This window comes from Eptesicus fuscus, chromosome 7 (assembly GCF_027574615.1).
Source record: "Eptesicus fuscus isolate TK198812 chromosome 7, DD_ASM_mEF_20220401, whole genome shotgun sequence".
NCBI classification, from domain to species: Eukaryota; Metazoa; Chordata; class Mammalia; order Chiroptera; family Vespertilionidae; genus Eptesicus; species Eptesicus fuscus.
This window is the reverse complement of record NC_072479.1, coordinates 8,613,001-8,901,358: the sequence shown is the minus strand read 5'-3', so window position 1 is coordinate 8,901,358 and position 288,358 is coordinate 8,613,001. Positions and strand designations below refer to the sequence as shown.

Sequence of the window (288,358 nt, the reverse complement as noted above, 5' to 3'; positions counted from 1 at the left end):
ATGCAATTGGCCTTTCATTCTTACTCATTTTAATTTTGAAACAAGTATGCAGATATATGCTAATAGTATAGCTAAACAAATTATTCATTGCATTTGAAGAAGCACTCCAGCAAATTTTACAATGGGATCATAATTCTGACAAAACGTTCCAGAAACATATTGAGAAACAATGAACAGAGTCCCCTGAATGCATAGTCAGCATGGGCCTCGTGACACGGCTCTTAGAGAACTTTCATGAACATGTATTGCGGGCTTCAGAAAGAAATGAATGTTCCCCCTCAGTTCCTTCTGAGCCTTCTGGATTCAGATCAGAGCCTGATCCCTGGAGCTGCCCAGGATCCAAGAGGGGCTCTCCAGAAAGACAAGGAAAGTTATGGCTCCTTTCCATGTTAATTATCATGTGCTTCCTTACACTGCTATTTCCATGACCCTAATGAAGCCAGGAGCCAAGTGGTGTGGTCACAGACCAGTGTTGGAGTAAAAAAATTCCATCCAACAACCCGAGTAACTTCAAAATAATTGAGGTTCTTTGTATATATGTCTTAAACACAGTAATAGAGACACTTGGCCCACAGCAATATTCTTAAAATTTTCCTTTGCTTTCCCATCTAGTTTCTTTAATCTCCAGCATCTTTCTCCTCAAATGCACCTGAAGGATTCCTCCCCAGCCATAGGCTGAGCAATCAGAGCCGCACTCTGACAATGATGAGTCCTTCCAGGTGACCAGGCAGGCGAGGCACCTGTGGTGAAGAGCCCTCTGTGATGGGCAGGGGCGGGGAAGACTGGGCACTTGTGCCTAAATAATTCCCATCCCATCTACACTGTTACCTTTCATGAATGTGTGCAGCGGGGGAACATTGGTCTGCAGAGGGAACTCCAGCCTTAGACTGACAGGTTGCTTAGGCCCATGTTGGTTGGAATGTAACAAGTTAGACAGCAGTGGGCTCTCCATGCTCCCCACGATGAAATCTTCCAGTCTCCAGAGGTGTAAAGAATCATCAGATCTAAGTGAATGTCAAGGGCATCAATAAAAGCATCATAGCCAACTTTCCTTTAGCCAGTGGTACTTCCATCAGCCACCCTCACTGCTGCCATCTCCCACCTTGTGCCCCTCCTTTCCCATCATGCCCTATGAAAACAATTTCCTATTGAGCCACCACAGGAGGGCTCAGAATAAACCCTTGAATTGATTTTTTAATGCATGGGCTGGCCTTAAATGCAGACCTCGAGTCCTGTTGTTACTCTACTCACCTGTACAGCTCATATCCTCTGCCAGGGTTTCCTAGGTCCATTTTGAGAGGTGAATGCATAGAAGGAAAGCTTCATGGAGATAAGGGAGGTGTGAGGGCCTGTGAAGAGAGACTCCCTCCTTCACACCATAGGATCTGATCTTACCCGGATTGTTTTCTCCTCAAAGACAACTGCTCGGGCCCAGCTTCCCATATTGGCATTCAATAAGGACAAAGAGAGTGAGCTTGCATACTGAGCTAATCAAGAGTCCAAACACAATATTGGGACTGTCACAACAAGACCCACAGCTTTGACACAGACAATTAACCTAAGTCAAGGCAACCCACCCACCCATCCCATCTCTCTCTCTCTCTCTCTCTCTCTCTGGATATCTCATCAAGGCTCTAACAGAAGCTGTGTGCCCTGCTCCCAGCTGTGCTATCGCCTTGAGCAGGTTGTTGTGCTGGGGACTCCTAACATTAGGCTGGAAGCTATAATTACTCAGTGTGTAATTTGGTTGCTAAATGGATTATTTACAAAGGTGTGCATGATGAAATCATAGGCAGAGCAGGAATACTGTCAAAGCCAGTTGGGAGGAGGCAGGCCATCATTAATCGCCACACCTCCCTCCCAGGTCCCACCTGCCAATTGTGGCTGCTGCCACTGCTGCAGACTCTGACCTCGCTCAGTCACCTGGGCCTCACTCTCCCATGATGTTTGGAAATATCTGGCCTTCCTCCCTTAGGTGTCATTAGATAATAAACCCCAGCGGAAGCAGACTCCCCTTGGCACAGGTCATGAGATGGCACTCTATTGAGCCAGGCCCCAGGATTAGCCTGGAAAGGAAATTAGTCAGCAGGAACCCAGTGATCCCATAGACCAGGAGAGGTTAGCGTCACAGGGCTCAGTCCAGGCAGGTGATCTGGGGAGTCCTTACAATGGGATCAGATCTGGAGCAAAAGCTATTTCACATTTGTACCCACAATTGAAGTAAGGGACTTGGGGACTGCCCCATTGCAGGGAACCTAAGGAGAAGAGGTGAAATAGGCATTAACCTCTCTGCACAGTGGCTGAAATGTCAAAGACTTTCTGACATCAGAGGAATGACTTGTCAAAAACAAGATGGCATTCAATAAGGACAAGGAGAGCGAACTTGCAGAATGCTGGAGACACAAATTATCAGTAACGGTCACATAAAAAAGGCAGCCAGATCTGATCTTAGGTCAAACACACTTTGGTAATGAAATACTATTTTAAAGCAAAACAAAAACAAATTCCAACATAATCAATGTGTGTTTATGTCAAAAGAATTTACCAAGAAATAATCTTTCTAGTGTTAAGAATTTAAATTTTGGAACAGCATGGGAAAATTAAAGAGGACCTGTGAAGAGGGAACCAATGACTATGGGGATGGAGAATTAGGCTAATGAAGACGGGGTGACAAATTCAGAAGTGTCTACACAAAAGTAGGTGAGAGGGTCTACACAAAAGTAGGTGAGAGGGTTCTTTTCCCAGCCTTACAAAGGGTTCAGCATTCCAGAGAAAGGTGCTACGTGTAGATGATTAAAGAGTCCAGAGACAAAAGATAATTTTGAAAGGCATTAGGGGTCAGAGGATCTTCAGCTGAAGGAGCTAAAGACTTCTTTCCTTGTCTCAGGACCCTGCTTTTATTAAACACAATTTTTCCCAAGGCAAGGTGGAGATATACACTTCAAAGGGTAAGGTATCAAAGGGTAGAATACAGAAGCATTATCAGTTTGGGGAATAGCCTACAGCTGTTCAGGTGTTTGGCCAACAGGAGGCAATAAAATGCCCTGAGCTGTCTGGCAGCTAACAATCCTATTCAGGTTTGGGCGAAGTGCCCTTTAGCCATTTCCAACAGGTAAACTACATTTGTGTGGCTCACCCTTGTTGAACCCACCCAAGTCCCATCAACCTTTTGATGGAACTCTTGTAATTATTGCATGCTGGAATTGGTTCCCAGCAGGTCTGGTCCTCACAGCACTCTGGTGCTCTCCGGGGCTAGGCACAGCGGTGCTGAATTCCATCCCCCACGGGGGCTTCTGGACCTTATCCCAGGAGACGGAGTTAGTAAAGCATTGAGATAATACATTAACACAAGTTTCATCTGCAGAGCAGTCCCACTCCCCTGTCACAAACCCACAAAATGATTATTATCTCAGTAGCATCTCCACACTGCAAATAGGACTGACAGCCATCTCATCCTGCCGTTCCATCTGGCCTGTGTGCTGGCTCTGAGCTTCAGTTCCAGACCCTCCAGCTTTCTTTCTGATGAGGTGGACTGTTTCAGTATAGTCTAGTCTAGCTCCTAATAGGAGCTGGGGTCCCCGAGGAACCCTCCAACCCACACATAGACACACACACACACACATACACACACACACACACACACACACACACACACACACACACACACACACTACCAGCAGGAATGGAGCAGAGGAACAGACACTGTGACTCTTCTCTCCTCCAGCCTGGGCAGCCAAGCCCAGCTGGAAGCAATTGGGCAGGAGAGCTGGGCCGGGGGCTGGACATTGTCCCTGGAGAAAAGCCTCTGGGGCACCAAGTAGGGTGGACAGGGGCCAAGAATAAGTTGAGGTTTGGGGGACCACTGAAGGCCATCCAACACAGAGAGTAAAAAGTGGAGCCAGGATTGGAAGTGAGTGTAACACCCTGCATTTCCCAGTGAACGTAAGGACACGAGCACTTGATGGGCAAAAGTGAGCCTCACAGGACTTCAGACCCTGCAATTGGGGGCCAGCTAAGGGACATTTTCAACTAATGCATAAGCCACCTATTGTCCTTCCTCACCATCCTCCACAACCCAGGGAGGTGTGGCTGTCATCGAGGGTCCCCCATCCATCCACCCACCCTCAATAGCCTAGGACCGTGGTCGGCAAACTGCGGCTCGCGAGCCACAGGCGGCTCTTTGGCCCCTTTAGTGTGGCTCTTCCACAAAATACCACAGCCTGGGCGAGTCTATTTTGAAGAAGTGGCGCTAGAAGAAGTTTAAGTTTAAAAAATTTGGCTCTCAAAAGAAATTTCAATCGTTTTATTGTTGATATTTGGCTCTGTTGACTAATGAGTTTGCAGACCACTGGCCTAGAAGAACAAACTAATGTGAGTCTGGGGGAATTGCACTTACAGCTTGGCAGTAGGTGGCCTGGAGAATCTGACTTCATAAGCATCCATTTCACATCCATTCCATCTGCTTGTCTATGGATGCACCTCTGTTTCTGTTATCTTACCTTATAATAGACAAATATGCAAATTGACCGCACCTTCGCTACGCCCAAGCCACGCCCATCAACCACGCCCACCAGGAAACCGTTGCAGGGAAGCTGGGGTGCGGTGGAGCCCAAGGCCCGGAAAGCCGCCCGGGGCTTTCCCGGCCTTGGGCGCCAGCGGGGTGCCTGCTCCGATCGCAGGAGCGAGCCGACCTGGGGGGTCGGCTTGCTCCTGAGATCGGGTAGCAGGGACGCTGGGTGCAGCCGAGCCCAAGGCCACCGCCCAGGGCCAAGCCGGGACCCTGAAAGAAGGTAGAAGGCGGTGGCCACAGCCAAGGCCTGGGTCCCCGGTGCCGGCAGAAAACTGGTGCAGGCAGCCAGGTGAATGAAGGTCTATTGCACTAATCTTCGTGCAAACGGGCTACTAGTTTTGCTATAAAACTCAGTGGGTTCGGTCCTTTGCATACAGAAAAGCCACTATTTTCAGCAGAGACAGGGAGGAAGAGGCTGCACCTGGAAGAAATTGCTTCCAGGCTGCACCTGGGCAGGGGAGAAAAGGGATTTGGAGGCACAGGCCATGCCAAAGAGAACAGCCACAGAATGCCTCACATTTCTGATGGAGCAAAAAATGCTAACAATAATCACCATTTCACTGTACTCAATTAGGAGTCCTAGGTTATAGATGGATCATGATCATCAAAAAACAAACACACACACACACACACCTGATTTTCCCATTAAGGTCATAGCAGTTGGTTTCATTTTTTGATTGAAGGAAGCCAAAGTCAAACATGATGGAATGCGTCATCTAGTGGCCGCCAGCTGGTACTACGCTTTCATTCTTAGTCCTTTCCTTGCAGAGCTGGTTTCATAGAAAAACATGAGATTTGGTAGAAAAAAAATGGCCTCTATGATAGACATTTTTCAAAAGCGGTTGAGCAATAAAGACTTCAGATTTATTGGATTTCACACATGATTTTGCTTGGGCCAAACCAAAAGCTCATGACTCTTAAAAACAATGAATAAGCCGAGGACAAAGTGTTTGGGCAAATTCCTCATGGCAGTCTGTTTTTAGGAAAGAAGTCTATGTGCACACATAAAAAGCTGCCTTATTTGCATGTGGCAGAGCAGTGCATATATTTCTGGTTGGGGCCTCATATTTGAGCCCTTGTTATGGGCCGAATTGTGCCCCCCCAAAATCCTATATAATAAAAGGTCAGGACCATAAGCGTAACAGCTGGAATGACCACTTGACCAGTCACTATGAGGTGCATTGACCACCTCTGGGTCCCTCCCCCCATCCTGCAGGCTCTGATCGCAGCATGGTGAACGGGGAACCACGGGGAACAAGGGGTGGCAGCGGGGAGGGACTGGGGACTGTTGAGCGGCAGCAGGTGGTAGGCAGCAAGCAGTGGTGAGCATCCAGCGGCGGAGCTGCAGTGAGCATCATGGGGTGGCAACGAGCATCGCAGGGCGGGGAACATCGCAGAGCATGGGGGGGGGGGGCGGCAGAGGTGAGCATCGTGGGGTGCATTGGACATGGTCCTGATCGCAGGCTAGGCCTAGGGACCCTATTCGCACATGATTTCATGCGCTGGGCCTCTAGTATTAAAATAAAATTAGAATATGTCCTAACACCCAGTACCTCAAAATGTAACAGAATTTGGAGATGAAATAATTAAATTAAAATGATGTCTTTAAAGTGGGCCCTAGTCCATTCTGACTGGTGACCTTATAAGAAAAGGAAATTTAGACACAGACTGCATGGGCTCAGAGGGAGACCACGTGAGGACACAGAGAGAAGGTGGCCATCTGCAAACCAGGGGCAGAGGCCTCAGCAGAAACCAGCCCTTGATCTTGGACTCCCAGCCTTCAGAACTACAAGACAATCAATTTCTTTTGGGTAACAACTCAGTGTATGTATGATATTCTGCTACAGTGGCCCTAACAAACTAATACAGCACCTGAACTTGCTTTTCCCCAGAATCTGGGCAAATGCTAGGACACTGGAGAAACATTGGTCACACTGATGGTGATGATGCAAGGGCTGCACCCTTTCATTTAATAGACAGCGAATCCTGACCCTGGGAGTATTGGGCAACAGCTTGGGAACCCACTATGCCCACTTCTCACTCCTTTCAGTGAGGGAGCTATTAGGAGTTAAACCTACCCTGAAATTGGGTTCATGGGTGGAGGATTAGAGAACCAACACCCTCCCCTCTGTGGGGGGAGTGGGTGACAGATCTGCCTCTGACAACTGGCTGTGAACGTTTCGGCAAGTTACTGGGCCTCTCTGAGCCCTGATGTTGTCCTGTGTACAGGGAGGGCGATGGGGTTGCCAGGAAAATTAAACGTGCTCTTTTGGCATGAGACTTAGCACAGCCGCTGGAACAGAACTGCTCAGCGCTCCACCAGCCACTCCAGATGGGGGCGTGAACCTGAGAATCCCCACACAGAGGGGAGAGAGCTAGTTACCTACCCAGTGGACATTCAATACTTTTGTTCCCCCTGGGCTGCAGTCCCCAGTGCACGTCCCAGGAAAAATGGCCAGGTTTAGGAAATTGCTTCCAATGATTTTTTATTTCAAGAGCCCCAATGAAAGGTAGGTTCCCCTATTGAGGATAGGGGCCTTTGGCTAGGCATTTAGAAATATGACTTTTTTTTTTTTTTAACCCATAGAAGCACAGGGCTGCAGCTGGTGGAAATGCTAAGGGCATCTGGGAGAAGGACCCGGCTCCTGGGACAGCAGCACCAAGTCAGCCACTTCCAAGGAAGATCAATACGTGAGCCAGGCCATTTCCTCTGCTCTGCACTGGCCATTGTGGACTCTGCCAGGCAGTGCAGGCCACGGAGCCCAAGCTGTCGCCTGTCACCCGGCTCTGCAGCAGGCCCAGGGCCTCTGACTGCAACCCCCAGCTTGAGCTGCAGAGCCGGACCGGAGACAGCCCACTCTGTCTTTGCCAGCCTCAGTCTTCTGGTGAGGAGTTCAATGCTCCCAACCTCCACTCTTCCCCCTGGCGGGCAGCAACAGCTCCCTAACACAGCCCAGCCATTTCATGATAGTAATCTTCATCGGTGGTGGTGGGGGAGGCTTATGAGGTAGGGGATTTCCCTTTAGGAGTCTTAGAAGAATCGGTGGCAAGATCCATGCCGGCTAACGTGTAAAAGAACAAAAATGCAATAAAAATGATAAACAGGTAAGGCCAGATAAGTACAGAGAATTCAGTGCAGCTGAATATGCTCTGAATCAGCGGTTGCCAACATTTCGGACCTCAGGATGACCAGTGTTCGGCGGACCACCTGTTGGTGACCGCTGCGTAGCAACAGAACACTGCTACCCATCTGCACCTACTAATACCTATTCCCGCAAACAGAGGCGGTGGCTTCCTCTCCCAAAATCCTGACAACTTTGCAAGAAACGAATGTGTTCCAGATGCACAGGTTTACTTAAATATATTGAATACATCCCACTGAATTTCACAAAGGCTTTTGTCTGGGAAAAAAAAAAAAAAAGAAATGTATAATGTAAGGTCAATGAACAAGAGAGCTAAATTAAAGCACCATAAACTTTAGAAGCTTTTTATTTATTTGGTGTGATGGAAACAAAACTGGTTAAGTAAAACGTCTTCATACAAACATCTAAAAAAGCTTATAACTCCAAATGGCGACCCTAACCCAGCCTAAACACAAAGGACAAATGTGGAAGACGGCCAGGGCTTTCACCGGAGCGGGACAGCTCCCCTGCGCTGCGGCCCCGCTCCTTGGTTCGCTGTCCCTTGTGCCGGGTGGGGGGGGCACATTAGCTGAAGCAGCAGTGGGACACAGGTGGTTCTGAGCAGAACGGCTGGCACCAGAAGGAGAAAAAGAATAAGGAGGAGGTAAGTGGGGAGAAATACATACAACTGTTTACTTTGCAAACTAAATGGACAGACATATCTCTTTGGAACCAAATCAACAAGGTTAGGATATGTCCCTGAAGCCTCAGGAAACCAGAGGGCGGAGCCCAGAGGGATGAGGATCTCCTGGGAGGCCCACGCTGAGCCGGCCTCAAGGAAGTCTCTCCATGGACACTTGCTGGGGACGTGAGTCCATCGTCTGCCATTCCTGAGACCCACCCGCGTGGAGAGGCCAGGCTTTCTTTCTGTCACTCCCCAGCAGAGCAAGGGCTACACCTCCTGCCTGGAGGCAGCCGGCCCACTCAGCCTGCCATTATGACAGGGAGGGGGTCAGGAGTCAGTTAGAGAAACAGAAGTGCCTGGGGCACTGGAATGGATCTGGGGAAGACAGACTCAGAAGTGGGTGAGGGGAGTGATCATAAATCTACATAATTCGGATGAAAAATGATACGCATTATGCTTTAGCCTTTGTGGTAAGTATTTAATTCAAGTTGTGGTGTGTTTGCAAATGCTTTTTAATTCGAACGGACATGGAATAACTGGAAGACAAAGAAGTGAGGAAGACAGCTAGCATCTCTCCCTCATTATGTAGCAAATACTAAGCACTTGTTGCCAAACATTCTTCGAGGAAGCAGTGGAAATCCTGATATCTTTGTCTTTGTGAAGGTGTGATGGAATTATACTGTGCATCACCTGTTCAGATGTTACAGAACTTACATCGGTGCTTCTCAAAGTGTCGTTCCCAGGCCAACAACATCAGCATCACCTGGGAACTTATTAGAAATGCAGATTCTCGCGTCTCTCCCTAGACCTACAGATGCTCTGAGCCTGGGGCCCAGCACTCTCAAGTTTGAAAACCTCTGCTCTACGTCATCTCTCCCTTGTCGGATCAAGTGTGTAACTTTGGTTTGAAAGTGAGAGTATATACAAAAAGTCATGGAGTTAAAACTGAGTTTAGAATATGGTAAATAAAGCCTGGAAAATGTGGAGTCATCACTCCCAATGCAAGACATCCTGCACAAAGCGGCAGAGGCCTGTGGGAAGAAGCACCCAGGACGGAACAGGAGGATACAGTGGAGCCTGGACAGAGTTTCCTGAGGACGTGCCACGGACTCCGCTTTCAGCCAGGCCCACTGAGCCTCGCTGATAAAACTAAACACATGCTTACCGGATTTTAAATGTACAGATTTAGTTAAATTGGAAGAAATCGAAATGTTTCATTGATAGATCTATTCCAACAGAATTGGAATAGTGGTTTAAGCTAATAGTGGGTCACTTATTTGGGATACTGTGTTGTAGTTGGAACCAAGGAGGCAACAGAACCAGTGCCAATTGATTAGGCTCTGTAATGACATTAGATTCAGTGTAACAGTCAGTAGTATGATGTGACCGTCAGAAAACCTAATGAGATGCTAGGCCCTCTTAAAGCAAGTGTTATCTTTTAAGAGGGAGTGTGATAGACTAAAAAATGTTCCCCCTCTCTCAAAAAAAAGATATCCACATTTTTATCCCTGGAACCTGAGAATGTTACCTTATTGGAGGCTGGGCAGAGAAGGGGGGAATCTTCTCAGGTGTGAATAAATTGAGGATCTTGAAATGAGGAGGTCATCCTCAATTATCCAGGGGGCCCTAAGTGGGAGGCAAAGGGATATTTGACTCCATACAAAAGAGAAGGTGATGTGAAGATTGAACAGAGAGGTCTGAAGACATAGGCTTAAAGATTGGAGGGATGCAGCCAGTAGCCAAGGAATGCCAGCAGCCACCAGGAGCTGGAAGAGGCAAGGAACAGAATTCTGCTGTAAAGTCTCTGGAGGGAGTACAGCCCTGCCCATGCCTTGATTTTGGCCCAGTAATACTGATTTTTTAATTCTGGCCTCCAGAACTGTGAGAGGATACATTTCTGTTGTTTTAAGTCACCATGTTTGTGGTAATTTGTTATAGCAACCACAGTGAATAGATACAGAGAGAGAAAATAGTTCTATTCACTAGGCACCACACTTTTGGGGGACATATTTACCAAAAGAGGCACAAGAGTTATTCTGAATGGTCCCAAAAGGAAAAGTTACAACCAGTAGTTGTAAGCTATTAAGTAACAAGTTTGGGCTTAACTTGCAATCAAGACCAAGCAACCAGTAGCACCAATGCAAATTAATTAGGGTCTGCAGTTAATTAAAGGGGTACTTTCGCCCTGGCCAGTTTGGCTCAGTAGTTAGAGTATCAGCCCTCAGCCTGAAGAGTTGCTGGTTTGATTCCTGGTCAAGGACACCTACCTTGGTTGCAGGTTCCTTAACCCCAGTAGGGGTGTGTGCAGGAGGCAATTAATCAATGTGTGTGAGTGTGTGTGTGTGTGTGTGTGTGTGTGTGTGTGAGTGTGTCCCTCTTTCCTCCCTTCCACTCTCTCTGGAAATCAATGGAAAAAATATCCTCTGGTAAGGATTAAAAAAATAAACAAATAAAGGCATACTTTCTGGGAAAAAGGGAATGAACAACCTTATGAGATACATAATGACCCCACAGTGGCTGCAGGTATTCTAGCAGAGACTGAGCAGCCATTTGTTAGGAATCTGGACAATGTAAAGGGAGTTCATGCCCAGAGGCACAGTGGATTAGATGCTGGGCCTGGTCCCTTTAAACCCAGAGACTCTGAGCCTGTGTGATTTTACAGCAGCTCTCTGCTCTCACTGGGGTTCAAGCTGCCAGGAAGAAAGAAGGTACAAAAACGTTGTAAAAGTCTGAGCGTGTAATGATTAAACCCAGGCACGGATGTGGCTTGGAAAACGGAGAGGAAGGAATGCATTTTTTAAAAGCTTTTGGAGGCTTAAGCAATCAGTCTTTGGCAGCAGCTTGAATTTGGAGAGTATTTATTAGGTGCCTACTGAGACCATTGACCCAGGAGCCAAGGGCCAAATAAATGTAAGATGGACACCTGTCCCCAGGGCAAGAGCAGCACCCACATGATGAAGTACCTTCAGTACAGTGTAGATGGGAAGGGGTCAGAGAAGGCCTGATGCATCCAAGTTTTTTGTTTGGTTTTTGCGGACGTGGGCTTGAAAGGATGGTCAGATCTAGTGAAGAGAAGAGGAAAGGGCATTGTGGAAAGAGGAGACAGTGTGACACCTGAGCGGGTGGGCCAGGTGAGGAAGCATTCTATGTTGAAACAATACAGCAAACACTGGTCAGGTTTGTGTGGGAAATGATAGAAAACGGTCTGGATCCTGTTGCGTGGCCCAGACGCCAAGGCCAGGCTTGCAGCAAAGGTTGCAAAGGAGCAAACTACCAACGCTTCATTGCTGTCGTGTTCAATTTGGATGTTGTTGCGAAGTCTCTAGAGAGGATATTGGTAGCCCAGAAGTGGGAAAGCACTTTTTAAACAAAACCTCAAAAGTGAGAGGCAAAAGGCCAAAGCTTGTGGATTGAAATACATCAAAATTGAAGGGTTCTATTCGGAGAAGGACAAGGTTCTCGGACAGATGGCAGGCTGGGAGAAGATGCTTGTACTGTCAGCACTGACTAGGGACCAGCATCCAGAATATGCAAGAACCCTACAAACCAACCGAAAGGTTTGAGTTACCTCTCCTCCGTGAACAAAGGATCAGAAGAGGCAAATCACAGAAGGGCAGACCCTTCTGGAGAGCAAGCATGTGAAGAGATGTTCAAACTCACCAGGAACTAGTGAAACACAAATTAAAATAACAATGAGATGTCATTTACACCTATCAGATTGGCAAAAATTAGGAAGCTGGATAATGCCAAGTGGTGGCCACAATTTGGAGAAATTGGAATTCCAGGGCCCTCCTTGCTGGAGGTTTGTAGAGTGGGCAGCCATTCTGAAGAGCAGGACTTTGTCAAATTCAATATTCGGATACTCTGTGACCCAGCAACGCCACTGCAGGTGTGCGCCCCAGAGAGATCTGCCTACGTGTCCTCAGGGCCCGGCATGAAGATGCTGGCTGCCGTTCTGTTTGTGGCAGTCGGTGTCCATCTCTGTGGGTGGACGGGCACAAGTGGAGGAAGCACTCTCTGCAATACTCTGTCCGAGTCAGAAGGGATGGAGTCAGTGTACACGGGGCAACTGGAACACAGCTTTTAAACACAATGTGCATCAAGAAAGCAGGACACAGGGAGCGCTATGGGACCTTGTGTGCACTTAACTACGTGCCTGCCTATGAAACATACGTTAGTAGGGCACGTGCTAGTAACAACACACATCATCACATTAGAATGGGTGCATGTGAGGGGAAGGAGAAAGTAGAGAATGGAAGCCAAAAAAACAGTGCATGCATGAATAAATGAATGAATGAGTGAGTGAGATGGGGCTCTGTAGAAACCAATGATGAAGTGTATGAGGAGTGTGATTAACCCAAACCTCTGCTTCTGAGAGCAAAATAAAAAGAATTCTTAAACATTGTATCAATTACTAACGTCATCCCAGACCTGAATATTGAACAGATGATTTATGAGCATTAATAAAGAAAGTGGTACCACCAGGAGCCTATTATGGACTATAAAGTCGAAGTCATGACACCAAAAAAATACTTTAAATGTATAGAGCTACCAAACTAGTAGATCAAGGGATGTCATTAAGCATAGCATTGCATTTTTCAGCGTAGTATTGGCATGGTCTCTGTGGGAAGAGCAAAGAAATGCAGACAGTATAGGAAGTATTGGATATGTTATTTGAGCTAGTTAAGCAACTCAATCCAGTCAAGCTAGATTAATCCATTTAATTCTGTTTAGAGCTGTGATTCTTAAGAATTTTTAAGCTAGTACTCTGAGAATCTTATGAAAGCATTGACCCCTCTTCCCAGAAAAATATATATATGGGCATCTACAAAATTACATGTTCAGTGTTGCGGGTAGGGCAGTGGTGAGCCCTTGGAGCTAGGGAATCTCAGGCTGAGAACCAAGTTCAAAGACCTTGTCTGCAGCCAGAGATAGCCACCTTAGAGACTTGAATAAGAATCTCTAGGGCTGACATTTGTGTCTTGATATGTATTTGTAGCTAAAGTGATAGATCAAAGCTTGCTGATCATCACAATCTCCTGAGGACCTTTTGCAAAAAGACAGATTTCCAGGCCTCGTCACCAAGGGGTTCTGCTATGGTAAGGCCTAGGAATCTCTGTATTTCTACTTTTCCCCAGGGGCAGGACCTGAGCTGGGCCAACTATAGCCCTTCCTTGGGATGTTGCTAACTCTAGCTATCGTGGGAGGTGCAATCCTTATCTGTAATCACCCCCATTGTGCCCTGCTCGAATCCTTTACCAGCAGATGTACCCATCCCCCTAGTTTTGTAAGAGCTGCTCCCAAGGGCTTATACCCATGACCTCAGGAGACTTGCCTGGGCTGGTGGCAGCCAATGTACCAGAGACTCTGGGGGGGCCATGCCCCACCCCTTGGAGAGTGATGACTTGAAAACAGACAATCTGAGTTTACATCCTGGATCCATCCCTTACTAGCTCTGTGACCTTGGGCAGGCTACTTAACTTCTCCGTGCTTGGGCGTCCTTCGTTATGAATTTGAGATAAGAGCAATTAACTCAGAGGGCAGAATTCAACAAACTGTTTGTTACAGAGCCCAGCACAGAGGAGAACCTCAACGACTGGTCTTTCAGCTCAAGGGTTTATGAAATCTAAATGAAATATCCTTACACTTTGGATAAGAGTCATGAATTGTAAGTGCAGTATTACATTATTTTTGTCATTACAAAATTTTATAGAGTGATATAAGGAAGTAGAACTAGCCCTTGATGTCTCCTCTAGTTTAAACGAGTTAACCAGCTTTAGAATCCTAGCTTGCTTAGCATTAACATGAAAAAAGCACCTACATTGCCTTTGTGTTAAGTGTTGACTCAAAAGATATTCTTAAAGAAAACTCAGTAATTGGATGAACATGCAAAGATAGGTATACAAATGCATAAGAATACCTCAGTGTCATTCATGCTAGATAATAAAGAATAATCTAAAAATCTGTCAATAGGGAATCATTAAATAAATTATGGTGCATTCATATAATTTATGAATAGCCATTAAACATGACATTGGTGAACATTAAAAATGATCATGTAGCCCCATCCACATGGTGTGGTCTAAAATGTTTAATGACTGGGAAGGCAGATGCGCTGACCAAGTAGAATCAACCCAGCCACAGCCAGAGCCTCCACCAGATGTGCAGCAGAGCATCAGTCTCATGTAAGGTCTGTGTCACTGACTTGCAGAACGGTGACATTTATGTAAAATCATGTGGAGAATGTATATGCCTAAAGAGGTATCTACAAAGACATGAGCCCTAAACCAACAATGGTCATTCTCCATGGGTATGAGACTTGGGGTGATTTTTTTAAACTTCCTTTTTTACATTTTCTGTATTGCTTGAATTTCTAAATGAGTGTACTTTGTTTTGATTTTTTAACTAAATGTTAATTTATAGAATGAAGGTAAAATCAGTTAGCAGACCTTCATGAAAGGGCTCTTGGGCTTCTGTGTCAACTTGAAGGACCCTCTTCAGGAGCCTTGTCAGGATCCCTGCTCTTTTTCCTGCAGCTGCTCCCAGTACCCTGCTGTCCTGACTCCTCTTCTCTTGAGTATCCCAGAATCAGAGCCACAGGACACAGATCTGGCTCCACCACTAAGTAGCCACAGAATCTGGAGAGGGCACTCCATTCTCTGAGCCTGAGGTTCCTCTTCTATGGAATTTGGGGGATTTAGACTGAATGGTCTTTCAGCTCAAGGATTTATGAAATCTAAATGAAATATCCTTATACTTTGGATAAGAGTCATGAACTGTAAGTGCAGTTCAAAGAACATTTTTTGCTTCTGAAACACTTGAGAATAAGTAATCACAGTTGATCTGATACACAGCCCACTGACTATTTGCATGTGTATTTCCTATGAACATTTGCCTATACAACCAAAACACAACACCAAAATCAGGAAATCAACGTGGATGCATCCTAAGACCTCGTTCACGTGTCGCCAATTGACCCTTTCTATAAAAAGGATTCATTTCTGAATCTTGAGTTGTATTTAGCTGTCCTGCCTCCTGAGTCTCCTGCAGTTTTCCCTGACTTTCAGGACCTAAACGCTTTTGAAGAAGACAAGGCAGTTATTTTGTAGAATGTCACATGGGTGGGTTTGTCTGATGTCTCCTCATGATCACATGCAGGTTACACACATCTTCAGGAGTGTCACAAATGTGACACTGTGTTTTTCTTATTGTAACCTATCGGGTAACACAAAATTTAGAATTGTCCCATTATTGATGATGTTCACTTTGATCACCTGATTAATGACAGTGAATCTTCTCCTTCATAATATCATCCATTTCCCCTTTGTCATTAATAATTATTTCATAGGGAGCTATTTTTAAACTACATAAATATCATGTTCCCCACCAATGTATTCTTTCATTTATTTACCTGTATTCTTTCATATATAGTCTTCCCATTGAGATATATATATATATTTGTGGTTTCCTATTTATTGAACAGGTCATCTGTTATGATCATTTTATATGTTGATGTGCATGTTGTACCTGATTGGCCACTGGGAGCCCCTTCAAGCTGTCTTCCCAGATTTAGCAACCAAGATCTGGGTGCTAAATGAGCTCACAGCTATTTGGCTGTTACTGCTCTCAGACCTCCCAGTGAACAGAGCTGGGGAAGATGTGCAGAGATAGAGACAGAGATGGAGGCAGAATCAGAGATGCATATAGAGATATAGATGTAAATATATATGATGTAGATTTAGATAGATGCATGCACACAATACAGCTATATTTATTTCTAGCTATTGAAACTGACTTCAGACAAATACCTCCAACTCCAGTTCAACTAGAAATTCTAGCTGTCTCCTTTTCCATATTTATACTTTCTTTCCTTGATTGACCCACTGGATTCCCACTACCCTTAATATATCACTTATCTGACCAGCCTCCCTGTAAGAGGTCCTTCCCTTGTCCCCACCCCCACCCCCACTCGTACTCTTCCGATCCCTCCACCTTGAGGCTTACCTAATATATTTGTTTGCTCCTAAGCCTACCAAGAGACCTTTAAACTGTAAATAACTCAAAAACTTTCAATATATTTTTCATTTACCTCCTAATTTTCCTATTTTAAAAGCATAGTTTCTCCCATCTCTGTGGCATAAGATATTGACAAATTACCCACCTCTACCTGCACACATCAGGGTTGACACCAAACCTGCACAACAGGTACATTCTTAATTATCAACCCTGATCCTCCTTGGAACCCCAGCTTCCTGATCCAGCTGCCTCCTGATGTTCCTATTTGCACGCTTCATCAGCACCCTAACTGGACACGGCCGAACAACCCCTAGTTCCCACAACTTGATTTTTCACAGTTGTCCTCCCATCAGTGCATGGATCCACTCAGTTCTGCAAGCCCAGAATTATTCCTTTAAAAAAAAACATATATGTTTTTATTGATGCCAGAGAGAGGAAGGGAGAGGGAGAGATAGAAACATGGACGAGAGAGAAACATCCATCAGCTGCCTCCTCCACGCCCCCTACTGGGGATTGAGTCCACAACCTGGGCATGTGCCCTGACTGGATTCCAAGGGGTGACCTGGTGTGTGGGTCAACGCTCAACCAACTGAGCCACACCAGACAGGGCCAGAATTATTCTTGATGCCTCTCTTTCCCCAACGCCTCTTTACACACCCAACATATTGACTCTCCCACCCAAACATCTTCCAAATTCATCTTTTTTTTTGTTCATATGTGGACTCATCACCCTAGCCTAGGTCACCATTATCCATCCTTGAGCCACCACAGTCACCTCCTTACTGGTCTCCAGTGCGGCCTCTCTCCCTGAGTGGGTCAGATGGTTGCACAATTACCACAGCTCCCATCAAGGTGAGTCGGTGTGTGTGACTCGCTGTAGCCTGTGGATGTGAGCAGAAGCTCCAGTGTGAGTGCAGGGCGAGTGTGGCCTTGCTGCTGGTCTCTGGGAGGGCACTTCATCCCTGTGTCTCATCAGAGCCGCCTCCTTCCGCTTAGACCAGAGTGGGAAGGAGCTGGAGCAGAGCATTTATCTGGGCCCTGATTTTCTTCTCCTGGAAATGTAGGGATTCCTTTGAAATGATCTCTAAAGCCTTCTCTGCGATGCTGAATGCACTTCACACCCAGGACAGTCAGGTCAGGGTTCGGGGAGAAGGGGCTGGAGGCCATTAGGTGCTGGGTTCACCCTCCCCTAAGAAACAGAGCAACTACAAGCCCTGAAGAGAAGTGAAAAAGACAGAGGCGCCCCATCCATCTGTTAATACTGAGTCATTCCGGGTGGTCAGGACCTTCCAGGTGCTGCAGGCAGAGAAGCTGCTCTGAAATGAGAAGATCTGAGTCTGGGCTCCACTAGATACCTTAGCACATTCTCCTGATCTTCAATTTTATTTGTAAAATGGGTCTAATATTGCCTATTTCACTGGGATTTTGTGAAGACTAACAAAAATAATGCCTAACATTTACTGAATGCCCAGCATGGGCCAGACACTGTGCTGAATTACTTACATATATGATCTTATTTAATTCTTACAATACTCATATAAAGTTGGAATTGCTGTATCATTACCTCTAAGTGGTAGATGAGGAAACTGAGGCAGCTTGCCCAGGGCCCCACATCAAGGGCTCCACAATCTGCATGACCCCTGTCACTGTCTTCCTAAGCAGGAAACCCGCCTACTTCTCCATCCACTTCTGTGCTGGGACCAGCAGTGCCTGGCATGGAGCACACCTTCCTCATATTCATTTCTTACATCCTGTCTGCTTCTCAGCAGTGTATACACTCGGGCCTTTAGAGAAAGGCTTGTCTGCATTCCATAAATTAAGGCTGGCAGGAACTGCTTGGTGAGCTATTTTTCCCTAAGCTCCAGGTTGGGGTGTGTTCATGTGTGTTGAACTTTTAAGAGTTCTCTGTTGCCGGTTGCTTCTCTGACCCCAGGTCTTACATACGAAGCATGTAAGTGTTCCCTGTGAAAACCCATCTTGGGAAAGGCCTGTGGGATGGACAGATAAAAGGGGCTGGCTGGATGTGAGTCATTCTGATAGGTTTGGCAAGTACAAGTCAGAGCAAAGTGAGGCCATGGCAGAACGATGAAAACAACTTTTGAAAGCACGCAGACGTGCAGCCTGCAAGCAAGTCTGTGGGCTGCGTCGTACACCATGTTCCTAGGGCTCAGGGACTGGAAGGATCTGATACACAAAAAAATTCTAATTGGATGCTTTAAAAAGTAATTTGGCAGAATCAAGACTAGAAATAAACATAAATAACTTTGCTGAAATATTTTATTGATTATTCTAAAAGTTATTTATCCAAACTGTTGCATCTTTTTATTTAAAAATCTCTTAGGAAAAGATAAGATTCTTTGATTCTTCCCACCATCCCCCCCAGACTCTTGCACATAATCATGAGGTCTGTGAGCTGGAAGGGACGGTGTAAGTCATCCAATCCAGTCCCTTCCTATTCTAATGAGAACACAAAGGCCCAGAGTTGTGAAGACTCAGCCAAAGGCACACGAGTTAAACGAACCCAATCTCTACACATCTCTAAGCATTGCCTCTCAGGTCAGAAAATCTTTAAACATCGAATTAATCCTACACCCTCCTCCCCCAAATTCACAGCTCTTTTATTATACAAGCTTGTTACCTCTGTGCTTGAATCTGTGCAGTCTGGAAGCTAACTAGCACTCAGAAGGCCTGTCCTCTGATTGTTAAAGTCTTTTTATTGATCAGAATTTGATCGTGATTGGCTCCCACTTATATCACTGTTTCTTATTTGCCTGCTGCTGGAACCCGGCAAATTCAGAGTCTGGTGTTTCTGTGAGTTTGATCTTGCTTTGGACTAAATACAAAGCCTAGAGGAGGCGATGAAAAACACACCAATTTAACTCTAAGGCCTGCAGGTGCTGGTACATGTCCCTGCTGAGAATGACCTCCAAAAACAGCATCACCCACTGAGCTCACCCCAGTGTCTACCATGGATGACATTTTCCTAAACCTGGGCAGAGGGTACAATGCAAGCAGAGAATTGTCTCTGCCCTCCCCACCTGCTGCCTTTACAGGTTCACAGCTCCTAACCGGGCCCCCAAGAGCGCGCCCTTCCTGCATGGCCACAGCTCAGAATGTCACAGCCAGCAGGAGGCTGAACACACTCCTCAGAGCGTCGGTGCCACACTCAAGCTCAAGAACCGCTTGTCACAGTTCATGACAGTTCAGGCTTCCAAACCTGATCAGAACCCTGTGAGATGCTGAAGCTGTGCTCTTCTTCTCCAGGCAGCAACACTGAGCAGCCAGAACTTACACAAGGGCCATAGCCAGCTGCCAGGCACATTGAGAAGCAAAGCCAGATGGGAGGGCATAGAATTGTGGGAAGAAGAAAGGTCATCATTAAGTAGAACATACCTTAAAGAAGTTAGCAATCGGTACCAATTTTTGACTCATGGGTACTAGTCTCTATGCTAAGCATCTTATGTATGCTTCTCATTAAGTTGCAATTAATCTTCACTAGAACCTAATAAGGAAGCTATCCTATCTAATAAAAGAGTAATATGCAAATTGACCATCACTCCAAGACACAAGATGGCCGCCCCCATGTGGTCAAAGATGGCTGCCCCCATGTGGACACAAGATGGCTGCCACAAGATGGCTGGCAGGGGAGGGCAGTTGTGGGCAGTTGGGGGTGACCAGGCCAGCAAGGAAGGGCAGTTGGGGGGAACCCAGGCCTGCAAGGGAGCACTTTGGAGGGGGGAGATCAGGCCTACAGTGGAGGACAGTTGTGGGGGACCCAGGCCTGCAGGGGAGGACAGTTGGGGGGGGACCCAGGCCAGCAGAGGAGGGCAGTTAGGGGTGACCGGCCTGGCAGAGGAGGGAAGTTGGGGGCAATCGGGCCAGCCGGGGAGCAATTAGGCGTCGATCAGGCTGGCAGTGGAGTGGTTAGGGGGTGATCAGGCTGGCAGGCAGAAGCGGTTACAGGCAATCAGGCAGAGGCAGGCAAGTGATTGGGAGCCAGCAGTCCTGGATTGTGAGAGGGATGTCCAACCGCCCGTTTAGGCCCGATCCTGGTGGGATCGGGCTGCCCATTTAGGGGTCCCAGATTGGAGAGGGTGCAGGCTGGGCTGAGGGACACACCCCCTGCAGGGGAGGGCAGTTGGGGGGGAACAGGCCTGCAGGGGAGGGCAGTTGGGGGGGACCAGGCCAGCAGGGGAGGGCAGTTGGGGCTCTAGTTTGTTATATGACTTTACTGAGAGGAAACTGAGGCATGGGGAAGTGGAATCATGAGTAAAGGTCATATCATTGGTAAACGGTTCAAATAGAATTCAAACCTAGATTCTCAAAATTAAGTCTGTGAACCACCTCTGCCTCCTCCCACCCCCTGGGAACACTGTAGCCTGGAAACTCCCAGGTCTTTAGCATCTGGCCACCTGGCCTTCCCAGCCTGAGTGTCAGCTTTGCAGGCTAAACTCAATTATAGAGCAGAATGCCAAGTCAGCTGGCAGGCAGACTGACCTCATTCCCTCTCTCTGCATGCCCCAGAGACCAAGTGGCCAGTCATTGGTCAGAAGGAACAAGAGATCTGATTGAGGATTCAAGTCATGTCTGCAACCTCTAGGCATTTTAAGGGCCTCCCAGACAAATGTTTCTGGAGGCCTCCTCAGCCAATCACTGAAGCGCTAGGAACTCTGGTGGGCTACCTCCAGCCAAAATCCCACTGCATGTGTAAGCTACTTCCTGAACTTGGGTGACGGGAGGCTGGTACCCAAAAGTGATGCCAGCCCATCCAGGGCAGCAGCAGTAGCCCCACTTGCCTGGGGCAAAACTGGATTTGGAAGTTAGCCAGTGCTCATGACACTTCCTTATTGCCCTGCTGTAAACCTTCAGCATTATTCTTTATTGCCAACGAATTGGAGTCTGAACGCCTTAGCACAGCACACATGGCCTTTTTACAACCTACTTTACTAGCCTTGTTTTTTATCTGACTCACACACTCTCCCTTCTCTCTTTTAACACTACACCCTTCACTCTCCAGGACCTGCTACGTTCTCCCATGATCTGAGCCTCAGCACTGCTCCCTCTACACAGAATACAACTCTCCCTTCTGTGCCTTGTGGACTCGTACTTATTCTTCAAAACGCAAATGTTCCCTCTTCTCCAGAACCTTCCCTGGTCCCCAAGTGATATTTCCTCTTATGCATCACATAGACAGGTACTCAAGCATCCTATATAATAAAAGGCTAATATGCAAATCGACCAAACAGTGGAACGACTGGTCGCTATGATGTTCACTGACCACCAGGGGGCAGATGCTCAACTCAGGAGCTGCCCCCTGGTGGTCAGTGCGCTCCCACACTGGCAGCACCCCTCAACCAGAAGCCCAGCCAGAAGCTGGACTCACAGCTGGCGAGCGCTATGGCAGTGGCGGGAGCCTCTCCCACTTCCACGGCAGTGCTAAGGATGTCCGACTGCCAGCTTAGGGGAGTGGGCCTAAGCTGTCAGTTAGACATCCCCCAAGGGCTCCCAGACTGCAGAAGGCACAAGCCAGGCTGAGGGGCCCTCCCCTCCCCCGAGTGCACAAATTTCTTGCACCAGGCCTCTAGTCTATTATATTAATGGATGTACAGGGCTTTTATTTCGCATGCATGTATATTTTCCTTATTAGACCCTAACTCCTCAAGGAGGCAGTTATTATAGTAATGACAATAATGACACTAACTAGCTGTACCTGGGGTGGCATATGGCTTGGTAGAACAGCCTCATGGTTATTAGTAAAGCAGCACTGTATCTACTCATCAGGTGTCAGGTTCTCCCCAATATCTCACCTTACTTAGGCTGGTGTCCTTATTTCCTATATTAGAGCCTCTAAGTCCATACTTAGATAATCCCCATCTGTTTCTGAGGTTTGATTAACCCTGCAGTTGTCACTTTTTTTTTTTTTGCTAATCATTCTCCTTTTTCTCCATGCTGTTGATGAAGTTGTCATTTGCTCTCATGGCCAATTTGATCTCTCATGCAATGTTCGATTGCCATTTCTACATCTCTTAGACTTCCAACACACATTCTGCCATTTTAATTGCTTACAACTTTTAAACATTTGATTAAATAAAATCTAGAAATGCATACAATTCTTTAAGAATTACTACTAGTTATGATATACTGATATCAAAATTTTAATCATTTCCAATGTGATCATTGATTCTTGAATGTTATTGGCTAGTGTGGTCACACTCAGCTAGTCCTTAGGGAGACAACTTAAATGTCATGGGAGCAGGTAGGTATTGTAATCAGTAACAGATCTCATAGAGATATAGATATGGCCTGCAAGTGTCATGTTGACGCAGAGTCCTCACAATGGGTGAACCTCCACCTGAGCTCTATATGCACAATAGCAGCTGAACCTCAAGATCAGTTCTGAGGAAGCCATCAGACCACTAAGTCAGAGAGGCTGTCTGAATACTCTGTCCCCTCCCTTTACCCCAGAGCTCAACATGGTGTTTCTTTAATAGGTCATTCCCAAAAATGTTTGGAGAATTAATGACTGAGTAGATAAACAGATAGCAGTCCCATCAGGGTCATCAAGACATGCCCACCCCAGAACTGAGGGAGATAGAGCTTCCCGAGGATGTAGGATGGTCGTGATGGTGATGATGGTAGGTTGATAGGATCATGGTGTAAGAGTTTCTGGATAACCCAACCCTTCCCAGACCCTGAAGATATGTGGTTTTAAAGCAGGTGTTCAAGCACATCTACTGAGATGTGGGGAGGTGAAACTTGAAATTCTATTTATAATTTTTAAGAATAAGAACTTGATCTGAGTTCTGAAAATGGACATGAAGAACAAGTCAAGGTTCTCCAAGTGCTCAAAGCTCTGGGGCTGCCAACCACGTGGACCCAAACTGGGAGAGCAGACTTATCAAAAGACTCAAATTTAACCCAACAAACCCACACACGGGAATGCACATGCCACCCTGTCAAATATCTATTAATAAACATATTCACTTGTGTGAGAGAAGAAATATGCCCCCTCAAGGGATAACTATTTCTCTGTTACATAGAAATAAATGATCAGCTCTAAAAATTCATCACCCTGGTGGTGAGTTTGAGTTTTGAGAGTTTAATGGTTATTTTATATTTCCTATCACTATTAACTTTTTTCTTATGAGATGGAATTATATCCAATACACATTGTTAGCTTTCAGCTGGCATCTACAGCGTCAACAGTTGGAATTGGCAGGAGTCGGGGAGGCCTGGTACAAGAAAAAAAAATGAACAAAAGAGAAAGGGGGGAATAATGTCACAGCCTTTGTTTGTTTGTTTGTCTTTCAATTATAATTTACTTTCAATATTATTTTGTATTAGTTTCAGGTATATAGCATAGTGGTTAGACAATCATTTACTTTACAAAGTGATTGCCCAATATTTCCTGTACCCACCTGGCACCAAACATAGTTATTGCAATATTATTGATTATATTCCCTATCACAATAGTTATGGGGATGGAAAGTTGCAGCCTTTAAAACCAAAAGAATTGTACATTATCCTCCTGGTAAGCTTTATCTTTGGGAAGCCTGGCTGGCAGGGCTGGCAGGGCCTATTACTGAGTGTGACCAGCAGAGGGCGGCTTCTTCTTGATTAAGGTGGAAAGTCCAGCACCAGGAATGGCTTTTCCCAGAAAACGCAGGTTTAAAGGAAGCTTGCCTGAGCAGAGACCTTCCCACCAACAACTGCAAATAAATCTCCTCTTAGCCTTTGCCTCTGTTGACCCTTATACGTGTATGATTCAGCTCCTGCTGGAGCTCACTGAGGTTTGCATGTGGGACCGGGTATGAGGACAGCAAAATGAATGGGCCCAGCTGTGCTCTGAGGGAGCTGCCCATGGACAGGGCAAGGGGAGCCCAGGGGCCGTCAGACAGCCGGGGAGTGGAGGCAGGGTGGGGAACGGGGGGAGCATCGTGATAGCATGGCACCCATCCCCTCCATGGGTGAGCCATGCTTAGGGCAAGACCCCAGGGCTCCACTCCTCCTACACCCCCAAGGCACCCCTCTACCCACCCTTTCCCCCAGATGCCTGACAGCAGAAGTCCTCAATGTCCTCACTGCCACCAGCATTTGGGTAAACAGAGAGAGCAATTGGGGTCTTGGTTACCCTTTCTTCTTCCCTCCTCCTATCCTATAGCTCTCTTCTTCCCTGGGAGGGTGTTCGCCATGATTCTACTTCCCTTCCTGGGTTACCTGAAGCAGGTTGGCGTGCCACACATGGCTGCCACCCATCCAGACCACAGCCTGGTGCAGGCAGTTTGGCCATTAGACTTACGTGTGAGTCCACAGGTTCCCTGCCTCCCGTGTCCTTAGCACCCCTGAGGCCCTGCCTCTGCTGGCTGCCTGAGCCGAAGGTCTCCCCTCTTTCATGTTATCACTCTTTGAACAGGTCCCAGAGCAAGCACACAGCCTGGTGGTTCCAGGCCGGCATTAATATCCTGGGGAGTAACTGGCCCTCATCTTCCCTCTGAGCAGAACATCAGAACTCGCAGGCCGTTTAATTGGGACCATCTGCCCTGCGTGCCTGTGAGGCCCCAGCTGCTTTCTCTCCTTGGAGAGCCTGTCCCTGCGTGGCTGCCTTGCTCCTTCAGCCTGGTGAGGTAGCACAGGGCCAGTAAGCACAGGCCGGACACAAGCAACCCCTGCCCACTTGGAGGGCCAGCCCTACTCTGTCCTGAAGGTGTCACTGGACAACTGAGACTATTGCCACCAAAGAGGTTAACTAACCTCCTTGGATCACCCTGTTACAAGTGGTGTGATTGGACCGAGGCCTTTCTTGGCTTCAGATCCTGAGTTTGCTTCTCCATACTTACTGTTCTATCTCTGCTGGGTTGTTCAATATTTTAAGTTGGCTTATCCTCTTTATTTAAAAGGAAAAAAAAAAAAGGAAGAGTGGGAGAAAATAGGAAATACCAAGGTTGTTATGAAGCCAGAAATCTAAAAATAGCTTCCATAAAGAGCAACAAACTCGATTGTGGTTTCTCTTTATCTTGAAAAGGCAGCAACTAATGACCAAAACAGATGTGCTTTATTCAGGCCAGTAACAAGCCACCAGGCAGGCTGGCAGCGCGGTGGCACACAGGCACACAGCCTCCTGAGGAACAGTGCTCCTGTCTCCTGCCGGCCAGGGAGGCTTGTTCCGGCGCCACTTGCAGTTACAAGGAAGAAGGGGCGGGGTCCCTGCAGCATCCTGGGCTCCCCTGGGGGCCCAGCTTCCCCAGTGTCAGCAGAGAGGGACACCAGTGAGGTTATTATAAAGTACTGATCACAGATACTCCAGCTAATCCCCCAGGAAGCCAGTCATTGTGAATATCCCCCCTTAAGGTCTTAAAACAATAGGAAAAAATGTCATGACATTTCTAGGTGCATTTACTGTGCTAAGTGCTTTACCAGCATCACTTTGTTGAATCGTCACAACTCTGTAAGAGTCCTCATTTTACAGCACGGAAACAGAGGCTCTAAGAAGTTAAGAAACTTCCCAATATTTTCAAGGCTGAAGCTGAATTTAAACCCAGATACAACTGTCTTTCAAGTCTCTGTGCCCAGCTGTTTTAGCTGGAAAATGATGCTGCAGTCAAAATGAACGTGAACTTGGCCAAGCAGAAAGAATTTCCTAATCGGGAGGGTAATCAAGCCTCAAAACTGCTCCTAAAGGAAGACTCAAAACCACCTGCAGAGACATGGTTTAATCCCCTGGAAGAAGAAAGACCTTGGATGGCGTGTGCCCTTAAGCTGTGCACCTGTCCTCCCGACAAAGGTTTGAGTACCTGCTACATGCCAGGAACAGCCGTGAACAACATCAGGCCCCGACTCTGATGAATTTGTGCTCTAAGAAGAGAGGAGCAGATAATAAGTTATTGAATAAATGAGCAAGATAAGCCGGTAAGGGAGAGACACTGAAAACAAGGTGACGTGATGGAGGACACCAGGGCCCGCCTTCCATTGGGTGATGCAGCACAGCCTTTGGGGGAAGTAACTGGAGCCTAATCTGAATTTATTGTTCACACTATCACTTAGGAAAACGTCTACCATCTGGGGCAGGTCCTTCCCAGCCAAAGGACCAGCAAGGACCCCAGGTGGGAGTGACACTAGGGAGCAAAGTGATCATGTCATGTTTTTAGGAGGCCATTCTGATTGCTGTCTGGAGAGAGGCTGAGACATGGGTCTGGGTAAGTGATAACTTGGGAGGGAAGCTGGGCTGAGCCCTCTCTCCAGCCCAGGCTCTGGGCACCGCTGACAGTCTGGCCCCCCTGCCTGCCTCTTGCACCAGGAGGGAAAGCCAGCCACACCTAAGCATTCACAGGAATCGGCACATTCGGGAGAGACATTGGAGAGAGCCAGCCAGGACATGCTGACTTGATTTTGGTTTGGAGGCATAAGGGATGAGGGGGTTAAGGGTGCCTATGAGGTTTTGGCCTAAACAGGTGGGTGACTAGATGACCTTTTGCTGAGACAAGGAAGACTGAGGGAAGGGAAGCACCCATTTGGAGGAAGATGAAGAGTTATTTTTATTTAAGTTTGCCAGGCCTGTCGACCCCAAGTGGAGACGTCAAGTAGGCAGCTGAAGAAACTACTCAAGCAGAGATGGACAGGGACTACAGGCTGTCCCCTGCAGTGACCTGGCGGCTCAGAAGGGACCCTCTCCTCTTTATTCCCTTCTCCCCACTCACCCTACTGCCCTTCACCTTCAGCCCACTCCCTCTCTCTTCTCAGTCCTCTCTCCCTGTGACAGCAACCAGTTATACTAGGGCACCAGGCAACTCCAAACTGCTTTCTCCCTTGAAGCTTTATTAAAAAGTAATTAATTTTTTAAAAAGCCATTGGCTCAGTTATCAGAAAACCGACCTAATTAGGGAGATGTTAGCCAGCAAAAATGGCTATGTTGTAACAGGTATTCTCCCCATTGCTCCTGCCTAGGGCCCCTCCCTTAATGAAGTAGTAATAAGCCCGATGTCATTAATGTGAGCATTTACAATGAATCAGGCCTGTGCTGAGAACTTCATATGTTTTCTCTCATCTTATCTTCCCAATGAGGTTGGTAAATACTATTGTCCCCATTTTTCAGATGAGATCGCCAAGGCTTGGAGGTTTTTAGTGAAAAACTAACCCAGCATCTCACAGATAATAAGGGAGAAAGATAGGATTCAAACCCAAGTCTGCAACCCACAGCATGAGGGTCTTCCCACTTAGATCTGAGCACCCCAGAGCCTCTGGAGAGGCCCAGAGAGATGAGCATGGCCTGGAAAGAAGGAAGCCTTTACCTCAACTTCTACTCCCAACCTGTTCTTCCCAGCTGTGGCCACCAGCACACAGAAATCTATTTTCCCATGTGCAAATTTCTGATCCAAACAAGACAAGGTGGCCACCCTGGCTAGGAACTCCAGGACCAGGCGCTCCTCACTCTACATCTCAGCCCTGCCCATGGTCCAGGAGGTGGGAGAGGGTGGGAAGGCAGAAGTGGAAGCCCAGCAGGGTGAGAGCAGAGCCATGGACACTGCCCTTGGCCCCCTCCCCACATTCCTCCCGAGTAGGAGACAACAGGAAGACTGAGTAGGTAGCAGACACAGAGGCTCTGACCGAAGGCCATAATCTTCTCTGTCTCATACTATCTGATGGCCCAAGTCAGATCTCATACCTGCTCTGAGCCTCAAATGTCCCAACTGTATAATGACAACACCTGTCTTTGTAGTATTATTGTGAGTTCAGTAATAATGAATGTTAAGATACTACCAGACAAATCTCAGGCCCTCAAAAAATGGGTCGTAATTAAGTGTGAACTCTGGAGCCAGGCACTTAGGTTCTGATTTCAGTAAGTTACTCCATACACTTACACTTGGTTTACTAAATGTGCACTCACTAAGTATAGAATGACAATAACAAGAGTACCTACCACAGGGTTGCTATAGGATTACATAGTGATACAAATAGTTTAGCATAAAGCCTGGCAATCAGCTTTGGCTATTATCACCTTAATAATTTTTTTAAGTTACTGAAAGACCTGAAAACAATCACACCTCAGTAGCAATAAATACACTAGCACCTGCATTTTGTTTCCTAAATATCATTCCCTACTAGAAGTTTCTTAAAGAAATAGCCCATTCCAGGTTAAGGACAAGGAGAGCACCAGGTGAGCCTAGAATGTTTTTCAGTTCTAGAAAGCAAAGAAGTGCTCAACCCATAGGGTTATGTCAAAAGTACCCAGGAGCCAGTTTGAAGGAGCTCCTACTGACCAAGTTTAGCACATGAGGCCATCAAAAACAAAAATGATAGTAATGGATTGAAACGTACTGAATAAAAACTCCATAAATCCTTGGTAATACCCAAAACGAAATGAAGGAATTGAATTTTTCTCACCAGTGTAATAATTGACTCAGGAAAGGATCATCAATGGATGTTAAGGCCAATTGCTGAAGGATGGGGAATAAAATATTCACATCATCTTAGGTCACATGCCCCAAGTTTCTTATGAACTTCAAAATGTAAAAGATGCCCTTTCCAGGAAAAGATTTGGCTGCCACTACTTACCAAAGTTAGCACGGCTAATAAATGTGTTAGATTCTTCCTGGGGGGTTTCTCTGAGGAGGGAGGGAGGGAGAGAGAGAGAGAGAGAGAGAGAGAGAGAGAGAGAGAGAGAGAGAGAATGTGGCAAAATGTGAATTGATGAATCCAGTGAACAATATATTTACTATACTATTCTAAAAACTTTTCTATAGGTTTACCATTTTTCAAAATAAATGTGTGTGAGATATGGAAGTGAGGGGGTGGGGGGTAATGGGGAGGAGTGAGATTTGAGGCTGTGTTGGCCTTAACTCTCCCGGGCAGAAGTCAATTGGACAAGAATTTCCAGACAGGAGAGGTCAAGCCTCACTTCTCTGTTCTTAGGAGGGAGCTTTCCATAGTTCTCTCGAGTGTAGTTTCTACAGGGTAGAAGCAGGAGAGTCCTCAGAGCTGGAGGGCAAGGGCTAGGTGAATGGATGGGCATGAGGCTGGCAGCAGAGCGCAGGCAGTGTAGGCAGGGCTGCTGCAGAACACCTAGCATGTGTTCAGCCTTCTAATTTGACGGCACTCGAGCTGTAGACTTCACATTCAGAGAGGATCAGCACCCTCCCTTCTCTTTCCTCTGCCAGAGCTCCTCTTCCACCCATTGCAGTCTTGAATGGTCTCTGCCCATCACGCAAATCAACTACTTCTGCCGAATCCTTTTTCTCCTGAAACTGGCTCTTAAGCTTCATGTCACTCTTTTTTTCCTTCTTCTTCTAGGCTGCACTTTCTTGGTCTCCTTTGCCCACTGCTCTTATCCAAACTACTCCTCAAGTTTTAACATTTCCCAAGGATCAGACCTGGGGGTGCCCTCACCTCACTCTACACAGTCTCCCTGGCCAATTTCATCTCTACACAGACCCCTATGTGCTGTTGACTCCCAAATCTGTGTCTTTTGTCCCAATCGGTGTTCCAATATCCAGGCATGGGTTCTCAGATCTCTGATGGACACCTCCATCTGCATGCCCGCTAGTCCCCTTAAACCCAGCAAACCCCAAAACAATGAGGCATGTTGCCCATCCCATACCCTGAACCTGCTCTTCTCTTCTATGCCTTTTCCAGCTGGTCTTCTGAAACCTAGACATCACCCTGACTCCTCCACCTCACCATTTCCTAAGTCCCACCAGCCACTCAAATCTTGGGGATTCTACCTCCTAAGTACCTGTCACATCTGTCCCTCCTTGCTTTGCACACTGCTTAGGGCAGCGTCTTATGAGTTTCCACATGGATTACTGAAACAATTTGCCTCGGGGTCTCCACACTTTCACTCTTGCATAATCCAAAATGGCTCCCATGCTGCCCACGCAATGATCTTAGAATACAAACCTGACCTTTCACTTTGCTGTGGAGCCCAAGATCCCTTTATACTTAGCCTCAGGTTCCGATATTTCCCTCATTCTGATCATAATTGACTTTTCTCAGAAGTGTAATTTGACAGTGTAATTTACTATATATATATATATATATATATATATATATATATATATATATATATATTTGGTCTTCATCCAGTTCCTGGCAGAGTTCTTAAATCCTCTGAGTTTCCTAAGTGATGAGAGAAGAGTTATAAAGTGTCTTTTGTTATGCTAATGGGGTGACTTTTGGAAAGCCCCTAAGGCTGAGGGCTGGTCAGCAGAGGAACCAACCATATGATTAGACTGTTGGAACTTTGAGTCCCACGCCCTGGTTTCCAGGGAAGGATGATGGGGCCAGAGGTCAAATCAATGCCCAATGGCTGATGGTTTCATGGATCATGCCTATGCACTGATGAAGCTTGGAGAGCTCCATAAAATCCCAAAAGGATGAAGTTGGAGAGCTCCTGTATTGGGAAACCAGAACATGCACGTGCTCTCATGTTGGGCCCCAAACTCCACGGGGACTGAGCTCCATCGTTATCTTCATTGTATCTCTTCTTCTGGCTGTTAATTCCAATCCTTTAGTCTATAATGATAAAAGCAAATTTGCTAATTAGACCAGACAGCAGAACGATCTTCCGGGAAACTTTCTAGACAAAGCCAGGGCTGCCAGGGCCGAGGCAGCAGCTACGGCTGAGAGGGCTGAACCCCTTGCACGAATTTTGTGCATCAGGCCTCTAGTATCTTTTATAATAAACCAGTAATCTAGTCAGTAAGCATTTTCCTGAGTTCTGAGAGCTGCTCTAGCAAATTAACAAAACTTAAGGAGGGGTTTGTCGGAACCTCTGATTCACAACCAGTTGGTCAGAAGCTCAGGTAACAGTGGACTTGCGATTGATGTAGGAAGCAGAGGGTGGTCTGTGGGACCTCGGCCTATCTGATGCTGTCTCTGGGTAGACAGTGACAGAATTGAGTTGGATTGTAGGACACCCAGCTGGTATTGGTGTCCCAAATGCTCCCTGCCCTTTCTCCCCTCCTGGCTCTACCTGTTTCCCTCTGGCCATAGGGCTCATGACCTCAAGGATGCCTGGCCATCCTCCCAGACGCAGCACACACTCCTGACCTCATCAAAACCAGTGGGCCACTCTGCTCAGTGCTCCCACAGTGCCTTGGGTGTTATCCTAGTGTATTCTATACTACACTGTACTCAAAGAATTGACTTCTATGTCTGTTTCCCTGCCGGGCTCACCAGAAGCAGCATCAGTATTTGACTCTTTGTTTCTCCCCAGTGCTTATCATTGTGCTTGACTTTGTAAATATGTGGTTGTTTCAAGAAATCAATCTTAATAAATGTTGGAGTTATAAAACATTTAGAACTGAAAGGGAACCCACAGAATGCCCACTCAAACACCCTCATTTTCATCCGAAGAAACTGAGAACCTGAGAGGTAGGTGGCTAGCCCCAAGTGAAAGCTTATTGGTACTAGAACTGAGATCAACTTTCCCTTTAGTCTATGTAAAATCAGGTGTGTAGATAAATAACAAAATGTGTGTGTGTGTGTGTGTGTGTGTGTGTGTGTGTGGAGGTGAGGGGAACCACACATGTAGGCTTCTCCTACTTTGGAGAGACTTGGCATTGTGCAGGTGGCACCTCACATTTCCCGTTTATTAAGAGTCCTGATTGGCACTCAGCCTGACTTCCGGCCTGGCCCGATCTCCTTCACACCTTTGCTTGTGGCATGTGGCAGGCTAGCATGTGTGATGGCACATGAAGTCCTCTGCCAGGCTCAGAAGGCATCTCGAGGACAAATGTTCCTTCTGATCACCATTTTATACCCTCTCGGCCTCATCAGGGTTATGAAGTCATCTGGTATCCCAGGAAACCTGAAAGAAGCTCCCTGGAAGTTTTAACCCTCAAAAAAGACAGTTCCGAGGAAAGGAAAGAGCAATCCTCACCAGATGGTACTGTCACACGCTCAGAAAGCCAGTGAGTGGCTTTTCAGGGGACAGGGTGACCTCTGTGTATGACCCAGACTTTCTGGGGTGGACAGGAAGAACTAAGGAGGAGATGGCTAGCTATGTAGAATAGATTTTGTTCCAGCTATGAAAATAGATTCCTGTGGTCTGAGTGTTTGCAGGGGAATCCATCAGCCCAAATGCAAGTTCATCTTGAAATAGCTCAGCTAAAGAGCCATGAGGTACAGTCAGTAGTTTCCTGAAGTGTTCAGAGAACCCCAAACCCCTTTTCCAGAAGGCAACATCCAGCCCCAGCCCCACTGCCCTTGGCACAGAGCCACAAAAGTGCTCCAAGCCAGCCTGCTTGGCAGGAGGGAACAGAGCTGGTGTTCATGGTAGCTCCCAGATATGGTGCTGTGAATCCCCTGCAGAGGTCCCTGAACACTCTCTCAGAGCTCACATGCCCCAGACCACGTCCCTGGGGCCCTCATCTCCCTTCGCTGTGACCTCTTTCTGCAGCTCCGGGTGAAACCTTGCCCTTGAATCCAGCTGTACCATTCCTGAAAGTCCCACACAGAGAACAGCAGAAGTTATGATTTTATAGGGCCTCCATTCATAAAGCATGGGGCCTTTTCCATGTGCGTGTCTTTTCACGTGCAAAGGAACAAAGGAAGCTGCCAGGCACGCATCTCCATGAGTCCTTAAACCCTTCTCCCCGGAGCAGTGGGGCTCTGCTGCCACCAAGTATGGGCACAGGCAGAGGGGACAGGAAAAACAGGCCCGAGCCCCCAGGAAGCAAAGCCCTTGATAAACAGTCACATTCTCACACCAGAGAGTGGCCTGGTTTTTAATGTGCCATCGGCTCTGGGTGCACAGCTGTCTGCACAGTGTGGAGGGAACAGAGCTGGTGTCCATGGCAGCTCCCAGATATGGTGCTGTGAATCCCCTGCAGAGGTCCCTGCACACTCTCTCAGAGCTCACATGCCCCAGGCCATGTCCCTGGGGCCCTCAGTGTCTCCCTTGCTCTCATTCCCCGATATTCTGCAGGACCTGGAACCACTGCACTCCGTGGCTCCTGGGGTCTTCAAGGCAGGGTGATGTGTGTTCACCATGAGTCCTCTTGGTGCGTGGAGTCCACCCTCCTCTTCTCTGAGCAGTCAGCTCCTGTGGTTTCTGATGCAGCTGCTGCTGTCCTGTGACTACCACTCAGGCCAAGGGCATTGGCTCTTGTTAGATCTGTGGAGGACACTGACCCCCACTAACACAGGAAGCTGAGACCCTGCTGATGAATCAAACCTTCACCACCAGCCTGAGCCAGTGGCCTTCAGGGGTCTCTGGCTTGTTTTCTTCTTTAGTGACCACCAACCCACCCCACCCCCAAGTTCTGACTTGTCCTAAGGTGTGGAAGGGTCGGGCAGAGTAGGCGTGTGGCCAGCACCACTGTTCCTCCCTGGGATGCCAGCAGGAGTCCGCGACCCTCCCACAAGACCATTCTTCCCATAGGCAAGATCCCATAATGAATGCTGTTTAATCCTCAATTAAATCCCATAACAGTGGCTTATACCAGACAGTTGTTTTCATCTCTCTTACATCCACAGAGGCAGAAGTGGCAAGTTGCATGCAGTTAATAGAGACCATGAGGGATCCAGACTACTTCCGTCTTACAGCTCATCCCTGTGTGATCAGTCCCCAAGCCCTCCTTGGTGTCTCTATCCCCATGCCAGCTAGCAGGAAAGAGAAAGAGCAGAAAGGGGATAGCCCTCTTATCAAGGGCCCTTCCTGAAAGTTGTAGTTACCACTTATGCTTACATTCCATTGGCCAAAATTTGGTCACATGGTCATACCTGGCTAAAAGAAATCCTGGGAAATATAGTCTTCATTCCATGTGGACTGTGCCCAGCAAAAAATTGGGATAAGTTCTAACAAGAGAACAGAAAGGATAGGAGTCTCTGCCACAGACCTCCCCTCCTTATATTGTGTATCGATGCCCCAGAGAAGGTATAAGATCCTAGTGGATACCCATTTTTGTAATCCTTAGTGATCACAGTGGTTCCTTTATAGACCTATTTTGATAAAAACATTTGCCACTTCCACCTCCTGCCCCAACCAAGCAGTGTTTCTCCAAGTGCAGTCTGCATCCACCTGCCATAGACCCCGTTGAGCTGCTTATTTAAAATGCAGGTTTCTGAACCTAACACCAGCTCATTGGATTTGAATATCTGGGGGTGAGTCCTAGGGAACTTCAATTTGTACACTTTCTAGGTCATCCTTATGCACACTAAAATTTCATGTATACTATTTAGTCCATCTCAAAGAAACTCGAAGAAGAAAACTTCTGAGACTGCCAAACATAAAGCTATCAGAACTAACACGAATTAGTGAGTTAGGAGGAGAAGGCATTTGGGAGATTACTGATGGTGACATCCAGAAGTGCCTTTCACAAAACATCTAACCTCGCCTTTAGGAAATGCTCCACAATCTTTGGGGCAGGCTACCATTTTCTGGCCACCAAATGGAAATCAGTAGTCATTGGAGGGACTATTGCTATTGCCTTCTCCTCTGCAGTGAAGGCAGGAGCAGCCTCATGGTGAGGCCAAGGAAGAGAAGGGCAGGAATCAACAGCAGGGAAGTGCTATCCAGCTCCCATGGAGCCAGAGAGCTGCTGGAGCCTCCTAAAATGAAGAAGAGGAAGAATAAAAGAAGGAAAATGCAAATCCAAGTCCTGGGACCTTCACAGGGCTGAAGTTTAGGAAGCAAGACTTGATATCCACGTGAGTGGATTCCCAATGGGGACAGCGTTATCATTCATTGGGGGAGGAGCTTTTTTAATGGTCACAATGATGTGGCGGGGGTTGGGGGGATAGGGAGTGGGGAGAATACTGGCATTCAGAGACCAATGATTCTAGACATCCTGATCCTAAAATGTGAGGAAAGTCCCACACAGTGAAGAGTTTTCTGTTAGGACATTGATGTTTATAATTTTCTAAGTCTAAAAAAGAATTTCATTTTACATAATTTACCAAAACACAATGTAGTATTTTTTTTGGGGGGGGGGGGGGGATCTGCTTAAATATATACTGAAATTTTCAGGAATACAACTGTCAAGTTTTTTCAGAATTCTTCTGGATTGGTCACAATTTCAGAGACACATGTTAACCATGCCAATTCTATTCACAGCATATGACTTGCCATTGGGAAAGTTTGATCTGAATTTGTTGTCATGTGCATAATGATTTTATGTGCATGTGCAAGCCTCTGAGCCCCTTGTTAGGTCTTCTAGGGCAGACATTTCTGAGCCTTTATATATTTTAAATGTGATATGTTATTATAAGTCACTTGCCCTTTAGTTTTTCTTTACTTATACATGTATGAATTTTTTTTTTTTAAATTCTGAGTTTAACTTCAGGAGAATAAAGGAAAGCTACAAAATATTTGTCATACAAGGGGCTGCTGGGTGTGGCGGAGACCTGTGCCAGAGGCTGGCATGGCCTTCCTTGGTACAGATAAAGGCTGACCTTGGTCTTCGTGTACTTCTTGAGCAGCCTTGTCTCATTGCGTTTACAAAGACTCATGCCAACCAGCTGGCTGCTTTCAGTTGACTCTGCAGGTCCCTGGCATAGACCCAGCTGTTGAAACAGTTCCCCATCAGCAGAGACTGTGTGGTTTTCCTTGTTGGAGGCACAGATTCTCAGGAGGGTTCTTGACTATTCAAGACAGTCATCTTGCTACCAGGGACTTTCCCACACACTGGCTTTCCGCTTGACCCAAGGACGTTTTGAGGTGGACAGAAACCATCCAGCTTGTGACTACTTTTATGACCAAGTAACAACTGAAGCAGACCTTCTGCAACCTGCTGAGACCTCATGAATGTCTCACGTCATGCACATTGCCCCACCCTCTGCACTCGGGATGCTTAAGGCTCAGCAAGGGGCTGAAGGTCAGGAAGGTCTGCTGTGCTGATTTCTTGGTAATAAAAATCTGTTTTACATTTTTGTTATAGGTCTCTCTGTGTAGAATAGCCATTCAAAATGAACTCATCAAAATGACTTTCTCAGAATCCTCTTTTTCACCCCAACACCAGAGGAAATAGAGCTAAGAAACGGAGCAGGCAATGAATACCATCTTGGCTAATCCCAGATGAGCAAAAAGTGCTAGAACCTCAGGAGAGGTGAAGTGGCCGCTAAGTCTGCCCTGCTGTCTCTGACTCCTCCTGCCTTTAGACAACTGCAAAGGCCAAACATGTTGGATGAGACTCTGCAGCTCAGCAGTTCAGCCCAGGTGGCCCAGTGGAATCGTTCTCATCTCACTGGCCTGGGATTTTTTAAACCTCCCCCCCATCCCCACACCAGATGATTCCAATGTGCAGCTCAGCCAGGAGCCTCTGCCGTGGCTGTTCTCGGCACTCTCTCCAACGAGCGTCTTTACTTTGGCATTTCCCATTTCTTCTAGCTCCAGGGAGAAGGCTCGGGTGATTAAATGCCAAGCAAAACTGTTCATTACTTAACAAGATAAACTGATGTCACCAACTATAAGTCGCCCTTTCTCTGCCCTCTTCTGCTCCTGACAAAGCTCCACGTGTCATCCCTTTCTTCCCTTCAAAGAGATATTCTGATAAGTCCCCATTATTCTGAAAGCACCCTGGCCCTCATAAGGGTTTTTTTTTGTTTGTTTGTTTGTTTGAAGGGGGAGCTATTGGAGAGAGAGCTCATGGCCAACACATCAAATTCAACCTGAGGAGATTTTGCCGAACTGGGAAGTCTACTGAGCCTCTGTAGGTCCCTGGTACAGGTCCTGGCTCTGAGCAGGATGGCCCGAGGGCTGCAGACAGAGGACTGGTGTTGTACAGTCCAGGGAAGGGACTGCACAGCTCTGTTAAGAAATTGCTATTTGTGGTTGGGTTGCTTGCATGCCTTTCTTTAGGGTCATGTACCTCCATCCAGCTATAAATGCAAGTTATCTCTACCTTGTTCTGTTTTTGATGTAGATTAAAGAGAATTATAACACCTGTTACGGAGTGCATATGTCCCCTCAAATTGGATGTATTCAAGTCCTAAACCCCAGTGCTTCTGAATGTGACCTGATTTGGAAATGAGATCCTTATAAGTATAATTGGTTGAATGAAGATATGGTCATAGGAGTAAGTGGATATGACTTGGTCCTTAAAGAAGATAACCTTGTGAAGACAGACACACTCAGGGGAATGTCATGTGAAGGGGGAGGGTTGGACTTATGCTTCTACAAGCCGAGGAAACCAGATTGCTGGCAACACACAAAGCTACGAGAGCACAGGACAGATCCTCCCCTAGAGTTTCTTTGAGGGAGCACAGCCTGGTGACACCTGCACTTTGGTCCTCTGGCCTCTAGAACTGAGAGAGAAAACATTTCTGTTGTTTTAAACAACGAGTTTGTGGTCCTTTGTTACAGCAGCCCTGGAAAATGAATATAAACCAAGACATAATGTCCACTTTCATCTGTAAAAGAGGCAATGATTATGATTGTTGAGAGTGTGGGCTTAGGTGTCAAGCAGACCACTCCGTCTTGTGACTGACTGTGTGACAGCTCTAAGACTCAATTTGTTCATCTGTGAAATGGGGATACTAATATCCAGCTTCATAGAGCTGCTATGAGGTTTGAAACAGATCATACTTGAGGAGCACTTCCCCAGGGCCCGGCTCCGTGAGCCCTTCCTGAACACAGGGGCAAGCCATGGACAAGGCCTTGACCAGAAAGCACGGGTGTCTCTGCTCACTTGTGCAGACGTTCTCTGGCTGAGGCCCAGGTTCTGTGAGGCAGGCTGTCTGTCTGGATAACGGGAGGCAGAGGCCAGGCCAAGTCCCTGCCTTCCTGGGGTATTGTCGGGGAAAGAGATGATGTGTGGAAGCCCTTTGAGTGAGCTGCCACGTTAGCATCAAATAACCATTATTTTCCCATTGATTTGTCACTATTTCAACAAGCTGGATTTCAGCATGAGGCTGGTCGCTGTGTGCTGGGCCTCCGTTCCCACCCCAGGCATCTGGCTGTCAGGCAGAGACTGCAAACCCATTCACTTGGGTCTTACCGCTTAATTGCTGCAAATTGGCATGGCTTCAGGCACCTTGAGAGCCCTTGGACACGCACCATACGTTCTGGGCAGGAAGGCCCTCCTGGCTTGGGAGGCTGCCTGTCACTCCTGCAGTTCTGCTCTGCTAAGTGGTGGATCCACTCCAAATACTGGCATCAAATGCACAGGAAGCAAATACCTGGCACCCAGAGGTGTCGGTGGCACACTCACAGGGGCCCAGCCTGTCAGCCATGCCATCCAATGGCAATTTCCAGCCTGACAGTGGGAAGAGGCAAGGGGATGAGGAGCCAGCAGCCAGTCTCAGGTTTCATGTTTAAGCATGACTTATAGAAAATACATAGAACCCAACAATTCTTAAGCCCCAGGCCCAAGTGAAGGACTATGTCCTTGCCCATCTTGGTTGGCCCTTGACTATGGCTACAAAGCAAAGGAAAGCTTGACCAGAGCCCACATCACTCATTTACTCTTTCCTTCAATCAGTATTTACTGAGCAACTACTCTGTGCCAGGGCTGTGCTCAGGCCCAGTGACAGAAATAATCAAGAATGGAGGAGGCCTCTAGAAACTCAGTAACCAGGCAGTCCTGGATCCAGAAGAAGAGTCAGCCACCAAGGTCAAGCCAGGGGCCAGCTTCCCTCAGCCTCTCTGTGTGCAAGGAGTCTTCACTGGAGCATCCTCGGGAGGACTGTGAGGGAGCTGGTCCAGTCACAGAGCCTGTTAATGACATTCATTTCAACAAGAGTTTATCAAACCTCTGTGATGAGCAGGCATTTTCTTGGAGCTTGAGTTTCTTTGATGAATTTAGAAAGAGCTCAGCCCTCATGGATCTTATATTAAAACCCCAGGAAAATGAAATCTACAACCTGAATACTTTTAAATCCTTCTGGACCCGAGAATATTCCAGTGAAATTAGGGCTCTATGAAACCCAGCTTCTGCCTCACAAACTGGCTATGAGGCAAACCACTCAGTCTGTACCATCCCTAAGGATGTTGAAAACTGCTGCTCCCCTATTTGCCAGCAGCATGGCTTTGGTCAGAGGTGGAAAGAATGTGTCTCCAAAGCTGTAGTTAAACCATGAATGTGCTAGTGAGGCGCTGGGGGAGGGCTATGTTCAAATGCCTGGTGCCAGGAAGCCTTGGCCCCAATCATGTTCTAGAAAGAGATCTTGACTTCTTAAATGCCCAATGCAGCAAAAGTGGCAGCACAACCTACTCTCTTCATAGAGCCCGGTCACTTCCAGAGCCCATCTCAGAACTCGGCTGAAGAGCTACCATCCATTGCAGGAGAGGTGGGCCTATAGCAAGGGAGAATCCAGTTCACGTCTATGGCAGTGGCAAAGCCACCGCCCCCCACCCCCACCCCTCCTGCAAAGACTGGAGGGACTCTGATGGCCTGACACTGAGGTGATCTACAAGATCCTCTTTAGGAAGATGACCAGGCAATGGCCAGGCAAAGGGACAGAAAGATGGGGACAGCACCCAGTCAAGGAGGCCCTGTTGGCTGGTCTGGTTTGGCATTTCCCATCCTTGTGCTGAGGTGATGACAGTGGAGGCACTCTGGAGGAAGAGGAGACAAGGCCTTTATCTTTATGTGTGGTCAGAGGACTATTCCTTCCCCAGGACTAGAAAGGGAAGCAGAAGGCAAATGAAATTTCAGCAGTGAATCCAGAACTAAAGACCAAGAGTCTAACTCAAGTGTCTCAGCTATGGCACACTGGCCATCAGGGCCAGGTCGTTAACCCTTTGTAATGGAACTGTCCTGTGTGGTTCTAACCCTTTGTTGCGGGGAGGGGCGTACTGTGCATTGGGGAATGTTTAGCAGTATCCCTGGCTTCTGCCTGTAGGTGACAGTAGCATGGCCAACCCTGGCTTTGGTAACCAAAACCAGCTCCAGATTTTGTCAAATGTCCCCGGTGGGCCACATCAGACCTCACTGCGAACCGCAGGTGGGTGTTTCCTGGAGTATCTTCCCCCATATCTGCTGGGCCAGCTCCTAGGATGGCCACCTCATCCCAGTTTGCCCAGAACTTTTGGGTTTTGGCACTGAAACTCTCCCATCCCCTCAGTCCCAGGCAAACTGGGCAGTTGGTCACCCTGCCAACTCCTTCCCCTTCTTCCGCATGAGGACCACCCAGATCAATCCATGAAGATTCAGCCTGCACCACCGTCCCCCAGCATTCCCAGACCCTTTGTTCTGCTCTTAGTTTTCTTGGTTCCACAGCAGTTATCACCTCCTAATACTATTCCATTTTGTATATTGTTTGTCGTCAATCTACTGCAGGGCCAAACCTTTGCTTTTTTCACTGCTGTGTCCCAAGTGCCCCTACCAGCACCTGGCACATGGTAGATCCTTAACAAATACTGTCACATGAGGGATCAGGACTTTAAAATCATGAGCATCTGTGATCTCTGTAACTTCTCACTATTAGTTATTTTCATTTTCCCCATGTGTTGCCGGTGAAGCTGAACAGAAAAGCCCTTGCATTTTTTCAAACAGCAAGACTGCCTCTCTGCTACCCGTGGGGGAAATGCTGAAGGGAAAGGCAGCAGCAGGTGAGTTCCTCGGCCTGCAGTGAGGAAGAGGTGTGGCTTGTGCAGAGGCCTGGCACCTGCACTGGAAAGGCAGAGGGCCACACTAATGCCGCCAGAGCCACCTCCTGACATCATGGGGCGGGATGCGTCCTCCAAGGCCCTACAGGGTGCTTGGTCTTATCTGAAGGCCTCCCTGGGACAGGAGGCTCCTCTTCCAAGGCAGCTCACTTACATGGCTGGCAGGGTGGTGCTGGCTGTTAATGAGAGGCCAAAGTTCTCCTCAACATGGGCCTCTCTTGGGGCTATCTGAGTGTCCACAAGATATGTTAGTGGCTTTCTCTGGAGTGAGAGATCCAAGAGATGGTGCTGTAGAAACCACATACCATCCACTTTACTGAGCCCTGTTGGTCTCACAGGCCAGCCCTGACTCGGTGTGGGCAGAGACTATATAAGGTGTAGACACCAGGTGGTGAGGACCATTGGGGGCCATCTGGGAGGATGAGTCCCACAAATATCACATGATATTTGATCTTGAAGTTGGGAGTTGCTCCATCCAGATTTTTACATCCATGTTGCATCTCTACCTCTGTCTGCTCATCTATGAAAACAAAGAACATTGCTGAGCTCCGTCTAACTAGTGGATGTAAGCATCTGAACTCTGGATTGTGAATTCCTTAAGAATAGAGACCTTAGCTTCTTTGTATCTCTCTCCTCATAATGCCTCAACATCCATTAGAGGAGTGGGTTGACAGGTTGGATTGTTGTCTGGCAAGGAAAGTACAGTCCCCACTTTATCCAGCGTTCTAACAAGCCAAATCCATGCACTCAGCCCGAGTCTGGGTGAGGCTTCAGCTGGGTGAGTGTGGGTACAACCCTGCAGGGACCTGCAGAAACCAGACGGGACACAGCTGTGCCCAGGCTGGCCCTCAGCTTCCTCTGGACGCACTCTGTCCTGATAACACCCATTGCCAAGCATGAGTGGACAAGGAGGATGCAATTATAAATCAAACCCTTCCTTCCTCCATAGCAGGATAAACCAGGTATTAGGATTGTGAATGATTTTGACTTTGGGGGCTTTGAAGTATTTTTTAGATTTATCACAATGAACATGTATTTGTTTAGAAAAGAGAAATTGTCACCATGGCTGGTCCAAACAGGGCCTAGGTCCTGCTCTTCTGTGGGACATGCTGAGGTTCCTCAAGGGTCACTTCCCCGAGTTCCCTCACAGCTGTAGAGGGACTAAATGAATAGTCTGTGAGAAGGGGGTTAAGGGGGTAACTTTTCCTTCTCATCTCTCACAGAGTTGTTTTCAAGGATTAGTGAGACATTCTGGACAGATGGCTGAGATCTGGGAAGGGGAGAAAGACACTGTAAGGCCAATTGGCCGTTGACAAAGTCACAGACTGACCATTCCCCAAAATTGAGCTGTTGCCTGTATTGCCTGAATAAATGCACCTTTCTTTCCAATGGATTGTGCCAGAGGGGACCCTGGCTTTGAGACTCACATTTAATTATTGTTATCATTATTACTGTAATTAGCAATAGATTCTGGATTCATGCTTTGTTGCTATGTACCAGCAGAGTTCCAGCACCTAGCTGGAAGACAGAAATTCCCATTTTTCATGAGAGATCATTATAAAATGCATTAATACCATTGAAATCCTGAGATTCACTAGGCCCGGCTTTAATAAGCACGTTCCCCTGTTTCTTTTCCCACTCCTTCTCCAGAAACAGCCTCTCAGTGAATATTGTCATGACAAGCTGGAGAGAGGACACACGGGCCAAGCTGAGCATGGGGACAGAGGGGCCACATGTGAGATGAGAGAGCCATGATGAAGGACACTGGCCCGGCCCTCTTCACTTCACAGAGAGCTCAGGAAGACAAAATCCCAGTGGACTTGGAAGGTTGCGCTATTTTACAAATGGAAAACTGCGGTGGGGCTTCGCCAGGCAGACAGTTCTTACCCCCCACCCCACCCCGAGGTCTGGAAGATGAACAGGCTGTGCCCCCTCCCCCCGCCCAGCTACCAGGGGCTGTCCTACCCTGCCAGCTCCCACCGCCCTCCCAGTCAGCTAATGGTTGGACTGTGCTTGGCCCCCGAGGTAACCTTTGTGCCAAGAGGTAGGGGAGCCTTGAGGAGTCAGGTTGCTTGTCACAAAAGAGCTGGGAAGGGCTTTTCAGAAAGCCTCGTGGCTATTTTGGGTAACGGTTTCTGCGTGGCATGGAACAGAGAGTGCTGGCCCCAAGCAGGGAGGTGTCACTGTCACTGTTCTGTGGAAGACAGATGGCTCATCAGGCTCTCTCCCCAAGGTCCCTCTGACCAGCAGATCTGTGAGCCCAAGAAACTGGCTTGTGCCCCTGTTGCCAGGACAACCTGGATCTGCAATCCCAGCTTCACCACCTACCCCATGTGACCTGGACAAGTTACTGAAACTTCTCCAAAGCACAATCTCCTCACACTTCCAGGTTCCAAGGCCACAAACCTGAGGGTCAGATCCCCTGACTGCACCCCACCCCACACCAAATCCATCAGCAAGTTCCCTTAGTTCTTCTCCCCAGACATCTCTCCAGTCTGCCCTTCCCTGCATCCCACCCCACACCCTGGGCCAGTCACCATCGCCTACAGCTGGAGTCTATACCAGCTGCCAACTGGTCTCCTGGCTTCATTTCCCTGCATTCTCCACGTGACAACCGAATGAGCTTTGAAAGTAGAAAGCAGGCCGCACATGTTGTTTTTCTGCTTTAAATCCTTCAGTTCTCAGGATTGGCTTAGCCATGAGCTGGCACCGTTCCAAGTGCTTCACATACATTAACTCCTATAACCCTCAAAGCACTCTTCAAGGTGAGATCCTATTATCATAGCATTTCCATTTTATAGATGAAGAAACAGAGGTCACCAGAAGCTAAGGTTCTTGCCCCAAATCACAGAGAAGTGAGGGTCAAACCCCAGATTTGGATGTGGGTAGTCTGACCGAGTCCCTATGCTCAGCCCCACACTGGATGGTCCCAGATCCTGCACCAACTCCTGTGAAATCCTCACCAACCTCAGCTCTCACCATGCTCCTCCCGGTTTATAAGTCCACATGCTCCACTCATCCAGGCCTTCCTAAAGTAGGCTGAGCATGTACTTCCCTCTGCCCAGGTTTTCTACCCACCACCTGGCTGAATCCCTGCCTTCGCCACTCTCTGTCCAGACATCACCCCCTCATAGAGGACACCTGACCACCTAGTCTAGAGGACAGCACAGTGGTAAGAAGACAGGGATTTATCTATTTCCTGGTTATCACCGGTCTCCCTGGCAAGTCTATGAGATCCTGAGGACATGTCCAAGTCTGTTTCCTTTACCACATTGATGCTGGCACAGTAAATGCCACATGGGGCTGTTCATATCCATGAGATGGACAAGAGATGGATGAGCATCGATGCAGTTAGCAGGAGTTCAGTATTTGGTCCAGACAACAGCGTGGTGACCTATGTCCACCCTAGGGGTGGGTCTCCTGTCATTTGTCCAGTGTGCTGGCAGAGATGATGGCCATCTGAAACTGTGGTGGTGGGGATGGATACACTCAAGCAACACTGTTGAGGTGGTGATTGGTTGCAAGTGGGAAGTGAGCAAGACTGGAGTGTCCGAGGTGATGCCCAGGTTTCAGGCTGGTGCCCTCAGATGCAAATGAAAAGACATAGTCCTGCTCTAGAGTGGCAACATCTGGTAAAGGAAAAACAGTCAAACCTGAATATCTAAAGTACCAGGCAATTTATAGTAAATGTCATTAAAGGAAAAAAAATGGGTAGAAGAGGGTAAATGGGGAATAAATGGTGATGGAAGGAGACTTGACTTGGGGTGGTGAACACAATACAATATACAGATGGTGTATTATAGAATTGTACACCTGGAACTTATATAACTTTATTAACCAATGTCACCCCCAATAAATTCATTTTTTAAAAGGGGGAATAAAGGGGAGAACAACAATACTGTTGAAATTCATAAGAAGCTGAAATTATTTCTCCTTAATGTGACCACAGCGTTGTCACCCATGAACTGTCATCCATCATGTGAGCAGGTAGCAAAACCCAGTGAAAGGGGAGCAAATTGTAATTCTATCTCTTCTCCCTAAAATAGATTTTTTTAACCCAAATTGACTTAATTAATCCTAAAGTTAAAGTCATGATATTTTGCTGAGGGTCTCCAGTGAGTTCAGGGGAGGGCTCTCAAGGATGAAGGGAGAACTTGAAGAGGCTGTAATGGTGGCCACCTGCCCAGTGGGGAGGGGCTCAGGTATCAGAAGAGCAGATATGAAGGCTGAGACTAATGCAGGCCACCCTGCCTGTAGTCATAGTGGCTTGCCTTGGACCTCACTACCTCCTCCCCACAAAAGGCAGGAGGCATTCTGGACCAGAGCTTGTAGTCTTGCTATGTGGCCAACTAGTTCTGAGGAAGGGAACTTCCTAGACTTTCATCCTGACCCACTGTTCAAATGGAGTTGTAACTAGCCAGTCCATAACTACCAAGGGGGCCTTATTATCATTCTTTTCTGCCTAGTATAAAGGACAATCCATTCAGTCCTCTGGGTCAGTGTCAATACACACTGCCCAGTTTATTATAATGCTACCCTTATGAATGAGACCTGCAGGGGAGACATACCAGCCTTGCCATTGGGGAAACCAGGTTTGTGGCTCTGCCATTATCTTTGCTGTGACCTTGACATATCAGTTGCCCTCTATGGACATGAGACTTTCAAGTAGGAAGGTATTAAAAAGCAGTCTTTCAACATAATTTTTAAACAGTGGGAACCTTTTTTAAAATTAAAAAAAAAAAAGACCTCCCTCCAACAGCTCTCTTGGGCTCCAAGTTCCTGCCCGGACTCCCTGGAGGGATGAAAAGTGGACATAGCAAGAGGCCAGAGATAGGGCAGGACTCCATGGGCTCTCGGGAGACATCCAGGTCCCTAAGTGCATGGTGTCATCACCTTCACTTTCCACAAAGTCTTCCCAGAAGGGCACAGAATTCATTCCGTGTTCGGGCAGCTGTCACCAAGCACTAACAGCTGTTTAAGAGTTGATACTACACTCCTAACCAAAGGCTTCAGTATAGGAGATGTCAGCCTACATATGGGCCTAAACATGAGTGATTGTGTTGGCAAGTCTTAAGCACATCACACTACAAGCATTCCTGAACACAAACACGTCAGGGGAAGCAGGGCCACTTTGTGGTTCAGAGCCCAGGCGATGTAGTCAGACAGACTCAGTCAAACCTCCCATCCCATTTTCTCATCTGTACAATGGGAAAAATAATATCAATACCCTAGGGTCGTTGTTTAGAGTAAATTGGAGCATGAGCTCACACTGAGCTCAGCTACTATTATTCTTAGTAGCACTTGGATCTGCATCCAAGAGCTGCCCCCCTGAGGGACTCACAAAGAGCACACACAGCTACAGAAACACTGGGACAGCATTCTGGCCACATCCCAGATTTACCCATCTATTTTGAATTCTAGATATTCTGAATATAAGATTATAAACATAATCTGAGGTTCTAGGTGACATGAATTCCAAGTAGCTTTTGCTTTTGGTAGGCACCTGGGACAGGGGCAGACTACCTTAATCCAGCATGGACCAGCTGATTCAAAGCTGGTTTCAGTCTTGGTGAAGGCTGGTCCATTTTCAATTCACTCTTACACCTGGGAGTAACCCCTCAGTTTACCGAGCCCCCTCCTCCTTGGAAGCCCCTGAACTGAAATGTTTGTTTCCTGCCTGTGGGACTGTTCAAAGTTCTACTCAATTTCTCAGCCGCTCAACCGGCACTTAGATATTGGCAAATGCTCCAAAGTGGGGAGAGGAACTGAAGGCTCTCCTCTCTACCCTTTCTCTCTTTCATTTAGGCTCCTCAAGTCCTGGCTGTCTTGGTAACTCTCTGATATCTTCAACAAAGTTTCTAAAAATATTTCACCCATTTTTTCTCATTCTCAAGGTGGGGGTTGACCTGATACTAGCTAGTCCATCATATTAGATGCAAAAGTTTCTATTGGATTTTAATACTTAGATATTAATTGTTCTGTTTTCTTATGCCTCATTAAGGTAAAGAAGGCCTCACTGGGATGATTGGGGAGGTGGAATCCATAGTTTCCATTTCAGTCTAGAATCAAATTCCTCAGGAGGCAGAAAGGTGGAGGGTGAGGAGGGGCCTGGTCAGGTGGCGTGCTGTCACAGCCAAAGGGCGAGGCCACAAAAGGCACACACGCTGCCTGGACATTTTCTCTGCAGATGGCCTGGGAAGGGGTTCTCTCAGCCAGGCCACAAACTAGTTTAATTAACGATCACTTTTCCTCCAAATAATACAGTTCAGAAACGAGGTTAGGGAGCCATCTCCTGGTGAGCAGTCTAGAGCTTCTCAGACTGTGGAATACTGTAGGTCCCCAGAAAGCTGGGGTTTGGGAAGGCATTCAGAGTGAGTGGATTCCTGTTCCTGTCTCCACCTCACCTTCAGCAAATGGAGCTCGCATTTTATCAATGTTATACGCTGGGTTTCTGAGAAAGGTTTCCACCCTGTGGAATCTGAGAAGTGCCCCACCATCAAGTGAGTTTGAAAGCCATTCATTAATTTCAATGGTTTCATTTTATAACCCAAATCCCGATAGACAAGGTGACTTCCTAGAGCCATACAGATGATTCCTGTAGAGCCAGGACAACACTCAGCTGTCCTGATTCCACTTACCACCGTCCCACACTCTGCCACTCTGAGATCCAGTTTCCCAAAAGTCCTTTGCTTTAGAAAAAAAAAAAGTTTTTTTTAAAGAGCGCTGCTCTGTGCTTTTCTTCTAGAACTTTATGGGCTTTCCTCCCAACTCCCCCCAGAGGACGTGAAGTGAACACAGAGGTTTTCATTACTGCTGGGAAGCCAAGGGCAGCAAAGGTCACTGGAGGCACATGGTGCTCTGCCTCTGAGGATCTGGGAGACCCTGATTGTCCTAGCTCTCTTCACTCTGTGTGACATGGACAAGTCATGCCACCTCACTGGTCCCAGTTTTCTCCATGAAATGAAAAAAAAACACATGATGACTCTTCCCTCTCCTGGGAAGGCAACAACATCCACAAACCCAGAGAATCTGTCCTTTCCAACAGAGGACTTACATCTCTGCATCAGAGAAGGTGGATGTACAACATCAGTGTGATGGGCTGGATTGTGCACCCATAATTCATATATTGAAGCCCTAACTCCAAGTACCTCATAATGTGACTATATTTGGAGATCGGGCCTTAAGAAAGGTGATTAAGATCATGAGATCACTAGGATGGGTGCTAATCCAATACAATTGGTGCCCTTACAAAAAAAAAAAAAAAAGGCAGCCATCAACAAGCCAAGGAGAGAGGCCTTAAGAGAAACCAAACCTAGATCACGGACTTCCAGCCTCCAGAACTGTGAGACAATAAATGTCTGCAGTTAAGGGCTTCAGTCCATGGTACTTGGTTATGCAGCCCAAGCCGACTAATATAGTTGGCAAATTCCCTGCTCAATTACCCCTACCCCCTCTTTTAGAAATTATCCATGTTTGCTCTTTTGAGAATGTTTTTGTCAATGAATTGGAGAGAAACTCATCAAGGATTAAGATAATAAAGTTATGATGAGATATTACTAGGGTCCTCTAATTTCTGCCCTGCGACTCCCACACATCCTTTTCCTGGAAGAAGCACCAGTGGTCTTGCAATAACTGGGCTGAGATGTGCTAGCAAATCCTGTGTCTGCTCTCATCACTAAGGGATCCATGCCAGCTCTGGGGTCCAAACTGCTTAGAGCATTGAAGAATCCCACCTTGGGAGAAGGCTGGAGCCACACAGGTATGACCTGGGTAGTACTTGGCATTAATTCAGTAGGGAAAAAATGGGACGTGAAACACGTAGTTAGTCTCTGTTCATAGTTAGTCTCTGCAATTTCCCTCTCATTAGAACAATATAAGCCCAAGTACCATGTGGTACAGGAAGGTGAAGTTGTTCGTGTCTGTCAGACCCTAAAAACTGACTGGGTTTACTGACTCAGGACTGGATTGATGGGGGCATCATTAACAGAGCAAAGAACAGAACGATGGTTCCCAATACAGAAATATGTGTGCAAACTACACATAAAGTCCTCTGCTTGGCCAAGAAATTGTTGGCCAATCTAGGATTCATGAGCAATGGCCATGCAGCAGCTAGCGTGACTGGCCCTCTGCTCTGTGGCTAGCACACCAAGGTCACACATCCTCCTGAGTTCAAGGCTGGGATCCAGGCCTGGGTTAAGAGCCTGGCTTCTTCACCAACAACTGTAACTCAGTCTCTCTGACCCTCATCTTCCTGACCTGCAAAACAAGGATAGTAAGCCTTTCTTATGGATGTGAAGAGAAAAGGAAACAGTGCTCAGAGTATGGGCATCTGCTTCTTTTCAGTGTTAAGCTCAGTGCCCTCCACTGGTCCTCCTGAACCCACAATGGGATGAGCTCACACAAAAGCACTCACCTGGCACTGTTCATTAGTTAAAATTTTTGTCAGGTTTGTTATGGGGCTTGAAAGAGTGGAGAGACTAGTTTTCTTTGCCTTAGAAGGACCAGAGGGCAGGCTTCATACAAAGTGTCAAAATGCCTAAGGCCCCTTCAGTGACTGAAGTGTGCAATTTGGATGAGGTGTATGAGAGCCTCTTAACACACCAAAGCCCCATTGGTGACTATGCCCTAGAAGCTGAAGTCTGTTGTCAGGGAGCAAAGTTCACTGAGGTCATTGCAAGTGCACCATCAGCCCCAAATCCTTAATTACATAGGAAGGGGAGACCAGCACAGGAGAGATGCTCTTAAAATAGAACACACTCCTCCTGCATTCTAATTAAGCAACAAAGAGAGTCTGTTCTTTCGCCTGTTGGTGGTCTTACATCATAGCCTCAGGTAAGGGCTGCTGAGAGTCTAATATCCCATAATTGGTCTCCCACTGTTGTCAGGACTAAAACCAGGCAACATGCCTACATATGAGACACAAGACCTTGCATGACTTGACCTGAGAAAGCCATAAGCTGGCCTGCCCTCAAATATTGATTCCACATCTGTGTTGGACAGAGTCCCCAAGAGAGGATGCCAGAGCTCACCTAGATCGCCAGAAAGGGATGTGGCCCATGTTCACTAATTACCACCTTCGTACTGCCAGCCCATCTAATTAGAAGAGAGCTCTACTGGGGAATAGGACAAAGATACCGTTTAATCAAAATAGGAGAGTCAAGAAAAGATGCCAGAACAGGGGCCACTGCTAGACGATCTCTAGACTCCCCCAGTCAGACAGCCGTGGGGTCAAATCCAGATCCGCCCTGCACCTATAAGCTCTGTGATATTGAACAATTACTCGGCTTCTCTAAGTAACAATGTATGTGAAACACAGGTATTTTCTACTTGGTGGTGTTGTGAGGATTAAAGAAGCTCGTGGTGGGCAGCACTAGAACAGTGCCCAGCACGTGATAGCGGCTCAGACTTTCCTTTCTTCTATGGGCAGCACTACCACGGCGTCCCCCTTCTCATAGTCTTATGACCTCTTCAACACGGTCACTTCTCCCAGAGCTCCCAATCTTGCCTTTGCTCTCCTGTCAATGACAGTGCAGGCAACACCTAAGGGTCAGTTCACCTGAAGCAACTCTGAGCCGAAGTTGAGGTTGGGTGCCACCTTTCCAGTAGCCCTGTGCCATGCACTGAGGGTGCTAACAAAGGCACGTATGATGACCTTTTACCCCCCCCCCCAGGACTATCTCGAAGGGCAACCCGGAAGGCTACTACTTTTTTAATTGTTGGAATCACATCTACCTTTATGCTTAACTGCAAGACCTGTACAGACAGAGCGAGCTGTCAGTTTTCTCCTTTACCAGCTGAAGATGTGGAAAGTTATATCAACAATCTGTGATGCCCCTGCGGTCCCCAAGCACCAGGGTGTTTACAACCTGGGTGAGGCGACAGAAATTATGTATAAGAAGAATGAAAAGTTTATCAAAGAGAAAATTGTTAGGTGGCAAATGGAAAGTGCAGTGGTGAGCCTGACAGGAGACTGACTTGCCCCCACAGACTTAGAACTGAAGGATATCCTATTACTAAGGTAAACTGTAAAGTGACAAAGTCTCCTTAAACAGAGAATGGCTCCAAGCAAAGAGTTGACTGTAATCTGATAGAAGGTATTCATATCTAAGGAATGAATGTGTCAATCAGGAGTGCAGGTGGGTTCCCACAGGAAGCCTTGAAAAAAATAAGAATCAGAGAGACAGACACAGTAACTGCAAAGTCAGTAGTCCCCCAAAGCAGGTGCCTACATCCCAGGAGGTGCCAAGATGATCCATTGAGTAATGCAATAAAAACCAGAACGTCCACCTGGTTCTTGTTCATCCTTTAAAATTTCTATATATGAGTGTGCTTTATATTGTGCAAAATATATTATTAGTTCAGTAGAATATTATTTATAAATAATGAAATTGATTTATTTGGATGTTCATGCTAAAGTTTTTTCCTTTGTGATCACATGATAAAATTAATCTAGAGATCACTAAAAAAATCATTGTTAGGGGCTGAAAATGATGCCCCCCAAAATTCATATGTTGAAGTCCTAACCTTCAGAACCTCAGAATGTGACTGTATTTCTGTGACAGGATTCTTAAAGTGGTGATTAAGGTAAAATGAGATCATTAGAGTGGGCCCTAATTCAATATGACCAGTGTCCCTATAAGAAGAGGAAAGTTAGACACAAACAGACAAAGGGAAGACAATGTGAAGACAGGGAGAAGGCAGCCATCTGCAAGTGAAGGAGAGAGGCCTCAGAGGAAACCAACCCTGCTGACACCTTGATCTTGGACTTGTAGCCTCCAGATCTGTGAGGAAATAGAGTTATGTTGTTTAAGTCCCCAGTTCATGGAATTTTGTTATGGTAGCCCGAGCTGACTAATACAGCAGTCCTAATACTGAGCCCTGCTGGAATGAGGATGGAAATCTCTCATTTCTGAATCACTTCCTCCCCTCCATATATAGTCCATGGAATCTTCAACTCCTGGCTTCATTATTCCCAGTCTACCTCATGGTGGAGTCCTCTGTAAGCAGCAGAGACTATATCAGGAACTGCCTCTCCTGCCTGGTCCCAGCTACTCCTGCCCAGCCACCTGTCTGCCCCCTCCTTTCATACACCTGACTGGAGACCTTGTCCCAGCCCTTACCAGGACTGAGGCCACCACTGGGTTAGTGACTTGTCCCATTTCACTAAGCAAGTAGGTCGTACAGTCAAGAACAGTGTCAAAATCCATCCCTAATTATTCCATAGATAACTTTAGCAAGCAGGTGTCCTCTGCATCTGCCCAATGACTTTAAGACATTTTTTACCAACTTCCTCTGTCCTAGAATTATCTATGAGAAGCCTGGAAAAAAAAACAAACAAGATTTAATTGAAATTGTTAGTTGCCAGTGTGAATGTCTTTCTTTCACCTGAGCCCCCTTAGCTGGGGTTAACTTGTCACGCTATTGCAGCCCAAATTTATAATTAGTTGGTTGTTGCACAATAAAACACTTACAAGTTGTATAACATGCCTACTCTAAATCTGGGTAACAGTTTTGAAAAATAAATAATTTAAAAGAAGTCCTAGGTTCAGCCGCCCCGCATAACCTGTTTCTCTTCATGTAATTGGCCACATGCGTGTGTACAGTATTTCTTTAGTGGTTGACACACCCTGTATCAAAATATTTGGCAAAAAAAGAAGCATGAGATACTTTGATTCAAATTGTTTTTCTGGTACAAAATGCACAAACTTAACAATTCCTCCTGGGAGGTGATATTGCTCACACGAAGGGCAGCAGGCTGTGTGAAGAATGAGCATGGGCTGGGTTGTGTTGGGCTTTAAGCAAAATATTTAAATTGTTTGGCCTTAGCTGCCTCATCAATAAAGTGGGTGGTGTAAGCATTGTCTTTGGTCTGTAGTTAAAGCTCGTGAACAGTAAAAAGACAACTTTTGAAAGAAATGTAAAGTTTCATGAGACATAGGCGTGAACATAGCATCTATTTCACTGATATCCCTTGACAAAGTGAGGTGCAGAGTATAATGAAAAGATACAATAGCAGCTGATATTTCATGGAGATGGGAAAAGTGGTTTGTTTTTTCCATCACAGAACTATGGGTTGGTTAGAAAAAAAGAAAGAATGGGGACGATTTCAGCAAATAGAAATCCAAATGTCTGAATAAAATTTGCAAAAACAATTGATTTTTCTTCCCGAGGACTGGAAGTGGTGTGGCAGTTGGGCATGAAGGAGCAGCCGTGATTTTCTGCTCCATTACCACCACAGCAAACAAAAACATGGTGGAAAGCAGTGCCAAGCGACAATCTTCATTTCCTTCCTCGGGGATACAAAAACACATCCATTTATTAAGTCTTTAAAAACTGTAACCGCAGATTGCAGCAATAAGACGCTACAGAGAAAGATTTGTTGGGTTGAGCCAACCGTATGTGGCAACCCAATGAAAGATGGTTCCCGTGTGCAGCAACGGTGGGCCCGGCCCTGGGAGGAGTGGAGTGAGCAAAGAGTGCTCATTTAACTCAGAAATGCTGACATGAATGAGTTCTCCTCAGCCGAATGGCAAGTGCCCAGGAAGGGAAGATTAATCCAAGTGGGGACTATGAACCCTCTCTTGCAAACTATGTCCATGTCATGCCTGGGGAGAGCTCTGAGTAATGGCTGGCCATTGACCTTGGACGGGGAGGACTGGAAGGCGTTCTGCCCCACTTCCTTCCCTACTTCCCAATTCTTTCCATTTTGAATTAAAGTGAAGTCTCTTGTGCAACATCCCTGGGCAAGAGCTAGTCTACCTGAATCCATTTTACCCAAAACTGAGGGTTGCCCATTTAAATTTCAAGCATTTACTAGTATTGATGTCAAGTTTAACTTTTCTTTTGGTAAAAATCTTTTCAAAATGAATGTCTGACCTCCCTGCCTTCTCAACGTGCACTGAACTCACTAGATGGCACGGAGGCGCGTATGGAGCTCAGAACTGGCACACCCTGGGCACCTGCAGCTTCCCATGCTTATTGCTTTACTCACTTATTTCTGTTTACTAATATAGTTCAATGATGTGCATATTACCGATGAAGGGATGATTCTGTAGAGTCAGACAAGGTGGAAGGTAAAGGTGGGGAGACACAAAGGGCCATGCTTTTTGAGTATCTGAGGCTGTTATTTCTGTCCCCTTCTTCATTTCACCATTGGGCAATTGATGGTCATTTCTTGGCCCTGTTCTCTAGACTATGCTCACCCAGGTTCCACGTGCTCCCCAGTGCCAGACTTGTTCATGCAACTGCCTACTCGAGAGCTGCACAAGGATGCTGAATCGGTAACTCAACTCAACACTTCCAGACACAGCACTTGCTCTGAAACTCCGCCCTCCAGTTGCTGAAGCCTCAAGCCTTGGAGTCATCCTTGAGGACATTCTTTCCTCACTCCCCACCTCCAGGCCATCAGCTGTCCTGTAAGCTCTGCCTTCAAATTTACATAGCATCTGGCCACGACTCACCTCCCTTGCTAACACTTTGGTCCAAGCCACACTGCTCTCCTAGATGACAGGAAAGCTTCCTCCTGGGCTGCCCATTTCTGTCCTTGTCTTCCTGTTCTCAACACATAAGCCAGAGTAAGGCTTTTCATCATGTCACTCTTTACAGTCCAACTCCCCTCAGTGGCCTGTAAGGCCCATGGAATCTGGATCCCCATGACCTCTCTGACCTTGTCTCCTTATATTCTTCTTCCTTGTTCATTCAGGTTCACCCACTGCCCTAGGCCCCTTGCTGTTCCTCACACCAACCTGACACATTCCTGCCTTGGGACCTTTGCACTTGCTACTTCTTCTGTCCAGAATGCTATTTGCCTAGATATGCACAGAACCTCACTCAGATCCTCAGCTTCAGATTCTTACTCAGATACTTCTTTCTAGCAAGGTCCTCTCTCTTCCTCTCCTTAAATGGCTTTATTTTACATTAATTACTAATTAACATAAGATACATTTTGCTTCCATATTTTGTTTAGCCAACTAGAATGTTAGCTCTATGAGAACAGGAAACTTTTTCTGTCTTGTTCACTGCTATATTCCAAGCCCCACCAAAAGTACCTGGCACATAGTTAATCATCAATAGGTATTTCTTACATAAAGATTTATTTTTTACTATAGTCATTGAGCCTGCTTCTAGACATATAGTGTAGTGATTATGAGCATAGATTTTAAAGTCAAACTAATAAAGATTCAAAACCCTGCACTAACCCAATGTTAGCTCTGTGACCATGGGCAAGGTATTAAGTGCGGTGCAGATAAAAACTGTTCTAAATGCAGTTTTATCATCTGTAAGATAGGTATTTACAAAAGGGGGTGTGGCAGAAATCAGCAAACTGCAATCACTCAGTACACACGAACTGTGAGAGTTATTCCCACTGCCACCGCCTCCATGAAGGCCTCTGTCCTGTCACCTGTTCATGCTCCCCGTCCTCTCTCTGACTCGAGTCTTCCCCTAACCCCAGTGTCTTCTTCACACTAGGGCCAGCGTGGTCTTCAAAACATAAATCTGCCCTGACTGGTCTTCCTTAGTGGTTAGAGCGTTGGCCTGTGGACAGAAGGGTCATGGGTTCAATTCCTAGTCAAGGGCACATTCCTCAGTTGCAGGTTCAATCCCTGGCCCCCAGTGCGCGAGTGGGAGGCAACCAATTGGTGTGTCTCTCATGTTGATGTTTCTCTCCCCATCCCCCTTCTTCCTCCCTTCAATCTCTCTCTTCTTCCTCCCTTCCACTCCCTCTAGAAATCAATGGAAAAAATATCCTTGGGTGAGGATTAAATAAAAACACATAAACTTTATAAGAACTTTCAAAAATTCTCTCCTGCAAAAATGTTAGAAGAAAACTGGCAATCGATGGTCAAAATCAGCTTTGCCAGAACTCTGGTAATTCACCAGAGGCTTGCAGCAGTGGGGACGTTTGCATTTACTGTGAATGGCTAACTCAGTAGAACAGTGAGCTCTATGATGCTCTAACTCACTCTCTCCCATCTCCACACCTCCAGTCCCAGGGTTGCTCTTTGCAGAATGCTCTAGTTGTACCAACTCATGTAACCCTCACCCCCACTAAGGTACAAATATTATTTTACAGATTTTTTAAAATGAGTCTCAGTGAAGTTAAGTAACTTGCTTTCGTCACTCAGCCTGGAAGTGGCAGGGAAGGCAGGACCTGGCCCCAGGCAGTCTGATTCCCATACCTCCACTCTTCCCCATTAGGCACATCTGCACAGGGACCACCGAGTATACCTTTAAAACATTTGTGAACTGTTTGAAGTGTTCATTAGCTACATAAACACCTTTTCAGCAAGAGATTAGAATTATATTAATTACAATAATAATAGGGTCATCATGTATTATGTGCCACATCTCTGGTTTTCACACGTACAGTTGTACAGGGGTGGGTTTACCGTTGTGAATACTCAAACGAGTTTATTCTTGTATTGTTTATTAATTATTGTATTATTTATTTGCATTACAACTATAAACCTACTTTTGCCAATCCCTGTATAACATAGTCTTTCAGCCGCAGTGGGTAACTCGTTAAAGCTTATTCAGTCCCGTGGCCCCTTAAAACATCACTAGAGAGAAGTTATCAGAGCCCATGAGCTGTCACACATCTTTCCATAGTTTTCCACTTGGAGGCGGCATAACTTGCGTCACCCTCTATCCTCGGTCACCAACTGGCCACAGGTGGCTTTTAAGGGACCTGTTTAATGCCACACCGGTAGATGGCGCCCAAGTAGCCATTTAAAAGATGGATTAACTGTGAGTTGGTAAATTTGTCTTGTGTTCAATAACCTTTAAAGACCCAAATATGTTGTATAAACACATCCCTGTAACTGTACTAAGAAGCAGAGTCCGTTGTGTTTCCCAACCTTGGGGTGGCATTCTGACCTCACTTTGGAACAGACTTAAAACAATATTTCACAAGAAGAAACAATTCCATTATATCCTAAATTTTAAGAGCTTTTAACTTTGCCTTTTTTCTCCTCTTGTAACAAATAGTGTCGTTTGCGCATGGAAATTAACTGTGGGGAAGAACAGTGTCCTTTGTTTGCTAATGTTTTTTCCTTTTACTCATTGTTGTGAAATATAATTCTTTAATAGATAATGTTTAATGTTCTATGTTAACCTCTCTTAAGGCTCTGCTGAGCATGACAAATGTGTGGATTAGGACTTTTCAGTTTTCATTGAAAAGATAAAACATTCATATATTAAATTTGTATTTTAATCAAGTTTTTCCACATGAGGCCTTTAATCTTTTAGTGCTGTCATTGACAAACATGAGTCCCCCATTTTCCAGCGGGGCTGCTGGTCCCCTAAGGCCCTGTGCCTCCGAGCTGGTGTGCGGGGTCCCAGCAGTGCCCACTCTAACTCAGCGTCCTGCCAGGCCAGGAAAGCAGGCGCAGGTGCTGCCACTGAGTCAGACTGCTCTCCAGAAAGGACCGACTGGACCGGACCATCGAGGATTGCAAATTCACTTCCTGTCTCAGGAACATGTCATGGAAAGTTCTGAGCTGTGAAACAGCCCGTTCTTTTATCTTCAAAGCTTGAGAGCTCTTGGATCTAAGAAGGAAATAGCTTATTTGGGTTGAAAAAGACAATTTGATTTTTAGGATGGTTAAATGAGGGGTTACCAAAAATTAAAACCAAACAACTTTTAGCCTAATAAGAAACCCACGATTATAAATCTGTTGGTAACTCATTGATGTCACCTAAAAACCAGGCATCCTATTGTTGGAAATTGCAATGCTGAGGTTATTAATTAATCTGTAAGGACTGATAAAACAGGTTGGGGAAACATATTTTGGAATCAGACTATGAACCATGAGATAATAACAACATGATCCAAAGTCATCTTACATGCACATACAGCCCACCAACCCCCAGTGTCTTTCAAAGTTACTGCCTACAAAGCCGACAAGCATTTCACTAGTCACCACAGTCTGACAGGACTCTGACAGTTAGGTTTTAACCATAGTGATTTAAAATATTATTATCATTTGGTTATTAAGTGACTAATTGTGTGACCTTAGGCAAGATGCCCAACCTTTCTGAGCCTCAGTTTCTTAATATGGAAAATAGGTTAAATAATTAGTTTTATGCAGGGTTGTTGACAGGGATTAGCAATAACACAGGTGAAGCCCCTAGCACAGTACCTGGTACACAGCGAGCACCCAACACACAGTACTAACTTCTATGACTTTTTCTTATTTGTAATTAGGGTGTGAGGATAAGGAATTTGAGGAAAACGAATGCCAATGCAAATGAAGGCCCCAGGACTAAGGTAATTTTTCTTTAAAATCTTGCCCACAGTATCCTATTTTTTTAGATTTCTGAGACTATACAAGAGTATGCCTATGTGTGCTACTTCAATATCTTTTCAAATGTGTTGATATCCCATGTTAAAAGGAAAGGATAGCACTGCTGGTTTCCAGTTCCGAATGTAGGTAGCTTAGAAGTCGCTACTCCATCCTAACAACAAGTCAAAAGCTGAACAGACTGAAAATCAACAACTCTTCTTGGATCCATAAGAGAGGCAGGGACACAGGGTACACTGCCACCCCAAGGCTGGGGAGACAGATGGGCAGGTACTAGGAAGTCGTGGGGGACCAGAGCAGAGACTTGAGAGAGAAACATCCGCAGGGATCTGACGTGTGCTTGATGAATTGCTGGTGGCTCAGTGCAGACAAGCCTGAGAGTTAAATATCCAAGGGGACCTAGTTGTGGGGTCTCCACAATATTGTGAGATTTACCTCTAGGAACTTGACCAGGTTCTACAATAAATATTGGAGAAAAATTCCCATGGGCTTCCATCAGGGGAGGGAAAAGGGGGCCATTTTGGAATGCTCCACAGCACTCTGTTCTTCTTAACAAGACTGCCCTCGGGAAGACTTCTTACCAGAACCTAACTTGCTAGGGTTTATCAGCACCTACCTGGCCTGCGGGAGGAAAATACCCAACTCCAGCACACTCCTGCCATCCTCTCCCACCTAAAGGAAGAGAAAAAAACTGAGAAGCACTTGTGAAGCTCACAGTCCAGAGGTACAAGCTCACTAAAGCCGGACACCTGGTCACAGGACGATGGAAGCTTCCACTCCCCCTCACCTCACAGCCACATCACTGAAGGCCTAATTTACATCAGTTCCTCTTACCTGGTACATCATGTTTGGCTATCAAGAAAAAAATTGAAGGCATACTGAAAGGCCAAAAACACAATTTGAAGAGACAGAGTAAGCATCAGACCAGATATGGCAAGGATATTGTAATTATCAGAACAGGAATTTAAAACAACTATGATTAATATGCTAAGGGCTCTAATAGTTAAAGTAGACAGCATGCAAGAACAGGTGGGCAATGTCAGCAAAGAGAAAGAAATACCGAGAAAGAACCAAAAAGGAAAGCTAGGGATCAAAAACACTGCAACGGAATAAAGAGTGCCTTTGATAGGCTTATTAGTAGACTGGACATGATTGAGGACATATCAATAAAAGCCCCTAAAACTGAAAAGCAAAGAGAACAAAGGTTGAAAATAGAACAGACTACCCAAGGACTGTGGGACAATTTTAAAAGGTGGAACATACATGTAATAGGAATACCAGAAGGAGAAAAAGAAAGAAAGAAACAGAATATTTGAAACAATGACTTATAATTTCCCCCAAAACAATGTCGAACACCAAATCACAGATCCAGGAAGCTCAGAGAACACCAAGCAGGATAAATGCCCAAAAAACTACACCTCAGTATATCATTTTCAAATTACAGAAAATCAAAGATAAAGACAAAAATCCTGAAAGAAGCCAGAGGAAAAAACACCATACCCATAGAGAAACAAAGAATTACATTAAGCTTCTCAGACCTAAGAAAAGAGTGGAGTGAAATATTTAAAGTGTCAAGAGAAAAACTCACCCAAATTAAAACCCACCCAGCCACCTAGGAAAAAGTTTGGTGATTTCTTACAAAACTAAACATACTGTTACCATACGATCCAGCAATCATGCTCCCTGGTATTTATCCAAATGAGTTGAAAACTTATGTCCACACAAAAACCTGCACATAGATATTTATGAAGCTTTATTTATAATTGCCAAAACTTGGGAGCAACCAGAAGTCCTTCAGGAGGTAAATGGACAAATAAACTGTGGTGCACCCGACAATGGAATATTATTCAGTGCTAAAAAGAAATGAGCTATCAAGTTATGAATAAACTAGAGGCCCAATGCACAAAATTCATGCAAGGGCCTCAGCCCTCACAGCCCTGGCTTTGTCTGGAAGGTCGTTTAGCTGTCTGGTCTAATTAGCATATTATGCTTTTATTATTATAGATAAGGAGGAAACTAAAATGCATATTATTAAGTGAAAGAAGCCTATCTGAAAAGGCTAGATACTATACTGATTCCAAGTATATGACATTCTGGAAAAGGCAAAACTATGGAGAAGTAAAAAGATCAGTGGTTACCAGGGGTTGGTAAGGAAGGGATAAACATGCAAAGCACAGAGGATATTTAGGGCAGTGAAAAAGCTCTGTATGACACTATAATGATAGAAACATGTCATTCTACATTTGTCTATACCGCAGAATGTACCCTAAGGTAAACTATGGATTTGGGGTGATAACAATGTGCCAATGTTGGTGCATTTTTGGTAAAAATAAAAATAATAATAATAATAATAATAATAAATTTACTCCTCTGTTGAGTGATGTTGATAATGGGGGAGGCTGTGCATGTGTGGGAGCAGGGAGTATATAGGAAATCTCTGTATCTCCTTCTCAATTTTATTGTAAAACTAAAACTGCTCTCATTTAAAAAATAAATAAAAAAAATAAAATTTATAAAAGGAAAGAATACCTTTAGCTAAGACAGTTTATAATAGAATCTGCTTTGTGAAATTATTTCTAGAGAACTGTTAATATGATATATCACCAATTTCTAAAAATAAAAGACATAGGCAGTGAAAGTGAATAGTCAAAATATATATAAGAACCCATTTTAAAAGTTTTTTAAAAAATCACCAACTACAAAGCAATGAAGACAGGGAGAGAGCTTGATCCAAAGCTCTAGACCAAGACATGCTTTTATGGCTGCACACAACACTTAGTTAAGAACTAAGGCAAAACGAGAAACACTATAAGCTGCACAGTTTTCATTGTTAAGTAAAAGGACCCCCATCAACATATGAGAACTGAACTTTGAACAGAACCAATCATATACAGGTCTTTATAGCATAGTGATTTGATAAAATTGTTTCTTGCATAGACCACCCTATTTTAAAATATATTTTTCCTTTTAATTAAATTTACTAGAGGCCCGGTGTATGAAATTCACACACGGGGATAGGGGAGGGTCCCTCAGCCCGGCCTGCACCCTCTCCAATCTGGGGCCCCTCAGGGGATGTCCGACTGCCGGTTTAGGCCCTGTGGGATCAGGCCTAAACCGGCAGTCAGACATCCCTCTTGCAATCCGGGACTGATGGCTCCTAACTGCTTACCTGCCTGCCTGCCCAATCGCCCCTAACCACTCTGCCTGATAGCCTGCTCACTCCCAACTGCCCCCCCACCAGCCTTCTCACCCCCAACTGCCCTCCCTGCTGGCCTGCTTGCCCCCAACTGCCCCCCTGCTGGCCTCATGGCCCCCAACTGCCCTCCTCTGCTGGCCTGATGGTCCCCAACTGCCATCCCTGGCCGGTCTCCCAGAAGGTCTCCCGGTCTAATTAGCATATTACCCTTTTATTGGTATAAATTGGGGTGACACTGGTTAGCAAAATATAGAGGCTTTGTTATAGGGGAGAAGGCCTCATCTCCCCCAGTTGCTCGTGGAGTGGGGTACTGCTGGAATATGCATTTACAGAGGCCCCCACGGGGAGATGAGATATAGTAGGTATGTTATTTCCATGGAATTATGTCATGGTTTTCCAAAGTCCCCCTTCTCTTTGTCCAGTCCTGGAAGAAGTGTAGATGGATTTTCAATAGAGCTAAAATCAGAGCCAGTGTCCAGAGTTTCCTTTCTATGTTGGAACCAGGTCCAGTTCAGCACCAGCCCATGGCATGTGGGGTCCTCATGTCTGTGGGCTATATAGGTGAATACAAGAGAACCAAGAGAGTGTGCCCTGAGCAACAAGAGTCCTAAGAGTCCTGAGAGCACAAGAGAGTGAGTTCCTTTGTTCAGGGGATTAAGTACTTAAAATCTTCTTGTGCTTGCAATGGCAGGCCCATTCTGGCCAATTTTCTCTGTGCCCACATGTGATTGACAAACAAGTATCTTCCCTTTGTTGGATCTCTCTCTTAGTGTTTTGCAGGGAACATGCCTGTAATGTCTGCTGTCTCTTCGCTCCTTTCCTGTTATTAAAAAATAATTAATTATGATGATATCCGTTTCAGGTGCACAATTCCACAGCCCATTATCTGTGCACTGTGCTGTGTGTTCACCACCCCAAGTCGAGTCTCCTTCCATCACCATTTATTTCCCCTTTACTCTTCTCTACCTCCTGCCAAGCTCCCTGGCCCCTGTCAATCACATACTGTTGTCCACGGCATGGGCCATCTTTAAAAGTCAAGAATACAATGGATTTGTAGTTCTTTGAAGAGGTTTCTGGGGGTAACTAATGCCTGGATACATTGCCTCTCTGGTGATCAAGTTGACCTGGTATGTGAGATGTCTATAAAAAAGGCTGATCAAATGAGAAGTGAAGTTCTTGATTGGCTTGTCTGCCCTAGGCACAAGAAGTGGGGAATGGCTTCACATGCTGTGAATTATGAGTCTCTACTAGACATGCCCCAATCATACCATGGTTTTCATAAACTTACTAGAGGCCCGGTGCACAAAATTCGTGCACGGAGGGGGGTTGTCCCTCAGCCCAGCCTGTACCCTATCCAATCTGGGACCCCTGGAGGGATGTCCGACTGTCCGTTTAGGCCCACAGGCAGTCGGACATCCCTCTCACAATCCAGGACTGCTGGCTTCCAACTGCTTGCCTGCCTGCCTTCCTGATTGCCCCTAACCGCTTCTGCCTGCCAGCCTGATCACCCCCTAACCACTCCACTGCCAGCCTGTTTGCCCCCAACTTTCCTCCTCTGCCGGCCTGGTCACCCCTAACTGCCCTCTCCTGCAGGGTTGATCACCTCCAACTGCCCTCCCTTGCAGGCCTGGTCCCTCTCAACTGCCCTCCCTTGCAGGCCGGGTGCCTCCCAACTGCCCTGTCCTGCTGGCCATCTTGTGGTGGCCATCTTGTGTCCACACGGGGGCAGGATCTTTGACCACACGGGGGCAGCTGTATTGTGTGTTGCAGTGATGATCAATCTGCATATTACTCTTTTATTAGATAGGATAGAGGCCTGGTACGGGGGTGGGGGCCAGCTGGTTTTCCCTGAAGGGTGTCCCTGATCAGGGTGGGGTTCCCTTGGGGTGTGGGGTGGCCTGAGCGAGGGGCCTGTGGTGGTTTGCAGGCCAGCCATGCCCCCTGGCAACCCAAGCGGAGGCCCTGGTATCTGGAATTTATTTTCCTTCTACAATTGAAACTTTGTAGCCTGGAGCGGAGCCAAGCCTGGGGCTCCCTCCGAGGCTGGCAGCCATTTCTGTTGGAGTTATAATTGAAACTTTGTAGCCTTAAGCGGAGGCCTGGGCCTGGCCAGGGTGTGCGGAAAGCTTTGCTTCCCCTGTGGCCAGGGGCAACCCTGGCCTGCTCTCTCAAGCTCCATTCTGCCGCCATTTCTGTTCGAATTTGTTTACCTTCTATACTTGAAACTTTGTAGCTTGAGTGGAGGCTTAGGCCTGGCAAGGGCAGGCGGAAAGCTTGGCTTCCTCTGTTACCTAGGAAACCTTGCTCTCTGTGGCTGTAGCCATCTTGGTTGGGTTAATTTGCATACTCACTCTGATTGGATGGTGGGTGTGGCTTGTGGGCGTGGCTTTTGGGTGTGTCGGAGGTATGGTCAATTTGCATATTTGTCTATTATTAGGTAGGATGCCTTTGAAAATGCTGTTGCAACTACCTAGAAGGTTCTTTCCAACTCTGTCCACCAATTAAAATCCCACTCATCTTAAGACTCCAGCACCTTGCTAATTAAGTTAGTGTCTTCCTCTCTGTGGCTGTAGTTGTGATTATACAGGATTATATCACAGGATGTTGAGGGTATGTATTTATGAATCCGTCTCTCTACCATGAGCTCCTGGAGCGCAGGGACCATGTTTCACTCTTCTTTGCATCCCCCAGGGGATGTGCAGTGCTTGTCATATAGATACCATTTAATAAATGCTTGATTAATTAATTAAGTGAATGTCTAGCTAATTAATCATAATGGAAAATTGTTCATTACTACAGGATCTGTCCAGCATGGTTCTTTGGAATTCCTGCCTCAAGGGAGAATGAAATTAGTTTAGTCTGGCTTATCCTAGAGGCCGGTCAGCATGATTTAATTATAGACCCTTGTATGCCTCCTTCCAACACCTGTCTCTAGACTGAAGTTTCCCCCTGAGGGTCCTCCAGATTCCTTCTGGGTACAGAGGCCACCAGCCTAGCAATGCTGGCCAGTGTCAGGCAGCAAATGTGTCAGAGATTAGAGGTTTGGTTTTCAAATCTCCTAGACCTAAAGGAGGGAGACTTTGGGTCTAGGAGATTTTTATAGGCAAAACAGGCAAAACCCTTGGGCTGTTTGATAAGCCAGCACAAATGATTTTTAGTATAAAGCTAAGCAGGCTTCTGGGTTGGGGCTTCATGGCCCTTTAATATAGTTCCTCATGTTGTGGTGATCCCCAATCATAAAATTATTTTCTTTGCTACTTCATAACAGCGGCTCACAGGTTGAGAACTGCTAGCAGGGTTGCCTAAGACCATCGGAAAACACAGATATTTACATTACAATTCATTAACAGTTGCAAAATTACAGTTATGAAGTAGCAACTAAAATAATTTTACGGTTGGGGGTCACCACAACATGAGGAACTGTATTAAAGGGTCGCGGCATTAGGAAGGTTGAGAACCACTGATCTAGAGTGAGCTCAGGAGTCCTGGGTGCACTTCACCAACCCACTTCTCCCTGCACCCTTGCCCTGCACAGAGCCGCCCTGCCTCCTCACCTGTGCTCAGGGGTTTTCTCTCCCTGAAATTCTCCCTCCCATTCCCACGGACCCACAATCTATCAGTGAACACCTACTTATCTTTTAAAAGGGAGGTGAGGCGTCACCTTCCTGAGGAAGCCTCTTCTGACCCCCACCCCCACCACTTACAGGCCTCAGGAGGCAATGACTCTTCCACACCTGCCTCTCACAGCACCTAGCACTCCATGGAGGCATTTGTAGGATGAGTCTGCAGAGATCCCTGCTGTGAGGCCAGGATAAGTAGGGACAAAGAGCCAGGTCCTCCCATCATCACAGAGAATAGTCTCAGGCCAGCCCAGAGACATGAGCCCCAGATGCAGCACAGATGGGTGGCCTGCACACAGCAAACAGGGTTCTGAAGGTGGGTTGTGTGGTCCTGCTGAGTGCGGACCCTCAAAGGCCGCTGTGCAAGACAGTGTGGCTAGTAGCCAGGGAGGCAGGGCTCTCTGGGGGGCGATGCAGCCACTGGCTGTGGTTTTCTGGCCTTGCTCAGGAATTTGTCTGCTTTCAATGGAGATATGCAATTTTGAAGCACTTCTTTCTTCCCTCTCCTGCTAGAGAAAGGAAACTAACTTGGAGCATGAGAACCTGCAAACTAAATTATCTTCCTTGCAAAGAATGCAAACATCCTTGGTGGGGTGTAGAGGCCACCTGTGGTTAAGAAGGAGCGGTGAACCCTGAGCAATCGGATCCCAGCCACAAGGAGACCGCCTGCAGCACAGGAACACGCTTCAGACCCTGAGTCAGTTGACAAAGGAGATTAAGGATTAGAGAAAGTGGTACCACTGTTTCTTGCATTTCTTCTATTAAACCTTGTTCTTCAAGAGTCAGCCATCTGCTTCAGGGTTGATATTAAGTTCCACATTTTTAGGGAAGAGAACGCTTTTCAAAAATTAGTCAGAAAAGCCTCTGGAATTCCCTCCCCCTCCCTGAAACCTGGTTTTGATTTAAGCTTTCCTGCTCAGGCTGGGTGGCCAGGCACGCTAAGCACAACACAACAGCACACTTCTAAAATTACAAAACCCAGTTTTTAAAAGCTGGCTTAGTTTTTAAAGATTAACTTAGCAAAATAAAAATACATAGCACTTACTAAGGGTCAGGCCCTGTTCTAAATGTTTTATATGAATTAATTCATTTAATTTTCCCAACAATGCTGTAAGAACTCTTATGATGTCTGTTTTCTAGATAAGGACCTGAGGCTAAGAAGGGTCACCACTTGCCCTAGTCCTATAGCTAGAGAGACCGAATGCTGGGGTTTCTAGCCAGGCAGCACTGGGCTCCAGAATGTACACTTTTAACTCCCAGGCTGTCCCACCCTCATCCTAAAGTCCACACAGTGAGGTGTGCATGACAAAGGATGCTCACCAATCACTGTGGGCTTATAGAAAGGCTAAATTGGATTTTGGGATGGACTATTCATGGGCACAGATGAATGAGGGCAAAGAATAAGGAGCTGGAGCACCCAGTGGGGACTCAAAGAGGCTACTGTCTGGATGGGCAATGACTGAGAGCAGCCAGGGGCCAGTATGGACAGGTCCCAGGGAATGTCAAGGGTCAAAACTAAAGAAGGCCTTAAGGCAAGCAAGAACCTAGATGTGTGGTAGGCAGTTAAACAGACCTGAGGAAAGCAAGGACAATAAGCCAGGTGCAGAAGGTCACCAGGGCAGAAAGCCCTGGGTGCTAGCAAAGGACAATTATAGGGTGGGACTTCATCCCCAGGATGACCTTTCCTCCCCTTGCGTAGGGCTGGTCATGTGGTATGGGCGCCCTGACCTTTCCTCCCTAGAGATGACATCTAGGCTTCATTTGTATTTCAGCTCCAGGCACCAAAAGCAGCAAAGCCAGACAGGTGACACCAAGGCTGACCTCAGGACCAGCAGCATTGATTAATGACCCCCTGACCTAGGTGCTGACCAATCAATCAATCAATGGAGACCTAGACCCTGAAGGACACAACTGGACATTTGCTGATATTCTATTGAGATCTTCCCCTGAAACATCCCCTAAAATTCCCACCTAAAACCCTTAGGATGAGGTTGAGGACCCAGAGCACCTTCCTCCAACTCACCCCCATACCCGCCAAGGCGTGTCACCTTGACCCTCCTCACTTCTAAGCTCTAAGGCTCTTCCTTTGCCTCTATAATTTGTTTTCTAAGCCCATTTCTGATACAAATTACTTCTACCTCTGTAATTTTCTAAATAAACTAGAGCCAGTGCACAAAATTCGTGCATGGGGGAGGGGTGTCCCTCGGCCCAGCCTGCACCCTCTCCAATCTGGGACCCCTTGGGGGATGTCCAACTGCCGGTTTAGTTGGACATCCCTCTCACAATCCAGGACTGCTGGCTCCTAAATGCTCACCTGCTTGCCTGCATGATCGCCCCTTAACTGCTCCCCTGCCAGCCCAATTGCCCCCAACTGCCCTGCCCTGCAGGCCTGGTCACCCCCAACTGCCCTCCCCTGCTGGCCATCTTGTGGTGACCATTTTGTTACAACGTGGGGGCAGCCATCTTGTGGTGGCCAGCTTCTGATGACATGGGGGTGGCCATCTTGTGATGACATGGGGGTGGCCATCTTGTGGTGGCCATTTTGTGATGATGTGGGGTATGCCATCTTGTGACAGCCATCTTGTGATGATGTGGGGGCAGCCATCTGTGGTGGCCATCTTGTGGTGGCCATCTTGTGACAACGTGGGAGCAGCCATCGTGTGGTGGTCATCTTGTGACCACATGGGGTGGCCATCTTGTGGTGGCCATCTTGTGATGACATGGGGGAGGCCATATTGTGACAGCCATCTTGTGATGACGTGGGGCATCAGCCATCTTGTGACGACATCACAGCGGCCATCTTGTGACAACGTTGTGCGATGCCACCTAGGCTTTTATTATATAGGATGCTCTCTTATGGTTTGAGTCTTGGGTCTGAATTCTTTCCTAGGCAGGACTCAATTACCAAGGTTGCTGAACACAGATCTGGTCTGACCTCACCTGTCTAATACCCGGTGCCATTCCCACCAGGATGGACTCATCAGAAAACGTTTGGGCTGGACCTCAGAGCTCCCTTGGGTGGGAGGCCACGATTCCAAGTTTCTCCTTAAAAGGCACCAGGAGGATGTCTCCCTTCAGCAGTCACAGCCTCACTTGCTCAGAGACCTTCCTGGCTGAGGCTGCTGATGGCTTAGAACAAGCCTGCCACCATGTCACACCTTATAAATTTTGGACACTAAGTAAAAACTATAGAACAAAAGAGCACAGAGGCCATTAGCGAAGTACCAGTGATCTTGTCATGTCACTGTGATTTCCCAAGTAAATAATTTCCTTTCCAGCCACCAAGTAGCATAATAGTACAACCAAGAAAGGTTTCGATTTCTTCCTGACCAGTCTCTCAGATTTATGTTCAATCATGCAACGGGCCCTCTCATTGCTTTTCTGTGCATTACTTAATCAAATGGCATGCAGATTGACCTCAGCATGTCTTAAAGTTGGGGTTATTTATGGCTATGGTTGCTTGTGAAGGGTCACTGAGGGGCCTAATCTGCATATGTCCCACAGGAGAGCTGAGAAGTGATTTGCACAAGAACTCCCAGGTTTCTTGGTAGAGGCTAAGGAGGACCATGGAGCAGCTGAAGGGCAGATTCCCCACATTTAGGGCCCAGCTACCCAAGGAGGGACTCTAGTCAACTCCAAAAGAGGGTATTTTGGGAAAGCGAGTCCACACACCCCCTCAAGTCAGGAGTGAGCCAGTCAACAAGTGCTCTGCTTCAGAGTCCATCCTGGTTGGTATAGTCTATCCTGATGCAGTGAGTCACCACAGTCCCCCCATTCTTCTGAGGTCCTTCCTAGAGAGGAGATGTACTTGTGAGCCAGACTGCAACTCCAATAGATTTTCACAATACTTCTTAAGCCCCTTTTGGGGTCACCACTTGCCCTGAATCTCATAGCTATAGTGACAGAAAGCTGAGGTATGCAGCCAAAAAGCAGATGGGCTCCAGAATGCACACTTTTAGATTTTTAAAATATAATTTTCTTAAGTATTTCTTCCTTATATATTGTACACTATATAACTTTTGCTTCAACCATCAAAAATGTTTTTAAGAAACTCATGAGAAGTAGGATATCTATTTGCCCTTATTTTACCCATTCCAAAGTTCTTTTTTTCTGTTTGAAAATTCCAAGCCTTCTTGTATTATTTCCTTTACGTACAGAGAACTTTTTTTAGTCATGCCAAAAGGATAGGTTTATTAGCATCAAAATCACTTAGTTTTGCTTTGTCTGAGAATGTCTTTATTTCCCCCTTTATTCTTGAAAGATATTTTTGCTGGATATAAATTTGGTAGTTGATAGTTCTGTTCTTTCAAATCTTGAAAAATATTATGCCATGCCCCTCTGGCCTCCATGGTTTCAGATAAGGAATCTACTGTTATTTAAATTGGTGTTTTCCTATAAACAATGTGTTATTTCCCTCTGGCTGCTTTCAAGATTTCTTTCTTTTTTGGGGGGGTGGGGGGAGGGTGTCTTTTTAGCTTTTACATGTTTAATTATATGTCTTGGCATGGATTTCACACCCTTTGGGTTTATCCAAGTTGGGTTTCACTCAGCTTCTTGAGTCTATATAAATAAACTAGAGGCCCTGTGCACGTATTCGTGCACTGGTGGGGTCCCTCAGCCTGGCCTGTGCCCTCTTGCAATCTGGGACCCCTCAGGGGATGTCAGAGGCCTGGTGCATGGATTTGGCCCGATCCCTGCATGCCAGGCCAAGGGACCCCACCGATCTGTGCATCGGACCTCTAATCTATATATATAAAAGCCTAAGTGACTGTTGCAACCAAAACAACCGAACGAATGACCGAACAGGCTGTGTGGGGCAACCAGGCTGGCAGGGGGGTTAGTGAGGATGACCAAACAACTGAACAAGCAGGCTGCATTGGGTGACCAGGCCAGCAGGGGCGTTAGTGAGGGATGACCAAACGACTGAGCACAGGGCTGCGTGAGGTGACCAGGCCAGCAGGGGTGTTAGTTAGGGATGACCAAATGACTGAACAGAGGGCTGCATGCGGCGACCAGGTTGGCAGCGGGGGCAGTGAGGGGCGACCAAATGACTGAACAGCAGGCTGTGTGGGGCAACCAGGCCAGCAGGGGGGCAGTTGGAGGCAACCAGACTGGTGGGGGGAGGCAGTTGGGGGTGACTAGGATGACAGGGGGAGGCAGTAAGGGGAAACCCGGCTGCCAGGGAGGCAGTTGGGGGTGACCAGGCCAGCATGGAGGGGGCAGTTAAGGGTGATCAGGCAGACAAGCAGGTGAGCAGTTAGGAGCCAGTGATCCCAGATTGTGAGAGGGATGTCCGACTACCGGTTTAGGCCCGATCAATCGGGCCTAAACCGGCAGTCGGACATCCCTCAAGGAGTCCCGGATTGGAGAGGTTGCCGGCTGAAATGAGGGGACCCCATCCCCATGTGCACAAATTTTGTGCACCGGGCTGCTAGTCCTAATATATAAAAACCCAGGGTCCATAACATCCAAAATGACCAAAGGCTTGACCTACCAGAAGTCAGTGCTGGGTTGCCATGGCAACCCAGCACTGACTACCCGCCGCTGTGGGTGCCATGACCCAGCACTGACTGCTGAGGGGACTATGGATCAGGTCTAAAGAGAGGCCTGCAGAGAGAAGCAGGGTCTGATCTGTAGCCTTCATGGCAGCTGTTGATCAGCCGTTGCCTCTTTCTTTCTCTCAGGGCCTGGCCAGCAGCCGCACCTCTCTTTCTCTTGGGCCTCTGCTGGGGCTGCTGATCATCCCCACCTCTCTGATCAGGCCCGTTGATAGGCCCAGAGATTCTGATTGGCATAGAAACTGACCAATCAGAACCAAATCTGGGTGAACTGCAAGGAGCCAATGGCTGCCTAGGAGGCGGAGCTTTTGATGCTGACTGGAATAGAAACCAACCAGTCAGAACATAATCTGGGTGAATTGCAAAGGCAGAACCTAAGGTGGAGGCTGAGGAGGGGTTTTAAGGGAAACAGCTGTTTGGTGTAAGGTGTAAGAAAGCAGTTCAATTTTTTAATGACTAGTTTGGCAGTATAGTGCATATGGCTGGCTATCAGTCCAGATATAGGGATTATGTCTTTTTGTCTGCCAAGAGCATCTCCTCCTGATGAAAAAGGCTCCTCTCCCCCCCTGCCATTTAAGCAATCCTATCCTATATAATCTATCTATACTACTAAAAGGGTAATATGCTAATTAGACCGGGTCAACCAGCCATCTTCTGGATGTCTGACTTCCTTCTGGACAAAACCATGGTGGTGGGAGTGAGGCAGAGGCTGTTAGGGGTGATCAGGCCAGCAGTGGAGGGCAGTTAGGGGCAAGATCAGGCCACCAGGGGAGGGCAGTTGGGGGCGAGATCTGACTGGCAGGAGAGGGCAGTTGGGGTGAGATTAGTTGGGGGTGCAATCAGGCTGGCAGGGGAGGGCAGTTAGGGACAATCAGGCATGCAGAGGCAGTTAGGGGTGATCAGGCTGGCAGAGGAGAGCAGTTGGGGCGAGATCAGGCGGGCAAGGGAGGGCAGTTGGGGGTGATCAGGCAGGCAGAGGCAGTTGGGGGTGAGATCAGGCCAGCAGGGGAAAGCAGTTGGGGGTGAGATCAGGCCTGAAGAGGAAGGCAGTTGGGGACACAATCAGGCTGGCAGGGGAGGGTAGTTAGGGACGATCAATCAGGCAGTTAGGGGCGATCAGGTTGGCAGGGGAGGGCAGTTAGAGGTGATCAGGCAGGCAGAGGCAGTTAGGGGTGATCAGGCAGGCAGGCAGGCAGAGAGATTAGGAGTGATCAGGCAGGCAGAGGGGTTAGGGGCAATAAGGCAGGCAGAGGCAGTTAGATGCGATCAGGCAGGCAGGCAGGTGAGCAGTTAGGAGCCAGCAGTCCCAGATTGTGAGAGGGATGTCTGATTGGAGAGAGTGCAGGCTGGGCTGAGGGAACCCCCCTCATGCATGAATTTCATGCACCAGGCCACTAGTATGCATATAAGATCTTTGGTTAATCTCTTCCTGCCCTCCCTCCCCATCCCTCTGAGATTGATGAGTCTGTTCCCTGTTTCCATGTCTGTTCATTGAGCATCTGCACCCTGGTGGTCAATGCACATTGTAGCTACCAGTCAAATGGTCGAACGGTTGACAGGTCACTTAGGCTTTTATATATATATATATACTTACACTAGAGGCCCGGTGCACGAAATTCGTGCATGGGTAGGGTCCCTAGGCCTGGCTGGCGATCAGGGCCAATCAGGTTCCCCGCCTCCCCGTCTCCTCCTTCCCTTGCTCCCTCAGTCACTGCTGATCACCTGCGATGTTCTGCGCCGCCTCCTGGTGGTCAGTGCATGTCATAGTGAGCAATCAAACTCCCAAAGGGACACTTTGCATATTAGCCTTTCATATATAGAGATAGATATGTGTGGTTCAACCCCACTGATACCTTCCCAGCAAAAGTAGGAAACACCTCCCACTCCCTCATTGCCTCCACAGGTGAATGTGAGCTCACTGTTCTCTGTAGGGAAGTGGAGGGCTGACTCACACTGCTTTATTGCTGCAGGATCAGCCCCTTTCTGGGCCCTGTTGGCACCAGGGAAAGGGAGGAGTGGAAGCAGCATGCTAGATAGCCCTGCCTCCCACTCCATTCTACTGTTTTGATCCCAGTTAAGTGTGTGGCTCAACTAGCTACTGGACTCCACTGACACTACCCACAGGAAAATTGAAGCACTGCCTGCTTCCACTGCACAGAGGATGGGAGATCGACTACCTACTCGGCCCACAGACAGCACCCAGTGGGGGAATTAGAAAACCACCTGCCTCTATCAAGTTGGTGAGGGAAGATTAGGCTGAGCTCTACTGAGCAGGGGAATTGGAGTGCTCCCTCTGGCTGCTACAGAGCAGAGGGTTGTGGAATGGGATCAGTTCCAGGGATGGAGGTGTGGTTTTTCTACTGGTGTTCCACTGGAGTTGGGTGAGTATTGCCAAAAATATTTCTGTTGTTAGATCACCCCTTTCTCAGTCTTTTTGGCTGTAGAGAGCAGGCTTTTGTTGAAGTTTTTTGGGTTCTGTGCCTGCTGGCAATTCCAGGTTGGACATGCATGTAGAGCCCTGTCTGGAATATATTGAGGCAATAATGAAACCCTGGGGACCTGCCACTGTGTTGTTCCTCCAGCTGAGGGCCCTGGGAGTCTGCCTTCCTCTTTCCGCCTTTTAGAATCTCTTCAGGGTGTTTGTTGTGTTACATCCACGGTCTTTTCATTTTTAAGAGGGAAGAGCTTGGAGGAATGGGGCTACCTCATCTGGGCTGGAACTGGAAGTCTGACTACACCTGGCATGTTTAAGAGAAGTCAAGAAAGTTCCAAAAGACCTATGGTTCCTTTTGGGGTAGCAGGCAATCTCAAAGTTCCTTCATGATCAACTGGGTGAAGAAGCTGCTGAGAGACAGAGCAGGGAGTTTGCCAAAAGGTTGTAGTGACATGGAAGAGAACATTTTTATTGCTTTAAACATAATACCTTTCCCATAGATTAAAGCCCTGCACAATGAGCCAGTTTTACAGCATAAACTACAACTTTACAGGGCATAGCTCTCTTCCCATGTTGGACAGATACATTTGCTCATTATTATTTATTGCTCAGTGGGCTATGCAACCAAGATACTTAAGAAAACACACACCATGAGCACCATACGTAAGCCAACATTTCTGGAACCTAAATTTTAACATTTCTTAACTGTGATTTTTTTAAGACATTGTCTTCAAAGGCCCTTTATGAAGCCTAGCATGCACAAGGCATGCTGGCAGCATGCAGGCAGGCGGGAGCAGCAGCTGGTGAATTTAAATGGGCTTTCCAGAGAATGCGGTGTGAAGAGACCAAATCAATAAGATGCCCATTGAAAGGAAGACTTTGATATGCTGCAAAGAGCAGTGATTTTATCCCCAATTTCTGACATCTCTTTTGACATGAAGTTTTTAAACATCTGTTTCTGAAGCAGAACAGGAAATCGCTAAGCAGCCATAATTCTTCGGTTGTGTCACATGGCAACTACAGGCTGTCTGCACTTTTTTTAATCCTACCAGGAAATCTTTCTTTCTTCCTTTTAAACTAGTTCAAAGCAGAGCATTTAATGGGCATTTCTATGTAGGGAAAGTTGGAGAGGCCACTCTTACAAACGGTGTCATGAGATGAGTCATGGTCAAGGATGTGATTCTGCTCTGGGCAGGGTTATGAATGGGGCTGCTTTATTAGCAAGCCTGGGATGGGGGTGGGGAACCACCTGGTTCTGCATCAGTCTCATAGAAAAAGCAAATGTATTTGTCAGGTACCTCCCTCTGGGCACCTCTTAGAAGCAAGAATAACTGTTCTGGCCCTTTGTTTGATTGAATGGCTTTTGAAACTGTTTCCAATGGCATTTACAGGACTTGTGTGCTTCAGTGGCCATGGATTAGACAGAGAGGGTATGTGTGTGTTGTGGGGGAGGGGTGCCTGTGCAGTAGAGGGAGGTCAAGGTAGGCTTTTTTTTCTTGATGAAATATATGAGGTGCCATATGGTGGAGCAACCTGAGAATACCAGGTGTGCCCACATCAGAATCTAATGTGCTGTTACCATGGAGACCAGAGCTCCCTCAGCAATGCAGGGCCTCTATTTCCCTTTCTGAAGAGCTTACATCTCTAACAGGAGCAAGTGCTTTGACATACCAAAGAAGCAAGTTTTGAAGACAAGACTTTAGCAATTTCTAATTTCTTTTGCCTTGATTTTTCCTGGAGCATTTTCTCCCTCTCTACTCATGGCACTTATTTGAGCTAAAGCCTTGGTGAACTAACAATAATAATTCAGCATTTATTCAGATGGTACTTTGTGTTATACATACTGCATCCACCCTTTGGAGTGTTTTATCTATATTTTACAAATGAGAAAAACAAGGCTTCAGATAATAGGATATTTTCCCAAAGTAGTGAATCTCATGAATATCTGCCACAGTCTAACCTGAACCCAGACCCACCTGAGTTCAACCCAAGCATTTAACTTCCCACCAAAGGGTGATGAACTCATTGCATCTGGAGTACATCTTTTCAAAGGATCATCGAAGTGTTTTGTCCTATCTGGGTTTTTGTGAATACGCCCCAAATGTCATCAGAGATGGGAATGGAATGAACTGAGAAGCAAAAGGAAAAGAATGTGAAGTTCCTGCTTTAAAATAGCCAAGTAGTGACTTACAGAGAGGATGTGCCACAGCCACATAGAGAACAAATGGGTATGGTTTACTGAGCATCTATGTGTGTCATTTATTCTTTCATTAAATGTGTATTGAGACCTACCATATGCCAAGCACTGTTTTAAGTCCCATCGATGAATAAAACAAAACAAGCAGACAAAAGTCCCTGCCTGTGGGGACTCCCCAGTTTGTGTCTGTCAGGCACTTGGCCCTATGAACTCAGAAAGGAGTAAAACATGGTCCTTACTCTGGAGTTTACAATAAAGGCACCAAGACAGATGCATAACCTAACTGTAATGCAGTACTAAGTCCTCAACTCCGGAGAGGCCCCTAGTGCTGTGGATGGGAGATTACTGGGTGAGCACAATGGTTCCAAGGTTTTTCTCACCAGTTTTCAATAACTATAACCCCCTCAAGACATCCCAGGTCCACTGACCTGCCTGGAGGTCCTCTGGGAACCGCATGAAACTCCTGAGAAACTGAACCATTCAGGCAGCACAAATTAGCACATGCCTATGTCATGCAGTGACTATTACATCAGGACTCCCAAACCTGTGCACAAGGCACTGGTCTTATGTGCAGGACTTCACATCTGTTCTGACCTCAGTTCACTTCTTTACATTTCATTTTGCTCATTCTATCCACCTACTGAGCTCTTTTTTTAATTATTGTTTAAAGTATTACATATGTCTCCTTTTCCCCCCATCAACCCGTCCCGACCACTCTACCCCCTCCCCCCCCCCACTACTGAGCTCTTTTGAATGTTGTTTCAATAAGCTTAAATATAACTTGTCCTCCTTGGCTTTGAGTCATCTAGAAATATGTTTTCTTTATCTTCACCTTCTATTAAAACCCTTGGAGAACAGAGTCAAGTACAAGGCCCGATAGTATGGTATTAAAGCCTTCTTTCCAGTCCAGCATAGGTTCGCTAATACCCTCTCCTGTGGTCACTTGACAAGCCAAGGACCCACATGACAACTAACCAAGTTACATTTCTCTACTTTGTCCATCAAGGCATCATGGCAGATGCTGCCAAATGTCTTGGCAAAGATCCTTCTTTCATCCCCAAGACAGACAGATAGACGCCTATGCATTCCCATGCAACACACACACACACACACACACACACACACACACACCCCTCTATGTTGGTAGAAGGTTGGAGTGATTGCAATTGCTTTGAAATTCAACATGTAAGATGAGAATATTGAGCTGTCTGTCTGTAGCCATGCCAGTAAGCTCAAGCCTGCTGTTTACACCTGGATCTTGTTGCAATGGTATCAAACTGTCAGTCAAACACAAATGAAATATTACAAATGTCCCACTCTGCTTTATTAATATTTTAGTAGATGTGCATGGTATCATAGCAACACACAGAGATCAGTTTTAGCATTAAATAATTCTAGTTATAACAAAGTAAATCTAGTACATTTGAATAAAATGCACGGCCATGATTGTGCTATCTGGTCATTAAATAGGAATAATAAGACATTCAAAACAATTAAAAACTACAGGACATTGAAAAAAGAGGTAGAGGAAAACATAAACAAATGGAAGAATATACCATGTTCATGGATTGGTAGAATCAACATCACTAAAATGTCCATACTACCCAAAGCAATCTACAGATTTAATGCAATCGCCATCAAAATACCAATGGCATATTTCTCAGACCTAGAACAAACTCTCCAAAAAATTCATATGGATAAAAAAAAAGACCCCAAATAGCCACAGCAATCTTGAGAAAGAAGAACGAAGTTGGAGGGATTGCAATACCAGATATCAAGCTATATTACAAAGCCACTATCCTCAAAACTGCCTGGTACTGGCACAAGAACAGACATATAGATCAATGGAATAGAACAAAGAACCAAGAAATTGACCCAAGCCATCATGCTCAATTAATATTTGACAAAGGAGGCAAGAGCTTACAATGGAATCAAGACAGTCTCTTCAATAAATGGTGTTGGGGAAATTGGACAGATACATGCAAAAAAAAAAAAAATGAAACTAGACCACCAACTTATACCATACACAAAAATAAACTCAAAATTGATAAAGGCTTAAACGTAAGACAGGAAACCATAAAAATCTTAGAAGAAGCCATGGGCAGCAAAATATCAGACATATATTGTAGCAATATATTTACCAATACAGCTTCTAGGGCAATGGAAACTAAGGAGAAAATAAACAAATGGGACTACATCAAAATAAAAAGCTTCTGCACAGCAAAAGAAACCATCAACAGAACAACAAGAAAGGCCACTGCATGGGAGAACATATTTGGCAATGTTAAATCTAATAAAAGCCTAATCTCCAAAATTTATAGGAAACACATACATCTTAATGAAAGGAAGATAAACAATCCAATCAAAAACTGGGCAAAGGATTTAAATACACACTTTTCGAAAGTGGACATACAGAAGGCCATGAGACATATGAAAACATGCTCAAAGTCACTAATCATCCAGAGAGATACAAATCAAAATGACAATGAGGTACCATCTCACACCTGTCAGAATGGCTATCATCAACAAATTGACAAACAACATCCTGCTGGTGAGGATGTGGAGAAAAACGACCCTCGTGCACTGCTGGTGGGAATGCAGACTGGTGCAGCTACTTTGGAAAACAGTATGGAGTTTCCTAAAAAGTTGAAAATGGAACTACCATTTGACCCAGTAATTTCACTTCTAGGAATATATCTCAAGAAATCAGAAAGGTTATACGCACCCCTATGTTCATAGCAGCACAATTTATAGTAGCTAAGACTTGGAAACAGCCTAAGTGCCCATCAGCAGATGAGTGGCTTAAAAAACCTGTGGTACATCTACACAATGGAATACTATGCTGATATAAAAAAGAAAGGGCTCTTACCATTTGCAACTGCATGGATGGAACTGGAGAGCATTATGCTAAGCGAAATAAGCCAGTTGGAGAAAGATAAATATCACATGATTTCACTTATTTGTGAAATTTGATGAACAACATAAACTGATGAACAAAAATAGAGCCAGAGACATAGAAGCATGGAACAGACCATCACATTTCTGAGGGAAGGCAAGGAAGCGTGGGGGAAGTGGTAAGAGATCATCCAAATGACTTATATGCATGCATATAAGCATAACCAATGGACACAGACACTAGGGGTGTGAGGGCAAGTGCTGGGGGATGGGGGTGCCTGGGGGGAGATCAATGAGGGAAAAAAGGAGATATATGTAATACTACATGTAATACTTTAAACAATAAAAAAAGCTGTGGGACATTTGTACTATGGAATACTATGCAGCTGTAAAAAAGAGGGATCTCTATCCCTTTGGGACAGCATTGATGAACCTGGAAAATATGCTACATGAAATATGCCAAACTGAGAAGGACAAATATCACATGATCTCACTTATTTGTGAAATCTAATGAACAAAATGAATTGACCAACAAAATAAGACCCGAAGCAGGGTGGCGTGGAACAGACTGATATACCTCAGTGTGAGGTTGGGGGGGAAGACAAGCGATAAACAAAAGAACTTATGTATTTACTGGTGCAGGATCAGGGCAGGGAGGGATGGCAGGAGGGCTCCAGGGCATGTCGGTCCATATCACCCAGTCCTGATTGGCCGGACCCCAGGAGCAAGCTAACCTACCGGTTGGAGCATCTGCCCCCTGGTGCTCAGTGCGCATCATAGCGACTGGTCAAACGGTTGAAAGGTTGGAGGGACACTTAGCATATTAGGCTTTTATATAGAGAGACTAGAGGCCCGGTGCATGAAATTCGTGCACCGGGGGTGTGTGTGTCTCTCAGCCCAGCCTGCACCCTCTCCAATCTGGGACCCCTCAGGGGACGTCCAACTGCCCATTTAGGCCTGATCCCACTGGGACTGCTGGCTCCCAACCGCTCGGCCTGCCTGCCTGCCTGATTACCCCTAACTGCTTCTGCCTGCCAGCCTGATCTATGCCTAACTGCTCCCCTGCCAGCCCAATTGCCCCTAACTGCCCTCCCCTGCAGGCCTGATCACCCCCAACTGCCCTCCCCTGCTGGCCCAGTCCCCCTACAACTGCCCTCCCCTGCTGGCCCGATCACCCCTAACTGCCCTCCCTTGCCAGCCTGGTCGTCCCCAACTGCCCTCCCGTGCAGGCCTGGTCGCCCCTAACTGCCCTCCCTTGCAGGTCTGGTCCCCCCCCGCAACTGTCCTCCCTTGCAGGCCTGATCACCCACAATTGCCCTCCCCTGCCAGCCATCTTGTGGTGGCCATCTTGTGTCCACATGGGGGTGGCCATCTTTGACCACATGGGGGCGGCCATCTTGTGTGTTGGAGTGATGGTCAATTTGCATATTACCTCTTTATTATATAGGATATGCATAATCCATAGACACAGGAAATAGGGTAGTGAAGACCTGGCAGGAGGGAGGGGGGTTGTAAGGGCTGGGAGGAGGTGGGGAAAGGGAGAGAAATGGAAGACATCTGTAATACTATCAACAATAAAAATATATTTAAAAAATAAAACATAGAAGTATAAAAAAGAATATTTGTTCAGTTCTTCTAAGAGAATAGATACTTAAAATTTCTAAAAATAAAAAATCAACTCCATCTGTTTGTAGGGAGCATCACTAAGTTAAAACGGCACATGATAGGAGGAAAGCAGGCTTTCCTACACCTATGTTATTTACCAGGAGGCAAAGAACTAGATGGCTGAATTCTAATGATCTAGGAAGCTTATTGAATCTTCAGACATCTTGATCACTCCAAAACCTACCAAAATAATGGCTCTCAAGGGAGGGGTTTAGGCATGTGTATTATTAAAAGCTCCCTATGTGTTCTGCTAACCACCCTAGTTGATCATCTAGAACTTTATGTATATAAATCTTGTATCTTAGGTTAATAAGAAATTGCGGCCAAAGAGAGAGGAAAGATTGGGGAAAACAAGCTGAAGAAGTGGGATCCTCAAAGTGCCCCAGTGTCTGCATGTAAGATAAAGTTTAATCAGATTGCTTCCCTAACCCTATCACTCAGGGAACCGTCACTCCGAGCTGGTGGATGCAATATGGAGCAGGCTTAGTGGGATATTAAAACATAACATTTTAGAAAACCTCAGGGAACTGGGCACTTGATGTGCAGGAAGATGTTTTAGGAGGTGAGAGGAAGTGGAAGAAAAAAGCAAACCACAGAAAGAGGCCTGTTCAAAATTTAGTCAGAATGATCTTGCCTCATCTCCAGATGCAAAACAGTTTTCTTTTCTTTTTTTAAATATATTTTATTAATTTTTTACAGATAGGAAGGGAGAGGGATAGAGAGTTAGAAACATCAATGAGAGAGAGTCATCCTACCGAGGTCCTTTTAAATCTTATTTGTGAGCCTCTAGCTAACCATCTTCACCCTAAAGTAGTGGCAGCTCCCATTATGCCTCTTCCTGTTGTCTCCCAAGCATAGTCCCTCACATGGAGCTCTCCCAATAACTTCCATCTATTTTATCACTGACCTCGGAATTTGAAATCTCTGAAAAGCAGAAATGAGGTGCCGGTAGTCAGCGGCTGAATAGAGATTGTCCACATTTCCCACAGAAGTGCTGTGTGTGTTGTTTTGTTTTTTTTGTTTTATTTTGTTTTGTTTTGTTATTTTACCAGTTGAGCATCGTGAGGATGTCAGAAGCCCATGGAATGCCCACTGAATAGCTCACACCCAGTTTAATGTCTCCAGTATTAATTGTCCACCTACTGTCCCCACACAAAGGTTGAAAGAAAACATGCCACATACTACATACAGGTGTTTTTAAGTTAAGTCAACACAAGGTGCAAACTGTTTATAAAATAGAGATGCGGTCTGCCTTGGCAGGAACTGTGACTCACTCTAGTACTAATCAGCTCCTGGTGCTCTACTGATAGTGCATGATTAACTTAAATCTAATACAAATTAGACTGACATGATTAACTTGTCTCTAATGCAAATGTGGCTGGAAATAAACTGATGGAAAACTGAGCTAGTTTTACTTCAAAGACTGACTACTCCGATTCTGCTTTATTCCTGTCTCCTAGAAGGCATATAACTTCGCTAACGAGAAAAATTTTCTTTTACGATGAGCAAAGCAGCAATTCTGCTCTAACAATTTTACATGTGGATGTTGTAGAGTTCCATCCTGCGATATTGGGCAAATCATCTCGCTATGTCTGTTCCTCTACTAGAAAAGTAAGACCCCTAAAAGTCCACCCAGCCCTAAAGTTTTCCAGCCTTCCAATTCTAAAACTTCTAAGTAAGAAAAAAAAATTAAAAACAGAAAGCCAAACCCAACAGTCCAGTCATCCAGAGTGATGAGTGCCTGTGAGATACACCGTTGCATGGATGGAGGCCACCGTGGTAGAGTGTGTTACTGTTCCTAATTATTTAACCCGCCCTGGGACAGGATTCTACATCTCTAACCACCACCATGTGACATCTTCCAGAGAGAAGAATATTATTGCCCAGTTCCACTGACAATGGGCTTGGCCATATGACTTCTTTTGGCCAATGGAACAACAAAAAATGGTATGTGCAACCTGTGAAGGGGAGTGTTAAGGACCTTTTAATGCTCCTGACCCCTCCTGCTCTTGTTCTTAAGCCATGAGAACAGGGGCTACTGAAGTTATCAGGAATCTCAAAATGAGACAGTGCAGGGAGCAGAATCACAGTTAAAGGAGACCTATGCATGACGTGTGCATAACAAATATACCTTTTCTATTCCAATGAACTGAGATGTTGGGGTTATTTCATTATCCAGTCTTACCTAGAGAAAGCTGACCAATCCACCACTCTCCATATATGGTAAATACTCAGAGAATGACAGGATGACTTGGCTAAGGTGTGCTCTTAGAGTGAAAGCCCCCGGGACAGCAGCCTTGTAGTTCAGGTAGTACCAAGAATACCAGAAATATACAACTATTCAAATACGTGGCACCAGCTGCCTCCCAGGGGAATCTGGAGCTGACATAACACTGCCAGTATGGTCATGCCCTCAATACACCATATATCTCATTGGAGTTCAAGGTGGTGAAGAGGGATCCTGTACTTGTCATCTAGAGGCCCCAGGCTGCACCCTGACCACAGGAAATGTTGATCCTATGCCTGGAGCCAAGTCACATGACCTTTGAAACCTCATAGTTCTCCATTCACAGAAATCATCCCACCTGTGTGTGTGCACGCGCGCGCACACACACACACACACACACACACACACACACACAGTTGTTTGTCTAAATGAAAACACAGCATTTAAACATTCCTTATGGAACACATGTTCAAGATGAGAAATACTAGATTATGTGATCTGTAAGGTCCTTTTCAGCTCTGAAATAGATCTGTCTTAAAGCATTACCTAATCTGAACACAATTTCCCTCACCATTAGGTGCCGCATATCAACTTGGTGCAGCAAATTAGGACAGAAAAACAGGTGAATTTTCCAAGGGAACTGACAAGATAAGTTAGGTAGTATGAACATGGTTATCAGGCAAACCTGTCCCTACTTATCAGTCTTTGTTCAGACTGATGTATGTGTATGCTACTTTAAGAGAAAAAAAAATCAGAAATTAGATTTACATTCTGTGAACATAGTCAAAATAAAGAGCTCAGATCTATTTTTTCATTTTTCTATAGCCTGATGGTAACAGCTAAAGGAAATTACTATTAAGTGTAATTCAAAATAGGTGGTACAAGTTTCAATCTGAAATGCGTAAACTTAATATTCAACTGCAAACGGAGAGGCGCCTTTGATCTATGAAGTAGGCTTGCTCATACGTGGGAAATGCGATCCTGTAGACCATGCAGGAGGGCTAACAGACCGCAGCTGGGCCTGGAAGACAGAGGGGTTTCTTACACTGCAGAGACCCTGCGATGGCAGAGCTGTGCCTCCAGCCCGTGTGAAAATGACACCATGAGTCCCAGCAGCCACATCCCGCCCGAGAAATCAGGCAACGCACTTTATCGACTGCGCCATAACCAGCCATCACAATGAGGTAGCTTTAAGGTTAAAAAAAAAAAGGGAAAGGAAGTGAGGTTTTGCGTTTATTCAGACCAAGCATGTTAAACTCAAAGGCTAACACGGGCCAAATAAACAAGGTTTAAGTTTATGTGGGCCGCAAAAACAAAAGCTTCAATTTTCATAGAAACATAGGTTTATTTTGATAGAGACATGCTGAATACAAAGGGCTGAAATAAATGAGTAATCATTAACATAAAATAATAGAACATTTTAATAAAAATTAATATTTTTTCTTCAACATTAACTTACCAGACACTGAATAACTGCACAATTTAATAAGCGTAACGCAAATGAACCTATTTTCCTTGTTCTCCAAAAGCTAAATACCTCCTGTTGTGCACACCAAACAAGTCAGTCCAAGACTAATGACGTGGCAGTCAGCTGCTAAAATATTCCCTGCTGGTATTAGTGGAGAGAAATGGTGTGCCTGCACATAAGGCGTGTAAGGGAAATGAATGCAACACAATTATAGTCATCAGTCATTAGCGAATGTTGTAGTTCGTTATTAATAATTATGTATAACAGGATATTGTAAAAATTAAGTTACAAAATTTTTATTAAAATGTTTCTCACATACCGTTATATTGGCTGGGCCACAAAAATATCCATTGTGGGCGAGCCAGGAGTTTGACATGCTTTAGACCATGGCCACAGACCAGACATCTAAATTTGCTCCGGGCCTTCTGCTTCAGAGCTGATTTCAGACACAAGCTTGACCATCATCCAGCATCACATCTGTGTTCTCACGTTAGTGTTCTTCAGAACAGCTTTGCTTACAGGGTCACAAAGAAGAAAGGAGACTTTGTGTGATTCAGTCTCACTGCCCACTGGGCTGTGAGCACCTACAGGATGCAAAGCCCTGTGGAGGAGGCAAGGAAGAGTGCTCTCTGCCCTCACAGGGCTCCCAGCTGGGGAAGAAACAGCTGTAAAAGAACTCGCTCCAAGAAAAGGCAACCACAACTCTAACACAAGTCACCAGAACAGCGGTGACTGCTACCTCTACCTGAACTAGTTTCCCTCTTTGCCACCTGGTAAGCGCCTCCTCAAGCCTCAGAATATGGCTGACATCACCTCCCCTGTGAAGTCCTCTTTGTCCTTTCCTCCTCTTCTCAGCCACATATTCACTGCTACCCACGCATATACAGGCTGGGGCAAAAGTGGGTTTACAGTTGTCCGTATGGGAAATAATAACATAAGAATAAACTCTGTGTTTCACGTACTCACCACTGTAAATCTATGGTGGCTTGTTTCAGGGCTCTCTCTACCAGGACGAGGTCCTCAAGGCAGGGGCTAGGCCTGGAACCAGCTGAGCGGTCAATAACTTAAACTGGCTTTATAAAGGTCTAAGTGACAGACCCACATAAATGAACATTTGTCTAAGATTAAAATTAGAACAGATGGAAAAAAGCCCTAGCCAGTGCTCCCAGAGCCCCTTCCTGCACAACCCTCCGAGGGTTACACAGAAGACTTCCTTACCCAGAAAACCTGGGAGCCCCTCCTTTATGGAACTGGAGACCCTGGTATCATGCACTGCTTTCTCTTCCTTGTGGAAAGCAAGTGGGACTATAAATAACCCTGGTCTGCGCTTCCTTAGGCAGGTACACAAAGCTGTGTGACCCTCTCTAGATGTGCACATTTCTGTAGTAAGAAAAGACAGTGTGCCGTTTGTAAATCCCCTCTTTAAAGAGCTTTGCTTTTTTGTTTCTATTGTAAATAGGGAGACATTTGATCCTTAGTGTGCTAAATGGCGCAAGAGCAAGAGAATTCCAACTGGGTGCTGCCACCAAGCTCCATTTTTTTTGGTTCAGGAAGGTACTAAAAAAAGTGAGAACAGAATCCCCTCCTGCTCTTGCCTCTCCTACCTCTGCCGGGACAACGGCCGCACAGCTCTTGCAGCACTTGGTACACTTTTGTGGGCACATGTCTCCATGACTGCCAGGAAAGCCATGCCAGTTGTGAGGTTCAGAACCTTCTGGATGATTGAAGAGCTTCCCCTTTGGCAAAAGGCTGAAAGCTGTGGGTACTGCCTAGATACAGCTCAGATTGTATTTGCCATGGACTAAAGTGTACAGACATTTTAATCTATTCCCAGGGTCCGAAGATTTGTCACATTGCAATGCAATAAAAGAGAAGATTGTCCCTGATTTTGGCAGATCCAAAATCCCTGGAGTCAAAAACGGCTCACTGCAAATCAACCTGCCCTGTTCACAGTGCTGGCAGGGGTTAGGGATATTACCCATCACTGCATCTACTAATTCCAGAGGGACATCCAAAGCTGCCTTTTTTGTGTGTGGCAGAAATAAAGAGAAAACCCCACACAAGATTAAAATAGCTCACCTGTGATGAGTTGATAAACGGGCTCTCAAGGGGGCTATGTGTAGGAGGAAGCTTGACGTGTAGTGTGTGCTGATTCCAGGTGTACATACTCTCACCATGGCCAATTTTAAGCTATCCGCAGTTCAAAGACTGGCAACACCCCTGAGTGTTCGAGACCCAGCTGCGGGAAAGCCCACTGGAGCCCGCTCTAGCACCCACTGCAGCTACCGTTTACTGAGCGTTATTGTGGAGCCAGGAAGGGATGAGCACTTTCAACTCAGTGTCTCATTTCACCTTCCCAACAGTTCTATAAAGAAGGCACTATTATTAGCCCGTCCTTTTTAAGATGAGATAATAGAGGTATAGAGAGGATAAGTGAGTTGCCCAAAGTCTCTCAGCTTGGAAGTGGTAGAGCTGGAAATAGAATCCATGTTTTTGACTTCGGGACAAAAGTTCTCACAAAACCCTAACACCTCTTATGACCCAACAAACAGACCCCTTGTTTAAATAACTAACAGATCTCGAGCCAAAGAGCAGGAACTATGCTTTGATCAGAGTACACACAGTCCAACTAAGACCAAACACTGTGGTTCATGACCATCCTTCCCAGTCAGTCACACAATATCCCCTTCCAGGTGGACTCTCACACCTGTTAATAGCTGAGGGTCTCTGTTTCACTCCTGCTCTTCCCTTAACGGTTCCACTCATCTAAGCGAAGGACTCTAGTCCTGCTCCATGAACAACGAGATGCCCGCAGCAGCAGTACCACCTTCAGTGGCTGATGCTGTCTGGACGTCCCACCCAATGCCAGAACTACACAACCCAGTACCTCCCGGGGAGACGTTCGGAACATAAGCTGGAGAGTGTGTTGTGGACACTGGCACAGGAATCACTGAACACTGAAGAGGAAGAAACAGACAGTGACATACTCCTATCATATCTAGAAGCCAGGATCTTAAGACTGAGGAGAAATGAAAACTCACAAGAGGATTCAACTAGTTCTACATCATTCAAGACTAGCACCTCCAGCTGAAACCGGTTTGGCTCAGTGGATAGAGCAGACTGAAAGGTCCCAGGTTCGATTCCCAAGGGCATGTACATTGGTTGCGGGCACAGTAGGGGGTGTGCAGGAGGCAGCTGGTCGATGTCTCTCTCTCATCGATGTTTTAGCTCTCTATCCCTCTCCCTTCCTCTCTGCAAAAAATCAATAAAATATATTTTTTTTAAAAAAGACTAGCACCTCCAGACTCAGCAGAACCAGGGACCAATCAGGGGCAGATTAAGAATTGGAGCGCAGGCACATGAAGTTCAGGGAGGTAGGTGGAGGGCAGGCTCTCAGTCCCTGGGCTGAGGCGTCATTTCCATTGTTTCCTCATTTTGTTGCCAAGAATGAGTCTCTTACTAAAAACTCTAATATGTGCAACTTAAACTTGAAACCATTTTCCAATGTGTTTAAAATCTTCCAAATGAAGAGGTTCAGTGAATTTTAAAACTATTCATATAAAATGCACCTTCCAATTAATCTGTAAGGACTGACTGGCATCAGGGAAGATGCAAATTTAACGAAGTTGAATAAAACCTTCTGTAGAATTAGTGGGAATGGTTAAAAATGAATTATAATTGCACCAATGATTTCTTTCTTCCACTTGGATCTACATACCTTTATGAAGTAACTTTTTCACCCACAATAGTCATTACAACTAAGCACTGAAATAAACTAAATCACAATACCTAGTTAGCCCAAGGTTTAAAGGCATAGTTAATCTCAATACAAATAGTATTCATAATTTTCTAGGGCATTTTACACCAATTAAATTTTTCAGTGTTTTCAAATTGCTAGTCTTCAAATTTTCTAATTTTGTGAATATTTTTTATAGATTATATACAAATAGTTCTATAAATTATTAATATTCTGTAAATTATCAATATGGTAACAGTGTAAAATTCACAAACATACTATTGATGGAAAGGCATCATTACAGACATTTGTGGAGCACTGTCCCAGGTTGCACACAACGACCAGCACAGTCCCACCCCATGAGTGAAGAGACATGAGGTCGAGAGCCATGATAGACTTTTAGACCAAGGGCTTTTGGGAGACAGACATTAAGAGCAGGCATTGACTTGATTTCTACAAATACTACTTTTTAAAAATTACCTTAATAATTTTGTGAGCATAATTTCTTTATAAAATAACTAGAAGCCCGGTGCACGAAATTTGTGCATGGTGGTGTGTGTGTGTGTGTGTGTGTGTGCTTGCGTGTGTGTGTGTGTGTGTGTGTGTGTCCCTCAGCCCAGCTTGCACCCTCTCCAACTCTCCAATCTGGGATATCCCTCTCACAATCCAGGACTGCTTGCTCCCCTGCCTCTGCCTGATTGCCCCTAACCGCTTCTGCCTGCCAGCCTGATCACCCCCTAACCATTCCCCAGCCAGCCTGATTGACACCTAACTGCTCCCCAGCCAGCCCAATTGCCCCTAACTGCCCTCCCCTGTCAGCCTGGTCACCCCTAACTGCCCTCCCCTGCCAGTCTGATCACCCTTAACTGTCCTCCCCTGCAGGCCTGGTCCTCCCCCAATTGCCCTCCCCTGCAGGCCTGGTCCCCACACAACTGCCCTCCCCTGCTGGCCTGGTCTCCCCCAACAGCCCTCCCCTGCAGGCCTGGTCTCTCCCAACTGCCCTAACCTGCTGGCCTGATCGCCCACAACTGCCCTTCCCTGCAGGCCTGGTCCACCCCAACTACCCTCCCCTGCAGGCCTGATTCCCCCCCAACTGTCCTCCCCTGAAGACCTGGTCCCCCCCAACTGCCCTAACCTATAGGCCTGGTCCCCCCAATTGTCCTCCCGTGCAGGTCTGGTCCTCCCCAACTGCCCTCCCCTGCAGGCCTGGTCTCCCCCAACTGCCCTAACCTGCAGGCCTGGTCCCCCCCCCAACTGCACTCCCCTGCAGGCCTGGTGTCCCCCAATTGTCCTCACCTGCAGGCCTGGCCCCCCCTAACTGCTCTCCCCTGCAGGCCTGCCCCCCCAACTGCTCTCCCCTGCAGGCCTGCCCCCCCAACTGTCCTCCCCTGCAGACCTGGTCTCCCCAAACTGCCCTCCTCTGCCAGCCTGGTCACCCCTAACTGCCCTCCCTGCTTGCCTGATCGCCCCCAACTGCCCTCCCCTTGGCCTGGTCCCCCCGCAACTGCCCTCCCCTGCTGATCTGGTCTCCCCCAACTGCCCTCCCTGCAGGCCTGGTCCCCCCAACTACCCTCCTCTGAAGGCCTGGTCTCCCCCAACTGCCCTCCCCTTCAGGCCTGGTCCCCCCCAACTGCCCTCCCCTGCTGGCCTGGTCTCCCCCAACTGCCTACAACTGCCCTCCCATGCAAACCATCTTGTGGCAGCCATCTTGTGTCCACATGGGGCATCCATCTTTGACCACATGGGAGCGGCCATCTTGTGCCTTGGAGTGATGGTCAATTTGCATGTTACTCTTTTATTAGATAGGAATCAGAACTAGATTAGCTTTTGAAATATGGGCTCTGCATTGTAAACTGAACTAAAACATTTCATCCACATTTATCTTTGGGGAAAAAAGTTCTGATTGGGAAAAAGGCTTTTAAAGGCTGGCAAAATTCATGAGAAGGGCTCCTAGGGCTTCTTGGAAACCGAATTGTTCTTAAAAAATAACTTGGACAAGTTAAGTGCAAATTAACCAGAAACATATTAAATTTTCCTTAAAATACACAAGGGTTGCCCTAGCCAGTTTGGCTCAGTAGATAGAGCATTGGTCTGCGGACTGAAGGGTCCCGGGTTCAATTCCAGTCAAGGGCACATGCCCGGGTTGCAGGCTCGATCCTGTGTGGAATATGCAGGAGGAGGCAGCTGATCAATGATTCTCTCTCATCACTGATGTTTCTATCTCTCTCTCCTGCTCTCTTCTTCTCTGAAATCAATAAAAAATATATATTTTAAAAAATACACAAGGGTTTAAAAATTAGGGAAAATATGCTTGATAAAATATGTTTGAAAAATGTTACTAAATATATTTCAAGATGTTTGAAAAATTGCTTAAGTTATTTTGCAAATCCCAAATGAAGCTTGATTCACCCATGTCTAATTTCATAATAATCACTTATACTATAGTTTAGGATTTATGTTATGGAATATAGGAGTCATCCCATGATTAGTTATTTGTTTAAAGAAGGTATTTAAAGATGTGCTAATTGAAGGCATTTTGACATTGTAAACTATACTCAGCTCAGGGGTAGTGCATCAAATACAGACATCGAACCGAGAGCCAAGAATAATACTGGGGCTGCTCTCCTAGTAATTGACGGTGACAATACACACAGCTCTGGACCTGTCACCAGTGCACAGAGACTGTAAGGAATCTTACTAATAAAAATAACTTAGAGCTTTATGTCACTTAAGTTGGTGGTGGAAACTCTCAGAATGATTGGCTTATTTCATAAAGCCTGCCATGGAATTAAGTAGGTGTGTATTTATACTCAAACACAGCAAATGGCAACAATATTCCCAACTTCATTTTAATCTCACAACACAAGAAACACTTTTCCCCTCTATCATTATAAGCATAAATACTGTAACCGGATATATCACAGTCATCTGCTAAAAGATTGCTCTGTGGGTGTGTTTTTTTAAAGCATTTCAGGAAAGGGAAGCTAAGGAGTGATTAATAACCTCCAAAAAATGAGTGACTGTAACATAATCATTTCAAAAATCGAGTACTTTTGCACTTAACATTATTGAAAGTAATGTTAGAATACAAAGGAATGGGCTCTGGAATGAAACTGACCTAGGTTCCATTCCTTCCACTTCTTAAGAATCAAATTACAAGAGTAAGTCACTCCATAAGTCTTAGTTTCCTCCTCTGCAAAAAGCAAACAATAATAAATACATCTTAGAGCTAACATATGGATTTAATAAAAGTCTCTAGCCCAAAGCAAACATTATAAATGTTAGTTCCAATCCTATTATGTCAATTTATTTATTTTTAATATTTATTTTTATTGATTTCAGAGAGGAATGGAGAGGGAGAGAGAGAGAGAAACATCAATGATGAGAGAGAATCATTGATTGGCTACCTCCTGCATGCAACCCTACTGGGGATGGAGCCCGCAACCCGGGCATGTGCTCTTAACTGGAATCGAACCTGGGACCCTTCAGTCCACAGGCCAATGCTCTATCCACTGAGCCAAACCAACTAGGGCCTATGATGTCAATTTATCTTATATTTCTTATTCTTAACTATCATCAACTTAGGTAAATAATCTGTTATCATGTTTCAGAGGCTTAAAGCTCCTTAACAAGCATTTTGCTGCCTGGCTCGCTTTCCTTACACCTTATCTGCAGCATTCTTCAAGATCAGAAATAGATGTAAGTCCTGTAGAATTTTTCTGTAAATCTAAAACTGCAGGGTTTCAATAAAAATCAATTAAAAATAGGTAAGCATATGAAAAGATGCTCAACATCAGATCATTAGAGAAGAGGAAATTAAAATGGCAATGAGATGCCACTGCACATCTAGCAGAATGGAAAGTCAGAACACCAATTCCCAGTTCAGAATGTGACCTTGAACATATGCCTTAAAATCTTCCTGGGTCCAATCCCTTCACCTATGAGATGAGGGGACTGAACCAAGTTATTTGTTCCCAATGTCAGGTCTCAATGTGCTGAATCTCTCAAAACCTACACGGAAGGTCCTGAGATGATCTTAGAAAGTTAAAATTAGGGAAGAGTTGACCATCACCCTTTTCTGATCATAAAGAGACCAGGAAGCAGGTACTGAACATGTGTGCTCCTTGATCCCCTTTCTCACCTGTCCTGGTACTGTGGGCATGATGGCTGTGAACAAGAGGCTACGAGATCCCAGGTGAATCCCCCAAGTCTGTCTGGGCCAGGTGCAGCTGATGCTGGCCAGGCAAAGCTCTTATTTCACAGTTTCCAAGTAAATACCTGGATTCTCTGGGCAAATACTCAACACTCAAGTATGCTCTGCCACAGGAGCCAGTGACCATGTCACAGTACTAGGAAGCACTGGCCATATGCTCTGGAGAAAGGAGAAAGGGCTAAAGGAAGAGTGGGAAGGCTCCAGCCACAAAAGTTTTCTTTTTTTTTTTTTTTTTGTCCCTAATTAATTTTGTTCCTAATTCTTTTCCTTTATACCTTTAAGAAATCAAGTCTTCATTAATGGTCAGGGCAAGAAAAAAAAAGGGGGGGTAGGACCATGAAATTGCTGCTAGGTCCCTTCCAGCAATAAATATTATACAACTACATGACAACATGTTTATGCATAAATCTCTACTTCATAGTTGGTCGACCTGGAACACTTCTGGAAACTAAAAATAAAGCTAACAAGGCCACAGACAGCCTAGAGAAATGATACAAAGCACTAATGCTCAAACAATAAACCACCCTACCACTTTTCATCCCCAAACTGTTGTACTCCTAATTCACCCGTAATTCTAACAACTATTTTCACAAAGTTCTCTGAAGACTGGGGGTAGGAAATGGGAAGAGAAATAAAGGTCAACAGCCTAGAAACAGAAGAGTAAAAATACTACAGAAGCGAACACCAAAACTCAGACCCTTCAGTGACAGACAGAAAAGCCCGCTGCCCTCCACTGGCTGCTGAGGGTGGCACATCATGGGGGTTACTCTGAATCAGAAAGAAATGGTTAAGTTCAAACTGTCTATTTTACAAAGTCAGGGGGAAAGTGTGCTACATTTTAGCAGGGTTTCAATAAAAATCAATTAAAAATAGGTAAGCATATGAAAAGATGCTCAACATCAGATCATTAGAGAACTGGAAATTAAAATGGCAATGAGATGCCACTGCACATCTAGCAGAATGGAAAGTCAGAACACCAATAGCACCAAATGCTGGGGAGGATGTGGAGCAACAGGAACTCTCACTCATTGCTGCTGCGAATGGAAATGGTGCAGCCTCTGGAAGACAGTGTGGCATTTTCTTACAGAATTTTACATACTCTAACCATACATCCAGCAACTGCACTCCTGGGTGTTTACTGAAATGAACAGGTCCACACAAAAACCTGCACATGAATGTAGCAGTTTTATTCCTGGTTGCTAAAAACTGAAGGCAACCAAGATAGCCTTCGGTAGGTGAACAAATAAACCAACTGGCACTCCCTTGTGATGGAATATTTTCCATGGTAAAAAAAGAAATGGACTATCAAGTTGCACAAAGTTGTGAAAGAACCTAAAATGCATATTGCTAAGTGAAAGAAGGCAACCTATAGAGGCAGTAAGTAAAGATCAGTGGTTGTCAGAGGTTAGGGGGAGGGAGGAAACGAACAGGGGAGCACAGAGGATTTTAGGGCAGTGAAACTGTCCTGTGCAATACTATAATGGTGGACACACAGCACTGTGCTTTGGTCAAAGCCCACTAAACTGTACAACTCAGAGTGAACCTTAATGTAAACTACAGAACTTTAGTAATAATCAGGTATCAATATCGATTCAACATGTGGTTCAAACGTACCACACCAAAGCAAGGTATTAGTAAAACGGGAAACTGGAGGGGTGGAGGGAGAAAATATTTGAGGACTCTACTCACTGTTGAATTTTTCTGTAAATCTAAAACTGCTAAAAAAAAAAAAAAATTCTGTGAATTTAAAAAAACAATTTGGGGGATTCACAAAATCAGACAGAGTCGTCCGGAAAATTCACCATATGGACATCCATTTTGCAATGGTTTTACACAAATAATACAAGTGTATTTATTAAATCAGAATAGTTGAAAAGGCACTCATCTTGCCTGCATTGACCTTAAAATTATTGGTATAATCTATGGCAAACACAAAATGTCAGATTTATAATATGTGATTTTATAAGAATTAAAATGTGGGGGAAGTCATTGCTTACTAGAGAGGGATTTATTACTCCCACCGGTGATAGTTAAGTGGGCCATTTGATTGTACATCAAATATGAACCACAAAGAAAACAACAACAAGCAACACTCCAAATATTTATTAACAAATTACAACCTGTGAACAAACACAACTAAGCTCACAAAACTAGCAAAGTAGCAGCACAACATGTAAGGAAAATCACATATAATAAATACAATTTAGTAACATCTTTTTCTTTAAATTAAGTTCAAAATACTGAGAGACAAACACTGAAACAAAAACCTCAGAAAAACAATTACAAATCATCATAACACGTAGTGAAGTGATCTCGCTGGACACTATCCATACCATGAACACTGAAGGCAACTCTGTTGCTGAATATGTGTGTCCATCCCCATGTGTGTTCATGAGGTACTTAGGTTCTTAGTATCAATATGAGTGAGGTTAGGTTCCCAGACTTTTAATGTTGCACGTTAGCTTGTACTTATGAAGTTATGAGAAACTAGGAGGATGTGTGATGAAGCTGGCCATAACAATAATTCAGACATTTCACAGAAGCTTATTTTGGAATATGTGGCTTTGCCAAAGAAAGAAAGACAAATATTTTAAATAAAGGTTTCAGGGTAAAAAAAAAAAAAAAAAAAGTTAATGGGAGAGGGCAAGAGGGATGAACTGAATTTAAATAATTTCGCTTCCTTCCCACCTAAAACCAAGTAAGCCTGTTTAAATGAGGTAAACTCTGGAAATAACATGTGCAAAGACTCAAGTTTTCCAAACGGTAATATTTAGTCATTTCAGACGTAAAACAAAAGTGCATTTTATGGTTTTGAACATAAAATCAAATGAGAACTCTTTTATTGGAGGAAAACTTCTATTAATTTCCTATATGTTGTGCCAAATTTCCAAATGAACAAAAACCTACACACTGCTGGTGACAAAACAGTATCCAAGTTATTTATATACATATGTAAAATAAGGTAAATCAATGAGAAAGGTAAAATAAAAATAATAAATTTTATGACATTACCTTAATATGTTTTGTTTTATTAGTGAGTCACCTGGAAATTTAGAAATGTTTACAGAATTGTCCAAAACCTAAAAACCTAATAAAAATTCAAAGAATTATTGTTAATTTGTGAATGTTTAAAAACATATCTGTTATATTAGGAATTTTATTTTTAAATATTTGTACAGTTTCCACTATTAAGAAATAATATTAAAAGCAAATGTCCCAACAATTAAATAAATATGAAAAACCTAATTAAAAGTATAAATAAGTAAATATAGTCATTATAACAGAGTTTTTAGCTTTTTCTGAAAAAATAATTAGTGGAGATGAGAATAAAACATTTGGAGTTGACTTTTATCTCCTAACACTCCCTCCAACTGTAATTCCTACTTCTTTTCTATTGTGACAGATTCTGAGATTTACATAAATATTATGTACATCACAAATTAAGTGGTATGCAAAAAATATTATACAATCAAAAAGTTAAGGAACAAAAGATACAAAAATATTAAAATAATTACTACTGTCTCCTCATACAAGTTAATGTAGCCATTTCTTGGAAAAGGCCAGCAAATATCCTTAATGCTTTATGCCTATCATAAGAGATATATCCTAAGGTGTTTATCATCAATAAGATCAAAGGGAGAGTGGAAATCTATTACACAAAAAAGACTTAATAATCAAGACAATACTGAAGGAGCCAGTGCCCGCACAGCAAGAAATACCGGCCTAAGTCCTTTACTGCCTCTCAAGTTAGGGTTGAGGGGAAATGAAACATAACCATGTCAACTGGTTCCTGTTTTATGACTCACTATGAATTCAACAGTGTACACAGAAACTTCCTAGGAAGAAATTCAAACAAGCTCAAGCTGCTCCAAACTTAAAGACTATCAATAATTTCATATTCAACAGTCAGGCTATATAAAGCAAAGTGGAAGAGTGACAATTACATTGTACATTTGGGCTGTATACACACATTTTTCCTGAGGTAATCTGTATGTTTGTTCATAGTAGATTCACCAGACACTTGCCTGCTCATTTTTTGAGTAATTAGTGATTTTAGCCTACTCTTCTTTTTTTTAATCCTCACCCAAAAATATGGTATTTTTTAAAAATTGATTTTAGAGATAGAGGAAGTGGGAAAGAGAGAGGGAGAAGGAAATAGAGAAAACATCAATGTGAGAAAGAAAAATCAATTGGTTGTCCCCCAAATGAGCCTTGACCAGGGATCGAACCCACAGCCTAGATATGTGCCTTGACCAGGAATCCAATCTGCAACATTTTTGGTGTACAGAACAAGGCTCCCACCAACTGAGCCACCCGGCCAGGCCCAGCCTATTTTTTTTACAGTCAAATATTGCAGCATAAAACTGCAATCTCAGGAGCTCAGAAAAAGCCCTTAATTATGCAGCTAGACCACACGTGTGTCCTCTACCAAGCTGTCCTGGTATTTCTAGAGATGGAGTCCACGCTCAGGTGGGTCTGGTTACTCTGCAATACCTATGATGCTACTGACCAGAAGATGAAGTCTGTGATGTCATTATCTATTATTTACTTGCATTACTAGAAGGTTTCAGTCTACATTAAAGAGCTACTTGCTTGGTGTATTTCATCAATATTAATTTCTTCAAAAAATGAAAAAAATATGACAGCAAATGTTTACATACAACACATAACATGTTTACATGTCTACCAGAGTTACATGTGTGCATGTTTACAATAAATATGTAGCTTAGGAAATGACAAAAATGATTAATAAATATAGCCAGGTCTATAAATTGTATTGTTCTAATAAATGGATATCAGTTCTAAGTTTAAAACAGATTTAAAGAGAGAAAAAAAGAAAATCTTTTACTTGTTATCTTTCCAAAGCACATCCAGACAACTGTACCTCTCCATTTATGATGTCAATTAGATTCATTAGTTGGAGCCAAAAACTACACTGTGTAGTTATGGGAAGTGCCCAATCCAATCTATGCTGCCTGGTCCAACAATGTAAGCACAGAGCCCCTAAGCAGGTTCTTGTACACAGTAAGCACCCAAAGCAAGTCTACTGAACACAACTACTATTTGATCAGTTGTCTGCAAGACAGAACTGCACAACTGAGTCCTAACAAGATTGTGTTGCAAAACCCAAAATACTTATGCTTTCAGATGAATTAGAGGAACCAAACCTTTCTAATTTGGTAACACAGCAAAACACAACAATGCTCTAATTCTGAGTAAGGCAACACTCTGTCTGGCAATAAAGATGGTGTACACACAATGTACTGCCAAGGCCAGATAGAACACCTGCAGGGTCTCATCAGGGTGGTTCAAGAGGTTGAAAATATACAGAGTATTCACCACGCACTGATGGAGCAAAATGAGAAACAAAGGAAATAATAGAGCACACCTGATTCACTTAACTTGGAAAAGGTAAGTTTCCAGGAAGTTTGAGTTTACAAACATTGCTTAACTAATAATTTTTTTTAATTACAATCACCATATCATTATCCATGAAGAATTTTAAAAAAAAATGAAATGCATGCCAAGACAAGTAACACAAAACCTAGAAAATGCTGCAACTAATCAACTAACGTATACAAACAAGTTCTAGCAATCAAAACACTAATGCTTTAATGATTGCCCGTAGGACATCAGGAAAAAAATGTTACTGGATGGCAATAGTTCGCAAGATTATATTAGTGGGATTATTTCTTTAATTAAAAACAAAAGAAACGTGTTAAATAACAGAACAAACTCCAGAAAAAGAACTAAACAAAATGGAGACTAGCAATCTACTCGATGCAGAGTTCAAAACACTGGTTCTAAGGATGCTCAATGAACTTAGGGGAAAAGTAGATAGATAAACTTAGTGAGAAATTCAATAGCATATAAAAGGACATAGAAACCACAATAAAGAACCAGTCAGAAATCAAGGATACACTAACTAAAATAAAGAATAATTTATAGGGATTCAACAGTAGAGTAGAGGATTCTGAGAATAAAATAAATAATTTGGAATATAAGGAAGCAAAAGAAAACATCCAATCAGAATAACAAAAAGAAAAAAGATTCCAAAAATATGTGGATAGTGTAAAGAGCCTTTAGGACAACTTCAAGCATACCAACATTCACATCATGGAGGTGCTAGAAGGAGAAGAGAGAAAGAAAGATTGAAAACCTATTAATGACAGAAAACTTTTCTAACCTGGTGAAGGAAATAGACTTATAAGTCCAGGAAGCACAGAGAGTTCCAAACAAGATGAATCCAAAGAGACCCACACCAAGACAACATCATAATTAAAATGTCAAAGTATAAAGACAAAGAGAGAAACTTAAAAGCAGCAAGAGAAAAACAGTTAGTTACCTACAAGGGAGCTCCCATAAGACTTTAAACTGATTTATCAACAGAAACATTTCAAGCCAAAAGGGAGTGGTAAGAAATATTCAAAGTGATAAAAAGCAAGGACCTACAACCAAGAACACTCTACCCAGCAAAGCTGTCAATTAGAATTGAAGGACATATAAAGAGCTTCCCTAGAAAAAGCTAAAGAAGTTCACCACCACCAAACCAGTATTACATGAAATTTTAAAGGGTTGGAAGGAGAAGGAGAAAGAGAAAAAGACCAGAAATTTGAACAATAAAATGGCAAGAAATACTTATCTTCAACAACCAAATCTAAAAAACAAAATAAACAAACAAGCAGAACAGAAACAGACTCATAGACACAGAAAATAAACTGATGGTCACCAAATGGGAAGGGGGTTAAGGGATAGGTGAAAAAGATGAAGGGATTAAGAAATACAGATTGGTAATTACAGAATAGTTATGTACAACATAGGGAATACAGTCAATAATATTCTAATTACTATGTATGGTGTCAGATGGGTACAAGATTTATCAGGATGATCACTTAGTAAGTCATATAATGTCTAATCACTGGGGTGTAGACATGAAACTAATATAATATTGCATGTCAACTATAATTGAAAAATAAGAATGGTTTAAAAATAAAAAATGGGCAGAAAAAATGAATAAAAGGAAACTTCCCTCATCTCAATTTTTAAGATGAATGAATTCAATTAAAATAAAATCATGATTTTAAAATCTTAGAACCTTAATAAATTTATTATTTTAACTCCTATAATCTATGCCTCAGAGGAAAGGGGGGTAACTTACAGCATTATATGAATACTGGAGTTCAGTGTCAGACTTATCTGAAAATTAAATAGTTCTTAGTAGGGAAAAAAATTCAAGATACTAAGGTTTTTTTTAAGTGTCAAATGAGTTATATTATTTTTAATTTTAAACCAGTAGGTGCTCTCCAAAATTGAGAATTCACGATATTAACAAATACAAATTTTAAAAGCTTGATCATCAAAGCATAGATTGCCCAATCAAAACAGGATAAATGCAATTTTAAACAATTGTAATTTTAATTTTTAACACCAGGAAACTCACTCTACTGGTGATTAGATATATGTCATCTACTTTTTCTGGCCTCCTGTCTAATTCCTGCTAAGCTGAATGAGCATGACAGGTTTCCATCTTAATCTTCTTACCATGTGTACAAGTTCTTAACCTTGACAAAGAATAATTTCAAAATTTTCAAATGAACATCATTATGTATGAAGTTATTTTATTAAGCTGCCTGGAAAACTATAGATTTTGTTTTGTTTGTTATGCATTAGCTCAAGATAGTGGTCTTGTTCAGAATACAAAAGTCAAATTCAACAAAAATCAAACAGTGTTGGAGCTGAAAAAAATAATGGGGTTACTTGTTTGACCGCATTGAAAGAAAGGTGAAAACTGTAAGGTCTAGAATGAATAAGTACATCGTATCATAATATTCTCCCCATCCTTTCAATATGAAATATGAGAAGTACCAGCAAAAAATACTAAAGACCAGAGAAACAACCTGGTAAAATGGCTCAAAAACCACAAAGCAGTAGGATATTCTTGCCCAGAGCTCAACAAATGACTCAATAGCTAATAGAAAAAAATGGTGGGGGCAGGAAGGATAAAAGTTCAAACCATATGATAGACTCCAACAGAAGTACCTGAATTCTAGAGGTTTAACTAGCAAATTCATTATTTAATCCAAAACTATCATTCTTAACAACAAATAATGAATCTGATACAAACTCAGTTTTAATGTTAAAAGTCAACATATGTAGGTCCTTCATGTTTAAAGAAAAGAATAGAAAAACACACACAAAAAAACAAAAGACAACTGCCCAGCTAGTGTGGCTCAATGGTTGAGTATCGACCCACAAACCAATAGGTCACAGTTCTATTCCCGGTCAGGGCACATGCCCAGGTTGTGGGCTTGATCCCCAGTAGGGGGTGTGCAGGTGGCAGCCAATCAATAATGTTTTTCTCTCATCAATGTTTGTGTCTCTCTATCCCTCTCCCTTTCTCTCTAAAAATTGATAAAAACGTATTTTTTTAAAAAGACAACAAATTCAAGTGAGAAATAGAGGTCCTTCTAAATCTTTTGTAAACAAGTTTCCACAATAGCACACTGATTCCTTTCCTCTGCCACCCTGACACCCTGTTTTACGGGTGCAATATTAATGCATCAGGCTCTTTATATAAGCTTTTCTCATTTTTCAACTACATTTATACTCTGTGGTTTTAGGTTATTTGCCTTTAAGGGAAAATCTCTCCAATGAAAAATTCCAAACCTATTCTTTTTAAATGAAGAAATTTCTTCACATTTTATAAACAAAAAATACCAGAAATGGAAGAGCCGACAGGAATTCAAGCAGATCCAAATTCAACCATCCATTTTTCATACTTCTCCAAGTCTGCAGCAGAGACAGACTTGGCAATTTTTTTAAGAGCCAACTCAAAGTCTCCTTTGGTAACAGGCATCTGAAGCTCCTCCTTAGAAAGTGCACGGATCTCTTCTGGACTTAAGCCATTGATGCGCCGTCTCATTGCCATTAAGGATGCATCCCTAAAAATGTATCAAAGTCAGTGAATATTTATTGTTGCAAATGCTACAAACAATTTCAGTTGTAACAAAGTTAAGGGAAAACATTCAAAAGATCATGTCATATGATTTTATGATGCTGTGTAGAATTTTCTACCTCAGAGACATCCTGAGAGTTCAGGAAAGGTTAAAACAGAATGGAAACGACTTAAACATAAAATATATTGTTAATGAACCCTGAAAGTCCATACTGGACTCAGATAATCTATACTAATAAAAGGGTAATATGCAAATTGGTCAGAATGCCCTCACAGTAACAACCAAACAGCAGGCTGTGTGGGGCAACAAAGCCGGCAGGGGGGTTAGTGAGGGACGACCAAATGACAGAACAGCAGGCTGCATGGGGCTATGAGGCCGGCAGGGGAGTTAGTGAGGGATGACCAAACGACCAAACAGCAGGCTGCATGGGTGACCAGGCTGGTAGGAGGGGCAGTGAGGGGCGACCAGGCTGGCAGAGGGGGGCAGTGATGGAAAAGCAGGCTGGCAGGGGGGAAGTTGGCAGCAACCAGGCCAGCAGGGTGGGACAGTGAGGGGTGATCAGGCCAGTAGGGGGGGCAGTTGCAGGCAACCAGGCAGGTGGGGGGGCATGAGGGGCAACCAGGCCAGTGTGGGGGGGGGCAGTTGGGGGCAACCAGGCTGGCAGGGGGTCAGTTGGGGGCAAGCAGGCCAACAGTGGGGGCAGTGAGGGGTGACCAGGCTGGCAGGAAGGGGAAGTTAGGGGTGACCAAGCTGGCAGGGGGCCTCAGTTAGGGGTGACCAGGCTGGCAGGGGGGGCAGTAAGGGGCTACCAGGCTGGGGGGGCAGTTAGGGGCAACCAGGCTGGTAGGGGTGGGGATGTTGGGGGCAACCAGGCTGGCAAGGGGGGCAGTTGGGGGCAACCAAGCCAGCAGGGGGGGAAGTTAGGGGTGATCAGGCCAGCAGGCAGAGGTGGTTTAGGGGTGAGCAGGCTGGCAGGGGGGCAGTAAGGGGCAATCAGGCAGGCAGGCAGGTAAGCAGTTAGGAGCCAGTGGTCCCAGATTGTGAGAGGGATGTCCAACTGCTGGTTTAGGCCTGATCCCTGGGATCAAGCCTAAACCGGCAGTCAGACATCTCCTGAGGGGTCCCGGATTGGAGAGGGTGCAGGCTGGGCTGAGGGGACCCCCCCCCCCCCGCCACCCCATGCACGAATTTCGTGTACCAGGCCTCTAGTGTTAGTATAATTCAAATCTATACCAGTTTGTTTACAATCTAATTAAAGGAGGTAAAGCCAGGATCCTCTCTCTAGAACATGAATTTTTTTGCATATAGTGGATGTGGAATTCCCTACACGGAGAATTTGTAGGCAACTAAAAGAATAACAAATCTAACTTCTCCAGATCCTATTTTCAGTTCCACTCTGAAGACTTGTAAATCACTATGAAGGTTTAGAAAAAATGGACAATTAGTGCTCATGAGAAAGCTATTAGGATGCCAAGCCAACCAAACTTCAGATTCTTATATACTTTACTACAGTGATAATAGAAACTATTGTGAATTCACTATGTGCCACTAAACTTAGATGCACACAGGAAAAATACTGGTAGAAAAAGTCAGAAACATAGATGTTGTGGTTTTAAAGAAAGGCCACTGAAGTCAAATTAAGTACCATTAGGAAAATAAGAAAAGAACAAAAATCCTCTTCATTGAGTGAGGTAGATTACCTAAAAATTATAATATCACTAAATTGATAGGAAAATTTTAATACATATGTATCTTTCACAGCTTAAACTGGTCAACTTTATTCCTCTGCACATGTTAAAAGAATGCCAACCAAAACTAAGGGTGGTGATTTTACACGTTAATGCAATTAGGCTCCCATTTAGGGCTAAATGAACCTTAGGTTGTGGAAGTCATAATTAGGTCATCAAAGTCATTATAAAGTTAGACACAACAATTTCTTAAAAATCACAGGATAGAAAAGATGACCATATTGTTATGTAATTATTCATCTAACAATGAACAATGAAATTATGTAGAGAAAAAAAAAAACAAGAAAAATTGGGAGATCATTTCAAGGAAATGGGTGGCTGCTTTCATGTCAAGGACTAATAACTACACTATTTTGAGACCAGTCCTCCTGCCAAATATATAACTTATTTCTAAGGTCACCGATCATTTAAAAAATACCTGCAAACATTAGTTATATCAGCACCAGAATAGCCCTCTATCTTCTCTGCTATATCTTCCAGTTGAATATCAGGATCCAATTCAACCTCACGAAGATTGATCTTTAGAAGCTCGGTTCTTCCTTTTGCTGTTAGAAGATTTTTTGTTATTGTTAGATGTTTTTCTATGTCGTTTTAATGAGAAATCACATATTAATGTTCAGGAGAAGAAACAGAGTCAGTAACTGTGAGTCTACTAGTATTATCAATTCATTGCATGACTCCTGGAATTTAACTTCCTATGTGCTTGGTTAAAATAACTAAAATTTGAAAAAAATGACACCTGCTATGAGAACAATGGGTCTGATATCCTTTTATGTAAAATAAAAACATTAGTATTCAAGCACCAGAAATGCTTTCAGTAAAAAACAAAAAACAAAACATTTGGCCTAAGTTTTATGAAACTAGACTGCATGGAGTATAACTTCTATAAATTACTTCGCTCACCTCTTTAGTATGATATAGGAAAAGAGTTCTGCAACTCTAGTCAATAGTTTTGTAAAAATCCAATTTTATTTTTCTGGAACGCAACAATTAGCACAAAATTATTATTAATGTATGTTTCACTTGGAGAGCCAACCCACAGACATTTACTATGCCAGTATGATTAAAATGTCTAAACTCAAACAAATCAATTTAAACAATATTTTAAAAATCAATCATGCTTACGGTTTTATCATCTGTTTTAGTAGCAACTCTGCTTAATACAGCACAGTAGGATAATGCATAAATAGTTGGATCTAACTCTTTATTATTTCCTGACATATAAAAATGAAATTTAATTTTCCCCAACTTCTATTTTGAAAAATTTTAAATCTACAAGTAAAATACTCAATGAACACCTACTTACCTTTCATCTAGATTCACCAATTGTCAACACACTGCCATTATCATTCCCTTCTCTTCTCCTCCCCACCCATTTTAGAATTGAGAGCTAGCTGTAGGCATCACAACACTTCATCTTAAATTCTTCACTACTTATCTCCTAAGAACAGAGTTATCTCTGCAATTATCACACTTACCAGGAAATTTTTTTTAACCCTCACCCAAGAATATGTTTAGAAAGAAGAACGAGAAAGGGAGGGAGAAACGAAAGGAGAAAAAGATATAAACATCAATTAATTGCCTCCTGTACATGCCCCAACCAGGGATGGAACCCACAACCTAAGTAAAAGCCCTGACCAGGAATAAAACCTGCCACCTTTTGGTGTACATGATGACACTCCAACCAAATGAGCCACCTGGCCAGGATAACTGAGTATTTTAATCTATGTTTCTGTTATCTGTGTAATAGTTTACACACACACACACACACACACATACACACACATACACACACACACACACACACACACACGTGCACACACAGAGCAAAGCAAAGCAAAGAGCCACTACAGTGGAAAAAGAAGCAAACAGATATTATCTGGGATAGCCAAAAAAAAAAAGGATGTGACTAGAAAACCTTTATTTCTAGAATTCCTTAACCTTGGGAGCTCCCAATCCTTGGCCAACCCTAGCCAGTAAGCCCACCTTGCAGTTCACCAGGGTACACTGCAAGTGGTGTAGGGCCAAAGAACTCCTCCACTCAGGTGGTCAGCAGGGGTGTGGGAAGAAAGAGGGAAGGCGAGGAAGCTCCTGGGTCCCCTACTTCAGAATATGGCTGTGCTCCTGATGGCCCCATAAGGAACTCTGAATTTAACAGAGAAACTCATTTCACAGTGCCCCACACGGAGCAGATGAGTGTTAGGGAACAAATATCGCTTTGCTCCTTTAGTCCCAGTAGCAGACCACCACTGTATTTCTAAAGCAAATGTCTTACTGTGACTGCCCTAAGAACTTAAACACCAAATTGAATGAAATGTATTCTCCCCCAGAAAGGAAGTTCTACACAGTCAACTTAAATGAACCTGTTCATAAGTGAGAGCCTGGTGGTCTGAAGCTTAGTTGGAAGTGTCCTCCTTTTCCCTGATAACTATGATTTAGGGAATATTAACTTTTAATACTGGTTGTATCAGTGATTTGTTAGAAGGTTCTAAGTGGGATTTATCAGCTCCATAAAACTGAATCAATGACCTTTTAAAAGGATTTAACAAGGGGTTAATGTGTTAATAATAGTATAAAGACCTGCCACGGCTACACAGCCAGTTAACACATATTCTAAATATAAATAAACTAGAGGCCCGATGCACAAAATTTGTGCACGGAGGGGGTTTGTCCCTCAGCCCAGCCTGTACCCTCTCCTGGGCAGTCGGACATCCCTCTTACAATCCAGGACTGCTGGCTCCCAACTGCTTGCCTGCCTGCCTTCCTGATTGCCCCTAACTGCTTCTGCCTGCCAGCCTGATCACCCCCTAACCACTCTGCTGCCAGCCTGTTTGCCCCCAACTTTCCTCCTCTGCCAGCCTGGTCACCTCTAACTGCCCTCTCCTGCAGGGTTGATCACCTCCAACTGCCCTCCCTTGCAGGCCTGGTCCTTCTCAACTGTCCTCCCTTGCAGGCTGGGTGCCTCCCAACTTCCCTCTCCTGCTGGCCATCTTGTGGTGGCCATCTTGTGTCCACATGGGGACAGGATCTTAGACCACATGGGGGCAGCTATACTGTGTGTTGCAGTGATGATCAATCTGCATATTACTCTTTTATTAGATAGGATAGAGGCCTGGTACGGGGGTGGGGGCCAGCTGGTTTGCCCTGAAGGGTGTCCCGGATCAGGGTGGGGTTCCCTTGGGGTGTGGGGTGGCCTGAGCGAGGGGCCTGTGGTGGTTTGCAGGCCAGCCACGCCCCCTGGCAACCCAAGAGGAGGCCCTGGTATCTGGAATTTATTTTCCTTCTACAATTGAAACTTTGTAGCCTGGAACAGAGCCAAGCCTGCTGCTCCCTCCGGGGCGGCAGCCATTTCTGTGGCAGTTAATTCACCTTCTACAATTGAAACTTTGCAGCTTTAAGCGGGTGAGCCCGGCCAGGGTGGGCGGAAAGCTTTGCTTCCCCTGTTGCCGGCGGCAACCCTGGCCTGCTCTCTCAAGCTCCATTCTGCTGCCATTTGTTTGAATTTGTTTACCTTCTATAATTGAAACTTTGTAGCTTGAGTGGAGGCTTAGGCCTGGCAAGGGCAGGCAGAAAGCTTGGCTTCCTCTGTTACCTAAGAAACCTTGCTCTCTGTGGCTGTAGCCATCTTGGTTTGGGTTAATTTGCATGCTCGCTCTGATTGGATGATGGGCGTGGCTTGTGGGTGTGGCTTGTGGGTGTGTCGGAGGTATGGTCAATTTGCATATTTGTCTATTATTAGGTAGGATATGTGATAACAATTCTCTTTAAGCACACTAGGCAGTTCAGTGAAGTGGGTAACTAGTGTGTGTGCTGGGGCTACACTGTGCTCATATCCCTGCTCTGCTGCCCTGAGCAAGATATTTAACCTCTCAGTGACTCAGCTTCCTCATCCTCTCTAATAAAATGGTAATATGCAAATTTACCATCACTCCGCTACATAAGCCACGCCCACCAGCCAATCAGGGAGAGTATGCAAATTAACCCCATCCAAGATGGCTACAGCCACAGAGAGCAAGGTTTCCCAGGTAACAGAGCAAGCCAAGCTTTCCGATAGCCTTTGCAGGCCTAAGCCTCCACTCAAGCTACGAAGTTTCAATTATAGAAGGTAAACAAATTCAAACAAATGGCGGCAGAATGGAGCTTGAGAGAGCAAGCCAGGGTTGCCGGCGGCAACAGTGGAAGCAAAGCTTTCCGCACACCCTGGCCGGGCTCACCCGCTTAAGGATACAAAGTTTCAATTATAGAAGGTGAATTAACTGCCACAGAAATGGCTGCCACCCCGGAGGGAGCCCCAGGCTTGGCTCTGCTCCAGGCTACAAAGTTTCAATTGTAGAAGGAAAATAAATTCCAGATACCAGGGCCTCCACTTGGGTTGCCAGGGAGCGTGGCCGGCCTGCAAACCACCACAGGCCCCTTGCTCAGGCCACCCCACACCCCAAGGGAACCCCACCCTGATCCGGGACACCCTTCAGGGCAAACCAGCTGGCCCCCACCCCCGTACCAGGCCTCTATCCTATCTAATAAAAGAGTAATATGCAGATTGACCATCACTCCAACACACAATATAGCTGCCCCCATGTGGTCAAAGATCCTGTCCCCATGTGGACACAAGATGGCCACCACAAGATGGCCAGCAGGAGAGGGCAGTTGGGAGGCACCCAGCCTGCAAGGGAAGGCAGTTGAGAGGGACCAGGCTTGCAAGGGAGGGCAGTTGGAGGTGATCAACCCTGCAGGAGAGGGCAGTTAGGGGTGACCAGGCTGGCAGAGGAGGGAAGTTGGAGGCAAACAGGCTGGCAGGGGAGCAGTTAAGCATCAACCAGGCTGGCAGCGGAGTGGTTAGGGGGTGATCAGTCTGGCAGGCAGAAGCGGTTAGGGGCAATCAGGAAGGCAGGCAGGCAAGCAGTTGGGAGCCAGCAGTCCTGGATTGTGAGAGGGATGTCCAACTGATCCCTGGTGGGATCGGGCCTAAACGGGCAGTCGGACATCCCTCCAGGAGTCCCAGATTGGAGAGGGTACAGGCTGGGCTGAGGGACAACCCCCTGCCATGCACGAATTTCGTGCACCGGGCTTCTAGTCCTATCTAATAAAGAGGAAATATGCAAATTGACTGTCACACCATAACAAAATGGCTGCACCCACAGCTGAAGCAGAGATTCTGTAACACAAGATGGCTGCACCCACAGCAGAGGCCAAGTTCCTATAAAAAGCCTTAAGAAGCAATCAGCAGGACCTGAGGCTGTGCCCCCCCCCACCCCCACCACCCAGTGGGGCTTGACAGGGGACCTCAGGCCACTCTCCCCACCCCAGCGCCAGGCTGGGTGACCTCAGGCCCCGTCCTGCCCTGGCACTGGGCCAGGAGACCTGAGGCCGCACCCCCTGCCCAGGGGAGCTTGACAGGGGACCTCAGGCCACGCCACCCACACCAGTGCCAGACCAGGGACCTGAGGCTGCACCCACGCCCCGGCGTGGGCCGGGGGACCTGATGCCATGCACCCCACCTGGCAGGGCTTGACAGGGGACCACAGGCCGCATCCCTGGCCTGGCAGGGCTTGACATGGGACCTCAAGGTGCACCCCCCACCCTGGTGCCAGGCAGGGGGACCTCAGGCCATGTCCCCTGCACCGGTGCTGGGCCGGGGGACCTGAGGGTGCGCTGGGGGACCTGAGGCTGCGCCCCCCCCACCCGGCATGTGCCAAGGGACCTGAGGCTGCTCCCCCCCCGCCTGGCAGGGCTTGACAGGGGACCTGAGGCTACGACCCCCACCCTGTGGGGCTTGATGGGGGCCCTGAGGCTGCTCCCCACACCCGGTGGAGATTGAAAAGTGTGGGGCTGGCTGGGTCTGGATCTCACCCAGTGGGGATGGGGCAGGCTGGGGCTAGGTCTTGAGCAATTTTGAGGCACTGCAAGTGGGTGGGGAATTGACTCTGGGTCCCACAGCGAGCCCCAGACTCTGACAGGAGGAAGATTTTCATATACATTTTACTAATTTTCTTTCATCTCTGACACTTCTATTATAGAGAAAGGGCAACTAGCAATATTAAAATATTTCCTCTAATTAATCACCTTTTAATGTGCACAAATTTCGTGCACCAGGCCACTAGTAAGTAAAATAAAGAAGAACAAAATCTACCTCATAAGATTGTTGTGAGAGTTAAATAAGCTAATACAGCCCCTCCCGGAGCTGCGGGCTCACCGGGCGCCTCGCCATCTTGCAAGGAAAGGAGGATTTTATTGGAAACCTGACTTTCTGCGACAACTGCAAACACTGAACTGCTGCGAGCACCAGACCACCGGTCCCCTATCAGCGCAAACATTCGGATTCAAAGAAACTCTTCACTGCACCAGGGAAAGGTCAGATTTCGCCTGAAATAAGGTGCGGTTTCTAATCCCCGTGGTGGGTGAGGGAAGCGCTGGGTGAGGGAAGCGCGGCAGCTGCAGGACCGGCAGGAGCCGGGAGGTCTGTGCCTAGAAAAATCAGCGGCAGTTGGAACTGCCGTGATCCGTGAATGAGGAGGGGGGTCTTCTGAGCTGCTAACAGAAGTGACCTCTTGAAAGCAACTCATTTTAATCTGACGAGGAGGGTCAGACTAAGAATTTTCAAAGGAGTGCAGTATCCTCAGTCTGGCGCACAGACCCACGGTCCGCACACTTGGGCTCTTTCCGACTCTGATTGCTAAGCCCAATACATAGAAAAACCCAGGTGGAGGGGCCCTGAAAGACTGCAGGGGGAAAGTGTTTTTTCGGAACCTGGGGACCAGAGCTGTGTGTGACCATCAGAGAGGCAGCTCTGAGGCGCACACCTCCACAAGCTCTGAGGTACACACCTCCACAAACCAGTAGTGAGTGCCATAGAGGGGAAAAAAAAAAAAAAAGAGCTAGAGAGGCCCGGAAGTCAATTCAGAAACACTGCCACCCAGGGGCTGAAACGCTAATTGTCTCTGGTGTAATCAAAAATAAATACGAGAAATTAAGACACGGCTGGCTTAAAAAACAGGACTGGCTTCCAACACTGAGGAGCCCTGGAATGAAGCTGAACTGAAATACCGCCCAGACTGGGAAAAAGGCGTACCAAACAGAATAATAGAGGAAGTGAATGACAGCCGCTACTGCACATTTTAGTCTTCCTATTTTTTAATTTTAATTTTCAATTTTTTAAATTTTTTATTCTCATATTTTTTATTTTCATTTTTTGCATCTTTTACTTAAGAAACTAATTTTTTTTTCTTTTTCCTCACTCGATTTTCACCTTTTTAATTATTACATTTTTATTTTCAATCAGCACTATTATTACTATTATTTTACTTTTTTTTTTTTTAATGTCATTTGATTTTCTCTTTCTTTTATTTTTGGATTAGTGTCCTACATTCGATTTGCATCTTTCCCTTACAATCGTTTTACCCTATCTCAAAGCTAACATTATGCCATCACTCTCCTCCTAACCTTTCCCCTTTTTGTCCCCAGTTTATCTTAACCCTTTCTGGCTTTAGATTTTCCCTACTTTTTCAGTTTACTCTCTGCTAAAACTTCACCCTACTTATATATCTAATTCCCAACCCCCTGCTCCAAATCCATACAAACCTCTCTCTACACTACCTTAAAAAAATTATTTTTCTCTCTGGCCTTTTGTTGTTGTTTGCTTGAATGTTGATTAGATTAAATTTTTATGCTTTTTTATGAGATTGTTTTGATTATTCTTTTTGTTGGTTTGGTTGGTTCTTTTGTTTGCTTTGTTTTTGTTTGTTTTTTACTTTTGTTTTCCCTTGCCTCACTTGATATTAGCTGGTGTTGCAGTTTGTATTAATCTCCAGGCTCGTGTTGCTGGAATTTGCTGGGAATAGTGGTTGTTCTAGTGGAGTTTACTCCCCATATATATAGTTTGTTCCCCTTTTCTCTCTTAGTATCGTTCTTGTCTCTCTTACTTTTTTTTTCTTTTCTTTTTTTTTTCTTTTTCTTTTCTTTCTTTCTGTTCTTTTCCCAAGTTCAGATTCACACTCTTTGTGTGTTTTTTTTGTTGTTGTTCTTTCTTTTTACTCTCCTTCTTCCACTCCTATTCCCTAATTTGTCTTTCTCTGGTGGTTACCTTTATTGGAGATTATTAATATCGTGAATACAATTCTGTTCAGTGCCTTGTCTGTTGTGCCTGGTTGTGTTGTATTTTATACCTTTAAATCAACGCCAGAGAGAGAAATCTATATAACCAGACATCCGGAGAAGAGAGACCATGAGGAGACAAAGAAATAGCCCCCGGAAAGAGAAGCAGGCAAGACCAGAAAAGGAAGTAAAAGATTTAGAGGCAAACAACCTATCAGAGAAAGAATTCAGAGAAATGGTCATAAAGTGGCTGAAAGGGATGGAAGACAAATTCAACAATATGAGTAAGAACCAAGAGGAAATGAAAAAGAACCAAGAAGAAATGAAAAATGACATCGCTGCAATAAAGAACTCAATAGAAAGCATCAAGAGTAGACTAGAAGAAGCAGAGGACCACATCAGTCAGCTAGAAGACAAGGTAGGAAAAAATACCCACGTTGAGCAGCATCTAGGAAAAAAAAAACTTAAAAAATAGGAGGAGAGCCTAAGGGAACTTCGGAACAACACAAAACAAAACAACATCCACATACTAGGGGTGCCAAAAGGAGAGGAAACTGAGCAAGGAATAGAAAACCTGTTTAAAGAAATAATAACAGAAAACTTCCCTGATATAGGGAAGAAAAAACCCACACAAATCCAAGAAGCTCACAGAGTTCCAAACAAAATGAACCCCAAAAGACCGACGCCAAGGCACATTATAATTAAATTGGCAAACACCAACGACAAAGTAAGAATCTTAAAAGCAGCCAGAGAGAGACAGACAGTTACCTACAAAGGATCCCCCATCAGACTAGCAACTGATTTCTCAACAGAAACACATCAGGCCATAAGGGAATGGAATGAAATATACAAAGTCATGCAAAGGAATGGTCTGAATCCAAGAATACTGTACACAGCAAGGTTATCAATCAAAATTGAGGGTGAAATCAGGAGGTTCACAGACAAAAAAGGACTAAGGGAGTTTATTACCACCAAACCAGCAATGAAAGAAATGCTAAAGGGTCTGCTGTAAAAAAAAAAAAAAAAAAAAAAGAGAGATAGAAATAGGAAGCAAAGAAGGAACACAGGGGTATAGAATAAAAATGGCATCAAATAAGTACCTATCAATAATAACTTTAAATGTAAATGGATTGAATGCCCCAATCAAAAGACACAGGGTAACAGACTGGATAAGAAAACAAAACCCAGATATCTGCTGTCTACAGGAAACCCACCTCAGAACAAAGGACTCACACAGACTGATGGTGAAGGGATGAAAAAAGGTTTTCCAGGCGAATGGAAATGAAAAAAAAGCTGGGGTAGCAATACTTATATCTGACAAATTAGATCTCAAAGTGAAGGACATAACAAGAGATAAGGAAGGCCACTTCATAATACTAAAGGGAGCAATTCAACAAGAAGAAATAACTCTGGTAAACATACTGTATATGCACCCAATACAGGAGCACCAAATACATTAAAAAAACTTCTGGAGGATATCAAGGGAGAGATATACAGCAATACAGTCATAGTAGGAGACTTTAATACCCCACTAACACCAATGGACAAATCCTCTAAACAAAAAATCAGCAAAGAAACATCAATCCTAAATGACTCACTAGATCAGATGGAATTCATCAACATCTTCAGAACATTTCACCTCAAAGCCACAGAATATACATTCTTCTCAAGTGCATATGGGTCATTTTCAAAGACCACATATTGGGGCATAGGCAAACTCTCCCCAAATTCAAGAAGACAGAAATTATATCAAGCATCTCCTCAGATCACAATGGCATAAAACTAGAAATCAACTATAATAAAAACAATCCAAAAAAAAACATCAAACACCTGGAGGCTAAATAGCATGCTATTGAACAATGACTGGGTTACCAAAGAGATCAAAGAAGAACTAAAAAACATCATGGCAACAAACGACAATGAAAACACAACAATCCAAAATCTATGGGACACAGTGAAAACAGTCTTGAGAGGGAAGTTCATAGCTCTAGAGGCCTACTTCAAAAAACAAGAAACAATGATAATAAATTATCTAACCCTACAACTCAAAGAGTTAGAAAGAGAGCAACAAGAAAAGCCCAGTGTAAGCCAAAGGAAGGAAATAATAAAGATCAGAGCGGGGATAAATGACATAGAGACCAAAAAAACAATACAAAATATCAACAAAACCAAGAGCTGGTTCTATGAAAGGATAAACAAGATTGATGAACCTCTAGCCAGGCTCACCAAGAAACAAAGAGAGAGGATCCAAATAAGCAAAATCAGAAATGAAAGAGGTGAAGTAACAACCGATCCCACAGAAATACAAACAATTATGAAAATATACTATGAACAACTCTATTTCAACAAAATAGACAACCTAGATGAAATATTCTTAGAAAAATACAAGCTCCCAAAAACCAACCAAGAAGAATAAAAAAACTGAATAGGCCTATAACTACCAAATAAATTGAAACAGTGATCAAAAATCTTCCAGCAAACAAAAGCCCTGGTCCGGAAGGCTTTACAGGGGAGTTCTACCAAGCATTCAAAGAAGAACTAAAATCTATCCTCCTCAGACTATTCCAAAAAATTCAAGAGGAAGGCACACTTCCAACCTCTTTCTATGAAGTCAATATTACCCTAATCCAAGGACCAGATAAAGACACCACAAAACAGAGAACTACAAGCCAATATCCTTGATGAACATAGATGCTAAAATCCTCAAAAAAATTCTAGCAAAACGGATTCAGCAATACATTAGAAAGATCATACACCATGACCAAGTGGGATTTATTCTGGGGTTGCAAGGATGGTACAATATCCGCAAATCAATAAATGTGATACATCACATAAACAAACTGAGAGACAAAAATCACATAATCATATCAATTGATGCAGAAAATGCATTAGAGAAAATCCAACACTCTTTCTTGATAAAAACTCTCAGCAAAGTGGGAACAGAGGGATAATAACTCAACATAATAAAAGCCCTATATGACAAACCTACAGCCAACATCATACTCAATGGGAAAAAACTAAACTCATTTTCCCTAAGAACAGGAACAAGTCAGGGATGCCCACTCTCACCACTCCTGTTCAACATAGTACTGGAAGTATTAGCCATTGCAATTAGACAAGAAGAAGAAATCAAAGGCATACAAATTGGAAAAGAAGAAGTAAAGCTGTCCTTATTTGCAGATGACATGATACTGTACATAGAAAACCCTAAAGACTACATCAAAAAATTATTAGACTTAATAAATGAATTCAGCAGAGTAGCAGGATACAAAATTAATGCCAAGAAATCTATGGCTTTTCTATACACCAATAATGACCTTACAGAAAGAGAGACTATAAAAGCAATCCCATTTACAATCACACCAAAAAAATTAAGATACCTAGGAATAAACTTAACTAAGGAGGTAAAGGACCTATACATGGAAAACTACACAACACTGAAAAAAGAGATAGAGGAAGACATAAACAGATGGAAGAAAATACCATGTTCATGGATTGGTAGAATCAACATCATCAAAATGTCCATACTACCCAAAGCAATCTATAAATTCAATGCACTTCCAATTTAAATACCAATGGCATATTTCACAGACATAGAACAAACTTTCCAAAAATTCATCTGGAATAAAAAAAGACCCCGAATAGCTGCAGCAATCCTGAGAAAGAAGAACAAAGTAGGAGGGAATCTCAATACCAGATATCAAGCTATATTACCAAGCCATAGTTCTCAAAACTGCCTGGTACTGGCACAAGAACAAAATATAGACCAATGGAAGAGAATAGAGAACCCAGAAACTGACCCAAGCCATTATACTCAATTAATATTTGGCAAAGGAGGCAAGAGCATACAATGGAGTCAAAACAGTCTCTTCAATAAATGGTGCTGGGAAATTTGGTCAGATACATGCAAAAAAAATGAAACTAGATCACCAACTTACACCATACACAAAAACAAACTCAAAATTACTAAAGGACTTGAATGTAAGATGGGAAACCATAAAAATCCTACAAGACTCCATAGGCAGCAAAATTGCAGACATATGTCGTAGCAATATCTTTACAGAAACAGATCCTAGGGCAAGAGAGACTAAGGTGAAAATAAACAAATGGGACTACATCAAAATAAAAAGCTTCTGCACAGCAAAAGAAACCATCAACAAAACAACAAGAAAGCCCACTGCATGGAAGAACATATTTGCCAATATTATCTCCAATAAGGGTTTACTCTCCAACATTTACAGGGAACTCATACAACTTAACAAAGGGAAGATAAACAATCCAATCAAAAAATGGGCAAAGCACCTAAAGACATTTTCGAAGGAGGACATTCAGAAAGCCAAGAGACATATGAAAACATGCTCAAAGTCACTAATCATCCGAGAGATGCAAATCAAAACAACAATGCGGTACCATCTCACACCTGTCAGAATGGCTATCATCAACAAATCAACAAACGACAAGTGCTGGAGAGGATGCGGAGAAAAAGGAACCCTCCTGCACTGCTGGTGGGAATGCAGACTGGTGCAGCGACTGTGGAGAACAGTATGGAGTTTCCTTAAAAAACTGAAAATGGAACTCCCATTTGACCCAGTGATCCCACTTCTAGGGAATATATCCCAAGAAAACAGAAACACCAATCAGAAAGGATATATGCACCCCTATATTCATAGTAGCACAATTTACAATAGCTAATATTTGGCAACAGCCTAAATGCCCATCAGCAGATGAGAGGATTAAAAAACTGTGGAACATCTACACAATGGAATACTACACTGCTATAAAAAGAGAAGAAATTCTTACCATTTGCATCAGCATGGATGCAACTGGAGAGCATTATGCTAAGTGAAATAAGCCAGTCAGTGAAAGAAAAATACCACATGACCTCACACATTTATGGATAAAAAAGAACATTATAACCTGATGAACAAAAAGATAGATACAGAGGCAGAGAAGCATCAAACAGAGTGTCAAATTACAGCGGGAAGGCTGGGGATGGTTAGAGGGGCCAGAGGTAAGAAATCAACCAAAGGACTTGTATGCATATATATAAGCATAACCAATGAACGAAAGACACTACGGGGGTGGGGTGAGGGCATGTGTCAGGGGTAAAGGAGGCCGGGGGAAGATCAATTTGTGGGAAAAAAGGAGACATATGTACTACTATTTGTAATACTTTAAATAATGAAATAAAATTAAATGTATGGCACAAAAACAAAACATATAATAGTGCCTAGTACATGGTAAGTACTCAAAAAAAAAAAAAGAAAGAAAGAAACTTGCAGTAAAAATAATCAAACACACATACACATACACACACACAGCACACACACAGTGAAACAAAACCAAAACCTAAAAAAAAAAAGAAAAAAAAAGAAAAGGAGATGAGAGTCCAGGAGACAATGATGCCTTGATGGTTAAGGAGGTTAGTCTGAAGAAAATAGAATTAGAGGGGGCTGGAGAAAGGAGTCCATTAGGCTGACCAGGTGGACACTGCCATTTTTAGATGCAAGAACTAAGAGATTTATTACAAGGCCAAACTCCATCTGTCCTGTTACTTCACTTCTTGCCTTTCGCTGATCATGGAAGACTGAATTTAACAAGATGAGTGCAGAGTTTCTTTCATCTCACACATGCTCCTTTAATGGGGCCTTGCCTCTCTCTCACCCAAAGGCAGTCTAATTCCCTTCCTCCAGAAAATGGCTGGGCTTGTAAATACTTTCACCCAGAGTAAGGCAGAAGTAGGAATCATGACCTCAAGTCTAGGTCCTAATAATGCCCCTTGAAACTTTTCCAGTGTAATAATCACACCTGGAGCCCTGAGCTACCATGTATGAAATCTGACTGTCCACAGGTAACATGGAGGTACTCCAGCTGAGGCCCTAGGCCTCAACCACCAGGCATGTGGGTAACAGCATTCCAGATGATCCCAGGCTCCAGATGTGGGGTCACCCTCAGCCACTAAACCTTCCCATTCCTGGCCCTAGACATCATGAAGAAGAAAACCTTTGACCCTTGGGTAAGCAAAGACTCTTAAGACACAAAAAGCACTATCCAAAAAGAAAAACTTGACAAGAAGACTTAATAAAAATTAAAGTTTCTGCTTATCAAAGACACCATAAGGAAAATTGAAAGGGAAACCACAAAGTGGAAGAAAATATTAACTATGCATGTGTATGATTAGAACTACACTGCATTAATAAGACAACAAATAAACCAATTAAAAACTGCACAAAATACTTGAAAAGACACTATACAAAATATATACCAATGACTGACAGGAATATAGAAAGGTGCTCTACATCATTAGTCACCAGAGAAATGCAAATTAAAACCATACTAAAATGACATTTCACACTTAACTAAAATGACTAAAATTAAAATACCAACAGTACTAAATGTTGACAAGGATGTGGAAGTATTGGAATCTCATTTATTGATGATGAAAGTATAAAATGGTACAACCACTGAGGAAAACAGTCTGGGTGTTACAAAATCAAGCATATACCTACACTATGATCCACCTATTCCATTCTTATCTATATTACCCAAAGGAAATAAAAACATTCATACATAAAAATATTTGTTTGAGAATATTTATAGCTTCATTCATAATAGTCAAAATAACTCAAATGTCCATCAAAAAGAGAATAAACAAATTGCAGTATAATAATATCACAGATAAACTATTGATACATGTAACCACATGGATAAATCTCAAAAACATTATGTTGAGTAGTAACCACATACGCAAGTACATATGTCATGATTCCATTTACACTGAGTGGCCAGATTATTATGATCTCTGAATGCATAATTATCTGGCCACTCAGTGTGTGTGTGTGTGTGTGTGTGTGTGTGTGTGTGTGTGTGTGTGTTTACATATATATATTAGAGGCCCAGTGCATTAGTTCGTACATGGATGGGGTCCGGCCAGCCTGGCCAGGGGGAGGGGACATGGGTGGTTGGCCAGCCTGCCTGCTGGTCGAACTCCTGGTCGAGGGGTAATTTGCATATTAGCTTTTTATTATATAGGATATAAACTGAGTGGCCAGATTATTATGCATTTAGAGATCATAATAATCTGGCCACTCAGTGTATATGGAGATTAATAATAGGTAAAACTAATCTGTGGTGATAAAAATCAGGAAAGTAAAAGGGTTTTGAATTAATTGGTAGGAGGCACAAAGAAACTTTCTGGGATAAAAGAAATGTCCGACATCTTGAGTAGTATAATAATTAAACAGGGATATTCACTTGGCAAAATTCATCAAATTTACACTAAAGATTTATACAGTTCACTGAATATATAAATCTAAGAAGAAAAAAATCACTTAAGAAAATTTCAATATTCATCAATAGGATAAAATGGTATTTTTCTAAAGCAGAATATCTTTTTAAACCTTTTTTTAAATATATTTTATTGATTTTTTACAGAGAGGAAGGGAGAGGGATAGAGAGTTAGAAACATTGATGCAAGAGAAACATCGATCAGCTGCCTCCTGCACACCTTCTATTGGGGATGTGCCTGCAACCAAGGTACATGCCCTTGACCGGAATTGAACCTGGGACCTTTCAGTCTGCAGGCCGACGCTCTATCCACTGAGCCAAACCGGCTAAGGCTAAAGCAGAATATTTTTAAAACTATCTCAAGGAAACTTTATTTTTAAACGCTTAAAGTTTAATGAAGACTCTTAAAGTTTAAAAGTAAAAACTAAGATGTCCTACCCAATTTATTAAGATGAATACTGCTCTAAGTATAAGAGCTGCTCTGAAATGTACTACAAATAGGTTTTGTAATGCTATAAACTTCTTTTAGCAAAATGTCAATGGAATAAAGACAAGAGGAAAAAAAGATAACAGGAAGCAAAACAAAAAAATGAAACATTGTAAAGGAAGTACATTGTACCTGTTGGGAGAGGTATATAAATCCTCTTCTCTAATCTTCTTCGCAAAGCTTCATCAATATCCCATGGGAAATTAGTAGCAGCCAATACCATAACCATTTTGGAAGGATCATCATTCTCTAAAGCTCCTCCAACACCTACAGACAGTAAGAGGAAAAAGTTCATTATTTCTTCACTCAACTAACACTCTATGCATCAGTCCCAGGCTGGTGATAGGCTCAATGATAAAAATAACACAGTCCTGACTTCTGGATGGTGGCAGGCTACGCACTTCAACAGATAACTATAAAAAAGGAAACTGAAGAGTTCACATAATCTATTATAGGATTCTAATCCAATAAGAAAAACCTTTTTTTCCTGTAAGAAAATAAATGCATATTCCTCTGAAAAGGCATGAAAGATTCTGCTGTTTTATCCCTCTCTGATTTTTTTAATCATGAAGTTTCTCAAAAATTCTTATTTACTTAAATGTTATTTTTCAATTACAGTTTACATTCAATATAATTTTATATTAGCTTAAAGTGTACAGCATAGTGGTTAGGCAATCATTTACTTTACAAAGTGATTCCCCCTGATATTTCAAGTACCTACCTGGCACTGTATATAGTTATTACAATACTAGAGGCCTGGTGCACAGATTCGTGCACCGGTGGGGTCCCTCAGTCTGGCCTGTGGGGATTGGGCTAGAACCAGCTTTCCAACATCCCTTGAGGGGTTCCGGATTGTGAGAAGGCGCTTCTCGGGTGACGCACCCCGGAATAGGGCTCCCTCCTCTCTGGTTCCAGGTGCGTCACCTGAGAATCACAACTGCCAAGTCTGCCCCCTGGTGGTCAGTGTGCATCATAGCTACCGGTCGGAGCATCTGCCCCCTAGTGGTCATTGTGCGTCATAGCTACTGGTCGGACGGTCCCTTAGTTTTATATATATATAGATAGATTATTGACTATATTCCCTATGCTGTATTTCACATACCCTGGACTATTTTGTGAATACCAATTTGCACAGCTTTCACCCAGCACCCCCAACCTCCCAATACTCTGGCAACCATCAGGCTGATCTCTGTATCTATGAGGCTGTTTCTACTTTTGTTCATTTAGTTTGCTCTTTAATTTCCACATATAAGTAAAATAATCTGATATTTGTCTTGCTCTGTCTGACTTATTTCATTTAGCATAATACCCTCTGGGTCCATCCATATTGTTGCAAACAGTAAAATTTCATTCTTTTTATGACCAAGTAATATGTCATTGTACATGTGTATATGTATATGTGTGTATACACATTCTATATAATAAAAGGCTAATATGCAAATCAACCGAATGGCAGAACAACCGGTTGCTATGATGTGCACTGACCACCAGGGGGCAGACACTCAATGCAGGAGCTGCCACCTGGTGGTTAAGTGCATGATTTCATGCAATGAGCCTCTAGTATATACATATTTATACCACCACTTTGTATATAATCATCTGTTGATGGACACTTGCGTTGCTTCCATATCTCTGCTATTATAAATAATGCTGCAATGAATATAGTGTTTAATATAACTTTTCAAATTACTGTCTGGGATTTCTATAAATATATACCTAGAATGGAATTGCTGAGTCATAGGCAGTTGCTTTTTTAATTTTTGGAAGAGCCTCCATACTGTTTTCCATAGTGGCTGCACCAATCTGCATTCCCACCAACAGTGCACTAGGATTCCCTTTTCTCCACATCCTTGCCAGCATTTGTGGTTTGTTGATATATTAATGACTAGAGGCCCAGTGCACGAGATTCATGCCCCAGGGGGTTGGGGGGGAGGTTCCTCAGCCCGGCCTGTGCCCTCTCACAGGCTGGGACCCCTTGGGGATCGGGCCTAAGCCGGCAGGCAGACATCCCTCTCACAGACCGGGGCTCTCACAAGTCCAGGATCCCTAGCTCCTTACCACCCACCTACAGTGGAGGTGGGAGAGGCTCCTGCCACCGCTGCTGCACTCGCCAGCTGTAAGCCCGGCTTCTGGCTGAGCACACTCCCCCTGTGGGAGCACACTGACCACCAGGGGGCAGCTCAATGCAGGAGCTTCCCCGTGGTGGTCAGTGTGCATCATAGCGACCGGTCCTTCTGCTGTTCAGTCAATTTGCATATTAGGCTTTTATTATATAGGATAGCCATTCTGATAGATGTGGTAGGTCTGAGGTGGTATCTCTCTGTGGTTTTAACTTGCAGTTCTCTGATGATTAATTATGTTGAGCATCTTTTCATATGTCTGTTGGCCATCTCTCTGTCCTCTTTGTAAAAGTGTCTATTCAGGTCTTCTGCCCATTTTTTAATTTGATTGTTTGGGCTTTTTTTGTGTTGAGTTGTATGAGTTCCTTATAAATTTTGGATACTTAACCCCTTATCAGATGTATCACTGGCGTATATCTTCTCCCATTCAGTAGGTTGTATTTTCATTTTGATGATGGTTTCTTTTGCTGTGCAAAACTTTTTATTTTGATGAACTCATAACTTTATTTTTTTCTTTTGTTTCCCTTGGCCAAAAAGATATATCAGAAAAAACATTGTTAAGAGAAATATCAGAGAATGTACTGCCTATGTTTTCTTCTAGGAATTTTGTAAGTTTGCATCTCACATTTAAGTCTTTAATCCATTTTGAGTTTTTCCTCATATATGGTGTAAGAAGGTGGTCTAGTTTCTTTTTTTTTTTTTTTTGAATGTATCTGTCCAGTTTTCCCAACACCATTTATTGAATAGACTTTTCTTATCTCACTGTATTTTCTTGCCTGTTTATCATATACTAGAGGCCCAGTGCACGAATCTGTGCACAGGTGGGGTCCCTCAGCCTGGCCAGAGATCGGGGCTGATTGGGGCCAGCCGGCCCGGGGTGGGGAGGTACTGTGGAAGGTTGGCTGGCCATGGGAGGTTGGCTGTGGGCGCACACTGACCACCAGGGGGCAGCTCCTGAATTGAGTGTCTGCCCCCTGGTGATCAGTGTGCATCATAGCTACTGGCCAGTCGTCTGGTCGTAATGGTCACTTAGGCTTTTATATATATAGATTAATTGACCATCTAGGTGTGGGTTTATTTCTAGACTCTCTATTCTGTACCATTTATGTGTCTGTTTTTATGCCAGTATCATGCTGTTTTGATTACCATAGACTTGTAGTATAGTTTGGTATCCAGTAGTGTGATACCTCCAATTTTGTTCTGTTTTCTCAACATTGCTATGCCTATTGAAAATCTTTCATGGTTCCATATAAATTTTTGGATTATTTGTTCTAGTTCTGTGAAAAACTCCATTGGTATTTTGATAGGAATTGCATTCAATCTATAGATTGCTTTGGTGATGTTAATTCTTCCAATTCATGAACACAGAATATGCTTCCACTTACTTATATCTTCTTTAATTTCTTTCTTCAGTGTCTTACAATTTTCCGAGTACAGGTCTTTTATGTCCTTGATTAAATTTATTTCTAGACATTATTTTTTTAAATGTAATTGCAAATGGGATTATTTTTTTAGTTCCTTTTTTGATATTTCATTATTTGTGTATAAAAATGCAACCAATTTCTGAATATTTATTTTGTATCCTGCTACTTCATTGAATTCAGTTATCATTTCTAGTAGTTCTTTGGTAGAATATTTAGGGTTCTCTGTATGCAATATGATGCCATCTGCAAATGACAGTTTTACTTCTTTCTAGCCAATTTGGATTTCTTTTATTTCTTCTTATCCTATTGCTGTAGCTAGGACTTACAGAACTATCCTATATAATAAAGAGGTAATATGCAAACTGACCCTCACACCCTCACATCACAAGATGGCCACCCCCACATTGTCACAAGATAGCCGGCAGGGGAGGGCAGTTGAGGGCGACCAGGCCTGCAGGAGAGGGCAGTTGGGGGGGACCAGGCCTGCAGGGGAAGGCAGTTGGGGGTGACCATGTCTGCAGGGGAGGGCAGCTGGGGGCAATCGGGCCAGCAGGAAAGTAGTTAGGTGTCAATCAGGCCGGCAGGGAAGCGGTTAGGGGGCGATCAGGCTGCCAGGCAGAAGCCATTGGGGCAATCAGGCAGGCAGGCAGGTGAGTGGTTAGGAGCCAGCAGTCCTGGATTGTGAGAGGGATGTCTGATTTCCTGTTTAGGCCCGATCCCACAGGGGTCCCAGATTGGAGAGGGTGCAAGCTGGGCTGAGGGACAACCCTCCAGTGCACGAATTTCATGCACTGGGCCTCTAGTGTTGAATAAGAATGGTAACAGTGAACATCTCTGTCTTGTTCCTGATCTTAAGGGAAACACTTTCAGTTTCCTCTATTGAGTATGTTAGCTGTCAGTTTGTCATATATGTTCTTTAGCATGTTGAAGTATGCTCCCTTTGATCCCTCATAAGTTCCCTCTATTTGCTGAAAGTTTTTATCAAAAATGATGCTGGGTTTTGTCAAATGCTTTTTAGCATCTAATGATATGATCATATTATTTTATCCTTTATTTTATGTATATCACATTGATTTGCAAATACTTTACCAACCTTGAATCCCAGGAATAAATCCCACTTGATCATGGTGTATAATCTTTTTAATGCAGTGCTGAATTTAATTTGCTAATATTTTACTGAGAATTTTTGCATCTATTATCAGGGATATTAGCCTATAATTTCCTTTCTTCCTAGTATCTTTATCTGATTTTGGAATTAGTATCTTTATCTGGCCTTATGAGCTTGGAAGTCTTTTTTCCTCTTGAAATTTATGGAATAGTTTGAGGATAGGTGTTACTTCTTCTTTGAATGTTAGATAAAATTTGCCTATGAAGCCATCCAGTCCAGGGCTTTTATTTATTACTAGAGGCCCGGTGCACGAAATTCGTGCACGGAGGGGGTTGTCCCTCAGCCCAGTCTGTACCCTCTCCAATCTGGGACCCCTCAAGGGATGTCCGACTGCCCGTTTAGGCCCGATCCCTGGACTGCTGGCTCCCAACTGCTTGCCTGCCTGCCTTCCTGATTGCCCCTAACCGCTTCTGCCTGCCAGCCTGATCACCCCCTAACCACTCTGCTGCCAGCCTGTTTGCCCCCAACTTCCCTCCTCTGCCGGCCTGGTTACCCCTAACTGCCCTCTCCTGCAGAGTTGATCACCTCCAACTGCCCTCCCTTGCAGGCCGGGTGCCTCCCAACTGTCCTCCCCTGCTGGCCATCTTGTGGTGGCCATCTTGTGTCTACATGAGGGCAGGATCTTTGACCACATGGGGGCAGCTATATTGTGTGTTGCAGTGATGGTCAATCTGCATATTACTCTTTTATTAGATAGGATAGAGGCCTGGTACAGGGGTGGGGGCCAGCTGGTTTGCCCTGAAGGGTGTCCCTGATCAGGGTGGGGTTCCCTTGGGGCATGGGGCAGCCTGAGTGAGGGGCCTGTGGTGGTTTGCAGGCGGGCCACGCCCCCTGGCAACGCAAGCGGAGGCCCTGGTATTTGGAATTTATTTTCCTTCTACAATTGAAACTTTGTAGCCTGGAGCGGAGCCAAGCCTAGGGCTCCCTCCGAGGCTGGCAGCCATTTGTGTTGGGGTTATAATTGAAACTTTGTTGCCTTAAGCGGGTGGGCCCGGCCAGGGTGTGTGGAAAGCTTTGCTTTCCCTGTTGCTGGCGGCAACCCTGGCCTGCTCTCTCAAGCTCCATTCTGCCGCCATTTGTTTGAATTTGTTTACCTTCTATAATTGAAACTTTGTAGCTTGAGTGGAGGCTTAGGCCTGCAATGGCTGGCAGAAAGCTTGGCTTCCTCTGTTACCTAGGAAACCTTGCTCTCTGTGGGTGTAGCCATCTTGGTTTGGGTTAATTTGCATACTCGCTCTGATTGGATGGTGGGCGTGGCTTGTGTTTGTGTCTGAGGTATGGTCAATTTGCATATTTGTCTATTATTAGATAGGATGAGTTTTATTTATTTATTTATTACTGCTTTGATTTTGTTGGTCTGTTCAAATTTTCTATTTCTTCTTGATTCAGTGTTCGAGGATTTTATATTAATAGGAATTTATTCATTTCTTCCAGATTGTCCAATTAGTTAGCATGTAGATGTTTATAATATTTTCTTATAACCCTTTGTACTTCTGATACTAGTTTTTACTTTTCATATTTCATTTATAATTTTATTTTTGGGGTCCTTTGTCTTTTTTTTTCCTTAATGAATCTGCTTAAAGGTTTATCGATCTTGTTTATCTTTTCAAACAAGATGCTGTTGCTTCTTGTTCTTTTTCTAGTTCCCCTAAATGTAAGATTAGATTGTTTATTTGATATTTTTCTTGTTTCTTGAGATAGGTCTGGAATGCTGTGAATTTCCCTCTTAGGACTGCTTTTCATTGTGGATTTGGGGTTGTTGAATTCTCATTTTCATTGGTCTCAAGGTATCTTTTGATTTCCTCCTTGATCTCACTGTTTAGCCATTCATTATTTAAGAAGATGTTATTTAGTCTCCATGTGTTTGAATACTTTTCAGTTATTTTCTTATAAATGATTTCTAGTTTCATACCATTGTGGTCAAAGAAGATCTTGATATAATTTCAATCTTAACTTTATTGAGACTTGTTTTCTGTCCTAATGTGGTTTATCCTAACAACGATACATGTTAAGAATGTATATTCTGCTACTTTGGGGTTAAATGCTCTTGAAAACATCAATTAAATCAATCTGGTTAGTGTGTCATTTAACCCTTTGCACTTGCTTGCTTTTTTCTCGATTCCTTTATTCTAATGCTAACCGTGTCGAATCACACTCGACATCCGAGTGCAAAAGGTTAAGGCTACTATTTCCTTATTGATTTTCTGTCTAGAAGATCTATCCATTGACGTCAAAATCCCCTACAATGACTGCATTACCAATGACTTCTCCATTTATGTCCATCAAGATTTCCTTTATATATTCAGGTATTCCTATATGGATTCATAAATGTTTACAAGAGGTATATCTTCTTGTTGCATAGATCCCTTTATAATGTCCTGCTTTGTATCGTATTATAGCCTTTGTTTTAAAGTCTATTTTGTCTGCTATAAGAATTGATACCCTAGCTTTTTTTCCCCATGTGCATGAAATATCTTTTTCCATACTTTTATTTTCAGTCTACATGTCTTTCAATCTGAGGTGAGTCTCTAGTAGACAGTATATACATGAATTTTGTTTCCTTACCCATTCAGCTATTCTGTGTCTTTTGATTGGAGCACTTAATCCATTTATACTTAAAGTGATTACTGATAGGCACATATTTATTGTCATTTTATTATACACAAGAGCTCCGGTGCACAAAATTCATACACAGGGGGTGTCCCTCAGCCCGGCCTGCACCCTCTCTAATTTGGGACATCCCTCTCACAATCCAGGACTGCTGGCTCCTAACCATTCGCCTGCCTGCCTGCCTGATTGCCCCTAACCACTTCTGCCTGCCAGCTTGATTGTCCCCTAAGTGCCCCCTGCTGGCCTGATTGATGCCTAACTGCTCCCCTGCCAGCCCGATTACCCCCAACTGCCCTCCCTAGCCAGCCTGGTCGCCCCTCACTGTCCTCCCTGCAGGCCTGGTCCCCCACAACTGCCCTCCCCTGCTGGCCTGGTTGCCCCCAACGGCCCTCCCCTGCTGGCCTGTTCGCCCCCAACTGCCCTCCCCTGCTGGCCTGATCTTCCACAAGTGCCCTCCCCTGCTGACCATCTTGTGGTGGCCATCTTGTGGCGGCCATCTTGTGATGATGTTATGCGGGGGCATGACACCACCTAGGCTTTTATTATATAGGATTCTTATGTTCCTCTTTTTTTCTTCCTTTTCTTCTTCTTAAAGAAGTCCCTTTAATATTCCTTTGTAATACTTGTTTGGTGGTAATAAATGCCTTCAGCTTTTTCTTGTCTAGAAGCTCATTGTTTCTCCTTCAATATTAAATGACTAGTAGGTCACTGCCGCCCTCCTGTAGCTCCCCGTCCCCCACCTCATAGCTTGCTGCCCTGCCCCCTCCTGTAGCTCTCCGCCTTCCACTTGCTTGCTATCCTGCCCCGTCCTGTAGCTCTCTGCCATCCATTTGTACTTCGCTGCCCCACCCTCCTGCAGATCCGTGATCCGGTCATTATGCAGTTGGTTGTTACACCTCAGGGCATAATGGATAATTAGCATATTCCTCTCTTATTATATAGGATAGCTTTGCTGGGTAGAGTTGTCTTGCTTGTAGGTCCTTGCCTTTCATTACTTCCTGACAGTCTTATGGGAGCTCCCTTGCAGGTAACTGTCTTTCTCTTGTTGCTTTAAGATTTTTTGTCTTGAAAAGCAACCAAGCCTGTTGCTTGGTTTAAATGAAAGAAAAAAGTTATAAAAGAAAGTCTCTAGGGGAGGAGGAAAGATGGCGGAGTGGACGGACACGTCCTGAGACTTGTCCGGGAGCGAGTGGAGGGAGCAGCTGAAACGAGTGGAATTCAGCCCGAATTTGGCAAGGAGACGCAGCTGGTGAGATAGTTTGCACCCAGGAAGGGCAGAAGTCCCTGAAAAAGGTAAAACAAGGATCTGGGCTGGAGAATCTGCCAAGCCTCTGTGGCAGGAGGTGCAGGGGGAATCTACAGGGTGCTGCGCTGCGTCTCTGAGGACAGGAAAAGCATCAGTCTGTAAAAAAAAGAAAAAAAGGAAGGAAAGAGTGGGGGGGAAAGGGGACCACGGGACTGGGGGAGGTAGGGGATTTTGGACCTTGGAGTCTAGATTTTGGATCTGAGCTGAGGCAGCTCTGAAGGGCTAGCCGGACCTAGAGGGGAGCTCGCGGGGAAGTGGTCCCTCCTCACGCTGGGGCCTGTGCGTTCTCCCACTGAACCTGGTTCGTGGGACCTTTCGGATACAGACACTTACCTGTGGCTGAGGTGCAGGGGAAGGTGTGGGCTTGTGGAGTCTGGGGAGAGTAGGCTGGCGGTCCAGGGGAGGTGGTGGCAGATCTAGTGCTGAGTCATCTAAACCCCGGTCGCCATTTTCTCTTGAGAGACAGCCCCTCCCTCCAGTCTCCAGGCAACCAATATAGCCACACCCAGATCCACCTTGAGTAATACAAGGAATCTGAATACCCCCTGAGGACATAGGACAGGCCTAAAGAGTTATCTTTAGCCCCAGCAACCGGAAACTGACAAACAGAACAGTACAGAGAAATGCAATCATAAGCCAGCCAAAGGAAAACACCCCACTTTTTTTTCACTTTTACTTTTATTATCCCTTTTTTCTTTCTTTTTTTCTTTCTTTTTTTCTTTCTTTCTTCTTTCTCTTTCTTTCTTTCCTTTCTTTCTTTCTTTCTTTTTTCTTTCTTTCTTTCTTTTTCTTTTTCTTTCCTTCTTTCTCTTCTTTCTTCCTTCCTTCCTTCTTTCTTTCTTATTTCACTTAACATAATGTTCTCCAATTCCATCAGGTTGCTGCAAATGATGAGAATTCCTTCTTTTTTATGGCAGCATAGTATTTCATCTCACACCTGTCAGAATGGCTCATCAACAAATCAACAAACGACAAGTGTTGGCGAGGATGCGGAGAAAAAGGAACCCTCGTGCACTGCTGGTGGGAATGCAGACTGTGTGGAGAACAGTATGAGTTTCCTCAAAAAACTGAAAATGAACTCCCATTTGACCCAGTAATCCCACTCCTGGGAATATATCCGAAGAAACTAGAAACACCAATCAGAAAGGATTATGCACCCCTATGTTCATAGCAGCACAATTCACATAGCTAAGATTTGGAAACATTTCATCACTATTTTTTATTTGTGATTTTTAATTTTTATACAATTTTTGAAATCATTTTTTTTGCAAATTTATTATTTTTTTCTTCTCATTCGCTTTCGTCTCATCCACTTATTCCCTTTCTACTTCCTCAATACTAAATTGAGGTCCTCCCCATATTCATCCAATTCTTAAGCTTATTTTCACTATACAAGCTCAGCCTCTACAGACTGTGCCCCAAATCCTCTTATTCCTTTGTCTTTTATCCCATATCTTTTTCACTCTCCTCCATAGCATTTGTGCTCTTTTCTCTGCCCTATCTCTTTTCTCAGATGGTCACTTATATTGGAGTTATTGGTGTCGTGAGTATGTTTGTGCTTAGTTCCCTTGGTGTTGTGTCTTGTTGAGGTGAATTTTATCCGGTCAGGCCAAGGGGCTTGAGAGCAAGCCACAAAACCAGACACCTGGAGAGGAAACTCCATCCACGAAAGGGTCAACAACACCCCAGACCTAACTACAGAGGCAGGAAGAATCTGGCAGTGAGGGAAAGAGCATGAATAAGTGAGGGAGTATAAGAGGAGCGTGTGGTCAGGTGGGGTATCTGTGTGTAAGTGAGTGAGTGAGGCACAGTTAGATCCCACAGGACCTTCAGGGGCAGGCTAATCAGGCTCGCCTAACTAGGCAGCTTCTGCTACCATTGCAAACAGTACCGGAAGGCCAGCTTGTCCTAAGGGGCCTAGCCTTTTTGAAGGGGAGAGCTGCTGTAATCGGGTTCCCAACCTTAAATCCAACCAGAGTGCCCTCAGATACCACCTGGGATTCTACAGCCACCCCTGCCAGAGACACGCTATCTAGGCTGTGATCCCACAGTCAATGAGGCTCCAGATGCCCAGGATGCAGGCTCCTGTGAGTTTGGAAGCAGGTTCCCCTCTGACCTGCCCAACGCTTTAGCTCAGGTCACCGCAACCACATGAACAGCAGACACTCGAGCAGCCTGCTCCTGTCCAAGGAGCAGCAGACCCGCGAACAACCCACCATAGGCCCAAGAGCAGCAGCTTCACGTGGCCTGCCCCTGTCCAAGGAGCAGCAGCTGTGGGAGCAGCCAGTTCCGCAGCAACCTCATAATCAGCCCACCACTGTCCAAGGAACATCAGCTATATGAGAAGCCTTCCCCACCAGCCAGAGGACGCACCACTGCAGCAAACAGCACCCATCAGAGGAACCGCTGCCAACTGAGAAGTAGCTGCTACCATAACCGCCCAAGGAGCAACTGCAGCCAGAGAAGCTACTGCCACCCAAGTAGTAGCCCCTGCAAAGCTCGACATCTGGATCAGTGGGAGAAACCAAAAATGGGTAAACAAAGATACCCCCAAAGGAAAGAAAAGGAGGAAACGCCAGAAAAGCAGCTAAGTGAAACAGAGGCATGTAATATGTCAGAAAAAGAATTCAGAATAAGGGTCATAGAGTTCATAAATCGGATGGAAGAAAAAAATTAACACCTTATGCAAGAGTCAAGAAGAAATGGATGAAAAAATCAACAACTTATGAAAGATTCAAAAAGAAATGAAGAGTGATATAACTGCAATAAAAACACCATGGAAAGTTTCAACAGTAGACTAGGAGAAGCGGAGGACCGAATTAGTGAACTAGAAGACAGGGAAGCAAAACACAGCCAAACTGAATTGCAATTGGAGAAAAAAATTAAAAGACAGGAGGAGAGCCTAAGGGAGCTATGGGACAACATGAAACGAAGCAACATACGAATAATAGGGGTGCCAGAACAACAGGAAGAAGAACAAGGGTTAGAAGAACAATTTGAAGAAATCATGTCAGAAAACTTCCCTGATGTGGCAAAGAAAAAAGTCACACAAGCTCAGAGAGTCCCAATCAGGATGAACCTGAAAACACCCACACCAAGACACATCATAATTACAATGGCAAATACTCAGGACAAAGAGAGAATCTTAAAGGCTGCAAGAGACAGAAAGTTACATACAAGGGAACTCCCATTAAATTATCAAATGATTTCTCAACAGAAACACATCAGGCCAGACAAGAATGGAAGGAAATCTACAAAGTGATGCAAACCAAGGGACTGAATCCAACAATACTCTATCCAGCAAGGTTATCATTCAAAATTGAAGAGAAAATAAGGAGCTTCACAGACAAAAAATGCTAAGGGAGTTTATCACTATCAAGCCAGCAATGCAAGAAATGCTAAAGGGACTGGTGTAAAAAGAAGAGAGAAAAAGGTAAGAAGGAACACAGGCACAAAAAAATAAAAATGGCTACAAACAAGTACCTTTCAATAATAACTTTAAACATAAATGGACTAAATGCTCCAATCAAAAGACATCGAGTGGCTGATTGGATAAAAAAACACGACACATATATTTGCTGTCTACAAGAGACCCACCTCAGAAAAAAAGGACTCATACAGATTGAAAGTGAAGGGATGGGAAAACATCTTTCAGGCAAATGGAAATGAAAAAAAAGCTAGGGTAGCAGTACTTATTTTTGACAAAATAGACCTCAAAGTAAAGGCCATAACAAAAGATGAGGAAGGCCACTTCATAATAACAAAGGGATCGATACAACAAGAGGATATAACCCTAATAAACATATATGCACCCAATGCAGGAGCACCCAAATACATTAAAAAAAAAAACTCCTGGAAGATATCAAGGGAGAGATCGACAACAATACAATCATAGTAGGGGACCTTAATACACCACTGACATCACTGGATAAGTCATCTAGACAAAAAATCAGGAAAGAAACAGCAATTCTAAATGACTCACTAGATCAGCTGGACCTAATTGACATCTTCAGAGCATTTCACCCCAAAGCCAAGGAATATACATTCTTCTCAAGTGCACATGGGACATTTTCAAAAATAGACCACATTATTGGGTCACAAACAAAGTCTCCCCAAATTCAAAAAGACTGAAATCATATCAAGCATTTTCTCAGACCACAATGACATAATATTAGAAATAAACTACAATAAAAACATTCCAAAAAATTCAAACACTTGGAAACTGAATAGCATGCTATTAAACAATGACTGGGTTAACAATGAGATCAAAGAAGAAATTAAAAACATCCTGGAGACTAATGACAATAAAAACACAACAATGCAAATACTATGGGACACAATGAAAGCAGTCCTGAGAGGAAAATTTATAGCTCTACAGGCCTACCTCAAAAAACAAGAAAAAATGGTAATAAATCATCTAACTCAACAACTCAAAGAATTAGAAAGAGAGCAACAATAAAAGCCCACAGTGAGCAGAAGAAAGGAAATAATAAAGATCAGAGCAGAAATGAATGACATAGAGACAAAAAAAAAAATACAAAAGATCAATAAAACCAAGAGCTGGTTCTTTAAAAGGATAAACAATATTGATGAACCTCTAGCCAGGCTCACCAAAAAGCAAACAGAGAGGACCCAAATAAACAAAATCAGAAATGAAAGAGGAGAAATAACAACAGACCCCATGGAAATACAAAGGATTATTAAAAAATACTATGAACAACTCTATTCTAACAAACTAGACAACCTGGAGGAAATGGACACATTCCTAGAAAAATACAACCTTCCAAAACTTACTCAGGAAGATACTAAAAATCTCAATAGGCTGATAACTATGAAAGAAATTGAAGCAGTCATCAAAAAGCTGCCAGCAAACAAAAGCCCGGTGCAAGAAGGCTTCACAGGGGAGTTTTACCAAACATTCAAGGAAGAACTAAAACCTATCCTCCTCAGACTATTCCAAAAAATTCAAGAGAAAGGAACACTTCCAAGCTCCTTCTATGAAGCCAGCATCACCCTAATACCAAAACCAGATAAAGATAACACAATGAAGGAGAATTACAGGCCAATATCCCTCATGAACACAAATGCCAAAATCCTCAACAAAATTCTAGCAAATCGAATCCAGCAGTACATCAGAAAGATCATACACATTGACCAAGTAGGATTTATCCCAGAGATGCAAGGATGGTACAATATTCGCAAATCAATAAACGTGATACATCACATAAACAAATTGAGAGATAAAAATCACATAGTCATATCAATTGATGGAGAAAAAGCATTTGACAAAATCCAACACACTTTCTTGATAAAAACTCTCAGCAAGGTGGGAATAGAAGGATCATACCCCAACATAATAAAAGCCATATATGACAAACCTACAGCCAACATCATACTCAATGGGAAAAAACTAAACTCATTTCCCCTAAGAACAGGAACAAGTCAGGGATGCCCACTCTCACCACTCCTGTTTGACATAGTACTGGAAGTATTAGCCACTGCAATTAGACAAGAAGAAGAAATCAAAGGCATACAAATTGGAAAAGAAGAAGTAAAGCTGTCCTTATTTGAAGATGACATGATACTGTACATAGAAAACCCTAAAGACTCCATCAAAAAATTATTAGACTTAATAAGTTAATTTGGCAGAGTAGCAGGATACAAACTTAATGCCAAGAAATCTATGGCTTTTCTATACACCAATAATGACCTTACAGAAAGAGAGACTATAAAAGCAATCTCATTTACCATCACACAAAAAAAAATTAAGATACCTAGGAATAAACTCAACTAAGGAGGTAAAGGACCTATACGCGGAAAACTACACAACACTGTAAAAAGAGATAGAGGAAGACATAAACAGATGGAAGAACATACCATGTTCATGGATTGGTAGAATCAACATCATCAAAATGTCCATACTACCCAAAGCAATCTATAAATTCAATGCACTTCCAATTAAAATACCAACGGCATATTTCACAGACATAGAACGAACTTTCCAAAAATTCATCTGGAATAAAAAAAGACCCCAAATAGCTAGAGCAATCCTGAGAAAGAAGAACAAAGTGGGAGGGATCTCAATACCAGATTTCAAGCTATATTACAAAGCCACTGTTCTCAAAACTGCCTGGTATTGGCACAAGAACAGACATATCGATCAATGGAATAGAATAGAGAACCCAGAAATCGATCCAAATCACTATGCTCAATTAATATTTGACAAAGGAGGCATGAACATACAATGGAGTCAAGACAGTCTCTTCAATAAATGGTGTTGGGAAAATTGGACAGATACATGCAAAAAAAATTAAACTAGACCATCAACTTACACCATACACAAAAATAAACTCAAAATGGATACAGGACTTAAACATAAGATGGGAAACCATAAAAATACTAGAGGAATCTATAGGCAGAAAAATCTCTGACATATGCCAAAAGAACTTCTTCACTGATACTGCTCCTAGGGCAATGGAAGCTAAAGAGGAAATAAACAAATGGGACTACATCAAAATAAAATGCTTTTGCTCAGCAAAGGAAACCATCAATAAAACAACAAGAAAGCCCACTGCATGGGAGAACATATTTGCCAATGATAGCAACGATAAGGGTTTAATCTCCAACATTTACAGGGAACTCATGCAGCTTAACAAAAAGAAGATAAACAGCCCAATCAAAAAATGGGCAACTGATCTAAATAGACACTTATCGAAAGAAGACAGAAGGAAGGCCAATAGACATATGAAAACATGCTCAAAGTCTCTAATCATCAGAGAGATGCAAATCAAAACAACAATGCGGTACCATCTCACACCTGTCAGGATGGCTATTATCAACAAGTCAACAAATGACAAGTGCTGGCGAGGATTCGGAGAAAAAGGAACCCTCGTGCACTGCTGGTGGGAATGCAGACTGGTGCAGCCACTGTGGAGAACAGTATGGAGTTTCCTTAAAAAACTGAAAATGGAACTCCCATTTGACCCAGTGATCTCACTTCTAGGAATATATCCCAAGAAACTAGAAACATCAATCAGAAAGGATATATGCACTCCTATGTTCATAGCAGCACAATTTACCATAGCTAAGATTTGGAAACAGCCTAAGTGCCCATCAGCAGATGAGTGGATTAAAAAACTGTGGTACATCTACACAATGGAATACTATGCTGCGGTAAAAAAGAAGGAGCTCATACCATTTGCAACAACATGGATGGAGATGGAGAACATTATGCTTAGTGAAATAAGCCAGGCAGAGAAAGATAAATATCACATGATCTCACTCATTTGTGGAATATAGTGAACAACATAAACTGATAGAAAAAAAATAGATCCAGAGACAGAGAAACATCAATCAGAACATCAAACCTCAGGGAAGAAATTGTGAGGTAACCAGAAACCCAAGAATGCCTGAGAACTCCTTTCTAGCCATGGTAGCAATCATCAGATGTACGGTAATATTACCTGGCAAAAATGGGGAAGTATTTTGGACTTATGCTCCTGACCCTTCATGGGTAAGACCCCTTACGTGGGCTGATCCCCTGACTAATGTAGTCACCAATAATGCCAAATACCTTGGTCATCCAGGAGGACCATGGGTGGGGCAAGAAAGTATAATTACACAGGGGTCTCCACCCAGCTTCCCTTTTGTATGACACAAAATCAAAACATCGCCGCTTTGTGTGTAAAATTAAAGAGAGTTTACTGGCTTGTGTGGACACCAAAGAAAGGGTGTCACTACTATTACTACTTTCCCCTGGGAGAAGTGCAGAAAATGTACCTAAGACCTTGTCTATACAAAAAGGAATGGACAGCCAGTTTGAAAGGGAATTGCCATGGCCTAGAGCAAAGAATATCCTTACATGATATTATTCTACAATGTCATTAAAATTTTTCCCAGATTTGGATTATCCCCATTACTTATAATAGTACCTCCCACCCTTGGGGATCAATAAAAAAAAATCATCTTTTTGGTGCTTGGAGACAAAGGTAACACATCTCTTGATATTTTAGAATTACAACAGCATAATATACAATTATCCCAAGCAAACTTACAAACTAATTCTTTTTTTAAAATATATTTTATTGATTTTTTACAGAGAGGAAGGGAGAGGGATATAGAGTCAGAAACATCGATGAGAGAGGAACATCGATCAGCTGCCTCCTGCACACCTCCTACTGGGGATGTGCCCACAACCAAGGCACATGCCCTTGACCAGAATCAAACCTGGGACCCTTGAGTCCGCAGGCCAACGCTCTATCCACTGAGCCAAACTGGGTAGGGCCAAACTAATTCTTTGAATGTCTGGCAGCAATTTAACCTTTTGCACTCGGATGTCGAGTGTGACTCGACACAGTTAGCATTAGAATAAAGGAATCGAGAAAAAAGCAAGCAAGTGCAAAGGGTTAAAAAGGACATGTAAGGATTTAATCCCTACCATTGTGTAGAGGGCCTCCTGGGAAGGCACCTGAGCATTCTATACTGGTCCCTCTTGACCTCTGGGCCAAGAGGAACCCTCTTCTCACAATCCAATTGCCCACAGCTGTTGCCTGAGCTTTCTGTTCATGTCGAGGTTGAAGCCTCATGATGACTGGTACCATGGATCTATCTCTTGCTCAGTGGGGCGATATTGACCCTCCCTGGAGAAGAAACCCGGATTCCCCAAGATATGTGATCAGTGCTGGGGCCCCACCAGCAGGCGAGGGGATCCCAAGGCAGGTGCTGGGCGTGGAGGCCACGGGGCATAGGCTACCAAGGAGACAGAACTGAACCTCACATCACCCTGCTTGGCCCCGGAGGATGGCTGGTTAGCCAGAGACGGGTAAGATTCCTCAGGGAAGGAACAACCTAAGACAGGCACAGTTGCAGAGGGGCCATCAGGAGAGAACTTGGGGGTCAACAGAGGTGGGGCACAGAACCTCACCCCCCCCCCAACTTTGCAGGGGCCTGAACACTCACCCCTTCTGAAGGAAGTCTCCTGCCCTGCCCCATGGCTGCTTAACTTCCCATGCCCAGCTCAAATCGGGACCCAGGTAACAGACAGAGACTTGGCCGACAGCAGCTGCCCTCTCACTCCAACAAGAATTGTTTAAGTTGTCTTGTACCCATGGTGTGAGGAAGTGGGTTTTTGACATCTAAATCCAGCCTACCACCAGGAATGCTCAGGGCCTACTCAAGAAGGCAAATAATCCTTTCCACTAATATTTACAGGGTGAAATAAGATTGTTGTTAGAGTAATAAATTTGACAGTAAAATAGTAGTCAAGTTTTCAGGCTAATTTAAATTGGCTAATTGAAACAAGCAAATATTCTAGAAAAATTAATTGTACTGGACAAAAAGCAGTTCCTAAAATGTTAACTAAATTTTTATTGGTAGTTCATCTCATGATAAAATTGCATAACTTGTAATGAACCTAAAGCAGTAATATTATAGTGCAAAAAATTAAAATTTAAAAGCTATCAAGACTACATTATAAAATTTTCAAAAGCCTCCTAATATTTAAATCAAGAAAGGGGGGGATAGTAGAAGAATATCATTTAAGGAAAAATATCCTGTAAGTAAATTACATCTAGAAAATTTGTACTTTAGAAAATTAATTGTAAGGCTAAAAACAAGACACCCATGAAAAACACACATGGTGTCAAAACAAGCCAGAGGAAAATCATTTGGGCAAAAAATGAAAAAGGTTCCCAAATCAATTTTATAGAAAATATTCCTTTATTAACTTTTGGTCAAGAATATGTTTGTATATTTTCAGAAAACAACTCCGAGACCATGTGGATTCCAGCAACAGAGAGGAATCATCAGGACTACTCCAGCCATGAAGACAGAAGAGAAGCAGTCCAGAGATGGAAGACGCTGATGTCGCCTTGCCATAATAGCAGTTAGCAGCTGTGCGTCACTGCAGGTTGCCCAGGACCAAAACAGAGAGGGTTGGACCTGCATTACCACCATTTGTCCACCATCCAGAACTGAAATATCATTGCTGACATGTACACATAAGGAACTGTTTGACATTGAAATTGGGTCTCAAAAGAACTGTTGGCCCAGAAAGAAACTCACTACAGACTGATTCATTTGCCTTTCAGCATAACCATTATTACTTGTCTCATTTATAAGTATATTTCTAGTAGCACATGATCTCACTCATCTAGGGGAACTGATAAACAACATAGACTGATGAACAAGAAGAGACCCAGAAACAAGGAGGCATGGATCAGACTGTCGGGCCTCAGAGGGAGGGTAGGGGAGGGTGGGGATAAAGGGAAGAGATCAACCAAAGGACTTGTGTGCATGCATATGAGCCTAACCAGTGGTTAAGGACAACAGGGGGGTGGGGACATGCGTGGGGAGGGATGTGGGATGGGAATGGGGGGATGAGGACAAATATGTGATACCTTAATCAATAAAGAAATTTAAACAAAAAAAAAGAAAAGAAAAAAAAAGATTTTTTGTCTTTAACATTTGCCATTTTAATTATGATGTGCCTTGGTGTGGGTCTCTTTGGGTTCATCTTGTCTTCCAAATTGCTGATTTTATTTATTATTATTTTTTTTAAATATATTTTATTGATTTTTTACAGAGAGGAAGAGAGAGGGATAGAGAGCTAGAAACATCAATGAGAGAGAAACATCGATCAGCTGCCTCCTGCACAACCCCCACTGGGGATGTGCCTGCAACCAAGGTACATGTCCTTGACCAGAATCGAACCTGGGACCCTTGAGTCCGCAGGCCGACGCTCTACCCACTGAACCAAACTGGTTTCGGCCCAAATTGCTGATTTGATACTCTGATTCATCTAGTCTGCTGTTGATTCCTTCTTGTGTATTCTTCACTTTTGACTGCTTATTTTTTATGGTTTCCGTGTCATTTTTCATATTTGCTATCTCTTTGTTGAAGAGCATCCTTATAACCATAATTTTGAACTTTATATCCGGTACATTGCCTGCCTCCATTTAATTTAGTTCTTTTTCTGCGGATTTCTATTGTTCTTTCATTTGTCTCCCCATTTTAAATGACTCTTTGTATTTGTTTCTGGGTATTAGGTAGATTGCTCTTTCTCAGTCTTGTTAAGATGGCCTTATGTAGTAGATGCCCAGTGGTACAATCTCCCCAATCAACTGAGCTAGGTGCTCCAGGAATGTCCCTTGTGTGGGATATGTAAGCTCATCTGATGTAGTTTAGTTGTGATTGCTGTTGGTTATCCACTGGCCCAGAGGCTCACTGACTGTGAGGACTGCCCCAACCATAGTGTATAAGCTGCTGTGTAGAGGCTGACTCACAAAGAGGAATTGTCTCAGCATGTCTCGTGCCTGCCAAGATCTCCCTTTGGGTGTGCCACTTATGGAACTAATCAGGTCATGCTCTGGTTTGGTCTAAAGTCAGCCACCATGTGTGTTGGTTCTGGGACCTCTTGAGATGGGCTCTGGTGCAGGTCAATGTGAGACACTGTGACCAGGCTGGGCTACCTCCTTGATAACCTTCCAAAAAAAGAGTACAATGCAGGTGCAAGCTAGTCATAGTCAACAGAATTCCCCTGCTTGGTGCAAGCTTGGCAGGGTGTGGCCAAACTGACTTGGGAGAATGGGGCTAGTGCTTCTACTCAGGCTGATGCCAGTGGGGGAGCGGGGGGAGAGAAGGGAGGGAATGATGGGTGTTGCCAGCCAAACACATGGAAAAATTGGCCCTTGCTCTAAAGCCACTACACTCAAGACTCTCCCTGTGCAAAATGTCTCTGACACCCCAAGTCTACCTAAACCTCCCCAAGAGCCTTCCAAGAAAGTCTGCAACTCAAGCCCAGGCTGGGCGCAGCTAGCTGATTCCTCCACAGAGTGGGAGCTTGGCAGGGTGAGACAACAGGAAGTCAGGAGTATGTAGCTAGTGCATTCACCCAGGCTGAGGCATTATGGAGGGAAGTACTCAAATGAGGTGTTATGAAGGGAAGTACTCAGGAATGATGACATCTGAGAGCAGCATGGGAGAGGGATTCAACACAGGAATGCTGGCAGCTGAAACTCCAGCCTTCTCCCCAAAACCACAGAACCCAATCTCTCCCTGTGTGACTTCAGTCTACTCTGAGCTGCCATTCCTCTGCTGGAGCCCAGGGTAAGTGCCTGAGGATGAGGGCACCTGGGTTTCTAGCAGCCTACCACCTCACTCTGCTGGACAGAATCCCCATTAATTTTCACAGCCAGATGTTATGTAGGCTCTTCTTCCCGGCACTTGTGCTCTAGGCTGGGAAGCCAGGCATAGGGTTGAGAGCTCTCACTCCTCAGGGGGAACTTATGCAGCTGAGATAGCCCTCCATATTCTCACCTGCACATTGGTTCAGGGTCAGCCCATTTTGAGTCTCTACCTTTCCTAAAAGTCTCAGTATGCTTTCTTATATAGATCTGTAGTTATAAGACTTCTGTTCAGCTAGACTTCAGTTGGTTATTCAGGTTTATTGTTCTATAATTTAGTTATAATTTTGATTTGGTCCTGGGAGAAGGTGAGTGTAACTTCTATCTACTTTGCTGCCATCTTGGATCTCTCACTTCAAATATTTTATTTTAGTTGTTAATCTAATTTATTTAATATTTTTTAAGAAAGGAGAACAGAATGGGATTCATATTTACTTAATATACTTGCATGCAATAATAATCTTGAAAGGCAGTTTATATTGGAATAGTTTTGTCCTTAAACTTCTAAGTAACTCAGAAAAAAATAAACAAGAAATTTAAGAATAAACCTAATAATCAGTCACTACTGAAAATACTGTTTCTTTTTATAGCAAACAACATATGAGAGAGAGTCTACTTTTTCTAGAATTAAAATTTTAGAACAAAAAACTTCAGGTTATACAATGAAAACACTGGAAAATATGCAGTGAAAAAATAAATATATCAACAACTCACAAACTTTATCAGAGTTTCTAACCTAGTATAACAAAGTAGTGGATTTAAAGGAACCCCGATGAATATGACTAAACTACTATTTGAATCATTATCACAAAGATTCAGGCTGTCCAAGTAATAATCAGAAAGAGTTACAAATACCCCTAAATGAAATTCAGATGACTAAATCCTTATTCAGTGATATTTTTAAAACATATAATGTTTTCCTATATATACATTCCCCCAAAATATAACACATTCACTTCTTTCTCTTACACCTCAGCAGAAGTTAAAATGGCAAAATCTTTGAGAGAAGGGACTTGTAGTACATTTATTTTATTTATCTTACAGTGACTGGCACTGTATACAATACTCATTATAACCGTTCAATAAATGTCAACTCCCACAACCACATCAAAATTACAACTAAAATACAGAATAACCATCATTCAGAACCATCTGAAAGCTGGCTGAATGGAAGTCCTACAACTAGAGAAGTAAAGAAGAAAGCACATTGAGACTGATAAGAGAGGTGGAAGGGCACAACGAGCTGGTCTGACACCCACATGTGCTGGTTTTTTTTTAATCAGGAGGGTTATCACCTCTGTGGAGGCTTTCCATGTGGAACAAGGGGTCCCAGCCCCACACCAGACTGCCAGCCCATTGTCCCGGAGCTGAGAAGAGAAGTTCCAGCAACTATGGCTGTAAAAACCAGCAGGGATTGTGGCTGAGAGGCACGGAGGCTGATGGAGACCCAGGTGTTCCATTTAAGGGCTGGCACACAAACTTACTCAGACTCCCAGCACTAGGCAGCTTTTGGGGGACCCAGGGACATGCAGAGAGGAACTAGACTGTCTAGCATCAGCACAGGAACTTGGGGGTGACTTACTCCCAGACGGGGATGCTCACAAAGTCATTGTTCCTGAGCTGGGACCTCTACTGGCAGTCATATCTGAGTCTCCATCAGCCTGGAGCAACACTTTTCTCCTTCCTGGGGATTTCCTGAGACCCTGTCCCATCCAATTTTCAGCCCCACCAAAGCTGTTTGCAACAATTTTTCCATATGAATCGCCTATCCTGGCTCAGGCTTCAGACTTTGTTAAAATCTCTCAAACAAGCTGCAGCTAGTGACAGTGTGCCCCAAACCTGTCAATAAAAGGCCCAAGACCAGGCACTAGCATCAGCCTGCCTTGCTCCACAGATGGGCCTCACATGAGCAATTCCAAGCCCAATGCAAAGAACAAATAGCAGCTATCTATAGATCTCTCTGAAGCTCCTGGCAGGTAGCCCCAGGTAGTGGCTGATTTTGCACCTCCCTGGAGGCCCTAGAGCCAGTGCACCCAGTGGAAAGCTTCAGACCACGGCAGGTTACAACTCTACACATCCACAAGCAATACATTCAACAGACACACTAGTGGGCACCAAAGCCCCACTGAAGCAAGTCCTGCTCCATAGGGTGTTCCCTTCACAGTAGCTCTCCAACTGTAGTCACAGCTGGTCCTCACAGCCAATTGGCTTGGAGGTCAACTCCTCCCAGTGATGCCAAAAGCAATCAAGGCTCAACTACAAGATTGTGCACACAGCCCACATAGGGGCATACCTAGAATGCCCAGCTTGGGTGACTGGGGAGGCTGAGCCACTGGGCCCTACAGGACTGCTACACAAGGCTACTCTACCAATTCTAGGAGACACAGCAGCTCTACCTAATACACTGAAAGAAAAACAGGAAAGCAGCCAAAATCTGGAGTCAAAGAAACATGTCACAGATGAAAGAAATGGAAGCAAGCAAACTACTTGATACAGAGTTCAAAACCATGGTTATAAGGTTATTCAAGGATCTTCATGAAAATTTCAAGTATCTTAGTGAAAATGTCAAAGACATGAAAAAGGACCAGTCAAAAATTAAGCATACACTAACTGAAATAAAAAATAATTTACAGGGATTCAACAGCAAAGTAGAGGATTTTAAGAATCAAATCAACAATTTGGAATATGAGGAATCAAAACACACCCAATCAGAAGAGCAAAAAGAAAAAATATTAAATATGAAGACAGTGTAAGGAGCCTCTGGGATAACTTCAAGTGTACCAACATTCACATTACAGGGGTGCCAGAAGGAGAAGAGAGAGAGCAAAATATTGAAAACCTATTTGAAGAAATAATGACAGAAAACTTCCCCTACCTGATGAAAGAAATAGACTTACAAGTACAGGAAGCACAGAGAGTCCCAAACAAGAGGAACCCAAAGAGACCCCTACCAACACACATCATAATTAAAATGCCAAGGGTTAAAGACAAAGAGAGAATTTTAAAAGCAGCAAGAAAAAAGCAGTTAAGTTACCTACAAGGGAGCGCCCACACGACTGTCAGCTGATTTCTCAACAGAAACTTTCCAGGCCAGAAGGGAGTGGTGGGAATTATTCAAAGTGATGAATAGTAAGGACCTACATCCAAGATTATTCTACCCAGCAAAGCTCTTATTTAGCATTTAGGGTCAGAAAAAGAGCTTCATAAACAAAGCAAAAAAGCTAAAGGAGTTCAAAACCACCAAACCAGTATTACATGAAATGTTTGTGGACAAAAAAGGGGCCACATGGTAACCTGACAAGCTCAGGGAAGGCCTGCAGGGTGGTCTTGCAAACTCAAAGACTTAAAGTAACCACAAAGGTTGGTCTGAAATTAAAACTTTAACTAAAAGCAGTTATGGTAGGTAGTCACGTCCTAGGCCAGTATCTTCCCTGACAAAGGTCAATCTTTGCCTTAACTGAGCCTACTGTCTTTTTGCATCCACAATAACATATCATTGTAACGTCAAAGTAACTTTCCTTTATCCAGACACTGTCAAAGCACAGGCACTGCTCTTCAGAGACCACAAATCCCCTCATTGTTATTAATTGCTGACTGTTAATTATCCTATATCTGCCTAAGTAAAAGAAGTATGTGTCTATAATTTTACTTTTTATCCAATCCCAGAGGTTTCCCCACTTTGCTTTTTCCTGCCTCCCTAATCTATCACCAGTGGAGTTCATGTAATCCACTTACATCTCCTTTTTTGATTGTAATGTATAAAACAAGGTAAAAACAAAACAAAACACCATTCTCCAGAGCATTACCCCAATACATTGAGATTCTGCTTCCCAGCAATTGTCGACAGTGTGGCTCAAATAAACTCACAAAAATTTTTTACAGGTTTGAATGTATATTTATGTTAATACTAGTGGCCCGGTGCATGAAATTCGTGCACAGGGTGGGGGTCCCTCAGCCTTCAGCCTGGCCTGCACCCTCTCACAATCCGGGACCGCTGGCTCCTAACTGCTCACTTGTCTGCCTGCCTGATCACCCCAACCACTCTGCCTGCCAGCCTAATCACCCCCTACAGCCCCCCTCGCTGGCCTGCTTGCCCCCAACTGGCCCCCCTGATGGCCTGCTCACCCCCAACTGCCCCCTGATGGCCTTCTTGCCCCCAACTGCCCCCCTTGCCAGCCTGATCACCCTCAACTGGCCCCCTGCCAGCCTGCTCACCCCCAACTGCACCCCCCTGCCAGTATGATCGCCCGCAACTGCCCCCCCACTGGCCTAATTGCCCCCAATTGCCCCCCCTGCTGGCCTGCTCACCCCCAACTGCCACCCACTGCCAGCATGATCGCCCCCAACTGCCCCCCCCCCCGCTGGCCTGCTCACCCCCAACTTCCCCCCCTGACAGCCTACTTACCCCCAACTTTCCCTCCTGCCAACCTGATCACCCCCAATGGCCCTCACCTGCTGGCCTGATCACCCTTAACCACCTCTGCCTCAGCCCTGCCACCATGGCTTTGTCTGGAAGGATATGGGGAAGGTCTCCCAGTCTAATTAGAATGTTACCCTTTTATTAGTATAGATGTTGAAGGATATTGTCCAAGAAGAGAAAGAAGAGGACGAAGAGGAAGAGGAGGAAGTGGGGGGAAAAGGAAGAGGAGGAGGAGGAAGAGGACAATGGGAATGGGGAGAAAGGGAGGAGGGGGAGGGTCAAGCAGGAGGAGGAGGAGGAGGAGGGGGGGGAGGAGGAGAAGGAGGAGAAGGGAAAGAAGAGATAAAAAATATGAACAATAACCAATGGATAGAGACACTAGGGGGGTGAGAGCATGTGCCAGGGGGTGGGGGTGGCCAGGGAGAGGTCAATAGAGGAAAAAGGAGACATATGTAATACTACATATAATATTTTAAACAATAAAATAAAACTTAAAAAATATGAACAATAAAATGGCAAAAAATACATATATATCTAAAAATCAAAATAAACTAACAAATCTAATGAATAAAATAAACTGATGAATAAAATAGAATCAGAGACATGGAAGCATGGAACAGACTAATGAATATCAGAGGGAAGGGGGTAGGGGGGATGGGAAGAGATTAACCAAAGATCTTATATACATACTAGAGGCCCAGTGCACAAATTTGTGCAAAGGTGGGGTCCCTCTAGGTGGCCTGCAGGGATCGGGCTGCAACCCGCAGTCCAACACCGCCTGCAGCTCCTACCTGCTGCTCCCGCTCATCCCGACCCCACTGTCCATACTGTGGGCTCATGCCCAATCAGTTCTGGTCAGGAGAGGCTCACTCTGCCACAGCAGCACTCACCAGCCATGAGCCCTGCATCTGGTGCCTCCCAAAGAGTGTGGTCTACAGGATTGGGCTGAAACCAGCTCTCCAACATCCCCCGAGTGGTCCTGGATTGCAAGAGGGCACAGACCAGGCTGAGGGACCCCACCAGTGCACAATCGGGTCGGGGAAGGACCGCAGGAGGGTTCCAGGGCATGTCTGGCCCATCTCACTCAGTCCCAATCAGCCGGACCCTGGCAGCAAGCTAACCTACCAGACAGAGCATCGGCCTCCTGGTGGTCAGTGCACATCATAGTGACTGGTTGACCAATCGACTGTCTGCCCCCCGGTGGTCAGTGCATGTCATAGTGACTGGTTGACCACTTGTCTTCTTCCTGGTGGTCAGTGCACATCATAGCGAGTGGTTGAACAGCCTTAGCATATCATTAGCATATTATGCTTTGATTGGTTGTTCAGTTGTTCTGCCGTTCGGTCTATTTGCATATTACCCTTTTATTATATAGGATTATTATATAGGACTAGAGGCCCAGTGCATGAAATTCGTGCACTGAGGGGGTGTCCCTCAGCCCAGCCTGCACCCTCTCCAATCTGGGACCCCTTGGGGGATGTCTGACTGCTGGTTTAGCCCCAATCCCTGCCTAAACCAGCAGTCAGACACCCCTCTCACAATCCAGAACTGCTGGCTCCTAACCATTCACCTGCCTGCCTGCCTGATTGCCCCTAACCACTTCTGCCTGCCAGCCTGATAGCCCCCTAACTGCTCCCCTGCTGGCCTGAGTGACGCCTAACTGCTCCCCTGCCAGCATGATTGACACCTAACTGCTCCCCTGCCTGCCCAATCACCCCCAACTGCCCTCCCCTGCCAGCCATCTTGTGACAATGTGGAGGTGGCCATCTTGTGGCGGCCATCTTGTGACAATGTGGGGGCGGACATGTTGTGGTGGCCATCTTGTGATGACGTGGTTTGACCATCTTGTGATGACGTTGGGCAGCCATCTTGTGACGATATGGGGGCACCCATCTTGTGACGACGTGGGGGTGGCCATCTTGTGATGCAATGGGGCTGGCCATCTTGTGACATGAGGGCATGAGGGTCCATTTGCATATTACCTCTTTATTATATAGGGCTAGAGGCCTGCACCCTCTCGCAATACGGAACCACTGGCTCCTAACCGCTCACCTGCCTGCCTGCCTGATCACCCTAACTGCTCTCCCCTGTCAGCCTGATCGCCCTAACTGCTCTCCCCTGCCAGCCTGATCCCCATAACTGCCTAACTGCTCTCCCCTGCTAGCCTGATCCCCCCTAACTGCCTAACTGCTCTCCCCTGCTGGCCTGATCCCCCTAACTGCTATCCCTTATCAGCCTGATCCCCCTAACTGCTATCCCCTGTCAGCCTGATCCCCCTAACTGCCTAACTGCCACCTTCTCCCTTCTTCCTTCTCACGCAGCGCCGCCCTTCTCTCTTCTCCCTTCTCCCACAGCGCCAGCCTTCTCCCTTCTCCATTCTCTCGTAGCACCGCCTTTTCCCTTCTGCCTTCTCCCTTCTGCCTTCTCCTACAGTGCCTTCTCCTGCAGCCTCTGCAAAAGGGACCATGGAGCTGGACCGTCCCTCACAGCCGTAGCTGCCAGCCCTCGGCCATTGCAGCTGCTGTGGCTTTTTCTGGAAGGATGTCTGGAAGATGTCTACCCTAATTAGCATATTACCCTTTTATTAGTATAGACTAGAGGCCCAGTGCACGAAATTCGTGCACGGAGGGGGGCTGTCCCTCAGCCCAGCCTGTACCCTCTCCAATCTGGGACCCCTCGAGGGATGTCCGACTGCCCTTTTAGGCCCGATCCCTGGGATCGGGCCTAAAAGGGCAGTCGGACATCCCTCTCACAATCCAGGACTGCTGGCTCCCAACTGCTTGCCTGCCTGCCTTCCTGATTGCCCCTAACCGCTTCTGCATGCCAGCCTGATCACCCCCTAACCACTCTGCTGCCAGCCTGTTTGCCCCCAACTTCCCTCCTCTGCCGGCCTGGTCACCCCTAACTGCCCTCTCCTGCAGGGTTGATCACCTCCAACTGCCCTCCCTTGAAGGCCTGGTCCTTCTCAACTGCCCTCCCTTGCAGGCCGGGTGCCTCCCAACTGCCCTCTCCTGCTGGCCATCTTGTGGTGGCCATCTTGTGTCCACATGGGGGCAGGATCTTTGACCACATGGGGGCAGCTATATTGTATGTTGCAGTGATGATCAATCTGCACAGTACTCTTTTATTAGATAGGATAGAGGCCTGGTACAGGGGTGGGGGCCAGCTGGTTTGCCCTGAAGGGCGTCCCAGATCAGATGGGGTTTCCCTTGAGGTGTGGGGCAGCCTGAGCGAGGGGCCTGTGGTGGTTTGCAGGCGGGCCACGCCCCCTGGCAACCCAAGCGGAGGCCCTGGTATCTGGAATTTATTTTCCTTCTACAATTGAAACTTTGTAGCCTGGAGCAGAGCCAAGCCTGGGGCTCCCTCCGAGGGCCCACAGCCATTTGTGTTGGGGTTATAATTGAAACTTTGTTGCCTTAAGCGGGTAGGCCCGGCCAGGGTGTGTGGAAAGCTTTGCTTCCCCTGTTGCCGGCAGCAACCCTGGCCTGCTCTCTCAAGCTCCATTCTGCCGCCATTTTGTTTGAATTTGTTTACCTTCTATAATTGAAACTTTGTAGCTTGAGTGGAGGCTTAGGCCTGCAACGGCTGGCAGAAAGCTTGGCTTCCTCTGTTACCTAGGAAACCTTGTTCTCTGTGGCTGTAGCCATCTTGGTTTGGGTTAATTTACATACTCGCTCTGATTGGATGGTGGGCATGGCTTTGTGGGCGTGGCTTGTGGGTGTGTCGGAGGTATGGTCAATTTGCATATTTCTCTATTATTAGATAGGATATGCATTACCTATGGACACAGACAGCAGGGTTTGGTGAAGGCCTGGGGCAAGGCAGGAACCAGGTGGAGGAGGGCAATGGGGGGGTGGGGAAGTGGGACATCTGTGATACCCTCATCAATAAAGGTTTAAAAATAATAATAATAAAAGCAGCTCAGGGCTTGTCACTCACTTCCTTCAATGCTCCACAATGCCTTTTCTTCTTTGTCTGAATTATTTAAACTAATGCTTCAAAGCCCAACTTGGCTATTCCCTTCCATGACACCCTTAGTCTTGGTGGCACTTCTCCTACTATGTTTTCATTATACCCAGAGTTTATTTACCACAGAAATTATAATGTATTGAAATTGTCTGTTAAGTTGCCTGCTTCCCATCTAGATCAGTGGTTCTCAAACTTTTTGGTCTCAGGATCTTTATATAACCTTAAAAATTATTTAACTTCAAAGATCTCGTGTGTGTGTGTGTGTGTGTGTGTGTGTGTGTGTGTGTAGTACAGCTATCAATATTTATCATCAGAAATTAAAACTGAGAATATTTAAAAATATTAATCGACTTTAAAGTGACAATGAATCCATTATTTGTTAATGTAAATAACATATTATGAAAATAACAATGATTTTCCTAATAAAAAATATTAGTAAGAAGAATACATTTCTTTTTACATTTTTGCAAATCTCTTTCATGTGTGACTCCATAGAGAATAGCTAAATTCTCATATCTGCTTCTGCTTTCCATCTATTTATTGTATCTTACATGTCTTGTAGCCTCTGAAAAACTCTACTGTACACTTGTAAGAGAATGAAAGTGAAAAAGGTAAATAATGTCTTAATATTGTTATAAAAATAGTTTAGTCCTTGCAGTCCTTTTTAAAAAGGATCTGAAAGAGCCCTGGGACCCCAGAGCACTTCTCTAGAACCTTTGCTCTAAGTAATAAATTATTTAAAGGCGATGGCATTCCTTTTCTTTTTACCCTCACAACCTAAAATGGTGCACGTTTCATAACAAGTATACAGTAAGTGCTTTTTGAATGCATGAACAAATGAATAAATAAGTGGATGAACAGATGATTATAAATAAATGCAGGCTGACTTTGAGTCCATTCACTGAGAATTTCCAAAGTATTAATCTACACAAAGCTCAAAAAGAAAATATAACAGTTTTGAGACAGTAATTAAACATCAATTACCATCCATCTGAATGAGTAGCTCAGACTTGACTCTGCGACTTGCTTCGTGCTCATCAGAGGTCCCTCTTCGACTGCAGATAGAATCTATCTCATCAATGAAGATCGTAGTGGGGGCGTAAAATCTAGCCTTTGTGAAAATATTTTAAAGGAATCATTTGATTATCTCATAAAACAATCTGAATTTTTTTTAAATGCCATTTCCTCCTAAAATCCTGGTTAAAAAAGAGAAGTTTCTCACTGCTTTAATGCCACCATTTCGTTATTGACAGGTTTAAATCAATCATTCATATAAGAAAAAGTAAATTTCTAAAAATAAAGGTAAGTTATATGATGGGTGAAGTTCGGTGACAAATATTTGGAGATTTATAGTACTATTTTTTCTACTATTCTGTTTGAAACTTTCCATAATACAAAACATTTTTAAAAGACAAATCATCAATCTCTTTCCTCAAATATGCATTCTTAAGTAACTATTGCAAACCCCTTATGAAAAGAAACCAACTTTAATGATAGATCAATATCTAACTCATTTTTAAAATATATATTAAAATACACTTCTGCTCAACCAGCTCATTAGAGATCCAGAAATGTCAGTCACACCACACACATTTCCAAAGTCTCTTCTACTCTCACTGGACAGAATGCCAAAGCGCCTTCTTTTATCTTAGGGAGGAAGATACATCAAAGACACATTGACAATTCCAGAAACCCCACCACACCATATCTTATTAGTCTGCCAAGAACTATTTATTAAACTACAACGACACCTGCCCTAGATGAGTGGATCTAGATTTACAGGGATACCATTGCTTATACCAGAAGTACTTTGAAATCCAAATACATCATCACTCACCATTTCAAACAACAGACGGACTAATTTCTCAGATTCACCTCTATATTTGGATGTCAGTGTAGAGGAGGAAACATTGAAGAATGTTGTGCCACATTCAGTGGCAACAGCTTTAGCTAGCATGGTCTTACCAGTCCCTGGGGGTCCAACCATCAGCACACCCTGAAATTTCAAAAGATGTAAATGATTTATCAGATTAAAAAACTTTCTTATAAAATATCAGCTATTAAGTACAAGGAAATTTTCCCAAATCATTTTATAGATAGAAAAATGAAGAGGATTTCACAAAATGTCTCAAATCAGAGATACTCAGAGATGGGTTAACAAAGGGCCTAGACAACAAGGAATCTTCTTATACATTCAGAAGGAACCTCCCAATTTTCCTAAGCCTGGCAGAAGAGAAATATGCATAGTCTTAAATACCACTCAAGAGTAACTGCTCTGTGTAAGCAAAATAAAAATAAGACAAGAAGCCTATCTTCCACAGCACATTATAATATACAGCTTTTAATCAAAAAGAAAATCCATTCTCCATTAATACAGTAACTAAAATCTAGTAGTGATTCAAACATAATCAAATTAGCTAACATTTTATCAGTTTAATGTGCTAGATAATAGTTTACAAATACTGTTACTAATAAAAAGAGCTACTAAATATGGACCAAAAGCGAAATTGTAGTTATTCCTCACTTTGGAAAATAAATAAGCAGAAAGGAATTCTATAAAAATAAATCAATTAGGAGTAAAGATTATTTGAGAGCACTATTCTTGAAGACTAATAGATTCTTAACACTTACTTCACTATCCACTTCTAATGGAAACTCAGATCATAGTTAACACCACGTTTCTTTTGCATAATAGTTCGTGATCTCAAAAGGAATTCTGATCCATTTGGTAATTTAGTTTAATAAGCTAGGAATTTCAACTTTGAAAGCTATATGTAAAGTTTCATAACTACATTCAGAAACCAGCTGTAGAATCTTTTTTTAAAAATATATTTTATTGATTTTTTACAGAGAGGAAGGGAGAGAGATAGAGAGTCAGAAACATCAATAGGAGAGAAACATCCATGAGCTGCCTCCTGCACGCCCCCCACTGGGGATGTGCCCGCAACCAAGGTACATGCCCTTGACTGGAATCGAACCTGGGACCCTTCAGTCCGCAGGTCAACGCTCTATCCACTGAGCCAAACCGGTTAGGGCACCAGCTGTAGAATCTTGATACCCAGAACAACCAGGGATCACCAGGATTTAAAACACTAGTTTTATTAAAAACTTTGTGCTTTGCAAGGAGCCTTTAACTGTGCATGAGATTGCTATTTTGAAAACTACCAAAACAACTAAAGGTATAGGAACAGCTATAGACAAGTTCATACTTCTCTTTCTAATGGCCCCTCCCTTTTCTAACATTAGATGTGGTACAATATTTATATTTCTGAACTCATCATGACATTACTCTTTTGATTACCTCATCTACTTCCTGTATTCCCTTCTCTATTGGCTCTTTCCCCTTAATATATAAACATATTTAAATCTGTCCCATTTTTAAATAATCCTTTGCTTAACTATTCAAATTTCCAACATCAGTTCATTGTACCCTATATAATAAATAATTTAACTGGCCTTTTACCCCAGTTCCTGGGAGGAAGACTCTAAATCCTTAGAATTTCCCAACTGACAGGAGTGTCTTTATTGTCCATATTGAGCCCTGAAATTTTATGCTAATGAGGTGGCTCATGGTGGGCCCCTATATAGTTTATGCTAATGAGATGACTCAGGATGAGGGCTGGGCTTGCTAAAAAAACCAACCATGTGATTAGAGGGTTGGGGCACTGGAGAGAGGAAGGTGGGCCTGGAGATTGAGACATATGGACAATGATTCAATCTATCATGACCATGTAATGAAACCCCAATAAAAACTGGACACTGAATCCTGGGTGAGCTTCCCTGTTGGAAACACTCTATACATTGTCACACATCCACATGCTATGAGGGTAAAGCATCCTAATTCCACAGGGAGAGAACACAGAAGCTTTACTTTCAGCAGAGTCCCAAATCTTGCCCTATGTATTTCTTCCCTTGGCTAACTCTGAATAACTTCCTTTTGCTATAATAAAGCTGTAATCTTAAGTATAATGCTTTCCTAAGTTCTGTGAGTCTTTCTAGAGAACTACTGAACCTGAAGGGGTAGTGAGAAGCCCCAAATTTATAGCCAGCTGGTCAGAAGTGAGGGTGACCTGAGGACCCCCAAGTTTGCAGCAGCATCTTAAGTAGGGCAGTCTTGTGGAAAACTGCCCTTAACTTGTAAAGTTGGGACCAATTTGGGTAGTGGGTGTCAGAAGTAACTGCATAGTCCTTCAATTCAAGCCTGGAATTGGCAAGTCATAAAACATGTCCCTCTCCCTTGTTCCTATAAACTATCAGCCATAATGTTATCACATACCTCTTAAACATCTCGCATAAACCCACCCATTTGTTCACTAGCCAAATAACAGATGCCTTAATGCAAGTCCTCATCATTTGGCTAGACTACTGCAATAGCCTCCTGATCAGACTCCTCATCTATATGCAATCTATGCCATCTACAATCTACAATCTATCTCCCATACTGCTGCCACGGTGATCTTTCACATTTGCAAATCGCCCTTCTGCTGAAAACTTACAGGTCTCCTCATGAAGAGGTTGTACAACTAACCTACTTTAAAACTCCTTTAAATACCTGTTTTAAGACCTTATTCTCTCTTTTAAATATTGTTTTAGAAGTTATAATAAAGGGGAAATGTATGGTAATATGTTCCCCAAATTAGGTAAATCTGTAACAGTCTATAGAAGTATTTAAGTTGTGAGAAGCAATCGAAATGTCATGGTGCCCCAGCTACTTGTGTAAACAAACAGGAGCAAGGATTGAGAAAAGAAACAGACCTTCTCAGCTAATTCAGGAGGGCAAAGAAGGACCATTCTTTTACTGCACTCTACCAGTAAGAATAAAGAAAGGCTCTGCCTATGTTAAGACCTATGTTTCAGACAGCAGCTAATGGAAGGGTTTTTCAATATGTTAACAGGAAAACACTAGACTTAGGAGGAACTAGTTCTAGGCAGGCTTTAAATCCTAAAGCAGAGGGCAAACTGAAAGGAAACACACAACCCTGGCTGGTTTGGCTCAGTGGTTAGAGGGTTGGCCTGTGGACCAAAGGGTCACGGGTTTGATCCTGGGTCAAGAGCACATACATCGGTTGCAGGATCAATCCCTGGCCCTGGTTGGGGCACATCTGGGAGGCAACCAATCAATGTATCTCTCTCACATCGATGTTTCTCTCTCCCCACCCCCTTCCTCCCCTCCCCTCTCTCTAAAAAGTCAATGGGGAAAAAATCCCTGTGTGAGGATTAAAAATAATAATAATAAAAAAAGAAACACACATTTTGATTATATCTGAGATGAAGTAATCAAAATAATTAGTGAGAAATATGCCAACCTTTAGAAAGGTATTTATATGATCAAACTGTTATTATAAAAGACTACTAGTATGTATGAGTACTGTTTACTTTGCTTGTTAACTTCTTATTTACATCTAGAAAATTCTTAAAACTAATCTCTAGCTGAGCAACCCTGAGTAAAGTGACATAACTAAAGACTATAGTTTCCACACTCTAAGCCCCTCTCCTGTCATGCAGAGGTTGTACAACTGAACTACAAATTCAAATCCAGGAATTTGGGGAAAAATACAAACTTCTCCCAACCTTTACAAACTGAGTTAATAAACACTAGAAACTACAATGCTGTCTTTAATTATCATGCAAGCAGCATTTTCATACCTATGTCATTTTAATAAATTCTCACCTTCCAGGGCCTTCTAATCCCTTTGAAGAAGTCAGGCATCCACATGGGAAGAACAACAGCTTCCCTTAGCAACTTCTTAGCTTCTTCCAGATCTGCTATGTCATCCCTTTGTAGGAACAGCAAAGTTTCATGTTTATTCAAAGATGGTTTTGATTGATGATCAATACTAATTCTTTTTTTTTTTTTTACTTATGAAATTACTAGAGGCCAGGTGCATGAATTTGTGCAAAGGTGGGGTCCCTCAGCCTGGTCAGCAATCAGGGCCGATAGGGGCTGTGGGAGGTTGGCTGGGGGGAGGGGCCACGGGAGGTTGGCCAGCCAGCCGGGGTAAGGAGCTGTGGGAGTTTGGCTGGCAGGCTCGATGGGGGCCATCGGGGCCGGCCAGCTGGGGGGAGGGACCACGGGAGATTGGCCGGCCATGGGAGGTTGGCTGTGGGAGCTCACTGACCACCAGGGGGCAGCTCCTGCATTAAGCATCTGCCCCTGGTGGTCAGTGGGCGTCATAGTGACCAGTCGACTGGCCGTACAGTCGTTTGGTCACTTAGTCTTTTTTATATATAGATTCTTATATTAAGAACATTATTCTAATTCTTACTGCATAAAATCTGATCAGTGATCAGATAACATTCCAGTTATTAATTAGAACATGTTATTCAATTAACAATCCCTGTCAGTTATGTCATCAAATTAACATTTAAAGTGTCTTGGTTATATTCTGAAAGAAGGATTGTCCTGTCAATTCTATATCATCATATTATGGATGAAGTCATAAACAGACGATTAAAAGTTTAAAGAGAAGATTCACAACAAACCAACCCTATAACTTGTCTTTTCCACTACTTTAATTCAAGAACTGAAGACACTAACCAATGAATGCTAAGATTTCTGGACACAATATCTCTCTCAAGGGCTTCTACCAGATCCTTATCATATCCAGCAGCATCAAATTTTGGAATTTCACCATCACTCACACCATCTTGCATATTTTTTCTTCCCTGAAGACAGATATAAAAAAAGTACTGGTCAATAACAACATAATTTTAACTGGCATCATTAAGCTATAAAAAGTGTAACAATCATTTCAAAATAATTTTTGGTTATTTTTAGTGTTTTCTTATTACCCATATGCCATCCTCTCCTTTTTAATTAATCAGAAACAGATGAACTGGCCTGCTTTACTATACATTTCTTCAAATTTACATTCTTGGGGGGAGAGCTACAGGTAAGACTAAAATGATCCTTTCAAAATACCCCTGAATTAGTGGCTGCAGGGGATTTCCACCAGAAAATATTGAGAATGCTAATACAGAGGAAGAAAGAAAATTCATTTACTGAAAACCTACTATATGGCAAGTAATCTCATATATATTACCTCATTTAATACAACTATAAGGTAGGTATTACTATCCTTATTTTTACAGATGATCTAGGACTCAAAAAGATTAAGTAACTTAATCAGGTTCACAATTATTAAATGTCAGAGTAGAGATTTTAGCTCAGGTCTTTCTGACTCCTCAAACACATGCCTTTTCCATAGCATCAGACCACTTCATGCCTGGCTGAGCCAGCTTAAAGCTTAAGAGAGGGTTGTGTATGGCCAAAAGAACTGGGTCTGAATTTCATCTCACAAAGCCTTTATTCCCTGATGCTGTAAGTACTCCCTCAGGATTCAGTTTCTTCCTATCAAAGTCCTTGGGCCACATCATAAAGTCACTGTAATGACAATGGTAAAAGAACCTTTTATAAATAGTATTATTAAGACCACTAAAGCAATATACCTACCCAAATGTTTTATCTAATAATATGGTGGCTTTTAAAAAGTATTATATGCTATAGTTTCTATGGGGTTCTGCCAAGATTGACTGAACTGTGAAGAACTTCAAGTGAAACATGCTCAGCCCTGGCTAGTGTGTTTCCATTGATTGGGCATCATCCTTTGCACCAAAAGGTTGCCAGTTCAATTCCTGGCCAGGGCACATGCCAGGGTTGTGGGCTTGATCCCCATGTAAGGGTATGCAGGAGGCTCTCACATTGATGTCTCGTCTCTCCTCTCCTCTCCTCCCCTCCCCTCCCCCCCCTCCCCTCCCCTCCCCTCCTCTCCCCTCCACTCCCCTCTCCTCTCCTCTCCTCTCACATTGATGTCCCTCTCCTCTCCTCTCCTCCCCTCCCCTCCCTTCCCCTCCCCCTCCCCTCCCCTCCCTCTTTCTCTCTCTCTCTCTTTCTCCATTCCTCTCTCTCTAAAAAGCAATGAAAATATTTTTTAAAGAAACTTTGCCAGAAACAGTTCAGCCACTGGAACTGCTTCAGTATACAGAGCCAAGTACCTCCATAGAGCTTCGGCCTCACTGTTACTGTCTGATACAAAAATAAAAGGGGAAATGGTAAAACAAAAATGAGTCAATTTTATAAACTTAATCTGAAGAGAGAGAATAGGATGAACCTCTTCTACCACATATACTTCATCAGAGATAAATCATAGTTGAGGGGACTAAATGGCTCCTTTTGGCAAATGCTCTAATTCTTTGTGCAATCTGGTAAATCACCAAACAGTACTATAGTGACTTGACCAAAAAAATGAATAATTTACTGTTTCTGGGTAGAATCATGGCTACAGTATTAAGCCAAATTTTCAGAAAGATTCTTCTATTTCAGTTGACAGACACCAATATTGATATCATTTAAAGGAATAACTTTCTGGCATTCCTATACAACAAATAAAACAACAATTTCAAAAAAATCTCAGCCTAGTATCATATTTTATAATACACATAGGCCAAGGCTATAAGGTCATATTCAAACTAATCAGTGGGAACACTCTGTAATCACTTTAAAGCTTTCTGGAAATAAATAAAGAATGCAACAGAAACTAATATACCTGGGACTTAACCAGCCTTCATATGGCACTATAATTTGAGACTAACCAAAAGCAAGTATTTAAAAAATGTTAGCACACAGCCATTTTGATATAAATATTCACGTGGTAAGGAGGACTTATAAACACTGCCACGGGAAGGAACGGCTGGACACTTACCTGAAAGTAGGAGGAATCATTGGATTTTAAGAACAACAAATACATGAGCATCTATCCCCAGCATATTTTATTGATCATTAAGTTTTAAATCAGTGAATGAAAACACCTTATCTGCTTTCATCAAGCATCTATCTAATGGGAGAAACAAGTAATAAGTAAACAAAAGCAAATCACATAGGATTATAAGCTGAAGTGCTATTAAACGCTGAGTGATCAGTGTGGCTAAAAGGAATAGGTTGGAAAGACAGGCAGAGGCAGCTCACCTGGCCCCCATAGGCCACGGGAAGGGGTGTGGATTTACTCTGAGTGCATGGGGAAATTTTTGAAACATGATGAGCAGGGAAATGACAGAATCTGCTTTACATTTTTACATGACCCTCTGGCAGCTATGTAGAAAGATGGGTGGGCGGAAAAGTAGAAGTGAATAAATAAAAGCCTGTTGCTGTACTCAAGGCCGGCCACTCCATCCACAGAAGAGGAAATGAAGGAATAAGCCAGTCCACAGACTGGCCCTAGAATCCAAAGTTCCTCAGAGGTAGAGATGAGACATGAATACAAATTAAGTCCAAAGAAGATTCAAAGGACTTTTTCAAATCAAAATGGTGAGGTTATTTAAATAAACGAATTCAGGAAAACTGAAAATAAATAATTAATTTGCTTACATTGGGAAATCAACAAAATGGGTAATAGTTATCCATCCTAACAAATGGATAAACTGGAACAGGGATTTCAAATATAAGGAACCAAGGTTGCAGTTACCCAGCTAGAGTAACCACAATACCTAAAAGAAACATTTTTCAGGCAATAAAGCTAACCTCACTCAAGATATTACCTGTACAGTTTATACTAACAATACTAATTGCAATGTCACTGAAATGATCTTAGAATTATTTGTTTAGGCTTTCACATTAATTGAAAATAAAGTCAACATTGGCAAGAATTTGATATTTAGTATGAAGACTAGTGTACTTTTGTTCTCATTAAAGCAAAATATTTTATTTATTTTATTTACTTATTTTTATTGGTTTCAAAGAGGAAGAAAGAGAAACATCAATGATGAGAGAGAATCACTGATTGGCTGCCTCCTGCACTCCCCAGATTGGGGATCTAGCTCGCAACCCAGGCATGTGCCCTGACCAGGAATTGAACCATGACACAACCACTAAGCAAAATAATTTAGATTCTTTTTAGTAATTTTATCTAAATTACTTGTGTCAAGAAAGATTTGTTAACGATCATCCATTAGTATTTTAATCAATCCATTTGAGAAAAATGACACTAAAGTTAATGAGAAACACAATATATTATAGAGTCAATGATACAACTGGCCTAAAATGCAAGTAGTTTTTGCATTTTATTGTGTGCCTTTTATTGTGTGTTTTCGTGGGCAGATGAAGTGCAATGTGGTCAGTTACTAGCTCAAATCTTGCACTTTAAGAGAAGTACTGACAAGCAAATTATACCCAGAGAAGGATGAAGAATGATAAAAGGTTCAAAGCCATGTCATATGCAGAAGGACCAAAGATACCAGAAACATTTAAGCTGAAGAAAATGCTGATGAAGCAAAACAACCAACTAATCTATTTTCCTCTATTTATTCTATACTAGAGGCCTGGTGCATGAATTCTTGCACGGGTGAGGTCCGGCTGGCCCTGCCCCTGATAGGGGTCGGGGGGCTAATCAGGACCAGGCTGGCCAAGGGAGAGGGGCCGTGGGAGGTTGGCTAGCCAGCCCTGCCCCAATTAGAGGGCAAGAGGGGGGCAGGGGCCAATTGGGGCTGCAGTGCCCGTCAAAGCAGCCAGTCACTCCAGTCGTTCCAGTGTTCTGGTTGCTTGGCTTTTATATATATAGATTCCTCCAAAGGAAAGAACCAGGCCAATATAAAGCAACAGATGAAGTAAATTTCAGATCAGCAGAAGAAAGAATTTTCTAACAATGAGTTCTGTCCAACAAAGTCATCTCTTTTGTTGCATGGTGAGCTACCCAACATCAGAATTTCAGGCTAGTAATAAAAACTATGTCCCACAGTGGTTTTTATCACTAATTAGAGGCCTGGTGCACGAAATTCGTGCACGAGGGCGGGGTTGTGTCCCTCAGGCAAGCCTGCACCCTCTCCAATCTGAAACCCCTCGAGGGATGTCCGACTGCCTAAACATCCCTCTCACAATCCAGGACTGCTGGCTCCCAACCGCTTGCCTGCCTGCCTGCCTGCCTGCATGACTGCCCCTAACTGCTTCTGCCTGCCAGCCTGATCACCCCCTAATAACTCCCCTGCCAGCCTGATCGATGCCTAACTGCTCCCCTGCCAGCCCAATTGCCCTTAACTGCCCTCCCCTGATGACTTGGTCACCCCTAACTGCCCTCCCCTGCTGGCCTGGTTGCCCCCAACTTCCCTCCCCTGCAGGCCTGGTTCCCCCCAACTGCCCTCCCCTGCAGTCCTGTTCCCCCTCAACTGCCCTCCCCTGGTGGCCTGATCGCCAACAACTGCCCTCCCCTGAAGGCCTGGTCACCCCTAACTGCCCTCCCCTGCTGGCCTGGTCGCCCCCAACTGCCCTCCCCTGTAGGCCTGGTTGCCCCCAACTTCCCTCCTCTGCCAGCCTGGTCACCCCTAACTGCCCTCCCCTGCAGTCCTGATCGCCCCCAACTGCTCTCCCTTGCAGGCCTGGTCCCTCCCAACTGCCCTCCCCTGCTGGCCTGATCACCCACAACTTCCCTCCCCTGCTGGCCATCTTGTCATGGCCATCTTGTGTCCACATGGGGGCAGCCATCTTGTGTGTTGGGGTGATGGTCAATTTGCATATTGCTCTTTTATTAATAGGACTAACAATGTATAGCTGTAATTATAGTTGACCTTTAGTTCTTTCCATAAATCCACTGCCTTCACTTGCCCACTTATTCATCTGTCTTTTTAATTCAATAGCCCAAAGCACACACAAAATTTTTTGAAAATCTCATTTATCTTTTTTAAAAAGTGATGTGTATTCGTATCATGTCTGAGTTAGTTCCCCACATAGCTAATAGTTGTACACTGCCTACTCTGTGCCAGGCATTATTCTCAACACCTCACATAACCATCCTAAAGGCAGTTACTTTATGAGGCAGGTATTCTTATTATTTCCATCTCATAGCTGAAAAAACTAAGGTACAGAGAGGATAAGTAAATTGCTCCAGGACACACAGCTAGATCCTAGGCAGTCTGTCTCCAGAATCAGTGCTTTTAACCACCTGGTACACAATGATATTCTGCTGCACACTGTGAGCTACCCTAGCGTGAGAAGCACACACAGGAAAAGTCAGGCAAGATCTCTAAACTGCAACCCACTCTAATACTTCATTATTTTACAAAAAACAAAAAAACACAATAGGTTGATAAATGCAGAATGGTGCTTCTTAATTTCAGTGTTGTGCCCTGCACTGAAGTGTTAATACAAAATACATTTATGCTGAAATAATTAATTCATAGTATTTTGCATACTTATCGATATATGTGGTCTTTCAGCAATATTTACAAATGCTTTCTATGTGCCAGGCACTATTCTAAGTACTGGGGAAGAACTATGACCCAGACAGACAAAACCCCTGCCCTCATAAGGCACACATCCATGTTAGGGAACACAATACATAAATAAGTAAAATAATTAGGGACAAAACAGCAAGTAACTACTACTATAATCTAATACAATAAGGTAAAAAAACAAGTAAAGCAAAAACCAACACTATAAATTAGCTATCATCAGAGAAAGAATTTTGTGGAGTGATTTAATATCCAAAGGACAGAACAAAGTATTTCTTAAAAACGAGTCACTGAAAATACAAATGGCCAATCCTATATAATAAAAACCTAATATGCAAATCAACCAAACAACAGAACAACTGCTGGAATGACCCGTCACTATGACGTGCACTGATCATGAGGGGCAGACGCTCAATGCAGGAGCTGCCCCCAGCCCGCAGGCTTCAGGCCCCACAAGGTGGGTGCCGGCAGGGGCCCCCCAATAGCTCCCACCAGTTGCCCCACAGATGGAGGCGACCAGCAGCAGCAGCGGGGGCGGGGCCAACCAGTGGGTGGCGCCAGGCCGGCCAAGGCGAGTGCCAGCAGGGGCCTGCCCAATCACCCCGCCAGTAACCCCACAGATCAGCCCTGATCGCCAGCCAGGCCTAGGGACCCTACCCGTGCATGAATTTCATGCACTGGGCCTCTAGTAATCATATAAAAGAACTTTCAACTCATAAATTATCAGTTAATATGCTGGTAAAATCACAATGAGATATGATTACACTCACAAGAGACTGACATTATCAAGTGTTGGTGAGGATGTAGAGCAACTAGAAATTTCATATTCTGCAAATAGGAGTATAAATTTTTTAAGGACGTTTTGGAAAACTATCTGGTATTATCTACCAAGGTTTAACATATACATATCCTATGAGCCATCTATTGCACTTGTACATATATGCTCACTAGAAATGCTCACACATATATACCAAAGGAGAAGTATAAAACTACCCAAAGCAACATCGCTAATAATAGTTCTAAACTAAAAGCAATCCAAATATCTACTAACAGTGAAACAAATTTAACTGTGGCATCATACTGTATATTAATGAAAATAAACAAATTTCAGATACATGCAACAACATGGAACAATCTCATCAATATATGTTGAACAAAAAGCCAAAAAGTAATACTTAACTGAACTGTATACCAAGTTTCAAAATAGACACAACTAACTTATGGTATCAGAAATCAGAATAGTGGTTACCTTTGGAAAGAAGTGGCAGAATAGTGGTTTCTTTGGAGAGAAAAGTGGCAGGGATCCAAAAGGATCATGAATATGGTTTCTGAGGAGCTAAGTGCTCTGTTCTTGATCTCTGAGAAACAGTTACATAGATTACACAATAGTTACAGGTGGTTACATGCACTGCTGTGCTCAAGCTGATTCTTACTGGTTTGTAAGAACTATTATTAAATTTTCAGGAATTTTGTGAGCCAGCTGTAAATTTAATAAAAATTAAATTACACCAACTTGGAATAAATTATATTAAAAACAAAGGTAATAGCCCTAGCCAGTTTGGCTCAGTGGATAGAGCATAGGCCTATGGACTGAGGGTCCTAGGTTCGATTCTGGTCAAGGGCACATGCCCGGGTTGCAGGTTCGATCCCCAGTAGGGGACGTGCAGGAGGCAGCCGATCAATGATTCTCTCTCATCATTGATGTTTCTCTCTCTCTCTCCCTCCCTCTTCCTTCCTCTCTGAAATCAATCAATTAAATAAATAAATAAAATAAAATAAAAATAAAGGTAATAAATAGTCAAAACTCTTCACTTATTATTTAACTATTACCTATGTATGCGAGGTTACTTTGGTCTATTGCATCATTATGGTGGAAACACTACAGAATGGTAGGCTTCTGCCTATCTCATCTCTATCAAGTTCAGTGACATCATGTGGGTAACCTGAAATGAGTCATAGTGGAAGTATTTATACCGTAGAAAACAGAAAACACTACAAATCAGGGTTTGATTTCTTATTAACTGACTAGTCTCGAGAAAGCAATTGAGGAAAATGTTAACACAGATGAACTTAAGTGTCTCATTTCTATAGTTGTTACACTATAAATATCACACAAAAATAAGGAATTATTTTTCCAGTATTTCAAAATTATCTGATTCATCAAAATTGTTAAAGTGATGGATGTATGAGTGAAGTTCCAAAATGTTTCTGTTGTTTTACCTTCATCTTACTCATTAACAAAAACCAATTACCAACCAACATTCATGTCAAACTACATTCCTATTCATCTTTCCATTGCAGCCACAAGCTGGCTATAGATACAACAGTTGAGCAAAGGCACTCTCTGAGAGTCCACTGACTCTATAGCACTTATAATAAAGAATATTCTACATTTTATTATTTGTAAATTACATGCTGCACATCCTTGGTATCAGTCAAATTTATAATACACTTGTGTGTGAATATGTATTTGTGTGTGTGTACACATACACACTTTATTATTTTTTTTGAAAAGCTATTAATAAACACTAGAGACCCAGTACATGAATTCGTGCATGGGTGGGGTCCAGCCAACCAGGCCCCAATCAGGGCTGATCAGGGCTGGGCCTGTCAGGAGGAGGAGACCGCAGGAGGTTGGCTGGCCGGCCTTCCCTGATTGGGGCCTGATCAGAGCTGAGCCAGCTGGGGGAGGGACCGCGGGCAATTGGCCAGTGGGCCCTGCCACAAATTAGGGGGAGCCAATTGGGGGTGGGGCCAGCTGTGAGGAGAGGCTATGGGTGGTGGGCCGGCCAACCCCACCCCCAAGTGGGGTAGGGGAGGCCAATCAGGGGCCAGCAGCTGGGGAGAGGGGCCATGGGTGTTGGCTAATGGCCATGCCCCTGATTGGAGTGGGGGGGCTGATTGAGGGCGGAGCTGACTGGGGAAAGGCCGTGGGCCAATTGGAGTGGTGAGGGCCAGCAGGGGGTAGGGGCTGCAGGGGTTGGCCCACCAGCCCCACCCTCTATTGGGATGGGGGGGCGAAAAGGGGTGGGGCCGGCCAAGAGGAGGGGCTGCAGGAGGTTGGCTGGCCAGCCCCATACCCTATTGGGGTTGGGGGGCAATCAGGGGTGAGGCTGGCCAGGGGGAGGAACTGTGAGCCAATCGGGGTGGGGCGGGCCGATCAGGGGTGGGACTGGCTGGGGTAAGGGCCGTGAGGGAGTTGGCTGGCTGCCCCGCCCTCAATCAGGGTGGGAGAGGCCGATCAGGGGTGGGGCCAGCTTGAGGGAGGGGCCGAGGGAGGTTGGCCGGCTGGCCCCACCCTCTGATTGGCCGGTTCACTGGCCGCAGTGGGCGTCATAGCGACCAGTCGTTCTGGTCCCGGTCACTGGATTTTTATATATATAGATTTCCCAGCATACTGATGGTTGGATGATCATTCATCAAATAGTACCCTTATCATTTATGCACTTTGCTTTAATAATAATAAAAGGTTTTAAAGTCACTATGTGTATAATCACCAAACAACAACTCTTAAAGAATACTCCAATCGAGTCTACAACACCCCTCCATTTCACACCTCCTGGCAGAAACAACTGACTCACCCTGTTAGAAAATCTCTGCCCCCACACAATCAGACTGCAGTCAGAGGATGATCTCTGGAGGCTTAGAGTCTTTGCATAATCTAATTAGTCAGAAACAGCATTTGACACTGTCTTGCACTAGAGATTGGGAGGAGTAGCAGATCTACCTAATACATAGTCACAAACTCAAACAGGAAGCCAAAATGGGGAGACATAAAAACCAACCTCCAAATGAAAGAACAAGAGAATTCTTCAGAAGAGATAAATAAAATGGAGATAAGAAATTTATCAGACATAAAGTTCAGAATAATGATGGTAAAGATGCTCAAAAGCATGAAAAAAAGATATAGTAACTATGAAAAATGACAGAGCCCTAATAAAGAACACAATGGAAGGAATACACAAAAGATTAGGAAAAGTTGAGGATCAGATAAGTGAATTAGAAAACAGGGGGGGGAAAATCACTTAATCAGAGAACCAAAAAGAAAAAAAAAAACAATTAAAAAACAGGAAGACAGCTTAAAGGAGTTGTGGGACAACATGAAATGTAACAATCCTATATAATAAAAACCCAGCGACCGAATGGCAGAATGACCAATCGACCAGTCACTATGATGCACACTGACCACTAGGGGGCAGACGCTCAACGCAGGAGCTGCCCCCTGGTGGTCAGTGCCCTACCACAGTGGGAGTGCTGCTTGGCTGACCAGGATGAGTGGCTGCTCCTGCTGCGAACCCCAGGCTGATGAGCAGGAACCCGGGCTGCGATCCTTGCCTCCTTATCCCGGGCGCCTCCTCCTCACTCCCTGCCACCTCCTCCGGACCTTGCAATGCCACCGCTGGGCTCACAGAGCTGACCCTGGAGGCTGGGAGGTGGTTCGTGGCCGCCGCCCGCGGGACTGAGGCCTACTCTGCCGCCTCTCAGTGCTATTGTCCCTGGGCCCACCACGACCAGGTCCCCTGGAGAGGTGAGTGCTCCGGCTCCACAGAAGATGCTGGGCCAGGGAGCAGTCACTCAGAGGGCAGGTCCACAGCTGCTCGGCAGAGCAGGATGAGTGGTGCTCCCACAGCTGGCTGATCCCTGCAGGCTACACCCCCCACCAGTGCATTAATCCTGTGCACGAGGCCTCTAGTATTCACAAAATAAGTGTGCCTGAAGGAGAAGAAAGTGAGCAAGGGATAGAGAATGTGTTTAAAGAAATAATGGCAGAAAACTTCCCTAACCAGGTGAAGGAAAAAGTCACACAAGTATAGGAGGCAAGGAGAGTCCCAAGCAAAAAGAAGGAAAACAGGTTTACCCATGCCAAGACACCTCATAATTAAAATGCCAAAAATTAAAGACAAAGAGAGATTCTTAAAGGCAGCAAAAAAAAAAAAAAAAAAAGCAATTTATTACCTTCAAAGGAGCTCCCATAAGGCTGTCAGCTGATTTCTCATTAGAAAATCTACAAGCCAGAATGGAATGGCATGAAGTATTCAAAGTAATGAGAAGCAAGGATCTGGAACCAAGATTACTATATCCAGCAAGGCAATCATTGAAAATAGATGGTGAAATAAAGAGCTTCCCAGATAAAAAAGGCTAAAGGAGTTTATAACCACGTAACCAACACTGCAAGAAAAGCTAAAGGGATTGCTATCATGAGAAGAAGAGAGAGAGAGACAACAAGAGAGAGAAACATAGGTAAACAGAATTAAAATGGCAATAAATAAGTACTTACTCATAATAACCACAAATGTAAAATGGAGGATTTAAAATGGATTAAATGCTCCAGTCAAAAGACATAGTGTAGCTGAATGGATACAAAAACATGACCAAATTATTTGCTACTTACAAGAGACCCACCTCAGAACAAAAGACACACACAGGATGAGAGTGAAGGGATAGAAAAAAATTTTTCTATGCAAATGGAAAAGAAATAAAAGCTGGGGTAGCAATACTCATATCCAACAAAATAGACTTCAAAATGAAGGCCATCACAGGAGACAACAAAGGTCATTCATAATACTAAAGGGATCAACCCAACAAGAGGATATAACCCTGGTAAGCATATATGCACCCAATAGGAACACTTAAATATATATTTTTTAAAAACTTCTAGAGGGCTTTAAGGGAGGGATCAACAACAACACAGTCATAGGGGATTTTAACACCCCACTGACTTCACTGGATAGTTCTTCCAGACAAAAAATTGACAAGAAAATAGTGACTTTAAAGGATACCCTAGATCAGATGGATTTAACTGACATTTATAAAACATATCATTCCAAAGCTGCAGAATATACATTCTTCTCAAGTACACATGGGTCATTCACAAAGAGAGACCACATGTTAGGACACAAAAAAAGTCTCTACAAGTTCAAGAAGATTGAAATAATATCAAGCATCTTCTCAGATCCTAATGGCATGAAATTAGAAATCAATTACATTAAAACACTCAAAAACATTCAAACACATGGAGGCTAAATAGCATGTCATTAAACAATGAATGGGTTACCAAGAGATCAAGAAATAAATAAAAAAACTTCCTGGAAACAAATGAAAATGAACACACAACAACCCAAAATCTCTGGGAAACAGCAAAGGCAGTCCTGAGAAGGAAGTTCATAACACTACAGGCATACCTCAAAAAATAAGAAAAGTTAATAATAAACTACTTACTCTACAACTTAAAGAATTCGAAAGAGAACAACAAGAAAATCCAAGAGTGAGTAGAAGGAAGGAAATAATAAAGATTAGAGAAGAAGTAAATAACAGAGACTAAAAAAATTAATAATAATACAAAAAATCAGTGAAACCAAGAGCTGATTCTTTGAAAAGATAAGATTGATGAATCATTAGCCAGACTCATCAAGAAACAAAGAGAGATGACCCAAATATATAAAATAAAAAATGAAAGCAGAGAAGTAACAACTGACACCACAGAAATACAAAGGATTGTAATAAAATACTATGAATGAACAACTATATGCCAACAAGTTGGACAATGTGGATAAAATGGACAAATTCCTACAAAAATACAATCTCCCAAAACTCAATCAGGAAGAATCAGAAAACCTGAATAGACCAACAACAACTGAGTATATACCAGTAGTAATAAAAAAAAAAAAAAAACTCCCAGAAAACAAAAGCCCAGGTCCAGACAGCTTCACAGAGGAGTTTTACCAAACATTCAAAGAAGAGCTAACACATATCCTCCTCAAACGATTCCAAATTATTCAAAGACGAAGGAACACTTCCAACTTCTTTTTAAGAGGTCAGCATTATCCTAATTCCAAAACCAGATAAAGACACTACAAAGAAAGAGAATTACAGGCCAATATCCCTGATAAACATAGATGCTAAAGTCCTCAACCAAATATTAACAAATCGGATCCAGCAATATATTAAAAATATTATACACCATGATCAAATGAGATTTATTCCAGGGATACAAGGCTGATATAATATTTGCAAATCAATAAATATGACACTTTCACATAAACAAATTGAAAGACAAAAATCACATGATCCTATCAATAGACAGAAAAAGCATTCAACAAAATCCAACACCTAGTTTTTATAAAAACCCTCAGCAAACTGGGAATAGAGGAATCATATCCCAACATGATAAAGGCCATATATGACAAACCTACAGTGAACATCATATTCAATGGGCAAAAACTAAAACCATTTCCCCTAGCTGACCAGCATAGCTTAATGGTTAAGCATAAACCTCGAACCAGGAGGTCACAGTTTGATTCCTGATTGGGGCACATGCCTGGGTTGTAGGCTCAATCCCCAGTGAGGGGCAGGAAGAAGGCAGCTGATCAATGATTCTCTCTTATCATTGACTAGCGGCCCAGTGCATGAAAATTCATGCACTAGAAGGGGTATCCCTCAGCCTGGTCTGCCCCCTCTCACAGTCTGGGAGCCCTCAGGGCGGGAGGCGACCCAGCGATCAGGGGAAGGCGACGCCCCATCACACCTCTGCTGCTGCCACTGGCGGCAGCGCAAGCCTCGGCCAGCCCTGGTTACCTGACCCTTGGGCGGCCCTGGGCGGCTGGGCAGCCGCCATCTGAGGCTTGCCTACGCCTTGGGCCGGTCCTGGGCGGATGGAGGGCTGAGGGGACTGGGGGACTATGGAGGCAGGAGCGCGGAGTGGCTGGGCCCGCCTTGGGGTGGGCTCGGCCTTGCCACATGCCTGCTGCCCGGGCGGGGCTAAGGGGTCTGGGCACTGCCATCTTGTGGCTGTGGGCGCCTCCATCTTTGAGTGTGTGGCAGTCAATTAGCATAGTTCCTCCTTATTGGCTGTGGGTGCCACCATCTTTGAGGGTGGGACAGTCAATTAGCATATTCCCTCCTTATTGGATGTGGGTGCTGCCATCTTTGAGGGTGGGACAGTCAATTAGCATATTCACTCCTTATTGGCTGTGGGTGCCGCCAACTTTGCGATGGTGTGAGAGTCAATTAGCATATTCCCTCTTTATTAGATAGGATGTTTCTCTCTCTCTCTCTTCCTCCCTCCCTCTCACTTCCTCTCTGAAATCCATTAAAATATTTTAAAAAATAAAATAAAACTATTTCTCCTAAGAACAGGAACAAGGCAGGGATGTCTGCTTTAACCATTCTTATTCAACATGTACTGGAAGTCCTAGCCACAGCGATCAGACAAGAAGAAGAAATAAGAGGCATACAAATTGGAAAGGAAGAAGTAAAACTCTCATTATTCACTGATGACATGATATTGTACATAGAAAATCCTAAAGACTCCAGCAAAAATACTACTATATTTAATAAAGGAATTTGGAATATAGCAGGATACATAAAATTAACACCCAAAAACCTATGGCTTTTTTATACACCAATAATGAATCCTTAAAAGGAGAAACTAAACAATCCCATATACAATTGCAACAAAAAAATTAAGATACCTAGGAATAAACTTAACCAAGGAGGTAAAAGACCTGTACTCAGAAAACTACAGGATGTTGAAAAAATAGAGGAAGATATAAACAAGTGGAAGAATATACCATGTTCATGGATTAGTAGAATCAACATCATTAAAGTGTTCATACTACACAAAGCAATCTACAGATTCAATACAATCCCTATTAAAATACCAACAGCATATTTCACATATCTAGAACAATTACTCCAAAACTGTATATGGAACCAAAAAAGACCCTGAATAGCCACAGCAATCTTAAAAAAGAAAAACAAAGTTGATGGAATCACAATAACAGATATCGAGTTATACTACAAAGCCACCATAATCAAAACAGCCTAGTATTGGCACAAGAACAGACATATAGATCAATGGAACAGAATAGAGACCCCTGAAATTGACCCAAGCCATTATGCTCAATTAATATTTGACAAAGAAGGCAAGAACTTACAATGCTGTCAAGACAGTCTCTTCAACAAATGGTGTTGGGAAAACTAGACAGATACATGCAAAAAAAAAATGAAACTAGCCCTAACCGGTTTGGCTCATGGATAGAGAGTTGGCCTGCGGACTCAAGGGTCCCAGGTTCGATTCTGGTCAAGGGCATGTACCTTGGTTGTGGGCACATCCCCAGTAGGGGGTGTGCAGGAGGCAGCTAATTGATGTTTCTCTCTCGATGATGTTTCTAACTCTCTCTCTCTCTCTCTCTCTCTCTCTCTCTCTCTCTCTCTCTCTCTCCCTTCCTGTCTGTAAAAAATCAAAATATATTTTTTTTAAAAAATGAAACTAGACCTCCAACTTATACCATACAAAAGAATAAACTCAAAATGGATAAAAGACTTAAATGTCAGATGTAAAACCATAAAAATCCTAGAAGAAAGCATAGGTAGTAAAATCTCAGACATCTCTTACAGCAATATGCTTACATATACATCTCCTAGTGCAAAGGAAAATAAAGAGAAAATAAACAAATGGGACTACATCAAAATAAAAAGCTTCTGCACAGCAAAAGAAACCATCAACAAAACAAAAGGGAATCCACTACATGAGAGAACATATTTGATATATCTTATGAAGGGTTAATATCCAAAATATATAAGGAACATCTTATGAAGGGTTAATATGATACATCTTATGAAGGGTTAATATCCAAAATATATAAGGAACTCATACGACTTCACAATCGGAAGACAAACAATCCAATTTAAAATTGGGCAAATGGCCTAAATAGACAATTCTCCAAAGTGGACATATAAATAGCCAAGAGATATATGAAAAAGTGCTCAAACTCAGTGATCATCAGAGAGATGCAAATTAAAATAACAATAAGGAATCACCTCACACCTGTCAGAATAGCTACCATCAACAAATCAACAAATGACAAGAGCTGGCAAGGATGGGGAGAAAAGGGAACCTTAATACACTGCTGGTGGGAATGCAGACTGGTGCAGCCATTATGGAAAACAATATGGAATTTCCTAAAAAAATTAAAAATGGAACTGCCATTTAACCCAGTGATCCCACTTCTAGGAATATATCCCAAGAAACCTGAAACACCAATCAGAAAGAATGTATGCACCCCTATATTTATAGCAGCACAACTTACAACAGCTAAGATCTGGAAACAGCCCAATAGATGAGTGGATAAAAAAGCTGTGGTACATTTATACCCTGGAATACTATGCAGCAATAAAAAAGAAGGATCTCGTATCCTTTGCGGCAGCATGGAGGGACCTGGGGAGTATTATGCTAAGTGAAATAAGCCAGTCAGAGAAAAACAAGTATCATATTATCTCACTCATATGTGAAATCTAATTAACAAAATAAAGTGATGAACAAAATAGATTCAAGGATATAGAAGCATAGAATAGACTGCAGAATCTTAGAGGGAAGGTGGGGAAGGGTGGGTGGGTGGGAAGAGATCAACCAATGAACTAATATGTATAGATGCATAACCCATGGACACAGACAACAGGGTGGTGAAAACCTGGGGTGGGGGTAGGGGTAAGCTAGAAGGGGTCAATGGAGAAAATTGGGGACATATATAATACTTTCAACAACAAAGATTTCTTTTTTGATTTTTAAAGTGCTGGCAGAGGTCATTGTTCCTCTGCAGAGACCTCCCTCCCTCCTCCCCCCACATAGAACAGGCATATAGATCAATGGGAGGAATTATTGATCTATATAACTGTCAGGTGCCATATCTGAGTTTCCATCAACCTGGCCCACACTGTTCACCCCTCCCTGGTGATTACATGAGATCCTGCTCCATCCAATTTGCACTTCCACCCATGCTCTTTGCGGTGGTTTTTCCATATGAATGGCCTGTCCTGGCTCAGGCTTCAGACTTTCCTAAAATCTCTCAAACAATAGTAAGTAGACTTAGCATGTCCCATACCTCTCTATAAGTGACCCATGCCCATCACTAGCAGCAGTTTGCCAAGTTTCACAGGTTGGCCTGTCCTTGGCACCCCCAAGCCCAACAGAAGTAGCAGCCACCTGCAGATCACTCTGTAGTTCCTGCGGAGTGGCCCCAAGCAGGGTATAGGCAGTGGCTGACTTTGCACCTCCCAGGAGGCCCCAGAGCCAGGGCACCTAGTAGATAGCTTCAGACCACACCAGATTACAATTCTACACATCCACAAGCTACACATTCAAGGGTGGATTTGGTGAGCACCAAAGCCCCACTGATGTCTCTTGCACGGCATCTCTTCCACGGTAGTTGCAGCTGGTCTTTCCATCCAATTGCATGGGGGTCAATTCCTCCCAGTGATGCCAAAAGCAATCAAGGCTCAACTACAACAGGACAGTGCACACAGTCCACACATGGGTGCACCTAGAGGGCCCAGTTCAGGTGACTGGGGTGGCTGATCCACTTGGCCCTACAGGACACCTGATACACAAGGCTACTCTACCAATTCCAGGAGACATAGCAGTTCTACCTAATACACACAAAGAAATACAGGAAAGTAGACAAAATTCAGAGACAAAGAAATACGTCACAAATGAAGGAACAGAAGAAATCTCCAGAAAAATAACTAAATGAAATGGAAGCAAGCAAACTACTACATATAGAGTTCAAAACTATGGTTATAAGGATGTTCAAGGAAGTTACTGAGAGCTTCAAGAATATTAGTGAGAATTTCAAGGAACTTAGTGAGAACATCAAAGACATGAATAAAGACCAGTCAGAAATTAAGGATACAATAACTGAAATGAAGAATAATTTACAGGGAATCAACAGTAGAGTAGGGGACACCAAAAATCAATTCAGCCATTTGGAATATGAGGAGGCAAAACAAACAAACAATACACACACACACACACACACACACACACACACACACACAATCAAAACAGCAAAAAGAAAAAAGAACCCCAAAATATGAAGATACTGTAAGCAGTCTCTGGGACAACTTCAATAGTTCCATCATTCACATCATGGGGGTGCCGGAAGGATGAGAGAGGGAGCAAGAAATTGAAAACCTATTTGAAGAAATAATGATAGAAAACTTCCCATACCTGATGAAAGATATAGACTTACAAGTCCAGAAAGCACAGAGAGTTCCAAACAAGAGGAACCCAAAGAGGCCCACCAAGACAACATCATAATTAAAATGCCAAAGGTTAAAGACAAAGAGAATCTTAAAAGCAGCAAGAGAAAAGCAGTTAGTAACCTATAAGGGAGCACCCATAGGACTGTCAGCTGATTTCTCAACAGAAACTTTGCAGGCCAGAAGGGAGTGACAAGAACTGTTCAGTGATGAAAAGCAAGGACCTACAACCAAGATTACGCTACCCAGCAAAGTAATCTTTTATAATTGAATGTCAAATAAAGAGCTTCCCAGATAAGAAAAAGCTAAAGGAGTTCATCACCACCAAATCAATATTACAAGAAATGTTGAAGGGTCTTTTTTAAGAAGAAGAGGCCTAGCTGGTTTTGCTTAGTGGTTAGAGCACCAGCCCACAGACTGAAGGGTCACAGATTCAATTCTGGTCCAGGGCACGAACCTTGTTTGCAGGCTAGATTCCCGGCCCTGTTGGGGCACTTGCAGGCAGCAATCAGTCTCTTTCACATTGATGTTTCTTTCTCTATCTCTCCCCCTCCCTTCCACTCTCTCTAAATAAATCAATGGTGAGGATTAACAAAAAAAAAAATATTTTAAAGAAGAAAAAATTATACTATGGACCAAAAGTCATGGGCTTCAAGTGAATGAGTTCCAAAGAGATAGCCTTGCCTTGTCATCTCTCCCTCTTGCTCTACAATCCTTGTCCCTACTTGTAGAGGGCTTCTCACTCTTCGATATAGGATGTGCTCGACCTACAGGTCCCCGGGCTCCTGCTCCTGGCATTTCTTTCCTCAGAGGTTTTACTTCTCGATTGGGACGCCTTATCTGAGGTGGAGCTCTGACAAAAAATAAATAAAATAAAAATTAGTCAAAGGCAAAAGTATTTCAGTACTACCTTAGTCAATAAAACTATTAAATCAAGAAGGCCAAAATCTCAAATTTTCTCCTGTTTGTCAAGTAGGTCATTTTCTAAAAGTGCTTTTCTTTAAAATACACTGGTTGATACAATTATTAAATACATATAAATAAAATATATAGCAGCAATTATTTTGTCAAAAATAACTATCAATCACCAACAGATGGCAATACAGACTAATCCCATCTAATAATCTTAATAATGTAATGGAAAATCCATTACTTTATTCATTACTGTCCTAAACCAAGAATAAGTAACTTTAAAAAAAAAAACAGAATAAAAGCTGAAAGGACAAGAATTCAAAATGCGCCTATTTGCAGTTTACTAATTTATTTATTTATTTTTTAAAAATATACTTTTATTGATTTCAGAGAGAAAGGGAGACCGTGAGACAGAAACATCAATAATGTGAGAGAATCACTGATTGGCTGCCACCTGCATGACCCCCATATCGAGCCCACAACCTGGGCATGTGCCCAGACTGGGAATCAAACCATGACCTCCTGGTTCATAAGTCAATGCTAAACCACTGAGATACGCTGGCTGGGCTACTAATTTATTTTTTACAACAAAATGATTTTCTCTGATTCTGTATTGGAAAATCCAACATTTCTTTCATAAATTATGAATGGCAGGACTCAAAAATCAAATCTCATAAAGTAATTTATATTTTTAAATATTATTCACACTTTTGGAGAGTCAAAAGTCACAGGATCCTTCAGATTATACAGGTCCCCAAATATGAATCAAGAATTTTGATAACTATGAATGTGATGGATGTTAATGAAACTTACTGTGATCATTTTGCAATATAAATACTGAATCATTATGTTGGACACCTGAAGCCAATATAAGTTAATGTCAATTATACTTCATTTTTTAAGAAAAGAATTTTGATAGCTATATAAATGTAACAATGCACACAAAGTGGCATATTTTGTTTCATGTAATATGAAACAAATTATGTGAAACATGTCTTCTTCAAATAGCAAAATGTTGACATTACTCAGTACAGTATTTACTGCTCTCTCTGGGTGTTGCGGAGACTCTATCATTATGTGTGTAATCTCTTACTTCTTCTTTGTATTGTCTCTGCCTCTGTTTCCCTACCTTTTCTATCTACACTTCTGCCTGTACTGGTGTAACCCTTCAGATTCCATATGTGTATTCCTTTTTCACCAATATACTATATCTATTATTATTCCCTTTCCAGCTTCATGCTTTTAATTCATCTAACTCATTGTGGAGCATCTCTTCCTGGATTCAGAAAAAGTGGCACATGTATGTGTATATAACTCAATGAACCCAGCAAAACAGGAAATTGGATGAAAAGCCAGGTAGGTGGCAAACTTCAAGAAAAAAAAAAGGTAAAAGAAATGACAACATCTTGCAGATCTAACTAACAGAGTATCTTCACCTTGTTGGAATTAGATGACTACATGAACCTGCTAAGGATAGAGAGGCTGGTGGAAACTGTCTGTCTATGAGGTTCCTACACAATGACAGCTGAAGCCCTAGAGTTCAGTCAAGTGATTGTGTATTGAACAACCATGAGGAGGCAATTGGCCTCTGCTGTGCTAGACCCTTGGCAGAGACAAAGATGAATATACAATCGTGAGAAAGAAATCCATAGAGAAGAAAACTGGAAAATGGTATACAGTTAACTAGTTATAATACATTTTCAAATTTAAGGTATTCTATATTATTTGTTCTAGTACATTATTAGTATTGTAAGCATTCTGCCAATAAAAGAAAAATGTGATGAGACTGGTAAAGAATAGAAAACTAAAAATGTTACATTGCTCTATTTTTCACTTATTTCTTTACTTAAACCCTCACCCAGGAATATATTTATTGCTTTTAGTGAGAGAAGGGGACAGGGAGAGAAGGGGGAGATAGAGATAGAGATAGAGATAGAGATAGAGAGAGAGAGAGAGAGAGAGAGAGAGAGAGAGAAAGAGAGAGGTGAGAAACATTGATTGGTTGCCTCCCAAATGTCCCCCAACTGGAGCTCAAACCTGCAACCTAGATATATGCTTTGACCAGGAATCGAACCCACAACCTTTTTGGTGTATGGGAAAATGCTCTAACCAACTAAATCAACAGGCTGGGACCATTGTTCTATTCTTAGTATTTCATTGTGACCACTGTTTCCTAACTGAAGTTTGTTTTCATGAGGGGCAGGTTATCCTATATAATAAAAGGCTAATATGCAAATTGTCTCCTTGGGAGTTCGACCAACTGGGAGTTTGACCACTGGCTAGGATGTGCGCTGACCACCAGGGGGCGGTGCATAACGAAGGAAGGCCCTGGCCGGCAGCTGGCAGCCAGGGGAAGGAAGGCCCCAATCGGCCCTGATCGCCGGCCAGGCTTAGGGACCCTACCCATGCACAAATTTCGTGCAGTGGGCTTCTAGTCTAACCTAATAATAGACAAACATGCAAATTGACTGCACCTTCGCTACGCCCACAGCCAATCAGAGCAAACAAGATGGCGGTTAATTTGCATATGTGGGTGCTGAGCAGCCTGGGTCCCGTAAACATCCTCCGGACCCAGGCCGCTCAGAGCCTGTAGGCCCGCGCTTAGGTCCTGAGCAGCAGGGGCCCAGAACACCCCCTGGCCACTGGGAGCCTTGATGGGCGGGAACATTCCCGCCCCCCAAACACTTGCAGCAGTCTGGGGTCTGGGAAACATCCTTCAGACCCAAGCCTCTCAGATCCTGTAGGCCTGCGCTTAGGTCCTGAGCAGCCTGGGTCCCATAAACATCCTCCGGACCCAGGCCGATCAGAGCCTGTAGGCCCGCGCTTAGGTCCTGAGCGGCAGGGTCCCAGAATGCCCCCTGGCCACTTGGAGCCTAAGGGTGCAGGCGCCAAGGGGCTGGGTCCCGCAAACATCCTCAGGACCCAGGCCAGTCCGAGCCTGTAGGCCCCTTGCTTAGGTCCTGAGTGGCAGGGTTCCCAGAACGCCCCCTGGCCACTTTGAGCCTATAGGTGCAGGAGCCAAGGGGCTGGGGGCGGGGCGGGGTGGAAACATCCCATGTCACCATAGTGCCCCCAGCCGCTTGGGAATGCTCCAGCACCAAGAGGTGGTTTGGGTCCACGCCCCCAGCCTGGCGCACATGAAGGGGGGCTGGCTGCTGGCCTCTGGGGTGTGTGGAGACCCTGGCGGCCACTGCTGCGTGCGGCCCAGGGGTCCCTGCATGCCCCCCAGCCTGGCGCCCATGGTCAGGGCTCATACAGGAGGCAACCAATCAAAGTGTCCCTCTCACATTGATGTTTCTCTCTGTCTCTCCCTCTCTCTTCCACACTCTAAAAATCAATGGGAACATACCCTCAGGTGAGGATTTAAAAAAAAATGCATATCCTATGAAAGACACATCTTGAAAATGCCTAAAGAAAGTTGTCATTTTTTCTTGGTGAAGGGACTGGAGTCCGTGTTGATGAAAACACCTTGGTGGCTGTGGTGACTGGTAGTGGCTGCAGCAGCGGGGTGATGGGGCTGGTGCCTTCCCCTGATCAGCCCGGTTGCCTCCCACAAAGGAGCGTGGGGAGCGGGCCTAAGCCATCAGTAGGACATCCCCTGAGGGCACCCAGTATGTGAGAGGGGGCAGGTTGGGCTGAGGGACCCCCAACCCCAGTGCACGAATTTCATGCACCGGGCCCCTAGTCTATATTATAAAAACCCAGTGGCCCTAAAGCCATAACGACCAAAGACCGGTCACCAGGAGGCTGTACATGCAGCGAGGCATGCGCGGGTGGGTGGGGCTGCATGCGCAGTGAGGCGCGTGCGGGTGGGCGGGGACTTGACTCTGGGTCCTGTGATACAGCGGGACTCGGGGGAGTCCCGCGGTGCGGTGGGGTCTGGGGTCCCGGGTCTCGCACAATTTCCCGCGGGTCTGGGTCTCACGCAATTTCACGCACTGGTCACTAGTTTATATATATTTGCAAATGTATAAATACCTTTCCAGAACCCAATTCATGGGTCTGGCCAAGGACAATGAGGAAACCATCTCCTCCACACAGAACACATGGCAAATTTGCTCTGTCAGCAACCAGACCTCTGTTAAACAGTCTCATTGTTTAGGGTTCTGCTCTTCAGACACACAGCCAGCCTGAAGCCCAGCCACATGGCTGCATCCTCCCTCAGGGGTGATGGTAGTGGATCCTGAAGCATGGCCACCCCCTCTCCAGACCATGTTCCCCCTTGGCGTGCTCTATTAGGGTACACCCACTACAGGCTCAGGGAGGCTGTGTTGTCAAAGTTTTGTGCACAGGCTGCATGACCAGGGTTTGCAGCTGCTGACCTGCCCTGCCATTCAATACTCTCCTGGGCTCATACACAGTCTGAGTGAAACTGCTCAAGAAGCCACATGTACCATGTGTGGCCAGTCCCCTGTCTCATAGCAAGTGGACCTGTGTCCGGTGAGTCTTCAGTTCCATCTCACTGCAGCTGGATGTTACATTTGTAACAGATCTTGATTCTGTTTTGTACTTCCCCTCCAGGAACACACTACTGCACAATGTCGTGCTTCAAATTGAGGACTCAGTGACAGCTTCCAGGTTGTGTAACTCATAAGTCTCAAGGCCTCTTTCACTGGTTTCTTTTTAAAGAGACTTTAGTATGGTTACAGAACATCATCTTTGCCTGAATGGTCAAACAAAGACTGACACTGTACCAGCTTACACTATTTCAATATAGAGAATAACTCCTACTAGTAAATCTGCAGAAAAAAGACTAGATTGTTTACACTGTGCTTAGTTCTCCTATTTGAGGACATTTCCTTGTAGGAATAGGAAGAAATATGCCCTAACCTATCATAAGCGTGATTTCCTCCAAAATCCAATACTTACTCTTTTTAAGCTGTACAATTAAATGTCAATATTATAGGTAAATGTTCTTATCAGCATTGTTTGTAATAACAAGCACCTGGAAACAACCCAAATGTCCAGTATCAGAACAGATACGTAAATTACTGCATATTCACATAATGGGATCCTATGTTCACACAAACATGGATCACAGCTACACACAAGAACAAAGCATGGATCTCAGGACCATCACACTGAGTGAAAACGTAGGTTCAAAGAACACGCAGTGTAATTCCAAGTAAAACAGGATGCTGTTTGGGGATACAAACGTACATATTAAAGTATAAAGCAAGGCAAGGGAATGATAAACCCCAAATTCACGGAAGTGTCCAACTGTGAAAAGGGAGGGAAGAAACAGGATGCAGAGGAGCCATAGGGGGGCTTCAAAGGTATATCAGCAAAGTCCTTTACCTTAAACGCCGTGGTGAGTGTATAGATGCTACTGTATTGTGATTCCTTATACCTTACATATATTTTAATTGTTCGTATTATCTATTGAGGAGTTAACAAAAATAAAGTATTATTATGCTACAGCACGAATTAAGACATCGGAGCACCTAAAAATGAAACTATAGGATTGCTACAAAGCTTCAGGCATGTTGAAGTGATGTGGGCTCAGAGGACCCAGCCTCAGTTGAACCTATTGTACCACCATCTGGCAAATCTCCAGAAATAGAGCTGTCTCATAGCACCACCCCACCACAATTCCTGAAGTCAAAGCTAAATGGACCTTTGTGAAGATGTCTTCATTCTACGCCATGTTAATAAATAGATCCTTGCCTGGCCAGTTTAACTCAGTGGTTAGAGCATTGGCCTCGGATCAAAGGCTTGAGGTTTTGATTCCTAGTCAAGGGCACATACCTTAGTTGCAGGTTCAATCCCAGGCCCCTGGTGAGCAAGTGGGAGGCAACCAATCGATGTTTTTTTCTTTCTCTTTCTCTCACTCTTCCTCTCTTCTCTCTCTCTTTCTCCCCCTCCCCTTCCTTCCACTCTCTCTAAAAATCTATGGGGAAAATATATTCACTTCTCCTTCCCTCCCTCTCCCTTTCTCTCTAAAAAAATCAATTTTTTAATAATGTTGTAAACACTATTCCTACTTTCACAGAGAAAGAGCATGGAGACCTGGAGTCAGCATTAGATTTAGAACCCTTAGACCTGGGTGACTTTTTACTCTCATGGCACCAATTACCTATTATACAAGCATATTATGTATCATCTACAATTTACGAGGCTCAGATCCATAAGAAGAGTCACTATCAATGCCAGCTATAGCCTTACAAAATGCTTCCTCTGTAAATGGAGATATTTCATAATATTAAAAACATTGTTTTCTTACATCATCTGCATATTGTATTGTGTGTTCACCACCCTAAGTCAAGTCTCCTTTCATCACCATTTATTCCCCCTTTACCCTCCTCTACCTTCCTCCACCCTCCTTTCCCTCTTGTAATCACTATACTGTTGCCTGTGTCTATGAGTTGTTGTGTTGTGTGTGTTTTTTGCTCAATCCCTTCACCTTTTTCACTCAGCCCCCAACCTCCTTTTCTATTTTTCATTGAAATATAACATATATACAATAAAATGCACATATATTAAGCATACAACTTAATAAAAGTACATACCACATAACCACAAGTAGATCAAGATGGGACAGTTCCCAATATTCCACAAGGCTTTTCATGGCCCCTCTTAGTCAATTATCACCCCTAAGATAATCACTACATTGGCCTTGTTATCACAGATTAGGTTTTCCTGTTCTAGTTTCATGTAAGTGTAATTCTATAGTACATACTCTATGTTTGGTTTCTTTCTTTCAACATTACCTGTGAAATTCATCCATGTGCCTGCAGATAGTATTAGATGATCTTTCTCCATTGCTGCGTATTATTCTATTGAATAAATAGTATACTACAACTTATCTAGTCTACCATTAAAAGACACTTTAACTGTTTTCTGTTTGAGGTTATTATTAAAGCTTCTATGAATTTTGGTAAACACAAACATTCATTTGCGGGGGAGAGGGGGTATGTACTCAGGACTGGAATTGCTGAATCATAGGATATATGGAAGATTAGATTTCATATATACAGCCAGTTTTCCTAAGTGGTGATGCCAGTTTACACTTCCATCAACAATGTCTGAGTGCCACCTGTTCCATCTTAGCCATTTTGTAGGGAGGGTAATGGTATTTCATTGTGGTGTTACTTTGCCTTTTCAGAATAACTATGGATGTTGAGCACTTTTCCAACAATATGCTTATTGGCCATGTGCATGTCTTCTTTTGTAGAGGACCTATCCTAGTCTTTAGTCCATTCTTTTTTAATCAGGTTGTCTGATTTTTTTCTTATTAATTTATTGATTATCATTCCTTTAAGGCATATCTCAGAGATATTGCAGGTTTGATTCCAGACCACCGCAATAAAGTGAATACCACAATAAAGCAAGTCACATGAATTTTTTGGTTTTCCAGTGCATATAAAAGTTATGTTTAGACTTATCATAGTCTATTAAGTATACATTATGTCTAAAAAACTATGTACATAACACATCTTACTTAAGAAATACTTTATTACTAAAACATGCCAACCATCATCTGAGTCTTCAGTGAGTCATAATCTTTTTGCTGGTGGAAGCTCTTCCCTTGATACTGATGGCTGCTGACGGATCAAGGTGGTAGTTGCTGAAGGTTGCAGTGGGAGTGAAGATATCTTAAAATAAGACAATAAAGTGTACCACTTTGACTGACTCTTCCTTTCATGAACAATTTCCCTGTAGCATACAATGCTGTTTGATGGCGTTTTACCCACAGGCAATCCATTCAGGCTCTGCTGCTGTTTCATCAACTAAATTTGTGTAATATTCCAAATCCTTTGTTATAATGTCCACAATCCTCACAGCATCTTCACCAGTAGTTTCCATCTCAAGAAACCACTCTCTTTGCTCATCCTTAAGAAGCAACTCCCCATCCATTAAAGTTTTAGCATGAAATTGCAGCAATTTAGTCACACTTCTAATTCTAGTTCGCTTGCTATTTCCACATCTGCAGTCACTTCCTCCACTGAAGTCTGGAACCCCTTGAAGTCATCCATGATGGTTGGAAACAAGTTTGTCCAAACTCCTGCTAATGTTGTTATCTTGGCCTGTTCTCATGAATCACAAATATTCTTAGTGGCATCAGCCCCATTCAGCTAAAATGGTGAATCCTTTCCACAAGGTTTTCAATTTACGAGGCTCAGATCCATAAGAAGAGTCATTATCAATGCCAGCTATAGCCTTACAAAATGTATTTTTTTAAGTAATAAGACTTTAAAGTCGAAACTACTCCTTGATCATGGACAGAATGAATTCTGTGTTGGCAGGCTTTAAAACTACATTACTCCCATGTACATCTCTATCAGAGCTCTAGAATGACCAGGTACATTGTCAATGAGCAGTAATGTTTTAAAAGAATTTTTTTTTCTGAGCAGTAGGTCTCAATAGTGGGCTTAAAATATTCAGTAAACCATATTACAAACAGCTGTGCTATCACCACCCATGCTCTGCTGTTCCATTTATAGAGCACAGGCAGAATAAATTTAGCATAATTCTTAAGGACCCCAGGATTGTCAGGATGGGAAATGAGCATTGGCTTCAACTTAAAGTCACCAGATGCATTAGCTCCTAACTGAAGAGTCCGCCTGGCCTTTGAAGCTTTGAAACCAGACACTGACTTCTCCTCTCTAGCTATGGAAGTGTTATATGACATTTCTTCCAATGAGGCTGTTACATCCACATTGAAAATCTGTGTTGGGAATTCCAGTCAAGATAGCAATGTAGGTAAACACAGTACTCACCTCCTCCCACGGTACTCACCTCCTCCCACAAAATTACAACAAAACTGCCCGGCTGGAGTGGGTCAGTGGTTGAATGTCAACCCTTGAACCAGGAGATTCCTGGTCAGGGCACATGCCCAGAGTTGTGGGCTCGATCCCCAGTAAGGGGGCATGTGCTGGAGGCAGCCAATCAATGATTCTCTCTCATCATTGATGTTCCTCTCTCTCTCTCTCTCTCTCTCTCTCTCTCTCTCTCTCTCTCTCTCTCTCTCTCTCTCTCTCTCTCCCTTCCTTTCTGAAATCAATAAAAAAAAAATTTTAATTACAATTAAACTACAGAACAACCATCATTCAGAACCCCCTGAAATCGAGCTGAATGGAAGTGCTACAACTAAGGAATTAAAGAAGCCACATTCAGACAGTAGGAGGGACAGAGATACAGAAAGGGCTGGCCCCACACCCACATGTGGTGAATAAAAATCAGGAAGGATATCTCAGCTGTGGAAGTCCCCCCTGAGGAACAAAAGGGTCCCAGGCCCACAGCTCAGGATTCCAGTGCCAGAAAGAGAAGTCCCCATAACTTCTGGCTATAAAAACCAGCAGAGATTGAGGGAGATGGAGGGCTGCTAGAGTCCCAGGCAGCTCCTCTTAAAGGGCCCACATATGGACTCTTTCAGATTCACTCCCTCTGAGTTCCAATCCAGGCAAGAGCAGCAAAGGAGATGAATTGTTTGGCATCAGGAAGAGAATTGGAGGGGCAGCTTCCTCCTAGACAGAAGTGTTGGCAAGGGCCATTGTTCCTTTGATGAGATGTTCCCCCACAGAGCCAGCACGAAGGCACAACATCTGAGGCTTCATCAACCTGACTCACACTGTTTGCCCCACCCTGGTGATTCCCTAATGCCCCACCCAACTCCCCAAATTTCCAGGCCCACCCAAACTGTTTCCAGTGGCTTTTACATAAAAATGACCCAAATTGCTTATGCTCAGATTTTTTTTTTAATATGTATCTTTTTATTGTTGACAGTATTACATGCTTCAGATTTTCCCAAAATCTCTCACACAAGCAGCATCTGGTCTTAGTGAGCCCCATACGTCTCTCTAAGTGGCACCAGGCCTGGCACTAGCAGCAACCAGCCTTGGTTCATAGCTAGGTACCTCCAAGCCCCACACAAGAGGCAGCCATCTGCAGATTGCTTTGTAGCTTAGGCCAGGTGGTCCTGGGGCAGAACACAGGTGGTGGCTGACCTTGGCTTGCATCTCCCTGGAAGCTCCAAAGCCAGTGCACCCAATAGACAGCTTCAGATAATGTCGAAGTACCACTACCCAACCACCTCCAAAAGCTACACACTCAAGGGGTGGACTCAGCAGGCACCAGAGCCCTGTTAATATAAGACATGCTCTGGGTGGTGAGCCTCTGCACAGGTGATCCTCCATGGTGGTCAGAGATCAGTGGTCAGAGATCACAGCCAGTCCTTGCTGCTGATAGGCCTAGGTAAAACCCTCCCATGATGTACCAACAGCTCAACTACAAGAAAAGTGTACATAGCCCACACATGGAAGAGGCAGCACGCCTTGAGTACCCAGCTTGGATGATAGAGGAGGCTATGCCACTAGACCCTATAGGACTCCTACTATATTAGGCTACTCTACCAAGCCTGGGAGATGTACCAGCTATACTTAATACAGAGAAACAAATACAGGGAGGCTGCCAAAATGAGGAGACAAAGAAACATATCCCAAATGAAAGAATAGAAAAAAAACTCCAGAAAAAAACTAAGCAAAATGGAGACAAGCAATCTATTAGATGCAGAATTCATAACACTGGTTATTAGGATGCTCAATGAACTTAGTGAGAACCTCAACAGCATAAAAAAGGACTAGTCAGTAATAAAGGATACACTAATTGAAATGCAGGATAATTTACAGGGAATCAATATAGGGTAGATGAAGCTGAGAATCAAGTCAGCAATTTGGAATATAAGAAAGCAAAAAATACCTAATCAGAACAGAAAAAGAAAAATAAATTTTAAAAAATGTGGATAGTGTAAGAAGACTCTAGGACAACTTCAAGCATACCATTATTCACATCATGGGGTGCCAGAAGGAGATGAGAAAGAACAAAAAATTGAAAACCTATTTGAAAAAATAATGACAGAAAACTCCCCTAACCTGGTGAAGGAAATAGACATACAAGGTGAGGAAGTACAGAAAGTCCCAAACAAGATGAACCCAAAGAGGCCCACAGCAAGACACATCATAATTAAAATGCAAAAGGTTAAAGACAGTCCTGGCCAGTTTTCTCAATGGTTAGAGCATTGGCTCCCAGACCAAAGGGTTGCTTTCGGGTTCGATTCCTGGTTAAGGGCACATACCTTGGTTGCAGGTTCAACCCCTGGCCCCAGTTGGGGTATGAGCAGGAGGCAACCAATTGATGTGTCTCTTTTACATCAATGTTTCTCTCTCTTTCTCTCCCCATTCCTCCTCCCATCCACTCTCTAAAAATCAATGGAAAAAATATCCTCAATCCTCGGGTGAAGGTTATAAAAAAAAAAAATGACAAAGAGAGAATCTTAAAAGCAGTAAGAGAAAAACAGTTACCTACAAGGGAGCTCCATAAGACTATCAAGAGATATCTCAATAGAAACTTTTCAGGCCAGAAGGGATTGGCAAGAAATATTCAAAGTAATGAAAAGCAAGGACCTATAACCATTATTACTCTACCCAGCAAAGCCATCATTTAGAATTGAAAGACAAATAAAGAGCTTCCCAGTCAAGAAAAAGCTAAAGGAGTTCATCATCACCAAATCAGTATTACATGAAAAGATAAAGGGTCTTCTTTCAGAAGAATAAAATAAAAAATATGAATAATAAAATGGTAATAAATACATATCTATTAACAATTGAATCTAAAGAAACAAAATAAACAAGCAGCACAGAAACAGAATCATAGATACAGAGAACGTTTTTACGGTTGCCAAATGGGAAAGGGGTGGGATAGGTGAAAGTGAAGGGATTAAAAAGTACAAATTGGTTGTTACAGAACAGTCATGGGGATGTAAAGTATATAGCATAGGAAATGTAGTCAATAATAGTCTAATAACTATGTATGGTGTCAGATGGGTACAAGATTTATCGAGACGATCACTTATTAAATTATATAATGTCTATTCACCAGGTTGTACACCGGAAACTAATATAATAATGTATGTCAACTGTAATTGAAAATAAAAAATGATTTTAAAAAAAGAAAGATGTTGTTGATGTAGCTACCTTCATTAATTATCTCAGCTAGATCTTCTGGACATTTGCTGATGCTTCTACATCAACACTTGCTGCTTCACCTTGCACTATTATGTTATGGAGACAGCTTCTTTCCTTACACCTCATGACACTTCTGTAGCTTCCTCTGCAGCTTCATTTTTCTTTTTTTTTTAATTTCTTTATTGATTAAGGTGTTATATATGTGTCCTTATTCCCCCATCCCCCCCACTCATGCCCTCACCCCCCTGTTGTCTGTGTCTATTGGTTAAGCTTATATGCATGCATACAAGTCCTTTGGTTGATCTCTCCTCCTTATCCCCCACCCTCCTCTACCTTCTCTCTGAGGTTTGACAGTCTAATCGATGTTTCTCTGTCTCTGGATCTGTTTTTGGTCATCAGTTTATGTTGTTCATTATATTCCATAAATGAGTGAGATCATGTGATATTTATCTTTCTCTGACTGGCTTATTTCACTTAGCATAATGCTCTCCAGTTCATTCCATGCTGTTGCAAATGGTAAGAACTCCTTTTTTACCCCAGCATAGTATTCCATTGTGTAGATAAACAACCCAATCAAAAAATGGGCAACAGACCTAAATAGATACTTTTTGAAAGAAGACAGAAGGAAGGCCAAGAGGCATATGAAAACATGCTTAAAGTCACTAATCATCCGAGAGATGCAAATCAAAACAACAATGCGGTACCATCTCACACCTGTCAGAATGGCTATCATCAACAAATCAACAAATGACAAGTGCTGGCGAGGATGCGGAGAAAAAGGAACCCTCGTGCACTGCTGGTGGGAATGCAGTCACTGTGGAGAATAGTATGGAATTTCCTCAAAAAACTAAAAATGGAACTCCCATTTGACCCAGTGATCCCGCTTCTAGGAATATATCCCAAGAAACTAGAAACACCAATTAGAAAGGATATATGCACCCCTATGTTCATAGCAGCACAATTCACCATAGCTAAGATTTGGAAACAGCCTAAGTGTCCATCAGCGGATGAGTGGATTAAAAAACTGTGGTACATCTACACAATGGAATACTATGAAGCTTCCTTTTTCTGCAGTTTCCTCACCTTTCTCAGACTTAACAGAATTGAAGAGAGTTAGGGCCTTGCTCTGGGTTAGACTTTGGCTTAAATAAATGTTGTGGTTGGTTTGATCTTCTATCCAGACTCCAAAAACAGTCTCCACATCAGCAATAAGGCCATTTCACTTGCTTATCACTCATGTGTTCACTGGAGTAGCATTTTTACTTTCCTTCAAGAACTTTTCCTTTACATTCACAACTTGGCTGTTTGGCACAAAAGGACTAGCTTTCAGCTTATCTCAGCTTTCAACATGCCTTCCTCACTGAGCTTAATCATGTCTAGCTTTTGGTTTAAAGTGAGAGATGTGTGACCTTTCTTTTCACTAAATACTTACCAGCCATTGCAGGGTTATTAATTGGCCTAATTTCAATATTGTTGTGTCTCAAGGAATAGAAAGGCCCAAGAGGGATACAAGGATGGGGGGATTGGTGGAGCAGTCAGAACACATACATTTATCGATTAAATTCACTGTACATATATGCACAGTTCATAGAGCCCCAAAACAATTACAATAGTAGCATCAAAGATCACTGATCACAGATCACAACAAATATAGTAATAAAAAAGGTTGAAATATTATGGAAGTATCAAAATGTGACACAGAGACCCAAAGTGAGCAAATGTTGTTGGAAAAAGTGGTGCCAATACATTTGCTCAACATAGAGTTGCCATAAACCTTAAATTTATTAAAAATGTAATATCTGCTAAGCACAATAAAGTGAAGCACAATAAGAGATGTGCCCATATATATTCTGGACACAAGTCCTTTGTCAAATATATGCAAGTATTCTCTCCCAGTAGAGAGAATGGCTTGCCTTTTTATTCTTATGGTATGTCTCTCTTTTTTTATTAATAATATATTTTTTATTGATTTTTTACTGAGAGGAAGGGAGAGGGATAGAGAATTAGAAACATCGATGAGAGAGAAACATCGATCAGCTGCCTCTTGCACACCCCCTACTGGGGATGTACCCACAACCAAGGTTCATGCCCTTGACCGGAATTGAACCTGGGACCCTTCAGTCCACAGGTCGATGCTCTATCCACTAAGCCAAACCGGTTAGGGCTTATGGTATGTCTCTTGATGAAAAAAAAAGTTCATAATTTTAGAATTCTGACTCACCAATCTTTTATCTTTTATGCTTTAGTATCCAGTTTTTAATAAATCTTTGCTACCCCAAGATCATGATGACATTCTTTTATGTTAACTTCTGGAAAATTTATTTTGTTACTTTTAACATTTTAGGTAGTGATCTATTTCAAATTAATTTTTCTATATAGTGTGATGTAGGGGTTGAAGATTACACACACACACACACACACACACACACACACATGCACACACACACACAGATATTCAACTAACCTAGAAGCTTTTGTTGATAAGACCCACCTTTCCCACTAAACTACAGTGGTACCTTCTTCATAAATCACATGACTTAACAGAATTTATTCTTTAATAATAATTTCCAGTTCTAAAAATAACTGTAGAAGAGGGATTAAAAATGATGGCAGAGTTAGTGGAATCTCACAGACATGCTCCCATGCTTCTCAAGTGCACATAGAACATTCTCAAAGATAGAGCCATGTTAGGGCATGAAACAAATTTATACAAATTCAAGAAAATTGATATAATACCAGACATCTTCTTGGATCACAATGGCATGAAATCAGAAATCAGCCACAATTAAAAAACTCGAAAACACTCAAATACATGGAGGCTAAATAGCATGTTTGAATGGGTTACCAATGAGATCAAGCAAGAAATTAAAAACTTCCTGTAAACAAATGAAAAGGAACACACAACCACCCAAAACATATGGGACACAGCGAAAGCAGTCTTAGAGGGAAATTCATAGCACTACAGGCCTACCTCAAGAAACAAGAAAAAGGATTAATAAACTAACCTAAAACTAAATGAATTAGAAAGAGAACAGCAAGAAAAGCACAGAAGTAGAAGGAAGGAAATAATAAAGATTATAGTGTAAATAAATGACTTAGAAACTTAAAAAAAAAGTACAAAAGATCACTAAATCCAAGAGCTGGTTCTTTGAAAAGATAAACTAGATTGATGAACCCCTAGCCAGACTAACCAAGAAACAAAAAGAGAGGACCCAAATAAATAAAATCAGAGATGAAAGAGGTGATATAACAGAAATACAAAGGATTATAAGCAAATATTATGAAAACCTATATGCCAACAACCTGGACAATCTGGGTAAAATGGACAAATTCCTAGAAACATACAATCTTCCAAAACTCAATCAGGAAGAATCAGAAAACCTGAGTAGCCAATAACAACTGATGAAATTAAATCAGGAATTAAAAAACTTCCAGCTAACAAAAGTCCTGGACCGGTTGAATTTACATGTGAATTCTACCAGGCATTCAAAGAAGAACTAACACCTATCCTCCTCAAATCATTCAAAAAAATTTAAGAGCAAGGAACACTTCCAACCTCTTTTTATGAAGCCAACATTATTATCCTAATTCCAAAACCAGCTAAAGACACTACAAAGAAAGAAAATTACAGGCCAGCATCCCTGATGAACACAGATGCTAAAATCCTCAACAAAATATTAACAAATAGTATCCAGCAATACATTGAAAAGATCATACACCATGATCAAGTGGAATTTGTTCCAGGGATGCAAGGCTGATACAATATTCGCAAATCAATAAATGTGACACATCACATAAACAAATTGAAAAACAAAAACCACTTGATCATATCAATAGATGCAGAAAAAGCATTTGACAAAATACAGCACCCTTTTTTGATAAAAACTCGCAGTAATCTGGGAATAGAGGGATCATACCTCAACATAATAAAGGCCATATATAACAAACCTACAGCAACATTAATACTCAATAGGCAAAAAGTAAAAGCATTTCCCTTAAGAAGAGGAACAAGACAAGGATGTCTGTTCTTATCACTCTTATTCAACATAGTACTGGAGGCTTTTGAATAATATTTGGTCCAATTTGCAAACCTAATTAATTAAATGGCACCAAAAAATTTTACCTACATTTATAAATTTAATACATTTTACTTCCTTCTTAGCTCTTCAATTGTCTTACTTAATGAAGAATAATAAATTACATAAAAATACATTTATAAACCTAGTAAATTAAACTTATAAATAAGGTATGTGTATATCTCTCCAAAATGTTCCCCAAAAGTACTTAACATAATATTTTTGTAAAAAAAAAATCACAGATTTAAATTATTCCATAATACATTTTAAATTGCAATTGAATGGTTTATTGGCTAATAGACCATATTCTTAAATTACAAGTACAAATAAAAATAAGTCAATATATACTAATGCATATATTCCTTAACAGAAAAAATATTATTATTATAGTTTTAATTCTCTTAGACATTTTTATTTTTTAATTCTAAACCTTCCTGGAGTTGAAGGGTGTTTACCAATTATCATCCAAAGTTAACCAAAGTAACAGTTAACTAGCAATTTCATCTGGTATAAAACCTGAAGCTGCTGACATACTTTTCACACTAAATGTTACACAATTTCTTTTAACGTCATGGAGGTTGCCTTCTAGCATTTTTATGTTACCCACAACCAGATTTCAGCTAGATAGTTACTGGATTCTTGTCAGTGATTCTGATGGGACATATTAAGCAAGAGTTGCAGAGCTAGTCATTCTGTCACTTCAAAGGTGAGGGAAAGAAGATAGTAACATTACTAATTCTCTAGTCTAGTGGTAGAATTCCACCACTCCCAGGCAAGTTAATTACTTGACTGTACCTTGCTCTTCTTTGGCATCCTACCTAATAATAGACAAATATGCAAATTGACCATACCTCTGACACACCCACAAGCCACGCCCACCATCCAATCAGAGAAAGTATGCAAATTAACCCAACCAAGATGGCTACAGCCACAGAGAGCAAGGTTTCCTAGGTAACAGAGGAAGCCAAGCTTTCCGCCAGCCCTTGCCAGGCCTAAGCCTCCACTCAAGCTACAAAGTTTCAATTATAGAAGGTAAACAAATTCAAACAGAAATGGCAGCAGAATGGAGCTTGAGAGAGCAGGCCAGGGTTGCCCCCGGTAACAGGGGAAGCAAAGCTTTCCGCACACCCTGGCCAGGCCCAGGCCTCCGATTAAGGCTACAAAGTTTCAATTATAACCCCAACAGAAATGGCTGCCGGCTGAGCAGGGAGCCCCAGGCTTGGCTCTGCTCCAGGCTACAAAGTTTCAATGGTAGAAGGAAAATAAATTCCAAATACCAGGGCCTCCTCTTGGGTTGCCAGGGGGTGTGGCTGGCCTGCAAACCGCCACAGGCCCCTCGCTCAGGCCGGCCCACGCCCCAAGGGAACCCCACCCTATCAGGGACACCCTTCAGGGCAAACCAGCTGCCCCCCACCCATGCACCAGGCCTCTATCCTATCTAATAAGAGAGTAATATGCAGATTGATCATCACTGCAACACACAATATAGCTGCCCCCATGTGGTCAAAGATCCTGCCCCCATGTGGACACAAGATGGCCACCACAAGATGGCCAGCAGGAGATGGCAGTTGGGAGGCACCCTGACTGCAAGGGAGGGCAGTTGAGAGGGACCAGGCCTGCAAGGGAGGGCAGTTGGAGATGATCAACCCTGCAGGAGAGGGCAGTTAGGGGTTACCAGGCCGGCAGAGGAGGAAAGTTGGGGGCAAACAGGCTGGCAGCAGAGTGGTTAGGGGGTGATCAGGCTGGCAGGCAGAAGCGGTTAGGGGCAATCAGGAAGGCAGGCAGGCAAGCAGTTGGGGGCCAGCAGTCCTGGATTGTGAGAGGGATCCCAGATTGGAGAGGGTACAGGCTGGGCTGAGGGACAACCCCCCCTCCGTTCACGAATTTCGTGCACTGGGCCTCTAGTCTACACTAATAAAAGAGAAAGATGCAAATTGACCATCACTTTGCGATGCCCACCAGCCAATCAGGAGTATGCAAATTAACCCAACAAAGATGAAGGGTTAATTTGCATACGCAGGTGCCGAACGGCCGGGGGTGAAGCAGCCACTTGCACGCGTGCTGGCACCAAGTGGCCTGGGTCCCGGGGAAGGGCGTCCTTGGCACCCAGGCCGCTCTGAGCCTGTAGGCCCACACATAGGCCCAGAGCGGCTGGGGGTCGTTTGGCACCAAGCAGCCGGGGGGCGGGGCGGCTGTGCACCGGTGCCAAGTGGCCTGCATCCCAGGGACAGGCATCCTCAGGAGCCAGGCTGCTCTGAGCCTGTAGGCCCGCGTGTAGGCCCGGAGGAGCCAGGGTCCCGGAACGCCCCCGGCCACTCCGGGCCTACACACGCAGGCACCGAGCAGACTGGGGGGTTGAGGAGGGGTGGGAACATCCACAGGACCCAGGCGCTCCAAGCCGGCACACATGCAAGCAGCCAGGGGTGGCGGGAACGTCCCCTGCAGCAAGCGAGCAGACAACAGGGCTGTTTGCCCCTGGCCGTGGCAGCAAGGGGCAAGCAGTCCCACACAGGGCCCCCACAGAGAGCAGACACCAGGGCCCTGCTTGTCCCTGGCCCCGACGGCGAAGGGCAAGCAGGCCTCCACAGAGAGCAGACACCAGGGCCCTGCTTGTTCCTGGCCCTGACGATGAAGGGCAAGCAGGCCCCCATAGAGAGCAGACACCAGGGCCCTGCTTGTCCCTGGCCCCGACGGCGAAGGGCAAGCAGGCCTCCACAGAGAGCAGACACCAGGGCCTGTGGTGGCATCAAGCAGGCAGGTCCGCAGAGAGCAGAGAACCACGGGGAGCAGGACTAAGCCATCAGCAGGACATCCCCTGAGGGCTCCCAGATTGGAGAGGGTGCAGGTCGGGCTAAGGGACCCACCGGGCCCCTAGTTAAATATATTTGCCAAATATCAAGAAGATTTGACTTTGGGTGGTGGGCACACAATGCATTATGTATCATAGAAGTGAATGTATACTTGAAACTGATATAATCTTATGAACCAATGCCATCCCAATAAATTTAATTTAAAAAAATAAATCTTAAAAATATTTTTAAAAGGTAGGCTCTTATCTTTTCCATTTAACTCTAAAGACCTTTGAACCTGAAAATATTAAAATATTTCACATATTTTCTGCCTAACTCTGAAGACCTTAAAACTAGATGGACAATGGAATTTCTTTTTTTTTTTTTAAGGTATTACAAAGAATAGTACATACAATGGCATTTCTTTAGATTATAAGGACTACAAAACTTTCACTGATATTAAAAGTTGAACTTTTATCTTACAGTTCTTTGTTTAACTTATAATCAAATTCTGAGCTTATTTTACTAATTTTCAAAAAATTCAATAAGCTTATATTTTAGCCAAAAAGATATTCATTCATATATTTTAAAAATTTGGCCCTGGCCAGGTAGCTCAGTTCATTAGAGCTTCATCCTGATATGCCAAGGTTGTGGGTTCAATCCCCAGTCAGGGCACATACAAGAAGCAACCAATGAATGCATAAATGGGTAAGATAATAAACTGATGTTTCTCTCTTCATCCTTCCCTCCCTCCTTCCCTTTCTTTTTCTCTCTCTTAAATAAATAAATAAGAAAAAAATTAAAATAATTATACTGAACATCCCTTTCTGTCCACACATAAATCCTATAACTAAAGCCTTGCTGAAGCAGATTTCCCAACTAACCCATAAATGAGAGTCCTCAAAAACAACAAACTGTAGAATAAGACCCGCAAGAACTTGTAACAGAAATACAAAAATAATAAATATATGGTTACAACAAAAATAAGCTGAAAACCTTCCCCCTATAAAACATATAGAAATTCTAGAAAAAATGTAATAAATATCCTTTTACATACAGGGGTGATCTTACCAGAGGGCCACATGATGATGGCCAATAAATGCATAAAAGAAAGGAACTGGCAGTCTTTGGGGTTCCCGATTCTCGGACACCTAAGGGCTTGAGATGTAATGACCGCACAGTAAAACCTGAGAAAGGCCTTTGTTCCTCCTAAGTCAAAGAAGGTGAATTGAGACTACCACATAAAGCCAGGATTCTCAAATGGCTATAACCTCAGTGAAAGGGTAGAATTTAACACACACACACACACACACACACACACACACACACACACACATAAACACACAAACAGAAACAAGAAAGTCTATCTGTTCTATATTTGTGGAATGAGCAAAAGTCTTCCCTAGAAATAATAACCAAGGGCCTGCTCTCATGTGATTTGGGACTCAGTTTTATACTACCTTAAGCAAAGAAATTTACCTAAAAGTGGTCCTACACAGGTAACATCCCTAAGGAACCTGGATAAAACAAAACAGGAGTACCATCCTTCTAAAGAAGGCACACATTAGAATAACTAAAACCTTGAGGAGACATTATCAACCTTACCACAAACAAGAGCCATCAGAAATAAAAAAGGTAAGACTTACAATAACTTCTGATAATAGAGTTATCAGTTACAGATAATAAAATGAATATTTAAAATAGTTAAAAGCCTAAAAAAGAATTTAAAGCAAAAAAAACCTAAGTCTTAAGTACTATAAATAAAAATAAAACTACACTTAGGTAATTCATAGGAAACTATTTAATACCAAAGACAAAAAATCCTATATAATAATCCTATATAATAAAAGGTTAATATGCAAATTGTACCCTCAACTGGGAGTTCGACCAGAGTTCGGCCAGGGGGTGGGGCTGGCGCACCAACCACCCAGGGCCCCGCCCCATGGCCAGCCCTGCCCCTGATAGACCCCTTCCACCCCAACTGGGGGGCGGGGCCAGCCAGCCAACCTCCCACTTCCCCTCTCGCTGGCTGGCCTGATCCACCCCAATCAGGATGGGCCAGCTGGACCCCACCCATGCACAAACTCGTGCACCGGGCCTCTAGTAAAACTATAAAAATAATGAGAGAGATTAAAGAAGTTATCTATAAACAAACAACTATTAGACTAATAATGTAAGCCAGAGGCAAAATAATACTATTACTAATATCGTCAAAGCACAGTGAATAAATAACTCCCAATCTAGTATTCTATATTCTAAACTATCATTTAAAAATGACAGGAAAATAAAGATATTTTGAGAACAAAACTGGGGTTCTACCACTAATAGAGACCTTTGTAAGAACTATTAAAGAATATGTCTTAGCAAAGAAGAAACTGAATCTAGAAAAAGTGAAATGCAAGGAATGGTGAACAAAACAACTGGTAAACACACAGATAAATCTAAATAAGCATTTTATTTATTCATTCACTCAAAAAACATTTATTGAGTGCCCCACTGTGTTAGGCACTATTCTTGGTGCTGAAGAGACAGCAGTGAAAAATTCAAAGGCTCTGACCTTACAGAGCTTACAGTATAGTGGGGGCAATAAACAATAAATGCAATATAATATAAGGTAGCAATAAGTACCATAAAGAAAAATAAAGCAGAGTAAAGGGATAGAATGATGATAAATGAGGGAGGAAATATTTTAAATAAGGTAGTCAGGGTAAAACTCTCCAGGTGACATGTGAACAAAGACCTAAATGTGGTGAGGGCATTAGCCATCTGAATATTGATTGGAGTGGGGGTGAGGGGGCAGGGGAGTGGATAATAAAAACTACAAGTATTTCTTGAGCACTTCTTATGTGCCAGACTGTTCTTTACACTTTACTTGGTGTATTCAATCATTTACTTCTCAAAATAACCCCATGAGGTAACTGTAGTACTGCTCCCTAATTTATAGGAGAGGAAAAGAGGGAAAGGTTGAATGGGTGGTTCACAGACACTAAAGGGCAGAGTTAGGATGAGATCCTCAAAGCCTGTTTATTATCCCAGCTCTGGGCAAAGGAAACAGCCTTCCTAGAACCTGAGCTCCTACAGGGCAGGAACCAGCTTCCTGTTCTTTGCATCCATGGGGTCTAGTACATAGCAGATGCTGAATATGTTGAGCTGAACTGAATACAGGAAGAGCAGTAGGATGAGGACTAGGGAACAAGAGGAGGAGGTAAGACAGAAGAGGCCACAGTCAGAAAAAGAAAAACAGGAGAAAAACAAAATAGTGTAATATCACAGAAGCCATAAGAGCAGCATTCCAAAGAAGAAAGATGGTAAAATTATCAAGTGATACAAAAGTTAAACACATGTCCTGAGAAGAGGCATTCCACTATTAAACTAGGACGTTATCCTCAAGAATTCAGCCCCAAAACTGCAATGAATGGAGATGCAGGATTTCTGTTGTTAAGGGCAAAGGGGCAGTGAAAGGCAATAGATGTACAGTGTACATTTTAGCAGACACCAAAGGAACAAAGAAAAACTGACAGTGGATAACATGCAGCAAGGCAAAGGTTTTTTTCAATAAATATTTTTAAGTGATTTGTTATGATTTCATTCTGACTTACCACTATCTTGTTCCCATTTCTTAGTTCACCTCTAATGAATTAAAATGTCTACCTTTCAGTTGTGTTTTCTGTAACATAAAAAAAAAAAATGACAGAAATACCAAGTACTTAGGCACTTATTGTAATAAATACTTAGAATTCCCAAAATGAAGATTTCATATGAGTACTGAATCCTATAAAATAAGGATTTCCCTAGAGAAAACATAAAAGAAATAAAACAGCCAAATGGAATGACCTCACACTCTTGGCCAGGCGTCCTCAAACTACGGCCCGCAGGCCACATGCGGGTGTTTTTGCCGTTTTGTTTTTTTACTTCAAAGTAAGATATGTGCAGTGTACAGAGGAATTTGTTCATAGTTTTTTTTTTAAACTATAGTCGGGCCCTCCAACGGTCTGAGGGACAATGAACTGGCCCCCTGTTTAAAAAGTTTGAGGACCCCTGCCTTGGCATACTTCAGATCAGAATCTAGACCAGAGGTCCTCAAACTTTTTAAACAGGGGGCCAGTTCACTGTCCCTCAGACCGTTGGAGGGCCGGACTATAGTTTAAAAAAACTATGAACAAATTCCTATGCACACTGCTAAGTCGGCTGCTAAGCAGGACAGGCAGCGGCGGCAAAAACACCCGGCGGGCCCGATAAATGTCTTCGGCAGGCCGCATGTGGCCCGCGGGCCGTAGTTTGAGGACCCCTGATCTAGACCATAAGAAACATCTATCTCCTGTCCTCACTCTCAGACAATCTTGCTTGCTTTAACTCCCTCACTGAAGTAATCAGAAGACACCTTCCACAAGTGCTCATCTGCATATTTACCTACTTCTCTGCATCCACACTCATATAACTAACCGTCTTCCCTCCCGTTACTCTGAGTCAGCTGTCCATGCCCCCCTCCACTGGACCACTAGGTTCCATCTCCTCTCATCTATTCAAGGACATTGCTCCATAGTTGTCCATTTTCTCCCACACATTTTCAATGTTCTCCATCCTTCTGCAGCATTCTCATCAGCTTACAAACATCCTTTCCCTCCAAAACAACAAATCTGGACTCGTGTCTTCCCCAACTACCACTTAATTTCTCTGCTCCCCTTTTCAGCAAGACTAATTGAGGAATTGCATATATTCATTGTTTTCAATCCCTCTGGTTCCACTCTCTGAACCCACTCTGTTATTCTCCACCATTCCATCCAAAATACTCATCAAGGTCACCAATAAGCTCCATATTGCTAAATCCATTTCCATTATCAATCCTACCTTATTTGACCTACACACAGAATTTGATAAAGTTGCTTAGAATCTTTAAACCTCAATGTCTTCTAAAAAATAGGGATAAAAAAAATAGTTCTTATTTTAGAGGGTGGTTGTGACAATTAAGAAATAAACCATGTAAAGAGCTTATTAGTACAGCACCTGGTTCACAGTCAAGAATGCAATAAATGTCAGTTATTGCAGTTCATCAGCACTGCTACCTACATGCTACCGAGAGTCTAAAAATATAGTCCATTCCTTTCTCCGCAAACAGGATTTTGGAAGGAAATATGACTCCAGAATGTTAAGAAAATGAGTTTTATCTCGACCTGTGAATCATATTAAGCAAATAACGTATTCCATCATACAAAGAATGACCTTAAATATTTTCTTCCTTAAAATTCCTTCCCTTGCTGGTGATTTCTAAATAACCACCACTAATCTCAATCTCTCTTAAACTCTGGTTCTCATTTCCAATTCTTATTCAACAGTTTGATCTGGAAATTTCATTATCTGTTTCAATTTTTCTCTCATTCTCTATATCTCATTAATCACTAAATCCAGTCCATTCTATCTCAGTACTGGCTCTCACACCTATTTTACTCTAAGACTGTATGCTTAAGAGGGCAGGGACAGAGTGTTTCTGCATCCCAGCATAGTACTAGCACAATACTTGACATACTATAGGTGCCAGCATCCCACTCAAATTTCCCAGGATGTCTGGATTATTTTCTCTTACTGGTTTCTTAAGGCCAAGGGGTGTGTGTGTGTGTGTGTGTGTGTGTGTGTGTGTGTGTGTTGGGGATGGTCATGGGGGGCGGGGGTTAGGGAGAGGATTATTACCTTCATACTTTACACAGGGCCAGAGATAATGTCTAGCATATGATGAATGTTCGTAAAATATATGTTGAATAGATCAATAATATAGTGTTTTTCTTCTAAGACTTCAAAATAATTTTACAAAACAATTTCATCACAACATACATTTTACAGAGGAGAAAAATGAGATGCAGAAAAGTAAACTTAATTTGGAGGACCACTCAATTAGTGGTGGAACTGATAGAAAAATTTGCTCTCTTACCTCCTAATACCAGGAAAATAACTGAGCCAGAGTTTAGGTGAAATACGTATAAGGGTGAGATGATAGTTTACTGTCTACTGGTACTTGACCTTGGTCTTAACTGATCTTTTTGCACCACGAATTGGAATTTTAAATGCTAGCAGCTACTTAACCTATTTGGATACCCTAAGAACATAAAGCAATAGCTTTAATACTAAGTCAGTAAGAATTTCCCCTTGGCTGAAATTCTACAGAATAACACAAATTTGATACAAATCATTCTTCCTATCTATATGTGCACAGAAACACATTATGTTATTTCCCCTGATTCCAGATGAAATAACATTAGAAGGCATATCAGAGTTCCAGTTTACCTACAGAGAATAAGCCAAAGATTAACTTCAGCCTTGTATATCCTATTCTTACTGCCATCTCTCTGAAAATATGCAAGTTTAAAAGACTTATTTATTTTTTAAGTTAAGTAAAGAATAGTTTATTGAATATATACTATGTCAAATACTGCTCCAATACAGAAAATCCTAGTTTTGTGGCTTCAGGTTTCAATGGGAGACACCATTTAAAAATGTTCTCGTTCTCCTCTGGCAGGTCTGCTCACTAGTTGGAGCATCAACCCTACACTGAAGGGTCTTGGGTTCGATTCTAAGTCAAGGGCACGTACCTGGGTTGCAGGTTCAATCCCCCGCCACGGTCAGGGTGTGTGCGGGAGGCAACCAATTGATGTGTCTCATTCATATCAATGGTTCTCTCTCCCTCTCTCCTTCCCTCCTTTCCACTCTCTCTAAAAATCAAAGGAAAAAATACCCTCAGGATATTCGGAAGATTAATGAAAAAATAAAATAAAATGGTCTCATCTGGGCTGGGTAGCTCAGTTGCTTAGGGCATTCTCCCAATAAACCAAGGTTGCAGGTTCAATCCTCAGTCAGGGCAGATACAAGAACCCACCAATGAATGCATTAATAAGTGGAACAACAAATCGATGCCTCTCTCCCCCTCCTCTCTTTCTCTAAAAACAATTTTTTTAATAAAAAAATAAATGGTATCATTAAAGAGAATAAACTTATTATAACATAAAATATAACATAATTTAATAATACAAGATAGCTTTTAACTTAGGACACTAAGAATGACCTGGAGACTTCCTCTCTTAGGCGTTTAATGCTAATATTGCCACTACCTCCATCATAATCCTACTTTTGTAGTTCAATTTCCTCAGGTTTAACCCTTTGCACTTGCTTGCTTTTTTCTCAATTCCTTTATTCTACTCGGGATTTAATTTTTTAAATACCCCAGATTTTACAAAGCACGGCAGTAGAATAAAAAACTGGAGTTTCTTTTCACACAAACTTATTTATTTGGATTTTCTTATATTTCAAATTATTGATACATTCAAAGAGTATAAAAAGAGCTGCTACCGATGCAAACTGTGTCGAGTCACACTCGACATCCGAGTGCAAAAGGTTAAGACAATGAATCTAACTCATTTTAAAAAATTGTTTTGCTTTATCCAAGCAGCTGCTGGTGATTGAAAACAGGATCATGACTGAGCTCAGCAGAAGCATGACACGTAAGATATAACTTCGAACACCACTGCTGGAACCCACAGTATACACAGTACCTTAGTGTCCAGCAACAGGGATAAGGGAGAAGTTTTGAGTTAAAAGTCTATGAAGCGAAAAGGACAGAGGCATGAACCAGGCTACCAAATTCATGCCTAATGCCAAACACATCAGATGCATCCCAGAAACATTTTGTGCAAAATAAGGTCAATTCTATTTTCCTGTGGACTTCCACTGTAATTTCTTAAATTATATTTAAAATATCAAAATTTATTAAATTTAGCATTTTCAGCATCTTTATTTTCCTATCACCTCTAATAAGAATTTAATCAAGTGGATGTATCAGAATATAGAGATGATATAAAAACACTAGTAGCCCATCGCGCGATATCGCGCGCAGTAGGCCACCCGGCGTTTCCGCGGGAGCCACCGGGAACCACAGCACTGCTTCTGTGGGAGGCGGGAGGGACCCACGCTGCTCCTGCCGGAGGCGGGCCCACTGTCTCTTCTCTGGGCCTGAGCTCAGCCACGGAGGCTGCGGGCCGGCCCCCGTCCCTGTCCATGTCCGCTCTGAAGCAAGCATTCCGCCAGGCCGCTCACGCTGCCCGCTCTCAGCGGCCACCACCCTTCCCCCCGTTCCCCACCCTGGGACTGGGTGACTCTGGCGGGGCTGAGAGGACTGGGCGCTTACCTCTTGTGGATATAGGTGCCGCCATCTTTGTGATGGAGTGATGGTTAATTTGCATATTACCCTTTCATTAGATAGGATACCAACAGACATCACTGATGTGTATAGGAAAGTATCACAACAGAGTGGATATAAATAAGACTCCTGAACTTGAGGTGATCTGGGTTCAAATCCTGACTGTCCCACTTCCTTGTTCAGATAACTTTGGGAAAACTACAAACCCTATAAGCTTCAATTTCCTCAGCTATAACTGGGGTTCATAATAATAAATTAGCAATAGTAATATTTGTACACAATAACACTAGCTACTTCATGGGATCATTGGAGTTTTAAATAAGATAATAGTTGTAAAACATTCAGTAAATGACCGATAATTAGTTATCATTCTTTCCCTGAAAATTATCACCAACTTCATGAGACTTGGATATTTAAAAAACCATATCCTCTCTGCCAAAGTTATTCAAAATGTTTCAGAGAACTAAAGATTTATGTAAATTGTTCAGGAGGGAAAATAATTTCCTTGAGGAATTTTGTGAATGATGCTATCATTTTTTAATTGTTAGTTGCTTATTTATCTGAAAGAACATTGTGGTATTTTGTTTCAAAACTGGCCATTTTAATTACTTATTACTTGACAGTTACTGTCTTAGATAGTAAATTCTCTTAATTAATCCATGAGGTAGAGATCCCAGTTTTACAGATAGGGAAGCTATAGACTAATATCCCTAATGAGCACAGAGGCAAAAACTCTCAACAAAATATTAGCAAGCCAAATTCAACAACGTGCTAAAAATTACCAAGTGAGATTTATCCCTGGCATGCCAGGGTGGTTCAACATATGCAAATCAATAAGTGCATCCAATCATAGTAATAGGATGAAAGATAACAAATTATATGATCATCCCACTAGATGCAGGGAAAGCAGTTGACAAAATACAACATTCTTTCATGATTAAAAACCCTCAACAAATTGGATACAGAAAGAACAAACCTCAACATAATAAAGACCATGTATAACAAGCCCACAGCTAACATATTCAACAGTGAAAAACTAAAAGCTTCTCTCCTCTAATATCAGGAACAGCACAAAGGTGCTCTCTCTCACCACTTTTATTCAACACTAGAGGCCAGTGCACAAAATTCGTGCACTCAGCGGGGGGTCCCTCGGCCCCACCTGTGCCCTCTCACAGTCTGGGAGCCTTCTGGGGATGTCCAACTGATGGCTTAGTCAGTCCTAAGCCGGCACCTGTGAGCCCAGCTTCTGGCTGAGCTGCACTCCCCCTGTGGGAGCACAGTGACCACCAGAGGGCAGCTCCAGTGGTTAAGCATCTGCCCCCTGGTGTTCAGTGCACATCATAGTGACCAATTGTTCTGCCATTCAGTCTATTTGCATATTAGCCTTTTATTATATAGGATTGTACTGGAAGTCCTAGCTGGAGCAATTAAGCAAAACAAAGAACTAAAAGGCATCCAAATCAAAAAGGAAAAACAAAAATTGGTATTATATGCTGGTGATATGATTTTTTTAAATATATTTTTACTAGAGGCCTGGTGCACGAAATTCGTGCATGGAGGGGGGTTGTCCCTCAGCCCAGCCTGTACCCTCTCCAATCGGGCCTAAACGGGCAGTCGGACATCCCTTTCACAATCCAGGACTGCTGGCTCCCAACTGCTTGAGCAGTCGGACATCCCTTTCACAATCCAGGACTGCTGGCTCCCAACTTCTTGCCTGCCTGCCTTCCTGATTGCCCCTAACCGCTTCTGCCTGCCTCTCACAATCCAGGACTGCTGGCTCCAAACTGCTTGCCTGCCTGCCTTCCTGATTGCCCCTAACCGCTTCTGCCTGCCAGCCTGATCACCCCCTAACCACTCTGCTGCCAGCCTGTTTGCCCCCAACTTCCCTCCTCTGCTGGCCTGGTCACCCCTAACTGCCCTCTCCTGCAGGGTTGATCATCTCCAACTGCCCTCCCTTGCAGGCCTGGTCCCTCTCAACTGCCCTCCCTTGCAGTCAGGGTGCCTCCCAACTGCCATCTCCTGCTGGCCATCTTGTGGTGGCGATCCTGTGTCCACATGGGGGCAGGATCTTTGACCACATGGGGGCAGCTATATTGTGTGTTGCAGTGATGATCAATCTGCATAGTACTCTTTTATTAGATAGGATAGAGGCCTGGTACAGGGGTGGGGGCCAGCTGGTTTGCCCTGAAGGGTGTCCCTGATCAGGGTGGGGTTCCCTTGGGGCGTGGGGCGGCCTGAGCGAGGGGCCTGTGGTGGTTTGCAGGCCGGCCATGCCCCCTGGCAACGAAAGCGGAGGCCCTGGTATCTGGAATTTATTTTCCTTCTACAATTGAAACTTTGTAGCCTGGAGCAGAGCTAAGCCTGGGGCTCCCTCCGAGGCCCGAAGCCATTTCTGTTGGGGTTATAATTGAAACTTTGTTGCCTTAAGTGGGTGGGCCCGGCCAGGGTGTGTAGAAAGCTTTGCTTCCCCTGTTGCTGGCGGCAACCCTGGCCTGCTCTCTCAAGCTCCATTCTGCTGCCATTTGTTTGAATTTGTTTACCTTCTATAATTGAAACTTTGTAGCTTGAGTGGAGGCTTAGGCCTGCAACGGCTGGCAGAAAGCTTGGCTTCCTCTGTTACCTAGGAAAACGTGCTCTCTGTGGCTGTAGCCATCTTGGTTTGGGTTAATTTGCATGCTCGCTCTGATTGGATGGTGGGTGAGGCTTGTGGGCGTGGCTTGTGGGTGTGTCAGAGGTATGGTCAATTTGCATATTTGTCTATTATTATATAGGCTGATTTCAGAGAGGAAGGGAGAGGGAAAGAGAGATAGAAACATCAATGATGAGAGAGAATCATTGATCGGCTGCCTCATGCACACCCCTCCCTAGGTACTGAACCCGCAACCTGGGCATGTGCCCTTGACTGGAATCAAACCCGGGACCCTTTAGTCCACAGGCCAATGCTCTATCCACTGAGCCAAACCAGCTAGGGCTGATCTTAAAAACAGAAAAGACTAAACCAAAAAATTGTTGGAACTAATCAATGAATTCAGTAAAGTTGTAGGATATAAAATCAACAAACAAAAATCAATGTGTTTCCATACACTAACAATGACACAACTGAAAAAGAAATAAAGAAAACTTCTCATTCACAATAGTAACAAAACAATAAAACAGGAAGTAAATGATATGTACAATGAAAACTACAAAACTTTTATGAAAGGAACTAAAGAAAACACATATAGAAATATATCCTGTGTTCCTGGATCAAAGATTAATTTGTTAAAATGTCCATTCTACCCAAAGCCATCTACAGAATCAATACAATCCCTATCAACTTCCAATGGCTTTTTTCACAGAAATAGAAAAAAAATCCTAAAATTTGTATGATACCACGAAAGACCCTAAATAACCAAAGCAATCATGAGAAAAAAGAACAATGCCAGAGGTCTCACATCATATTTCTGATCTCAAACTATGCTACAAAGCTATAGTAATTAAAACAGTATAGTACTGACACAAAAGTAAACACACAGACCACTGGAACAAAATAGAGAGCCGGGAAATAAACTTCTGTGGTTGTAGTTAATTAATTGACAAGTGAGCCAAAAACACTCAATGGGGAAAGAACAGTCTCTTCAACAAATGATGCTGAGAAAACTGAGTAACTACCAGCAGAAAAATAAAACTGGACCCCTTAACCACTCACAAAAATAAACTTGAAATGGATTTAAAAGATGTATACATAGACCTGATACTTTAAAACTCCTAGAAGAAAACATATTAAAGACGTTCCTTGATAATTAGTCTAGGCCTGTGGTCGGCAAACTGCAGCTCGTGAGCCACATGCAGCTCTTTGGCCCCTTGAATATGGCTCTTCCACAAAATACCACGGCCTGGGCGAGTCTATTTTGAAGAAGTGGCATTAGAAGAAGTTTAAGTTTTAAAAATTTGGCTCTCAAAAGAAATTTCAATCATTGTACTGTTGATGTTTGGCTCTGTTGACTAATGAGTTTGCCGACCACTGGTCTAGGCAATGAGTTTTTGTTTATGACACCAAAAGCAAAAGCAACAAAAGTGCAAATCCACAAATGGGACTACATCAAACTAAAAAAAGCTTCATCCCAGCAAAAGAATCCAAAGAAATGAAAAGACAACCTACCAAATGGGAGAAAATATTTGCAAACCATATATCAGATAAGAGGTTGATGTCCAAAATACATAAAAAAATTCATACAGCCCTGGCCAGAGTAGCTAAGCGTTTAGAGTGTTGACCCTTGCACACAAGGCTCATGAGATCAATTCCCTTCAAGGGCACGTACTAGAGGTGCAGGTTCAATTCCCACCCCAGTCAGGGAGTGCGCGGGAGGCAACCAATCTGTGTCTCTCTCATATAGGTGTTTCTTTCTCTCTCTTTCTCTCTCTCCCCTCCTCTCTCTCCCTCTCTCCCACCCTCCCTTTCACTCTCTCCAAAAATCAATGGAAAATATATTCTTGGGTGAGTATTAACAAAACTAAAATAAATAAAAATTCATACAACTCATTTTTTAAAAAAGAAAAATGATCTAAAAAATAGGCAGAGGAACTAAAAACACATTTTTCCAAAGAAGACATCCAAATGGCCAAGAGATACATGAAAAGATGTTCAATATCACTAGTCATAGGGGATATGTAAATTAAAACCACAATGAGATATCACCTTACACTTGTTAGAAGGACTATCATCAAGAATATGAGATAAGTGTTGGCAAGGATGTGGAAAAAAGGGAACCCTTGTGCACTGTTGGTGGGAATGCAAACTAGTGCTACTACTATGGAAAACAGTGTGGAAATTCCTCAAAAAAAATTAAAAGTAGAACTACCATATGATCCAGAAATTCTGCTCTTGGGTCTATATCCAACGGAAATGAAAACAAGATATTGAAGAGCTACCTGCACCCCCATGTTCACTGCAACATTATTCACAATAGCCAAGATATGGAAACAACCTAAGCATTCATGAACAGATGAATGAATAAAGAAGATGTGGTATATATATACAATGGAATACTATTCAGCCATGAGAAAGAATAAAATCCTGCCATCGACAGCACTATGGATAAACCTTGAGGACATTATGCTAAGTGAGATCAGTCAGAGAAAGGCAAATCTGAATGATGTCACTTATATGTGGAATCTAAAAAAGCCAAATTCTTTTATATGATAACTAGAGGCCCGGTGCACGAAATTCATGCACAGAAGGTGGGTGTCCCTCAGCCCAGCCTGCACCCTCTCCAATCTGGGATCCCTCTCACAATCCAGGACTGCTGGCTCCCAACTGCTCGCCTACCTGCCTTCCTGATTGCCCCTAACCGCTTCTGCCTGCCAGCCTGATCACCCCCTAACCACTCCCCTGCCAGCCTAATTGATGCCTAACTGCTCCCCTGCCAGCCTGTTTGCCCCTAACAGCCCCCCCTGCAGGCCTGGTCACCCCTAACTGCCCTCCCCTGCAGGCCTAGTCACCCCCAACTTCCCTCCTCTGCCGGCCTGGTCACCCCTAACTGCCCTCCCCTGCAGGCTTGATCGCCCCCAACTTCCCTCCCTTGCAGGCCTGGTCCCTCCCAACTGCCCTCCCTTGCAGGCCATCTTGTGGTGGCCATCTTGTGTCCACATGGGGGCAGGATCTTTGACCACATGGGGCAGCCATCTTGTGTGTTGGCGTGATGGTCAATCTGCATATTACTCTTTTATTAGATAGGATAGAGGCCTGGTGCAGGGGTGGGGGCCAGCTGGTTTGCCCTGAAGGGTGTCCTGGATCAGGGTGGGGGGTTCCCTTTGGGTGTGGGGCGGCCTAGGCGAGGGGCCTGTGGTGGTTTGCAGGCTGGCCATGCCCCCCGGCGACCCAAGCGGAAGCCCTGGTATCTGGGATTTATTTATCTTCTACAAGTGAAACTTTGTAGCCTTGAGTGGAGCCAAGCCTCCTGCTTGCTCTGTGGCGGCAGCCATTTCTGTTGGGATTTATGTATCTTCTATAATTGAAATTTTGTAGCCTTAAGCGGAGGCCTGGGCCAGCCAGGGCTTCAGAAGCTTGGCTTCCTCCATCACCGGGGGCAACCCTAGTCTCCTGCTCTTTCCAGCTCCGTAGCTGTCGCCATTTCTGTTTGGATTTATTTATCTTCTATCATTGAAACTTTGTAGCCTTGAGTGGAGGCCTAGGCCGGCAAGGGCAGGCAGAAAGCCTCCCTCCTACTCTCTGTGGCTGCAGCCATCTTGGTTGGGTTTATTTGCATATTCACTCCTGATTGGTTCTTGGGCGTGGCTTGTGGGTGTGGCTTGTGGGTGTGGTGGAGGTATGGTCCATTTGCATATTATTCTTTTATTAGATAGAACTAGAGGCCTGGTGCATGAAATTCATGCACTCAGAGGGGGTGGTCCCTCAGCCCAGACTGCACCCTCTTGCAGTCTGGGAGACCTCAAGGGATGTCCGACTGATGGCTTAGCGCTGCCGCGGAGGTGGGAGAGGCTCCCACCACTGCTGCTGCACTAGCCAGACATGATCCCGGCTTCTGGCTGAGCGGTGCTCCCCTATGGGAGCACACTGACCACCAGGGGACAGCTCCTGTATTGAGCATCTGCCCCCTGATGGTCAGTGTGTGTCATAGCGACTGGTCGTTCTGCTGTTCGGTCGATTTGCATATTAGCCTTTTATTATATAGGATGTGATTTTTGTCTTTCAATTTGTTTGCAATGTATTTATTGATTTATTGATTTCTGAATATTGTACCAGCCTTGCATCTCTGGAATAAATTCCACTTGTTCATGGTGTATGATCTTTTTAATATATTGCTGGATCAGATTTGCTAATGTTTTGTTGAGGGTTTTAGCATCTATGTTTATCAGGGATATTGGCCTGTAATTCTCTTACTTTGAAGTATCTTTAACAAAAGGAAGATAATCCAAATAAAAAATGGGCAAAGGATCTAAATAGACACTTCTCCAAAGTGGACATACAGATGGCCAAGAGACACATGAAAAAATGCTCTAAGTCACTGATCATCTGAGAGATGCAAATTAAAACAACAATGAGGTATCACCTCACACCTGTCAGAATGGCTATCATCAACAAACCAACAAATGACAAGTGCTGGTGAGGATGTGGAGAAAAGGGAACCCTAGTTCACTGCTGGTGGGAATGCAGACTGGTGCAGCCATTATGAAAAACAGTATGGATTTTCCTCAAAAAATTAAATATGGAACTGCCATTTGACCCAGTGATCCCACTTCTAGGAATATATCCTAAGATCCCAAAACACCAATTAAAAAGAATATAAGCACCCCTATGTTCATAGCAGCACTATTTACAACAGCTAAGATCTGGTAACAGCCCAAGTGCCCATCAGCAGATGAGTGGATAAAAAGCTGTGGTACATTTACACAGTGGAATACTATGCAGCAGTAAAAAAAGAAAAGAAAAAAAAGGATCTCTTACCCTTTGAGACAGCATGGAGGGACCTGGAAGAGTATTATGCTAAGTGAAATATGCTAGTCAGAGAAAGATAAGTATCACATGATCTCACCCATTTGTGGAATCTAATGAACAAAATAAACTGACAAACAAAATATATCCAGAGACATAGAAGCATGGAATAGATTGATGAATCTCAGAGGGAAAGTGGGGGTGTGGAGTGGGAGTAGGGAGAGATTAACCAAAGAACCTATATGCATATACGCATAACCCATGGACACAGACAATAATGTGGTGAAGGCCTAGGGAGAGTGGGTACAGTATGGAGGGGGCCAATGGGGGGAAATGGGGGAGATCTGTATTACTTACAACAATAAAGGTAAATTTGAAAGTAAATAAATAAATAAGCAGCCAAACTCATAAAAACAGATATTAACTGTTCCCACCAGAAGAAAGAAATAATAATTATGTGACGTGATAGAGGTGTCTGCTATGATATAGAGGTAATCATACTGCAATATTCTACACCTTAAATTTCCACAATGTTTATGTCAATTGTTGCCATCTTTTGGCTTTAAACAAAGCATATTTCTGAATTAATGACTTTCAGAAAAAAAAAACAAGGTATTTTGTTATACATACATAAACAAATTATCAAATTTTGATAGATAAAAATGAAATTATTTCTTTTTTTCAGTATGTACTTTGGCACTTCCATAGTAACAATCCTATGGCTCTTAAAACATTGCCTTTTGAGGGGTAATGGTTACCTTAATCCAAAACATCTGAAGGTAGTTACATCTGAGGAAAGCACTATATTGTTGTAGACCAGTGGTCGGCAAACTCATTAGTCAAAAGAGCCAAACATCAACAGTACAATGATTGAAATTTCTTTTGAGAGCCAAATTTTTTAAACTTAAACTTCTTCTAACGCCACTTCTTCAAAATAGACTCGCCCAGGCCGTGGTATTTTGTGGAAGAGCCACACTCAAAGGGCCAAAGAGCCGCATGTGGCTCGCGAGCCGCAGTTTGCCGACCACAGTTGTAGACCTTAAAAAAGGATCATCATCTAGTGTTTATATAGTGGAAATCATAAATCTATCCCTAACTCAGTGGGTAAAAGCCTGAAGGAATAAATTAAGCACTTTTCACAGTTTTTTAAATGCTTTTAGGAAACTTCAGCAAGTTAAACACAGGATTACAGCTACTGACCAAAGGGAAACTTATTTACAACACTCTGGCCACAATACCACTTCACAATCTAGGGAAATGAAAGCTAGAAAGACCTAAACTCAAATCCTGATCTACCCTAACTTACTGGTCAGAGTCTCTCAGGCCTCACTTTCTCATCTGTGGAATTAATAGAGTTATTCATTCAATGTTGGCTGAATGCCTAAGTACCAAACCCTGTGTTGACAATGGAAGTTTGATATTTTGTTTTGAGTAAATAAAAAGCATAGTCCTGACTTTGCAAAGCTCCTAATCTTGTGAAGATACCAAAAAATGCAACCTAACTCTATGACAAGCCATCATGCCTGGGAAAATTTTAAAAAAGGCTACAGAGAGGATGAAATATAGTTGAGCTGAGACTTAATGAATATAAGTTGCTTAGATGGGGACTATGGGTATTCCTTAAAGAACTGTTCAAAGACAAGATGACAGGAAAGAATGAGAAGAGAGAGGTTTATGTAGATGATGCACAGACTGGGCATCAGGGAGATAAACTTAAGAGCTTTATATGCCACACTAGGGAATTCTGACCTTTAACCTTTAAGAAATAGTAAACACTAAGATTCTGGAAATTGGCTGTAAGCCCAACCAGATGAATCCAATTTGTCTATCATTTCATCTAAAGTTGTTAAGTGTCTTTCAAAGCAAAAATGTTTTAAAGCAAAAAAGCCATCCAAGTTTTGATGCTGATACTATGAAATCTAAAATATTTCATTTAACTGAAAAATTTTAGGACTAGTAGATTTCTATTGTTATAAGTACAGTAGCAAAACATTCTAAAAGCAAGATATATGGCTTCTGTTCTTTATCAAATACAAACTCTGTAAATCCATAGGTGTAAAAAATATACACAGGTATTATATTTACATGCCACCCAAGAGACTTTTCATCCTTTGTTCAAATAAAGCTTCACTCTCTTTGCTCTGAATATTAATTAGCTACAAAAGTACCTAAAGAGAACATGAAGTCCCATTTACCTGTGCTCTGCAGGTACAGGGGGCGGCCAAACAGCAGGATCTCTAAATGGTTCATCTTGACAGGACACAGGGAAATCTGGGGGCTTGTCAATTTTAAAACTTTCCAAAGTGTTGACAATACTTTTAACTTGTTCATATTCTTCCAATAATTCCTGCCGAACCTTAAAATAAATAAATAAATAAATAAATAAATATCCTTTATGCCAGAAATTATTTCAAGTTTATATAAACTGCTATAGAATGCAAGTTTCCTTAAATATTTTTCAAAGTATACAACATGAGTCATTAAAAAAATATATATATATATTCAAAAACAAAGAACTATTTAAAGTGATATAGACAGAAGGGTAGGAATTAGTTAGAAAAAAGACATAATTAAATACCTTTTCACAGGGGAACTAGTAATACACCTTCATAATGAAACTTTATTTCTACCAAGGAATGTAATGACCATGAACAAAATTTAAAACAAGCAACTAATTCAGTAACAAGTTAGCCAGTCCCAGAGAGCTATAATATTAATGCTAAATCATTTTTATATACTTGGAAATAACTTCCAAAAAACAGTTTTTAAATTTTTTATTTATTAATCTTAGAGACAGGAAGGAAGAGAGAGAGAATCATCAATTTGTTGTTCCACTTATTTATGCATTCATTGGTTAATTCTTGTAGGTGCCCTGACCAGGGATCAAACACGGAACCTTGTATATTGGGACGAAGCTCTAACCAACTGAGCTATCTGATCAGAGCTAGCTTCCAAAAACTTATCAGCCAAATTTTTGACCAGCATTTCCTGTCCCAAATCTCACTAAATATGAAATGCCTGCTTATCATGGGCATATGAAAGCCTGAAGTGGTAAAATACTATATGAATAACACACTTATAATTTTTATTTAAATTCTCCTTCATCTAAAATCTGAATTCTTTGGGCCTTGTTAAATTCTTTCAAGTCCTGGGCAAAGTTTATTTTGGGCTCAAAGACCAGATTTTTCCTATATTTAAAAAATCTCATTGAGCACCTAGTATATGGAAATTCTTGTGTTTTGAAACTCTGAGCCAAAACTAATTTTCAAAGGCAAATAACTAATAGATTGAAAATTACATTTATAAATTCAGTTTAACAATTCTAATTTTTTTTATCAGAATGCACACTTTACTGTAAAGCAGAGCATAAGAAATGTGCCTTGAACTTTACCTTGAATAATAGGTAATATTGTTCAAGAAGAGAGAGAGGAAGGAAGAGAGAATCATCACTTTATATTAAGTCATCAATTTAATATATATCGAAAGGAACATATTAAGGAGATGCAGAATAAAAAAAAAAACTAGGAAAAATTCATCTGCTCATATATGCAATTACAAGATATACTTGGAGCAATGAAATTTCAAGAACCTAATGGAAAGAAACAATAGAAATATCTGAATAAAAATGGCAACTATTTAATATTATTAAGAACGTGTCAAGAATATTTCCATGCTAGATTAATAAACCACTCTTATCTGTGGCTAGGGTGCAGGATAAAGGAAAACAACTAAAAATTTCAACTTGAGTTAGAGCAAGTATATTGTTCTCACTCAACATAATCTGGTAACACTTAAGTCAGAAAATAAGCCCAATTTACCCTACAAATTTAGTAAAACATCAATTTCTGACTAGTGGAAAAATTAGAAGAAACACTTAAAAGGCATTAGTACGTAAAATGGAAACTTCAAAGAAATACTTGACTTTGTACTTATAATTTTAAAAGGATTTTAAGTTTTAAGAATAAGTGGAAAATTATAATTCAAGGTTTTTATTAACTGTACTATTATAAAATCAAGTTGTATAGTCAAGAGACAGCAAATATATTAGTGTTTTTTTATTAGATTACTGACCCTTTTGTATTTGTAAGGAATCTTTCAAAAGAAGAATAAACTTTCTTAAAAGAAAAGTTTTATGAAATGGGTCAAACTACATGTAGAACTGAAAGGGGAAAGGGCAAGTAGCAATCATTTATTTCAAAAGTTTGTACTCATAATTAGGCAACTGATCATGAAATTTTTTAAAAAATAAAATAGGTTCAATTAGGATTATGTGTCTTTGAAGTATGTCTCATGAAATAATAAATATGTAAAATATTATCTAGGCAAGAGAGAAAACTATTCAGAGTGCATCTTAAATATACCTCAGTATTCAGACAAGTAAGAACTATTTACATGTCAAGCTCCAATCTTTCAAGAATAGACTGCTGCCCTGACTCACTGAATAATGTGACCTTACCTGTTGCCATTTGCCTCTGATAGCCGGGTCTCTAACTGACTGGCAATGTCTCTGAATCTGCTGGATCACCCCTTGGTAATATACCATTGATGAGTCATAATTTCCAAGAAGTGCATATTCTCTTCCTTTCTTTGCATTGTCACAAATCTCAGCCAAGTTCATCTTCTTTCAGAGACCTAAACATTAAATATAATGACTTTTTATTAAGTTTTCAGCACTGACTTCAAAATATTTATTATTATTCTTTAAAATATCAGCTTAAAACTACACGGAAAGCCAAAATGGTTTTCTCTTTGTTTGAGGTTATCTGAATGCATCTTACAATACTGAACAAAGTTTCTAATTTTGGCAGCACAAAGGAGTTCAGAGAAGAACACCCAAGACAATAATGAGAAATTACACAGCTCTGAACTACGGATTCATGTTACAGGTACTGGTTTTCCTTGCTCATTTGTAATGACAACAAGCTGCAATAATAGTACTAAAGATGATCTTGCTTAATTTCTTTCAATTTATTCTTGATAATGAAGAAATATATGAATATCACATATTTTCCAATTATGTCAATTAAAACCGCAGAATTTCTCACTAAAACTTTTTGACCTAAAAACAAAAAGTCATACTGAAGAAACACATTTTAACAGAACAGCCTAGTGTCCACGCATCATTTATGTGCCTTTAATGTGCCATACAACTTAAATCTAAGCAAAATCCTATGAATTAAACTACCTGAGCTCTTTTTGTTCAACTGTAATCACCCATGATCCTGCCATTCTCTATCACTTTTTCTTTCTTGTCTGTGCAAATAACTATCACTAATCTTTTCCATTCTACAAGATGCTAGAAGACCATCATCTGAAACTCTGGTTTCCACCAAAGCTCCCCAGCCCATCATTCTAGCTTTTCTTCCAGGCTTTCTAAACATCTCCCAGAATCATTCCAGACTTCCATGCAGAAATACTTTCCACTCAAGACTACTGCCCTGGCTGGTTTGGCTCAGTGGATAGAGCATCGGCCTGGGGACTGAAGAAGGGTCCCAGGTCCGATTCCAGTCAGGGGCACATGCCCGGGTTGTGGGCTCGATCCCCAGTGGGGGGCGTACAGGAGGCAGCCAATCAATGATTCTCTTTCATTATTGATGTTTCTCTCTCTCTCTCCCTTTCCCTTCCTCTCTGAAATCAATAAAAATATATTATAAAAAAAAAAAAAAGACTACAAAGAGTAGGAACTACAGAGATACAGAAGAATGACATCCCGGGAAGAAGTCCAAATTGCCTGTTCTTATTTCCTCAAACAGCAGACCAGTGAATACCCTTAGAAGAGAAAATCAAATCGCAGTTTTTCCATGCCTCCCTGAGGGAATTCGAGCTTGGTGTGGGTAGTTTGGCTCTTCCTCTCTGTCTCTTATCTATTCTTAAGGGGCTCTAACATCTGCCTCAAAATTAACCACATCTAGTTCTAGGCATTTTAAGGGACTACAGTACTTTCTTGAAAATAAAGCTGTTTCCTTTATGTGTTTTGGCATGTTATATCTGCCCCTTCGCCAAGCACAGGTTCACTGAATGCATCATCTATGTTACTTGAGAATTACATTGCAGCTAATTGTACACTATTTTTACACGGTAAGAAATTCCAATATTCTGTAGATTAATAACAGAATATAGAACCGTAGAAAGCCTCTTCTCAAATTAAATATTAACACAAAGCAGGAAGGTCTTTTTACAGTGAAAAATCTGCAATTAATAAATCCAATAGAAACAAAACTGTTCTATATATTTTCTTTTAAAGTCACTGTGAGACTAAGCATTAATTCTGCTATTATGTGCAGGTACACAACTTTGCAGAATAAAAATACTTTGATATAAAGCAGCAGTCAGCAAACTTTGTCTGTAAAGGATCAAACAGCAAATATTTTAAGTTTTAAGGACTAATGGGCAATATTGAGGACATTATTTAAGTAGTGACACAATGAGACAAAATTTCCACAATTTTTATTGATGAAATTCAAAATATTATACTGATAATAGTTGAGCACAACTTTCTGTAAAACAGGTCTTCTAATAAAAATTAAACTCTTTGGGGGAGGATGAATATTTCACTTAGTGGGAATTCAAAGTTACTGTTCCCTAACATCAAAATCAAATGCAACCCTGGCCAGTATGGCTCAATTGTTTGCAGTGTCGTCCTGTACACCGAAAGGTTGTGGGTGCAATTCCCAGTTGGGGGTACATACATAGGTTTTGGGTTTGATCCCCAGTCAGTGCACATATGGGAGACAACCAATCCATGTTTCCCTTTCTTTCTTACTCTCTAAAATCAGTAAACATATCCTCAGGTGAGGATGTTTTAAAAATTCAAATGCAAATGTTCATACATTGATGATTTCAATGAAATTTTATGTATTTCATGTTTGAAAATGTCTTTTTACCCAGATAGATACTGTCACATACTGATATCAAATCATAAGAATATAATTTCATTCAGCATAATCATTGTTTGGAAGGCATTTAAAGAATCTATTCTTTTGATATTGTCCTTTGCATGTCATTATACATTGCAGATTAACCTCTTTCAACTGAGTTAGGAGGAAATGCCTCACCTGCACAGTAAAATGTAATTTGTAATATGAAAATATTCTTTGCACTTGCATCAAAGTCTGAAAAATGATGCTAAAACTGTAATTTGAGCACAGAAAATACATGTACTGCAAATCCTGTGTGTGTGTGCGGGGGGGGGGGTAATGAAGATCTCACTTCTTTAACTTTTGACTGCATGGAAAGCTACATAAAACAGTTTCGGCCAAAACCGGTTTGGCTCTGTGGATAGAGCATCAGTCTGCGGACTGAAGGGTCCCAGGTTCGATTCCCGTCAAGGGCATGTACATTGGTTGCGGGCACATCCCCGGTAGGGGGCGTGCAGGAGGCAGCTGGTCAATGTTTCTCTCTCTTCAATGTTTCTAGCTTTCTATCCCTCTCCCTTCCTCTCTGTAAAAAATCAATAAAATATTTAAAAAAAAAAAAGTTTCGTATCACTTCAAACAACATTAGTTGGCATTGAAATGGCCAGGCTGAGGGACCCCACCCCCCCCACCCCCGACCCCTCTCCAAGTGCATGGATTTAATGCACTGGGACTCTAGTGAGAATATAACAGAAGTCTCTGTACTGAATTCTGTCTAGTACAAAAGTACCTATGGATAATATGTAAACAAATGAATGTGGTTGTGTTGCGATAAAACTTTATTTATGGACACTGATTAATGAATTTCACTTAATTTTTACATGTCGCAAAACAGTATTCTTCTTTTGACTTTTTTAACCATTAAAAAAATGCAAAAACCATTCTTAGTTCATGGGTGATACAAAAACAAGTGGCAGGCTGGATTTGGCCCCAAATTGTAGTTCGCCAACTCCTGCTTTCCATTTGTCATAAGAATCTAGGAAAACAAAAGTAAATTAAAACCCAAAAAGAGTAGAAGAAAGAACATAATACAGTTAAGAGCAGAAATCAATAAAACAGAAACAAACAACAGAAAATTTCAACACAGCCAAAAGCTGGTTCTTTGGAAAAATCATTAAAATTGATAAACCTCTAGTGACACTGACCAGGAAAGGGAGAAAGAAAACATAAGTTACCAAAATCAGAATAAAGGAGGGGCTACTACTACAAACTTCAGCAATATTAAAAGGCAAAAGGGGACTTAATGAAATTAACAAATTCTATGAAGGTCACAACATACCAAACTTACTCAAGAAAAAATATAGTAATTAATCAGAATAGTCCTACAGCAATCAATGAAATTCAATTTGTAATATAAGATCTATCTGGAAAAAAAAAACAACACAAAACTCCAGATCCAAATGCTTCACTAGTGAATTCTCCCAAGCATTTAAGGGAAAAATAAAACCAATTCTACACAAATTCTCTCAAAAAAGAAGAGGTGGAAAAACATCCAACTCATACTTTAAGACAAACCTTACCTTGATACAAAACCAGACATTATAAGAAATTTATATACCAATATCCTTCGAGAACGTAGATACAAAAATTTTAAATTTTAGCTAATCAAATCCAGTAATATATATAAAAGATAATGCATTATGCCCAACTGGAGTTTATACCAAAAATGTAAGGTGTTTTATTATATTTAAAACCAATCATATAATTTTTAAATTTTTTAATTACAGTTTACATTCACTATTACTTTGTATTCATTTTAGGAATACACCATAGTGATGAGACAATCATGTACTTTATAAAGTGGTATTTCCAGTACACACCTGGCACCAGAGATAGTTATTACAATTTTATTGACTATATTCACTATTCTGTACTTTACATCCCCATGATTATTCTGTAACTACCAATTTAACTTCTCAATCCCTTCACCTTTTTTCACCCAGTCCCCACAACAATCCCCCACCAGCAACCATCAGTCTGTTCTCTGTATCTATGAGTCTATTTATTTTATTTGTTCACTTATGTTGTTCTTTAGATTCCACATATAAGTGAAGTCATAGGGTATTTGTCTTTCTCTGACTGATCCATTTCACCCAGCACAATATCCTCCAAGTCCATCCAAGCTATCGCAAATGGTAAGATTTCATTCTTTTTTATAGCCAAGTAATATTCACTGTATCTATGCACCACCACTTTTTATCCCTTTGTCTATGGGCACTTGGGTTACCTCTACACCTGGGCCACTGTAAACAACACTGCAACGAACATAGGGGTGCACATATTCCTCCGAATTAGTGATTTTTGTTTCCTCGATACATACCCAAAAGTGGAATTGCTGGGTCACAAGGCAGTTCCCTTTTTAATTTTTTGAAGACCCTCTATATTGTTTTCCATAGTGATTGCACCAATCTACATTCCCACCAACAGTTCATGAGGGTTCCCTGCTCTCCACATCCTCACCAACACTTGTTGTTTGCTGATTTATTGATAGCCATTCTGACAGGTATGAGATGGTCTCAATTAGAAATTCTCTGATGACAAGTCACATTGAGAATCCCCTGATGTCTACTGGCTATCTGTCCTTTTTGGAGAAGAGTCTACTCAGGTCCTTTGCCCATTTTTTAATTGGACTGTTCTTTTTTTGGGGGGGGTGGGGGGTGAGTTGTATGAGTTCTTTACAAATTGTAGATATTAACCCTTTATTGGATGTATCATTGGCAAGTATCTTCTCCCATTCAGTAGGTTGTCTTTTCATTTTGTTGATGGTTTCCTTTCATACTTTCACTAGGGCTACCATATATAACTATGGTTACCTAGGAAAGTATTTAAGATAATGCTGAGTATATTAAAATATACATATATTTTAATTTACAAATAGATGCTTAAATATTAGTGAAATCATAATATAAATCAGCCCAGAAATGAGATGTCGTCAGAGAATCGAACAATTTTAGAGCTATTGGGATCTCAAATCACATAGTGGAACTCTGTTTCTTTGAAGATGAAACCAAGTCAAAGACATTACTACTATTGATGGACTATAAAATAACATTTTATAGTGTTTAAGGAAGCCTCATTAAAAAGAATAACTGATGAATCCTTTTATAGATCATTTTGTAATGTAACTACTACCTGTTCTACCTGACTCATATAGTAAGGTAAAGTCCTAGAACGTGGTCTTTTGCCAACAGAAATGACAATCCTGCCATGTTGTTGATAAGGAGGGGGAGATGGGCAAGAGAAAGATCTGCAGTTATTGAGCACTGAGGGTTTACCTTCATGAAGCTGTCTAGTCTTCCCAACAATTTTGTAAAATATAAAGTATTTATATCTTTTTGAGTCCCAGAACTAGACAACAGATCTACCCGACCCCTTTCCCTGCACCCGGAGAATATTCTCTATAAAAGAATTCAATTACACATGCTGATAAAACAGTGCAAAGTATTAATTCAAACTATCTGCAAGGGCCTATCTAGTTTTACTCTGATATTTACACAAAATAGACAATAATGATGTTAAATGAATAAATCCAAAATTGTTGAGGAATGGTCCAATCATAAGTTCTTGGTCTGGATTCTCTTCTCAGTAGCACAACAGGCTACTGGTTTCTTCAATATGTTAAGCTCTCCTTTAGTAAATCAATCAATTAAAATTTAGAGAAAACAATCACACAACCTCGTGTTTTGCTGTCACTGAAAATTACTGACTTCTAATCTCGGCTCAGTGAAACAATTCTTCCTTGTGCTAACTCAGTCCCTTTTCCACCATGGTTATGCCAAATCCCCACCATTATCTTTTCCTAACCCCAATCTCTTCCCTCACCAGTTAACCTTTATTCCTATCCACCTCTTAGAAACCATAAGCTTTGAACTAGCTCACCTTTCACCACCCAACCTATAAATATCCAACCTACCAGTATTCTCACCTCTTCTGCCTTTTCAGTGCAATTCACCACCTGTCGACACCAGCACTCTGCCTAGGAACACAGCTAGCACTTAGTTGGCACTTATAAAATGCAACAAATTAATTGTTTCACCCTGCTCATCCTGTCCTTTCTTACATTTTGGGGGACCTCTCTCAGCTCTCTCCTCTCTTTTCATCCTCTACATCTTCAAACATTTCCTTTTCATTGGTTTTTTCCCCTAATAGCATGTTATCCATCTTAAAGCAAACAAACAAAATAAAACAACCTACAAACCTTTTTTGTTACTGCCTCATCTCTTTCTTTTCTACGTAGTCATGCTTCATTAAGATAAAAAGTTGGGGTGGAACACTCCCTCCCAGGAGCACACCCATGCCTTTCTTCCCTCTTAGGCAGGGAGCTCCTAAACCCGTGGTCGGCAAACTGCAGCTCGAGAGCCACATGCGGCTCTTTGGCCCCTTGAGTGTGGCTCTTCCACAAAATACCACGGCTTGGGCGGGTCTATTTTGAAGAAGTGGCATTAGAAGAAGTTTAAGTTTAAAAAATTTGACTCTCAAAAGAAATTTCAATCGTTGTACTGTTGATATTTGGCTCTGTTGACTAATGAGTTTGCCGACCACTGTCCTAAACTTTAAGGGTCCCCTGGAGACTTGCAACCAGGGGAGCAATAGGCAGCAGCAATGCATTCTGGGCTAACCCGCTGAACCTGTCTCCAAGGCACCCTTTTCTCAGAGAGCTAACAGGAGCCCTATCTTGGCTCTCACCTGTTGCTTCCTCCATCCTAAGCCCTTCCTTGTTTCACTGTCCCCAGCTGTAATAAATGTACTCTCAAAATCAAATAAATAAATAGTGTGACTGATAATTTTATATTAAGGAAGTACTGTCAATTTTTTTGAGTAGGATATTATACTTACATATTTTTAAGTAATCCTTAACTTTTAAAGATATGTATTTAAATAATTACAGATAAAAGGATATGATATCTGAGTTTAGCTATAAAATAATCCAGTTGGGGGGCAGGAGTTATAGATGAAACAAAATTGATTATGTGTTCATTCTTCAAGATAGGTGATGGACTCGTGGGAGCTCATTTATTTCCTTTTCCTTTTGATATATATTATTATGCAAAATTTTAAACTTTTTTTTTTCAAGTAACCTATGCTCAGATTCCTCTTCTTAATTATTGCAAAGTTTAGAAATTATTTGAAGCCACCAAATTCATTGGACACACTTCTATCTTTAACCTTACTTGCACTCTCCGAGGCACCTGATACTCTGGCCCACTCTGTGCTTACTTTCCTTCTCCTTTGTCATTTGTTATGCATGCTCTCTAGGATTCTTCCTCTGCCTCCTAACCTCAGTATACTGTGTCAGCTTTACTCCCACTTCCTCTCAAAAATGCCCAACACACACCATAAATGCTGCTGCTTTGCAAAAGTTCCATATTCAAACTTCTCCCTTCTTCGTTTCTACACATTCCTCCTCTGTGAACTGGTCCATTCCCTTCTATAACTTCACTATGAGCATGTAAAGCTCGACCTCTAGCCCTGAGCTCTCTCCAGAACTCCAGATCCAAATGCATCCTTACCTGAATACCCCACAGGAACCTTAAACAGTCAAAACTGAACTGATTTATCTTCATCTTTCACCTCCACAAAAACCTGCTCCTTCTCACCTCAACCAATGGTTTCATGATCCTGTCAGTCATTCTAGCCAGGAAACTAGGAATCAGTTGTCTTACAGTTCCAAATTTTCCTAGCCCCAACACCCAGACTCTTAAGTCAGATCAATTTTATCTCTTAAACTAGAGGCCTAGTGCACAAAATTTGTGCACGGATAGGGTCCCTACGCCTGGCCAGCAATCAGGGCCAATCGGGGCCTTCCAGCTGCCCCCCAGGGCCTCCCTTCCCCGGCTGCCAGCTACTGGCCAGGGCCTTCCTTCATTCCACGCCACCCCATGGTAGTCAGCACACGTCACAGCGAGCAACTGAACTCCCGGTCTCCCGAACTCCCAAGGGGATAATTTGCATGTTAGGCTTTTATATATGTAAGAAGATAGATATTTCTACAATCCATCTCTTTTTATAATTCCAACTGCTTAGTTCAGATTCTCTTCATTTCTCTACTGGATGTTGTTGTTATTGTTGTTCTAAAATTGGTTTCCTTACCACCACTCTAAATCTATCCTCTCCAAGGTTCATTCTCCACAATGAAGCTGGAGTTTTTCTTTCTAAAACACAAATCCAATAACACTACTCCACTTGAAATTCTTCAATGGTCACTCCAGGTTGGAGAAAAATTCTAAACTCTTTATCATGGTACTCGAGCACTTTTAGATCTGGCCTCACCCACTCTGCATGTATTCTGGGATTCAGTCATCAGAATGGCCTAGTTTTCCCCCAAATACAAAGCACTGAAATATATCCAAAAAGCATGTTGCTCCATTTACCTAGAATGACTTTCCTCATCCTCTGTCCAGTGAAAAAGTTTACTGAACGTTCTTAGTACAAGTCAAATGTCACATCATTCTGGAGACTTACCCTGATCTCCTTAGACAGAGTCAGTATCTTTCTATAAAAGTGTACAGAGAATGGCACTATTGAATGAGATCCTGACTCAGATGAGTTAGACACATGTGGATTGAAATCCCAGGTTCGCACCTTATCAGCTACGACTTTGGCCAAGATCTCTAAGTCTGTTTTCTCATTTCTAAATGACAGTTGTTACTTCACAAAATTGTGAGGATTCTATAAGGGGCTAAAGAGTAAGTATTCAATACATGTTAGTGTTATATTACTATTAATTCCTACTCTGGGCTCCTATAGCAACTTGTACCCATCTCCAGCCCACTACTGGTATTGTGATGACATGACTCTTCCCCATGCAGGACACCCACCATCTTCTATCATCTCTATATTCCCACCACCTGGCATAATGCCTAGCACATAATACATTCTTAATAAATCCTGAATGAATAAATAAAATACTTCAAATCCCTATCTATCTATCTATCTATCTATATATCTATATATATATAAAAAGACAGCAACCGGAATGCCGGAACAACCGGAATGACTGGTCACTATGACGCCCACTGCAGCCAGTGAACTGGCCCATCAGGGGGTGGGGCCAGCAGCCAACCTCCCGCAGCCCCTCCCCCTAGCCAACCCCACCCCTGATGGCCCCCCTACCCCAATAGGGGGTGGGACCGGCCGGCCAACCTCCTGCAGCCCCTCCCCCTGGCTGGCCCCACCACCCCAGTGGGCCCCCAATACCCCAATTGGCCCGTAGCCCCTCCCCCCCACCGGACCCACTCCTGATCAGCCCCCACCACCCCAATTGGCCCAAAGACCCTCCCCCAGCCAGTTCTACCCCCAATCAGCCCCCCCACCCCAATCGGGGGCAGGGCCCACCAGCCAATCACCCATGGCCCCTCCCCACAGCCGGCCTGGCCCTAATGGGCCGATGGGGGCGGGCCAGCAGCACCCTCCTCCCAACAGGCCCAGCCCCAATCCACCCCGATTGGGGCGGGGCTGGCCAGACCCCACCCGTGCACGAATTCATGCACTGAGCCTCTAGTACTATATAACAGAAGGCTTTAATTTTTGGCTTTAATTTTTTTCTAATGGTCTTACCAAACCTACTTTCCATCACCTTGTACAAAATTGCTACTTTAAGTAAAATTTACAGAGGCTAGCTTCATTTTAATTGACAAAAGGAATTTGATACTGGCCTTGAATTGTTTTATTGTTTAAACACACACACACACACAAAAGCACACCATACTACCAACAATTTTCCGACACCCTATATAAAATACAAAATTTCTAGGATGGTTATCTATTAAAGAAAAAAATCCTAAGGGTCGTCAAGGCAGGTTGCCTAAGTCTGTGTCAGCTTCCTTACCACCAAAACCTAAGCTAACTCTGGGGAGTAGGGTGTACTCCAGAGCACTGGTTAATAATAGTAGTAGTAGTAGTAATAGAATACGGCATTTTTCATCCTGAAAACATGCTCCTGAGAAATTCTAAAGAACTGACTAATCAAAAAATATATATATATATTACTAATCACTGCTAAAAAGAAAAAGTCTTCGATTTTTAGAGTTGATCTAATCTTCAAAATTGAATCAAAATATGTGTAGGCACTGTTCAAGCTGGGGGAGGAGGATAACTCATTTTGCAATCATGACCCTCAGGAAGTAAAATGCAAAAATGCAAAACGGTAAAAACTCCAGGTACTACGATATAATAGCAAAGTATCTTTTACCACGTCTACACTTAACCTTTAAACGCCAATGAATTGTTAATCAGTGGGTTTAATATGCAAACACCTCTGGGCTACTGCAGAATAAACATAACTAAAAACGTAGAAATAAACGTATCAGGGGAAGGAGAGCCTGATAAAATTGAGCTCCTCGGGTCTCACATCAAACGTGTGCCGTACACACGGTTCTGCACCGAGAGGCAGCAACCTGGGGGGTCAGAGGCTCCGCAGGCCCACGGCCCCGCAGCGGGGTGGCTGGCGGCTCCTCCCCGAGACAACGCAAGGCGCTGGCCCCGCCGGGGAGGGCCGAGCCCGGCAACCAGGGCGGGCCCCACGGCCGGGCGGAAAGTCAAGTCTCACCTCCACTTCCCTTTCCTAGCTCACAGAGTCAGTCACGTTCCGCGACCACCCAGGAACCCCTCACCACAAAGAGAGATTATTCACTCCCGCGGTCCGCTTTAGGTTTATCGGTCTCTCCCAGCCGTCAGGGCCGCTGGGCTTTGTAGTCACCCGTCCAGGCCGCCCATCCAAGACCATGAGCCAGAGAAGCCACTGAACTACAATCCCCACAATGACCCGCGCCTCTCCCGCTCCCGGCGCGAAGGCTGGCGCTCCAGGGCCAGCGACAGGGGACCGAGTATGGCTGTCACCCTGGGCGCCCCACTGCCTGCTCTCCCGCTCACGCTGGTTTCTCTTGGACTCATTACCCCGGTGCCGGAGGCCGGCCGAATGTTGGTTATGCGGTCCAGGTCAGGTGGGGTGGGGTGGAGCCCTGGCCACCGCTCCGCCGCTGTGGAATCCGTTAGTTCACGACGTGCGTGAAGAGGCGGTGGCGCGGCGTACGGTTGCCATGACAGCGCGGGCTGCGTGGTGGTGTCAGCGAGGGAGTTCTCGGGAGTCAGCTTAGGGAGGAGCCTGGGAATTCCGCCGCCTGCGGGGGAAACGAGGTGCGAAGGTGCGTGTTTGAGAGAGGGAGACGGTGACATTGAGCAGGACGGGTGACTAATTGCGCTCTAGGGCTGTGTGACGAGCCCTGCCAGCAGCCATCCCGGCGGCAGCGTGCCCTGTTCCGAGGCTGAGCTGGTGAATGCGGCTGGATTCTAAGAGGACACCTGTGTCATCAGAGGAGGGCATCCCGGAGGGCTGGTCCCTTCTGCCGCTTTGCAGTCTGAGCCACCTCGGTTTGGGCTCTCACCAATGAAATCACACTTGCAACCTTTCACACCTCCTTCCTGCCATTTTCTGAGCAGTGGGAGAGAAGGGACTCTTGTAAGATGTAATGCATACGGCTTTTAGGCTGATTCGGGAGTTTTGAGAACTTGCAAGTAGCATGTGTTTCCTTTGCATTTAAAAAAAATATATGTTATTGATTTTAGAGAGAGATAGAAACATCGATAAGAGAGAAATTTCAATTGGCTGCCTCCTGAATGGCCCCTACTGGGGATCCAGCAGCAACCCAGGTGTGTGCCCTGAGGGGGAATCAAACAGGTGTGGACCAAAGCGGCCAGGTGCTAACCTGACAAGCTGCATGGAGGTCTTGCAAAAAAAAAAAAGACCTAAAGTAACCACAAAGGATAGTCTGAAATAGGCTCTGGTGGTTTGGCTCAGTAGATAGAGCTCCGGCCTGTGGACTGAATATTCGTGGGGGGTCGATTCCTGTCAAGGGCACATGCCCAGGTTTTGGGCTTGATCCCCAGTGGGGGGTGCAGGAGGCAGCCAATCAGTGATTCTCTCTAATCACTGATGTTTCTATCTCTCCCTTCCTCTCTGAAATCAACAAAAATATATTTTTAAATAAAAAAAATAAATAAACTTCAACTAAAAGCAGTTATGGTGGGTAGTTACGTCCTAGGCCAGTGTCTTCACTGACAAGATCAACCTTTACCTTAACTGCTTCGCCTATCCGTCTTTTTGCATCTATGATAACATATCTTTGAAATGTCTGGTTAACTTGTAACTTTCATTTTTCAGCACCCCTTGGGGCACAATCTAATGTGCTTGGGCACCAGGACAGATACCACAAATTCCTTCATTGTTATTGTTATCATGTTAATTGTTGACTGTTAACTATCCTGCACCCACATAAGTACGTGTCTATCATTTTACTTTTTAGCCAATCCCAGATGTTCCCTTCTCCCCCCCCCCCCTTTTTTTTTCTTTCTCCCACCTCTCTATCACCAATGGATTTCATGTAACCCACCTAAGTCCCCTCCTTTGATTACATTGTATAAAAATAGATGAATAAACCGCCATTCTCTGGAGCATTATCCCTATCCATTGAGATACTTCTTCCCAGCAATTGTCGACAGTTTGGCTCAAATAAACTCACAAAAATTCTTTACAGGTTTGAATGGTTTTCCGTTAACACAAGTGCCCTCTTTATGTATGGATCGATGCTGAGCCACACCTGCCGGGCTTCCCTTGCATTTTGATCTGTTTGTTGGTTCCCCATACCACCTCAGAGATGCTGTGGGGGAGGAACAAACTTTACCCTCAAGGTGCTTTCCACTGGTCTAATAAGACATGAGAAGATTAGCAAGAGAAAGTGACCAAATTTAATACCTGAGAATCAGTGACCCCACCTGCTGGAGAGGTTCAGAGACAGAAAGGGGAAAATGGATGTATAGACATCCTGAGCTAGTTTCAAAGGGTCATTGCAAGAGGATAAGAAAAGCATATGTTCAGTAAATAAAAGTTTGTCCTACCCCCGTGGTCGGCAAACTGCAGCTGGCGAGCCACATGCGGCTCTTTGGCCCCTTGAGTGTGGCTCTTCCACAAAATACCACGGCCTGGGCGAGTCTATTTTGAAGAAGTGGCGTTAGAAGAAGTTTAAGTTTAAAAAATTTGGCTCTCAAGAGAAATTTCAATCGTTGTACTGTTGATATTTGGCTCTGTTGACTAAAGAGTTTGCCGACCACTGTCCTACCCTATAGATAGGTCAAAACTGATAAGATAATCTCTTCTTATAGGCAAGGCCCCTAATTCAAGTTCTAGATAGTTAAGGGAGGGGCAGAAGTTTTTCTTGAGCGGGTGGCTAAGTTACCTTTAGCTCAAAAAAATCTGCATACCAGAGGCACATTTTGGGGTGACTTGTTCTGAACCCCCACAATGCAGTGTGGTACAAACTGAAATTAGGAGCCCAAGCTTCTACCACTTTCTCCTTCCCATCCTGATGCTACACTAGGTAGCTGATAAGCAACCAGGGCTGATGCTCACCTTTTAATCAATAATATCCATCTCCCAGTGCTTGTGAGAAATAAAAGCATTGATGCCGATGAAGCATTATGAAACAAAGCCTGGATTTAACAATAACTTTTAATTATTAGTTATTTAATCCATCATGGTAAGAGTCAGAAAGGGGTAACCTGGAGACCAGGGTGGATTTGACTTAAGAGGGAATTTTCTGTAGTTTTGGAAAAGCTCTCTAACTCACTTAGAGTTTGGGTTACAGAGGTATATGCATTTGTCAAAACTCATCATATGGTAAGATGTGTACATTTATGTAAATTTACATAAAAAAAAAAATATTAGTTGATTTTTTTAAAAGCTCTACTCTCAGCAACCTTCAAATATGCAATACTAGTGACTCAGTGCACGGATTCGTGCACATTGAAAGGAAATTAATTAGAAGGTGGCCAGCAGGGTGGGACTGGGTGAGACGGGCCTGAAATGCCCTGGAGCCAACCTCCTTTGGTCCCTCCCTGGCCGGCTGCACCTGGAGTGGCGCTGCTGTGGCTCAAATGGCGTCTGCGGAGTGAGCAGTGTCCCTCTGGCTGAAACCGGCTCTCTGACATCCCCCGAGGGGTCCCGGAATGCCAGAGGGCACTCTGCAAAGTTGCTGTGGTACAGGGTATGGACTGCAAACGCAAGTGTGCAGTAAACCAGATTCAGGGTTGGCAGTGCCCCAGCAACAACATAACCCACGGCCAAAGGTGGAATTGTGGGGGCCCAAGAAGAATTGGCTCCCTCCTCTCTGGTTTCCTGGTGCGTTGCCCAAGAACTGCCGCTGACAAGTCACTGCAGCTTGGCAGCTTCTGCATTGAGCATCTGCCCCCTGGTGGTCAGTGTGCATCATAGCTACCAGTCGGACTGACACTTATCATATTAGCCTTTTAAATATATATATAGACTAGAGGCCTGGTGCACGAAATTCATGCGGGGGGGGGGGGTCCCCTCAGCCCAGCCTGCACCCTCTCCAATCCGGGACGCCTCGGGGGATGTCCAACTCACAATCCTGGACTGCTGGCTCCTAATCACTAACCTACCTGCCTGCCTGGTTGCCCCTAACTGCACCACCCCCCTCCCCGCCGGCCTAATTGCCCCTCACTGCCTATGTGTGCCAGCCTGATCACCCCTAACTGCCCCCCCCCTGCGGCCTGGTCGCCCCCAACCACCCCCCTCTGCCAGTCTGGTCACCCCTAACTGCCCCCCTGCCATGCTGGTTGCTCCCAACTGCCCCTCCCTGCTGGCCTAGTCACCCCTCACTACCCCTCCTGCCAGCCTAATCACCCCCAACTGCCCCCCCCCCTGGCCTGGTCGCCTCTTACTGCCCCCCCTGCTGGCCTGGTTGCCCCCAACTGCCCCCCTGCCAGCCTGGTTGCCCCCAACAGCCCTCCCTGCTGGCCTGGTCTCCCCCAACTGCCCCCCCTGCCAGCCTGGTCGCCCCTTACGGCCCACCCCCGTCCCTGCCGGCCTGGTCACCCCACACAGCCTGCTATTCAGTGGTTTGGTCATCCCTCACTAACCCCCCTGCTAGCCTGGTTGCCCCACGCAGCCTGCTTGTTCAGTCCTTTATAGTTCCTCGGGCCAGCCCTGGGTGGCTGGGCAGCCACCATCTGAGGCTTACCTGCACCTTGGGCCAGCCCTGGGGGGCTGGGGGAGCTGAGGGGACTGGGGACTCTGGAGGCAGGTGCCCCGGTGGGGCTGAAGGGACTGGGTGCTGCCATCTTGTGGCTGTGGATGTCTCCATCTTTGTGAGGGTGTGATGGTCAATTAGCATATTCCCTCTTTTATTAGATAGGATAATATTAACTATGGTCACCGTGCTGTACTTACATCCCTAGGATTTATTTACCTTATAACTTGAAGTTTGTACTTTTGACCCCCTTCACCCATTTCAACCACCCTCTATTCCCACCTCTAGCAACCACCAATCTGTTCTTTGTATTGTATCTCCAAGATTATTATTAGATCTGTAGACTCTCATAAAAACCATAGAGATAGTTTAGGTCTAATTTCCAGATTTTGAGGAAAATGAGGCCTGAGATTTAATAAATGGGTAAGAGAGGTGGGGTTATTGACCCTGTCGTTTTCTAGTAATAAATGTCTCTTGAGAAAGTATGATTGGAAATAGCAAGCTAATGTGTATGTCATCCCATTCCAGTCAAGGTCACCTTGTCCACAGAGGTTTCCTTGAGATTGATTCAAGTCTCTTTTTCACCTCCTGTGTGATCTCCAAGATCACACATCCCCTGGGGCTTAACGTTCTCAAGCTCCAAGTTATGCTTTCTCTGAACAGGTAGACTCCCTCACATCTTACCTCCTGCAATTCTTCTCTCCTGCTGACACACAATTCGGAAATCAAACCCTTTTCTTTGTGGGGTTTTTTTATAGCAGACTCTTCTGAAGGTGTGGAGCAACTGAGGTTTTAAATGAAGGACACAAATAACCTAAAATTATAATTCCCGCTCTTAAAGTTCTTCTATATCCTAATGGCATTGGTATCCATTGGCCCCATCCTTTCCTATATAATAAAAGCCTAATATGCTAAGTGTCTGACTGTTCTACCATTTGACCAGTTGCTCTGATGTGCACTGACCACAAGGGGGCAGATGCACTGACCAGTAGGTTAGCTTGCTGCTGGGGTCTGGCCAATTGGAACTGGGCAAGATGGGGCCGGACATGCCCTGGAGCCCTCCCGCAATCCCTCCTCGGCCCCGATCGTGCACCAGTGGGGTCCCTCAGCCTGGCCTGCACCCTCTTGCAGGGATGTTGGAGAGCCGGTTTCAGCCCAATCCCTGCAGGCCAGGCCAAGGGACCCCAGCAGTGCACAAATGCACCGGGCCTCTAGTTTCAATATAAACTGGAACTTCCCACTGTCCACCATCTTTCTGGTCCCATCTTCCTCCCTTTCTTTATACAGTACTTTTAGTTATCTCTATCTCCTAATCCTAGCTTCAGGGCCTCCCATTCCTAAACTGCTTATCAAAGTATTTTTCTGTACAAAGAAAACCTGCCTCACCAGGAACTCTAATGCCAGCTATTAAAATAATATTCCTCAGGCCAGCATATATATGCATATTCTATCTGATTCATCCCACAGAATAGGTAATAAATATTAAGCAGCCCAGCCAGTGTGGCTCAGTGATTGTGTGTGACCCATGAACCAGGAGGTCATGGTTGGACTCCAGGTCAGGGCACATGCCAGGGTTGGAGCCTGATCCCTGATGAACTGCATGTAGGAGGCAGCCGAGCAATGTTCTACTTTTCAAATCAATGTTGCTCTTCCTTCCTCTCTCTCTCTCTTTAAAAAATATATATAAATAAATAAATATTAAGCAGCCACCTACATATTCAGTATAAATGAGGAAGCAGTTGATACTAGCTGGAATCTGATGTCTAAGAGAAAGAAAAGAAACCAAAGTCTACATGATCATAGCTTATATTGTGCAGAAGAAATGACAACATTTAAGTAATAAAATCAAGAACAAAATCTGGGTATTAAGCAATAATGACATCCTTACAGAAGCAACCCCCAGACCTGTCACCTCTAACACTTTGGTCACAGCTGTGCATATATAATAAGCATTTCAATAGATTCTTATACTCCTGGAGATGATACTAATCTGCTATCAGCTGAACACATGTTTTGTAGTTGAGGTGATTGGTTCACCTGATCTATCCATCCCTCATCTGGTTTCCCTTGTGACCAGTCACTTGTATTTGCAAGGCAGCTGGCCATGGTTACAGTGCAATCTCCCAATGCAAGGTCCCAACACATCACCCTCCTTGTGTTTTGAAATTGGGATCCCAAAGAATCAGTTCAGCTGGACAAGCCACTTAAGGAGAATGAATGACAGCAGTGAAAGGAAATAGCTGCTTTGCAGTGAGCAGAAGGAGGGCAGTCATAGAAGAAAGACCTTAAAAACCTCACATGGAGTCCATAAAGGGGTGCACCAAGAGTGTCCACCTCAGGTAACTGGGGAGGCCAAGTCACTGGCCCATATAGGACAACTAGCACACAAAGCTACCCTACCAACTCAGGGAAGCAGCGAAAATGGGGAGAAAAAGAAACAGATCACAAACTAAAGAAATGGAGGAAAACAAATGATTGGAGTTCAAAACTCTATGTGAGTTCAAAACCATGGTTATAAGGTTTTTCAAGAATTTCCTAGAAAAGGCCTATAAATTTAGCAAGACCCACGAGGATATGCGAGAGACCCTCGAGGATATGGAAAAGGACCAACTAGAAATTAAACATATACTGACTGAAATAAAAAAAATATTATACAGACACCCAACAGCAAACTAGAGGAACGCAAGAATCAAGTCAAAGATTTGAAATAGAAAGAAGCAAAAATCACTCAACTGGAAAAGCTAAAAGAAAACAGAATCCAAAAATTTGAAGATAGTGTAAGAAGCCTCTGGGACAACTTCAAGCGTACCAACATCAGAATTATGGGGGTGCCAGAAGAAGAGAGAGAGCAAGATACTGAAAACCTATATGAAGGAATAATGACAGAAAACTTCCCCCACCTGGTGAAAGAAATAGACTTACAAGTCCAGGAAGCACACAGAACCCCAAACAAGAGGAATCCAAAGAGGACCACACCAAGACACATCATAATTAAAATGCCAAGAGCAAAAGACAAAGAGAGAATATTAAAAGCAGCAAGAGAAAAACAGTTAATTACCTACAAGGGAGCACCCATACGATTGTCAGCTGATTTCTCAACAGAAACTATGCAGGCCAGATGGGAGTGGCAAGAAATAGTCAAAGTGATGAATAGCAAGAACCTACAACCAAGGGTACTCTACCCAGCCAAGCTGACATTCAGAATTGAAGGGCAGCTAAAGAGCTTCACAGATAAGAAAAAGCTAAAGGAGTTCATCACCGCCAAACCAGTATTATATGAAATGCTGAAAGGTATTCTTTAAGGAGAGGAAGAAGAAGAAAAAGGTAAAGATAAAAATTATGAACAACAAATACATATCTATCAACAAGTGAATCTAAAAATCAAGTGAATTAAAAATATGATGTACAGAATAAACTGGTGAATATAACAGAATCAGGGGCATAGAAAGGAAGTGGACTGACAACTCTCAGGGGTAAAAGGGTGTGAGGGGTGCGGGAAGAGACTGGACAAAAATCGTACACCTATGGATGAGGACAGTGGCGGGGGAGGTAAGGGAAGAGGGTGGGACGGGAACCAGGTGGAGGGGAGCTATGGGGGGAAAAAAGAGGAACAACTGTAATAATCTGAACAATAAAGATTTACTAAATTTAAAAAACACCTCACATGGCTCTGGACATATGGGAAATAATGAGGACTGACTATGAAGTTTATTGTTATCACTGGATACTTTGGACTAGTTCATATGATAGTTAAACACAATGTGCAAACCCAAACGATGGAGCTGAAAGTGATAACAGATTGATCCACACAGATAGGCAATATGGTCAAGAGCCACCCTTGGTAAAGAGACAGCACATTTGGTTCAAAACCGGAGATTTTCCTCACTGCTCAGTTGTGTGGGCCTCTGTAGCATTCTACTTTGCTGACCACCCTCCTTAATGTTCCATGACTTTGGTCTTTGTCAAAGCGTGCTTCATTGTGTTATTCACCAGCTCTTCGACCTGCTCCTTAAATGTGGGACTAGTTCCCTATGTTCTGTCTATACACTCTCTCCATATCCAAGATTCCATATCTCAGCTCCAGTTGGTGCTCAGATTTTCCTTGCTAGTTCTGATGCCCAAGTTTCAGGACTGCACTGAGCATCCCATGTGCTCCTTACTTGTTCTACTGCTCTTGGTATTCTCTTCACTGGGAATGCACCATCTTACGCTAAATTCTACCTATTCTGCAAGGACTAATCCAGGCCTTTACATGAAAACTTCCAGATCGTTCTTGCTCACAACCATATCACCCTGCTCAGTACTCAGTGTTTCCTGCTGATGTTACCCACTCAACAACTAACCATCCTGCTTAGTGAAAGGTCATGTGTTGTTTACTCATTGGCTTTTGTCTTCTCACTGGATTTCAAGCTCCTCTGATGTAGATTTCTGGGTATTCCCCAAAACATCTTTATAATCCTATATAGTAAAAGGTTAATATGCAAATTGTCCCCTCGGGAGTTCGACCACTCGCTATGATGTGCGCTGATCACAAGGGGGCAGTGTGGAACAAAGGAAAGCCCCTGCCGGCAGCCGGGGGAAGGAAGGCCCCGGCTCTGGGAGCTGTCCCCTTCTGGTGCAATACAGGATATTTGCAGCCTCTTTTTTTGTTTGTTTCTTTATTGATTAAGGTATTACATATGTGTCCTTAGCCCCTCATTGCCTCCCACCCCCCCCCACTCATGCCCTCACCCCCCTGGTGTCTGTGTCCATTGGTTAGGCTTAAATGCATGCATACAAGTCCTTTGGTTGATCTCTCTCCCTTACCCCTACCCTCCCCTACCTTCCCTCTGAGGTTTGACAGTCTGATCGATGCTTCTCTGTCTCTGGATCTGTTTTTGTTCATCAGTTTATGTTGTTCATTATATTCCACAAATGAGTGAGATCATATGATATTTATCTTTCTCTGACTGGCTTATTTTGCTTAGCATAATGCTCTCCAGTTCCATCCATGCTGTTGCAGCCTCTTGATAGAAATATTTTGAAGCCTGTGTAAGAGTGTGAGCCCCCATATGTATTCAGTGGATGGGTACCTTGGGAGGCAATTCCTTTAAGTCGTTTTTGGTATGGAAGGAGGTTTAGAGGTAAATGACACTGAATTCCAATACTTAAAGTCACCACTATCCTTGAAAATGTTCTAGAGTGACATTTAGTGGGTTATGAAATCAATTTGATGGATCCCACCCAGCTGTTTAATATTTAAAATGGGATAGGGTAAGGTAGAGTAAGGTAAAGTAACTTAGAACACAAAGCAATAGAAAGTTAAATGCAGAGTGTGTGCTCATAGTTCTGGTAAAGTAATATATGGCAGTGTCAATGTAGAGAATGTTTATAAGAGTTTATTTGAGCCAAACTGACAACATATACTGGGGAGCAAGATCTCAAATACTCCAGAGAATAACAGTATTGCAGCTGCTTTTATGCATTTGAAATTAAGTGGGGAACAGAAGATTACATGGAGGTGGGAGAAAGTGAGAGGGGATTGGATTACAGGATAATTAAGATTATGGGCTCCTTTGAAGGGTGTTAAATTTATTTCAAAGACAGAAACAGTGGACAGGGCTTGCTTAAGGCAAAGATAAACCTTTTACTAAAAGTTATATGCCTGGGACATGACTACCCACCATGTCCTGCCCAGTTAGGAATTTATGATCAATCAGATCACCCTATGAGGTTACTTTCTATAGAATCCCTCTTCTCCTCCACAGTAGTTATTGGTCTATTGTCTTGCAGTTTCAGACCTACCCTCTATCTACTGCTTTTTATTGGTGGAGCTGGAACTATGCAAAGCATGTTTCTCCATTGTCACCTGGCTGCCAGGGGACCTGCAGGAAGAGCACAAGGCTGGAGGAGGGAAAGCATCTTGCTCACGTGGTTGCTCCCTCTTGGTGTACTGTGCCTATCAGCATCACCTCAGCCATGTCCTTTTTAGGCCGTGTTCATAACATTTCCCCAATCAAGAGTTTTATTTTGTTTTTAATATATTTTTATTGATTTCAGAGAGAAAGGGAGAGAGAAAGAGGGATAAAAACATCAATGATGAGAGAGAATCATGGATCGGTTGCCTTTTGCATGCCCCCTATTGGGGATCAGGCCCACAACCTGAGCATGTGCCCTGACCAAGAATCGAACCATGATCTCCTGGTTCATAGGTCGACCTTCAACTATGGAACCACGCTGGCTGAGCCCCGACAAGAGGTTTTTTTTTAACAGAAGCGTGCCTTGGGCAGGGGCAAGATAAGTGGATATCTTCCAGGCTGTATGCCAGGTGCTACAGAATTATATAGAACAGGGCAGGAGAGATGGGGATACTGGCATGTAACCCACCCTAGAAAGTGGGGAAACTCCTTATATGCTTGTCCAGGGCATGGCAACCAGCATGCCTGAGCATAGGGGAGGGATCGATCAGACAGTCTCTGAGGGTATACAGGAAGCAATCTCTGTTCTGGCCAGGGTCTAGCTTGTGGATCTGGCAGCTGTCATATACTGGGACAGTCTCTATGCCACAACCTGGTAGCGGTATTTCCTGTCTCCACTTCTTATTGCACTTCCAGAACCACCAGTGTCAGCTAGGTCGTGCCGCTCTTCAGAAGTCTGGGTGCCAGCTCCATGGCACTGCTCCTGGAAGCCCCTGGGTTCTGATAACCGAACCTCCTCTCTTTGATTTCAGGCCCAGTAGCTGCTTCTTGCAATTAGTATTTATGTGTTCCTCCAATGTTTCTTTTTAAAATTTTCAGTCCTCATCAGTTTCCTATGATAAATTCTCTCTGATGAAATATTCTGGTTTCTTTTTCCCTGACTGGTGGACCCTGACAAAGATGAATTGTGAAGTAAAATACATTTCCCACCATGAATGTCAGTCAAAAGGTTAAGAAACACTACCTGAAAAGCGAACAGGCAGATGGCCTCAGTACCACCGCCCAATGCTAGCATGTAGAGGGGCTCTGCATTTCAGGTCTGTGAAGAGTGAGGGCCCAATTCCACAACAGCCCTGTCTCTATGGACCCCAGGCCTAATCTTGCCTGTACGGATCACTACCCATGAGCCTGCCATGTTCTCCCAGAGCATGGCCCAAACCCCAAGCTGCATCTGCAACATGACCTCTTTCAGACAGGTGGAAACTCAGCTTCTTAATTTATCATCGGTCCACCCCTTAATGGCAAGTGGGAGGAAGCAAAAAGATAAAAGATGACAAAAGCCAGGAAGTGGTACCAGTGACATCCATAAAATGAAGTGGAAGAAAAGGATTAAAAAGATAAATTTTTGCTCGACCAGCGTGGCTCGGTGGTTGAGCATCAACCTATAAACCAGGAGGTCACAGTTCGATTCCCAGTCAGGGCAAATGCCTAGGTTGCAGGCTCGAACCTCAGTGTGGGGTGTGCAGGAGGCAGCAGATCAATGATTCTCTCTCATCACTGATGTTCTTATCTTTCTCTCCCTCTCCCTTCCTCTCTGAAATCAATTAAAAAAAATGTTTTTAAAAAGATAAATTTTCAATGGTGGAATTTTTGTCTCTCTGATGCTGCCTTTTCTTACAGGTAATATGAGAAGATAATAGAAAAGAGAAGAAAATGAAGAGCCTTATACTTAATGCCTTATTCAGTAAAAATGAGACTTATACTGTTTTATTTATGGACTACTATACTTTAGCTTCAGTGCTCCCACGAGGAGAGGCTTTCCTTAAAGACCAGAACTATGAGGCCAGCCTCTCCTAATCGCATACATAGTCTTAATGAAAAGAACTGGTCCACATTGTAGGAATTCAAAACATTTCTTGTGTATGCTAAAATAAACGCAAAACTCTTGGCAGTAGCCTATGGGGATTTGCCTTGCTTATGATTTTGTATTTCTTGATGCTGATTTAGAAATATGAAGAGAAAACCCAGGATTCAAAGCTGTTAAATGTATTTGTACACTGGGGCATTGTGTGTATGTAACTCAATGATGAGTCGTCAGTGATAGCAGGAGTCATAGCGTTTTCAGAGTCCTGCAGTAAGTCAGTGTATATACTCTGCAAGATGTCTTTCTCCTGTTTTAGGATCTTACATTTAATGGAGGAATGCATAACCAATGTGAATTACTCAGGGAAATACTGGCAGGATTTGCTCCACTTGTGACATGCAGAGTCTCTTCTAGTGAATTGAAAAGCACATCACTTTATGATTTTAAAGCATTTTACAATGTAGGTGGCACATCGCAAAGGAAAAGCAGCTTGTGATCAGGTTTTCTATTCATAGAAAGCAGTGTTGTGCCAAGCAACCTCAACCACAAAACATTTAAAGTCTGAATGAAAAAAAGAGCCAGCCAGCTGGAATCCCGTGTTCCCTTCTAAGAAGGAATGAGCCACTCTGGATGGCCCTTCCCAATCCTGGAATTCTTTCTTTTCCTGTTTGTGACTCTTCTACTTCAGCTATAGACAATGGAGAGTGATGGCTTTGGGGAAGTAAATTCCATTTTCTTCCTTCTTGTTTTTCTGCTACATTTTAGTTATTTGTGAGTCATGTGCATGAGGGACACCAAATCATAAATGTTGGCTTATACGAATCTTTCCTAAATGTTTACTCAAGCAAACAGTTCATATCATCCCATTCCCTTCGGTATTTTCTCCTTGTGTTCACTAGGCTGCCTAACTCCTTTCTCAAATCACACCTCAAATTTCATGTTTCCCAAACCCTTGCTGACAACTGTAATAAAGAGTTCTAAAAGCCCTTACTCAACCTCATCTTTGTCTCTTTTTCCCAACTCACTAATTACCAGTTCTCACTATCTGAAAGTGAAGTTATGATGAAATAAAGTAAGGACAGCAATTACCTAAGTTTTATAATGTTTCATTCTTCTTGATCTGTGCCAGGATTTATGCTTTCATGACAGATAAGGATTTCAGTTTTTGTAATCTTTAAAACATACAAGAAAATTACAGAACTGCATAACAAAAACAAACAAATCTGGTACCCATCACATCTTAATTTTTATCTTATTTATTTATTTATTTATTTATTTATTTATTTATTTATTTTCTCCACCACCACCCCGCCCCCCAGGCAGCCATTGCAACATGATTTTGCTGCTTAAAGGGACAAGTACACCTGCTGTCACTCATGCAACAGACAAGGAGGGTGGTTCCGGACCCAAATAAACAAAATCAGAAATGAAAGTGGTGAAATAACAACAGACCCCACCGAAATACAAAGGATTGTTACAAAATACTACGAACAACTCTGTTCCAACAAACTGGACAACCTGGAGGAAATGGACATATTTCTAGAAAAATATATCCTTCCAAAAGTCAATCAGGAAGAGTCTAAACAGCTCAATAGGCCAGTAACTATGGAAGAAATTGAAGCAGTCATCAAAAAGCTTCTGGTAAACAAAAGCCCGGGGCCAGACGGCTTCACAGGGGAGTCAAAAGCCCGGGGCCAGACGGCTTCACAGGGGAGTTTTACCAAACATTCAAGGAAGAACTAAAACCTATCCTCCTCAGACTATTCCAAAAAATTCAAGAGGAAGGAACACTTCCTAGCTCCTTCTATGAAGCCAGCATCACCCTAATACCAAAAGCAGACAAAGACAACACAATGAAAGAGAATTACAGGCCAATATCTCTCATGAACATAGATGCCAAAATCCTCAACAAAATTCTAGCAAATTGGATCCAGAAGTACATCAGAAAGATCATACACTATGACCAAGTAGGATTTATCCCAGGAATGCAAGGATGGTACAATATCCGCAAATCAATAAACGTGATACATCTACATCACATAAACAAATTGAGAGATAAAAATCACATAGTCATGCCGAAACCGGTTTGGCTCAGTGGATAGAGCGTCGGCCTTCGGACTGGGGGTCCCAGGTTCGATTCTGGTCAAGGGCATGTACCTTGGTTGCGGGCACATCCCCAGTGGGGGGTGTGCAAGAGGCAGCTCGTCGATGTTTCTCTCTCATCGATGTTTCTAACTCTCTATCCCTCTCTCTTCCTCACTGTAATAAATCAATAAAATATATATTTTTAAAAATCACATAGTCATATCAATTGATGCAGAAAAAGCATTTGACAAAATCCAACACCCTTTCTTGATAAAAACTCTCAACAAGGTGGGAATAGAAGGATCATACCTCAACATAATAAAAGCTATATATAATAAACCCACAGCTAACATCATACTCAATGGGCAAAAACTAAAACCATTTCCCCTAAGAACAGGAACAAGACAGGGATGCCCACTCTCACCACTCCTGTTTAACATAGTACTGGAACTATTAGCCATTGCAATTAGACAAGAAGAAGCCATAAAAGGCATCCAAACTGGAAAAGAAGAAGTAAAGCTGTTCTTATTTGCAGATGACATGATATTGTACATAAAAAAAACGAAAGACTCCATCAAAAAACTAACAGACTTAATAAATGAATTCGGCAATGTAGCAGGATGCAAAATTAATGCCAAGAAATCTATGGCATTTCTATACACCAATAGTGAATTTACAGAAAGAGAGACTAAAACAGCAATCCCATTTACCATCGCACCAAAAAAAATTAAGATACCTAGGAATAAAGGAGGTAAAAGACCTATACGCAGGTAAAAGGAGGTAAAAGACCTATACGCAGAAAACTACAGGACACTGAAAAAAGAGATAGAGGAAGACGTAAACAGATGAAAGAACATACTATGTTCATGGATTGGTAGGATCAACATCATTAAAATGTCCATACTACCCAAAGCAATCTATAGATTCAATACACTCCCCATTAAAATACCAATGGCATATTTCACAGATCTAGAAAGAACTCTCCAAAAATTCATCTGGAATAAAAAAGACCCCGAATAGCCACAGCAATCCTGAGAAAGAAGAATAAAGTAGGAGGGATCTCAACACCAGATTTCAAGCTGTATTACAAAGCCACTGTTCTAAAAACAGCCTGGTACTGGCACAAGAACAGACATATAGATCAATGGAATAGAATAGAGAATCCAGATATCAACCCAAACCACTATGCTCAATTAATATTTGACAAAGGAGGCATGAACATACGATGGAGTCAAGACAGTTTCTTCAATAAATGGTGTTGGGAAAATTGGACAGATACATGCAAAAAAATGAAACTAGATCACCAACTTACACCATACACAAAAATAAACTCAAAATGGATACAGGACAAACATAAGACGGGAAACCATAAAAATACTAGAGGAATCCACAGGCAGCAAAATCTCAGACATATGGCAAAAGAACTTCTTCACTGATACTGCTCCTAGGGCAATGGACGCTAAAGAGAAAATAAACAAATGGGACTACATCAAAATAAAAAGCTTTTTCACAGCAAAAGAAACCATCAACAAAACAAGAAAGTCCACTGTATGGGAGAACATATTCGCAAATGTTATCACTGATAAAGGTTTAATCTCCAACATCTACAGGAAGCTTATACAACTTAATAAAAGGAAGATAAATGATCCAATAAAAAAATGGGCAATGGACCTAAATAGAATCTTTTCAAAAGAAGACAGAAGGAAGGCCAAGAGACACATGAAAACATGCTCAAAGTCACTAATTATCCGAGAGATGCAAATCAAAACAGCAATGCGGTACCATCTCACACCTGTCAGAATGGCTATCATCAACAAATCAACAAACGACAAGTGTTGGCGAGGATGCGGAGAAAAAGGAACCCTCGTGCACTGCTGGTGGGAATGCAGACTGGTGAAGCCACTGTGGAGAACAGTATGGAGTTTCCTCAAAAAACTGAAAATAGAACTCCCATTTGACCCAGTAATCCTACTCCTAGGAATATATCCTAAGAAACTAGAAACACCAATCAGAAAGGATATATGCACCCCTATGTTCATAGCAGCACAATTTACAATAGCTAAGATTTGGAAACAGCCTAGGTGCCCGTCAGCAGATGACTGGATCAGAAAACTATGGTACATCTACACAATGGAATACTATGCTGACATAAAAAAAGAAGGAATTCTTACCATTTGCAGCAACCTGGTTGGAATTGGAGAACATTATGCTAAGTGAAATAAGCCAGTCAATGAAAGAAAAATACCACATGATCTCACTCATTTGTGGATAATAAAGAACATTATAAACTGATGAACAAAAAGATAGATACAGAGGCAGTAAAGCATCAAACAGACTGTCAAATTACAGCGGGAAGGTTAGGGAGAGTTGGGGGAGATAAGAGCTCTACCAAAGGACTTGAATGCATGCACATACGAATAACCAATGGATGCAAAACATTGAGGGGGTGAGGGCATGTATGGGAGTGGGGTGGGGGGAACAGTGGTAAGATATGTACACATATAATACCTTAATAAAAGAAAAAAATAATAAAATAAAATAAAATGGTACTTTCACATTGAAAAAAAATTAGTGGAACTTGACAGTGATAAATTTTTAAAATGGTATAAAATTACCTGCTTTTAAAAATAAGGAGTGTCTTGATATTGACAACTAAGTACTATCAGATGTCTCACTGAGAGTGGATTGAATGATGAATATGGGATTGAAAGAACTCATTTCTCTCATCCCTTCTCTGAGCCCATCCCCTGTTTTCATCTCTTAGGAGAGAAACCTCAGACATTTCTCTTCTAACCCAGGTCTGCTCTCCAACAGGGAGGCCCAATGTTGAGCCAAAGAACAGAGCTATTCAGTAATTTTTTATTAAATACCCCACATGACTAATTTGGGGCCTTCCAAAACAGGCCCAGTGAGCCAAAATGAGATACTATGATGCTTAGACTTTGAGAGTGGTTAAGGACACCTGTGTAGCTGCTCTAGATCCTGTCATGAGCCAGAAATTTTGGGAACGCAGCAGGAAGAGAAGTCTGATTCCAAAATTATTCAGGGTCTCCCTTTCAGACACATCTTTGACCCCGGGAAGCCCAGCCTACTCAGGTCAATTCTGTGATCCTGGCTGGTAAATTAATGACTAAACCAGGCCCCAAAAACATGCAGACTATATTAAAAAGAATAGAATATTGTAAGGTAACAACTCAGATTTGGGGGTTAATTTAAAATCCCAAGCTCAGGAAAGCAGCATTAAAATACCTAACCTCATTCAAACCACTGCTTTCTCCCTCTACTCAGTAATAATAGCAACAGCTTATTTTTGTACTGAGTTTTATAGTATCCAAGAAACTTTATCTCGTGCAATCCCAAGTAGTCCTGTTAGGTAGGTCCAAGTATCATCCCCATTTTATAAAAGTTATTTTTTTAATATATTGATGTTAGAGAGAGAGGGAGGAAGAGGTGAAGGAGAGAAACATTGATAGGTTGCTCCACTTATTTATGCATTCATTGGTTGATTCTTGTATGTGCCCTGACTGGAGATCAAACACACAACCTTGATGTATCGGGACAACGTTGTAACCAACTGAGTTACCAGGCCAGGGCCTTATCCCCATTTTATAGATAAGGAAACAGCGGGGTTAACCCTTTGCACTTGCGTGCTTTTTTCTCGATTCCTTTATTCTAATGCTAACCGTGTCGAGTCACACTCGACATCCGAGTGCAAAAGGTTAATCTCCAACATCTACAGGCAGCTTATGCAACTTAATAAAAGGAAGATAAATGATCCAATAAAAAAAAATGGGCAACGGACCTAAATAGAATCTTTTCAAAAGAAGACAGAAGGAAGGCCAAGAGACACATGAAAACATGCTCAAAGTCACTAATTATCCGAGAGATGCAAATCAAAACAACAGTGCGGTACCATCTCACACCTGTCAGAATGGCTATCATCAACAAATCAACAAACGACAAGTGTTGGCGAGGATGTGGAGAAAAAGGAACCCTCGTGCACTGCTGGTGGGAATGCAGACTGGTGAAGCCACTGTGGAGAACAGTATGGAGTTTCCTCAAAAAACTGAAAATAGAACTCCCATTTGACCCAGTAATCCCACTCCTGGGAATATATCCGAAAAAAACTAGAAACACCAATCAGAAAGGATATATGCACCCCTATGTTCATAGCAGCACAATTTACAATAGCTAAGATTTGGAAACAGTAATATGCAAATTGACTGTACCTCCACCACACCCACAAACCACGCCCACAAGCCACACCCACAAGCCAGTCAGGAGCGAATATGCAAATAAACCCAACCAAGATGGCTGCAGTCACAGAGAGCAGGAGGGAGGCTTGGGTTTCCCTGGCAATGGAGGAAGCCAAGCTTTCTGCCTGCCCTTGCCGGCCTAGGCCTCCACTCAAGGCTACAAAATTTCAATGATAGAAGATAAATAAATCCAAACAGAACTGGCTGCCACCACAGAGCAAGCAGGAGGCTTGACTTCACTCCAGGCTACAAAGTTTCACTTGTAGAAGATAAATAAATCCCAGATACCAGGGCCTCCGCTTGGGTCGCCGGGGGGCATGGCCAGCCTGCAAGCCACTACAGGCCCCTTGCCCAGGCCACCCCACACCCAAAGGGAACCCCCACCCTGATCCGGGACACCCTTCAGGGCAAACCAGCTGGCCCACACCCATGCACCAGGCCTCTATCTATCTAATAAAAGAGTAATATGCAGATTGACCATCACGCCAACACACAAGATGGCTGCCCCCATGTGGTCAAAGATCCTGCCCCCATGTGGACACAAGATGGCCACCACAAGATGGCCAGCAGGGGAGGGCAGTTGGGAGGCACCAGGCCTGCAAGAGAGGGCAGTTAAGAGGGACCAGGCCTGCAAGGGAGGGCAGTTGGGGGCGATCAACCCTGCAGGGGAGGGCAGTTAGGGGTGACCAGGCTGGCAGAAGAGGGAAGTTGGGGGCAAACAGGCTGGCAGGGGAGCAGTTAGACATCAATCAGGCTGGCATGGGAGTGGTTAGGGGGTTGATCAGGCTGGCAGACAGATACAACAGCCCATGGGTCACACAGTGAGTGAGTAACTGGAACTAAATGGGATTCTAATTTGTAATAGTACTGATTTGTTTCAAGGAATGGCAATCAGAAACCTGGATTCTATCAAGGGAATGGCAATCAGAAACCACAACACTGCTAGCTACAGAGCTGTGTGGTCTTGGACATGACATTTGGCCTTTCTGAGTTTCATTTCTTCACCTATAAAAATGTGCATAATACCTTCCCTATCTGCCTCACAGGTGCTTATGAGAACACACCTGTTGATATATGTAGAAGCATTTTCTAACTGGGAGGGTAACGTCACATCTTAGTAATCTTTGCTAACAAAATAATAAGAGTAATACTTGTTGTCATCTTTATACTTTGATAGTGCCTTTTACTGCAGCCAACCAATGGTTTTGCAGCCTACCATTGCCTATATAACACTCCTGTTGCTACCACCTTCACAGGTGCACCAACAGCTGGCCAGTGAGGAAGGAGGAAGTTCTTTCTCCTCAGAGTGACTTTGGAGCAGTGGTTCTCAATGTTGTAGCAAATGGGCATCACCTGGAGAGCTTTAGATATTCAGCTATCTCTAAACACTATGGTGATTGCCAGAGGGAAGGGGTTGGGGAAAGTTAAAAGGGGGATAAATGGTGATGGAAGGAGACTTGACTTGGAGTGGTAAACACAAAACACAATACAATACTAGTATATAGATGATGTATTGTAGAATTGTATACCTAAACCTGTATAATTTTATTAACCAATGTCACCCCAATCCTATCTAATAAAGAGAGAATATGCTAATTGACCCTCACACCGTTGCAAAGATGGCAGCGCCCACAGCCAATAAGGAGGGAATATGCTAATTGACTGCCCCGCCCTCAAAGATGGTGGCACCCACAGCCACAGATGGCAGTGCCCAGTCCCCTCAGCCCTGCTGGGGCAGCAGGCACACAGCAAGGTGGGTCTGGCCTCTCTGCTCACCTGCCTCTGGAGTCCCCCAGTCTCCTCAGCCCCCCAGCCACCCAGGACTGGCCTGAGGCACAGGCAAGCCTCGGATGGCAGCTGCCCAGCTGCCCAGGGCCACTCGAGGCTCAGGTAACCAGGGCCCACTGAAGCTTGCGCTGCCGGCAGTGGCAGCAGCAGAGGTGTGATGGGGGCATCACCTTCCCCTGATCACCAGGTCACCTCCCACCCCTGAGGGCTCCTGGACTGTGAGAGGGGGCAGGCCAGGCTGAGGGACCCCCCTCCAGTGCATAAATTTTCATGCACTGGGCCTCTAGTAAATTCAATAAATATGCAGGTGTCTGGACCCCATTGTGGCCAATTAAAATTCAAATATGGGAATAGGAGAAGAACTGGGCATCAGTATTTTTTAAAGTTCCCCACATGTTTCTGATTGACAGCTAAGGGTGGGAACACCTACTGTAGAGACTACAAATCCATCTACTATTCTAGAGATGGAAGTCCAAGAGCCGAGTGTATCTGAAGTCACTTAGGAAAGAGATCCAGGACCTGGACCTTGAATCACAGATCCTCAAATACCATGGGCAATGTGTGACTGCTAGAAAAGAGGTGAGCCCAGAGGAGAAAGAAGCCTGAGCTGTACCTAGCCCCTTCCCACTTCCCATCCTTGGTACTGTTTTCTAATAAGTTCTGCATTTCAAAAACATTCCATAGTAACTTCCCTAAGTCATATGGATTTGAAAATTGAATACCTTAATTTTATTTTTAAAATCTCAGAAAATAGCCCTAGCTTATTTGTCTCAGTGGGTAGAGCATCAGCTTGTGGACTGAAGGATTCCAGGTTCGATTCTGATCAAGAGCACATGCCCAGATTACAGGCTCGATCTCCAATGGGGGGCATGCAAGAGGCAGCTGATAGATGATTCTCATCATTGATGTTTCTATCTCCCTCTCCCTTCCTCTCTGAAATCAATAAGAAAATATATTTTTTTAATCTCAGAAAATAAGCATACAATGTACAAGTAGCCAATTCTACAATTTTCTCCATGGGTAATAAGGAAATAATCATGCATCATTCAATACTAGAGGCCCAGTGCATGAAATTTGTGCACTGAGGGGTTGTCCCTCAGCCCAGCCTGCACCCTCTCCAATCTGGTACCCCTCAGGGGATGTCCAACAGCCTATTTAGGCTCAATCCAGGGATTGGGCCTAAACAGGCAGTAGAACATCCCTCTCACAATCCAGGACTGCTGGCTCCTAATCACTCGCCTGCCTGGCTGCATGATTGCCCCTAACCACTCTGCCTGCCAGCCTGATAGCCCCCTAACTGCCCGATCACCCCCAACTGCCCTCCCCTTTAGGCCTGGTTGCCCCCAACTGCCCTCCCCTGCAGGCCTGGTTGCCCCCAACTGCCCTCCCCTGCAGGCCTGGTTGCCCCCAACTGCCCTCCCCTTCTGGCCATCCTGTGATAATGTGGGGGTGGCCATCTTGTGACAATGTGAGGGTGGCCATCTTGTGGCGGCTATCTTGTGATGACATGGGGGTGGCCATCTTGTGGTGGCCATCTTGTGATGACATGGGGTGGCCATCTTGTGACAATGTGGGGGCAGCCATCTTGTGATGTGAAGGTGTGAGGGTCAATTTGCATATTACCTCTTTATTATATAGGATTAGCTTCTTCCATTCAATTCCAATGCACTTGGGAATTACCACATTCTATATGTTTCATTTTAGGGTTAACTAAATAAGCATGAATTTACTTTATAAATGCAACATATTTTGTATCTATTAAAACTATTCAGTTCCTAGTAAAAACATAGCTTTAGCTATTTGGCTCAAATTTCTTAAAGAAGCCATTATTGAAGAAAATATCCAGCAAAAGTCCAGAGTATAACTATAATTAGAACTTTGACTTTGTGTCTTCATAGGAGATAAAGTAATACTTCCTCAACTTCTCACCCCCGAAAAATCCTTTTCAAACTACAAATGAAGAAACAAAATAAATAAAAGGAATCCCCCTTTACTTGGAAAGAAACATTCCCTTAAACTGGTCCCATTAGAAATTATCTCAAGATGAATTACATAGTCTCATTTGACCACTTCTCTCACAAGACTGGAGACAATTTGGTTGGAGTAAACTCTGGTTACAAGACCCAGAGATTTAAATAATAAAGAGGTTTATCTCTCATCTGAGAAGAGTTTATAGTCTGCAGACAAATACACCTCTGGGACCCCACAAAGGCAGTAATTAGGCAGCATTTTATTGTGCTGCAGTGAGTGTGCAGAGAATGGAGCTGGGCTACTCTCAGGGGCTTAGGGTCAAAATAGGCTTTCTGGAGAGCCAACGGAAGTGTGGCAACCTTAAAATATTTAAAGAGCATAGGACTCCCATGGGAGAATTTCCAACTAGTGTGGTAGAAAAGGTTAAGCATTTGCTAAAACCAAAAATGAAAAACTCAGCAACGTGCCTAGACATTAAGTCGGGTATCTTTAAAGTAATTTAAATTATACCTAACATATACAGAGTATATCAAATTGGAGACTATATTTTCTTTATAAAGACACTAGAGGCCCAGTGCATGAAAATTCATGCACTGGAGGAGGGGTCCCTCAGCCCAGCCTGCCCCCTCTCACAGTCCGAGAGCCCTCAGGGGCAGGAGGCGACCCGGCAATCAGGGGAAGGCGACACCCCATCACATCTCTGCCGCTGCCACTGCCAGTAGCACAAGCCTCGGCCGGCCCTGGTTACCTGAGCCTCGGGTGGCCCTGGGCGGCTGGGCAGCCACCATCTGAGGCTTGCCTGCCCCTCGGGCCGGCCCTGGGCAGCTGGGCAGCAGACATCTGAGGCTTGCCTGCACCTCGGGCGTTGGCTGGGCAGCTGCCATCCGAGGCTTGCCTGTGCCTCAGGCTGGCCCTGGGCGGCTGGGGGGCTAAAGGGACTGGGGGACTCCAGAGGCAGGTGCACGGAGCAGCCGGGCCTGCCTGGGGGTGGGCCCAGCCTTGCCACACGCCTGCCACCCCAGCGGGGCTGAGGGGACTGGGCACCACCATCTTTGAGGGCGGGGCAGTCAATTAGTATATTTCCTCCTTATTGGCTATGGGCACCACCATCTTTGAGGGCATGGCAGTCAATTAGCATATTCCCTCTTTATTAGATAGGATAAGAAAAAGGATCCAAAAATAGGCTCTACCAATAGAATATAACACCTTCATTATATAGAAGTTATGTTCCATCTTACCATCTCTTGGGCATAAATCTGGACATGATAATCAAGATCTTTTTCTCTGGCCTCTAATTACAATTCTGCTACTTATGCCTCAACTCAGCCTACATTTCATACTCTGCTTATATGAATGAGATACAGTATGTGCTGTGGTTAAGCTCTTGGGCACAGGCCCAGTTTCCTGGCCCAAGCTTCTGACCTTGGCAATGGCATCACTTATGCGGGCCTTGGTTGCCATGGCTGTATAATGGGAATAACAATAGTATCAGCCTCATAAGGTTGTTGGAAGAATTAAAGCAGTTATTCCATGGAAAACACTTGGAAAAGAACCCAATACACAGTAAGAATTCAATAAATATTCACTATTATCAGTGCACTTTACATTTCCCTCAGTGCCTATAAAAATACTTAGCATATTTTAAAAATAAGACACATGGTCTAACAAAGGATTGTTTCCAGATTTGTGATATATTTATATGGAAAGTCTCAATAAGTCATGGAGGTACACATTTAGGAAACCATTTTTTATTACATAGGATCTTAAATTTCAAGAAGCATTCCACAACTTGGCCCCTGATTTCAACCAGTTTATTCTGCATTTGATAGAATATACTCACGAGACTTTAATTAAAAATATAGACACTTCATTATTGTGTATAAGTAAGTACTTCAACCATAGAGCTACAGAAATGTGGGAGAGAAATATGGAAGAGAAAGAATTCTAAGGGAATCTGTATAGAGAACAACTGATAGAGAGCTACATGTAGACTGTGGAATACAGGTAAGGAAAATGAAGGGTGTCCAGCAGGAGGGATGACATGAAGCTAAGGCAAGGAGAACCCCCATGCCAGGTGATTGGTGTTTGAAATTAGGTGAGAGAGATTGACAAAGCCACTTAGGGCTCAGGCTACAGGGCTGGGGCTTCCACTGCTAGACTGGAGTTTGAGTTTACCCTTGAAGTCCCTGAGGTTTTGTTAGTTGGAAAGTGGCATGAACGTGGATATATGCAGGATGGACTTGTGTGGGGAGAGACCAGAAGCAACAGGTATGCGGTGATGAGGTCCTGGCTGAAGATGGGGACATTGGGAACAAAAAGGAAGGGACGACCATGAAGGCATGACAAAAATTTGTCCCCTTCACTCCATTCTCACAGCCAAAATGCTCCCTAGCCTAGGCCTTTGTTATCTGAGCACAGCAGGCCAACTTCAGGAGGGGTAGGTGTGTTTCCGAGGTTCCTGGGGGTGTCTGGGCTCTGGGCTGTAGGTGCTAGAGGACAGAGGCCCCCTGGCCTCCAGGAAACTTCTCCAATGTTCTGCTGGACTGTCACATCCTGCTTCCCATTTTCTCCCCCTTGCCTTCCTAGTGTGTGGGTGACCAGTAGGATGAAACCATACTCATGTCTTGCTCCCTCTGACGTTCACCTAGTACTTCCAATTGTGTGGAATTTTAAAAATTATTAATTTGTATTGAATAATTTTAAATTAATATCATTAGTAAATTCGTAGTTTAAAAAGTTAGATTAGTATATACTTTAAATGGATACAGTTTATTGTTCCTTAATAATTCCTAAAGTTAATTTTTAAAAAAGGTTTGATGGTTGAAGATACAGAAAGGTAACGATTGCAGCTTGAAGGTCAAGTGAAAAAGCTTAAGTGACCAATAACCTTAGTCCCTGGCATTAGCTATCATGGTTTAGGAGACTCTGCCATTTGTTATGTGAATAGTAATTTATCCCGTGTTGCATAATGGGATCTTATCTTTTGCAAGATTAACAACACATAACAACCAGAACAACCAGCTTCAGTTTCTGTGAGTATCCGGACATAAAACTGCAGTCACCTGCTTTGACTTAACGCCTAATCAGAGTAGTTGTGCTGTGGATAGCAGTTTAAAGTGATGATTTATCTGAATAACCTCTAAAAATGCCTTTCAACTCAGCAAGTCACATATGGATTAGTGTTTTCTGTGATGAATTTAGTGATGGAGATAGTAGCGTGTAGAGCAGCAATACTCAGAGTGGTCGGTGGATGGTCAGCATCAGTGTCCCCTGCCAGCTTGTCTTAGAAACAGTTTGGAAATGCAGATGCTGGGGCCCTGCCCAATGCCTTCTGCCTCAGAGGTGTGAGGCCCAGGAACCCAGCAGTCGAGTTTACATCAGGAGTGAGGAAGCTGTGTGTATGTGCACATCATGGTCCACACAGTGCTGGGAAGCAGACACATAATGAAGAGCCACACTGCTGAAAATACAATACCTTTAGCTCTTTGATACATATTTTTTTACATCCTATATAATAAAAGTCGAATATGCAAATCGACCGAACAGCAGAACAACTAGTGGAATGACCGGTCACTATGGCGTGCACTGACCATCAAGGGGCAGATGCTCAATGCAGGAGCTGCTCCCAGCCTGCAGGCCCCAGGCCAGCCAAGGCAGGTGCCAGCAGCCCCCCCCACCCCCCGGCCACCGCCATTGATCGCCCTGCTGGTCATCCCGCAGAGGGTGGCAACCGGCAGTGGCGGCAGGGGGCAGGGCCAGCCGGCGAGCAGGCCGGTGCCCCCCACCAATCACCCAGCAGGTCACCTCCCACAGAGGGAGGAGACGGGCGGCAGTGGTGGGGGGGTGGCGAGCAGGTGGCTCCGGGCTGGCCAAGGCAGGTGCCAGTGGGGGCCCCCTGATTGCCCTGCTGGTTGCCCCACAGATTGGCCCTGATCGCTGGCCAGGCCTAGGGACTCTACCTGTGTACGAATTTAATGCACCAGATCACAAGTAGTTATATAAAAAGATAAAGATACATTTTATAGTGACATATCTCTATAGATATAGAATATTGCTCTAATTATTTTTAAACTAGCTTTCCCGTTGCAGGAAAAATCCTGCAATAGGATTTCCTGCTTCACTCTACCCCGCCTCCGCTCCGCCCTTGTCGCCGGCCCCGCCTTCTCCTCCAGCCCGCCCGCGTTTCCCTTCGGCCCCGGCCCCGCCTCCGCTCCGCCCTTGCCGCCGGCCCCGCCTTCTCCTCCAGCCCGCCCGCGTTTCCCTTCGCCCCCGGCCCTGACTTCGCTCCTCCCTTCTCCTCTCTCCCCCCCCCCCCCCCCCCCCGGCTTGCTTGCTTCTTCGAAGCTTTACTCCCCTTTGCAGCTCTTGGCTTCTTTCGACACTGTCTTGATATGCAAATTAGCCGCCATCTTTGTTGGGGTAATTTGCATACTCGTCCTGATTGGTTGATGGGCATGGCTTGGCTGGTGGGCGTGGCTTAGGTGTAGCGAAGGTGTGGTCAATTTGCATATTTGTCTATTATTAGATTAGATTTTAGAACTTACTATTTCCAGTAAGCTCCTAACATACAACAATACATTCAGAGATAGAGAGATTTAATGTTTTCTATACACACCAAATACACAAAAGAGGAAAATACAATTCTGACAATGTCTCTTTTTCAGAGACTCTCTGAGTTTTTCTTAAATCCTTAGCATGTTTTTTAGCCACAATTGAATTCATTACTGCTTCAGCCATGTCATTCAACTTGTGTGCCCATCAAACTGGCCCTGTCACTGCACAAACAGAATCTCTTTTAAGACTGTGTGTGCTGGGGGACGACAGGCAAGTGGTTGGTTTTTTACTTTTTTTGGAAGAAGGACTGTGATAAGTTTCAGTCCTCTGAATATGAGTCCAAAACAACAAAACAGGCCAAATGTATTTCTCCAGTAGGAAAAAAAAAGAAAGCAAACCTACTACAGGTAAATTGAAATCTTCTAATAGATCCATAGCACATTGCTGAGATGTTCCTGAGATAATGGCTTTCGTTAGACTGGAGCCACAAATCTTGACATTTCTTCATTCACTTGCCAGGACTAATGAGATTTTATGGTGGCCAAGCTGTTTATCCCTTGGGTGACATTGGCAAGAACAACTGTACCTTTATCAATCAAGAGTGTTCTGCACTGCAGCGTTCTCCCCACACAGGACTGCTCCTGCCTTGATCACAATATTCACAACCTGTAAGAACCTCATTTCTTCATATAAACACTCCACCCATCCCCTCTGTTGTCTGGATCTAATAATTCTTTCCTAAACTCACATTATTCCACAGAAAGGGCTGGCAGAAGAAATGATAAAAGAAAAGAGGTGAAAAGAAGGTTTCAAAAGGGACTTGCAGAGATGCAGGGCTGGCAGCTCCCTACTAGAATACTAGGTGTGCCCACTGGCCATTAGGAAGGGAGCTGCAGACCAGCTGCTGCCTGCGGGAACACAGTTGCTGGGCAGGTAAAGGAGGCTCATCAGGGGTGGCTGGGAATAAGAACATGGTGTCCACCGCTTCAGTCTGGGACAAGGACGTGGCCCCTCCTCAGAGCTTTCACATTGCCTATAACAGCCAGCACTGTCTTTTGAATACTTAATTAGACTCAGACTCAAACAAATATATAAACTCACATATTTGACAATGGTCATCTTAAACTCCTACAGTGACATGCCCATTCTAACTTTGTAACTAGAAAAGTGCCCCCAGTTCTCAGCCCAAGGGGATGTTGGAAAAATGGTTCAGCAAAAGCAAATGAGCAGGTTCCGGTTCTGGCTAAGTTGCAGTAAGCATCTCCACCTATCTCCCAGTGAAACAGCAATAACACCTAGACAGAATGCATGAGCCACTATTCGAGGACTCTTTAAAAGTAGAGTAGCAGGTCAATTGGGGAAGAAAACAAGAATTCAAAGTACCACCAACCTGGCTGTGGATTTACCTTTGGTATTTCCTGGACAGGCCTCGAGGTAGCCTGCAACTCTGAAGTGGGCAGCAGTGTGGACAGAGAGAGTCCCGGCAGACTCAAGCTGTGAGGAAGGAGTCTTCTGGAAGTGACAGCAGCGACATGGAAGGCTCACAGCATGGAAAATGCCAAGGAAGGGGAACCTTCCTCTCCAAAGGAGGGGTGGTCCTGAGAGCAGGCTTTTTTCTCTCTCTGTGCTCCTACCACTTGGCCAGAGTCATGCGCATAGTCATTGGAGTTGTACAGAAGAGCAGGGTAAATAAAACCCCAGATTTCTGGATTGTTGAACAAAAAGGAGAACCCCCAGGAAACTGAAGAATACCTAGGAGGTCATGGAAAGAAAGGAGTTGGGGAAAACAAATCCATAAAGGTATTTGCTAACTTTTGGGCTCACCTCCAAGTTATGCATGCGTGGATTTGATCACGAAAGCATAACAAAGACTTTGAGAACTGAACTAACAGATACATCACCACCTGGGTCCCAGTCTGACCGTGAGATGGTGAGCATTCAGGAGAAATACGAATAGCACTGCAAAGACTCTATGAATGGAACTGACATAGGAAGAAAAGGGAATCCATATGTCCTTGGGGAGGGAATGAGATAAAGTCAAGATCTTTAGTACCACCCCAACCACTACTGTGGTATTGTTTCAAGGGTCCTGCACTGTTTCAAAGTCGTGTTTGTGTGATTCTCCCACTAAGGCAGGAATTGGGCTTACTCAGTTTTGTGTCTCCAGAGAATTACACAATTGACAGACACCTAGAGGCTCTCACACAAATGTAGGTTGTAAACCAGTGAATGGAGGCAAATGTGACTAAATAAATAAACTGTATGACTGATATAGGCAAAGTCCTGTTAACACGTAGATGGACATGCTCCCCCCTCCAACCTTGTCCCTTGCCATCGGAAGCAGTATGCATTGGTGAGTGACCAGTGGCCCAGCAGAAATGAGGGTGCCAACAGAAGGACCCAGTCTGGCAACAAGAAGGCAGTTGCATTGGGCCACATCCATGGATGGACATGAGTGTGAATATGTTCAGCAGGAGAGACACAACACAGTGAAATGCACCGGGTCAATGTGCGAACTGTGACATCCTCTAAAGCGTTTTCTGTTCCCTGATGCTCCTTCAAAGAGTAGTCTGTCTTCAAATGTGGTTAAGAAACACTCCATACTGTGTCATGTGTTTTTTTTTTTTTTTTTAATTTATTTACTTCAAAGAGAGAGAGAGAGAAACACCTATTTGTTGCTCCACTTATTTTTGCATTCATTGGTTGATTCTTTTATGTGCTCTGACCAGGGATCAAACCTGCAACCTTGGCATATCAGGACAACCCCTAACCAGCTGAGCTACCTGTGTCTCCTTCTTAAGGATGGACAATGCATATCTGCTGGAAAGTCCCATAATAAAGAAATAGGTTTAACTTTAAAAAATATTTCATTAAAGTATATTCATGTGGACAGTATAATTAATGCAGTGCTATTAAGTGTTCAGTTCTGTGAGTTTTGAGAGATGAATGCAGTACTTCATCTACCACCTTCAAAAACAAGATATAGAACCTTTCCATCACGCCAGAAAGTTTCCCCGTTCCAGTCAATCCCCTACCCCTGTTCAGCAGCAACCAGTGTCTGACTGCTCACCACCATAGTCTGCTTTTACTACTTCTTAGACTTCAAAAAAGAATATCATGCTGTGTGGATATTTGGGGGTAAGGGTTGTGGGGGGCGAGGGTCTATCTTATTTTACTCAGTGTGAGAGATTTTATTTTTATTTTCATTAATACTGTTGTGTATATAAGTGATTCATTATTTTCTTTTTTAAATTGCTGAGTTGTATTCCATTGTGTGTATGTATATACATATAAATATCATGATTTGTTTACCCATTCTCCTTTGACAGACATTTGGATTATTTCCAAGTTTTTATTATTATGAATAAGGTAGGCATGAATATTCTTGTGCCAGTCTTTTTGTGGACATATGTTTTCATTTTTCTTGGGGAAATATTTAAGAGGACTTGCTAAGCCATAGGGTAGATATATTCTCCAAAGTAGTTATGAATATTTAACTTTTTAAACATAGGATTTCCTGCATTCATTTGACCACAGAGCCCCACACATCTGTGACATGAGCAGGTAGGATTAGACAGTGTTTCAGATTCCTCCCAGCTTTATGCAATACAGAAAAGGCCAAGGTGTTCAGAAGCAGAGTTGTTTTGTCATATATCTTTTAGGCAAAAGCAAATAAAGTGAAACCAAGAATGACCAGAAAGAGTTAGGAAGGTTAGGAGTGAAGATAGCACTGAGGCCAGGGAGTGGAAAGGAGGTGCCAAAAGACAGTTGATTGGATGGAAGCATGAAAAGGGCGTTTGTAAGCCAGAGGGAATCAGAGTTCACAAAGCTAGAACCAATTAAAGCAGAGATAATAGTGTATAGAGGTTCCCTCAGTTTTTAAGGAGTTTCTCTAGTCCAGGGGCATCAATAATTACAAGATACTAAGAAAACTCCTCAACATTACTTTTATTCAAAGGAGGGAGTTGTATGAACAAATTGGGGTAAATGTAAAAATAAAGTACTATACCTAACTTCATTTATTAAAAATTTTTGATTAAAATAAATGTCATGGGGATTATAACATAATACTGTAATAACCTACAATGGGGTAAAGACAGTCTATTCAATAAATGGTTTTGGAAAAATTGGACAGATACATGCAAAAAATGAAAGTAGACCACCTTCTTACACCACATACAAGAATTAACTCAAAATGAATTTAAGAATTAAATGTAAGAATACAAACCATAAAACTCCTAGAAGAAAATATAGGCAGTAAAATCTTGAACATGTCTCTTAGTAATATTTTTTCTGATATATCGCCTCAGGAAAGAGAAGCAAAAGAAAAAATAAACAAATGGGACTACATCAAACTAAAAAGTTTTTGCACAGCAAAGGAAACCTTTAATAAAATGAAAAGACAAAGGGAACCCATTGCATGGGAGAACATATTTGCCAATGATATATCCAATAAAGGATTAAGATAAAAAATTTATAAAGAACTCATACAATTCAACACCAAAAAGACAAACAATCCAACTAAAAATGGGCAAAGGACCAGAATAGACACTTCTCCAAAGAGGACATACAGATGGTCAATAGACATATGAAAAGATATTCAATATCACAAATCATCAGAAAATGAAATTGAAACCACAATGAGATATCACCTAACACCTGTCAGAATGGCTATAAAATAAGTCAACAAACAAGTGTTGGCGAGGATGTGGAGAAAAGGGAACCCTTGTACACTGTTGGTGGAAATGCAGATTGGTGCAACCACTATAGAAAACAGTATGGAGGCTCTTTAAAAAATTAAAAATGGAACCAACCTATGACCTAGCAATTCCACTTTTGGGTATACATCCAAAGAAACCCAAAACACTGACTCGAAAGTATACACCCCTATGTTCATTGCAGTGTTATTTACAACTAGAGGCCCGGTGCACGAAATTCGTGCATGGGGGGGGGGTGTCCCTCAGCCCAGACTGTACCCTCTCCAATCTGGGACCCTTCTAGGGATGTCCAACTGCCCTCTCACAATCCAGGACTGCTGGCTCCTAACTGCTCGCCTGCCTGCCTTCCTGATTGCCCCTAACTGCTTCTGTCTGTCAGCCTGATCACCCCCTAACCACTCCCATGCCAGCCTGATTGATGTCTAACTGCTCCCCTGCCAGCCTGTTTGCCCCCAACTTCCCTCCTCTGCCGGCCTGGTCACCCCTAACTGCCCTCCCCTGCAGGGTTGATCACCCCCAACTGCCCTCCCTTGCAGGCCTGGGTCCCTCTCAACTGCCCTCCCTTGCAGGCCTGGTCCCTCCCAACTGCCCTTCCCTGCTGGCCATCTTGTGGTGGCCATCTTGTGTCCACATGGGGGCAGGATCTTTGACCACATGGGGGCAGCCATCTTGTGTGTTGGAGTGATGGTCAATCTGCATATTACTCTTTTATTAGATAGGATAGAGGCCTGGTGCATGGGTGGGGGCCAGCTGGTTTGCCCTGAAGGGTGTCCTGGATCAAGGTGGGGGTTCCTTTGGGGCGTGGGGTGGCCTGGGCAAGGGGCCTGTGGTGGTTTGCAGGCCAGCCACACCCCCCAGCGACCCAAGTGGAGGCCCTAGTATCTGGAATTTATTTATCTTCTACAATTGAAACTTTGTAGCCTGGAGCGGAGCCAAGCTTCCTGTTCGTTCCGTGGAGGCAGCCATTTCTGTTGGAATTTATTTACCTTCTATAATTGAAACTTTGTACCCTTGAGTGGAGGCCTGGGCCTGCCAGGGTGTGTGGGAAGCTTGGCTTCCTCCATTGCCAGGGAAACCCAAGCCTCCCTCCTGCTCTCTGTGGCCGCGGCCATCTTGGTTGGGGTTAATTTGCATAGTTGCTCTGATTGGCTGGTGGACGTGGCTGGTGGGCGTGGCTTGTGGGTGTGGTGGAATGATGGTTAATATGCATATTACTCTTTTATTAGGATAGCCAAGGTATAGAAGCAACACAAGTGCCCATCAATAGATGAGTGGATCAAAAAGTGGTGGTACATATATACATGGAATATTACTTGATCATAAAAAACAATGAAATCTTACATTTGTGACAACATGGATGAACCTAGAGGGTATTATGGTAAGTGAAATAAGTTAGTCAGAGAAAGACAAATACCATATGATTTCACTTATATGGGGAACCTAAAGAACAGTATAAACCAGTGATAGGCAACCTTTTGAGCTTGGTGTGTCAAACTTTGCCAAAAAACTGAGCATAACTCGGGTAGTGTGTCACTTTGAGGGAAAAACATTATTTCACAAATGTTTCATCCTCAGCATACAGCCGCCTCAGCGGCCGCGTGTCATCAGAAATGGCTACACGTGTCAGTGCTGATACGCGTGTCATAGGTTCGCCATCACTGGTATAAACGAACAAACAAAACAGAAACTGACTCATCAATAGAGATGAGACTGATGGTTGCCAGAGGGGAGGGGCTTGGGGGGATTGGGTGAAACAGGTGAAGAGATTGAGAAGTACAGATTGGTACTTACAAATAGCCATAAAGTACAGTATAGGAAATATAGTCAATAATATTGTAATAACTATATGGTGCCAGGTGGGTAGTGGATATGTCAGGGGATACACTTTGAAAAGTATATGATTGGCTAACCTCTATGCTGTACAATGGAAACTAATTCAAAATAAGATTGAATGTAAAATGTAATTGAAGAAAAGAAAATAATAATAATATTGTAATAACTTTGTCCAATAACAGATGGTTACTAGACTGTGTGGTGGTCACTTGGTTAGATTTTTAATATTGAGTGACTATTTTGTACACCTGAAAATAATATAATATTGCATATTAACTATATTTTAATTTTAAAAAGGAATTTAATAATAAAAGAGGTGTCATAAAATGATACAGATGATGTGTGTCATGTTCCCTCTGGGAGCACAGAGGAGAAGGGATTTACCTGCTGGGGTAGGTGGGGAAGCACTTTAACCCAAACACTGACCTTTTCCATCTGAAATAGAATATTATTTCCAGGTTACATGTTGACATCCCCTGTGGTCTTCCTATTGCAAACCATCCTGTCCATTCTTTCCGCTGTGTATATTGGGCCAAAGGTCTCACAGCCAGATTTCTGACTCCCTCTTGGTTACATGCCACTCTGTGTTATGACCACAAGTTACATCTTTTCTAACCATGAAAAAGGGGTAAGTGGGAAGTATAAAAAGAAGGAGATTGGTTGCATGTCTGTTCTGAGCTGGACACATTCATGTGTTGTCTCATCCACATCTCTCACAGCAATGCTTCTAGGTACTTACCCAAATCTACAGTTGCCTTCTTTCTTTCTAGCAGAATCCCAGATCTCTCAGGCTCCCACATAGCTGAGTGATGCAAATGGATGCTGACCAACAGGTTCCAGCTAGAAGCTGGCTAGAGATCTCTAGGAATGTTTTGGGGGCTTCCCTTTCTTCCTTTCCTTCCTTCACCTTTCTGCATGGAATGTAGAGTTTAGTGGAAGGTGGAACAGCCATGTTGTGACTACAAAGAAATTAACATGGAGACAAAAGCCTCACACTGAGGACACGCAGCAGGAAGAGAGAAGCAACCTTCTCAATATCACCAACTCTCCCCCACTGGAATTTCTGAGAATGTGAAAAAAACAAAGCCTTACATTGATAAACCACCCTAGTCAGCTTTCAGTTATATACAATCTAAATGTAATCTATCTGGTGATTGTTATTATGATAATACTACTTAAGTATTAAGATACTAAAGTTCAGAGAAGAAACTCAGTCAAGTTTACAAAGCCAGAACAGGGCACAGCTGGTATTCAACACTTATACCCAAGCCCTGCCACCTGATTTTAAAACACACGAACCTTTTGCAATTCCAGGATACCTCTCAATGAGCTAACCAGAGGCTGTTCCTCAGCATTGGGAAGTCACGTCGGATGGGCATTTTCCGCTTCTGGGGTCTGTCGTTCTTCTCTCCAGTACTGAGCCATCCTGTTCTTCTGCCAGTCAGAGCCTAGGCTGCTGGTAATGAGCACATTGTCCCTCCCTTTCCGGTCTTCCTGAAAATAGACCCGTGGCTGTTGCTGAAAATCTCTTCTCCCCTCAAATGCTTCCTCTACGCTCGTTCTACCACATCCTGTATATTCTACCATTGGAGTATACCAAAAACATCCCTATTAAAATAAATCTGTATCTTGTCTACTGGTTTCCCAGTGGTTGCAAAAAACCCTGGTCTCAAAGGAAGTTATTGTGTATCAGTGGATTTAATTAAGACTAAGAAGCACAATCTTTCGCGCTTTAACATCTCTGAAATCTGAATGTTGGTTACTATCAGTGTATTTTATAATCATCGTTGGTCATTTTCTCTTGCTTTAACATCTCTGAAGTAATAATACATCTTATAGGCACTGGAGTTTTCGTTTTATTGAAATATGGTGCTTGAAAATAAAAGGGTTCCATGGCCAAAGATGTTTGGGAAACTTATTTGTAATAGAATAAACTGAATTAAACAAAAGTGTTTAACACAGGCCTTCCCAGAGCCTTTAACATGCTAAAGTGCATCTCAACAGATTTATTTGGTAATGTAATTCCTCTTTTTTTTTTTTTTTAGCACCTTATAGTACTAGTGTTACGTGAAGCATAAATTTTAATCCTCACTGGAGGACATGCTGAGAGAGAGAGAATGTGAAAGAGAAACATTGATCAGTTGCTTCCATATGTGCCCCAACCAAAGATCGAACCTGCAACCCAGGGATGTGCCTTGACCGGGAATCGAATCGGCAACCTTTCAGTGCACAGGACAACTCTCAACCAACTGAGGCACTCTGCCTGGGCTGAGACATGAGTTTTAAAACACTACATGAGGCCGTTACATTCTGAATTATTTGGTCAGGTTTGCCAACCAACTCTCCTCTACAAGAGAATTCTGATAAAGTTGATCACAAAATATGAAAACTGTGAAACTGGCAACTCTGAAGCATGGCCTTTTGGTGGGCGGATCGAAGACTCCATTGCATCAACATTTCCCTGAGTATGTCACTGGAAAACAGAGCAGATACCTTCAGGGGGGAATACTGGAAAGTGGAAGGTGCAAGAATGCTAAATTTTACTACTTGACTTTATATTGGCAGTCAAGCTGCCTTGCCTTCTTCACGCAGGCCAAAAAGACAAGAGTATGGCTAGAGTTACACTCGCTAATGCCTACGCACTGTGTCTGATCCCCAGAACCTAAGACAACATCACTGATCTCAGAGATACAAATAATGCTGATATGGCCCTTGAAATGCTGAAGAGGGAAAACCCAAGACTTTAGATAATTCTTGGTATTTTTTAAATTTCTCAAGTGATACCAATATGCAGATAAAATTGAGGACCATAATTTGAAGAATCTGACTTGATTAAGCAGTGTTTCAACTCTGACAACTTCGTGAGAGATGTATTTAACTTCGGCAGTAATCTAAGCCCTAGGCGTGGTGGAAATAAAAAATAAGAGATGGAAGTAGGAAATAGTTTAGAGAAAGAATCCCCAGGGAGGGGTTTAAATGAACTCAGACTAGGAGATTGGAAGATGTACCACTGAAAACACAGGGCAGTAACAGGAGGCATGGGCGAGGTCCTCGGTTTTGGAGGGAAGGTAATTCCTTGAGTTCACACATTGAGCTATAGTTTTGAGAAGGATGGCCAAGTGGAAATGTCCAGGAGGCAGGAGGAGATGATGATTGGGTCTTCAAGATCAGAGTTACAAATTTTGAAGTAATTTGTACCCACCCAAGTGATGTTTGAAACCTTTGATATTTAAAACTAGTCTTTCTCACAATGTGATACTGTTGAGATATCACATTTATAACTGCTGAGAGTCCATGTGAAAGACTTGAAATTCAACTTTTACCTCTGCCACTCACCAGCTCTGTGACCTTGTACAAGGTCCTCTGTACCTTCTGAGCCTCAGTTTCCTTAACTGGAAAACAGGAAAGATAATACCAACCTCTCTTGGAGGTTGTGAATATTAAATGAGCATGCTTGTAAAATGCCTGGCATATTGCCAGTGTAAAGCATGACCAGGAACCTTGGTAGGTCTCTCTGGGTTCCCTTGCCCTACCCCATGCACTTCCAAGCAGGCACAATGCAAGTCCACTTTTCTTCAGTGTCTGGAGTGAGTCTAGCAACAACAAGCAATCAATTTGCACTCATCTCAATGATATATGAAAATTAAATTTGGCAGAACAATAGAATTTTCTTCAGTGATAGATACGCCACATAGATAAGGAATGAGCAAGAGATGTAATCTCTCTGTGCTGGAGTATGATCTTAGATTTCATCACTAATGACTTTTCATCAGTAAAATAGAAAGAAATCAGAAAGATCCCTTTCTTTCTTAAGATGCAGGAATACTACGCTGCAGTAAAAAAGGAGTTCTTACCATTTGCAACAGCATGGATGGAACTGGAGAGCATTATGCTAAGTGAAATAAGCCAGTCAGAGAAAGATAAATATCATATGATCTCACTCATTTGTGGAATATAATGAACAACATAAACTGATGAACAAAAACAGATCCAGAGACAGAGAAGCATCAATCAGACCATCAAACCTCAGAGGGAAGGTAGGGGAGGGTGGGGGTAAGGGGGAGAGATCAACCAAATGATGTATATGCATATAAGCCTAACCAATAGACACAGACAACAGGGGGGTGAGGGCATGAGTGGGGGGATAGGGAGGCAATGGAGGGCCAAGTCTGGCACCTGGTCCGTAGGTTGCCTGCCTTAATCCAAGAGAGTCACTGTCAGACACTGTGGGGGGCTAGCCAGAGGGCACAGTGACACCTCACTCGCTCCCCATCCTGGAGCAGAGCGAAGTATGACAAGAGCACAGCGAGGGTGCTTGTCTTCCGGAGGCTGGGACACGTGTGAGCTTAAGGCCAGGGCCTGCTTCTGAGCTGGAGCTTCCGCAGGCAGAGCCCTTGGTGAAGCAGCCCCTGTCCCCTGAGGAACAAGCTGGTTACAAGTACTGGTTTGCACTTGTAACCAGCTCTCAACAACACTCTATTTCTATAAAACTGTGCCTCCTGAACTCCAGCTCTCTCTGCAGTAATGTAAACTGTAAGCAACAGGGTTATGGCAATTTGGGGGGGGAGGGAGCCTTTGCATGTGGTTTTCTTGGGGTGTTCATTTAAAAATTTCCATTATTGCTGGTATAAATTTTAAAAAAGAGGTTACTCAGATGAAAAACAATTAAGCACTGATGATAGCAAGGGAGACTGCAGCATGTCTATCCTGGGATCTTTAAAACTATGATCCACACCATCTGGTTTGGAGTCTGAAGGAGGGCCCTGCCTGCCTCAAGAGCCTCGGTGGGTTTACTGGGCTCCATAATTCCAGGGAACAAAAGGAGACAGATGCCACAGGGATGTCTGGCTCTTCTTTCCTTTCCTCCCACAACAGAGAGAGTAGAGATTAACTCCCCAATCCCCAGATAACACGGACTCCACAGTCAAAGAAGCATCCTTTGAAATGGCATCTGCCTGGATAAGGGACCCCCAAACCTGCACACTCATGCTGCAATGATGCCAGTTGTTTGAGCTGTTGTCACTACTACTAGTAAAGGGTTTTTGAAGAGGAAAAAGAAAAAAGCTTCTCAATAAGACAAGGAATTTGATGGAAAAGACTTGGGATAAACAAGGTGGTAAATTATTTTCCCCTATAAAAGGGGTGGATATAGTTGATCAATTGTCCTGCCTTCTGGCCTGTGGTCAAAGAGACACGGACTTCTGCAGGTCACAGCTTTCTCTGCATTGGACGGCCGTTGGGTGTCTCTGCTGAGGATAAGTCGGGCCATTTTCTCTTCACCCTCTGCGTTTTCCCTGTCACAGGGATTCTAGAAATCCTAATGTAACGGCAAATTGTGCTGACGTCATACAGCAAATTTCAGTGTGGTTTGCTCTTCCGGGCTGACTTCAAACTACTGCTTAAAAAGAGGCAACAACTTTTGTCTTCCAAATTAGATTGTATAACTGATTTTTACAAATAACACAGGGATAGATCTTATGGAAGAGTCTCTGTATTCCGAAATTTTTTTCTGGCCATTATCTTTTCATGACCAACTTTTCTCCTGTGGCACCCAGTGGAAGTGTGTGGTTTTGTAACACTTTTAAGGTGCACAGAGAAATTACCTAACAGAGTGGCAGTAGAGGTGCTGGCTAGTCCTGCTCAGTAACTGGCCAGCTGAGAAGGGAGTTTTCATTCCCTCACTCCCTTCTATCCTGGCAGAACGTGTGCTTTACATTTGCCAGAAATAGACTGGCAAATATTTTAGCTTCCCCGGATTTCCTTCTCTCTAGTGTAGTACTGATAATGAAGAAAAGATGACAGAAAAATAACAGCATCACTTTTTACAGTCATCAGCATACAAGAGCACTTACTGCACACCTGGCTCCATGCATTCCTGTCCCCTGCCCCCAACAACAGCCCAAGTAGCCTTATTCATCCAGGTTTGCAGCTCTGTAAACTAAGCTGCAGGAAGTGAAGTCCCTTGTCTGGGCTCAGACTTCTGGGATAAGTGGAGCCTGGCCCCGAGCCCAGGCCTCTTGGCCTCCAGCACCTCACTCACTCTCTCCAACATTCAGCCAGGCCACCCTAAGTAACAGGCCAACCAAGAATTTTCCATGACCCTCCCTCTAGCACATCCACTTGCCTCTTTATACAAACCTCTTCACCCTCTTTCAAAATTGTTACTCTTTATTGTAATGGCACGATGACCTTTAAGGAAAATTTCAAACATAGGTGTCAATCTCTTTCACAACGTTTTCAGTTTCTACTTCCTTCCAGTCTTCATCTATGTGGATTTAACCAGCATATCATTTTAAGTGCTAAAAGTTGTATATCCTTCTTTTTGCACTTAACATTATATCATGAACACATTCAGATGTTTCTACATAATCTTTATAATTACTAATTTAACAATTGAATAAAATTCCATCAAATTTATCTAGTCCAATTTTTTAAATCATTCCCCATATGTTGAATTGTTTATAACATTTCCCTAATATAAAAAATGTTACAATAAACTTTTTTCATGTGTATATGTGTTTTCCCTTCACTGAGATTTTTCTTTAGGCTAAGTTCCCAAAAGTATAATTACAGGACCCAAGGGGTTGAATATAAGTATTTTTATTTGAGAGAGAGAAAGAGAAAGAGAAAGAAACATCAATAGATCAATAGGTTGCTTCCCACACATACCCCAACCGGGATGGGACCTGAAACTTGGGTGTGTACCGGATTTGTGCCTGACCTTGAAGGGAACCCGCCACCTTTTGGTGTATGGGGCCATGCTCCAACCAACCGAGCCACACCAGCCAGGGTGTGAATATTCTATGTATGACCATCTTTGTTCATCCTGAATACATACATATGACTTCAACATTCTTCTTCTCATCTTCTGAGCATAACTGGGGTGAGACCAACTCAATTAATCTCTTCAGTTCCCTTGCATCTGAGTGAGCATTGGGTTAGAGCGACTGCTTCAGAAGTCCTCGTGTTTCCTATTTAAACACCAAATCAGGAAGAGAAAGGATAACTGCTCAGTGATGGCAAGAGTATGAGGAAATAGACACACTAATAAATGTCACAGCATATAAACTGGTAGGACCTCTCTGGAAGGCAATTTGTAGGAAAAGCTCAAAAATATATATGTGCTTGACTCCATTCGACTTTAATCATTTATCCTAACGGAGGAAAGTCAATGATAGGTACAAAGATTTCGCCACAAGCATATTCTGTATAGCATTTTTATAATAGCAAAAACAAAAATAAACTTATGTCCAAAACAAGGAATTGGCTTAGAAATTATGACATCTTTTTAATGGGGTACTATGCAACCCTTTAAAATTATAATGGTAGGTAATATAACATGTTGACATAAACAGGCTCACAATATATTTAACAAAGAAACAAGTCGAGTTTGATGGGCAGCAGGAGCGGAGAGCGGACCCAGGGAGCCCTGAGCAGCCCCACAGCCCGGAGGAGCCACAGCGCCCCAGTCACCATCACCGCAACCGTGAGCAGCGAGGCCTGGACCCAGCAGCCGCCGCAGCCCCCACCCTCAGCGCTGCCCACACGGAGCCGGGCACCGCGGGCAGCGGCGCCGGGAGCAGCGGCTGGGCGGCCTCACATTGGCCGCACCTGCCGGCAGGGACAAGAAGGTCATGGCAAGGAAGGTTTGGGGAACAGTAAAATGGTTCCATGTAAGAAACGGATACGGTTTCATCAACAGGAATGACACCAAGGTAGATATATTTGCTCACCAGACTGCCATAAAGAAGAATAACCCCAGGAAGTCCCTTCGCAGTGTGGGAGATGGAGAGACTGGAGTGTGATGTTGCTGAAGAAGAAGGGGGTGCGGAGGCGGCAGATGTTTCAGGCCCTGGTGGAGTCCCAGTACAAGGCAGTGACTGCAGCAGACGGAACCGTTATAGACGCTCTCCACGTGGCAGGCGTCCTCCACGCAACTACCAGCAGAATTACCAGAACAGTGAGGTGGAGAAGAGAATGAGGATCCCAGAGTGCTCCCGAAGGCCAGGCCCACAACGCCGGCCCTATCGCAAAACAAGAGACACTCACCTTACTACATGCAGAGACCTGTGGGCGTGGACCACAGCATCCCAACCCTCCTGTGCAGGGAGAAGGGATGGAGGTGCCGACAAGCAGGGTGCAGGAGAACAAGGCAGACAGAGACAGAATATGTGTGGGGGCTATAGACCACGATTCCGCAGGGGCCCTCCTCGCCAAAGACAGCATAGAGAGGACGGCAGTGAAGAAGATAAGGAAAATCAAGGAGATGAGACCCAAGATCAGCAGCCACCTCAAGGTCGGTACTGTGGCAACTTTGATTACTGACGCAGACGCCCAGGAAACCATAAACCACAAGATGGCAAAGACACGAAAGCCAATCCACCAGCTGAGAATTCATCAGCTGAGCAGGGCAGGACTGAGTAAAAAAAAAAAAAAAAAAAAAAAAAATGCCGGCTTACCATCTCTACCATCATCCGGTTTAGTCATCTAACAAGAATATGAAATCCCAACAATAAAAAAAATGAACAAAAGATTGGAGCTGAAGACCTTACGTGCTTGCTTTTTGCCCGTTGATCAGATAACTAGAACTATCTGCATTATGTACACAGCATGGGGTTTTTATTATTTTTATCTAAAGACATCTCTTTTTGGTAATGGCAAACGTGTTTTTAAGGGGGGAAAAAAAGCCTGTTTTTTCTCAATACATCTTTAAAGGTTTTTAAATTGTTTAAGATCTGGTCAAGTTGAGATTTTTAAGAATCTTATTTTTAATTTGTAATGAAAGTTTACAATTTGATTTTTTCAAAAAAGTCTAAGTGCAAGCACCTGCTAATAAAGGTCTTAAATAATGTCTTTGTGTAAAAAAACAACAAAAAAGAAACAAAAACAAAGAAACAAGTTACAAAATAGCACTTATTATATCACCTACTTTTGAAAAATAGATAGAAATACTTACAGAGACACTCCGCTTGTTAACAGTATTTCTATTCCTTTTCATTTTTTACACCACAGACATCATTGCTTTTGTAATAAGTAAAACACAAAGTTGGTGGGGTGGTTTTTTTTTTTCTTATTTAAACCAGTTTCTAAAGCAGGTACACAAAATAGTTTTCTACACTCCATCCAGTTTGAACAGGGACAAAAAGAACTGTCTGCACCCTCTTCTAGATTCTGTGTGTATTTATCACCCCATATCCAATAACAATTGTACAGCAAAGGAAGTGACAATGTCCCTGTCCTAATCAGGAAACTGAACATCCCTTCCTGCAGAAATAATGAGGGGGAGAGTAAGGCTGGCAGGCAATAGAGATGATCTTCTCTCCATGCATCAGTTATCTAGTGCTGCATAACAAACATCCCTCAGGCTTAGTAGCTTAAAACAATAAACATGCATGATCAATCACAGTTTCTGTCAGTCAGAAATCTTGGAGTAATTTCACTGAGTGGCTCTGGCTCGGGTCTCTCGTGAGACTGTAGTCAAGCAGTTATCTGGAGGCTAGACGAAGGCAGAAGGATCCATCCCCAGGTGCACTCACATCATTGTTAGTGGCCTCACTCAATTATTGGCTAGAGACCTCAGTATCTTGTCTCATGAGCCTCTTCATCAACTGTCTGAGTATCCTTGCAACATGACAGCTGGCTTCCTGAATGAGTGATTCAAGAGAAAGGGAAAGGTAAAGCACCTGACCTGAAAACCAATGTCTTTTTTATTTTTACTTTCAATAATATAAATAAAGAGCTACCAATCACATTCAATTAAAGGTACTGTACAATGAACTTCCATTTCATTATGCTTTGCTTTACTAGAAACTTTTTCAGATTTTCTTGCCAGCCATTTCAAAAAGATTGTTATCAATTTATTGTGCTTAGATGCAGATACTACACACCTTAAAAGGTGTTGTTTTTCCCCCATGTCTGATCCTATGTGCATTCTTTTCTATGTCTGAGCCTTTGTGTAATGTGAGTGCCTCTGTCATTGACTTGTTCTGAGTCTTACTCTGGTTATAATTCTAAAGGCACCTTTGGCCAGATATAGTTTACTACTCAGTTGCCTGGAGGTGAGGGGAATTGTGGTCCCTCAAACCTAACATCAGGGTGATAAACCCTCAACGCCACCCTCACCTGTTTCATTCCAAAGCATGTCATACTACAACTTCTCGGGTTCTGGCCCCTACAGTGCAGGCCATGCCCTCTGCCTGCCCGACTCCCCACACCTGCCCCAAGGCCACACTACTTTTCCCTTCCTTGCCTCCAACTCATTTTTTTAAATTATTGCCAACAAGTATGACTGACTATCTATATATACTCTCCCCTAAATTCTGGAAGCTCGGGAGAAACCAAGATGGCGGCATAGGTTAAACACCTAACCTGCAGCCGGGCACAACAATTTCAAAAATACAACTAGAGGTCAGAACGGACATCGTCCAGAACCACAGGAAAGTTGGTGGACTGAAATGCCCACAGCTGGGGGGAAGGAGAAGGCCACGGGGACAGTTGGGGAAGCCGTAAAAGCCTGAGGTATGGAGAAACGGGCGGAGACACGAGCACACGCGCCTGCGGGGAGGATGGAACCGGAGAGGAAGGGGCGGCTGATGACCTGGCCGGCGTTCACTGGCAGGAAGGAGATAAAGGCTCCGGAGTGCGCTAAGCACCGGCTCCGATTGCACTGAACCCCATTCCGGGCGAAACCCTGGGAAACTCACTCACTTTCGCAACTCCGCCGCCCCCGCAGGCCGCCCGGCCCGGGACACTGGGGATGCCGCCGCAGCGGCGGCGCCCGGCGCCCGGCGGCCTCCCAGCACCCGTCCCCGCCGCGCAGCCCCCGCGCGCCTGGTGCCGCGGGCCGCGCGCCCCGCACACCGGATGGAGGCCCGGGCGCCATCTCCGTGCACCTCCCGGCGGCGCTAGACTTCAGTAGAGTTGACTGAATTCAAGGGATTAAGAAGTACAAATTGGGGGGACGCCGCGGCGGCGACGTCCGGAACGCAGCGATGGCGGTGCCTGGAGCTCGGCGGCCGCCCAGCGCCCGTCCCAGCCACGCGGCCCTTGCGTGCCTGGTTCCGCGGGACGCGCGCACCGCGCACCGGACGGAGGCCCGGGCGCCCTTTCCGTGCACCTCCCGGCGGCGCTAGACTTCAGTAGAGTTGACTGAAATGAAGGGATTAAGAAGTACAAATTGGGAAGTTTGAAAAAGATGGCGGCGGAGGTTAAAGGCTGTTCTGTTGCCTCGCACCCAGCAAAATCGGAGGGGATGAGGTGTGGAGGCGCGTGGGTCTGGCTGGTGGCGGGGGAAAGGGGCTTTTGTTCCAAACCTAGGGGAGATTATCTCTCCATCACCCTGAAATCCATCTTCTGGCGAACCCCGGGAGACCCAGATGCCTGCGGGGAGAGGCGGGACTCTTGCGGAGGTGCGCCCAGCAATCAGTGTTTGCTGCGCTGGAGTGCGGAACGAGGGGACTTAGATACGTGGAAGGCAGAAGGACCAGACTCACAGCCATCGCGGCTCGCCGCACCATGGCCTGTTGGCGCCCTGAGACCCCGCCCCACCCTGGGACCCGCCCCGCACGTTTTGAAGACCTGCCCCGCAAGTCTTGCAGGCACACCTGCGCCCCAAGCAACGGCTTATGCATGTGGGTGGCCTGCCCTCTGGCAGCAGACCAGATGAACTGCTGTTCTAGTCGGACTGCCCCAGGGCCACTCAGACAGGAGGAAGAAACTACAGTTCTTGCTGTAATCCTTGCTGAGTGCCTAAGGCAGTAGCTGATCTACACCCCATTGGAGACCCAGAAACGAGGGCATCTAGTGGTCTGTGGGAGATGACACCAGATTTCAACCACGTGCATAAGGGACACATTCAACGGGAATATTCAGTGAGCGCCAAAGCTTTGCTGCACCAAGACCCGGCCCATAAACGTGTCTCCTGCACAGCAACTCTTCCTTTATAGACAAAGAGAGCCCCCCCAGTGACACCAACAACAATCAAGACTTAACTATACAAAGGAGGACCAAGATGGAGGCATAGGGCGGAAGCCTGATTGTTGCCTACCACAACAACTTTGAGACTACGACAAGAGAGCAGAGCAGACACCATCCAAGACCACCATAGGGCTGGCTGAGTAGATGCTCTACAACTAGAATAAAGGAGGGGTATGTGGGATGATGCTGATGCCGGTGACCCAAAGACCACACTTTGGGAACTACGGCTCAGGCGACACAAAAGAACTATGGCTCAGGCGATACAACAGCGGCCTGGAACGTGCTCGGCGCAGTTCCCCCGGCGGTCTCCGGCTGAGGGGACGGCTCCACTGGCAGCCAAGCACGGACAGACGAGCCCCTATGAGACATGGGGTGGGAGACTCCGCGCTTGCTGACCTCCGAGTCCGTCAAGAATCTGAGGGGGGATTGACCGGCAGGAATTGGGATCGGGAAGACAGGGCCCCGCTGAGACCCGGGTGCGGGCGGGGTTGCGCGCCTCTGGGCTCGGGTGTGGTCACACGCCTCTGGGTATAAGTGAGGCCTCACGTCCCTGGGTCTAGGTGAGGCCACATGCCCCTGGGTCCAGGTGAGGCCGGACTCCGGGTCCGGGTGAGGCCATGTGCCCCTGGACCCGGATGACGCTGGATCCCGTGCCCGGGCGAGGCCAAGCGCCCCTGGGTCTGGGAGAGCCCACACACCCCTGGGTCCAGGCGAGACCATGTGTCCCTGGATCCGGGTGAGGCCGCGTGCACCTAGGCCCGGGTGAGCCCAAGTGGCCCTGGGTCTGGGAGAGGCCAAGCGTCCCTGGGTCCGGGTGTGACCATGTGTCCCTGGAGCCGGATGAGGCCTCGTGCACCTAGGCCCGGGTGAGCCCAAGTGGCCCTGGGTCTGGGAGAGGCCAAGCGTCCCTGGGTCCGGGTGAGACCATGTGTCCCTGGATCCGGGTGAGGCCTCGTGCACCTAGGCCCGGGTGAGCCCAAGTGGCCCTGGGTCTGGGAGAGGCCAAGCATCCCTGGGTCCGGGTGAGACCATGTGTCCCTGGATCCGGGTGAGGCCTCGTGCACTTAGGCCTGGGTGAGGCCACGTGCCCCTGGGTCTGGGAGAGGCCAAGCGTCCCTGGGTCTGGGTGAGACCATGCGTCCCTGGATCCGGATGAGGCCTCGTGCACCTAGGCCCGGGTGAGCCCAAGTGGCCCTGGGTCTGGGAGATTCCAAGCGTCCCTGGGTCCGGGTGAGACCATGTGTCCCAGGATCTGGGTGAGGCCTCGTGCACCTAGGCCCGGGTGAGCCCAAGTGGCCCTGGGTCTGGGAGAGGCCAAGCGTCCCTGGGTCCGGGTGAGACCATGTGTCCCAGGATCCGGGTGAGGCCTCGTGCACCTAGGCCCGGGTGAGCCCAAGTGGCCCTGGGTCTGGGAGAGGCCAAGCGTCCCTGGGTCCGGGTGAGACCATGTGTCCCAGGATCTGGGTGAGGCCTCGTGCACCTAGGCCCGGGTGAGCCCAAGTGGCCCTGGGTCTGGGAGAGGCCAAGCGTCCCTGGGTCCGGGAGAGACCATGTGTCCCTGGATCCAGGTGAGGCCTTGTGCAACTAAGCCCGGGTGAGGCCACGTGCCCCTGGGTCTGGGAGAGGCCAAGCGTCCCTGGGTACGGGTGAAGCCAGATCCTGGGTCCGGGTGAGGCCGTGCGCCCCTGGATCCATCCGGGTGAGGCTTGGTCCCAGGCCCAGGTGAGACCACGCACCCCTTGGGTATGGGTGAGGCCACGTGCCCCTTAGTCCGGGTGACGCCGTGCCCCAGGGTTCGGCCGAGACCAAACCAGAGGGAGTCGAACCTCCATTACCACCATTTGTCCACCATCCAGAGCTGAGGGGTCAGTGCTGACATGTACACATAAGGAACAACTGGACATCGAAATTGGGTCTCAAAAGAACTGTTGGTCCAGGGGGAAGCTCGCTACAGATTGATTCATTTGCCTGTCAGCATAACTATTATTGCTCATCTCACATTCAGTTCTAATTAGTATATATCTAATGACATATGATCTCGCTCATCTAGGGGAAATGATGAACAACATAGACTGAGGAACAAGAACAGAACCAGAAGCAAGGAGGCATCGATCGGACTATCGGGCCTCAGAGGGAGGATAGGGGAGGGTAGGGGGAGGGTGGGGGGAGGGGGAGAGTTCAACCAAAGGACCTGTATGCATGCATATAAGCCTATCCAACGGTTAAGTTCAACAGGGGATTGGGGCATGCGTGGGGAGAGGGGTGGGATGGGAATGGGGGGATGAGGACAAATATGTGACACCTTAATCAATAAAGAAATTTTAAAAATAAATAAATAAATAAATAAATAAATAAATAAATAAATAAATAAATTCTGGAAGCTCACCAAAAGTATCAAGTATAGTGAAGAGTAGAATTTTAGGAAGAAGAATTAGTGTGGTCTTTTATAGTCTTCTAGTGACTTGACTGTAAGATTGTTTTATACCTTCAGGGCTTACAGAAGTGTATTTACTAAATTTGTGAATAAATGAATGAAGAGTTGGAGGAGGATGAATGTAAGCCTACTAGCCCTGTTGGGCAAAACAAAAAGTTGACAACTCTATGATGTTCCACTCAACCCTTGCCACATCAAAAGTAATAATAATAAAATTCTAGCCTGTGAGATTGTGCAGACTGGGGACACACAATAGTGTCATTGTGTTGTTTGTATTGCTAGGACCATGACTTTTCTCCTGCCTCTTGAGGTCAGAAGACCAAGTCATGCATATCAATCCTAAGATGACCACATACTCACAACCTATTACTATATGTGCATTGGGAACTTGAGTCACGTAACAAGAGACAGAGAACTTTATGGATGAGATACAGCGTGTGTTTAGAAGTAGAAGAAGGCTTGTATTGTGGGGAAACTTTACCTGCTTACAGATTTGACATAGACCAGGATAAATCCAGGGACCCAATGGTGGGCTGTCTATCCTGATAACTATGGTAATGTCTACTAGCAGGATAGCATGGTGTATCAACCCTGTATTGGTCAGAACTCTCCCAGTGGCTTCAACCTAGCTTAGATAAGGAACTTAGAGGTGAGGCTTTGAATTCTTTCTCCCCATCTTTGCCTCTGCTTTTCTCTGTGTGTGTATCTCATTTTCTCCTCCTATGGCGAGCTTTCTCATACAACAGTGGACCTTGGAACTTACCTTGCTGGGTTCACAGTTGAGTGACTGTGACCAGAAAAGAAAGGGTTCTTCTTCTGGGAATATCCTAAGTTAGGGCTCTGTTGGGTGGCAGGTCTAGCTCTAATCTCTATAGCCAAGAGGCCAGCTGTGTTTACAGTGACTCTCTAAGCTCCACTTTCCTCAGTTGTAAAATAGGGATAATATTAGATCAACCACAAAATGTTGTTGTAAAGAGTTAAATAATTGAAATGAGATAATGCATATAAAGCACTAAATTTCATATCTGGCATATATTCAATGTTCAAAAAGACTATTATCTGTTTTGGCAATGATTAATGCTCTGTGATTTGGTCAACATAGAGGCCAAATCACAGTATCTGGTATTCTATTTGTATCTGAATGGTGCAGTCTTCTGCTCTTGTCAACACTTCCCTATTCCTACAGTCAGACTGGAGTTATGTTGAATTAATGTAAATAAAATACTATTAAATTGTGCATCCAAAAAGGTGTGGAAGGGTCAACAATGATCAAAACCAGACTCATACAATGTAGGACTTAAAAGAACTCCTTGATATTTCAGATAATAAAACTGCACATTTACCCAGCTAGATAGAGGCAAAATATGAATTAGTGCCTAAGATCCTATTGTCACAAAGAGAAAACACACTGGATTTGCAGGCCAACAGCAAGCTAGGCTCAGCTCTTATTGATGTGTTTCAGGGCCTCTGCTTCTTCCATATGTAAAATGGGGAGAATGCTATTTCCCTCCTACTCCCACACTGAGGTATGACGAGGCTTAATGAGGCACTGCTGATCAAATGCTTTGAGCTGGGCTAATAAAAGGCTCTGTGGAGGCTCAACTTTAGCACTTAGCCCCTTCATAGCATGTGTTTGGAATAAGCGATTGGCTGGCACTTGAGAGAACTACTAAGAAAAACAGATACACTAAATCCGTGGTCGGCAAACTGCGGCTCGTGAGCCACATGCAGCTCTTTGGCCCCTTGAGTGTGGCTCTTCCACAAAATACCGCGGCCTGGGCGAGTCTATTTTGAAGAAGTGGCGTTAGAAGAAGTTTAAGTTTTAAAAATTTGGCTCTCAAAAGAAATTTCAATCGTTGTACTGTTGATATTTGGCTCTGTTGACTAATGAGTTTGCCGACCACTGCACTAAATCATCTTCTTAAAGACAGATTAAATCAGAACAGAAAGGTTTGCCCAGTTACTGCCTTGTCTTAGTAAGACCTCAGGCCCAATCACTTTTTTCCGAGGACCACCCGTGGTTACTGATTACCTACTCAAACCACTTTTTCTTTTAACTCTTCTATTAACCCCTCAAAACAAGTATCGCCTCATTCCACTGAGGTGTCATCCTTTTGTCACCACAGTTTGAAAGTTAATAGTTAGAAAATGTGAATGGGGATAGATTAGCATTGTGTTAACAATATATGAGTAATATGTCAATTATATCTGAATAAAACTGCAGGAAAAAGTATCTCAATATATGAAGAAGGGTAGTTGTAGATGCTATAGAGCAGCAAGTTAAAAATACTTTTTTAAAAAATATATACTAAGATGACAATTAAATAATTAAAAAGGCATTAACTCAAAGGTATACTAGGGCCAGTTTACACTGGCTTGTGAGAAATTATTGTTAAATTTTAGGAACTGTTCAAGTCAGCTGTTAAATATAGTTATTTCAAAAACTAAATTATATAAGCTTACAATTATAAAAATTATATTACAAAGCTAATCAATTCTTAAAACTTGTCACTTCATAATATTCTTTTTTTAAATAAACATCTGTAGACATTTTATTTTATTTTTTAAATATTTGTATTGATTTCAGAGAGGAAGGGAGAGAGAGAGAGAGAGAGATAGAAACATCAAGGATAGGAGAGAATCACTGATTGGCTGCCTCCTGCACACCCCTCACTGGGGACTGAGCCCACAACCCAGGCATATGCCCTTGACCGGAATCGAACCCAGGACCCTTTGGTCCACAAGCCAACGCTCTACCACTGACCCAAACCAGCTAGGGCCATAATATTTTTTTGAAGTTATTTATGTCTAATGCTTATGTCTATAGTATCTGCGGGTGGAAATATTATGTAATGATGTGCTTCTCATTTGTATGTTCAGTGATGTCCTTCTGGTAGCTTGAAATTAGCCACAGTAGGAATATTTGCACCACAGAAATTGGACTGCTATAGATCAGGTCTCCCTCCTTCCTACAAAACCTGGTTGTCAAACATTTATCAGCACACCACAGTCTGGAACTATAAGGACAAAAAGAAAACAGGAACAAAGACAATAGCAGACCAAAAAAAAAAAAAATGTCAATGATATTCTGGAGACTACAAAAGCAGGTAAATGAGAGGTAATTAATTTAACAGAGAAGATAAAGCCAAAATGTGAGCCCATAGGAAGGAACGAGAGAAGCCTGTAAGAGGCAAACCAGCCACACCATAGAACCTTAGGAACAAACAGAGGTTGGTTCCCTCTGTGCAGAGCACAGATGCAGGTGTATTGAATGGTTGTGCCAGGAACAATGAGACTCCCACTCTTCTCTCTACACCTGTGCAGCCAGCCACTGCTCTTGCCCAGCCCTAGGAGAAAGAGTCAAATCAAAGGTGATCTGGACAATTGAAAGCTGGTATGTGACAAGCTGCCAAAACAGGATTAAATGACAGTCTGCAGTTTGGACTGAGCATTGTCTCCTTCACCTCTTGGCTCCCAGAATGCCAGCAGTGAGGCTTAAGATGAAATGATTTCATCTCTAGATAAGCTGACTGATCCAAGAAAAAAGACAAACAGATACTGGCTTACGCAGCATCCCCCAATGAAACATCTAGATCACTTCAGAATTACCAACAGGGAACCCACTGATAAACAAGTGTGCCACACACACATCACTCTAGTGCCAGCTGTAAATCACCAGACATTGGAGGGAAGCCTCTAACATAAAAAGAAATTATTCTCAAAGTTCTCAATCCAGAATAACTATCACATGCAAGAGCAGAATAAAGACGTTTACAAGATCTCTAAACGTTGACCTGCCATGAGCCCTTTCTCAGAAAGCTACTGGAGGATGTGCTCCAACAAAACCAGGAATTAGCCCTGGCTGGTGTGGCTCCGTCGTTGGGCATCCTCTCATGCACCGAAGCGTTTCCAGTTTGATTCCTGTCAGGACATCTGCCCAGGTTGCAGGCTCGATCCCCAGTAGGAGGCAGCCATCAATGTTTAGCACATGGATGTTTCTTTCTCTCCCTCCTTCTTCCTTTCTCACTAAAAATATCAATTACAAAAACAAAACAGAAATTAAGCTAGAGAAAAGATAGCAGCTCCAACATAGGGGAATCCAGCACAGGAGAGAAGGGATGAGAATTCCCAGGGGATGCTGAAAGGAAGCTGAGATGGTGACTGCAGTGGGCCATGGACAAACCAACCTCGAGGTCCAGCAAGAAAAAAGTTTCTGGAGGACAGCCCCATGGGAGGAACGCAACTGAGAGAGTGCCAATGTGTTCCTCACACTGAGGAGAACTTGAACAAATTACTCACAAATACACAAAAAACTACACAGTGAAATAGGCAAGGCAATTATTAACTCTGGGGAAAGGGATGTACAAGAGCAGAAAGGTAATTATAGTACATTGTGAGCAATACTTACATAGTCAAAATAATGTGCATATTGATCTGATCAGGGATTCAATCAGAAATCATGATGTCTGAAAGTTTTCAATTCTGCTCTCTCCATGAGAGATTCATAGTGAATGAGAATATACATATAACACATTAGTATATTTTACTGGTCACAGCAGATGCCTTCTTGCCTCAGTGGAAGTCATTCTTCAGAAGTAATTCCCAAGCTTTAAGAGGTGGAAAGTAGTGCTCAGGGTCAGAAGGTAATGGCCAGAGGGCCAAATTGGCAGGAGAGTGGGTTTGTGGTCCACCATCTGAGGTGGTGGTGGAGAGAGAGAAACATCGATTTGCTGCTCCATTCATCCATGCACTCATTGGTTGCTTCTTGCATGTGCCCTAACCAGAGACTGAACCTGTAACCCTGGTGCATTCAGACCGTGCTCCAACCAACCCTATCCAGCCAGGGCCTCCAGAGAATATTATAAACACTGTATACCCATTATCCCAAATTGACTATTGACATCATGATTTATTTGCTTCCTCATTTTTAAAAAAGATAAAATAATAGAGGTAAAAGTTGAACTTATCTGTCTTCTACTCTCATACCCATTACTTTTTCAGCCTCCTCAAAGGTAAATAGTATAATTAGCTGTGTATTCTCTAAGTCCATTTAAAAAAATGTATATTCACAAACTGAAAGTATTGAATAATTTCATTTTGTTTTTTCAAATGAACATAAGTGGCTTTATGCTTTTCAGGAGGTTGGGGGATGAAGCCCCATTGTTTCTGCTCTGTCTCCCCAAAAGATATGTTGAAGCTCTAACTGCTGGTTCTGGTGAGTGTGACCTCTGCAGATGTAATTAACCAACTCTGAGAGGCAGATGTTATTACCCCATTTACTGATGAAAAACGGAGGCACAGGGGAGTTGAGTGGATTGCCCAATGTTAGGGGCAAAGCCATCTATAATAATAAAAGCATAATATGCTAATTAGGCCAGATGTCCTTCCAGATTACCTTCTGGATGAAGCTGGGGCTGCGAGGGAAGCCCGGGTCCCAGGTGCCAGAGGGAAGCCATTGCCGGCAGCTGGGAGAAGGAAGGCCTACTCTTGCACAAATTTTATGCATCGGGCCTCTAGTATAATGATAATGCTGTAGCAGATGCCAGTATCCCACCTATATACTTTGTCCTTCTCCCAGATGTTAATGTCCCCACCCCCATGCTGCAAGCAGCCCCCACCCAGGGTCTAAATACCTCCACTCCCTCACCCTCAGAGGGGATGATTGGTCCCTGAGTGCCCCCCACGGGATTAAGTTCTTGTTGCCCACAATGGTCACTTGCTTGATAACTGACCCTCTATTGCAAGCATGTCGGTTATTTAAACGAGGTATGCGGCCCGCTGAACGCGAATTGGACATGCTTGCTCTATTGGCATCTTTCCTTCCATTTCTCACGTCCTCTCTCCTTAACCAGTGTTTCCTGGGATCACTTTCCAAATAAACCATTTGTTCTCTAATCCTGGTCTCAAAAGCTGCCTCTGGAGGAACCCAAGCTAAGTCAACTACTACTACTAATAACAGTATCAACATAATTATCACTGATGTTTATTGAGCAGTTCCTATGTCCTAGGTGCTGTACTAACATGTTTAGATGGATTTTGTCACTAATTGCTCAATAACAAACCTATGATGTAGGTACTACATCAAACTAAAAAGTTTCTGCACAGCAAAAGAAACAATGCTCAAAATGAAAAGGGAACCCGCTGTATGAGAGAACATATTCTCTCTCCAATGATACATCTGATGAGGTGTTAGTTTCCAAAATATGTAAAGAACTTATACAACTCAACAAAAGGAAGACAAATGATCCAATTTAAAAATGGGCAAAGGACCTGAATAGACACTTCTCCAACGAGGACATACAAATGGCCAAGAGACATATGAAAAAATGTTCAACATCCCTAATCATCAGAGAGATCCAAATTAAAACTACAATGAGGTATCACCTCATACCTGTCAGAATGGCTACCATCAATAAATCAACAAACAACAAGTGCTGGTGAAGATGTGGAGAAATGGGAACCTTTGTACACTGCTGGTGGGAATGCAGGCTGGTGCAGCCACTGTGGAAAACAGTATGGAGTTTCCTCAAAAATTAAAAATGGAACGGCTCTTTGAGCCAGCAATCCACTTCTTGGAATATATCCTAAGAATCCTGAAACACCAATCAGAAAGAATATATGCACCCCTATGTTCATAGCAGCATTATTTACAATAGCTAAGAACTGGAAACAGCCCAAGTGCCCATCACTTGATGAGTGGATAAAAAGCTGTGGTACATTTATACCATGGAAATACTATCTATACCAGTGGTCGGCAAACTGCAGCTCGAGAGCCACATGCAGCTCTTTGGCCCCTTGAGTGTGGCTCTTCCACAAAATACCACGTACCCTAATTAAGTTAACAACAATGTACCTACCTATATAGTTTAAGTTTAAAAAATTTGGCTCTCAAAAGAAATTTCAATCATTGTACTGTTGATATTTGGCTCTGTTGACTAATGAGTTTGCCGACCACTGATCTAATAAAAGGGTAATATGCTAATTAGACTGGATAGACCGGATGTCCTTCTGGACAAAGCCATGGTGGCGGGGCCGAGGCAGAGGTGGTTAGGAGCAATCAAGCAGGCTGGCAGAGTGGTTAGGGGTGATCAGGCAGGCAGGCAGAGTGGTTAGGGGTGATTAGGCAGGCAGGTAGGCGAGCAGTTAGGAGCCAGTGGTCCTGGATTGCAAGGGTGCAGGCCGGGCTGAGGACCCCCTCCCCCATGCACGAATTTCGTGCACTGGGCCTCTAGTGCAGCTATTAAAAAGAAGGATCTCTTACCCTTTGAGACAACATGAATGGACCTGGAGATTATTATGCTAAGTGAAATATACCAGTCAGAGGAAGACAAATATCACATGATCTCACTTATATGTGGAATCTAGTGAACAAAATAAACTGATGAACAAAATAGGTCCAAAGACATTGAAGCATAGACCAGACTGACTGATCTCAGAGGGAAGTGGGGTAAGGATTGGGGGGACGGAAAGAGATTAATCAAAGAATTTATATACATATACGCATCGCCAATGGACACAGACAATAGTGCGTTGAAGGTGTGGGGTGGGGAGGTGGAAAATGGGGGACATCTGTAATCTTTCAACAATAAAAATAAATTTAAAAAATCAAAATCAAAATGAGTTTAAGTAAACAATTGATGTGATATTTTCTATGTATCATCTCTAATTTATTATTTCACTATTATTTTTTGAGGTCTGTCCATGTTTATATATACTTACATCTAAGTATTCCTTTTAACTGTTAAATAGTTTTCCATTGTATGATATATAACAGTTCATTTATCCATTCCTCAACTAATGGACACTATAGTTTTATGGTTCTTGATATTAGAAACATCGTATGTGTCTTTTTGTGCACATGTGAATCCCTCTATAGCTGCACTGCTCAAATCAGTTAACTACTAGAAATGTAGACTGTCAGAATTAAGATATGCTGGAAGTGTTTGTGAGAGGGCCCATTTCCCCATATTATTCCCAATCCTTTATATTGTAAACTTTTAAATTTTTTCCAATCTTAGAGGACAAGGTATTTGTAATTTCCCTATTACTAGGTCAAATATTTTTTAATAAAGGGTTTTGGTCAATTCATATTTCATCTTAAATGAATTGCATGTTTATATCTTCTCTCCAGTTTTCTATTTGAACTGCTTGCCCTTTTCTTACTGATTTGTAGTACTTAAAAACATATATTCTGAATACTATCAAAGTTTATATGTTACAACTATCTTCTTTTAGTCAGTCATTTGTATTTCAACCTTATTTTTGTTACCTTAAAGTATTTTTCATGTTTCTGTCTTTGATCCATTTGAGTATAATTTTTTTAAATATGTTATGAAGTAGGGACCTACTTTTATATTTCTTCACATCATGAACCAGTTTTCTGAACACCATTTATTACTACATCTTTTTTTCTGATAGAATCATAATTCTGCACTCTTACAATCAACTAAGCAGGTTGCAAATTCCCATTTATATGAGTCTGTTTCTGGTATCTATATGCTTGTTTCTATAGATAGTACATTTTTGTTTGTTTGTTTGTTTTATGGATGATATGTATTTATTGCCATTTTATTATTCATATATATTTTTTCTTTATTTATTGATTGAGGTATTACATATGGTCCTTGTCCTCTCCTTGCCCCCCCACTCCCCCGCTCGTGCCCTCACCCCCCTGGTGTCTGTGTCCATTGGTTATGTCATATGTATTTTTTAGTATTCACCTGAGGATATGCTTTCATTACTTTTCAGAGAGAGCGAAGCATCAGTTGCCTCTCATACACGCCCCCACCAGGGATCAAACCTGCAACCTTTTGGTTTATAGACAAGGCTCCATCCAACTGAGCCACCCGGCCAGGGCTTATTATTCATGTTTTTAATCTTATTTATTTTCTTATTCTTCTTAATGAAGACTGATTAGCATTTCTTGTAATACTGTTTTGGTGATGATGAATTTCTTTAGCTTTCTCTTGTCTGAGAAGTTCCTTGGCCTTCAATTCTAAATGATAGTTTTGCTTGGTAGAGTAATCATGGTTGTAGGCCCTTGTTTTCTTGCCATCCCTTCTGGCCTGAAATATTTCTGTTGATAAATCAGCTGACAGTCTTATGGGAGTTCCCTTGTGGGTAACTAGCTGCTTTTCCCTTGCTGTTTGGGGGATTCTCTCTTTATCTTTAACCTTTGGCATTTTAATAATGATGTGCCTTGGTGTGGGTCTCTTTGGGTTCATTTTATTTGGGATATAGACAGTGTGTTTTAATTACTGTGACTTTGCAATTCTTTTCAAAGAAGTTGAACCCCACTTCTTTAACCTTTCTGGAATTGTCTTAGCAATTGGTGGCTCTTGATTGATTGATGAGTTTCTCATGTCTGCCAGAAACTTCTGCTGAAATTCTGATTTGAATTTTATTGACTTAATAAATTATTCTATTCAATGGCAAAAAATAAAAAAAAATCATGTGTCCCCTAATTCATATATTGTAAAATGCATGTATTTTCTACACATTGAAAATCAGACTGTGTCTTATAGTTAACATGATCAAGTATTGGGTCAAAGTCCCATCAGGAGCACTTTTGTTCTTTTGTAGTGACTCATAAATTGGTACATGTTATAAAGAATGGCATCTTGAATAGGAAGAAATATAGGAATTCTGCTGGGAAATGAGGGAGTATGTGAATAGCTGTGTCACAGTCATAAATCAGTAGATGGTTTTTAAAATTTAAAAGTAAACATACAGCTTTATGCACATATTATTTTATGCCAAAAGAAGCACAACTAAACTCATAGATGGTGGTTGGTTCTGGGAGCAGTTACTGGAGGTAAGAATGGGTAGGCTGTGATTTTTCTATAAGCCTCATAAATATGTGAATTTTTAAATTGTATGTACATAATAGTTGTAAAAATAAGATGTGTAGAAATCAAAATTATAAAATGAAGTGCCTTATTTCAAGCCTCCCTAGAACAGGATTCTCAGACTGTGAAGATGGAAAGGGATCTGTGTACACGGCCTCCTGTTTCAGGACAAGGCAGATAACTGCCCCTTGTCATTCTGGGATATTGCCTCGCATGCCACCTCTTGCCTCTCATCTTAGGAAACTCGCTGCCTGATAGTTCACTTGCAGGAGATGAGATGGCTGATCTTCCAGGAAAGTGGAAACCGCAGTGCACACCGCACCTTTATCAGATGCGTGTGTTACCCAGAGCCCTGGAGGATGAGAACGGAAGCTGGTGGGGTGGCCGGTGTGGAAGCCCTTCCAGCAGAAATCTGTTGGTGTTAGGAGCCGAGCCCCTCCTCTTCCCAGGGGAAGGAGATGAGGCATTGTCCTGCCAGTGTGTTCCAGCGGCCCTGCATCCTGAAAGGAGGGTGAGAAGGGCGAGAAGGATCCTTCTGTGAAAACTGCTGGCTTCTCAGATGTCAGACCAGGCGTGAGTTTCTGCAACACAGAGGCACCCAGCTGTGCCCCAGGACCAACATCTGCAATTCTGCCCCTGAGCCTGGGAGGCTGTGGGCATTTGCAATGAGCACTTAGGAAGAATCAAGCAGTCAGAGGTGATCAAGACCACCAGCTCTTATCCCTACCGGGACCTCTGGCCGCTGTGAAATGCTACAGGCACACCACGTGTTCCTGTGGAAACTTTTCCGCTTGTGGGTAAACAGCCACAGCCCAGGGCCCTCCCCTGGATTCCCCGCCTCCTACCAGCCTACAACCAAAGCGGAACATAGGGCCCAGCAGGGGGCCTCGGGAGCTGGCTCAGGTGACAGCTTTGACTCTTCAGCCCTCCCCCCATCACTCCCTCCCCCCTCCCCCGTTAAATATTTTAAATACTATTCCTCCTTGTTGTATCCAACAGTGAACGAGCAGAAAGCCGACTTCCTACAGAACCCTCACCACCCACCTTCCTCTCCTGCCCCTTTTCTTTCCAGTCCCGCCCCTTTCCTCTCGAGCCCAGCATTGGCCAGTTTACAAAGACAGGGAGTTTTTCATATAAAGTGTCTTTTTCTATGAGCAGGAGGATCGGCCCTTTTCTCATTCTGATGGGAACCCTGATTCTCCAGGTCACAAGGAAATTGTCCTAGTTGCCTCTCCCTTCTGATTCCCTAGCTTGTTTATCCTGAGGAAAGGAGGTGAAGGTGGCAGAGAGAGCTTCTAAGGGGGGGTGTGGCCTCAGGGCCTAGTGCAGACTGCCGGAAAGGCCCGGGCCTGGGGGACGGCACAGCGGCTGCCTGGAGGCCTCTGGAGCCCCACATTCTTGAATCCTTGCTGCCAGACGACTTGCCCCTCCCCCCCCCCGCCCCCTCCTCAGCTGCCACTCTGGGTCCCCACCTGGCAAAAGAGGAATCCCCCTGGGCCCTGTGTGGGGCCCAGGACTCAGACCTGAGGATATCCCTAACCACATGAAGCCATGGGGAAGGGATGATCTTTCCCCAAAGTGGGAAGTTCAGCTGGTCTCTCCACCCTTGGTGGAGACAGGCTTAGGTCTGGACTTTGGAGTCAAGGAAGAGGCCCCAGCTTGCTGGCTCTGTGAGGGCCCTTTCCAAGGCCATCCCACAGACAGCCTTTGTACACAGGGATGTGCATTGTGATCTGGGGTCTAGTTCAGTCTATAAACAATATTCTCAACCTGTCAAAACTATAAGACTTGGGACAATTTAGCAAATGGTGTTTGTTTGTTTGTTTCACTTGTGTTTTGTTTCTTTTCATGCGAAATCAAAGGCAGGCTACAGAGTGGAAAGGGTCCAGCCAGGAAAGACCCAAAATATGGAGCCAACCCTTCATCTCTCTGGCTGAGGCCCGCTCTTTAGGAAGTGAGAAAAATAGTGGCTGATGGCCTGCCTCAAAGAGTTGTGGTAATAGCAAATTTTATCCAGTTTGTAAAATGCCTTAAAACAAGTAAAGCAGCCATGCAATGTTAAGGGATGCTGGTTTTCTGTTTTAGCACAGCCAACTCGTGACCGCGTGCAGGGACAGTCATGGCACAGCACCACACAGTGTAGCAAAGCCTGCCTCTGCAAACCCAGTCTGGGTTCCCTCCTGGTCCACACCGCACCCCGAGCCCTTCCCTCCTCAGATACCCAGTGGCCACTAGGGTCAGGGTCTCCCTGGGCGAGGGTGCCTCTGGGAGCACTCCTCTCCCATGGTGTGTGGGCGTCAGTGCTCCAAGGACACTCACAGTCCTACTGCAGCACCGAAGGTCTGGATCTGCCGGGTGTGGGCACCAGATGGCCAGCGGGAGGAGAAGCCATGTGAAGAAGAGGGCCTGTTTAACTTGGAGAAGAGGCGGCCAGTTTAAGGGCCAGGGCAGAAATCTTCAAATGCATGCTGTTGTTAACAAAGATCAAGGTGACCTGCCACCCTCGTAGCCCTGCTGGACTTCCACTCCACCAGAGGCATGCCGCCACTGTAGCCGCCTGGGTGCCTCCAGCTGCAGACTCTGCCAGCGACGGGACTTCGTGCTGGAAGCTTGCTCTACTGGCTTCTGTCACTTAAGCTCCCCTTCTCCGTGGGTAACCCGTGTGTGACTCTATTGGCTTATTGGGGAGGTCTCCCTTAATAAACCCGGAATTGTGGGGGGAAAACAAACAAACAGAAAGATTAAGGTGTTCAGTGCAGCTTTAAGAGGTAGAACCAGGCAGGCCCTGTGCTAGGATTTAAAAGGTAAGGCCTTTGGTTTTTGTTTCTGTTTTCACCATTTAAGCATTTTTTAAGTGTATAGTTCAGTAGTATTAAGTATATTCACATTGTTGTACAACAGATCTCCAGAACGTTTTTATTTTGCAAGACTGAAACTACACCAATAAACACTAATTTCTCCCCCCACCTCCCCACCCCCACCCCCAGGCCTGGGCAGCCACCTTTCAATTTTCTGTCTCTGTGATTTTGACTATTTTAGGTACTGCATGGGAGTGAAATCATACAATGTTTGTCCTTTTGTGACTGGGTTATTTTACTTAGCATAGTGTCCTTGAAGTTTGTCCATATTATAGCGTGACAGGATTTCCTTCTTTTTTGTTGTTGTTAATCTTCACCAGAAGATATTTTTTCCATTAACTTTTTTTTATTATTATTATTGACTAGAGGCCCAGTGCATGAAATTCATGCACTTGGGGAGGGGTGTGCAGGCCTAAGCTGTCAGTCAGACATCCTTAGCACTGCCGCAAAGGTGGGAGAGGCTCCCGCCACCACCGCTGCACTCTCCAGCTGTGAGCCCGGCTTCTAGCTGAGCAGCACTCCAGTGGGAGTGCACTGACCACCAGGGGCCAGCTCCTGCATTGAGCGTCTGCCCCCTAGTGGTCAGTGCGCGTCATAGCAACTGGTCATTCCGCTGTCGGGCCGAAACCGCTCTCTGACATCCCCCTAGGGGTCCTGGATTGTGAGAGGGCGCAGGCTAGGCTGAGGGACCCCACCAGTGCAGGATCGGGGCCAGGGAGGGATGCAGGAGGTTGGCCAGCTGGGGAGGGGCCGCAGGAGGGCTCCAGGGCGTATCTTGCCCGTCTCGCCCAGTCCTGATTGGCCTGACCCCAGCAGCAAGCTCACCTACCAGTCAGAGCACCTGCCCCCTAGTGGTCAGTGCACATCATAGCAAGCAGTTGAGCGGCCTTAGCATATTATGTTTTGATTGGTTGAATGGCTGACTGGACAACCGGACACTTAGCATATTAGGCTTTTATTATATAGGATTTTTTACAGAGAGGAAGGAAGAGGGATAGAGAGCTAGAAACATCAATGAGAGAGAAACATCAACCAGCTGCCTCTTGCACACACCTCCTACTGGGGATGTGCCCACAGCCAATGTACATGCCCTTGACCGGAATCGAACCCGGGACCTTTCAGTCCGCAGACCGACGCTCTATCCACTGAACCAAATCGGTTATGGCTCCATTAACTTTTTTAAAAATATATTTTTATTTCAGAGAAGAAGGAAGAGAGAGGGAGATAGAAACATCAATGATGAGAGAGAATCATTGATTGGCTGCCTCCTGCATGCCCCACATTGGGGATCGAACCTGCAACCCAGGCATGTGCCCTTGGCTGGAATCGAACCCAGGACCCTTCAGTCCACAGGCTGACACTCTATCCACTGAGCCAAACTGGTTATGCTTTCCATAGACTTTTTTTAGAGAGAGTAGAAGAGATGGGGAGAGACAGAGAGAGAAACACTGATGTGAGAGAGACACATTGATTGGTTGCCTCCTGCACATGCCCCAACCAGGGTCTGGGATCGAGCCTGCCCTTGACCGGAATCAAACCCACAACCCTTCAGTCCGAGGGCTGATGCTCTAACCACTGAGCGAATTGGCTAATGCAGGATTTCCTTCTTTTTTAAGACTGCATAATATTTCCTTGTTTGTGTACATCACATTTTCCTTACCCATTCATCTACTGATGATTGACATCTTGGTTATAATGAATAATGTTACAGTGAACCTGGATATGCAATTATCTCTTCAAGATCCTGATTTAAATTCTTTTGAATAAATACCCAGAAGTGGGATTGCTAGATCATATGATAATTTAATTTTCTATTTTTTTTTTTAGAAACCTTCATCCTGTTTTCCATAGTAGCTGTACCAATTTACATTCCTACCAGCAGTGCACAAGGTTTCCAATTTCTCCACATCCTTGCTAACACTCATTATTTGTGTTAATGATAATAACCACAATGACTGGTTTGAAGGAATATCTCACTGTGGTCTTGATTTGCATTTCCCTCATGATTAGTGATGTTGAGCATCTTTTCATATTGGCTATTTGTATATCTTCTTTGGTGAATTGTCTATTCAAGTCCTTTGCCCATTTTTTAATAGGGTTATTTGTCTTTTGTTGTTGATCTGTAGAAGTTCCTTATACATATATTCTGGTTACTAATCTTTTGTCAGATATATGATTTGCAAATATTTTCATCCATTCTATAGGTTGCTTTCTCACTCTGTTGATTGTTTCCTTTGATGCACAGAGGGGTTTTTATTTTTATATAGTTGCATTTCTCTATTTTTGCTTTTGTTGCCTAAGAGGGCAGATTTTTAAAGAAGTTTTTTAAAGGAATACATGCACACAGTAAAATAATTCAAAAGGACGAAGAGAGGTAAATGTAAGTACATGTGTAGGTCTACAGACACATATTCATACACACATAAACATGAAATTCTTCCTTCCACAGTTTCCTTCCCCAAAGGCAACCACAGTTACCACTGTCTTTCCAGATAAGACCTAAACATATATCCATGTGTTTCATTCTTTTCAATCACACAAATGTGATGCATATTTCTGAGCCACTCTATTTTTCTCACAAATCAACATGAACGAGAAATGGCCAGGGCAGACAAACTGATGTAAAGGCTTTTCCCTGTCAGTGAATAAGAATGGATTAATTTCTAAACAGCTGCCAGATATTCCATAGAACAGATATTTCATAATTTGTTGAATCAGTATCCTGGTTAAATTTTTAAATTATTTCCAGCCCTTTATTGCCAATGAATATGTTTGTACATATGTATTTCAGCTCATGGGGACTATTATCTATAAGACAAATTGGTAAAAGTGGACTTGCTGGTCAAAGCTTTGTGTATTTAAAATTTTTGACAGATATAACCACATAGTGGGTAGATTTTACCCCAAAGTAGCAAACAAAATTTCCCAAAGAGGTGTGGACTATCACTCAAGAAATTCCAAGACAAAACACACACACACACACACACACACACACACACACACACACACACACAGGCCCTAGCTGGTTTGGCTCAGTGGATAGAGCATCTGCCTCTAGACCAAAAGGTCCCGGGTTTGATTCTGGTCAAGGGAACGTACCACAGTTGCAGGCTCCTCCCAGCCAAGGTCCTGGTCAGGGTGCGTGCAGGAGGCAACCAATCGATGTGTTTCTCTCACATCGATGTTGCTCTCTGTCTTTCCCTCTCTCTTCCACTCTCTCTAAAAGATCAATGGGAAAAATATCCTCAGATGAGGATTTAAAAAAAAAGAAAGAAATTTTAAAAGTTTTGGAAGTTCTTGTGCCATGAACCAGAGATAAAGACCAAATAACTATTTCTTATTATATTACAGGATCCCACAGGTGCTGCCATTAAATCCCATGCCCTCCAGTTCTGTACTTAGAGAGTTGATCTGGGACAAAAACACCCTTCGAGGGTCTGAGGTCTCTCTTGTTTGCTCCCTTCCATCAGTTTAAAGATAACTGATTGCCTGCTGGTGTGACTCTCTCACTCTCAGTGTCCATTCAAGTCATTGGGAAAATGTTAAGCAGCTAATTATAGCTCAAGTATACTGGACACTTACCTACGCTGTGCCACCCTTGAGGCAAGAAAATCTGTGCTCACACAGAGTTTAGAAAGCAATGGACCTGAGCTGCAAACCTATGTCACTCAGCCCTATTGCCAGGGGAAAATCAGATTCCCTTAAGATTCACAGCCCACAAATGACTTAAGGGAGAAGTTACGTCTTCAGCTATTCCTGAGGAGCTAGAAGAGGCACACAGAGCCAGTGCCAGGCTGCGGACGGCCCAGACTCAGATTCTGCACACTGATTAACAAAGTAGGACGGCTAGAAACTGAAGTCCCGAGTATTGAGGTGTCCAGTAGACAAAAACCTGGGTAAGGAGGACTCCTCCCACCTGTGCTCCTTTTAGCATCCTGAGCACTGGCTTCCACGTACTGGTGCGTCTGTCTTCCCTGCGTGCATGTATTGGCATCTCATGGCACCCTCTTTTGGACTCAGAGGTCACAGAAGAGACACCCCTGCTGTCTTATGGAGCCTCTGAACCCCATTTCCTCTCCCCAACTTCCTGCCTTGTTCCAATAAGGGGAGCTCTTGTTGTTACATGCCCTTGAGTCAGCTCCAATTCCTGGTGATCCTATGAATGAGAGACGTCCACAGTGTCCTGTCCTCAACAGCCCTGCTCAGCTCCTATAGACTCATGCCTATGGCTTCTTTCATGGAGTCAATCCATCTCCTGTGTGGTCTTCTTCTTTTCCTGCTGCCTTCTGTTTTCCCCAGCATAGCTGTCTTTTCCAAAGAACGGCCTTCTCCTGATGCGCCTGAAGGAGGAGCAGCAGTGTTTGCCACTGCCCTGTGCTGCACGGTGCATGGGTCAGATCACGTGTGCTTGGGTCCTGGTGTCATCACCAAATGCCCAAGAGACAGAAGTGCCTGTGCAGGAGGTCAGCTTTTAGAGGAGGAACAAATAGAGGTCTGGCATGCCCAGAGAAAAGGCAAACATGGGGGGCGGGGGGGGGGGGGGCGGGAGGGGAAAGTAGGCTAAGTTACGATAATCTTAGATGTCTCTTTTACTGAAGTTAGTTTTTTCTTTCTCTCTCAGATTTGGTAGTTTAAGACCCTAAGTTTAAAACCTTGGTCACTCCACTGATTCCCAACACTCTGAATGGCCTCTCTATAATCACAGCAACTCGAGTACATTTCCTTTCCTTTTTCAACATTTCACACTTCTTGGCAGAAATATCTAGCAGAAAGCACCAACGTTTTTATAATGAGGATAATATAAAAATTTCACACATCAGATTTCTCTTATAGGTTATTTTTTCCTGTTAAATCTTTCCCTATTTTAACTTTATCTTCACAGCTAACAATTTAAAATTTGACTTCAGCCTTGTTCATTCACTTTATAGGATTTTATTGCCAAAGGACATTTGCTATTGCTCGGACTTTAAAGTTCCTAAATTGAAAGTCTTTGCCAGTGCCCTCACTCCAAAGTGTGGTGGCGTGCAAGCCGTCGTCACCTCCCACTCGAATTCCTAGGGTGAACTCCGGAATGGCCTTCCCACGTGTCTAGTCTTCGTTTAACTCAGTTCGTCTCTAAGAGTTTTCATTTTTAAATGTGTACTGTGCTTTTGATTCCAACGTAAAGGTTGTTTGTGACTGACGTTAGGAGTAAAGATCAAGTTCAAACCTGAAATAACATGAGAGGCACTGAAGGAGCCTCAGGGGCAATCTTTCACTTCATTACCAGACCAGACTGGGAGGCCAAAGTGGCCTCTGCCACTTCCAGCTGAGTCACTGTGGTCCCCAAACCGTTTGCTTTTGCCCCTGAAAATGCTTTTCAGTCTCTGCTCAGTAACTAACTCCATCACGACTGTGACCCAGTTTGTTTGGCAAGATGTGATTTTTTTTTTTTTTTTAACTCACACTGCTCCTACTGGTCACGATGCTCTAGACTCTCTCGCAGCCAT

The 288,358-nt window shown here is 43.6% G+C and overlaps 1 protein-coding gene and 1 pseudogene across 6 annotated transcripts; one reads left to right on the top strand and one right to left on the bottom strand.

Annotated features, from left to right (window-relative positions):
- Positions 1–57,177: 57,177 nt before the first annotated feature.
- Positions 57,178–222,797, bottom strand: KATNAL1 (katanin catalytic subunit A1 like 1). 6 transcript variants are annotated; one of them, XR_008556563.1, is made up of 13 exons: positions 222,293–222,458; positions 211,287–211,462; positions 209,026–209,186; positions 172,158–172,326; positions 153,757–153,884; positions 152,890–152,995; positions 149,056–149,214; positions 148,203–148,329; positions 118,152–118,286; positions 102,573–102,699; positions 100,168–100,391; positions 58,857–58,912; positions 57,178–57,500 (listed from the first exon to the last, which is right to left on the bottom strand). XR_008556563.1 is itself a non-coding variant. In XM_054718732.1 (12 exons), exons 2-11 carry the CDS (start codon positions 211,446–211,448, stop codon positions 100,193–100,195), a joined length of 1,473 nt encoding a protein of 490 aa, XP_054574707.1. In that variant the 5' UTR covers positions 211,449–211,462; positions 222,293–222,458; the 3' UTR covers positions 94,465–94,537; positions 100,168–100,192. The 6 variants fall into 6 exon arrangements, 4 of the variants coding, with proteins under 4 accessions (XP_054574707.1, XP_054574708.1, XP_054574706.1 ...); XR_008556564.1 differs by having other exon boundaries at positions 57,178–57,485; XM_054718732.1 differs by lacking the exons at positions 57,178–57,500; positions 58,857–58,912 and adding an exon at positions 94,465–94,537.
- A 40,349-nt stretch (positions 222,798–263,146) lies between these two features.
- Positions 263,147–264,177, top strand: LOC129149905 (Y-box-binding protein 1-like; annotated as a pseudogene).
- Positions 264,178–288,358: the final 24,181 nt, after the last annotated feature.

What these genes read in the sequence shown, in the direction of transcription:
- KATNAL1 (XM_054718731.1), bottom strand. Translation starts at nt 211,448, where the DNA reads ATGAACTTGGCTGAGATTTGTGACAATGCAAAGAAAGGAAGAGAATAT. An exon ending in TCAGAGGCAAATGGCAACAG is followed by an intron (nt 209,187 to 211,286) that starts GTAAGGTCACAT and finishes ATTTATTTTAAG; the next exon opens with GTTCGGCAGGAATTATTGGA. An exon ending in GATATAACTAATGTTTGCAG is followed by an intron (nt 100,392 to 102,572) that starts GTATTTTTTAAA and finishes ATACATTTTTAG; the next exon opens with GGATGCATCCTTAATGGCAA.